General features: G+C 47.6%; 2 protein-coding genes and 1 non-coding gene across 4 annotated transcripts; 2 read left to right on the plus strand and 1 right to left on the minus strand.

Annotated features, from left to right (window-relative positions):
• Nucleotides 1-6,450: 6,450 nt before the first annotated feature.
• Ext2 (exostosin glycosyltransferase 2) lies at nucleotides 6,451-140,362 on the plus strand. 2 transcript variants are annotated; one of them, XM_085696644.2, is made up of 14 exons: nucleotides 6,451-6,622; nucleotides 14,010-14,575; nucleotides 16,205-16,294; nucleotides 22,286-22,402; nucleotides 31,147-31,342; nucleotides 33,218-33,357; nucleotides 36,492-36,585; nucleotides 70,272-70,403; nucleotides 96,852-97,041; nucleotides 105,127-105,293; nucleotides 130,830-130,973; nucleotides 133,318-133,446; nucleotides 134,644-134,726; nucleotides 139,699-140,362. In XM_085696644.2, the coding sequence occupies exons 2-14, from the start codon at nucleotides 14,040-14,042 to the stop codon at nucleotides 139,835-139,837; spliced, it is 2,157 nt and encodes a 718-aa protein (XP_085552770.1). In that variant the 5' UTR covers nucleotides 6,451-6,622; nucleotides 14,010-14,039; the 3' UTR covers nucleotides 139,838-140,362. The 2 variants fall into 2 exon arrangements, with proteins under 2 accessions (XP_085552770.1, XP_048299527.1); XM_048443570.3 differs by lacking the exon at nucleotides 6,451-6,622 and adding an exon at nucleotides 11,428-11,546.
• On the plus strand, nucleotides 72,023-72,127 carry LOC146892635 (U6 spliceosomal RNA). The gene has a single exon (XR_015004316.2). It is a non-coding gene; the product is annotated as a U6 spliceosomal RNA (small nuclear RNA).
• A 14,267-nt stretch (nucleotides 140,363-154,629) lies between the features above and the next one.
• Alx4 (ALX homeobox 4) lies at nucleotides 154,630-194,043 on the minus strand. Its single transcript, XM_048443552.3, has 4 exons — nucleotides 193,505-194,043; nucleotides 167,080-167,390; nucleotides 160,390-160,518; nucleotides 154,630-158,623 (listed from the first exon to the last, which is right to left on the minus strand). Exons 1-4 carry the CDS (start codon nucleotides 193,932-193,934, stop codon nucleotides 158,294-158,296), a joined length of 1,200 nt encoding a protein of 399 aa, XP_048299509.1. The 5' UTR covers nucleotides 193,935-194,043; the 3' UTR covers nucleotides 154,630-158,293.
• Between the last annotated feature and the right edge of the window lie 94,315 nt (nucleotides 194,044-288,358).

Consider the following 288,358-nt stretch of genomic DNA (forward strand, 5'->3'; position numbering starts at 1 on the left):
ACAACAGCAACAGAGAGACATTGGATAATAGAAAAAAAAATTTCTGAATTAAATCAGTCAGTATATTTCAAGAATGTGTTGACCTTACAATGGAAATCAGGAGATGTGCTACATTGGGGAAGGAGTTTCGCTCTTGTTTCCACAGGAAAAGAAAAGCTATGGATATCACCAAAATTGATAAAGATTCGATTTGAAAAAGAGAAACCTCTTAAGAAAGAGAAAAAGAAACCTTGTACTTGAGAACCTGGCAGACCTGTATGGGATCAGATGTGTGTTATGTATATGGGACAAAGCCTATTTCTTATTATATTTTGAACCTGTATGAATAATGAAGTCAATTCTGTGGCTCATCTACAGAGGTGGTAAAAAATCTCATAAGGGTTGGGGCAGGGTTCTGTTCTTGTCTTCGCAGGAAAATATTCATCTTCAAAGAGTGGAGAGACCTTGGACATCTAGATGCCTAAAGATAAAAGGATGGCTATCCAGAAAGAATCAACAAAGAGAAATCTGCCTTATGATGCTGTATTATCTGCATTGTAAAATTTGATTATTTGGACATGTATACATCTCTACTTAAAAATAAGAGCTGGCTTTGGAGTTGGACAGTGGCTATCCTTCTATAAATCCAAGCATGTTGTTAAAATAAAAATTCAGAATTTCTGTCTCATGGCAGGAGCCGTCTGGTATGGGACAGAAAGAGGATAGATTTTAAGAAAATATTTTACTTTTCTCTATGCCCATTTAGTTTATATCGTATCTTTTATTAAATATATGTCTATATGAATAATGCCTAAGTTTTCCACAATGCACAGTAGTTTTTCCTGCAGTAATTTTTGAAGCTTCCAGGAAGAAGATGGGGCCCCACAACAAGACTCCACCTGGTTGATATGATGTCATGATGCTGAAAGCGCTACTATGAGGCCAGTTTCTGAGTACAAGCTGCGGAAATGGTGCACCTTTTTACAACATTCTGGCCAGAACTCCAAAGAAGAACTTCAAAACAAACGAACAAACAAACAAAAATACCTATCGACTATTCAGAGGCCATTTGCAATTATACAAAACAGTAATCTTGAAGCTTCACCATTTCCTTCATCATTTTACTTTTACCATATCCCATAGGAAAAAAAAAAACAACAATGCTCCCATGACAGCAGGAAGCAATTCTAGAAAGTGACATCCCCTCTCTCAACAAAGGTTGTCCTCATGGTCAGAGACACCATTTAGGGGTTGGTTATTACTTACATGGGGTTGGGGGGTGGGGTGAAAATTATGTAGGCCCAGAGAGCTCAAAGAAAGGAAAGACTGAATGGGATAATAGGCAATTCAGTGTGAACTTATTCACACTAATAATAATAATAACTAACAATAGTGAGTAATAGAGTGAAAACTTGTGAGATATTATTTATGGACAATTACACTGGTATAGTTTCTTGTATATTGATACAGGTTCAAATTATATTTGTTATTTCTGTTTACAATATTTGTACACCTATGCAAAGGTATTTTGTCAAATTGTATGTTGCATGTTTCTACCTCTGCTTAAGACATTTTGTATATTGATACAATTTTAGGATATATTTATCATATTGCATTATATATTTCTACCTTTGATTAACATATTTATATATTGTTTACATTTTGAGGTCATTGTCCTCCTTTCTGCACAGTTGTTTAAAGATTGTTTAATATTGTGATATGAAGTCTTAATCTTTAAGTTATATAGGTATTACATATTATAGGTTAATAGTCATTTATGTTTGTTATACTTTTAGTCAGACTAGTTAGGTTCTTTAAATACATAGAGATTGTATTCTGCATTGATAGGTAATTTTCAACCACTTCAAAGATCTGTAGAACATGGCATTTAAATAACTTAGGGTTCTGTTGATGTGAGACACGATTCCTCCTGGCAGCACCAATCTGTTCCGGAAAGAGTGTTGAACACCAAAGACACTCCACTTGGAGTTTGTTTTCTTCTTGGCAAACTACCCGTGCCTCGACCACTGACAAAGTACACAATGTCCAGACTGGACAAGCAGGATACAAAAGAAAAGACTGTAAATCTTGCCAAGATAGGGTAAGATGGTTTTGAAAAAATTCCTGCTTCTGAAAATGGTCTGTCAGTTACTCTAGGCCTTAGGTGAAGTTGGTTGTTTCAACATTGCAAATGAGACTTTGGGTGATTGCTCAGGCAACCAATTGTCTCTGTCATCTACTGCACATTTTGGAAGCTGCTTAATTGTACTTCCTGCCTACTCAAGTAATATTATGTCCTTTCTCAGGCCTTCGATGGGGTTGAAGATTAGATAGTTATAGTTACCGTCCTCTTATGATCTAGCCAAGCCATTTCTAATATAAGACTTAGACTCCTTAGGCTAGAATGTTTATTAAAACATTTAGCATACATTCCTTGCTTAACATTGTTTATGCTCGTTGTAATTCTAATCTTATATTTGATATCTGTTCCTAGTATATATAGTTTTGTCTTAGGTTTGAAACTCTCTTATTTAAACAAAAGGGGAAGGTGCTGTGGGAGCTTCTTTTGCTCCTTCAGCCAATAGTCTTTAAGATACCAGCCCACTTGGGCGTGGTCTCTTATACTATAAATACAGCTGTAAAGCCTGCGCTCACTCTCTTGCTTCTGGCTCTCACTTCCAGCTGCTAGACTCTGTTCCTGTTCCCCGTTTGTGCAGAGGACTGTGATCTAGGACAGGGATCTGTGAGTCTCCCCTAAATAAATAACCCTTTATTATATGTAATTCTGAACTAGTGTGGGATTGTTTTGTAACTTCTGCCATCAAAACCCAAACTAAGACACCCTATCTCTTAGTTACCTTCTTATTGCTGAGATAAAACTTGATGACCAAGGTAACTTATGAAAGAAAGTATTTAATTGTATGTCCAATTCCAGAGGATTAGAGTCCATGATGGCAGAGCGAAGGCATGGCTGCAGGAACAGCTGAGAGCTCACATCCTAATCCACAAGCAGGGGCAGAGAGAAGAGAGCTAACTGGGAAAGCTCTCCTGAATGACTTCCCTTCTCTACTAATACAGAATCCTTCCCAAACAGTTCCTGCAACTGGGGACCAAGCATTCAAATACATGAGCCTGTGGGAGCCATTCTCACTCAAACCACCACACCATTTGGAGTTCTACTGACCATATGATAGACAGACTGGCTGTCTCTCAGTCTCTTATTACCGTCTTTTTCATCTTTTCCTTCTCCTTTGCTCTCTCTGCTACAGTCTGAGTAATTTCCTTCGCACTTTATGCAGTTTAATAATCCATTCTCTAGCTAGATATAACCAGCCTTATTCTTTGAATTTTATATCTTAAAAATGTGTCTTTTCCCTCAATGTTTTTTAAATTACTGAAACATTGTTCCTTTGTGTGCTATAATACAGTCATCTGTGTCCACAGAGGATTGGGGCACATTCCCCTTGGGAACACTAAAATCTACAGATGTTCAAGTCCTGTATAAAGATAGCATCAGCCTTGTGTATAACTTAGGAGCATCCCTCTATAGACCCTACTTTGTTCCTTTTTTTTTTTTTTTGAGATAAGTGTCTTGCTATGGAGTCCCCTCCCACCTTCAATTTCTCAATGCTTTAAAAAAAGACATTCTTTATCATTGACAATATGTAGACTCACCACTTCATGTCAAAGCCCTGGTTTTATTTATCTCATTTTATATACAGTGGGTACACACTATATAGCACAGGCTACCTCTGACTCAAGGGAAATTATACCCGTCTACCCTGGGCATAGTTTACATATCATGTAAATTACATATAATACAAATATAACAAAGAATATTGTGTGAGTGGCTGTAGGTATAAGAAATATAAACTCTAGTGCATCATTTAGCAAATGTTTAGGGAATTACTATTACTAAAGATGTTCAGGGTGTCCATCTGTTCAGACTCTAAGCTGTCCTGCGCCTTTTGACCATGCCAGGTTGCAGGATGCTTGCTTTCTTTGACTGCTGCTTCTTCATACCCGATTTTGATACATACAGGATTTATTCTCTTTCTGGAACCTTGTCATCTGTCAAAATCTTAAATATTCTCCAGGACAACACAACCCCCGACAGAGTTTCACTATATAGCTCAACCTGCCTGCAAACTTACCATTCTCCTGCCTCAGTCTCCTGAATACTAGGCCTATAGGAGTGAGTCACCACACGGGGTTTGAGATATTAGCTCTTGCGTGAGCAAAGACCTTTCCAATTGCAAGTGGCCTGTTTCCTTTCCAGCCTGAGGCATTGTGTTTATATCTTTCTCTGTTACTTTTCACCCTCTACGCTACATAACTTCCTCTGTATGTCTGTCTAGTTAGCTCTAACTTCCCCTGTACACCTATTTAGTTAGCTCTTCCATCAACCTAGCACCTTTCAGTCACTCAGTAAACATGGAACACTTGCCATGTTCTAGTCACTGTGCAAGTTTAAGTCTATAAATCTCCAAGAGAGGCAAGAACCCCCAAGGCCCGAGGTTAACACGTGTGTTACCGGTAATTTGAGTGTAATTGGTCCACATCATCTCATAAGAAGTGCACTGTTAGGAGGTATGGCTTTGATGGAGTGGGTATGGCCCTCTTGGAGGAAGTGTGCCACTGTGGAGGTGGGTTTTGAGGTTTCCTATATTCAGGATATTGCCCAGTGTGTCCATCGACTTCCTGTTGCCTGGAAGATGTAAAAACTTTCAGCTCCAGCACCACATCTACCTGCGTGCTGCCATGCTCCCCATCATGATGATAATGGACGGTATTTCTGAAACTGTAAGCGAGCCACCCCGATTAAACGTTTTCTTTGTGAGACTTGCTGTGGTCGTGGTGTCTCTTTACAGCAATAGTAACCCTAACTGAGACAACATCTAACACAGTAACTTCTCATTTAATGCCAGTATGTATAAATAATTTTTAAGAACATGCTTAAAAATAATCATACATGCAAAGGACGTAGATGAGAAAGAAGACAGTCTCCTGGTGCAGATAGCCACTGCTGACCTGCTTTGAGAAGGAATGCCTTGGGTTGGAGAGATGAGTTTAATTCCTAGCACCATCAGGCAGTTTGCAACTCCCCGTAGCTCCAGGGGATCCAACACCCTCTCCCGCCCTCTGTATGCACCTTCATGCACGTTCTTACATACAGACAAATACATAATAAAAATAAAATCTTAAAAGTTATCTTTTAAAAAAGACATAGCCAGTGTTTCAGGAATCTGACTGTGGTAATATTGGCCATTGGCCCTGTTGTCACCCATCCAGTTCTCAAATGGGTGTGTGTATTCTGAGTTCAATAGTGGTGCATGCGTGTGCATGTGCATGCGTGCGTGCATGTGTGTGTGTGCGTGCGTGTGTGTGTGTGTGTGTGTATGTGGTGTATTTGGAGGACAGAGCCATATTCTGCTAGATGTGGGGAAGAAGAATGTGAGCAGAAGGTTCTGTTCCTAGATTGTGTTCCAGTCTCCCTAGGTCTGTGACAAGGAGTTATTAACCATAAACTACTGGAGTAAGTGTCCACTAGGTGGCACTAAAGTACAATCAAGACCAAAATGTAGTCACTTCCTATGGCCAGACTGAGACCTATAGCCAGCAAAGGCAAGCCCAGATAGGATGGCTCAGTTACCATAAGTCACCTTTTGCTATTTAAGATTTGCTTCCTTGTGACAGATAGTACTATGCACGAGACAAAGAGTTGTGACTAAAATTACTTCCAAAATTGTTGTAATTGCTTCTTGGATTTTTTATTTATTTATTTATTTATTTGCACAAGCACATTTTACTTAAAAGAAAGATCATAGTTTCTTATTAGCTTGTCTTGGATATATTTCCTTGCCAAAGGGTGTGTATCCTCAAATTATTCCCTAATTACGTTCACTGTTCCCAGTGATTGTTATTATTAGAGACAGTGCAGTGAGTGTTACAAGAAGTGGAGAGACTTTCCGTAGGGTAAACTGTGCCCTGTGTGATATCACTTATGTAGCCCAGGCTACCTTCGAACTAGTGCCTGATCCTCCTGTTGTGCTGGGATTACAGTTAGGAGGCACCATGCCCGATCAAAAATGCTTGCGTTTTTTTTCTTTTCTTTTCTTTTCTTTTCTTTTCCTTTCCTTTCCTTTCCTTTCCTTTCCTTTCCTTTCCTTTCCTTTCCTTTCCTTTCCTTTCCTTTCCTTTCCTTTCCTTTCCTTTCCTTTCCTTTCCTTTCCTTTCCTTTCCTTTCCTTTCCTTTCCTTTCCTTTCCTTTCCTTTCCTTTCCTTTCCTTTCCTTTCTTTTCTTTTCTTTTCTTTTCTTTTTTTTGACAATTTTATTTCTGGAACTTGGTGCCTTTGGGGGTCCCTCTGGGCAGGTTTTCGAGCCAGGGCTGGGATGCTCGACCGCGCTGACTCCTCCTGTCCAGCAGGGGGCGTGGCACGACCTCTCCGCACGCGCAGTGCGCGCCGTGTCAGCCGCCGCGAGCTAGAGGCCTGCGCCGCTTTCCCAGCTGGTTCCTGCAGACCTGGAGCTGGCGGCGGCCTCCAGTCTCCACGCGACCACACACGGGCGGCCGTGGCTCGCGACCGGCTGCAAGAGCCGGTGACGGAGCGCGGGGCCGAGCGGGAGGCGACCGGTTCCGAGGTGAGCGCGGCGCGGGCCGGCCGGGCCTCAGGGCTGAACTCGGGGAGCCCGGGGGCTGCAGGGCGCCGCAGGGCGCTCTCCCCGGGGCCCGTGCGCCTTGCCGGGACCTCCGTGGGATTCGAGTCCTCCCGGGGAGGCTTGCCCCTTGGCTCTCCCGGGCCGGTGGCTTCCGGGGACACAGTCTCCCAGGACCCTTTGGCTCTGAGCGTGGGCCAGCAGCTCAGGATAGTTGGGAGGTGCGTTCCCTATGGTGGAACAGGATCCAGTTCTGAGAGTCAAATGATGGCTTGGTGTCATTTATTAGGAAGTGCCGGTTCAGAAGGGAGCTTTCACTTACTGGTCTGTGGATGTTGTCTCGAGATCGGAACATGTCCATTTCAACTCTGTAAATCGACCAAGTGTTCTAAGTCCTCGAACTGAACTTTGAGTGTTCCGGAGCTCAAGGCTATTATATATATACACACACACTCATGGTAATAAAAGACACAGTTGGTTGTCATCTCAATCCCCCCCCCCCCCGACGTAAGCCTCCTAGTTGCACTAGCCTGTGTGGATGGGTAGTCATTTGAGGAACCAGACTGCTGGTTCTGTTGGGGAATCCTGGATGTTCTTAGCCTTGCTGTTGACCTTTCTCTACCACAGGGAGTTCAGAAGTTTGTCGCACAGCGCTGCCAGGAAGGTGAAGTGAGACTGAGTGAACGCACACGTGTAAAGCGCTTCACACAGATGTGTGGAGGAGGATTCGTTACTTTATGTGTCCACTGTGATGTGATGTCTTTATATTAGAAACTGTTTTTAGAGGTAGCCTCTCTGGCACTTTAGGTATTATCCTTGGCAGGCAAGGTGGTGCATTGTGAGTTATTTGCCTACTTTCTTTTCAGAAGAGTTAGGGTAAGTCCCAGTGTGGCAGTGGTGGCAGGAGTTCAGCAGGCAGGACATCTCCAAAAAGCCTAAGAGGACAGAAAACTGTGACTTAGCATGTTGGGCTGAGTGGATTGGCTGTAACCTGAGGCTTAGAAGGAAGGTGGTTCTGGTCAGTGTCAGGAAGGAGCAATTCCAGGTTCTAGTGTCTCATCCTGATGGCAGACGGGTGTCACAGCCATTCCCAGTGACTCCATGCTCCCCTGCGTGGTGGATGGCGCCAGCATTTTGGTTTTGAGGTGAGGAGTTTGAAGGGTTCGAAGGAGAGGCGAGAGCAGGATGACAAGTTCCTGACCAGCTCGGATTAATTAATTAATTAATCAATTAAGTTCATTATTTTTCTGAATTGCTTGTTTGTTTGTTTGTTTGTTATATGTGAGTGTTTTGCTTTGCTTGCATACATGCACTTGTACTATGTGCTTGTGTGTGCAGTGCCTGCAGAGGCCAGAGAAGGCATCAGATCCCCTGGAACTGGAGTTACAGATGGCTGTGAGCCTCCATGTGGATGCTGGTTATTACTATAATTACTGTATTTCTGGGGACCTAGGCCATACTCAGCCAGCTGCAGCCCTGTTGCCATTCTCCCCAGTTTCTCTTATTTTAGGTATTTGTTCTGACCCAAGTGCTTGCCGCATCCTCAGCTTTATTTCTCAGAATCAGTGTAGACGCTGGGTATTGTACTGGCTTGTGAAGGCTTCCGTAAGCCGGGAGGCGTGTGCTGTCTGGGCTGACTTTGGGCTGTCGTGCCTCAGCGCCCTGTCAGTCAGATGGTTCTGAGGTGTGTTCTGTATGAATCCTCAGGGCTCTTAGCAGAACTAAGTTGTTTGCCCAGCTCAGTGATTTAACCAAGTCCAGCGTCACCACTCAGTTTTCTGGCTTCTCTCTGGGTTTTCCGAAGTCTTCTCCCACCAGCCACTGTGTTCATGTTGTTTCTCTTAGTTTGGCAGAGCACAGACTATGCTGGAAGTCTAGAGGTGGCCCTAGCAAGCAGCCCTGAGATCAGTCCTGAGACCTACTTGCTCATCCTCAGACGGCAGCAAGGACTCCTCCAACAGTGTAAAACAAGGCATTGGTAACCCATGCACTCTCGCAGAACAGCTGTAGGACTCCTACTGTGGCAGGTTGTGGTGAGAGCCATCTAGGAGGGTGTCAGCCCCAGCATGTGGTTTGGCCTTGAATGGGTGTGGCCTGAGGTGATGGAAGGGTAGTAGCATTGGCTGCCTCTTGCCATCTGCCTTAGGAGCCTTTATTGCAGATTCTAGGTTCTGGGCAGCCAGGTGACAACTCAGGGCACATTCTGAAACACGGGAGGTTCTGTGGCGGTATGTCCTGCAGCTGGTGTGAGGATCATGCTGGAGTTGAACTATCCTCATGGCAGAGCTTCAGAGGAGGTGAGGGCACAGCCTACATCCGTGGCCAAGGCTGTAGATAGAGAGACTGGGGACACTGAGAACTTTGCTTCTTGGAATTTCCACATCCTCGGAGCTTGCAGCAGGTCTTTGAGGTAGAGGAGAGCTGTTTTGCCCAGCCTAGCCCATGCAGAGCCGTCCCTGGGGCAGCTGCTTTGCCCAGCCTAGCCCATGCAGAGCCGTCGCTGGGGCAGCTGCTTTGCTCAGCACGGTCTGTCTGCTTCAGGAACTGCCTCCTCCTTCTCTGGTTTGCAGCTTTCCCTAAGTGGGGAGTCTTCAGATGTCTGTGGCTGCAGGGCCTGGCTATGCAGACTAACAGCAGCTGGGGGAAGTATGTGGCGTGGCATGCTATAAAACTGGATATGCAGTGTATGGAGAAGGGGTGCATTCTCTCATGATCCAGGGTGATGACCCAGATGGATAACAGAAGCCTGTCCTAATGTGCTGCTGGACAGGCTTGAAACTTGGATGTAGCCATAACCTAAGCCACTGGTTCTCATCCTGGGGTGAGTTCATTGTCCTCAGAGGTATTTGTCAATGTCTGGATATACTCTTGGTGGTTACAGTTAAAGATCTGGCTTTTACCAAGTAGAGGCTGATTTGTATAATAGCTTCCCAGTGAGAGAGTCACCTAACTCGAAATGTTAGTGTAACATTGGAAGTTCAGGAAGGCAGATAGCTTAAAAGGGTTATTACTCGAGGCCAGAGATAACACTGTTTGCTTGGCCTCTGGTTATATAGAATCGCCAGTAATGTGGATTGGCCCTCTTGTAACATGGAACGGGTAGAGGAACTGGCACTCTGGTAATATAGAATTGACCAGAGAGAGGCTGGCACTCTGGTAATGTGGAATGGCCAAGGAGTGGCTGGCACTCTGGTAATGTGGAATTGCCAGGGAGGGGCCAGCACTCTGGTAATATGGAATGGCCAAGGAGTGGCTGGCACTCTGGTAATGTGGAATGACCAGTGAGGGGCTGGCACCTTTGAGAAGCAAGCTCAACACTGACCTCTTGCCAGCTGGGATTGACTTTCATGGTACCAAGGACTGAGTTCTCAAGTTCCTGAGAAAGGTAAAGTAGTGTCAGTGGTCAGGTCGTGTCCGTAGCCACAGACAGCAAGGCAGACATGGTCCCCATAGTGGAGGCAAGGTGTGGGGACGAGCTCAGCCAGGCCGTCTTGACCCACTGTGCTGTGACAAGGTCATGGTCCTAGAAGCAGTGTAGATGGCAGCCAGCTCAGACACTGCCTGGGGTGTGTGTGCGTGTGTGTGTGTGTGTGTGTGTGTGTTTCCCTTCTTTTTGTTTTGCTGGTGTGAGATTATTTCCTGTGTTTTCATGGGTGTAGTTAACTTCTTTGGTTTGGATTTTTCCTTCTAGCATATTCTGTAGGACTGGATTTATAGATAAATATTGTTTAAATCTGACTCTGTCACGGGATGTCTTATTTTCTCCATCTATGGTGACTGGAAGTTTTGCTGGTTATAGTAGTCTGGGCTGTTATCTGTGGTCTCAGAGTCTGCAGCATCTCTGTCCAGGCCCTTCTGGCTTTCCGAGTCTCCTTTGAGAAGATGGGTGTAATTCTAATAGGTCTGACTATTTTCTACAGTTGTTTGTTTGTGCTTTTCTGGATTTATTTAGGGGATTCATTAATTTCCTCTTCAAAGACCTCTGTCATCTTCATAGTTGGTTTTAAGGTCAGCTATGTTGGAATGTTCAGGGCTGGCTGCAGTAGGATAGCTGGGCTCAGGTGGAGACGCACAGCCCTACCTGTTACTGACTGTGTTCTTATGCTAACTTCTAGGCATTTAGGTTTGGGGTGATTATGGGTCTAGCTGCTGATTTCTGTTTGTCTTTGTTGGGTAGCCGTTTTATTCCTTGGTTTCTGTTTCCTCTCTGGATTTTAAGAGCGTGGATTGGCTGTGTGTTGCCTGTTTTGCTGGTGTGTTTAAGGGGAATGCTTGCTGGTGCTGGAAACTGGGGAAGGAGAAGCCAAGGTCGATGGTCTGTTACAGTGCTGGGGTAATCCTGATAGTTGGGGCTGGGTAACAGAGACTGGAAGGGTTCAAGAGCAGCCTACCCTGGTCTTCTGGGGGGTCCGAGGCCTGTGGTTGAGCAGGGGATGTCTGTCTGAGTTGGGGACTGGGGTGTAGCTGTGAGGTGGGGGGACTGAGGGGATGGTCTGTGGGATCCTTAGGCGACGTGGAGAGAAAGGAGGGGAGGTTGCAGCTGGCGTTCTGTTGCAGTGCTACAGGTGACCCTGAGAATTGGGTTTGAGGGAACTCAAAATTGGGAGAGTGGAAAAGGTCCAAGGGCAGCCTATTTGGTCTTCTGGCCAAAAGATGGATTTCATAGTGTGGATTGGAAGGTGGGAAACTATTGTGTGAAAGAAGTTTGTCTAAAATTAGCAAAGGTCTCAAAATGACTATACACAACAAATTACCTTGGCTCAATGGTGGATTCCTCAACTCTATTGTAGACCAACATGGATGAGCTGCCGTGATGCGCCATGAGTCCCCCTGGGGTGTTTATCCTGCGGTGTTTGGTAACTACTGATTTAGAATTGAAGAAGACCTGGAGAGCTTGTTGGAAAATTCTGTACGTGGGCTGGTGGGGTACATCATCTGCCTCACCTCTTCCTCTCTGCAAACTCTAAGGACCACCTAGGGAGGCAGAACCATAGTCCACGCTGGGCCTGGGGCCGGTAGGGTGACCGTTAAGGTGTTAGAGAGGTGGTCCTCTGAAACCATATTCCTACCATGGATGGACTGCTACATGTTAGTCCTGATCCTGGCATACTCTGATTTACGTCCCAGAGACAGAAGTGACGTCTTCCCCTCTGACCCGGACTGACAGTGATTGCAATTGCAGTGGTCAAGGCTGGAAAGTCTTCCAGTGTGTGCAGTGATGGTGCTCTACTTAGCAAAAGTGAAGATGACTGATAAGGCCGCTGAGGATCTCTGGGCTTTTTAGTAACTTCCCTCTGCTCACAGTTACCCTGGCAGATCAGTATAGCAGGCACTCTTTGTAGTCTGGGCCTTCTACGTGAAATGCAACATGGTTCGTTGCAATCCCTGGTCAGTCTGTAGCAACCATTCCACTTCAGCCTGTGTCCCAACCATAGCTCCTGAACACGAGCTTTCGGCGAGTGTGTCTATCCTAGTCAGGGTTACTATTGCTGCAACGAAACACCGTGACCAGACACAGTTCCATATAACAGTTCATCATCAAATGCCATGAGGGCAGGAACTCATAAACAGGGCAGGAATCTGGAGGCAGGAACAGATGCAGAGACCTTGGAGGGGTGCTGCTTACTGCCTTGCTCCTCATGACTTGTTCCACCCACTTCTACTTCTGTTCTACTTCTAGAACCACCAGCCCAGGGATAGCACAGCACCACTGACAATGGGCTGGGTCCTCCCCATCAATCACTAATTTAGAAAATGCCTTACAGCTGGATCTAATGGAGGCATTTTCTCAATTAATCTTCCATCTTTTCAGATGACGTTTGTGTGTCAAGGTGACATAAGACTAGCCTCATACTTCCTTTTTAGCTGAGCACTGAATGGTTTCTTTTCTGTCTCTGCCCCTGATACAGATTTTTCTGCTGCTGTGTAACTCTGTATCTCGAAAACGTAGTGGCTTAGAGCGACAAGAGCATGCAGGCTTTGATGGGGACAGTGTGGATGTCTAAGGGTACCATCCACTGGTTGCTCAAACTCCTGTGTGCTAAGAGTTCCCAAGAGGACAGCTGCAGAAACTGAGGTTTCTTGGGACCCAGGCTCAAAGTCTTAGAATGCTGTCTGTGCAAGTGACAGACCGTGGGGACTTGCAGGGAAGGGCCAGGGCTTCTGCTCCTGGGTGGTGAAGTGCTGTGTGTATTCTGGGTGGGAGGAGCTGTTAGCATCTGGATATGTTATTTTCTCACACTCTTTTTTCCTCTCCCGCTGCGTTACCCTTCCTCCCTTTCCCCCTTACTTTGGTTCTCTTGCTCCGTTGACTGTATACTTTTCACTGAAATGGGCCAGCCTTTACTTTCATTATAAGATATCAACATCTTTAGAGTTAAAGATGGAGGCTGTTCTGAGATGCACTGACCCATCTCCACACTCTGCATCCCTTTGCTTCATCTTCTCCCCCTTGTCCCTCACACTGTCTGGTAGAGGCTCAATGTTGGCTTATTAGTGAATAAATGAATGACAACTGATTTTTAAAGTTACAGAGCATCATTCTGGTCCAGATAAACTTTCACTTGGGGCAGGTGAATGTTTCAAAATAAGTATCTGTAGTTATTTTGTTTTAGATTTTTTTTTCCTTTGGTCAGCACCTCCTTCCCAGTGCCCAATACTTCCTAGCTTATGTTTAAAGTAAATATACATAGAGTTGAGATTGGAGGAATGGCTCAGCAGTTAAAAGCACTGGTTGCTCTTCCCAGGGACTCACGTCTGTTCGTATACATGGAACACACATAGACATACATACACACAGAGGCTCACAACTGTCTGTAACTCCAGTCCCAGGGGATCCAGCACCGCTTTCTTGCCTCCAAGGGCACCAGGCACACACATGGTGCACAGACATATATGCGGACAAAATACTTATACAGAAAATGGATAAATTTAAAAGATAAATAAATATAAAGAGAGCATAGCTATAATTTTATATTGTATATTGACATATTGTATATTTATAACATTAAATACTAAATAAATTTTATCCTATATATGAAAATACATATTTGCATATGTTAGCAGTGTCAGAAATCCTTGCCATTTTGACACAGCATGTAAGGGAAACAGGCAAGTATATTAGAGCTGGGTCTGGTGCCCTGTACTTATAATCACAGTCTTTGGTACATGGAGGCAAGAGGATCAGGGCTTTAAGGCTATCGTTGGCTACATAGCCAGTTCAGGGCCAGCCTGAGCTTTGTGAGACCTTGTTTTGGGGGAAAAAATAGAGAAATTAAATAAATGTATTAGAAGTTGAACAACCCAGTCCTTTCAGGGTGTTGCTTGCCATCCTAAACATTTGCTTTTTCCTGTGTTTGTCTTTGATGGCCAGGCGTGTGAGGAAGCGGTCATCTGTGCCATTATGTGTGCATCAGTCAAGTATAATATTCGGGGTCCCGCCCTCATCCCAAGAATGAAGACCAAACACAGGTTCTACTATGTCACCCTCTTCTCCATTGTCCTCCTGGGCCTTATCGCCACAGGCGTGTTCCAGTTCTGGCCCCACTCCATCGAGTCCTCCAGCGACGGGGGTGTGGAGAAACGCAGCATCCGGGAAGTGCCCGTCGTCAGGCTACCGGCCGCCAGCCCCATCCCAGAGCGGGGGGATCTCAGCTGTAGAATGCACACGTGTTTCGATGTCTACCGCTGTGGCTTCAACCCAAAGAACAAGATCAAGGTGTACATCTATCCCCTGAAAAAGTACGTGGATGATGCAGGTGTACCAGTGAGCAGCACCATCTCCCGGGAGTACAATGAACTGTTAACGGCTATCTCAGACAGTGACTACTACACGGATGACATCAGCCGGGCCTGTCTGTTTGTTCCCTCCATCGATGTGCTGAACCAGAACCCCCTTCGCATCAAGGAGACGGCACAGGCCCTGGCTCAGCTTTCCAGGTACCTGACACCTAGCCCCCAGAGCCCAAGGGAGTGGGAGAGACAGGAGTATGTCTCCCATTGGCTTGTCCCCAGATGTTTCAGCTGACAAGTGTGTGAGTGACTCATGTGTAGCAGGAGGTCTGTGCTGTGAGTGCCAGCCCGGGGCTGTCATCCTGCTGCTGTGGTGGCCTGTGACTTTGTGGGGTTTAGAACTAAGGGAGGCTTTTCTCCTATATTTCTTGTAGATTAAAATGCGCAGCCTCAGGGCATTCCTGTACTGTAAACAGCTTGAAAGGCAGCTCAGCAAAAGGGATGTAAGATTTATTCCATACTCTGCCTCCAAGAGGTAACCACTGTTATTGTTTCAATGGGGTTATTCAGTCTTTTTTTCTTTTGTATGAAATTGCTATGTGTATAATTATAAACATTTTTTTGGCCAGGAATGGCATCATGTGATCATACTCCAAAGGAGCTTTATTTCTCATAATACATTCTGAATATCTTTCCAAATAGTTTTTAAAGACATTTATTTTTATGTACATGAGTGCTCTATTTGCTTTCTGTCAAAAGAGGACATCAGATCCCTCTATAGATGGCTGTGAGCCACCGTGTAGTTGCTGAGTTGAGCTCAGAGCCTCTTGAAGCCTCTTAACCACTGTGCCATCTCTCCATCCCCTTTCCAGATAGTTTAACAGTGTGTGTGCACGCACGTGCACGCGTGTGACTGTGCTCACACGCAAGCACTCAGATACATACACACACAGTGTCTGTGCAAAGCGCAGAGATTGGTGTTGTGTGTCTTTATCACTCTCCACCTTATCTCTTTTGAGAAAGGTCTCTCACTGAATCTGGAGCTGGCACATTTGGCTACATAGCTGGTCAGTGAGCCAGGGATCCTCCTGCCTCTGCCTCCCCAGCAGCGGAGTTACATGGACGCTCCTCTGCACCTGACTTCTCTATGAGTGTGAGAATTGAACTCAGTTCTCATGCTTGTACAGCAAACACTTTACTGAGCGAGTCATCTTCCTGGCCCTTCACATCCTTTTTAATATAATTTTGAAGGTTGTGTACCATTCCATTGTGTGAATATTCTGCAATATAGTTAATCAGCCATATATAACCTGTTTACTTTTGTTTCTTTTACATTTTTATTTATTTATATGTGTATAATGTTCTGCCTGCGTGTATGTCTGTACCACGTGTGTGCCTGGTATCCTCACAGGCCGGAGGAGAGCATTGAATCCCTGGAACTGGAGTTATAGATGGTTGTAAGCCATCATGTGAGTGCTAGGATTAGAACCTGGGTCCTCTGGAGAGCAGCCAATGTTCCTAGCCACTGAGCCATCCCTCCAGCCCAACTTTTGCTTCTTGAGCATTTAGGTGGGTTTCAGGTTTTTGGGTTTTTTTATGTTAAATGATGAGAAATGGTGGTGTAGCAGATGAGCTGGGAGTATACATCTTTCTTATTTTTTAGCCTGTTGTCCCTTTGGGTTTTCAGAAGTTTCTTTGCACCTGTGATGCCTTGCTGTTGTGGCTGCTTACATCTGTGTCCCAGCAGGTGGCGGTGTTGCACATGTGTTCAGAGTCATGCACTCATTTCTTCCTGGTTGAAGTGTGGATTCTCTTAGTTGTTTGCTTTCTCTGTAGGTGGGATCGAGGAACAAATCACCTGCTGTTCAACATGTTGCCTGGAGGTCCCCCAGATTACAACACTGCCCTGGATGTCCCCAGAGACAGGTGAGCATTTGGGAGGCTGTCTCATGATGGATTTCTGAGGATTAGGTAAGTTAAATTGGAGTCATTATTTCCATGAAATTAGATTCCTAGGTGCAGGTGTGGTGGCACACACCTTTATGTCCAGCACTTGGGAGGCAGAGGCAGGCAGATCTACAAGTTTGAGGTGTGTTCCAGGACAGCAGGGCTACACAGGGAAAAAGCTGTCTTACAATCAATCAATAAATAAGAAAGGAATTATCCTTTCCTTTATCCATTATCCTGAACCTGCTGGGATATATTTTATGATCACAATTGTTTATTAAACTAGAAAATTCTTGGAGGCATTTCCGTCAAGCCAGAAATGAGGAAGCTGTTTAAACCTGTGGGAACACTGGAGCTGAGGTCGTGGGACAGCCCTAAGAGCTGTCTTGTTTTCCTAGTCTGAGCTAGCATTAGTTTCAAGTGTAGCATCCAGCCCAGTTAGGTTCAGGATATTGGTGTCCATCCATGCTTTCTGAATTGGGGTTCATTTGCCAAAAGTGGTTCTGTAGCTTCTGAGGAAAGAGGAGTGGATGGGTATCCCGAAGCCTGTATTGTGAGGGCAGGCAGGATGCTCATGGCATTGTTGCCGGAGATTTGATCAGCCAGTTCCTTCTCACCATTTTCTTCTCAACTCACTTCTCCTCTGTTCCCTCCTTCCTGGCAAAGCCTCCCAAACAGGCAGAAGTGGGAGAGGTGGCCAGTGCTCCTGACTCTGGGCGCACTCATGGCATTTCCCTGCCCTTTCATGTTAGTATCCCTGTTACTCACTTTAGCCCGAGGCTCCTGAAAGTTCCAGAATGAGGTGCTGGGCTTATCCCTTCTATTAATGTTTGGTTCACAGCTCTGAGGAAAACAGCAAGTTCGGCCCCTATCAGGACAGTGTTCAGGTTGCAGGAGTCTACAGAGTGTGGGCAGATTCTTTTATTCCAGTCTCGTTTCATGATGCGGAATCTGGGATCAGTGTTGCTGACAGAGGTCTCTTCCTGAGACCAGCTGTGTTCCCAGAGGCTAACATTATCATCCGTGGAAATATACACAGTGTCATGTGTGTGCCCAGATGGCTGATCTGAACATTCTGTGCTCCAAGTGGCTATCTGAAGTCAGTTTTGAGGTTTTGTCTGGTAGTAGGATGATTACTAGACGCATAGTAATGTAGAGAACCCTGTGGACAACAGGGGGCAGTGTGGCTGCCACACAGGGATAGAGAGCCCTGAGGACAACAGGGGGTAGTGTGACCACACAGGGATAGAGAGCCCTGAGGACAACAGGGGGTAGTGTGACCACACAGGGATAGAGAGCCCTGAGGACAACAGGAGGCAGTGTGACCACACAGGGATAGAGAGCCCCGTGGACAACAGGGGGCAGTGTGACCACACAGGGATAGAGAGCCCCATGGACAACAGGGGCTGCCACTGTGTCCAAAGGGACACTTCACTTTTTTTTTTTTTTTGCATATTGCTGTATGCTCTGCATGTGTGACTGATTTTTCTCTTTAATCAAGTGTTAAATGTGGGAAGGTTCCAAGTGGGCAGAAGAATGTTGGGGTTTTAGTAGTTGGTGCCTGGTTGTTAGGACCAGAAGGTAAAATTGTTTTTATCAGCATGTAGTTGGCTCTGTCTTGGCTGCAGTACTTTTCGCTCTGATGCCTTGGTAGCTTCTGTGTGGGAGGAGTCATAGACTTGTTTTTAAGTCTTTGTCCTTTGTCCTTGCTTGTGTGTTTGGAAAAGTGGAGAATAGCATCAGATGTAGCTGGATGTCCATTCTATAACTAGAAGGCAGGTGTGCTGGATTAGATCCTTGAAGTCTGAACTCATGAATGTACTTGCTTATATGATATTTTGTTTTGTTTTTCTGTGTAGACCTGGCTCTCCTGGAACTCGCTCTGTAGACCAGGCTGGCCTTGAACTCACAAAGATTCACCTGCCTCTGCCTCCTTAGTGCTGGGATTAAAGGTGTGCATCATCATTGCCTGTCTGCTTATATGATATCTTGCTGAAAGAAATGCAAGGATCTAAAGTGAATTAGAATCCAGGGCCTTCAGCGTGCTAAGCAAGTACTCTACCACTGAGCTGTCGTCCAGACTCCAAACATACCATTTATGCTGCTTAAATGTTTTCTGTTTCTCTTAGAACTTTTAGGAACAGTACACAAATGCATAGGTACTTTGCACAAGAGTTGAACCATATGCAAGTGTGTAAGGAATCAAACTAAACAGCCCGTTTCTTTCAATTTCGGGGGGGTGGAGAGAGACCCTTGCTGTTAGAATAGTGTCTTAGTTTTGTTCCCTGTTTCTGTGATAAACATCTTGACAGAAGAGCTTTGGGGAGATGGGGTTATTTGTCTTCAGTCTGTCCTTGCGGGGACACCAAGCAGAATGTGAAGCAGCTAGTCACATCCTCAGTGAAGAACAGAGAGAGAACGGCGCATGCTGACTCTGCTCTTGTACAGTCCACACCCCACACAGGGAATAAGAGTGGCTCCTACTTGGTGCTTGGGTCATCCCAAATAAAATAGCATAGTTAAGATAGCCTCTTCTTCCCCCAGACATGTCCACACGCCAATCTAGAAAATTCCTCATTAAAAATCTTTCCTACGCGATTCTACATTGTGCCAAGTTGACAAGTAAAACTGTCACAACTATTCTGTTTTTCTAGTCCTTTTGCCCCCCTCCATGAGTTTGCACATACAGCACAACACATATGCATGCACACACGTATACATGCAGGCACACACACATGCACCCCCTCCCACACATATTAAGTTTAACTTTATTGGGAGTATATTAGACCTCTTTAATGCTTAACTAATGTTTATTTTCTTAGGTATATTCTAGAATATTACTACCTTGGGTTTCATTAGCCTTTCTTTGAGTATGTCTTGTACATATTTCTGCTGTGGTGTGGGTATATATATATTCATTTATTTGAACTTGTTAGGGAAACTTTAATCCTACAAAGAGAAGAGGGTTATAGCATAGTGAACTCTGTACCCCCACTGTCAGCCTCCTGGCCAGTCTTGGTCCATCTGTTCTGAACGTTCTCCTTCCCCAATTATCTAGAAGAAAATTCCAGACCTCATCTCATTCCCCATGCAAACATTCCTGTGTATGTGTATTAACTATAACAGTATTATCATACCTAAAATATCAACAGTACTTAGAAAAATGTTTATATTTAGTGTACATGTGTGTGCCTGCATGAGTTTGTGTGCACCTCATGTGTGTAGGTTCCCTTGGAGGCCAGAGGGTGTGGAATCCCTTGGAATGGAGTTACTGGCAATTGTGGGTGCTGGGCCGCGAACCCTGGTCTGCTGTAAGAGCAGTAAGCACTGCTAACTGCAGAGTCGTCTCTCCAGCCATATAGTATTTGGTGGTGGTTTTGAGATGCCCGCTCTCTCTTTGGTACAGACTAGCCTCAGGCTCACAATCTGCAGCTGCAGGTTTCTGAACTGAGATTGCAGGCATGCACTGCCATACTCTGTTCAACAATATTTCTATTTAATTGTTGCTTAAACAAAACAAACAAACAGTTTTTGAGACAGTCTCACTAAGGAGACCAGGCTGGCCTCAAACTCACTGAGATCCACCAGTCTCTGCCTCTCTAGTGCTGGGATTAAAGGCGTGTGCCATGCTGCAACCTGCTCAACAATACTTCTTTAAATAAATTGATGAACTGCCAGGCACCTGTGTTTTTCACTGTGCGTGCTCAGCAGTAGGAGGTCGCCGTAGCAGCTTGTGTGGATGGGAGTCAGGAGGGCGGTGGGAGCAAGGCTCAGCATGGGGGACAGAGGAGGTCCTAGATTCAGCAAGCCCTGGTTAGCCCCTGGGGACCTTCTCTTTGACCCCTTGGCCTGCCATGGGCAGAATCATCAACTCAGACTTCCTGACCTAAAGTTTTTGATTCCATCTCTTGTGGAACTCACTTCAGCTTGAGGGTCTGTGATGGGAAAACAGAAATCCTCTCTGCAGTCCATGTGAAACATGTCCTGTGAAGGAGGGCAGGTGGTGCTCTCTCCGTTCCAGCGCCAGGGGAGCTAGGCTGAAGAGCCTGGGCTTTCCGGGGGAGGATCCTCAGGACACTTGGACCTCCTCACGGTTCTTCCTGAGATCACAGTCAGAGACGGCCTCGTGTGTGTGTGTGTGTGTGTGTGTGTGTGTACACTTCTCTGCTGTATTGCATACCTGCCCCACGTCTCTGCATCATAATACTGTGTTTGGGGCCACAGGACAGAATAACAGACTAATAATGAAGGTTGATATGAGAAAGGACGCATGCTCCACATCTGCTTCCTGTAAGTGGACAGTAACAGCCTAGTCACCCACAGTACTGACTTACCTCTGCTGCCTGGTGACTGTCTGTAGCGACCACGTCTGCTTCTCTGCACAGCGGTCCTGGGGCCTGCAGGGTCTGCTTGCTGTCACAGCCGTGGAACCTGTCCAAGTTCATGTTGGATGGATGCAGTGTTGCAGGGTGATCAGGAAAACACCGGAGTGTGTGTTGGTACTGAGGATGTCATCATCTTTGAAGCAGACAGGAGGCTGGAGAGGTTCCAAGTCTGCTTGCTACTCCACTTGACAGTTTTTGGTTTTAGAGTACTTAAGCAAACAGAATGGGGTTTCCAGGGGTGGTTTGAACACTTCTGAACATAGGCTGGCCCCGTTAGAAGGGAATATAAGTTGTGCAGAGAGGATTGGTAGCAACCAGTATTGAGAAGAAAATGTGGTTTTTTTTAGTTCAGACATTGTGCTCAAACTCCGAGGTGTGTGCCACTAGCAAAGTCGCCCCAGAAAGTGCTTTCGATGGCTTGGGGCCCTGGGACAGAAGCACAGCTGAAGCTGGTGAGACCCACACCTGCTCCTCTGTCTGATGAAGTGTCATCATGGTACTTGCTGGATCCAGTTAAAACAATGCGGTTGGTATTTTCTAATTAGGGCAGAGGCATGGTAGTGCCCACAGACGCCAAGAGAGGCTCTAGTGCACAACCCATCTCTGTTTCCCAATTAGGGGATGGTTAATAAGACCAGGCAGGGAGGGACAGTGGCAGCTGGTGGAGGCTGTGTGAGTGACACAGCCCTGGTATGGCAGAAGGAGAGCTGCTTGGTCCAGGGACTGGAATGTCTGGGCTGATGTACTGTGAGATGTGGTATCCGCTGGCTACCACTGCTTTTCTTGTCTGTAGTCTTGAAAGATTCCAGGAGGGGGTGAGAAATGATTGCCCAGTCTTCCTGTAGACCTTCTGCTACCCATGATGCTGTGGATGTGTGAGAATAAAGTATGGAGACTGGAGAGCTGGCTCAGTGGTTAAGAGGACTGGCTGCTCTTCCAGAGGACCTGGATTTGATTGCCAGCACCACATAGCTGCTCACAACTATCTATAGAACCCTAATCTGAGGAGAACCCATGCTGTCTTCCGGCCTCCATAGGCACATATGCAGGCAAAGCACTCATACACATTAAAAAAAATGATAACATAAGAATTTTAAAAAGGATAAGGATTTCCAGGGAGGTGAGCGGGGTCCAAAGGACACAACACAGGGCTGACAAGGTAGCTCAGTAGATAAGGGAGGCTTCCACCAAGTGTGGTGACCTGAATTCTGTCCTGGACCGCACCTGGTGAATGGAGAGCACAGACTCACAACTTGTACCCTGGCCTCTACACATGTACTGTGGTAAATGCACACGTGCACACACGCACACACATCTATACAACATACACCAAAACATAAAAGTGTAGTTGAATTCTTTGGAGGTGAGGAAAGATTTTAGGCAGTGGAGGAGGGCTCTTGATGTCTGATGGAAAGCTGCTGCTGCCTGGTGGTGCTGTGAGTTAGGGTTGGACCAGTGCTTCTCTGCACAGGGTCTCCTACATCATCTGTTTTGTTTATTAAGACTCAGTCCTTGCCATCCCTTCCCATGGTGTTATCACGAAGATCTTTCTTTCTCAATGTTTACCAAACTCTTTTCTCTGCAGGGCGCTGTTGGCTGGTGGCGGCTTTTCTACCTGGACTTACCGGCAGGGCTATGATGTCAGCATTCCTGTCTTCAGCCCACTGTCAACTGAAGTGGTTCTCCCAGAGAAAGCTCCAGGGTAAGGTGGCAGCAAGTGTGCCGTTACAGAGAGTGGGTGCTGGCAAGGCTCAGGCTCAGTGGGTACTCCGGCAAGCAAGGTGTGCCAGAGTCTGGAGTGTGAGTGTGCTGAGTGTGCTGGCCTTCCCCACCCATTTTGCCTTTTTTTTTATTTTATTTTTTTTATTATTATTTTTTTTAATAGCTTTCAGTTTCGTAGGAAGCTCCTGGGCTATCTACTAAGTTCACAAACTAGAAACCTGTGGGATCTGCCCTCTCAACACCCCTTCCCACCCGCGCCCCATACACAGCAAATTAGCAAGTCTGTCAGGTGAGAAGTGTTCCTTGGGTCTATCTGGTCCCTCTCCCCTGGATCTGCCTGTACCAGCCCACTGCCATCTCCCTTGGAATGCTAAGTGGCTTCCTGCTTTGTGTCCCTGACTCTGGTATCCCTACCATCCAGCTTGGTCTTGCCCTTCCAGTGCCTGCCAGATAAAGCTATACTTTCCTGAATGCCTGCCCCAGCTGTCTGGTGTCTGCCTGTCTTCCTTGCAGGTCCTCTCTCGAAGGGCGTTCCCTTCAGTTTTTTAGAACAGGCTTTGCCCTTTCTGTTATTCTCTAAACTCTTATCTGTGCGTGTGTGTTGTGCACGTGTGTGTGTTGTGTTGTGTGCATATGTGTGTTGTGCACGTGTGTGTGTTGTGTGTGCTTGTGTATATTTGTGGGGTGTGTGTTGTGTGCATGTATGTGTGTATAGGCAAAGATGACCCTCAGGAATCTGTTTTCATTTGCTCTCCACTTTTTGTTTTTTGAGACAGGCTTTCTCACTGAACCAGAGCTCATCAGTATAGCGAGGCTGATTAGTCAATGAGCTTCAAAGATCTTCCTGTCTCTGTCCCTCAATTCCTCCCACCTCCCAGCCCGCCACCCCGGCTGTACTCTAGACATGTGCTGCCATGTCTGGCTTTCTACGGTGTCTCTGGGGATCTGAACTCATGTTCTGAAGCTTGTGCAGCAGGTAGTTTACGAGCCAGCCAAGCCATCTCCCAAGCCCTGCCTAACAGTCTTTCTCCTGGTCTCCATCAGTCTAAGCGCTGCTCATCCTTTAGGATCCCCTGTATTCTGAACCAGATCCCCTGTATTCTGTTCCCACTGCAGGCTTCCCTTTCCTAGGGTGACACTTGTGCAGTGGCATGACTCTTGGAAAGCCTGTCTTGTTTGGTCTTTGGATTTTGTCAGTGCGATGGAGTACAGGCCAGGTCTGCTCTTTAACCACCGTAGTGGGTTTGACATTTAGTTGGCTCATATTTTCATATGTGGCATAAGGGGAAAGGTCTGGTTGCACGGACATAACCCATTCTTTCCTGGAGACTCTTTAGAAGTTGTTTCCTGGTGGGAGCTCAGCGAGTTCTAAACAGACATGATGATGATGGGGGCATCTTTTGCTTGCATGGGTGAAATGCCAGCACACAGAATATCCTGTCAGGTGTCACTTGGGACCAACCCACAGTTTGATAGAAATGAGTCACTCAGAGAACATTAGGCCCATTCTCTGAGCACACAAGACTCAGAAGCCAGTGTGGACTCTGACAAGCCCATGTACACTCACTCCCCAGGAGAAGACAGCACCTTCCTGCCTGTTCCATCCTGTGGCCTGGAGCCAACCAAGCTCTGAAGTATCTGCAACATTTCTTTAGCAAATGTTTGGACACGATGCGAAGCCCTGTCCAGCTCCATGTGCTTTCCCTTAGCCCTCCACACGGCAAAGCAAGGCTGCATGGTCTGTGCACAGCAGCACAGGGTCATCCTGGGGGCTCCCGGGTGTGACTTCATAGCATTTAAGTTGATAATCACTCAGAAACTGCAAACCAGTGTTTATTTAACATGTAAAATCCTGGGGCAGGGGGTTGTAGCTTATTCAGAATTGTGTAGTTCTCATGAATGCTGCTGTCTAATAGAACATTTTATTACTCTCCAAACACAGTCAGCAGCAGCCAGTTGTCATCTCTGCTCAGGGCAGCATCTGCTAGCCTCCTTCCTGTCTCTGGCTCTACTCTGGACACTTCATGCTGGTGTGATCAGACTCGTGTCCATCTTCCTTTACTGAGCGTGTTTTCACACTTTGCTCAAGCTGTAGCATGGAGCAGACACTTCTACCCTTGTTGGTTGTTTCTTTGTGTGTCTGTACCATGTTTGGTTCACCCAGTCACCAATGGATGGCAATCACAATTATTTCTAATATTTAGCTGTATTGAACATGCTGCTGTGAGCCTTCAAGTGCAGGCATTTGTGGAAGCCTGTGTTTTCAGTTCCCTTGGCTTTCTACCAAGGAGTGGTGTTGCTGATCCGTATGGTAATTCTCTTGTAGCTTGTAGAGGAAACACCAGACCTGCTCCCAAAGGCTACAACACTGTGTGCTCTAGCCAGCCAGTGCTGTATAGTTTCCAGTCCTCCTTGTCTTTGTGGCGCTGTCATTGTTACCTGTACTTTGGATTCTGGCCGTCCTAGGGCATGCGGGGCACTGTCTCACTGTTGCTTTCCTTTGCGTTTCCCCGGCGATCCCTGCCATTGCATAGCTTTTCCTTGTGCTTATGACCACTTACACGACGTCTTTGGAGAAATGCCTGTTCATATTATTTGCTCATTTTAAATTGAATTGCTGCCTATTGTAGAATTTTAACAATTTTTATGTAGTTCAGGCATGGGGCCTCTTCTGTAGGCTGCTTTTCCACTTTCTTGATACCTTTGAGGTACAAAAGGTTCTACTTTTAATGAAGTCCAATCTCTCTCTCTCTCTCTCTCTCTCTCTCTCTCTCTCTCTCAGGGGTTGGGGAGGAGCGTGTGTGTGTGTGTGTGTGTGTGTGTGTGTGTGTGTGTGTGTGTGTTAGTATTTGAGACAGGGTCTTGCGTTGAATCTGGAGCTCACCAGTTCGTGGAGACTGGCTGGTCCGTGAGCCTCTAGAATTCCAGTGTGTGTGTGCTAGATGTGGAGCTCAGGTCCCCAGGCTCTCACAGCAAGCCTTCCTGTCTGGATGCTCCCAGCCCCCAGTTTATCTCATTTTTGTTTAGATTGCTTGTACTTTTGGTGAAAATGTCAATATTAAAAAGAGAGATCATTGCCGAATCAAGCTTATGCTAGATTTACACGAATGTTTCCTTTGAAGAGTTTTTATAGTTTTAGGTTTATTATCTGTTTTGAGTGTTCTGTGTGAGGTAGGGGCCACATCTGTTCTCCTGCTTGTACATAGCCAGTTGTCTCAGCCCCAGTTCTGTCTTCTGAGTCCTTGTTGAGCTTCACTGGCCAGAAGAGACAGGTTTATGTTTTGATTCTGCCCTGTTGTCATCATGTGTCCGTCCTTGTGGAAGTCCCTCACTGGCTCAGTTACTGTAGCTTTGTGCTAAATTTTGATGTAGGTAAATTGAGTTCTCCAATTTTGTGACATTTTCAAGGTTTTCCTGGCCACTCAAAGCCCTTTACATTTTGTTACTTTTGATGCAGCACAACTTAAATAAATTTAATTTACAACACTGGGTCTGGAGAGATGTCAGTGCTGAAGGGTGCACACCGTTTTTGCAGAGGACCTGCGTTTCCTCCCAGCACCCACTTTAGGCAGTTCACTACTGATTTTAATTCCACCTGCAAGGGTCAGGTGCCTCTTCTAACCCCCATGGGCACTTGCATCTCCATCTCATACAAATGCATGATTCACAGTTTTTCCAAAAGTTATTAGGAAAATTTCCAAGTGGTAGTAAAGCTTAAAAATCTCGTCTGTAGCTGTTGGTGTCGCTCAGCTTTGAGTGCTTGTCTGGCGCAGGCATAACTTTGGGCCTGGTTCCCAGCACCCCACATCCTGAGCTCAGAGAACATGACGGGATGCAGTGTTGCTGTGTGCGGCTTTTACATGTGGCTTATGTTTAAGGCTGCTTTTCTTCTCTCTATCTCATGTAATACAGACTTGCACGTTTTCCTGTGGCTCTGAGTAGGACAGACTGATTTGTAAAGCATAAAGACTTACCTATTATTTTTATTTAAGGACTGGGGTGTTCAGGACAAGCAGCTGTGCTTGGCAGGGCCTTGCTGGGGAGTATTCTGCAGGTCACCCAGGTGGTGCTGGGCATCACACAGTGAGACAGACTTTCCTATCCAGAGCCCTTATTCTACAGAGCTGAAGCCCCCTGGGTTAGAGCTCCCCCTCGTGGCCTCTTTTCACTGTAAGCACTTTCCAGAGATCTCACCTCTGGAAGCACAGTTGATGACATTTCTGCCTTCTTTGCTCTTCACAGTGGGAATTAAATTTCAGCATGAATTTTGTTAGGACTTTTTAAACCGTATCAGCCATTTTAAAAAATGAATGTTCATCACTAAATATGAACAAAATAAAATTATTCCTATACTAATTTTTTGCTGTCAAAATGAAAATATTAAAGAAATTCTTTGCTTTTTTTTTTCTTTTAGAGTTTGGGATTGAACCCAAGGCCTTGTGTGTGCTAGACAAATTCTTTACAGACCTACACCACATTCCTAGCCCCTGTTATTTTATTTTACTTTTTTTGGTTGTTTTTTGTTTTTGTTTTTTGTTTGTTTGTTTGTTTGTTTGAGGCACTCTTGTTATGTAGTCCAGGCTAGCCTTAAATTTGTAATCTTCTTGTCTTTACCTCACCTGCTGGAGTTACAGGTGTGAGTCTCCATACACACTTCAGAGATGGTTCTTTTAAGAGAGGCTCTTATTCTGTAGTTCAGACTGGCCTGGAACTCATTTTGTAGACCAGAATAGCCTTGAACCTGCAGCTATTCTTTCAGTACTGCCTCCCAAGTGCTAGGATTACAGGCACTTGTGTGAGCCCCAGCTCTTCGCAAACAATTCTCACAGAGAATTTAGAGACTAGGGAAAGTGTTCAGCAGCTGTCTCAGGCTTGTTGGTTCCTGTGGGGCAAGCCAGTTTGTCCTGTATCCAGGATCTTCGGTTTGGCACTGATGTAGCATAAGATAGGCTGGCCCTGCCTGGCACCGACTGCCCTGTTTGCACATTTTGGGCACAGTGAACCTCCCTTACCAGTTCCGTGGGTGATGGGAACTGTCCCCCATCCAAGTTCAACAGTCAAGAAGCCAACCTAACAGTCAAGACTTTGACAGGACGGCAGCAGGCCTGCCATGCTAACCCATCTGCACAGGACAGCCACCACAATGGGGAATGATGGCTCCAGACGTCATCAGGGCTGCGGCCGAGAAATATGAGAAGCCCTGGGCCCAGACGTGAGCACGCGAGGACTGCTGAGCGCCCATGGGCCTGTCTACTTGGTGCAGCCTTCCTAAACTGTGATCTACGCTGTGTCCTAGTGGCTTAGGACTGTCATTCCCGCGAGATTTAATCCATGGGTGAAAACAATGAAGCCCAAAGGCGGGTGACCACCCTCTGATGATTGACTTCAGAGACTTACCTTGTTGTTGTCTGTGGTGTTTTCCTAGTCATTTGGTCTTTCTGGTTTTTATGTATGACTTCATGGAATTTGAGATCACTTGAGGCTGCAGTTAGTTTTAAAATTATGTGGTTCAGTAGCCTGTGAGAGACTCCACTGTCTTCATAGCACCCAAAAGCCAAGGGCTCATGGGACAGGACCCTTTCTCCCTGGCCACTTTCAAGCTGTACCTTACAATGGAATGTTACTTTTATAAAAGACACTTCTCTTCTGCCCTCCCAAGACTAAAGGTGAAGACCGGCTTTGGCCTCCTCAGCCTCTCAGGGTCCCAGGGAAGACAGGGAGGGGCCTGTGAGAGGTGCTTCTCAGGGAATTCCCACGTCTTCTGAGGGCTACTCAGCATAGCAATGCTGTTTTTCGTTTTTATTTTAAAGCCCTCCCAGTGCTTTTTCAATGGGAAGCTCAAAGTTGTTGCTATTGATAGCTGCTTCTCACAGCTTCTCACAGCCGTGGTGGGCCTAGCTGGAATTCTTATCATTTTCCTTCTAAAAGGAGCTAAATCAGGAGTTTACAAGCCTTGTTTTTGAGGGTGACATCAAGTTCTCAGCACGATTTGACTTCGGCTTTGAGACCAGTGGTGCTGGGAGGAAACACGAGTCACAGCTCACTTGAGCCCTCAGAAGAAAAAACAAATCTACCTGAAACTTTCACTTGGTTAAAACTAAAGTGGGCATAGTTCATCAGCTCTCTGATGGGTCAAAGAGAGCCAGTGTGCAGGCAGGGGAACCTGTTTAGAATCCTGTTCACATCTGCGCACTTCTACTGGGCAGGACTGGGGGCGTAGACACAGTGCGTGGAGCTCTGGTGGGCCTGATAGCTCCCAAACAGTGAAGCAGTGAAATTCAGCCCTGGGTCTTTGGTTAGCTTCCTTTGAGGACCACACAGTAACATCTGCTTATTTCTGAATCTGTGTGGCACTGTGCATGTGCATGTGTCTTTGTGTGGGCTTGCATGCACGTGTGTGCACGTGTACCAGAGGGATGCTTGGTATCATCCTCAGGGAGGATGTCCACTTCATTTGAGGGCTCTCTTATTGACCTGGAGTCATTAATTATGTAGCCTAGCTGACCAGCAAGCCCCAGGGATCCTCTTGTCTCCACCTCCCCATCTCTGGGATGCTGGGGGCTGAACCCAGGCCCTCATGCTTGTTGACAAGCACCTTACTGCCTGAGCCCTCTGTCCTCCAGCCCTCTATTTATACACCTCAGAAACAAGGTTTTACTGTGTAGTTCAAGCTGGCCTCAAGCATGCCACCTTTCTGCCGTAGCACGTTGGTATGGGATTACAGTGTGTGCTGCCACACTTGGCTCCAGCTCCACCCAGCACTGCAGGGCCAGCCTGGGTCTGGCCTTCCACAGTTGCAACTCCCTTCTGGCTCCCATGATCCTCGGTGTCTAGACATTGTGATTCTATGTTCTGTGTGTCTTCATGCAGCTGAAGTAGACTTTGGACCTGGGAGGGTAAAATTCTCTGAGTTGCAGAGAATTTTCTTTGGCTATGGGTGTATGGCTAAGGCTCTCTCCAGCTGGAACAGACACATTCACAGGGCTGTAGGCTTTATGAACCTGGTGTAAAACACACAGCTCTACTTTCCCTGACTTTACCAGTTTGGGTAGGATATATGTAGCTCTGCCTTGCTTTTCAGGGTAAACAGGGGTGGGGGTGTTCATTTTCTCAGAACCTGCTTTATATGTGTTGGGAATATTTCTTAGACGAGCCTCTCTCATTGGTAGCAATCCCCTAGCCTATGGAGCCCCTTCTCTGTGTCCTACCTGCTCTGTACTGTAGGAGTCTTGCCTTTCAGGCAGGAATCACTGTCTAGTCTCCCACATCTCCTAGGCAGTAGTATCCTTACAGCCATTCTAACTGTCCAGTCTTGTTTGCTATGGGGAGGGGATAGCTCTTGGTTTCAGAGGCCCAGTCATTTTGGGGTCTCTGATGAGGCAGGACACTGTGGTGGAATAAAACTGCTTATCCCGTAGCAGCCAGGAGAGCCGGCAGAAAGAGGAAGGGCAGAGGCAGAACACATGCTTCAAGCTTTACCCTGGGGGGTCCTCTTCTAACATTTCTACAGCCTCCCAGGAGCCCACCAAATTATTAATTTTTTATGCTTATTTGTGTGTGTGTGTCTGTGTATGCACATGTGCATACCACAGTGTACATGCAGCAATAAGAGGACATTTAATGAGAGTTAGTTCTCTATTTCCACCAAGGACTGAGCTCAGGTCATCGGGCTTGGTAGCAAGCACCTTTACCCACTAAGTAATCTAATTGTATCATTCATAAATTATAAATCTGTACATTATAAATTATGTAATTTATAAATTATAAATTATATAATTTATGTAATTATAAATCTATTGATGAGCATGATCATCAAGCTCATCAGTCACGTCCTGCCTCAGCCTCTTGAGTATGTGGGACATGCAACATTTGGCCCTTTTGCTCACAGTTTTGTGTCTTTGGAGACCTGCATGTCACTGGGCTTTGGTGTCTGTCTTTATTTTGTTTTCTTTGGATACTTGCCATGCATGTGCTGAGATGTGCTCTGTGATGTGGTAGTGTGCCCCCCCCCTGGTCTTTAGCTTCCCCTCTTGCCCATATAGCCTTGGGAATGGAGACATGTCCTAGAGTCCCTCCATAGCATGGGGTACTGTTTGACACTGCAGCCTAGCAGGGGGCTCCGTCTTTCCCCTTTTGAAGGATGCAGCCAGTGTTCAGTTTCTCCTTAGACCTCAGACTCAGGTTTAAAAAAGCATAACTTTTTGTCATTCTGTTCGAGTAATTAGCCTGTTTTCTCTCTGTTTATACATTTCTGTGTTTATAGCACACTCTGTAGACTTAACATGCCATGACCATTCTTTCACAATATTAGTAAATGTTTCTGCGGGACATAGTAGCATATGCTTTTAATCACAGCACTCAGGAGGCAGAAGCAGGTAGATGTCTCTGAGACTGAGGCCAGTCTGGTCTAAACTGCAAGTTCTGGTCAGCCAGGATCACATAGACCCGTGACTAAGCAAAGTAAAACAACAAAAAGAAAAAAATAGAAAAAGAAGAGATTTGCCTAAACAAGCATTTTATGGCTTTATATTTCTGCACGCAAGTATTTTTTTATAGAGTACATAATGTTTTACTATCTAGTAATGTGCCTCATATAATTTTAAAAATAAGTGGTGGGTGCTAAGACTGGCCGGCAGATACCTGTTGCTGGAAGTTCAGTGTTAAGTTTTGTGTGACCCAACTGACCAGTGACTGATCCCAGGTGACCTTTTCTTCCCCCTGTAGTCCTCGGCGGTACTTCCTGCTGTCCTCTCAGATGGCCATCCATCCTGAGTACAGAGAAGATCTAGAAGCCCTTCAGGCCAAACACAAAGAGTCAGTGTTGGTCCTAGACAAATGCACCAATCTCTCGGAGGGTGTCCTTTCTGTCCGCAAGCGCTGCCACCATCACCAGGTCTTTGATTACCCCCAAGTACTGCAGGTGAGTACCACTCAAGACCTTGCCAAGCTCAGGACAGGTTGCTGCCGTGGAGTAAAACTGACCCCAGTACTAGGAGCTGTTTCCATAAGTAACTGCGGTAGTACCCTAGGGGAAAAGGTGCGGCTCTTTGCTGAAGGTGGACCTTGAATGGGACCTTGAGTGGATGATGTGTTTATGTTGTGTGGGGGCCACTTGATCTGTAAGGGTTAGTAATGCTTTCCGATAACCATTATACTTTGAAAGCAAAAACCCTCTAGATTTCTAAGAAGCTGTATAAGCAAAGCACACAAATGTATCTTGCTTTTACTCTTGTGTTCATGGGCTAGTCCAGAGAAGTGCCCTTCTGTAAGGTGGCCAGGGCCACAGTTGGCTGTCCCTGAGCATCCAGGCCTGTTCTTATTGCTCTGGCTTTGGGATATTTTGCCACCCACAGCATACCCTTCACTTCCATCATAATTACAAGGTAAAGTGGCCCTTGGGGACGGTTTGTAGCAGACTATTTGACATTCCAGGGCATAGAGGGCTAGGAAAGGAGAATCAGAGCTTTGCTCATGTAAGCATTTAAAGTTGAGGCAGGTTAGTTCAAGGAGAGCTATCAAGGAGGTGAGGTCATCTTTTCTGTATTCATGTATATTAATTTTTTAAATAGCCAGAGAGCTGGCCTGTTTGAGATTGTTAAAAGGTTCTCTTGAGAAATGCTATCTTCCTCCTGAGTTTCTGGCTAATAATGGTGGAGATGCTGCAGTGTCTATAGTAACCTTTGTCTGGACAGGAGGAACTGTTGGCATTTGTCCATATCTGGCCATGACTTCTTGGGTATGCAAGCTGCCCACTTTGTAGCCCAGGTGCCTTGTGCATCTCGCCCCTCAGCAGCTTCTCTCCTGTATCGAATCCAAAGGCGTTTGCGAGATTAACTTTTCCATTTTTTCCCCTGACATTCCCCTTTCTATAATGTTACTTTTAAACAAAATTTTATTAGATTATTTAGTGTGCACATGTATGTATGTGTGTGTGTTGCATATGTGTACACACATGCCATAGTACAGTGCATGGAGATCAGAGTACAACTTTCCAAATTCTGCAGTTATAGATATTAGTCACTTTTGCCTGGCTTTTTTCCTGACTTTAAAGATGAGGTCATGTTTTCTTTTTTAATCCTTTTGTTTCCTCCTAAAGACACAGAAATCAGGGCAACACTGGGAGTGAGAGAATTAGGATCTCGTTTTGGGGTGCAGTGCCATGGCCTGTTCTTCCTCTGTACACTACCATTTTCCCAGTATCCCCAGCACACGTTGAGAGGTATGAGGAGGGAGTGAGGAAGAGCTTTCTTTGAGAGTTTGTTTTTGTTGGTCTTGTCTCTCAAAGCTATCATCTTAATGCCTTCTCAAGGCCCTGTGCACCTTTAATGAATGGCTCCTATAGGCAGAAAATGATAGGGCCTTGAGAACTGAAAGAACAGAAATTTCAAACCTTCCTTATGAGGACCCTCTAGAGGGTCTGTCCCATTGCAGACTGGGCTGAGGTCCAGGATTAGGCATTGTTGAGAGCACATACTACATATACATACACAGTTCGTGGGCCCTGATGAACACCAGGACCTCATGTGGTCACCTGACCGGAAGAAGCCAGTAATGGTGGCTTTCAACATGTGCAGAATGCCAGCCCTGGTAGCACTTGGGTTACACTGAAGAATTAAGGTGGGAAACCCTGCAGCCAGCTGAACATTTCCTATTTCACAGGTGTGAGTTCCTTTGACAGTTTCTAGATGCCTTGTCACTGCTTAGCCTTGGGGGAGATGCCATAATGTGCAGGCATCCAAGTAAGTAATGCTAGAGACTTCTTTGTAATCCCCAGCATTCTCTTTTGTCGCTGCAGGAGGCTACTTTTTGTGTGGTCCTTCGAGGAGCTCGGCTGGGGCAGGCAGTGCTGAGTGATGTGTTACAGGCTGGCTGTGTCCCGGTTGTCATTGCAGACTCCTATATTCTGCCTTTCTCTGAAGTTCTTGACTGGAAGAGGTAGGTATACTGTCTAGTGAACTGTAGCTGGTGACCAGTGTTGGAAAGGAAAGCCTCTCAGACCATTATGGTACATACCCGGGTTTGAGAACTGCAAGTGGCGGGTGCCTAACTTATAAGTCAGAAACATTCCAAAGTGTGAAGCTTTTGAGCACTGTCAAGAATGCCACAGTGGACAGTTCCACACTTGATATTATGTGATAGCTCATAGTCAAAATGCCGATGTCAGGAGATGCAGAAAAAAATGGGGTGGAAGAAAAGATCACTCTACTCGATGCACACACATGATATTCTCATAATGAAGTCCATTATGTAAGAAACAAGCAAGCAAATAAACATGTCCTTGAGGGTGGCCAAGGCCGTGTGAGTGTGGCACACACTGCTTGGCATAGTTCTTCTAAGTATTGCTTGTAGCTCCAGATTGGCCAGGAGGATTCAGATGCCAACACTGAGCTCATGTGCTTGGTGGCAGCCCTACAGTCCTCCAAGAAGGAACCCTTGCCACACTGTCTTTCCCAAGTCATCTGTGCATTCCAGATAGATTAAGGTAAAATCTATTTCTATATGTATAGATAGATAGATAGATAGATAGATAGATAGATAGATAGATAGATAGATAGATATTAAAGTATAAACTTTTATAGCCACTTAAGTTTGGTAAGAATGGCAATTAAAGAATGCTAGTATATAAATTACATTCAGGTTGTGTGCATAACAAATACACAGAACATAAACAAATCTTCATATTTATATTATGTTCGTGCAAATATTCCAAAATCGAAGGTATCTTGGGACTGGGCCTATGATAGGGGATCCTGGCCACTATTGCTTTAGCCTGTTTGCAGCACTGGGCCTAGGGTAAGGGATCCCTGGCCGTTATTGCTTTAGCACATTGGTTTAGAACAGTTCACAGGGTCTAGGGAGCTGAATCCACAGGCTGGCTGTTTTTAGAAATAAAGTCTTATTAAATCACAACTGTACCCCTTCATTTGTGTGTTACTTGTGAAGTGCTAAATAATTGTGGAGACTGAGTGGCTTACATAGATACTTATTCACTGGCTTTTCCCACAAAACAGTCGCCACCTCTGGGCTGGAGCAGTCTAGACACAGCTGGAGAGTTTCCTCTATTCGAGGGATTCTGAATCAAAGCCTCCAGGATTCATAACTGCAGTTGAGCCAGTGCTGTGGAGCTGCCATGGAATTGCACAGTGTGCTGGCTGCCAGTGGAAAGAGAGAGCCTCTACTTCAGTGAAAGCTTGGGACTCCAAAACAGGGACAGATGCAGTCCCTGCCTGGTTGTGGTTGCAGGAACTGCCCCTGGTCACATATGTTATTTCCTCAACACTGGTGGCAGACTGTTAAAATTTAATTTCCTTGCTGTATACCCTTTATCTCATGTCTTTGCTAAAAGTATTTAATTGCTTTCTCCTCTCCCAGTTCTTATGATCGTTTATCCAAGTCCAATAGCATACGTGTTTGAACAGTTTGAATAGTACCAATCCGCTATCACTCATCCATCTTACGCTTATTAGAAAGCAACTGTTTTATAAGATGGTATTTTATAATCCTGCATCTGAAGAGGTTAGAATCTAAGGGAAAAAGAGCCAGGGATTCAGGGACAAATGCAGATCCTGCTTGATTGTGTTCACTTCTCTAGGCCTTACTTCCCCATAACCTCTCCAAGTAGCATGACCAGCTGGAAACTGAGTGTTCAAATATCTGAGCCTATGGGATGTATTGTTCACACCTTCATCAGCACTGTCAGCTGTAGGTTTTCCAAGAGGAACGAGGTTAGGCCTTTTTCAAGGAAGGTCTCTGCTTAGTGATATGAGAGCAGTGAACCCACAGTCCCAAGATGCTGCGATGCAATTGGTCAGACTGGCTGGGCAGTGCTAGGAGAGTGGTAAGACTGACGTTGGTGAGGGCCCTGCAGGGCAGTAGTGTAGTGGGTCTGAAAGGGGATTTCTGTAGCTTCAGTGTTGTGTTATGGATGAGCAACAGGAGGGCTCTTGTGTGTGGAGTCAGGAGTCTAAGGTTAGATAACCAGCTCTTACTGACTAGCTTTGAAATTATGGCAGATTAGCTCATCTCTTTTGGTTCTCAGTTCTGTCTCTGCTGCAAAAATCGTTTACTTATTCAGCAGATGTCCTGAAGTCCCGACTGTGGGAGGCAGCACCCCGAGTGTTCTGGGTACAGTGGTGGACAGCCTAACATAGTGGGCGGGAGTGGGAACCAGATTTTAATGAACATTTTTATGCAAGTGTAGTTATACCCTGTGCACACTGTCCTTCTGGAAGTCAATGCCTTCTCACTCTATGCCCATGAGATGTGGGGCGTAGGGCACAGGGCGGCCCTTTGCTCTCCCCAGCTCCACTCTGGTGTAGCTCTGCTGCCTCTGCAGGAGTCTAGCCCTGCTTCCTGCTCCTGTGCCTGCTTCCTGTCACTTGCTGACCCCGTAGACAGCATGAGCCTGTTGGAGCTTATTTAGCTTCTCGGGCCTTTTTGCCTCCACCTCCTAGTGGTTTCCCATCTCAGCACCAAGTCTTCCATGGCCTCCAAGGTCCTGTGTGCCTCACTACAACCTGCCCTCCCCATTTCTGCTTGATCATGTTCTCCTCCATCCTGTTTACTCTGCAGCAGCCACAGGGGCCTCCTAGCTGTTCCTGGACGATGCCCAACATGATGTGTCCTCAGCCTTTCACTCATTAGCCCCGTGCCTGCAGCTCTCTTCCCATAGGCCTTCTCATGCCCTGTTCACCCCTCTTTGCTCTGATGTTCTCTGTTGAATTCTCAATACCCAGAACATAGTGGGACTGTTTTAAGTAAATGCTAAATCAATGGATGGATTTGTGTAGAGGCTAAATGGGGGGAAGTAATTGTTAATTCTGGGATTGTAGAGCAGGGTAAGGAAGGGTGGACAGGGAGGACATTTCCCATGCAAAGGCCCTGTGGTGAGACAGAACTTTTTGTGGTTGACGACAGTTATGCCAGGGAGGACAGAACAGATAGGGAAGGACGTAGAGCTGAAGGAGTTTTGGGGGGTTTGTTTCTGCTCCCGAGAAGGGAACGGGACAGGATATAGTGCTGCTTTCTGGGAAGGTCTGTGCACATGTAAATGGTGCTCTTGTCTCTAGGGCATCTGTGGTAGTCCCAGAGGAAAAGATGTCAGACATGTACAGCATCCTGCAGAACATTCCACAAAGGCAGATCGAAGAGATGCAGAGACAGGTAAGAGGCCGATGCTGAGACACCTGGCTGCGAGGGAGGTTTGGGGTGCTGGAGCAGTGACTTGGACACAGTGGACCTTCAGCCAAGTGCACAGTGGGGCTGTGTCCTCACTGTATCTGCTACTGACGAGAAGTGAGGGCTAGGCGAATTAATGAGAAGGGTTTCAGGCTCTGCTGGGGGGACCCACTGCTCTGATTTTAGGGTGCCAAGTTATCGCAGGTAACAGCAACAAAGGCAGCCAGGGAAACAGTACAGCATGTTTGGTTGTGTACTAAGGAAGACAACCTTTGTGGCAAGTGGTCTTGTCCTCCATTTGCCTTTTTCCTGCCTCCCTCCGCAGACCTGCCTTGACCTTTTGACACCCTGTCTGGTTTGTGATAGCATGGAGAACTTCACTGGGTTCCCACTGGGTCTCATTGCTCTCTCCTAAAGAAACCTAATGGGGCTTCATTGTCAGGCAAGTTAAGGGAATCTCAAAGATGGCCCTGAAGCTAATGCTGTGATCATCTCTTATTTTTATCAGAATTACCCACATGGGCTAGAGAGATGGCTCTGTCAATAAAATGTTTGCCACAAAAGCACGAGGATCTAAGTTTGTATCCGTAGGACTCATGTAAAAAGTCAGGCTTGGTGACAAAGACCCATAACTGCGAGGTGCTAGTGGCGTGGATACTGGCTGATCCCTGAAGCTCATTCTAGTGACAGCTTACGAGTGATGAACCTTGTCTCCAAAATATAAAAATAGGGAGGTGTCTTAGAGTTTCTGTTGCTGTGAAGAGACACCGTGATCACAGCGACTCTTATAAAGAAAAACATTTAGTGGGTTTCTTACAGTTCAGAAGTTTAGTCCATTGTCATCATGGCAGGACATGGTGGCATGCAGGCAGACATAGTGCTGGAGAAGGAGCTGAGAGTCCTACGTCTTGATCTTCAGGCAGTAGGAGTCTGTGTCAACACTGGGTGTAGCTTGAGCATAGGAGACCTCAAAGCCCACAGTGACGCACTTCCTCCAACAAGGCCACCTACTACAACAATGTCACACCTTCTAATAGTGCCACTCCCTATAAGCTTATGGGGACCAGTTATCTGTCCTGACTACCCCAGGAGGAGTCAAGGAAAGACCTGATGTTGTAGACTTCTGGCCTACACACACACACACACACACACACACACACACACACACATTTGCATACACATGCATACACATACACACATGCATCCATACACACCTGCACACTTGCATACAATGCATACACATTCACATAAGCATATACACATACACACACATACACACATATGCATACACACACAGAGAAGAGTGGGCAAGGGAGATGAATGAGAAGAGGAGAAGAGACTTGGAGATTCTCAGTGTACAGCCCATGTCTTTAACCTGGCGTCTCACCTTTGGCCCAATGGCCAGAGAACAGGCTATATGGATAAGCGTATGTAGTCACCCAGCTGCGGGGTGAGGGGACCCAGAACTACCTGCTTCCTAAGTGCATTCTCAGCCTGCCCAGCTGTTGCCCACCTTTACTCTGCTCAGCCCCTTCTGGTCCTGCAGCACGGGGTACAGCATCCATGTACTGTGGATGTATTCTCCAGTCTCTTTACCATGTGCTGTTGGCATCAGGTAAAATTTCCCATCACTTGTCGTCACTCCAGGGGTTCAGGAGAGAGGGAAAATGGCTGTACGTGGTCCTGCTCTTTGTACTTGGATATTTGTGTCAGTAATTTTTCATCACTCTAACAAATACTGGAGATAGTTACATTACAAAGACTGCTTTGGAAAGGACTGCTTTGGGCTCACAGTTCAGCAGACTCCAGACTGTGACTGGGTGGACTTGTTGCTGGGTAGAAGGTCAACAGGGTATGGTGGAGTACAGAGCTAAGCAGAGCAGTTCACTTTGAGGACCATGTGAAGAGAGGGGAGGAAGGGCTGGAGCCCCATGGTATCCTTCCAGGGTGCATCCTTGTGACCTGAGTGCAAACAGACCCCTTCTAAAAGCCCTGCCGCCTCCTCCTTCTGCCTGTCACGAGCCTTTAATACAGGCCTTCAGGCTTTGGTGACAGCGATTCAGCTTGGTGAAATGCCAGCTGTATACCCTTCGGCTAGGCTCTGCCTCCTGTGGACTGCAGAAAGCCCTTCTGCAGAGCTTTGTGTCATCCTGGTGGAGAGCAGGTTGCTGATGCTGACAGCCTCCCCGCTGGCTTCTCATAGCTGGGAGTTCCTGGGCTTCCTGTTACTCCTCACCACTGACCTCCTCTGAGCTAGTGAATCTGAGATCAGTTTAGAGATTGTGGTATTTTCACCACAGACCTGAAGCATTGGGGAAAACTGCCCCTTGACGAGTCTGGATGTTTGTGTTCTTCATGCCACTTTTTAGAAAGATCCACGCTCCTCTGACTCCAGTGTGCTGGGACTGAAGGCATTTGCCCCCACACCATACCTGATGGTATCTTTGTTTGCTAGATTAATTATAGAGTCATACACTAAATAAGATTCCACCACAAATAAGATTCTACTCTAGGAATGTTAGGGAGAAACTGGGCCTGGGCTGAAGATGAACATGTTCTGTCCAGTCAGTCTCCTCTCTGCCCCTCCAGCCATGCGTAGAGAAAGAGACCACTTGCATTTGGAACAGAGCGTCTCACGATAGCCCACAGAATGGCTCAGGGATTGAATTGCTGACCTGAAGCTGTCTGACTTGGGGTTAGCTGTCAGTGGCAGGCTAGGAGTCCCTGGGACAGCTGAGGTGGAGTGAACGAAGGACGTGCACAGCATGCCGCTTGTTGGTTATTGAGTTTGAAGATGGCCACTGGGCCCTGGATCTGTGTTGTAAAAGGAGCGGTGGGCCGCTTCCCGGCCCCCCGGCTAGCTTTACCTGAAATAATTACACGGAAACTATATTCATTTAAACACTGCTTGGCCCATTAGTTCTAGCCTCTTATTGACTAACTCTCACATATTGATTCAACCCATTTCTAATAATCTGTATCGCCACTTTACTTACCAGTATGAGTCTAACCAGAGTCCGTCTTGGAGAGGAGAGCCATGGCATCTGCCTGACTCTGCTTTCTTTCTCCCAGCATTCTGTTTGGTCTACTTCACCTATCTAAATTCTGCCCTATCAAAAAGCCAAGGCAGTTTCTTTATTTGACCAATGAAAGCAACACATAGAAAGAAGACCCTCCTACACTAATTGTATTACCCTTCTAAGCATGGAACTATCTAGAGTTTAATTTTATCACCTGTGCAATGAAGGGCTTCACTACTCCTCTCGTGTTCCAGGCAGCCATTTAACAACTCTGTGGAAGTCTTATCTCTAACAAGAATGTTACCATCCCAACCAGCACTGATATTTAAGAGGTTTTCTTTCCCTGAATACGTCGGGTCATGAGGGCCCCGACCTCCTCTGCTGGTGGACACCTTCCATCATACCAGGCTCCCCTTCTCACTCCTCCCTGCTTCCCAGTGCTCCTTTAGCTAGGACTGCTCCCTGACTGTCCAAAGTTCCCCAAGGTAACACATCAGCCTGCCTACCTTTCCTGTGGATTCTGTGTTTGCCCAAGTGGCCTCTTTTGTCTCCCAACCCCCACATTTCTGAACTGGACTAGTCCCAACTAAACATGCTTGAAATAATTCCCACTTTGAATATAAAGGCTGACAAAATTTAACCCTGGCTAGAAACCTGTAGCACCATCCCCTCCTACAATTTGTAGCAGCTTCTAATGTCTCTTGACATTGCCACATATTCTCCTTGGGTGGGAGCAATTGGCCCACATTATCTGAGAGCCAGCAGTCCACTGATAAGGTGTCTTCTCTCCATTTGGAGAGTTTTAGTCAGTGTCCTGCCACTATAAAGCAGTATCAGAGGCATTGAGCTTAGAGGAAAAATTCAGAAGCTCACATCTGATGTCCGTCAGCTGACTGGTCTCGTCTGTGATGGGGGCTGTCACTGTTAATGCCGGGGTAAGTGTCATGAGAGAGCTAGAGGGGGACTGTTGAGCTCCATGGCTTCCTCTGAGAGCACACCCACTGACCTGAGAACCCTCACTTGGCCTCTCTAAGGGTCCCAATGTTTCCCAGTGCCGCCATCTTTGGGGGAGTCAGCGTGTGTGCCCTTGCTCTGTAACTGCACGTGCTGTCCTTTGCCTTCCGTTTATGTCTGTGGATTGAGCTTGACCTTGGGTGGAGTGTTAAAACTGCTCATATACCTTGGCAAATCCTCCCTGGGGAGCTCAGCCTGGGGTCTTTTTGTAATCTAGGCACAAGTTTGCGCAGTCCTGGGGCCTCAGACCTCCAGGTGAGGGGTCCACAGGAACTGACGCAGGGCCTGGGCATCCTGAGGTATTCAGAGCTGGAACTTAACAACTGCAGGAACAGTTGTTGCCAGCAGGGGTCTCCATCCACTGCCAAGTGTCTAACATTCCTTCCAAGGATTTAAATCTGGGGGAAATCCCCAAAGCTAGGCGCTGCTTGCTTCTCAAGGGATGTGTTCCTCACTGTTGCTCTCCAGAGACCATTTTATTCAAGTGACAATTCAAGCATTTGCTCTAGCAGCATGGGACAGCACCCAACGCGCGTGCGCGGATAATTAAAACAATAGAAAGGCTATAATTTGAGTACACTTGTTATCGTCTTGATTGTAAGGATATTCAGCTGTCCTAAGAGAGAGGCATGTAGACGGCCATACCTAAGGCCATAACTGGAGCCCTGATTGGAAGCCCGTAGTTAGGAGAAAAGTGTCTCTGGCAGATAGTCCTGAAAAGGCCCTTCCTTCTGAGCAGTGTGAGCACACACATGTGCACAGCTGTAGGAGGGAAGTTGAAAGCAATGCTTCTGTTTGCAGATGTGACGGCTGGCGCAGCCGCACTGGTTCTCAGTTGTACTTTGATTGTCCTGTGTGCTAATTACCTAGTTCATTGACTTACTGAAGTCCTAATTGCTTTTTTAGGGAGAGATTATGGGCCACAATAAGGCTCTTTGACTCTGCTTAGGGCAAAAGTCATCTTGAGGTGCAGTGTTTACCCTCAAAGCTGCTTTCAAAGATGGCGTTGGAGTTCCAGAGTACACTCAACTGAGATGGAAAGGATGGCATTCAGGCTGCGACCGCCAGGGCGTGTTGGCTGGGAGATGGCCTTCTGAGTAGGTCTGAGAGACCTTTGTTTTGTTAAAAGGCAGGAGAAAATTTGCAGTTCCATGTTTCTCTGCTGTCAAATGGCTCTTTTATACCCCCAGTCTCCCTTGAATCACAAGACAAAGCATGCAGACTTCTGTCTCAGAAGGCTGGGGAGATGCTGGACTGCCTAGTTAGAAATGTTTGTGTGAAAGGGGAAGGTGTAAGTGGACCCCCAGTTTATCTGTTGAGTAGAGTTCCCAAACACTGTTTTATTGGTCAGTGGCTCCCCTAGCAGTGACCTCTAACCCCAGCCACACTAGGAGGTGGAAGTCAGGAGCCTGCTTTGCTTTTGAACTTTCCTTTTGTAATCAGTTGATTTGGGCCTTTGAGGTGGCAGGGGCCTTAGCGGCTTGGCTCTAGTCACCAGCACTCAGGAAAGGTCATCTGTGAGTGTCTGTTCTGTTGTGTCTCAGTATAATTTCGTGGGTGCCTGGTAAATATGCCACATGTCTGTGCACAGAAGCCTTGGAGATGTGAACAGACCACTGCTTAGCAAATGCGCCCAGCGGTGCAGCGCCCTTCTGCACTAGCACTGTAGAGAGGGTCCAGACTGAAGAGGAGAGCCCCTGGGGCAGGAGCTGCGCCTGTGCCCATGCTCACGCTTCATGTGGGAGAGAGGCCCCTTGAGGGCGCTCTCATTTTGCCTTGTTTATACAGAATCTCCACGAATTGAATTCCAGCATTTGGTTTCCATAGCTATAGTTAGTTGTTTAGATGCCACAACTTTGAAGGGGAGTACAATGGCACAAATGGATCTCTGGGATGGGTTGGAAGGCTCATTGTAGTGGACAGAAGCCCAGGCAGTTTTGCGACTTCCTGTAGTGGGTCTGTGGACAGCTCTTCAGGGTCTAGTGCCTTTGTTTTGTTCTTCATGCTCTGCGTTCTCAGTTCATAGCAGTTTATATACTATCCCCCAAAGCTGAAATTATTGGGCACCTCAGCTCCTTAAGTTAAGGTTAATCTGTTAAGCATTTATAATTTTTTAAAATATGGGATCATCTATAGCTTTTATTTAAGTTCTTTCTTTTTGTTTAGATTTCCTAATTTTTCTATTTTAATGCATGAATGTTTTGCTTGCATGTGTGTCTGCACCACCTGAGTGCCTGGTGCCATGGAGACTAGAGGAGGGTATCAGTTCCCATAGAACTGTAGTTACAGACAGTTGTGTGCCACCCTATGGGTGCAGGAAATTAACTGCTGACCCACCTCTCCAGCCCCTTAATCTTTTGTTTTTAAGGGTTCTGTGATTCCTCAGCTGCCCAGATCCTGTGTGTTAGCTGAGGATTCCTAGTGCTGCTGGCCCAGCTGCTCTGTCCCTAGTGGTTCTATGGTATAGTCTGTGTCTACCTGTCCCCACCCCAGCATACCCAAGTTTACAAAGCAGACTCTTTCCACAGGAGGGAGATGGGCTGTTAACAGAGCCATCCAGACTCCACAGCCCGATGCAGGCGAGACATACATTGTTCTGTCACAAATGTACTCAGACCCCAGTGCCATTTGGCCTGGACTGTGAGTGAAGTCTAGCTACATTTTCAGCCATTCAGGCTGACTTCTCGCCTTGCCTCACCTTCCTCCCCAAAGTGGGTGCTTGAGACAGTTCCTCTGGAAATGCTTTCGGAAGAAAGGGTGCCACTTCTCATTTCCAGTATCAGTGCTGTAATTTGTGTGATTCTTACTTCTCTCCCCCAGCTGGGAAGTGGAGAATTCTTTGTTTCATAGGTGAGGGCCTGAGCTAGAGCAGAGGTGCAAGGGCCTGTTCTGCAAGCCTGTCAGCCTAGTTCAGTCCCCAGACCACGTGGTGCAAGCAGGGCGCCAGTTCCTACCAGGAGTCCTCTGACCGCCACACACTAGCTGTTCTCACACATGTACCAGCACAGGCTGCACACACACGTAATAAATAAACAAGTAAATTATAATCTCGTAACTTCATACATACACATATAATAAATAAATTGGTAGATTATACTCTTGGAATTACAAACACTCACACATATAGTCTCTCACATGTACACATGTAATAAAAAATAAGTTTATTTTACTCTTGGAAGTGCACACACACACATGCAGAGACAACACACACATGCATGCATGTGCACATGCACGCTAGCACACATAGAACTATTTCCCTTCAGTCCTGACAGGCCAGACTTTCCAGCCTGCTCTTGAAAAGCATAGTGCTGGCAGTGTAGCTCAGTGGTAGAGCACTTGCGTCACATGGCAAGGTCCTGATTTCAGACCCCAGCACAACCAGAGAAGAAAACTGTTTCTGAGTCATTTCCCCTCTGAGGGAATGCTTTCTGGACTGGAATCTTCCCCTTGAAAGAGTAGTGAGTTCTGGTGTCTGGAGGCCCTGTGGTCAGTCGGGGAGCCTCTCTGAGCGTTACCACTTGTGGGGAGATTTTCAATGCATGTTTTTTCAGTAGTACTGTATACTCTGTGTTTGAGTTTCCCTGTGTATATAACCCCACACTAAGGGACCAATCTGTGCAGTTGTTTAAAGCAGGGTAAATAAGGACGGGTTTAATTGGCATCTTAAGGAAGAACATTTCTGTGTGTATGTTAAACTTTTTTTTGAAACTTTGGTATTAGGAACCTTGTTGGAAAAAGACTTTTACCAAGTATCTGATCGGAAGCCAAGAAAAGCCTTTTAATAGGACTGTCTCAGATTTATAGTGCACTGGGGCTGGAAGTAAATCTTCCTGTCTTTAACTTTGGACTGATTTGCAGTTGTTTGGTATAGCTTCTGAGATTTAAATCCTCGAGGTCCAGATGGAGAGACCATAAAGCTGTGTTCTCTGGCAGCCTTGGTATGTCTTGTCCATTTGCGAGCATAACCAGGTAATGTCACAGCTCGGCTGGCTTGCTATGATACCAGTGTCCATTCATTGCTTTGGATTTTCTCCAGAAATTCACTTAACTATCAAACGAATTTATGTGGGTGTATATACATAAGCGTGTAGTGTGTTTTGTGTTTGTAAGTGCACATGTCTGCACATACACATGGAGGCCAGAAGTTGATTCCTGGTATCTTCAATATTACTGCCCCTTTTAACTTTTCTGAGATGGGGTTCCTCATTGAGCTCAGTGCTCACCACTGCTTTCACTGCCAGAAAGTCCCAAAGAGCCTCTTGACGTTGCCCTCACTCCCACGCTCACCCCAGCCTCCAGGTAAATATGTTCTGAGCACAGACTTTCTTCGTAACATTGCCTTGGCAAGTAAAGGAGATTAAAAGACGGCATTGTGTAGGAGTGTGGCCTCTTCTTTCACAGGGCACCTTAAGCTACAGGCACAAGTAACAGCAGTGATACAGGAGTCACAGGCTCCTGAGTGCCCTCAGGAGTGAGCCTCTAGAGAAGAGGGGCTGAGCTGTGAGGTCCTTATCCTCCTCTGGAGATCTGGTAGATAAGGGACAGCAAGATGAAACATCCCAGGCTGGGAGGGTTCTCATTACCAGCAGCAAAGAACTTCAGAGTGAATTAGAAGGCAGGGGGTGAGTAACACTTGATCAGAGGGATGGTGTGTGTAATAAAAAGGGGATACTAAATAATTAAAATTTTGTAAAATTCAAATATTAGGAATTTTCCAGGTATTCCTGAGATTTCACCAATGATCAGTGAGGCCTGGGATGTGATAACCTTGCGGGCACATCCGAGAGCTAGAATGCTGGAACCCAGGTCTCATGGTGCCTAGTCTGGTATTTTGCTTTTTGTTTTTATGTGATATATGGCAGTGTTTTCCAGCCTGGAGTGAGCTGAGGTCAATTCAGTGGGTCACAGCTGGCATCTAATTGAGAGAGAGAGAGAGACAGAGAGGGGACTCAGAGACAGAGACAGTCAGAGAAAGAGACTGAGAGAGACAGAGAGAAATAGGAAACTATCAGAGTGCTATATAGTGAAGGCAATTATTTCCTGAAACATTGTCTTTCTTCTTGAGTTGGGCTAGGACTATATATCAATGGTAGACAACTTACCTAATGTGCACAACGCTTTGTGTTCAATCCTTAGCACAGAAAAGTTAAAAACAAAAACAGAAAAACCTATCTTAACTTGCCATAGAAAGCAAACGTACGTGTTTTAGCCGTGAGTCCTGATCGGAAGAGGTTTTATGTGGCAGTGAAAAGCTGATGTGAGTGGGAGTGACCTGAATTCAGGTCCTAAGCTCTGGTCTGCTGATGGGCTCTGTGACCGTGGCCTGTCCTTAACTTTCCAGTCCTAACCTGAGCTAGGGAAGACTGCCTAGAGGGTTCACCCACCAAATGAGATCATCTATTTAAAATATGTGGGCTCTAGTCCCAGCTCCGTGCTGGTGGTCATTCAGGAACTCCTGGGGTCTGCATTTGAATTTGGGGAAGGGCCTTCTGGTAAGAGCGTGGTCTTCAGGAACCACAGTGTGTTAGCAATGCAGATGTACTATGCATTTGCTTCTGGGCTTGGAAACTTGAAACAGAATCGAGTCCTGTGGGCTCGGGCATGAAGGGAAGTTCGCCTCTGTTCTTTTCTCAAGATCAGCAAGGCTCCAGGGAGCTAAACATCACTGATTCCCTAGCTGGCCTTTTTGTTTGGATCCAGTATTATGACTTTCTCCCCTCTCCAGTGAAGTCAATTTTTACTGCGTTTTTCCTTCGTCTTCTCATCTCTTCTCTGCCAAGTCATGGTTTTTATTCATTTTTGAGAGGAGGGTGCTAAAAAATTAAAAAAACAAAGTAAATATCAGAGGAAAATGGAAATGCAAATTAGCATCTAGATAGTGGGCAGCAGTGAAGGCCTGGGTTGGGTGGGTGTGAGTACACCAGGGACGTTTCCTGGGGTCTTGAGAGTACGGTCACATGCCTTCAGAAGCAGCAGTTGTCACATCCTGCTGGAGAGAATGGGATTTCGGGCCGGATTTTTCTCTACTTTCTGCTTGTCCCTTTTTCTCTCTGTTCCCCCAGCCTTCTGTCCTCTACCCCTTTCTTGCCAGGGCTGTGCTATCTCATATTTGAAATCCCACTGGAGAGCAGAGACGAGCCTCAGCCCCCAGACGCTTCGGGCCAGGGGCTAAAACACTCCCATAAATCTGAGGCTCATTTTAGTGCCAGGGTGAAGCTGTGCGAGCGGCTGGTCTCCGTGGCCCCTGCCCTCTCGCCTTAGGGGCTGCTTTGGCTCTTCTCTCTAAAGAGGCCCAGTGGAGTCATTTGGACATTCTTATCAGTCTGCTGACAGCTATATGGCCTTTCTGCTGAGTCCCCGAACTCAAGCAGGCGTGCGATATTTTTGATATTAAAATTGAAGGAAACTACCAGGCAGAAGGGACTGGGTCGTGCAGTGGGGGTGAAGCAAGGTTAGCCAGGCCGTTAACTTTTGTGGGTTTGACCTCACTATTGGCCACTGGTAGGAAGATAGCCAGGATGAGGCTGGCGTAGAAAGGAACTTCCATCTTTAGCCCCATGCTGACAAATGCTCTTCTCCAGGCAGCTTGCCGTCCTACTGGGAGGTAGGCAAGCCCAGGGATCTGGGGTGGCCAGATGGTGGCTGTTTCTTTCCTAAAGGCAATGTCTGGCCAGTTGTAGCCTGCTGTCTGTGTGCCTGCAGCACTGCTGTTATTGGAGTTAAAGGGACGTTGCTGAGTCCACTTCCTGCCCTTTAGACCCCATCCTTAGCCATCCAGAGTTTTTTGTGGGGACCCCAGGCCCATCAATGCCTAAGCCCTCTGTCTTTCCCCTGCCTGGAGAATAGGCTGGGAGCTGCCCCTTCTTCACCCTTTCCACTTTCCCTTTCTTTCTTTGCTGGAAAACTCTTGTGGCCAGCAACTGAAGGGAAGGAAAAGCCATTACCTGGATTGAGGCCAGTGGCTTGATGAGAGCTTCAAAATCTTTGGCATCTCCTGCCCAGAATGCTTTTCCAGGCATTTTGAGCCTAGCATCCCCCCCCCCCCCCCGGCCCCTGCGCACACCCTCCCCTCCACACCTCCTCCCTCCCGCATCTCAGCTTTCCAGCCTTACCAACTGGAGGGTGGGAGTCCTCTGTCCCTTTGCTCTTCCGGCAGGGCTCTAGAAAAGAGTTAGTGGTGATAAGCAAAGTCCAGTAGACATATATTTTTAACCGCTCTGTATCCCTTTCTGTTATAAACACATTATTTTTTCCTTTTCTAGTAGTTTTTAAACATGTTCAGTTAAGAAAGTCATTTAGTTTGAGGTTGAGACAGAAAACAAGGAGTATTTGTGGTATGGTAGTCAGACTGACATATGGAGCTGTAATGTAGGCTTGAGCCAAAGTCAAAATGCTGGTCCTGTTATTTTTCATACAGCTTTTAAAGAGAGAGTAACTATGAACAAAATCTAAAGCGTGACTAAACCGGAGTGTCTCGGACTCCAAAGTGGTATAGTTATTTTCTCTCTATTTCCAACTGACAAATCAATATTCTGTGATTTAAGATAATGAAGTAGGTGTAATATCTTATACCATACTTTCAATTTTTTAGAGTCAATTTATTTTATTTTATGTGTATAGATAATTTGCCTGCATGTCTGTCTATGTACCACCTGAATGCCTGGTGCCTGTGGAGGTCGGGGCAGTATCGAATCCCCTATACACAAAGTTGTGGATGGTTGTGACCTGCCCTGTGGGTCCTCTCTGCGAGTGTGTCAAGTGCTGCTGGCCACTGTATCATTCTTCAGCACCCTCTTGTGTTATGTATGACCACACGGAATACATGTAAACATGAAACTGTAAATATGTGGTTGAGCCCTTTCTTCCGGGAGTTCAGCGAGGACCAAGTGGCCACTGTTTTCTCCTTGGCCATCAGCAGGAAAACTGTATCTAAATCTAACCACAGGTTAATCCCTCATAATGAATCCACAACATTGGGACTGGCTTCAGAAAATGGCCTCCCTAATAAAGGTATTAAATATTAATTTGCAGCTTGCATAATAATTGTCTTTGGGCTGGTGTCCCAGAAGGTGAGATTTGTTAAATTTCTGAGAACTCCTTATAGGAAATATCACTGTGGATTTTCTGAATTCATTATGTAACTACTTAGAAAAAGATCTTGCAAGAGGTTAGTTTGTAGATGGTCAGAGTGATATTTGGTTTATTTTCAAGTCTTCAGTAAGAGCTAAACTGACTCATAAAATACACAACATGGCTACTATCTCTGACAGCAATTGAAGTAAAGAATTTTTGTCTATAGTTACAAACGCTAAGATTAAGTATGGGTATGAATTGTCTCTCTTAGAATTGCAGGAACTTAGAGAACTTGAAATTACATACTTATTTGGGACTGATATAATTTGTAATTTTATAATACTGTGATTTATCTTACTATGCTGGGTTGTGGATCTATAATATGGCCACATCGTATTCAGTTTGCCTAGAGCTTACTAGAGAAGTATATTCAGGGAAATTACATGCATCCATTTCACTGCTGTCACTGAAGGAGTCCAGGAGTGCTGGCAGTGTAGCTCTCGCTGTAAAGCATTCTTGACAGTGTCAGGCTGTTTCATATGAACGCTTGTTAGATTTAAACATGTACATTCAGGTTGGCATGCTGCTTCATGGGAGTGTGCCTAGTGCAGGAGTCCACGGGTTCAGTTCCCCAGCACCATTATCTAACTGTGTTTACTGTCTGTGGCAGTAAGGGTGTTAGCAGTGACAACATGCTTTGTTGGTTATCTTTCACATCCCAGTGCCTTTTCCTAGAAGGAATAGTATTTTCTTTTTAAGTGTTTGAAGTCCACGTTTATATTGAGGTGAATTTAAATTTCAGCCCACTTGGATCCAGCCTTGAGATGCTTGCCCAGATATCACTTGTGTTTTAGAAAGGTCCTTGAGCCTTGCTTGTGACTTTGGGCCACAGGCAAGAGTTGAATGTCACTGTGTGACATTCTGAGAAGGGAACAAGAAACTCCAGAGCTGGTGAAACTTGGGAGACTGTGGTGCAGCCTGTAGAGAGCTGGCTGACTGTACACTCTGTTGTGCTCTTCAGCTGAGACTGACCAGTCAGACACTGATATTTCCCTGGATATACTTCTCTGGTAAGCTCTAGGCAAACTGAATATGATGTGGCCACATTATAGGCTTGGAATCTTAAGAGCAGAGAAGAACATAGCTTTCTTAACCACTTACCCACTCAGCTGCTGAAGTGATTTTTAGGGGTTAGGTGCAGGGTGGCTCAGAATTCCCACTGTGAAGACCATTCTGGGCCATGGTTTGGACACAAGGATCTCTTGAGAGATCCCTCTATGTAGATGGAAGTTTCTGTCCCACCTGGTCCCGCAGCCATTTAGTCCCAAAGAATGCACAGAGGCTTATATTAATTATAAACTGGTTGGCCTATTAGCTCAGGCTTATTGTTAACTAACTCTTTTAACTTAAATTAACCCATAATTCTTGTCTATGTTTCGCCACGTGGTTTGGTATCTCTTCTCAGTAAGGCATTCTCATATTGTTTCCTCTGCATCTGGCTGGTGACTGACTCTCCTCTGCCTTTCCTCTTCCCAGAATTCTCTTAGTCTGGTTGCTCCACCTATACTTCCTGCCTGACTACTGACCAATCAGTGTTTTATTAAACTAATACAAGTGACAAATATTTACAGTGTACAAGAGCGTTATTCCACAGCACCTCTATAATGTACCATGGGCAGTCTCTTGAGGCCCATTTGTAATGGGCCACAGTCACCCCCCTCACTGGGATAAAAAGAGAGCCACCAATACAACACTCTGCTCAGAATCCTGCTCTGGGGCAAGGACTTAGGACTTTTCCTTCTGGATCCCTGGCACAATGTGTCTTGGCCAAATTTCATGAGAAAGGGAGCAGAGGTTGGCTCTCCAACAACCAGTAGCAGTTCATAGAGGATCTGGGTCCTCTGCTCAAGCAGACCGTGTAGATGGGTGTGAGCATTGCATCACAGGAGTCTGTTTTTTTGAATGTGTGCTATAGTTGAAGGGGCAATGGGGGCAATCTGACTGCTGGATTCATGTCCATACCAGAAGAAAGAACCTGCCTAAGAGTATCTCCCTGCCACTGTCTGCAGCTGCTCCCTAAGGAAAACAGAAGAGGGCCCCATGCCAGTGTGGTAGCTTTGGGGGTGAGCAAGCTTTCAGTTGTGCCCTCAGAGTCCCTTGGCATGTTGTGTGTATGTGGTGTTTTAATTAACAGGGGCAGACCTTTCAAGTGGGCCTGCTTGGAGAAAGGCTTGTTTTATATTTACCTTCTCTAGTCAAACAAACACATGCTTTCTTTCTCCTGGTTTTAGCATAGCAAACATGGGAAATCTCACCCCAGGCGGATTCCTTTATAGCTGGCTGACCCACGTTGTACTCTTATTTGTTTATTTTTGATGACAGACCTTGATTAAAGGTTTCCAGTGCACCTTTCAGCTCTTTTATGAAGCGAGCTGGGAGAGGTGGCTGCTCAGCTGCTGGGCCCTGAAGAAGCTCCCTATCTGGCCTGAGAACAGTGGGATTCGGAGGCAGGATGACTCCGAAAACTGAGCAGGCAAGAATGCAGTCTCTAGTCTCTTTGTTGAGAGAGTTGACCAAACATAATTTTATTGGTCAGTGGCTCCTGCTTTAGTAACCTTTCACCCCTGTGGCTCTTGAAGGTGCAGGCCATTGGCCGGCCTTGCCTTTGAACTCCTCATGGCTCCTGCCTCCTCAAAGACTCCCAGTCAGGGCTTGTGTTTTGCTTAGGACCTCGCCTCACAGCAGGGTCTCAGCAGTTGCGAAAACTGATCCACCCTAAGACCGTTGACATATTTGAAGGTGATACCCCTGGGACTGGAAACCTATGGCTTTCTATTTCAGGACCTGTCTGTCACATGTCAAGAAACATGACTCAGGCTTCCCCCTTTCCCTCTCTACGCCTTCTTGTTTCCCACAGGACAGGAGGTCATTACCCTGGGGTATTTCCTAAGAGTGATCACAAAGCCTTTCTTACTGTTTTCTCCCAACTTTCCCCAAGGCATTTCTTGTGAGAAAGCTGTTGTGAACACTAAGCTGTCCTCAGTGTCCAGGATGTCACTGATGGTGCAAGGACCAGGGCTTATATGCTTTGTCTCCATGCCTTCATATAACAAGCCTGAGTCATAAGATAGCCCAGAGGTCCTCCCCACTCTCAGGAACAACTCCATCTTGCAAGAAGACAGAAAGCGCAGGGGTTTCCCTCCCACCTCTGCACAATTCCTGCCCAAGGAACAAGAGTCAAACTTTGTTTAGAAGCAGCTCTAGGGGTATATTGACTTTAGATGATTTCAACTTAGCATCTTTGGCAAGGAACTAAACTTGTCTTTCTAAAAATATTCAGTAGAAAATTCATCTTCTGCTTATGATGCCTTTAGCCTAGGTGAGGTCTTGAATGGAGGGGCCTCAGTAGAGGCTCTTTGCTTTTTCTAGAATGCAAACAGCATACTGTTGATAATTACATTCTCTTTAGCAGAGAAGACAGGACAGTGTGTCAGGATCTGTGTTCAAAGCAAAGGCTATGCTGTGTCTGCTTTTAACCCTTGCCCTCCTTTGTATTGCAAGTAGCTGCTTGTTTCCTGGTCACCTGACTAACTTACATCTAAAATAATCACACACAAACCATATTAATTAAATCAGTGCTTGGCCCATTAGCTCTAGCTTCTTATTGGCTAACTCTTACATATTAATTTAACCCATCTCTATTAATTTGTGTATCACCACATGGCTGTGGCTTACCGGGTAAAGTTCACAGTGTCTATCTCCAGAGGCTCCATAGCTTCACTCTGACTCCGCCCCTCTCTGTCCCAGCATTTAGTCCTCCCCACCTACCTCTGCTCTGCTCTGCCCCACCCCACCCTGCCACAGGCTCAAAGCAGCTCTCCACTCATCAATGGTAATCACAGCATACAGAGAGAAATCCCACATCCCTCCCTTTTCTGTTTAAATAAAAAAGAGGTTTTAACTTTAACATAGTAAAATTACATATAACAAAACATATATCAAGCCAGAATTGCAGTTACCATATTTGTATCTACTTTATCTCTTATTGTAACTAAGGAAAACTATATTATTACTATCTATTCTTCAACTCCATCAGGATATAATATTACCTATGTAAACAGGAGGTGCATTGTAAGCAACTTCCAAAACTCTAGAATTGACAGAGACATCTCACTGCCTGGACAGTCACCCAAAGTTCTTCTGTACCATTGGGGCATCCATCTTCATCTTACAGGCTCATGGTATCCAGCAGACTTTTCATGAAGCAGGAAATTTCAAAGACAGTTCCACCTATATTGGCAGTTGGCCAGTCACTTTCTTCTGTGTCCTGCAGAATGTCTTGCAGACTCTTTCATGAAGCAGGAACCCCAAAGGATCATCTCTCATTTAGGCAAGTTCAGCAGTCATTTCTCTGTGGGTACTGCATGTCTAGTTCAGCAGTCTAGGCAGGAGCAGTTTCTTGCCCAAATGGCTAACCAACTCCATAAGTTGGAGCCTCTTCGATGCCCATCTTCCTTTTGAAGTAGCTTGTGCTGCAAGGAGCAGTTGTGTCTCATTGTCTTGAAAAGTCCTAAGTTATTAAAACATTTTAAATGCCATATTCTGAAAGTCTCTGAAAGATTTGAAGAATTCCCATCTAACTGAAATATATCTCTATATATCTAGAAAATCTAACTAACATGACTACAAGCTTGACTGTTATAGATGACTATCTAGTAACCTATATTTCTTAGTTATACATTACATTTTAAATGAGCTACACAAACACAATACCTTAATCAAGATCAGAAATACATATACATATAACAAAATTGACCTTAAATTTGTATCAATAAGTCAAGATCCACACCAATGCAAATTATTCATATTTATATCATATTATATTCCCCTTTAAATGTAAACAAACATTTATAGACAATATTTGGGAATATGGGCATAGTTTCTCAAAACTGCTTCCTGCTGTTTAGGGGTGCTGTTAATCAGGTCTTTCATGGTGTATACTATGTGTTAGGTTCATCTCAGTCAGCAGTTGGGTGAAGTAATTTTTTGAGGGTGTTCATGGCGACCTTTCAGGGGATCGTACTCTATCAAACCACACCAGTCTGGAAACAACTCACAGGTTTTCATCCTCTGTGGAAACAAGAGAAGAACCTCTTTGCCAAAGCAACATATCCTTAGACCCAATTTGGAAGTCATGATACCTTTATAATATACAGACTGGTTTAGCTCAGCAACCCATACAATGAAATATCTCTCTGTACTTAGCCCCTTCACAGTCAAAACACAATAATATACATAATCCAAATTCTCTGTGAATTTTCCATTTTTACCTGGCTTATTTTTCTTTACTCCTTTTAATCTATGACTACCTGTACTCTGTGTCTTTAAAGACTTTGTTTTATTTTTTTTTTTAAAAACTATTTACTTGTTTTATAACTAACTCTCTGTACTCTTTTTCTTCTCTCTCCCAAGCCTATGTACATTTATCCAACACTGTGACCCATTTATAGGTCTTTTTTTTTTTATCAAGATTTACCTTTATTGCATATCTGTAATTATTTTCTGACCAGAAGTGCTTCTTAAAATGCCAAGCACTTAAGAATCTAAGATGTGACATTACTAGGGTACATCTAGTACTTCCAGCTTGCCTTGCCTATTCCAACATGGCGGAGCTGCTTGCTGCTTCCGAGAGCCACACATACCATCCCAGTTCCAGGCACACAGAGGTCCACATTGCCATCAAGCAAGATGCAGCATGCTTCTCACAAACCCCATCCAAATGCTCTGTCTCCCGAAAGAGTCAGAGTTTGCACTGGCAGCACGGTCCAGAAAGCTGGCATTTCAAAACGATTTTTCCTGCTATGGCTGAATCAGGAAAACTTTTGTTAAAGGAGCTGTGACAAGCCGCCAGCTGAAAAAAAAAGCGACTAAACTTTGTTTTTTGTGTCTTGAGTTCCTTTCCAAGCCCTCTCAGGTTTTGTGTGGATTTTGTCCACCACATTGGAGTGCCGATTGTTGTAAGGAGATGCTTGTTGGTTCCCGGCCACCCAACTAACTTAGACCTGAAATAATCACACAAACCATATTAATTAAATCACTGCTTGGCCCATTAGCTCTAGCTTCTTATTAGCTAACTCTTACATATTAATTTAACCCATCTCCATTAATCTGTGTATTGCCACATGGCTGTGGCTTACTGGGTAAAGTTCACAGTGTCTATCTCTGACAGCTCCATGGCTTCTCTCTGACTCCACACCTCTCTCTCCCAGCATTCAGTCCAGTCCTCCCCACCTAGCTCTGCTCTGCCCCACCCCACCCTGCCACAGGCTCAAAGCAGCTCTCCACTCATCAATGGTAATCACAGCATACAGAGGGAAATCTCATATCACCTGTGGCCATGAGACATGTTTGGAATATGGTTCTGAGCTTACACTTCCCAGCCGAGGAAGGGCAGAATGGTGGTTCCTGTCAGCCACTACACTCACCACTTGTGAATGAGGTAGCTGTCATTCTGTGCTGCAGAGAAGCAAGCCAGCCTGAGAAGCCGAGTACGTGGCATAAAGGATTGGAAGAATTTGAAGCCTGTGATTTAGAAGTATGAAGTTTTATTTATGAGATGCTATGGTTCATTATTTAGCACCTTTTGAATGTGATAATCATCAGAAATAATTTTTAAATGCCCAGTGTAGGGCAGCCACTCTACACAGTCCAGAGTGGTGCAGGCTAAGGGCTTCGTTCTCTTCACAGTCAGTGTTCTCAAACGGGGAGGTGGCTGTCAGTGTGCTGTCTGTCTGTTCCTGTCTGAGTTAGTGGTGAGACCTGCCATTGCAGAGTAGCACAGGCTGGGTGGCTTAAAAGTAGAAAGGTGTTCCTCACAACCTGGAGCCCAAGTCCAGGATGAACTGGCAACATTAGATTCTCTGAGGCTTCTTACTTGCCGAAGGCCACCTTCTCCCTGCCCCTTCACACACTGTCCCTTGAGCTCATGTACCACTCTGTCCGAATTCTTTCTTGTAAGTACGCAGATTGGCATAGGGCCCACTGTAATAGCTCATTTCGACCCAGCCACTTCTTTAAGCGTTCTTTCTCCAAAGTCATAGAGACAGTCAGCTTGGGCTGTGCCAGGAACAAAAACCAGACAAAGCCCGCAGTTGTCAGTGGCTCAGTTGAGAAGAACGTTACTGTGAAGTCCACCTCAGTGAAGTCCACCCTGAGGTGTTTTTCCTAATGCCTCTGAGCTACTTCCTGAGGACAAGCAGTAGGAATGGAGAGAGGAACCAGGGAGGAGTAACACTTAACTGCACCTCACTGCAGTGTGCAGAAAACACCTCGGACTGGCCTGCTGCAAAGCTCAAGAGTGAGATGACTGCCCAGCTGTGCCCAGTATTTCCTAGTGGAGTCAGCCTTCTCTTGTGTTTTCTAATCACAACGGAATGACAGAACTGGCTGGCTGGCTGGCTGGCTGACTGGCTAGCTGGATAGACAGATGGATGGACGAACAGACAGACAGACAGAGAGACAAACAGATAAGCAGATAGACAATATGCCTTGAACAAGACTTGAACCTATTGCAATCTTGTTGTAGCTTCCCAAAAGAGCTGAGATTCTAGGCATGTACCACCACAGCATGTGGTAACAAGTATTATTAGCACATATATTTCTCTCTCTCCCTCCCTCCCTCCCTCCCTCCCTCCCTCCCTCCCTCCCTCCCTCCCTCCCTCCTTCTTTTCTTCCTTTCTTCCTTTTTCTTTGTGAATATTTGAGATAGGATCTTACTGTGTAGCCCGAGCTGGCCTCAAACTTGTGATCTTCCTCCCGTAGTCTCCCAGATGCCATGGTTCTGCAGCCTTCCGTCTGCTTTATATTCCCTAGTGAGGGCTGACTCTTGATTGCATTAGAATGGACACTACAGTTTCTCAAGAGTAAAAGAGAACATGCCTCCTAGACCCCCAGTTTCTGAGTCTTGAAGCCTCTTGATTAGACAGGCGCCTTCTCAAAAGGGTCTTCCATCATTGCTCCGGAGACTTACACCAGCCAGTGTCCTCTGCTGGGCCAGATCATAAGTGCCCTCATCATTTAGCCCAGAGCACATAGGACCGGGCCGAGAAAGGGAGGCTTCTCAAGAACTTGGACTTTGTACACTGTTGAATTTTTGGCTGCGGCTTGATTCCTTTAGTGAGCTTAGTGGGAGCCCATGGGGCCCAGCCCACACTTTAGTGCTCCTCAGGTTAAGTCTTAAGTCAGGGAAAAGCTGGACCAGTAACCCCCATGAACTTGTCAGTGCCTCAATTTTCTCGTCATAAAACAGGGGTAATTCCTTGAGCTGTAAGGATTAAATGAATGAATACAGGTAAAGCACTTAAAATGCTGCCTTCTGCATGGCGAGTGCTCATTAATCGACAGGTGTTTCCTGAACCCATTTCAGGCCTGGAACACTTCTGAGTGCTGGGCATGAGCCAGAGAGTAAAACAGGCAAATGCCTGCAGCTGCCTGCAGCAGGGCCAGTGTTGGGGTTAGGGTGATGGTGGCACTGCTGCCAGCCTCCCCCAGATCGGTGTCACAAGCAGACCCAGCTGGCACTGAGTTTGCTTGTCACCCTCCAGGAGCTTCTGTCTGTTGGGTCCCATGCCTTTGGGACATCAAGTGCAGAACTCGCTGTAGAGGCTGCTGGCCTGTGCTAGCCTTTTCTTTTTAAATGATGTGAGTGTGGGCCATTCCGCATTCTGTTCCACATTTGCCTCCCTTTGACCATGTTCTAGTTCTTTCTCTGAAAACTAGATTTGTCACCTCTTTCTGGGAATCAACCATGTAATCCAAAGCCATGTAAACTTGTAAAGAGCTTGTAAACATATATTGACCCCTGAAAAACACCCTAATTGAAACCTTGTGAACTCAATGAGCGTACTCTTCCATTATCAAGATTACTGCTGTGGATGTTATTGTTCAGATTGTCATGCTTGCTTATTATTATTAAGGAAGATGTGCTCTAACGTTTTCTCTGAAGAAACTAATGGATATTAATTCATTTTAATTCACATATATTTTTAATTTTTTTTAGAATTTTATGCATGAGTACTACATTTACATACTTTCTTTTTCTCTCTGCCCCAGCTCCAGCACCTCTGTGTCCTTCTTCCAACTCCTTGTCAAATTCATGACCTCTTTTTCTTTAATTATTTTTACAACACACACACACACACACACACACACACACACACACACACGATACCAGTCAGTCGTAAACACATAAAAGCAACATTAGATGGTTAATTCTTTAATCACCACCATAAATATAAATACTGAGACTGGAGATAAAGGGGACACTGTGCTTCTGAGTGGATGACATGTGCCTGTATATGGGCTTTTGTGGGTTTGTCGGTCAGTTGTTGGAGGACACAGTTCAAACACCAACCCGCATCCTCCTTTGCTTCTAGCCCAGAATGACCCACAGCATTGGGTAAAAGAATAACATCTAGAACTTTCAGAAAATTCAAGGACACAAGGGAAGCTGTGTTGTGTGTCACATGAGGAAGAGGTATGCCAATATTGAGAATGCTGTAAGAATTCTCTGGATTGTGCTAGGGAGCCATGGGATGACAGTAAAGCAATGTTCCCAAATGAACAGCAGGAAAATGGGATTCAAGTGGATCAGGCTCAGAGATGGCCAACAGAAGTGCTAGGGGTAGAGAACCAGAGTTAAAGGAGCAAGTTCCTGGAACCTGAGGAAAGGTGTGGACAAATGCAACTCCCAGGAAGGATGGGAGGGAGACAGGGGGCCATTTAGTAGGCTGTGCAATTTCTAACTGTGTTTGTTAAATGTTTTTTCACTACTGGTATGCCAACTTGGTAGACTACTAATAATTTTCAAAAGGCAAAATGGTTTGCATCAATGGGTCAGGTCCATGAGAATCTGAATTTGGATCCCCAGCATTTATCTTCCTCCCCAGTGCTCAGGACTCGGGGCTCACTGGCCAGCTGACCTAGGCAAAATGACAATATAGGTTCAGTAGAGACCCTGTCAGAGAAGGTCAGATAGAGAGGTGATTGAAAAAGACATGCTAAGCTTATAGCCTCCGATGTGCACATATTGGTGAGTGCTCACATGCATGTGTATGCTCACACACACATACACACAATTTAAAGAAAAGGGCATGGGGACAAAACAGCATCAGTAGATACCCATAATGGATTCTTAATTCTAACCTATGCTCAGGAGTATAGAAATACAAGTTAAGAAATGTAAGATTAAATCCTGGGAGAAACTAATTTATAGCAAAAATTATTGGCTGAGTGTGGTGGTATGTACTTACTTGATTGACTGATACAGGAGGATTATGAATTCAAAGCTAGCCTGGGCTACAGAGCAAGGCTTAATGTTGTATGTCAGCTTGTAGGAGGACAGCAAAGTATTGTTATCAAGGTGTGGCCCCTTGGGTCCTGTATTCAGCTGTGCCTGCATTTAAAATGCTTCTCAGCTGTTCTCTGGAACAACACAGTCTCTTAAAATAGAGTCACTGTTGTCGGGCCCGTTCATCTTCTGCTGCTGCTGCTCAGAAAAGTTGGTTGTGGTGTGAAGGATAAAGTCTGTCGTTTTTGTCTGTTCCAGTTATCTGGGACTTGGGGCCCTGTTCCAGGAGAAGTTTGGGGTTCCAGTGTGCAGAAGCTTTGAGAACCCAGGGAGTCCCCTGTCTTAAGAGTTTCTGAGCCCCTTCTCCAATTCTTTCCTGTAGATGGGACTTGTGTATGGGCCTGCTGTCAGGTGGGTCCCACTGGGCTCATGTTTGTCCTCCCCTGGGCAGCTGTGCTTTTTTTTCAGGACTGCCAGTCCATAAACAAAGACAAGGAGACTTATTATTAATTATAAAAGCCCAGCACTAGCTTAGGCTTGTTCCTCACTAGTTCTTATAATGTAAATTAGCCCATATTTTTAAATTTCTGTCCTTCTACGAGGCTCCTTACTTCATCTCCATACTGCCCATCCTGCTTCCTCCAGGTCTTGCTGGAAACTCTGCCTTTCTTCTTTCCTCCTGCACAGAAGTCCTCTCTTTACTCTCATGCCTAGCTATTGGCTGTATGGCTTTTTATTACACCAATCACAGCAATACATTTTTACACTGTGTACAAATATCTCACAATATTTTGTCTAAATAAAAAGAGAAGGTTTTAACTCTTAACATAGTAAAAACAATATACAATAAGAACAATTATCAGGTAAGAATTATATTTGCAATGTCCAGTTCATTTGTATTTGGTATATTTGGAGAAAATACTCTGTTATCTATTTTATCCTAATGAATTGAAAGTTTTATACCTAAACCATTTTTATCACAATTTGTATTACCATCCTAATAATATTTTTAGACATCTTCTTAGATAAACAACTTAAGCTTTCATGTTTCCCAACCTTATAAATTTTATATCTCTTTTGTAAGTTTCCTTTTATGAATTTGGTAATAAATGGTATAATTATCTAGTTTTCAACCCCATCAGAGACCCAAGTAGGATATAATATTACCTGAGTAAACAGGAAGTGCAGAGCAAGCAACTTCCAAAACTACAGAAATGACAGAGACATTTGGCTGCCTGGACAGTCACCTAAGATTCCTCTATTGTTGGGGCATATATCTTACAAGACTTACAAGCCTAGAATATCTGACAGATTTTTAAGCAGGAATTTTGAAGGACTGTCCTACCTTGTCTTGGTAAAATTCGGCAGTCACCTTCTTTTGTGTTCTGTTTGTCCAACTTGGACAGCATACTGTCAGCAGTTGAGGCAAGGCAGTTTCTTACCCAATGGCTAACTTTTGCTTCAAAGAAAGCAAACTCCATATGGAGGTTTTCAGTGTTCGTTGTCTTCTTTGAAGTAGATTGGTGCTACCAGGAGCAGATGTGTCTCACTGTCCTCGAGGCAGGAGCTGATGCAGAGGCCACAGAGGGATTCAGCTTATTGGCTTGCTTGCTTGCTCAGCCTTCTTTCCTGTAGAAGCCAGAACCACTAGACCAGGGGTGAACTCCCAAAATTGCCTGGGCCTTCCCCCATCAATCACTAGTTAAGAACACGCTCTACAGACCTGTCCACAGCCTGATTTTATGAAGGCGTTTTCTCCCTCCTTTCAGGTAACACTAGTTTGTGTTAATAAGTTTATGACATAAGACTAGCCAGCACAAGCAGTTTTAGGTTCATAACAAAATTGAGCAAGACATACAGATTTCCCATTTAATCCTTTAAGTAATCACTTCCTCCATTATAGCATTGCACATTTCAGTGGTCACCCCTTATCCATCCATATGACCTACTCTGACCAAGCATCCTCTCCCGGGGTCTGTGGAGTTTAACTGGGCCTCACTCCTGACTACCTATTTTATGGTTTAGTGAACATTACCAAATTATGATCATTACCATATCACTGAGCTAAAAATTATCTAATCCCAGCACTGGAGAGACAGAGGCAGAGGCAGATATCTGTGAGGTCTCGGTCAGTCTGTTCTGCAATAACAGGTTCCAGGATAGCCATGTCTACACAGTGAGACCCAGTCTCAAACAAAAACATTAAGAAAGTGTAATAAAAGAAAACTGACCCTCCTGCTCCTTGCAGCTGCCAGCCTATTAGCTACTAGGCTAATCATTAGTCCCTTTGCTGGGGACTCCTGCTCCGTGCTGAAATGTGGCTAACCCACTCTTCTGCAGGCAAGCACATGTGAGCTCCTAAGTGCTGCGGAGCAGAGTCCCTTCCTTCTGCTTAGATTATCGACATTGGAAGTGACGGCTGACAGAGTGACCTTTGTTACGTTTCTTTTTGTTGCACTTGAAAAATTACATAAGTTTATTCATGTAAAATGTGAATCTCAATAAGTTTTGACAAATATATAGTGTTGCATCATCACCACAACAAAGATAATAAAATGTTCTCATTATCCTCAGAGATTTCCTTATACCTCTTCTCCGTCAACTACCTCACACACACACAAACAGCAGTACCCACAGCCGTGCTCCCAGTCTGGACCAGTGACGATGCCAGCACGCGTATTTGTCTTTCCAGGTCTCGTATGAGTAGAAGACACAATTCCAGCCACGTGAAATCTCTGGAAAGTGTCGAGCCTTCGAAACCACAGATGTTTTGCTTTGTTTGCGTTTTCTCTTCTCTTTTTCTTCTTTTTTGGAGTTTTGTTTTAATTTTTTTATCATTTTATTATGTGTATGTATGTATGTATATGTGTATGCCATATGTGTGTGTTTGCAGGTACCCAAGGAGGTGAGAGGCGGGCATTATTGGATTCCCTGGATCTAGTGTTACAAGCATTTGTGAGCTGACCAATGTGGATGCTGGGAACTGAACTCTGTGGTCCTCTGCAAGTGTCCAAAGTCCTCTTAACCACAGATCCCACCTTTTGGGGTTTTGCTCTAACTTTTTATGCAGTTGTGTTCTTTTTTAGTACTTCAGATGTGATTTGGGTGTTCTTACAATTTGGTTTGCACCTCAGAGTTAGAACAAATCCAAATGAATTTCCAAATATCCCTGCAACATGGAACATATTCCTTAAAGAATAGAGCATTTCATTTCCTCTCCCTTGCTGCCATTTTAAAAATTTATCTATTAGCTTATATGTTATGATATCCATTATATATATATATATATATATATATATAAAATGTATGAATGTATGTATGTATGATGATGATGATGATGATGACTATGTCGTTAGATATGTTGCTGGGCTCCCTGCCTTCAACAAACTGTCAGGAGCAGACAGAAATGAATTAATATATGCTCACTTGTTTGTTTACTTCTACGCAGCTCAACTTCTTTACTCTTACATATTCAGAACCCCCTGCTTAGGGAATGGTGCTGCCAACAATGGGTTGGACCTCCCCACATCAATTCACTAAATTAACACAACACCTTCACCCCAGTGTGCACGCGCACACACACACCAGAAACACCCACAAGCCGTCCATCTTTGAGACTCTCTTCCCAGGCATTTCTAGAATGAAGAGTAGCCATCACAAAAGGTGATGAAACACATCTGAGCACTCTGCACTGAATGGGGCCTTTCCTAGAGACTAACCTGCTAGGTTCTTGTCAAACCATAACTTACCTGGGACTCTAGCCAGTTCTAGCCTTTCCTGCTGAGAAAGGAACATACCCCACCCCCTTTCTTCTAATCTTGCTTCAGCTAAGCAGGGTGGGGAAATGAGAAGCGTTTTTGACACTTCCAGACCAGAAACACAGGCTCACAAAGCACTGTGATGTGGATGGAAGCTCAGAGAACACTTCCTCTGCCCCACATGTTACCACCACATCACCATGTCTGGACCACAACAAGGATGTAAAGCCTTCAAAATGAAAGAACAGTGGAAGTGACTGGAAAACGTTCAAGTCAGATTAGACATGGGAGGGATGGCGGGATTACTGGAGCTGGAGTTTAAGACCTCATTAAACAGTGTGGTAAAGTCGCTGATGGAAATGGTAGACAGCACATAAGACATAGTGGCGGCCAGGTAGATGCAGGTAGATGCCAGGTTGGCAGTGCTCACATACAAGCTAAGGACCTGGTTTGATTCTCAGAACCAATCAAAAGCCCATGTCTGTCAACAAGGCTTGCTGTTCTCGAATTCACTGGGTAGCCAGCCTGGCCTCCACAGCCAGCTCCAGGTCAACAAGAGACCCTGTCTCAAAAATAAAATGTAAATGCAAGTAAACCTTTTCTCCCCTGACTTGCTTTTGTCAAGTTATTTTATCCAAATAACAGAAATGAAACTAGGAGGTACTTCCTGCCCCTGCCCGAAGCCTCCAGGGCTTTTCTCTGACCTTCACTGTGAGAGTCTGGCTGAAATCTGAGGATAGTAATAAGTCTTCTGGGTGCGGAACTCCTAGCCGTGTTTCCACAGATCTGCCGCTCACTCTCAGGTTTTCCACTTGCCACTGTCCTGTAGAAGTGTCTCTACAGTGAATCGGGGTTCTCTTTCTCACTTCGTTCTCTTCAGTGTGGGGGATAGAGTTGTTCTGGCACCTCACTTGCCTAATGGCTAGAAATATGTGTTGAATTCTTTAAAAAATGTTTGTTCAGCTGGGTGGTGGTGGTGCACTCCTTTAATCCATACTCGGGAAGCAGAGACAGGTGGATCTCTGTGAGTTTGAGTCCAGCCTGGTCTAGAGAGTGAGTTCCAAGATAGCTAGGGCTATACAGAGAAACCCTGTCACAAAAAACAAAAATCAATAAAGTAATAAAAATAATTTTAAAAAGATGTTTGTTCAGCTTTGTATTTGAGTTAGAACAGAATAGAGGTGTCTAAACTCCTTAAATGCTGGGCTGGGAGCTGGTAGTTCCCCAGGGAGGATTTGGGAAGAAGAAAGAGAAGGACCACTTCTAAGAGGAAGAGAGACCCCTGAAGAAAGTGATTATCTTGAGTCTGTGGGCCAGAAAGTGTGTGCATGTTTACATGTGTGCGTGTGACTTAGGGACATATTTGGGCAGACTGGGTAAACAGATAGTGGGGGATTCTGGATGCCAGGTAAATCTTAGGATACAGAGAGACTCAAAAGTAAAGAGCAGAGGAAACAGGAATTTGGCTAGAGTGTTGCTGAATACAGGTGTGGGAGGATCCTTAAGGATCTTGTGGTTCTAGTTCAGTTGAAAGACACCTCTTTGAGGCCCAGGGAAGTTAACCAGCTCATCAGCATTCTGGGAAGTATTTAATGGCAGAACTCAAGTTAGATCCAGTCCAGTCTCAACCATTTCTACTGCTGAGGACAAATTGATGATGCAATAGGAATTAAGCTGTGGTTGCCCTCCTTATTAATTCCATATTTCCTGGGAGTTACTGTGTTTGTATAGAGTTCTCCCTTACTAATTATGTGTTTCCTGGGACTCACTGTGTTTGACACTCTGGGCTCATTTAGTTACCTTTGAACACAGGGGTCTTTTTGTACTCAGTTTGAACCTGTAGCTTTGCCAGTGATGCTGTCCTGGGTAGGTGTTTAAGAAACATCTTGTTTTCTTAGTGACCTTCAGAGATGTCTGTCCTGGCAAAGGCCTTATGGAAAACCTGGCTGCAGTTCTGTTTGCCTTCCCAGAAGGCTTGTTGACTGAACAGTGATGAACAGTACGTGGGTTGGTGACCAGAAGCAGTGACTGCTGCCCTTCCGAGGACTGCCTAAAGGTCAAATAAAAGCACACACTACTTAATAGATTCCAAACCCCATATTTTTCTATATTTAAACATTACTGTCTCTGGGGCTGGAGAAATGGCTTAGTATTTAAGAACACATACTGCTTGTCCCTGCAGCAGGCCCAGATCTGGTTCCCGTCACCCATGTCAGGTGGTCGCAGTTGCCTATAACTTCAGCTTTAGGGAGATCTGATGCCCTCTTCTTGTCTACACCCACAAACATGTGTCCCTCTATCCAGTACATAGTTAAAAATAACTCCTCTGACATCAAGATTGGTTTATAGTCGTATAATTTTAACTCTGTGTGGTATTTTAATTGAAAGCCTTTTGCCATTAGAATTATATAAAATAAAAGTACATATTAAAATCATTGGCCCCAGGGAGCTGGTGCTTTATCCACACAGAAGTCTTAGGCAAAATACTGCCAAGCAAACTGAGCAGTACAGGGAAAGGGTTGGTAGATCATCACCAAGTGAAGCCAGAATGTCAGATTAGTTAACGTTTGATGAGTTCAGTCAGTGTAAATTACTGAATTAACAAAATAGAGAAGATACTTATAGGATCACCTTATAAAGTGGGGGGAAATCATTTAGCAAAATTTAGTGATTCATATTGAGCAAAATAGCTCAGTTGTTAAGAGAGCTGTCCGCTCTTGAAGAGATGCATGATCAGTTGCCAGCACACACGTGGCAGCTCACAACCTTCTGTAACTCTAGTTCCAGGAGATCTCACACACTCTTCTGACGTCCACGGACACCAGGCACACATGTGCTGCACAGACACCCACACACATGACATAATTTTAAAAAAATCACAGTCCCTTTTGATAAAATCTCAGTCAGAAGAGAGCACTTCTACAGTTTGCTAACAGGTGTTAACGGGTGTCTTCTGCCCAGTGATAAAACCTTCAGCAGCTCCCTCTCTGGTAGGATCTCAATAGAGATTTTCTCTCTTCCCACTTGTGCTCAGCAGTGCCTTCTAGTCCTAGACAATGAGAAAGGGAAAGAAAGCTTAGAAAAGAAACAACGAAAGGAAAGCCATTTCTACTTGGTCACACAGAAAAGTGGTTGGGCGCCATGAAGACACTGCACAGTGAATTTAACATGTGAAGTTATTTGTTTTGTTTTTCAGAAAAATAAAACTTTTACTTTGTTTTGTATTTTCTTGTTGATGGTGTCCTTCTGGAACCTAGTAGAAATGCAATAGAGCTGTTGATCTTATTGGGCATGTTTTTTAATTATCGCCTTTCCATGATTCTATAATTATATATTGCTAGCTGATTCTGTTGAATTTTTAAATATAAAATATTCTTTTGTTTGACTGTTTGTGGGGGGGTGTTTGTTTGTTCAATTTGTTTTGTTTTTCTTGAGATGGGGGTATCAGTATGTATCTGTGGCTGTCCTGGAACTTGTTAGGTAGATTAGACTGGCCTCAACTCATAGAGATCCACTTGCCTCTGCCTCCTGAGTATTGGGATTAAAGGCATATGCCTCCATACCTGGCTGTGTATAAAATCTTATCATTTGCAAATAATAATAATGATAATTTTTGTATTTCAGCAAATGAAGCTTATGTTTTGGACTTTGCATAAGAGACTATGAGAAAGGAATTTAATTGAATATAAAGGAATCTCACTAACCATGGTAAAGAAATAGGGATCTTCTTGACTCACATTGCCTCACAGTCTGTAGCAAACCATCAGGAAAGCCACCTTCCCTTCCTATCCTCGGTTCCTGTCACTTTCAGCGGTCGGCTTTTCTATTTAGTAACCATGCACCTGTGTTGGGCTCACGGGGGTGGAGGTGAGAGGCTGACCGCAGGATAGAGGACTTTGTCCTTTTGTGAGGGAGTGCACACGTGAGGGGACATGAGCCAGTGATGTATCACATTGCCAGCCCCTGCCGAGCTAGAACAGCATAGCTGCAGCATGTGGAGAGGAGTTCCCCACAGCAGACAGAGGGAACTGGGGCTCAGGATGACCTTCAAGGGCATGCCTCCACCCAGGTCCTCCCTCTTAAGTTTCTAGAAGCTTCCGAAATGGCACCCCCAGCTGGGAACCAACAGTTTGACACATGAACTTGTGGGGGGCACTTCCCATTTCAACCCATAAAATATGTGCTAGAGAGAGCGTTCTTGTCCGACTTCCAGTGCTCTGGGGAATGGTTTCTGTAAACCTAATCTCCCAGAGTCTCTTAAATGCACTGGGTGGACACTATAACCTTCACTTTACAGTTTGGGGGAAAGAGATAGGGTTAACAGCTGCAGACCACACCCGATGCTTGCCACGGTCATTCCCACCCCCACCTCTGCACTCTGAAACATGATTAATAAAAACTCAAGACATACCGGGGTTCAACATGAAGATCAGAAAAGAAAAGCGATCAGCCACTGGCTCTTACTTCTACCTTAGTACAAAAATGGTGACTGTGCCTCTAGGAAACCTCAGAATGAGACTGAAAATGATATCTGTCTCCTCCAGTTTTAGAATACTTTCTAGTTCTGGGATTAAGGGCATGCACTGCTACCTCCTGGTTTCTATGATGAGCTAGTGTGGCTGCTGGGATTAAAGGTGTGTGTCATTGCTGCCTGGTCTGTAAGGCTGGCCAGTGTGGCTGTTTTACTTTTCTGATCCTCAGGCAAGCTTTATTTATTAAAATACACATGAAATGCCACTACAGAGCTCCACTGGATCCTTATAAACATTAGTTATTGCTGATCCCATCGGCTTGGCATTCCTGAAGAACAAAGACATTCATGCTATTTTAATTGTTTTATAAACAGAAATAGCAAGTTCAGTTGAGTTTCTGTTTGCTTATGATAGAATTTTTACATGTATGTTGGTATGGATGCCTATTCACATATATGTTAGCAAACATGTTCATGATTCTATGTGCTCGTGGGTAGAGGCCAGAAGCTGGCATCCAGTGTTTTCCTTAACCATTGAACACTTTATCTATTGAGGCGGAGTCTTCTGCTGTACCCAGAACTCCTGAGTCAGTCCATGCGGTCAGCACCTCACCCAGGGGTCCCGTGTCCACCACCTAGGGCTCGGGACTACAGCTTCCACCATACCTGCCTTTCTTTTTACTAACTCCAGTCTTACAATTACACAGAGTGCTTTGCACACTGACTCATTGTCTCCTCAGGCCCCGTCTGGAGAGTTTATAGTTTTAAACTGGTCCCTGCCTCATCCCTCTTCGTTTCTTGTATGGCAGTGTTGGAAATTTTGCTGTTCTTTGGCTCAGTAGTATCTGGTTAAATGTCCAATCAAAGTGTTATTTGTTCGATCTATTCCTTCACGGCTGTTTTTTTCCCCTGTACAGCCACCAGTAGGGTTTGCATGACTGCCAAAGTCCCTCTCATTCAAATGTCTTGGATAGATAGGAAGGTGGCTCATACACTTTCTTGGAGACAAGGTAATGTAGTAAGTATTTGTGTTTGCTCTCAGGAAGGGAACAGAGGGACCTGCGTACATTGTCCACATGACTGAAACCCCTGTCTCTGTGGCCAGGTGGCTGACAGGAGCGCCCTGGCAGGGCTGTAACTCGTGCCTTCCGAGCCCCTACCACCAAGGTCCCGCAGAAGCCATTAAGCTCCAGAAGCTCACTTACTTCCGATCTGAGCCCCTTGAGCTGTGATGATCGGCAGAGCTTGCTTCCTCTAACTGAATTGCTGTTTGTAGGGGGTGGGGGATGATTGGAGACAGCTTGAGTTAGATGCTGGGTTCCACAGTTGGTCTTTGGGTAGTATTCAGGTGTACATATGCACACACAGAGAATGACAGAGGGGACACTTCCTCCTCTGGGCTTGGCCTGGCATGTGCACCCCTCCCCCACACCACACACACATGCATACACACAAAATAGATGAATAAATATTTTTTAAAATGAAAAAACAGAAAATGTATGATGGAGAGAAAGAAAAAAATGAAAATTTTCCTTCTGAAAAGTCTTGAAATTGACCACTTTTCAGAAGGACAAGCGCCAAGAGCAAGCCTGGCTGGCAGGTAGGGAAGGAAAGGGGCATACCTCTACAGTTTTCTTCCAGTAAAGCTAGCAATCTAGATGAGATGGGGTCTTCCTTGAGAAAAGTACTTTCTTCAAGTTCACACATCCAGTTTTGCATTCTTCCACATCTGTAAAGGAAAGTCAGTAGCTTTAAGCCACACAGCTTGGCATCTGAGAATGCTGAAACAGGTGGTTGCAAATTTACGCTACAGAGTAAGATAGTGTTTCAAATAAAATAAAGCAGTGGCAGTTATGGTGACACATGCCTGTAATCCTAGCATTTGGGAGGCTAACTCAGGACAGTGAGTTCTAGGGCAACTTGCATAGCAAGACGTTGTCTCAAATAAACAAACATAAGAATAAAGTCTTATCACACATACTCACAAGTAACCTACCCCAACTGTGTCTTTGGTGAATTCTTCTAAACTCTTTCAAGAAGGAAAAGTAATGTCAATTTTGTATTAGATTCTTCAAGAAATAGAAAAAAAAGAGCACTTTTCAGTTCATTTTGTGAGGTCAGCCACACCCTGATTCCATAACACAAGTTAGGTGTTCGAGTAGCACCATAAGTCTGTGGCAGTAGAGCAAATGTCACGAGCATGAGAGAACTCGAAGTTATGCGTGCCTTTAAAGGAGGAGGTGTCAGCTGGATGAGCGTGTAGGTGTCTGGGGTGCTGAAATGTCCTGCCTTCCCAGGGCTGTCTTTAAGAGTTTGCATAGACAAACTCTCATTTACCTGTGCACACAAGTGTGCACACTTCTAACATACTCTCTATATGCTATTTCTAATGTTCTTTGTCCATTGTCATGTGTGGTATGCATGCGTGCATTATATTTGTGTATGCATGTGAGTGCTCTAAAGAATCATTCTTCATTGCTTTCTAGCTGATTTTTTTGAAACAGGATCTCTCAGTCAAGCCCAGAGCTCACTGAGAAGCCTAGTCTTGTTAGCCAGCTTGCTCTGGGGATCTCTTATCCCAGTTTCTGACCCTGGGATTATGTGTGTGCTACCATGCCGACCAGCGTTTACATAGATCCTGGGGATCCAAACTCTGGTCTTCATGCTTACATGACAAGTGCTTTAAGCATGAGGCTATCTCCTCAGCCCTCTGTTTATCTTTTCTAAAAAAGACTCTAAACCTGGCCTGCTATAGCACATAGTACTTTCATCATCATAGACTCCTCTTCTACTACACTGACTCTGTGTGTACTTTCCTGACTATTACTCTGTTCTGACTGCCTTCAATATGGACAAACCCCTGACAGATCTGCTGTGGCATTAAGGGGCACCCTTAACTCTGAAAATGAAGGAATCACCTAGCCCCAAGTTGGTTGTAACAGGGCACATCTCACCTGCTCACCTGCTGCGTGTTATTTTCTTTATAGGCACGATGGTTCTGGGAAGCCTACTTCCAGTCCATTAAAGCCATTGCCCTGGCCACCCTGCAGATCATCAATGACAGGATCTATCCATATGCAGCGATCTCGTATGAAGAATGGAATGACCCTCCCTCTGTGGTAAGTGGGTCCCTGTGCCAGCCACGTGAGCCATCCGGATGGGAGAAAGGAATCGGGTGTTAACTGCCAGCTCTCTCAGATGGGTGAGCTTTTTAGACTTGTAGCTTGAGAAGGGCAACTTGGTTCAGAAAGTCTGACAAGAGTGAAAGGACAGAGGCGCTGCAGCTCCCAGGTGCCCTCCACAGCTTGGGAAGAGTCTTTTCTTAAGGTCAAGCTGAGTGACACCTGGGTCTTGTTGTAAGCTAAAGACTTCTGATGGATTTGGCACTGAGTGCCTAGAACACTTGCGAAGAACACATCAACAGCTTAATGATGGGGCTGTTTGGACATCCTGCTCTGCTGGAAATAGTATCAAGTGCTTGACATGTGTGACTTAAGTTGACATTCCCATGGCCCTGTGAACAAAACAGTAGTAAGCAAAAGTGATGGAGTGGCTTTCAGGATCCCTAGTTCCTTGCTTGAGAGTAGCTGAAGTCTAGAGCAAGAGGTGGTGTGTTCTGAAGCCTGAAGGCAGAGGCAGATTTGTCATTGTCAGGGCTGTGACAGTGGCTTATAGGAGCACATTCTTTCTCAGTGAGCATGCCAAGTCTTCTGGCTGGCAGTTATGACGTCTAGCTGCTCTCAGATGCACCCGGTGGTGTGTTTCACAGACTTGAAGCTTTCACACAGGAGATGGTTCTCCATACTCCATCCATCCATTGATCACCTCCCATCGCCTACACTGGACTTCTCCAGCTAAGGCTGTATATCACACAGTTGATCACATTAGATCTTCATTCCTTTTTCCTTGCCTGAATTTCTTCCCCCTTTTGCCCATTATCCTATGGGTACTGGGTGGTTGGTGCTCCATCAGGGACAGAAGATAGCCCCAGATTCACATGAACACTGATGGTATAAGTCCTGCAGTAGACCAGCTCCAGAGCATGTGATGGTGTAGCCACATATCTCTCCTCCCTGCATTGTTCCCAAGTAAGACTGCAAAAACATGCATAGAGCAAACACATGCTTTTTTGAGGTGACACCCTTCACACATTTCCTCTTTGAGCTTGTTGCCAAAGTGATCTTGCAGAGTAATTATAAAATATAATCACATAAAAAGGACCATACTAAGTGTGCTTCTCTGCACTGTGCCCTTTTCACTTTAGCAAGAGATAGTAAAATTCAGTTTCTACAGAAATAGGTCAGAGTTTTGTACGATGACTGTATACTGTTCCATTGTTTGGATAGAACTTATGTTTTAGGCCTATTAATTATATTCTATACAATGAAACAAAAACTACTTTCTTTCCTAACATGGATAAATGTATACTTTAAATAAATTTCTAAATAAATATATGAATGATATACAGGATTAATTCCAGCTTAGAAATTGCTTAACTTCCCTCCTCCCACTTTTTGAGACAAGGACCCATGTAACCCAAGCTAACCTTCACCTCCACCTCACAAGTGCTGGGATCGCAGGTATGTGGTACCATGTCTGCTTTGTGTTGTGCTGGGGATCAAACCCTGAGCTTTGAGCAAGCTAGGCAAGCAAGGACCCAAGCCCAGCCAAAGAAGATATACATTTTTTAAAGTGTAGGTGATACTAACAGATTGTTCTTTTAAATATTATAGTTTCCGTGCTAACTCTGTCAACACACAAACTAAAACTGGGATACTGCAGAGAAGGTTAGTATGGCCCTGGTAGGGATAACACACAACTTTATGAAGTATTCCATACTTTTCATTATCTGTTATTAGAGTTGGCTTGCCCCAGCAGGGTTTATAGATCCAAATGAGAGCAATTCACCAGGCAACTCATGTGAAAAACCAACAAAGGAAAGGGACAGGGAGTGACAGTGGGAGTGCAGATGCACGAAATACAGCACAGCAAACACAGGAGCTCAGGACAGAGAAGCCACCGTGGGACCCAATCCCCCACTCTCTGTGCTGCAAACCAGAGGTGACCAGAGTGCTCAGAGCCCAGAAAAATGTTCTGAGTCTTACTTCTAAAACAGATATGTGGCATATTTAAGACTCAGATAAACAAATGAATAGAGTAAGAAATATATTTGGGCTCTAGACAAGGAGTTAGCAGTGTGGATGAATTAGTAATTTGAAAGAGAAATTTTAAAACATGGAAGAAAACAACAAAAGGAAAATGAGATGGGAAAAAGAAGCAAGCAGAAATTCAGAAATTCTAAGAAAAGAAAAATAAAAGCAAAACCAATGGAAAGCATCAGTAAATGAAGCACAGTTAATAAAAACTCGGAGACAGATATTGGGGTTCAACCTGAGGGTCAGAAAAGCAAAACAGCCAGCTACTGGCTCTTACCTCTACCTCAGTCTGAAATGGAGATCCTGCCTCCTGGAATCTCAGAATGAGACTCTGTGTGAGAGCTGTCCCCTCCCATCTTATATTTCTCTCTAGTTCTGGGATTAAGGGCGTGCACCACTACTGCCTGGTTTCTGTGGCAAACTAGTGTGGCTACTGAAATTAAATGTGTGTGTCATTGCTGCCTGGTCTTCGGGCAAGCTTTATTTATTAAAATATAAATGAAATGCCACTACTTTCCTCTTTTTTATCTAAAATAAAAAGAAAGGCTATAACTAATATAAGAAAAACTATATAAGAAATATAATATATATTTATATAAGTTTTATTATAAACTATATAAGAAATATAATATATATTTATATAAGTTTTCTTATAAACTATATAAGAAATACAATAGCTATATACAATATATATAGGTGATAAATACATCAACAATGTCTAATCCATTTGCATCTGGCAAATTTGGAGAAAATACTCCATGTCTGTCCTATCTTGGTGAGTCCAAAGTCTTGTATCTAATTTACTTTGTATTTAACTTGCTTTTTGCATCAACTAAACAAGGAAAACTATAACTATCTAGTCTTCAACTCCATCAAAGACCCTAGAAGGAAATAATATTAACTGAGTAAACAGGAAGTGCAAGCAAGCGACTTCCAAAAATGTGAGTAGTGACAGAAACAGCTGGCTGCCTGGACAGTCACCCAAGGTTCCTCTGCAACAATGGGGCATCCATACAGGCCTAGCATATCTGATAGACTTTTCTGTGAAACAGGATATGCTAGGATATGCTTTTTATTTAGGCAGAAAAGGGGAGATGATATGGGACTTCTCTCTGTATGTTATGAATATATTTTATTAATAAAGAACCTGCTTTGACCTATGGCAGGGCAGAATAGAGTTGGTGAGAAAACTAAACTGAATGCGGGAGAAAGAAGGTGGAGTCAGGCAGACACCATGTAGCTGCCATAGGAGAAAGATGCCAGAACCTTACTGGTAAGCCACAGCCTCATGGCAATACACAGATTAATAGAAATGGAATAATAATATGTAAGAGCTAGCTAGGAATATACCTGAGTTGTTGGCCAGACAGTGTTGTAATTAATATGGTTTTAGTGTGAATATTTGGGTTCGGGTAGCCGGGAAGTGAAAGCACAGTCTCAGTTTACAAGTAACAGTCAGGAGGTTTTCAAGAGCCTGCACCTATGAACCCATGACATAGGAAGAACTAAGATAAAGTCTAAAGCATACACTGTTATTCAATGAAATCACAAAAGGCAGTTTCCAAAACCTAGGAGAAGGAATGGACATCCACACACAGGCATCTAAAACTTGCAGTAGACATGGTCAGAAAAGAACCTCTCCATGGCATGACACAGTAAGATCTTAAAAGACAGAGCAAAGGAACATCTTTAGGAACTTTATAACCATTTGCTAAGGAAGATAACAACTTACACAAAACAATGGCATTTGAGCAACAGCAGCTCTTGGGCTGCCAAGATGTCTCAGCTCAGATGGCCAAGCCAGACACACCTGAGCTCAGTCTCCAGTGGGACCAGTTCCCAGAATTTGTCCCACACATGTGACATGTGCACATTCACACCTACCCATTCAATAATAATAAATAATAATAAATAAATAAATGAAAAGCTTTTTAATTTTTAAAGAATAATAGCAGATCTCTTCTCATCAATCCTAAAAAGCCAGTGAAGATGGAATGATGTATTTCAGTTCCTGACAGAAATAACTATCAACCAATGATTCCCAGCAAAATTATCCCTCAGAACTGGTGCTTTTAGACAAGCACAGAATGAGACAGCTCATGATGAAGAAGCCAGCACTGCAGCAGATACTGACAGGAGGACTGTCCAAATCACGCAAGAATCCATTTCATGAGAGGAACAGATGAACAAAGGAGAGCCAAGAAGTCCTTCATCATTCCTAACACAGTGAATCTGTAAACCCCTTATACTGAAGTAAGAGGGGGAAAATGGGCTGTCAGTAATCCAACCAGTCAGAAAAACAACCAAGAAACAGGTCTCTCAATAACCTTGGATGTAATAATTGTTCCTACTCACCAACCCAAAGGTACAATCTAGGCTACTAGATTAAAACCCAACACCCAACTATGTATGTCTCCAAGATATACACCCTCTGGCACAGAAAATGGAAAAATCAAAGAAGGGAAATCTACCCACCAAGCCAATGGAAACCATGAAGCAGCTGGTATAGTGATTCTGATATCTGATATGTAGACTCCAAACCAAAACTATTCAAAAGAGATAAATCCATTAAATATTTAAAAGGAGAACTGTTTATAAAGATTATATAGGATTGTAAATATTTGTACATTGAACATTGTAAGCTCCTAATTTCATAAACACTAACTGGCATGAAAGGTAAGATAAGTCCTGATGTCGTACTGCTGGGGGGCTTAAGTACTCCATTCTTATCCTTAGTCAGGGCTACCAAACTAAAAAGAGAGCAACAGCAGAGCCAACCCATACAATTGACCAACGGGATGTAACTGACGTCTACAGACCATTCCATCCACAGAAAACAGGATATTCAGTCTCAGCAGCCCGTGAGACCCCCTCTACAGTCAGTCATATTAGTCACTGAGCAAGCCATGACACATGAAACAAAAGCTGAAATAGCTCCTTGTACTATCTTAGACCACAGAACAAAAGTAGAAAACAAGAAGAGAAACCTCAGAGCCTGTACAGATACTTGCAGACGGAGCAGTATGTATTCTTTAGTTAACAGTGAGTTACTGAAGAAGCTGGAGGGAATTTAACATTCCTACACTCTGATGAAAATTATATAGCACAGCCTATTGAACTTCTGAGATATAAGGGGAACCATGTATAGTAACTAGTGTTCAAATTTACAAAAAAGATATCAGTTGTCCAGTATGGCAGCTAAACAGTTAAGACTACTTCCGGAAGATCCAGATTCAATTTCCAGCACCTACATCCTACATGATGGCTCATGGCCTTATATAACTCTAATCTCAGGGGATCTGACACCCTCTTCTGGCCTCTATGGGCACCAGGCACACACCTGATATGCAGACATACATGTGGGCAAAATACATACACATAAAGTAAAATAAAATTTTAAAAAATCAGAGCAGTATCAAATAAGTTACTTAATGATATCACCGAAGTTTCTAGAAACACAAGAAACCAAACCTAAATGCACTGTGGCCAGATATAAAGATCAGGACAGAAGTTAATGAATTAGAAACTAAAGGAACAACTCACAGCCTTAAAAACTGGTTCTTTGAAAAGGTGAACAAGATTGACAAAGCCTTGACCAAACTAACCAGAAGGAGAAACACCACACTGACAACATTAGAGATGGAAGGGCAGTTGTTACAATAGGATCCCATCAAATCTGGAGAATCATTGATAACATTAGAAATGGAAGGGCAGTTGTTATAATGGGATCCCATCAAATCTGGAGAATCATTAGGGAATATTGTGGAACTTACTTTTAAAAAAGCTGAAAAATCTGGAAATAGTTGATAGATTTCTAAATACATATCACCTACCAAAATTAAATATTATAAGAATATAAAGATAACTTAGACCCATTACAAGGAACACAACTGAAACAGTAATGAAAAGTCTTTGTACAAGGAAAAAGCCAGGACTGGGCAATTTCACTGCTGAATTCTCCCAAACCTTTAAGGAAGGACTCACACAGTACTCAAACTGCCACAAAATCAGAAGGGAAGGAACACTGCCAAACTCATTCTGCGAAGCCAGAGTTATCCTGATGCTAAACCAGATGAGAACACAACAACAAACTATACACCAACTTTCACAATGAGCAAGGACACAAAAATTTTCAACAAAATACTTAACAAAATTCAAGAGGACATTAAGATCATACATCACAACGAAGTTGGTTTCATTCTAGGAATGCAAAGTTAGTCCAACATTTACAAACAAATAAATGTTACATATCAGATAAATAGACTTCAGGGTAGAAATCATATGATCTTCTCAGTGAGTACAGAAAAGCCATTTAACAGAGTTCAAAATGGCTTCATGACAAAAGTCCTGAAGGAACTAGGACTAGAAAGAACTTTCACTATAGCAATGGCTTTTAAGGCAAATATATAACCAGTGCTATGCTAAATGGGGAACTACTGGGAATATTTCCTCAAACTCTGGAATGAGACGGTGCTCACTCTTCACTCACATTCAGTGTAGCTGGAACAATAATACAAGAAAAGGAAATGAAGGGGGCATGAGGAAGGAATAGAGAAGTTGGACTCTGATGGCACACGCCTTTAATCCCAGCACTCAGGAGGCAGAGGCAGGCAGATCTCTGTGAGTTTGAGACCAGCCTGGTCTATGGAGCCAAGTTTCAAGAAGGCTATAAAGCTACAGAGAAACCTTGTCTCAAAAAAAGCAAAAAAGAAAAAAATCAACAAGAGCATCAAAAAAAAATCAAAGAAACAAAGAAATCAAACTATTCCCATTTGCAAATGCTGTGAACTTATTTAAGATTGTGGACATATCAGAAAGCTCTTAGGTCAGATAAGTATTTTCATCAAAGTGGCAGGGCTCAAAATCAGCATACAAAACTGAAAAGCTTTTGTGTTGCAATAACTTCCCAAAGAGGAAATCGGGACAAACGTTCCTTCCATGGTGGCTTCAGTCAGTAAACAAGTGCATAAATAAACCTGGGGAGTTCCCTAACCAAGGAGGCGAAGACCTCTGTAGTGCTAACCTGAGGGCACTGAGGAGGATGCTAGACATCGGAGATATGTTCAGTGCTCTTGGGTTGAAAGAATTAACATTGTGATCTATACAGTCCCAATAAAAATTCCAATGATATTCTCTACACAACTAGAAACAATCCTAAAATTCACATGGAAGCACAAAAGACCACAGATAGTCAAAGAAACCTTAAGAAAGAAAGATGGCGGACCTATTAGAGTACTTGATTTCAAATTATACCAACAAATTATATGAAAACATCAATGTGGTACTGGCCCAGAAACAGGCATGCATACTAATGGAATAGAATAGACGACCAGAAATAAATCCGTAGTCACCTATGTTAGACAAAGGTGTCAGAAACACACCATGTAAAAGATAACCTCTTCAGCAAATGGTGCTGGAGGTATGGGAGACGTGGGAGCAGGTGGTCTAGGTGCCTCAAGGGAGGAGGACGAAGATTGTGAGGGGGAGAAGGTAAAGCCTGAACAGGACTGGGTCACAGGATATCCATAATTATCCAAGGTGTCAGTGTTCTCCGGAGAGGATAAGAAATCACCGTAGCATTAATGGTGTAAGACTACACTTGAGATCAGCCTATGTGTGATACCAGTGTAGAGGATTGATAGCATAGCAGTGGGACAGCACTGGAGACAACTTGAGAATGCAGGAGAATTAGTAGAGGCGGAGTTGAGCCGTCTGGGGAGACTGGTTGTTCTCACTAGTGAGCCAGAACCATAGTGTACCCTTTATCCTGAGGCTTTCTCAGTCTGGCTCCAGTCTGCTTTGAGGAGTTCTAGACTACGGCCCACAGTTGCTTCCTTCCGGTGCACCCATCCATTGCTCCTCCCTAGCCCTAGTATGCCTTTCTCTGCCCTCAGTCCTCTTCCCAGGGTCTATACTCACATCCTTCCCTCTAGAAGGCCTTGCAAAGCCCCTCCCCCAGGAAGCAGTCTTTTCCTCTTCACAAACTCTTAAGGGTGTGGAATCTGGTTTCTTTGGTATACTTTGCACACATGGAAGTATAATTTCCTAGGAGTTTTAAGCAGCTGCAGTATGTAGCTAGTATGATATCCATTATTTTGTCGTCCCCTGCATACCACCTGCTTAAGGTGTAGGGGAGTAAGACATGCCCTCTGTAAAGTAGTCTCATCGTGCACGGTGGCCTGTGGCCGGTGCTAGTCACATACTTGTCAGTTTGTGTAAACAAGTGAGGACCTGGGCTTCGCACTGCCTGTAAAGTCCTTTGGGAGCCACTGAGTCTCCTCTGTGTGAGACATAACTCCTGCCCTAGCATATGGTCTAGGTTTGCGCTAAAGATTCTCACGTGTGTTCCTCGCACATCAGTGCTACCAGCATGCTCAGGCAGACAGTCTGGTAATCATAGGACTTCACCCTGAGTGTTTATCTAAAGCTCTAAAAATAAATAACTAGAGTTTCAATTCTCTTTTGCAAGTATAGATTAGGGGAAACGTGAAATTGTGTAGTTTTGAAATGGATATGCTTGGAGTTTAAAACAGAATGGTCAAAGTGAGGAACTCAAAGCTTGATAAAGAACACAACTAAAAAAGGCATAAATCTAGGCATGTGTCCAGAAATGTATTTGATATTTTTCATTCGGTTCTTTCTTAAATACCTGTTCAGGGCACTTGGGTATTTATCACATTTCTAGTCAGTCAGGTGACGAGGGTCCTGATTTACAACCCAGGACTGCTTGCTTCTGTGTCTTCAGTGGGAGCAGCAGGCAGGAGGCTGGATAGCAGTGATTCATGTGTAGTTGGCTTCTCCCTCCCCTCAGGAATATTTAACTGACTCTAGATGAGATTACTCTGAGTCCAGTCTGCAGGGGAGTCTGGCCTCTAGATTCCAGCAAATTTACAACATCAGACACCCGAGGTGGGAGGAGGTGTGGATGGTGGTCAGTAAATCAAGGATGTTCTGAACTGCTTAAAGGTGTGCTGCTGGCCTCCCGCCTGCTCTGTGCATGCTCAGACGGGGGAATGAGAGGTGAAAGCCATATTTTGGATAGATACAGCTGTCTTCATTTAATATAGAAGTGGCTATGGCTGTGGGTGACAGACAGTGAGGGGTGGCCCCATGGAGCATTCATCACCACATGCCTTACTAGTCTAATCAACAGGGTGAGGCCAGTTACATGGTGTTTCACTCTCAGGGCCGGGAAGCATTTGCCACAGGGAGCCTTGAGCACTAATTAGAAGTAGCAGGTCTGCTGGATTAGAGAGACTGTGCTTGGGGAAGGATTTATCTCTAAGTTCAAGCTGGTTAAGAAGCAAGTAGGGATGGAGAGAGAGTTCAGACAGTAAAGTGAGGATCCAAGTATCCCAGCACCCTGTGAAAATGCCAGGTGTAGTGGTACACACCTGTAATCCCAGAGCTGGGGATGGATCCTTGGAGGAGGCTGCTCATCCATTCCCAACTGCCCAGACCCAAAATAATCACACAGAAACTGTATTAATTAAAACACTGCTTGGCCAATCACTTAAGCATATTGCTAGCTAGCCCTTATATCTTAAATTAACCCATCTCTATTAATCTGTTAATCACCACAAGGTTGTGTCCTACCAGCAAGGTTCCAACAGGCTTCCACAGCAACATGGTGTCTCTCTGACTCTCCCTACTCTCTCTCAACATCTCCGTTCGAATTTCCCGCTTGGCTTTACTCTGTTAAGCCACAGGCTGAAAGCAGCTTCTTTATTAACCAATGACAATAAAACACATTCACAGCATACTGAGGGGAAATCCCACATCAGATCCCTGGTTTCTCCATGCATGCATGTACATGTGTTCTACACCACACATGAACACACACACACACACACACACACACACACACATTATACATGAATAAACAAAAGAGTACATGTTTTTTTATCCTGAAATTTCTTAGCTTGTCCCAGGACTTCCTATATCTTTTACCTTTTCTGTTTGTCTGCCCATTGATCTGTCTCTCTCTTTGCACCTGCCCACCAAGTGTTGTCATCTCCCTCCATCCCTGTCTTTGCCTCCCTGCCCCTGCCCCCTACCACTTCTGGGCTGGCCAAGACAGCCAGGCCTTTTTCCAGATGCCATCCTGGAGCTCTGGGCTCAGATATGCGGGATGCAGGACAGAGACAGAGAGTATTGTGTTGCATCTGGATTTCTAGCATGTGCTACCAAAGCTGAATTATCTCAGTAACATTCTTTTAAAACATCAAAGGCAATATCCTCTTACAGTTGTGTATTTTCGAATGATTTGTTTATAATGTGATTTTTATTGTTATGATTTCATTTACTCTTTCATTAGACACATTTTTTAAGATGTAATCAGCAACAACACCAGCAAAAATTTCCTTCTCTCTTCTGTTTCTTTCCATATTTATTGTGTCAGATATTCTGTTTAGTTTTATATTAATTTGACACAAGCTAGAACCATTTTAGAAAAGAAAATGCCCCACCTCGACCTGTAGGCAAACCTGTGTTGCTTTTTCCTGACTGATGATTGATATAGGAGAGCCCAGCTCACTGTGGGTGGTGTCGCCCCTTGACTGGTGATCCTGGGTGCTGGCTGAGCAAACCGTGAGCAGAAAACCAGTAAGCTTGCTCATGATGTTTTTATCACAGCAATAGAAACTCTAAGGCATCAGACCTGGAACAAGGAAGAAAAAGAGGGGTTTTCATCATGGCTATTGATAAAAATTAATGACGAATTTGGGGAGGCTGCTTAAAGTGTATAATTGTCTAAGAGTAAGATGAAAAACCAAAAACTTGTTCCAGTGAAGTCCAGCCAGAGGGGTACCTTACCTGCCATCGACCAGTTACATAAGGGTTTTATATTTATGTGGACTTTTGGAATTGGAAATTGCAAAGGACTGTCTACAATCTAAGATGTTCTATGAGACCTCCTGGTTGTTGGTGCAAATTGTGGATTCAGTTGGGCAAATCTAGGATACTTGAATACAGATCCCTGCTTGTCCACCCCAAGATCCGGGTTAAGGTCAGGGTGGGTGCATAGAACTCACACTCACGGGTTCCTGGGCCGTGGGTCTGTTGTTTGCTGCTCACCTGAGGACTAGCTTTGATGTGGAGTTTGACTTACTCTCCACACCCTGGCTCGCTGACTGGGGAAAGCTCTCTTGCCTCAACTTTTCCTTCCTTCTGACCTGCAGTGTTTAGATTAGGAGCATCAGAGGCTTTTGGGCTCTGTCTGTCTGCGGCACCTGTGGCTGAAGGCTGCTTACCACTCAGCTGTCCAGATGGCTCTTGCTCATGGTGATAGTGCTTGTTCTGCAGCCTAGGAAGGCTGGTCAGACGCCCGAAGCAGAACTCTCAAGTGGGAAAGACTCCAGTTTAACGAACTGTCTGGCTCAACTCAGCACCCGCCCTTTAGCTTCCCAGTTGTGGAATGTTCCTCTGGAATTTGAGGGTCTTTTTCCCAAGGGGGCCTTCTTGGCTGATTCTCAGACCCTTTCCTCCTACTGCCTAGAGAAGATAAAATTATGTATGTAATTCAGAAATTTAGTTTTAATTTTAAGTAAAATTTTTGAATTATATCGCTTTTGGAGGTATATCATGAATTGGCTAACATCTGAATACTTGGTCTAGTATACTACCTTAAATCCTAGACTTTTCTGTGAAGAGCTGCAGGGAAATGCCCGAATTCTCAAGTTTAGCAGTCAGGTAATAAAGAAAGCTGGGCTTCAGATTATAGGTGGAGCTTGACTGATTCTGGTCAGACAGAGACAGGAAGGCCGAGGCGCCAAGCCAGATTTGAATGGAGAGAATATATAAGGAATATGAAAGAGCAAACTTGGGGTGTGTCTGAGATCACAACCGTGCCAGTCAAATCTTTTGCAGCAGAAGGGCTTTCCTACTGTGTAACAGACATCTGCATGGCAGCCCCGAGGAGACAGTGCGTGAATCTCCACCCTCTGTCACTGTGGATGTGGCCCTGCCCTCTGCATCCTTTCATGAACCACTCCTGCACCAGTGACCGGGTATTAATTAGCACAGCTCTGATTGTCCTGGAACTAGTTCTGTAGGCCAAACTGGCCTTGAACTCACAGAAATCCGCCTGCCTCTGCCTCTGAGTGCTGTATTTAAAGGTGTGTGCCACCACTGCCGGGCCCCAGGATATAGTTTTAAGAGTCTCCAAAGTAATATTTGAATAAAATTTTTTCATAACTAGGTCATTATAGTTGTAAATTAGAAAAAAAAAGGCCACATTGCCTTGACTGGAGTTTGACACTTTATTTTTATCCCCTCTCTCTGCAATATTTCTTCATTTTATTGTTTAAAAATAGTATTGTTTCACACATGCATTTATGTGGCCACATAAAAAACTGGAGCCTGTTCCTGGGGGCAGCCTCTTTCAATTTCTCTGGTTGTCTTCCTGATTCCTTACAAAATGCTTGTAATGGAATTTTTATTTTCTTACTTAGAAACGCCTTTTCCACATTGTCCAAATTGATGCTTTTTCTCCCATCCTCTCCATTTTCCCCTGTGTGTTTTGTGTTGTGCCTCCGACCAGTGGCGACACGTCATTGCTTTTCATTAAAACAGTGTTTACCTTACGCACAGTTGGGGCTGTATAAGTATGCTTTTCAGCTGAGCCAAGTCATGAATAGTACTCGATTCCCCGTTTTCCAGGGAGATAATAGCTGCTTTTTCTTTCTAATTGCTTAGTTCTACTGCAATGGTTTTCACTAACCACTCTCTCGTTAAGACAGTAAAATCGTCAGTCTGGGTAAACTCCAGACTCCTCCCTTCGATTTTGGAGCCCTGTTTCATGTGCAGTCTAGGTGGGTCCTCTCTGGCTGTCTGTATGGCTGTTATCCTGCTCCGCTGCCATCTGGAATTCTCTTTCCTTTTTGCATTATGTGGTTTCCTGTTCCAGGGCCTGGCATCTTTTTTTTGAGCTTCCTAAGGTAGCACTGGGGGGCGGGGGTGCAGGAGATACTGCTTTTGCCTTGAGTGTTTGGAAATGTGTTTATTTTCAGTGTGTTGTGTGGTTTGACTCAGAATTATGGTAGAAAACATAGTTTTGCTTTGTGTTTTGTTTTGTTTTGTTTCTAGACAGGTTTTCTCTGTGTAGCCCTGGCTGTCCTGGAACTCATTTTGTAGACTAGGCTGGCTTTGTACTCAGAGATCTGCTTGTCTCTGCCTTCCAAGTGCTTGGATTAAAGGCGTGTGCCATCACCGACTTGTAATGTTAACTTTACCCCCAATTCTTGGCAGATTCTATGCTCTAAAATTTTAGAATAATGTACCCTTGCATGAGTGTCTTTTACTAACAGTGCTGATTCAAGCTCTTTCAAGCTGGAAATCCATGCCTTTCAGCACAGAGGCATTTTCTCATTTCTTCCTGTCTTTGGTTATTGTCTTCTGTCCTCTCCTCTCTCTGCAGCGTCTATCACTTGGATGGTGAATGTGTAGCTCACTCCTGCTTCTTTTCTTGCCGGACCAGTCTTTCTGTTCTCATTTCTCTGACATTTTCTTCCTTTATCTTTTAATTTCTCTTTTGATTAAAAAAAATATAAAAACTATGTCAGTTCTTATTTTAATGGTACATAATTTTCCATCTCTGAAGATATTGTTTGTGATTTTATTTACTTACAGTGTTTCCTTTATTTCTTTTCTAATTTTTATTTGCTCTTTGGAGTGAAAGATTTCTTTATCTACCTGGCCAGTAGTGGCATTAGCTCCTGTGAGAGAGTCACTGAAAGGCAATGGAAGTGCTGGGCTTAGATGAGGTTGGCAGTGATGGGCTGCACTCAAGTCAGGAAGATGGGGACCCAGGCGTTTGCACAAATGTTGGTGTTAATAGTTTTTTTTTCTCTTGGACTGGTTTATTATTGCTCTGGAGAATCATCTTTGTGCCCGGGGTAAGGGTCGGAGAAGGGATGGGCAAGTGTGGGCTCCAAGCATTTGGGGACTGAGTAAGGGAAGGAGACAGACCTCACTCTTCATCTTATAGATTGTACCTTACCCTGTCTCCTGGTCTTGACAATTGTGAGTCTGGAATCTCTCGACCTCATTTGTCCCATAGAATAATCTTTCCTTCTGCAAAACTTGAGAATAGGCTTGGCCTTTCTGTATCTTAGATTTAAGGGATCTTTGACCAGCTGTCCTTATTGACTGTCTCCGCTTAGCGTGTCTGTGTTCTTGTCATCATCACTGCTAGAAAGCATAGAATTGACTGATTGACGATAATAGATTTGCTATGGCATTCATTATTAATCTGATGCTTGCTTGTTGTTTTTGTTTTTTTGAGACTTACTATTGCTTAGGTTGATCTTGAATTCTTGAACATAAATGTTCCTTCTGTCTCAGACCTATGAACCCTGGGACTATAGGTGTATGCCTTCAAACTTGGCTAAATATCTCCTTCCTTCCTTCCTTCCTTCCTTCCTTCCTTCCTTCCTTCCTTCCTTTGTTTTTCTGAGGCTGTGGGTTGCTAGGCAAATGCTAGGCCCCTGATCTGAATCCTCAGCACTGTTTTTTTTTTTTTAGATACAGTTCAGGATTGAAATTTTAAAAAGTAGTGATTTTTATATATTCCTTTACCCGTATTAATAATTTATCACAGTTGCATTTTTTATATGAATATGTTCAGGTATATTTCTCAACCTTCTAGAAGGTGTAAGTATAATGTACCTTTACTCTTGAATATTTCTCATATAGAATTAGCTTACCATCAGAATAATACTATATTCCTTAGACTTTGTTATCCTGATAATGTCCACCACTGCAAAAGAAACCATCATCGCACTCACTTCTATAGCTTTCACTCCTGAGGTCTAGAGCAATCTCTCTGTCTTGCAAGATGACATTTTTGAATATTTGGAAGAGAACTTTCAGTAACATACACACACACACACACACACACAAACACACACACACCTTCTTTTGCGAAACAGCAAGGGAACTTTATTTAAAAGCAAAGCTACACACAGAATAGATAAGCTGCAGGAAATCAACACCTACCCAAATGACAAGGCACCCAAGGGCTCATAGACGTTTTTGAATTTGAAGTATCTGATTCTTTTGTCTGGTTAGATCCAAGTATGTACTTTTGCCAGTAATATCACAAAAGTCTGTGATCTTGCCATGTCAGTTTGTCCCGTTGCTGTGATGGTGGCTTGGATCACAGGTTTCTTCAGGCTCTTCCAGGGTCTCATTACTGTTTCCTCTATTATGTGTCATATGAGGGAAATAGTGGCTTTTCAAGATTCTTTTATTTTCAAATTTGCACTCTCTAATTTGAATCCCGTGTGGATCCTGCCTGAGTAAGCTCCCCTAGTTCTCTGCTTTTGAGACTGAGTTCCCCGTTACAGCGACATGATCGTCATGTTGTTAGTTATTTTGGAAAATGTCCATTCATCTTTGCTATGAATGTTAAACATCTGTATTTCTCACTAATCCTTCCTCCTAGCAGCTTGTTAAATTTGTGTGCAGCTTTTTCTTCTGCTTTTGTCCTGTTTGCTGGCTTTGTTTTGGTCCTCAGATTGTCCTCATTTGCATACTTCTTGTGCCCCATAGCATAAGGTTTTCACAGCCATCCCCTGCTTTCTTCGGCTCTAACTAAGGCATGTTTTGTTTTGTTTTGTTTTTTTAATCTATCCAGTGTTTTAAAATTCAGTGGCTATTTGTAGAAATTAATTTTGGTTACTTTAATCAAATCTTTCTTCTTGACCCTTATGTTTCTATTTTTAAGACAGGGTCTCATTCTATCCCCTAAGCTGACCTTGAACTCTGAGCCCACCTGACTTCCTTTAGTTTCTTTTATGTCTCGCAGCGTCCAGTACGTTTACTTCACAGTCTCATCTTGTCATTGATGACCTGACTGCTGCTTCGGTTATATTATTTCCTTAGTCTTCGTATTTTTGGAGTGTGAGTTAGTTCATCTTTAATGAGGTTTCTCTGGAAATGATTACAATTTGGGCTAAGATGGGACTTTCTTTTCTCTCTGTTTTACTTCATTTCTTTATTGTTTATTAGTTAACAAATTAATGCTTATTCAGGTATTCTAGAGGTAGCATAGAGATAAATTCACTTTCCTGCACCAGCTCCTCAGCTTGAGTATCCAAACCTTTACACAGACTCTGTTAAACCCACACCTGCATGCACGCTACCTTCCACTAAACTTGCCAAGGGAAACCTCGGTCACCACCTCAAGCTCAGGTCTTGAAGAAGACTGTGTTCTGTTGCTTGTGTCTCCCAGCAACTGGCTTTTCTGCTGCTGAAGCTGAGCATCGTTGCGCGTAGCCATAGCCCCTGCCCTCCTGGGTGCTGCTGTGCCCACCAGCTCCAGTGCCTTCCACTCACCTTGAGTTTCTGCTTTGTTCTTGGACCCAGGAATTTTCCTTTTCCTGTGGCCTTAGCTGCAGGTTGAAAAAGAGTTTTGTTATATTTCATCCTGGATTTTTATGTGTTTTACAGCAAGAGGATTTTTGAAAAGAAAGACTCCGTGTGTTTCAGCTTCCACAAATTTGTCAGACCCCGATCCATCATTGCCTCCTTCCCTGTCCTGTTTGCCCTGCGGGTTCATGCCTTCTTCCGCCCCCCCCCCCCCCCCGCCCCAAGAAGAAACGGAGGAAAACACAGTAGACAAAACACCAGCCTTAGTGAAATTCCAGAGAGTTAAGAGTGGCTGTGTTGTGGAGGCTTACCACACCTAACCAGCTTTCCCTGTGTGCTGCGCTCCTGTCTGCTCACAGTCATACAAAAACTGACTTTCCTGGTCGTAACCGTGCTGGTGCTTTGAGCTCAAATGTCATGAGCTGTAATTTAATCGCTCCCAGGAGCGCATGTGAAATCTTCCCACCTTACAGCCGAACTTGCTGATAGAGCCAGTGGGCTGCCAACACACGAGTCTACACGTGAGTTCCTGCAAACTGCTGGAATTTTCCAAGCTTGGGATAGTTAGGTGAGATTGTAAACTTGCTTACCCTCTCATGAGAAGCAGTGGGTTAGTGGTCTCAGTTTTTGTCTTTGGACTATAAGTGAGCCTTGTTTGTTGGAATCAAGTAAATTATGAGTTTTTCATGGAGGTCTTTCTTTCAGCTGTTGTCAGTATCCTTGAAGTAATGGGTCAAGGGGTGATAGTTGTGTGTGAAGACTTTATCCTAAAACTGATCCAAATCTTGTGCTCATCGCTGTCAAACAGTGGAATTGTTATTTTTGATATATCAAATTGTAAACCGATAAAATCCATAGTTGTTATCTTTGCCAATATCTTAAGCAGTCATATCATAGATATATTTAGTGAAATTTATTGCTTGCAGACTGTTATAACTCATGAATTATTGAAAGTATCAACATCTGGAATCCTCTCTTTGCTCATTCCAAATTCTTTTAATATGGCTTATGTTGAACTGTCTCTCTGGCTTCTGTCCATCCCACTGATGGAGGCCACAGCCAGATGAGGGTTCTTATAAATGATTGCCTTCCTTTCCAAGAAATAGGAAGATGAAATGTCAACTTTTTCCTCTACTACCTGAAAAGCAATCAGTGGCCACCCTTCCTGCTCTTCTTGACAGTAGTTTGGCACTGTAAATGAAGGGTGGGCATCTAGCCAAATGCAAATTCGGAGCTATATAGAGAAAAGATTGAAGTGGCTAAGCCTCACATAATAGCAGGAATTTTCAAGAGGCAGGCAGGTGGGTTTAACCCCTGAGCCTTCAGTAAGCTAAGTGCAATCCATACGTTTCTGAACTGTGCATTTTAATCCTCCTTTACTGCTCATGATCTGAGTGACTTGAGGTGACTGAGGGACTCACCCTCTGCAACAGTTTGGTAGTCTGTCTGTGGGGCTGGGCTTAAGCATGCTCACGGTTCCTGAAGAGTTTAGCAGTTAATTCCTGATTACTTATTGGTGCCTGAACTTTCAAAGAAAAGGATGTTTTGGAATCAGATCTGAGTTCAAGAGTGTTCACTGGTTTGATCTTGAGTAGGTTTCTTCCTTCTTTGAAATTCATTGTCTTTATTGGTAAAGTGGGAGTCATGTAGGATGATTCTTGAGTGGGATGATTGTAAAAAAATTTAGAAGTATAATTTACAAGGGCATTTTTATAAATAGCACAGTACTTTAAAAAGTTGTTCTTTTATAGACAGACACTAATGCAACTGACCCTCAGCATCTGTAGGGGATTGGTCCCAGGGTCCCTGTGGATACTAAAAATCCACTGATGGTTAGACCCTAGTGTAAAGTGGTGTAATTGCACACAGTCTGTGCACGTTTTCTTGTAGACAGATAATCTCTAGATTGCTTCTAATGATTGGTTAAGTGTAAGTGCTTTACGGATATCAGTTTTACTTTATTGCTCAGGGAATAAGAACAAGAAAGGAAAGTCTCTACACATTCTTTTCAGATTCAGTGTTTCAAGTATTTTCAATCCACAGTTTATTGAACCTTTCTATGCAAGACCCACAGATACAGAGGTCAGGATATATAGTGCTATATCCTATGGAAACGTGAATTTAGAACTGGATGGGACTCTGTGGCAGAAAATTGAAATTTACAGAGGGATATTCTTTGTATCCAGGTAATTGTCTGGCATATTTTCTGTAGTCTAGTCCTTCCACCCCCAACAGTAACATTCTGCTCACTCAGTTCTTACAAGGAAAAAAAGGGAGACATGTTTATTTTAGGACCTTCCTCCTGGGCTGGGCTGTATGTAGGTCAGTGGTAGTCTGCCTAGAATGCATGAAGCCCTGGTATGACCCCTAGCATCACAGGCTCATCCTCACCATCGTTCCTCAGACCGCTGTGTCACCTCACTTCTTCAGTGAGGAAGCACATGGCCTGTCCTGTGTGGGAACTCTCTGATTACTTCTCTGAGATTTCAACTGCTCTAATTGCTGACAAATTTTCATGGAAATTATTTTCAGCTTATGAACAAACTTGGCCCTCAAATTAAATAACGAACATGGTAGTGCATGACTAACTTGACCATGTAAATGTGGAAGCACTCTTCCCAGCTGAGTGACTAGACTACCAGGTAAGTGTTGTGGATCAGTTTTAACCTGTTGCTGAGCTGGCATGAAAAGAAGCTGAGCCCCAAATAAACTGGCCCTTGGTGCCTGGGAGGATGGGTACATAGCAAGTACTCTGTGTAGAAATCTACGTTCTTTGTTGATTGGAAGATTCAGCCTGATCACTGTGTGAAATGGGGGATGAAGATGCAAGACATGGAGAGCTGTGTCTTGGTGACATGAAAAAGTAACCTGCCTAGATTGGCCCAGCATTGAGAGCTGCACTCACAACCCCTCCATCACATGTGGACTGTGGGCCAAGTTTACACCATGAGGCTAGTCCAAATAAGCCTTGGGAGGAACTGGACAGAGCATGTTTGTACCACCCAGACCCTGTCGTGAGGAATTTCTCCTCAGTCTGAGTCTTAGTTCTTCCAGTAAAGTTCTAGTGAGTAGCTCACCATCGGAACCCACAAACTCTTGAAGCCCGAGTAAGAGCAGCAGAAACTGACCTGTTGAGACTTCCAGTTTAGACTAGATCCAGAGAGACAGAGGTGGAAACTGTGAAGTGATGTGCAAAGAGAGGTATACAGAGGTATGCAGCTGACACTGGGAGCTGCAGGGGAAGAGAAGTAGGAGGCTTTTTGGAAAGGACCATGGCTGAGAGTTTGCAGAACTGTCGTATGATGCCAAGCCTCAGGCCAAGGAAGACCACAACAAACCACAGGCAAGTTATACAAATAAATGACAGTTAGGAGGCAATTGAGAACCCAGTCTCCAAAGAAGATCTTGTATGTCTAGGGAACAGAGACAGGTTTGAATTTACTCTCACCAATGTCTTCGGACAGAGAAAGGGAGGCACGTGTGGTCATATGTCAGAAAGACGCTTAAGAAGAAATGCCTGGAGACGGGCAGCAGGAACTGCAGACTGGCAGCCGCCGTCGTGAGACGGGCAGCAGGAACTGCAGACTGGCAGCCGTTGTTGTGAGGGTTGACGTTACTTGGTCTTTATCTTGTATGTATGTGCCTCATCAGTGCCATTTGACCTTAGGCATTATTCTTGTTTTTCAGAACAACCGGTTAGTATTTGGTAGGCAGCAGGTTGACTTCAGACTTGTCTTCAAATCTTTCCTCTGTGAACTAAGAAATCTTGCTTGAAGCCCATCAGCACGCTCCAAAAGAGAGCTGTGGTTAGTCAGGGCTTTAGAGGTTTAATGGTTAAGGCAGAATGGGCCACATTACTGATTGCCCCTTTCATATCTCCCAGTCACCATTAACATAAATATCATCTCACCATTTAGACAGGGGACACCACCCTTCTGCGAGAGAGTAGCATGATGCAAACCTTTAACCCTCTCAGTGCTGCCTTTGCTTCAGAAGCCTTGGCCCGTGTCCAGCCACAGTCTCTTTGAACCTGGGCGAGGCAGGAAAGAGTTAACTCTGTCAGTGTTGCCCTTTGACCACTGCAGGATAAGAGGCATGATGAAATACTTTTCAAAGTCTTCTGTGGAAACACATCATGCATAATTGGAGCAAAAAAGAATAAATCAAAGCTTTCTCCCCCCCCACCCCTTTAGTCTGGTAATTCATAATTGAAACCACATTGAGGTAAGGGTTGATAACTTCAAAACAACCAACAAGACTGCCGTTTCTATCAAGGTAGGAATAGGTAAGGCGACTCATTACATGGGCTCCAGGCTTCTGTGTAGCAGCCGGTTCTCTCTTCCTCTCTTCTCTGACGTCTCACTTTTCACTCAGGAAAGTACCTCTGTTTACATCAAATACAGGCTGACTCAAATGTCTGTCCACCTCTCTTGTTTCTGAATAAAGTTATACAGGGGGACATGAAGCATCTCTGACGTGGCAAGCAGTGGGAATTGAGTTTCCCGCGTTCCCTGTCTTCTGTGCTGATATTGGGTTTGATCAGATTGACAGAGACTTGGAATTGGTCATGAAACAAGGCTTTCTCCCTCCTGATTCTTACAGTCCCCAAGTAAACCTAGCAACATCAGTTCAGAACAGCTGGCAAAGGTCATTTTGTTTCTGCACAGTAATCATGGCCAAAATGACTTTGGGCTACTATAATCTTTGATTCTAAGAACTCCAGGACAGGGCTGCAGAGAGACTGGGACAGTTTCCTCCATGTGCAAGCTAGTTGCCTGAGGTTGAGTCTTTTGAAAGAGAAATCATTTGATTACCTTTGACTTTAACCTCAGTCTCCCTTGGCCTCCCTTGCAAGACATCCTGAAACCTGAGTCTGCTGGGAAGGAGCCTCAAGCCTTCCACTGAAATGAAAGCAAGCACTTCTCTGTGGCTTGCACTGAGACTGGACAGTTGCCATGGCTACCATAATCTACTTCTGTGTGACTTCCGTTTAACAGTGAAAGGTTTCTTCTTGGAACTTACGTAGCAAATACCTATTGTTGGGTTAAGGCCATCAGAGTAGAGGATGGATGAGAGAAGAGCCAGGCATTTGGGGCAAAGCCAGTGCTTTATTAAAGCAACACCTACTTCTTCATCCTCCTCATAATATATCGGAGTGAGCAGTTTCCCGTGGTATCATGGGTTTGGTAATTGCCTTGGTACCTATTGTCCCAACTCATGGTGGCTTCGTCTTCTTTCCTGTCCCACTGTTGGGTACATCTTGCTATAGTGGAGACCTAATCAGCCTCCAGCATTAATTGCCAGCATTGTTTGCTTTTTCCTGACAGAAGCCAAAGTCTTGAGTAAATTATGGAGGTTTAAATTTGCCTGATTTCCTGCAGAAAGTGGGGTCAAGAGGTCCCAGACTGTAGACACGCTCTGTGACCAGCCAGCAGGGGTCAGTCCTGAAAGGTATTTCAGAGGTGACTAAATGCCATTTTTGAAATGTCCCTCTCCAGTGAGATATTTCTCTGGGCTTGGTTTGTTGACCTCACCCCAGTAGCACAGAGTTTGTGCACAGGCATGAGCCCCGATTAGAAGGTGCTTTCTCGTTAACTTTAAAGGTAGCCGTGTTCATTTGTCAGTAAAACACCACTCGGGAGAAGAAAGCTTAAAAAGAAACTAGTAAGCCGGCTGTAGAGCTGAAAAGGTCTGTCGTAAGAGTTTCTCATTCTCACAGTATGGCTTCAGCCTTTCTGATACCCCCTTCAGACATCACCCTGCAGGATCCAGGCTCCTGCCCGTCTGCTGAGCTTTCTGCACAAGCTGTTCAGAGCTGCCCTCCTGCTTGTCCCCACTGCAGCTTGCCTCCCCGGGGTACGGCGGTGTTGTTGGATCTCTGCTTGCTGAGGTGGGATCCTGTTTGATACTGTTTCACTGTCTGCTGCTCAGCATTGTAATTTGTCTTTCTATCCTGCTGGCCTTCCCACCTAGTTTACCTCACTGTTGTGTGAGTGAGGCTTGGAGAATATGATTAGGAAATGTAGACATAATGAATTTGTTCCTGAAACAACCCTGGTAGGAATGGTTTCTGCATTGCCAACTCACTGTAGCAGACAAAAACACACAATGGGAGGATCAGGTCTGTTTCATGTTTGCTTTAAACTAATAGCCATGTATTCTATCCTAAGTGTTTGTATACACAGTCTCATTTAAATATCATTCCACAGGGAAATAGGTACTATCATAGTCCCATTCTTAAAGATGAGGAAATGGCTGCTGACAGAAATATGTTTTATTATGTCATAACGCTGATCATTGGCAAGACCTCTGCTTCATTGAAATATTGCAATATACTATATTTCTGAGCATGGTGAGATTCTTGGAAAGTACTTCTAAGATGAATTAATTAATTCAGAAACTATTTCAAAATTCGGGCTTCCTGCCTCTGCGCAGAGGACAAAAGAAGTGGAGCCTGGGTCATGGGATCCAAAGTGTCGCAGGCACTGGTGTCATGTCTCTTGCCCTCACACACAGAGCCTTTGGTGTGGTTCAAACAGAGGCTCAGAAGGGAAGGAACAGATCGTGGAAACAACAATGTGAACAGCTATACGAGGTCAGCCATTGGCTTCACTTCCCCAGTGTCTGTGGATGCCCAGGACTGTACCTCCCCTCTCTTTTGCCAAGTAGCACCACCTAGAAAGGTAACAACAATATCATGAAGATTTACTAGAGAAACTGAGGCACAGAAGACATTAGTACTTTGCCCAAGTCGCACAGTTGTTAAGTAAGAGAAACGCTGCGCAGATTAAGGCCTCCTGATTCCCAAACTCGCTCCAAATGCGCTGACTCACCCTGGGAGTCGCTGGAGTGAGCCCTGGCAGTGTACCCGCAGTAGAATGGTCTGTCTCTGCTGGTTCTGTAGCTCACATGTGCCTCCTGTTCATCTCAGTCTCTGGAGTTCCAGGAAGGGGCTGGCGAGATTTCAATTTGTTAAGCTCCTTCCCATCTGCACGGCATGTGCTGCCTTCCCTGATGCCCCAGCCCTGTCTGGGATACAGGCCAGTTGTATGGGACATGGCAGCTCTTCCCAGCGAACCCTTTCCTTCTTCCCTTCCCCGACTGCCACTTCCTAAAGACACCTGGGATGAAATCTGTCAGCTCACCAGATAGGGCTCCTTCCCTTGGCAGTGCCTTGAAATCAGAACCAGTTACCTTAAGGGTGCCTTGGGTTAAATTCCAGGGCACCCATTCTTTGAAGCTGGCTTTGCATGTCTCTGGGCCCTCCTCCTCTGCGTGCTGTGCAGGCGTCCAAGTGCATTGGCATGCTTGTCCCTCCTCCCACAGCACAGACCTTGTTTTGTTGTCTTAATCGGTTTTCCTTCTGTGGCTGTGGGGTATTTACCTTTGTAAATTTTTGTGACCACTTTGTCTCAGGGTTGTATGTGTGCTGTGTTTTTGTATGTATTTTTTTGCAGTCAAGGTTCTTAGGGATAGATTCTCATTTATTGGCCTAGAATTGATAATAAGGATCAAGAATTTTCAGGACTTTTGTCTTAGTGAGGAGGTAGATATAGCGAATGCTGGCCTTCCTTTCCGCCTACTTCCTGAAGCCCTACCCAGCTGAGTGTGTGTGTAGAACGTGGGAGGGGCTGGTCTTCCAGAGTCAAGTTGCCTGGGCTATTTAGGTCTGTCACTGACAAGTTAGCTCTCCTTGAACACAATTTGAGGTCTCAACCCTGAAACTCTCATCACCTGTGATGAGGACAGTCCTGTCTTGGGTTGTGAGTTTCAAATGAGCTAATGCTTATTAAGCCTTATCATTAAACCTGTGCATGGCACTTAGGTGCCACTCACTGAGTCTCACCTAGTTCCACACATTAGATAGTCTTACATGCTTCTTTTAAAAAACACCCTCTCTTTTTTTCCATTTCAAGTTATGGTTTTCATACCATCTCTGGGCATGTGGGTTGGGGCAGTGATGGCAGAGAGCACCTGAGTGGTCCTGGAGGAGTACTTGTTCAGTTCCACAGATGTCAGGACAAGATGAAGAATCAGCCGCTGTCCTCAGACTGCACAATGTCATGGCTCTCTTGGCTGTGAAGCCTAATGACGACCATCTCTGGCCACATAGGCTTTCATATCCTGGTCATATTAGGGCTGCAGGGCTCCCATTCAGACTCCCTGAGTTCCTGTCTCATGTGTACTCCATGTGTTTGTGTACATTTCCTTGCCTGCACTGTCACATCTGGCAGACAGCTGTTATCACGTGTGGTGATGGGTGTCTATCAATGCACAGATGAGATTGATAGGGCACCCGGGGAATCAGTGCAGGGCAGCCATCCTGACAGATGGGACTTTGTCCGTTCTCCTCCCGATGGGCTTTTAGCATGTTAACATACGATTGTGGGTCTAGTTAATAACACTTAGTGTATACTTAAAAAATGACTTAGATGGGAAGCGTTGCATATATTTCATCAGTTTTTTAATGTAATATGCAGCACCATTGTATTCTGTGTATGCATAGTGTATGTGTGTGCATGTGGGGGTGAGAGGGAGTATGGGATGCAGTTTTCAATACTCTGCTGTATTCTTGAAATGGGTGGGTTGTAGAGAACATGAATTCTATCCTAAGGAAGCCTTTAAAATGTGTAAGATTATTTTAATAATAGTTTATTATCTGTCATTAGCACAGCAGAATTTTTATTTACATTGTTATATTTAAACTATTTGACATTCTAATAGTAGATAAAAGATTGCATTTCTTTTATTACCTTTTTCTCTTACTTTCAAAACTTTATTTTGACTAAATATCTAATTTACGAAAAGATTTTAAAACTTGTCCATCAAATTCACCTTCACAACCCTTCCTCTTTGCCGAGAGTGTCCCTGCTTCCCCTGTGCAGAAATGGTGACTAGCTTCATTGTTTTGTCTTTCTGTTTTGTCTATTTCTCTCTCTATTTTAAATGCCCCTGTGTTTTTTCTTTCTGAAGCTTTTTCCTTTCCCATCATATACTGAGGCCATATTTAATTTCTTTGATAGATTCATTTTTTTCATATTCGGTGGTTTGGAAGGGTTTTTTGCTCATTTGTTTGTTTTTCTGGGGCAGCCTGTTTTTTTCTTCTTTTCTGTCCTATTCTCTCTCTCTCTCTCTCTCTCTCTCTCTCTCTCTCTCGTGGTTTCTAACATCCAAGAGTTCTTTCTAGTTCTTTGATAGATATTTTAAAATAAAAATAACTTTTTCATGGGTGAAAACTCTTCTTTCCCTGGGGATATCATTTGTAGTTTTGTTTCTGTGTATCCATTGTCTGTCTGTTCTGAGCTTAGCCTATTCCTTTAGTCTGTTGAAGATGCTCTTGAACTGTCTGTGATTCTAGAATCTGTTTATAATTAGGAGGGAGCCACTAAGAGCTGATCAGAAGGTCTTTCTGAACCCAAGTACTGCCTGAGGGCTTCCCTGGGAACTGGAGGTGCCAAGACAGCCACATGGCTGGGAACAGAGTAGGGAAGGCAGCAATAGGGCTCCTCACTCAACACTGGAGTTTTTACCCTGAGTTTGCCTCCCATACCTGTGTTCCTGTCTGGAGATCCCGTCCATTTCTACAGAGAGTCAACCTGGCTGAGCTGGAGAAAGGGAGGGCTTGTGACCTGGAGTCCCCTTCCTGACACAGCTTTTTAACCAGCCCTGCTTTCAGCACCACAGCTCCCTCCTTTACACAGAGTTGTGAGTCCTGAGCGCTGAGTTTCCGCTCCCAGGCATCCCCACTCTGCCCTGTGGCCCTCTCCAGTCCTTCAGCCTCTCTGCTCCTCTTCCATCTCCCTGCCATTATAGAGTCATATTCTTTTGTAGTCATAAATAGCCATCTCAGTAGTTAGGGAGGGGGAGGGGGAGGTAGATGTGTGCTTTAAAATCTGCTGTGTGGGAATGCCGTCTCAGCTCAGGTGTTCTGACCCATTTCATTGCTGTCAGATGGGTGGAGGGGACCCCTGTAACAGTGTTTAGCTCTTGCTCGTATTGCTGCAGCTCCTTCTCTGACCCCCACCTCCTGTCCTCTTGCAGAAGTGGACTAGTGTGAGCAACCCTCTCTTCCTCCCGCTGATCCCACCACAGTCACAAGGCTTCACCGCCATCGTCCTCACCTACGACCGTGTGGAGAGCCTCTTCCGGGTCATCACTGAGGTGTCCAAGGTGCCCAGTCTGTCCAAGCTGCTGGTGGTCTGGAACAATCAGAATAAAAATCCCCCAGAAGGTAAGAAGAATTAAGAGGTACAGTGCTTTGGTGGAGCCCATTTAGGACTTTCCTGCACCCCTTGGTTGCACTGACTAAGGGTGGACACACACTCCCATCCCCTACCAAGCTAAGGCAACCTGACCCTGCTGTTCTGAGTCATTTTACCCATAGGATTCTAGGGTGGCCCAGTGAACTCTGTGCCCTGGCATGCTCTGAGCCACAAGTGTGTGAGAGCTTAGGAGTCAAGGGGATCAAAGGCTGTCCACCTTGAGAAAACAGGCCTCAGCTTCCCTCTGCCATCCCAGCCGATTTGTTTACATGAAAACTTAGTTTAAAGGACATTAGTTTTCTGCTTCTTATCTCTGTTCTGATATGGAGCCCTCCTTCAGGAAACCAAGACAAAACAAAACATAGCCCCAGTTCTGGTTGGGAGGTCAGCTGCCCAGCCACTGTAGCCTTGCAGTCTAAAGGAGATCCTCACAGGAACTGGCCAGTTGCTCCACCACTTTGTCCCCTGCGTTGGCCACCCCTGTCATCTGCTACGGCAGCTAGGGTTGAGGCCTATTTGATTAATTGGATTTGTTTTTAATTCAGGATGCACAAGAGTTCATCCCACCTGCATTTAGCTTCTCATTCAGCCTGTGCATTACTGACCCTAATCCCAGTACTTCAAAGCTCCTGCCATTTAGAGCCTATTAAAGCCAGGAAGTTTCTGATGGATTAGAGCAAGGAATGAGTTTGAAGTTTGTAATGTGCACCACTGTCACTGATAAGGTCTAGTTTATTGCCTGACAGTAGTATCTGTGCTTTTTATGACCGGTCCCTTTAACTGGTTACACTGAAGTCACCATGGCTAGCCCCGGAAACCACCAGCAGTAGATCCAGAGTCCAGGCTGGGAGACAGCCTTATTTCTCTTTCTGAGGCAACTCAGAATTTGCTGGTGAAAATTCTTTAGTGCCTCCCAACACATGTTCTTTAAAAATGTTCTTTGTGGCATGTTTAGTCTTTGGAAGAGTCATATGCTCTCTTTTTAGGTTTGAGGAGCCACAGTTAGAACTTTATTTATTGTGTCTGTTATGATGATGTACGTGTATGTAGGTGCATGTGTGCCACAGCACTCGTGTAGAGATCTGAGGACAGCGTGTGTGTGTGTGTGTCTGTCTGTCTGTCTGTCTATCAACATGCTATTGTGGAGGTCAGAAGACAACTGGCAAGACTGTGTCTTTCTACCATGTGGGTCTGGAAGATCGAGCTCAAATGGTTAGGCTAGGTGGCAAGCACCTTTACTGACTGTCTCACCAGCTCACATACCATTTTTGCGTGAGTTCCTGGGATCAAACTCAGATTATCTTGTGGTCCAAAAAGGGCCTTTACTTGATGAGTCATTTCTCTGGCCCAGTAAATAGCCCTTCTGAGTAAAAGCCCTAGGTGATGCCCCAGAACATAGCTGCTTTTTTATTATGCCACTCTTTTTTCAGACTGTGTTTTGTTTGGCTGATTCTTAATAAGAAAGGAATACTATGTGTTATAGAACACACCTAAAATCCATTCACGGTGATGATGGTGGTGGTGGTGGTGGTGGTGATGGTGGTGGTGGTGGTGGTGATGGTGGTGGTGGTGGTGGTGGTGGTGGTGGTGGTGGTGGTGGTGGTGATGGTGGTGGTGGGGGTGGTGATGGTGGTGGTGGTGGTGGTGGTGGTGGTGATGGTGGTGGTGGGGGTGGTGATGGTGGTGGTGGTGGTGATGGTGATGGTGGTGGTGATGGTGATGGTGATGATGATGGTGGTGATGGTGGTGGTGGTGATGGTGGTGGTGGTGATGGTGGAAAAGAAAGGTATAGGATAAGAAGGTGTTGACATAATCTAAGATGGAAAGACAAGGATGATGAGGGAAGAAAACCACAAAAGAATTATTATTATTATTATTTCAAGACAGAGTTTTTCTGTTATCCTGGCTGCCCTGCAACGTAATCTGTAGACCATGCTGGTCTTGAACTCAGAGATCCGCCTGCCTCTGCCTCTCAAGTACTGGGATTAAAGATGTGAGCCATCACTGCCTGGCCATAAAAAAAATTTTAAACTATGAGGGCAGGGATTAGAAAGAGCATCTCTGGGACTCGTGGCTTCGTGAGCTGTAGCTGCCTTTTCCCAGTGAAGTGAACTGGAGGCCCAGGTCGTGTCCTGTTGACTGGCCCCTTCACTTACAGCGGATGCTCCTGCTTTAAGAAGTGAGACATTCCTTCCAGCCATGTGCATGTATTTGCTCCTGTCTCTAAGGCCATCTTAGATGATGGCCACTGAACCCCATCCTTCAGCCCTACCCTCAAGACCAGCTATAGGCTCTGCCTGCTGGTGATAGAGATGCTGGTGACTGATTGGCTCTTTCCACTGGCCAAATATGTACTGAACTATCCCTCTGTGCCCTGTAAGCACACACAGTTGTCATCTGCCAGTCAAAAATAAAATAGTGCATAAAGCCTGCCAAAGAGGCTTCTCCTGGAAGCTACTTTACCAGCTATGGGTCTTAGACACTTCTCGGGGCAGGTATGAGGAGGAAGAGGTTGTTTGCTTCCAGCACTGAGAGATGAAAGACAGAGTAAAGCCCTGCATTGTAGCCTTGTTAATTTTTGGTAGACCTTACTAAAATATAGTGGTTAATATTATGACCATGAGTTTAGTTTAGTTTTTGAATGCTTGAGTCTAAGGAGGAAAAAGCCTGAGGAGTCTTAGGCTGTGGCATGTGTCAGCCGGGCCGGCTGTCTCTGCAGTTGTTCTGGGAGAGCGTGGTCACATTTGTGGTCTCCTGCGGGCTGTTTGTTCAGTTGGTAGGCGGCTGCCAGCTGTTGTCCTTGTGTCAGCGCAGGCATCAGACTTCTTCATCGACGTATCAGACAAAGAAGAAGAAACAGACAAGCATAGAGCTTTGAATACTAGAGGTGAATGTGGTGTTTTTCACTTTCTCTACATGTGCTAAGATAAATATTGTGGTTAGCATGTCTGCTGCTGGGTGGATTAACGAAGGCAGCAGTCTATTCCGTCCCAATTTTTTTTTTTCGTTTTCCAACCCAATCAAATACTTTTAACTTTGGGTTATAGTTAAGTCTAAATTGCTGGGTTTAAAGTTTAAATAAATATGTAGGTGAGGCAATAGAATCTCCAATGAGTTTTCAGCACATCGTCTTTGAGGTGTGTCAAAAGAAGAAGGCCAATACCCCTCTTCCTACCTCCCAGATCTTCAGCTCTAAACTTGATGGATATAGAGAATATTTGCCTAGCCATGCACATTTTTTCCAGGTGTAGTTCAATCTTTAAAGTTTTTGTGTGTTTGATAACTTTTTTAAAAAAAAAAGAAAAGAAAAGATTTTTTTTTCTCTTTTTCTTTCTTTTTTTTTATTCCTGAGGATTGTTTTGTTTTGTTTTTGTTTTTTGTTTTGTTTTGTTTTGTTTTTTTTGAGACAGGGTTTTTCTGTGTAGCCCTAGCTATCCTGGAACTCACTCTATAGATCAGGCTGGCCTCAAACTTACAGAGATCTGCCTCCTGCCTCTGCCTCCCAAGTGCTGGGATTGAAGGCATGTGTCATTACCACCTGGCAAAAAAAAAAAAAAACCAAAAAACAAAAAACCTTTTTATATGATATCTTTTGGTCATGTCTTTCTCCTTCCCCAGTATTGCTCAGATCTTCCCCATCTCCCTACCTATCCAAGTTTATGTTCCTTTTCTTTCTCTTGCTCTCTTTAAAACAAGAAATAACAACACACACACACACACACACAAGCAGAAGTCAAGATAAAAAAAAAAAACAACAAAAGACCTATAAGACAAAATGCCCAAACAAAATGAAATGAGATTAAAGATCTACAAAAATACCATTGAGTTCATTTTGTGTTGTCCACCTGTTTCTGGGAGTGGGCCTGCCCTGAGTATGGTTTGTATACCCGGTGAGACTCGCCACTAGGTATCAGTTACAGATAGCTTATTGCTTGGAGGGGAGCCTGTCTGGCTTGAACCTGTGCAGGCCTTGTACATGCTGTCACAGTCTCTGTGGGTTCATTTGTGCAGAAGTCCTGTTGTGTCTGGAAGACGCTGTTTCCTTGGAGTCACCATCTTTCTCCCTCCTCTTCCACAAAGATCTCTGAGCCTTGAGGGGAAGGCTGTGATGAAGACACCCACTGAGAATGGAGTGCTCTATTGTCTTTCACTCTGTCCATGTTGCTCAGTTGTGGGTCTTAGTTCCCATCTGCTGCAAGAAGAAACTTCTCTGATGAGGGCTGAGCAAGGCACTGATCCATCAGTACAGCAGAGTGTCATTTGGAGTCATTTTATTGCTGTGTTCCTTTAGCAGGACAATAGTGTGTGGTTTCCCCTAGACCTATGACTTAGCTAGTCTCGGGTTCTCAGCGGTGTCAGATACAGATTCACCTCATCGAGTGGACCTTAGAGCCGATCAGAAAGTAGTTGATTACTCCCATAATATTTGTGCCAGTGTTGGGCCACTGTATCTGGCAGGCAGATCACTGCTGTAGGTTGTAGGGTCCTTGGCCAGGTGATATCAATGCCCATCCTTCTCCTCTAGCAGTGTGCAGAGCATCTTCCATACCACGAATGCTAACTAGGAGGGGTGAAGCTTCTAAATAGACGTCATCTAAAAACTATCTGGGATAACTTTAACCAAGCAAGTGGAAAACATGCAAAATAAGAACTTTAAGACACTGAAGAAAGAATTGAAGAGGACACCAGAAGATGGAAAGATCTCCATGCTCAATATTAATAGCATTAATAATGTGAAAATGGCCATTCTATGTCTTAGTTGCTTTTTTATTGCTGTGAAGATACCATAGCCAAAGTAACTTATAAAAGGAAGCATTTAATTTGGGACTCATGGTTTCAGAGGGTGGTAGAATCCATGACATCATGGCAGGGAGCATGGCAGCAGGCAAGCAGGTGTTGCGCTTAGAGCAGTAGCTAAAAGCTTACACATTGAGACAACTATATGGCAGAAAGGAGACAACTGGAATGGTTTTAAAAAATGCTTTTAAAACCTCACAGCCGACCCCCAGTGACACAGCTCCTTCAACAAGACCAACTTTCTAATCCTTCCCAAACAGTTCGAACCAACTGGGGACCAAGAATTCAAACACAGGAGCATATGGGGGCTACCACACTACCAAAATCAGTCCACAGATTCAATGCAATTCCCATCAAAATTCTAACGTAATTCTCTGAAATTAAACCATTAGTCTTAGTCTGTTCGAGGTTTAAATTAACATCAGGAGCTGCCCTCTATCCCCAGTTCATATTGTGACTATTACAGTCCTTAGTAGGCATGTCGGGATAGCTCACATAGAAGGAGCAGCAGGGAAGAGGTTACAATGCTTCCTTAATTGAACTCAGCTCTGGGATGGGGATGTCGGGTCTTAGGGAACCACTATGCAAATGAGCCCTTCTGCAGTGGCCAGTTCAAGGTTTGCTTCAGTCAAACCTAACACCACACACCTTTGCCACTATTGTAGAGACATTCCCTTTGCTTACATCTTTTGATGCTTAGTGTGGACAAAAACCAGTCAGTATACTTACAGAACCCATGATACCAGGGATTTCTGTCTTCTTTGGACTGGAGTGGATCTCATTCGGTGGACTTACCAAGGCACCTCGCATCACTTTTTTTTTCTCATAAATTCAGGGGGTTTTCCCCATAAGTCATGTTCTTCTGGTTACATTGAATGAATAGGTGGCATTTCTGATCTACCTGCTACAGACATGAGATTAGCCACTAAATCTAAGGGTGTGCTCTTCCATTTAGAATGTAAAGGAAAAGGAAGGAAGACCCCATGCATGCTGACCAGTGGACTAGGCCTGGAGATTTATTGCTCTGACCTTGGTTCCTCCTGCTTCAGCAGGGTCATCCCCTTATCCATCTGTGTAACCTTCCAGTTAGTAAAGAATCAGAGTTTGCAGGACTTCATAAGAATTCTTCTGTGAAGATTACGGTGCCGTGGTGCCCGTAAGTCCATTATCCAGTGCTACTCACGTCCTAGGGACTGTGCTAAGTGTGTCACACACGCGTCCTCTCCAGTTTCTCACGTCCTAGGGACTGTGCTAAGTGTGTCACACACGCGTCCTCTCCAGTTTCTCACGTCCTAGGGACTGTGCTAAGTGTGTCACACACGCATCCTCTCCAGTTTCTCATTGCAGTCTTGTGAGGAAGCTGCTGTCCTCCTCATCTTCCACAATTAAGAAAAATGAGCCCCAGGTTGATAATTTGCCTAAATCACAAAGCTGCATATGGCAGAGACGGTAGTGAGCTCGTCCCTTTGCACTGAACTTGCCAGTCTGGTCCGTCTTTTTCAGTTCTCCATATGGAATTATGTAGACGAGCTAGATCCATGTCAGAGACTCAGAGAACGTAAGCTGTTTTGGACGCACTGTTCTCCTGTGTACCCTAAGGTGTCATTTTGCCTCTTCTACCTGTTCTAATGTTTTAAACACAGCCTTTCTGGGTTAAAGTCACACATGTGGGGGTTGCTGTAATCACGCTCTGCTTCTGCACTCCAGTCTGTCTGCCCAGCTGGAGTGCCAAAGCCTGCGGCTAAGACTGCCCTTCTCCAGAACAGGTGAAAAGAGGCCAGAATTCTCTTAGGCCCTGCCTTGGGCTGCCAATGGCCATGCACCATTTTCGTAGAGGCTCCTTTAGTCAAAGTTAAATTGGTACCCAGATTTCACCTAGTGCAGGGAAAGTGAATGTGTGTGTTGCGGAGCCGTGACTCATTCTGGGCCTCCATCTGCACCCCATATCATCCTCCTTGGCTTTCATCACTCTCTAAAACTTCCCCATCAAAGACTTTACAGGGGCAAGTTAGCTCTTTATGGACATCGTCTCGAGTGATTCTTTGGATATATATAGGTAAAGAATGTGGAAATGCCTGTGGGGTGAACAAGCTGTACACACGCCCTGAGTGAAAGTCCGGATTCCATCCAGTACAGAGCGTGTTTCCACTTAGCTCTAGCAGCTAGCCGCTTTCCTGAACAGAGGAGGAATGGAGCTGTTTTGTTGCCTTGTGGAATTAACAGGGCCAGAGTTCCATGTCTTCAGCTTCATTAGTCTGTGAGGCGGGAGTTCTCCCTACCTAAAAGTGGGCACAGTGAGCCAGGAGCATAATCTTAGCACTGAAGTGACTGAGGCAGGAGCATCACAAGTTTGAGACCAGCTTTGCCTCCATAGTAACCGTGTCTCAAAGAACAAACAGAAAAGTAGGCATAGGAAGACTGAGCTGCGACTATGCCACCAGATGATCAGGGTGGTGTGTTAAATCTAAAATGACCCACCTTGCTGCCACTAACTAGAACTCAGAAAAATGCTTTGTCTTGTAATAAGCTGAGATTTCTAAGGAAAAGCACAGCTAATAGTTGGAGAGTGCCTGCCGTCTGCCAGGCACTGTGCTGCGAAATTTATTCATCTCCACTGTTGAAGAGGGGAAGAGGAAAAAGAAGGAAAGCCTTCATGCTTTGCTAAGTGCAGAATTTACAGTAGTGAGCCATCAGCTAAGTTGCTGCAATCATTTCACAGTAAAATGGGGTCAGGACAGGGAGAGTCACAAGTGGCTGTTTTTCTGTATACTAGGAAATCCCACATAATCAGACTTTGAAATCTGATACTTGCTCTGTAAATTGGTCATGCGTAGGAACCAAGCCTGTAAGTCAAGGAGGGATGGTGAAGTATTGAGTTAGGAAAGCAGCACCCACCATGGCTGCCATCCTCAGGCAGGAGCTGCGTTTCCTCGCAGACCTGCAGGACGGTTTTGAGCTGAGCGCACTGGTGCAGAAGCGCTTTGCAGAGTGTCTGCCCAGAGAGGTGAAGCTCAGGGAGGAAAGGTCCCGAGACTGGCGATTTTTGTGACCCCAGGTGGGAGTTGGAGCAGTTGAGAATTGCTAGTGCCGTAAAGGCCTGAGGAGGATGGTGCATTGGTGGGAGCCTCCCCTCACAACTGGGACTGCTGCACTTAAGAGTCCCTCATGGAAGCCACCCCTGCCTGCGTAGGACAGGGTGTTCAGACTCCTCACAGAGCTAGGTGAATAATAAAGGCCTCCTTTTATTCTTCTTCCAGAGTCTCTCTGGCCTAAGATCCGTGTTCCCTTGAAAGTTGTGAGGACTGCAGAAAACAAGCTGAGTAATCGTTTTTTCCCTTACGATGAGATTGAGACAGAGGCTGTCCTGGCCATCGATGATGACATCATCATGCTGACCTCTGACGAGCTGCAGTTTGGTTATGAGGTAAGGCTCTTTTCAGCAGTTCACCAAAAGGCTAAGTGTTTCATTCTCTAGAGCCGTGATTGCTCATCTGTCCGTCATATGCCTGAGAGTGGGCTAGAAAGCTTTCTTTGAAGTCCTGGGGAAGCCCAGTTCCCCAGTGACAACTGTCCCAGAGAGAGTCCCAGGGGCCCTTTTCTAAGACCTGTCTTTATCACTGAACAGTCTAATCAATGTTTCCAAGCAGAGTGTTCCTGTGTCCCCAGCCACCTGGCTCTACAGCAGTAAAAAACGTGAGTCCAGAAGTGGAGGCATTGGCACACGTTTGGAAAGCAGCCTGCGGATGGCTTGCTCTCTGAGCTCTGCATGGACAAACTGGCCACTTGTCTCTGTCACTGCTCCTTTGGGGCGGCTGATGGATTAGACTGAGTTCAGGGGTTAAGCATGGAGACCAGGAAAGGTCTCCCCAGGGAAAGTGCCAGAGTTGAAGCTTGGCATGCAGCAGTGGGAGCTGACAAGCAGTGGGAGGATGTGTGTGAGATGCAGGCCGACACAGCAAAGCTCACACTGCGGGGGTTACCGAGGTATCTGACAAAGCCCAGTAGAGTATACAAACCTCTTGGCTCCTACTGGACAGGGAACAGTGCTGAGATTTGTCCCATGGTCACTGCCTTTGGGAGAAAGGAAACATTTCCTTTGGTTTTTCAGGATCTGTTTAATTTCGGGTTCTTAAAAAAATGATAATGTACCTCTTTAATTCTGGTGGAGGAAGAGGTAGGGAGGCAGAGATAGGAGAACCTCTGAGTTTGAGACCAGTTTGGTCTACATAGCAAGTTAGGAGCATCCAGAGCCACACAGTGAGAACCTGTTTTTTAAAAAAGTGAAAATTTATTGAATACAGCCATATTTTTTGCGTATATACTTATTACATAAATTTCTTTTGGAGTTTTTAAAGATTGATTTAAGAGGGAAGGAAGAGGAATTCACACACATATACCACCAAAAATTAAATGCTAAGTTTTCCCCATTCTGTGCTGCTTTTAAACCTAGTCCCATCTGAGTGTGAGAGAAAGCCATTCTGGCACAGATGAACTTGGGACCCTCTGGTCAGATGTTCGGTGGTGAGAACTGGGGGAGTACCTGGCAGACCTGCTTTCTCTCATCTTTCGGATTTACTTTCATCCATAGGAAGTGGCTTAGGTCATCATACCTAGGATATGAATGACAATTTGCTGTACCACATTGGCTGACCAGTTTTATGTTACCTTGACACAAGCTTAGAGTCATTTTGTGAGAGAAAACCTCAGTTGAGGAAATGTTCTACCAGATTAGTCTGTGACCTAGTGTTTGGTGCATTTTCTTGATTCATGATTGATGTGGGAGGGCCCAGATGTGCCATCCCTGGTCTTGGTCCTGTGTGCTCTAATCAAGCAGGCTGAGCAAGTCATGAGGAACAAGCCGGTAAGCAGCACTCCTCCATGGCCTCTGTATCAGCTCCTGCCTCCGGGTTTCTGCCTTGACTTCTCTGGAGATGAACTACAAGTTGTGGAATGAAATAAACCCTCTCCTTCCCAGGCTGCCTGGTGTCTCATCACAGCAGTAGAAATCCTGAGACACCATTTTTCCCACTTATGTAGAAAGAAAGTTGTAAAGTGTTTCTCTAGGCAAACCAGGGGGAGAGGACATCTTTATCAGTACAATAGTTCCAAAATGTACCTGTTTGCTCAGTTTCTTGGCAAAAGTGAAGTGGGAACAAGGATATTCAAAGATATTGCCCAGATAGGCAGACTCTATTGGGTCACTGTCTCTGGTTACTGTGAAGGAGGTCTAATCAAGAAAACTAAGCTAAATGTATTTCCAAGATCTCTTTCAACCTTGAGATGAAACCTGCTTCTTAGCTTATTCTTTCCTACAATGGCGGTGACAGTTTTCCCCTCCCAAGATAAATATCATAGTTCCCGCCACACAGCCAGCTCAGGGAACACTTGGCAGAAGCCACAGTAGTGCCACCACCCTTACTCTAACTGCAGTCCTCACCGTGACCGTGCCGCGGTTCTCCTGGGGTTTCTGAGACTTGTTCCTGTTGACTTCTCTGCTCAAAGTATTTCTCTGACGGTGCTCATTTGAGTGTGGATTCAGAAGATGGAGGACACTGTGCTTCTAAGTCCAGCTTCCACTCCAAAGCCTAGAGTTAATTTTCATGCAGCAATTAACAATCTCAATTAAGTAAATAAATAAATTAATACTGTTAGGAATTTTTCCTAGCGCAAGCTCTCTGCCGATGCAAAAATCCCAATCAAGCCAAAACACAACAAGCCAAATTAACAAATATCCAGGTTTAATGGGATTCCTGTGCTCTCAGGTGGCCCTGAGGGGGAACCGGGAGGCCACAAATGCTACCACCGGGAGGAAGGAAAAGAGACCACGTGTTTCTCCTCTGGGAGCTCTCTTAAATTTGGAATCCAGACCAATACAACTAACTCCCAGGCTTGGGGGCGACGCTCCCAACTTAACATTTCCTAGGGGAATTGTATCTGAGCCCAGACCATTTCTTGGCACTCAGCAGAGTCTGTTGGGATTATGGCTTCCTGAGTTTCCACTCTTTCTCTCACCTGATAGCTCAGAGAAGCTTCCAGTCTCAGGCTAGGTGAGCTGCGGATGACTTGGTACCTCTTTTAAAAAACAAGGGAGTCATTACCACAGAGATTTGCTGTTTAGTGTCCATTTTTTCTTCTAGAATATGAGCACCAGGGTAGGAACCATGGAGAGAGATCAGCACCCTCCATGCCTAATTCAGTTTATTGAACTCAGCAGTTACTCAGTGAGTTTTTGATGAATAACTGATCCCTATTGCTAAAGTGCATGTGCACGAGGTACGGACCCTTAGCTTCTGCTCTGTGCTGATTCATAATCTGGATGCAGTGGTGTAATGAAGCAGAATTTGAAATGTTATATATAAATAATAAACACACATTGTGTGTGTGTGTGTGTGTGTGTGTGTGTGTGTGTGTGTGTCTCAAGATACCTGAGGCAGACTAGCTTTGGGGTTTTGTTTTGTTTTGTTTTGTTTGATATGTAATCTTATAGAGCCCAGGCTAGCCTCAAACTCCGTACTTGGTTAGAGGATGACTGTAACTTCTGGTCCTTCTGCCTACACCTCCTGAGTTCTGAGAATATAGGTGTGTACCACCACACCTAGCTGAATGGCTTTATAAAAGAGAAATTCAGCTTCCAGTTCTAGAGACTCAAAGGCAGGTGCCAGCATTGGCTTGCCCCTAGCAAGAGGCAAGGAGGAGGAGCATGTATGGGAGAAGCCATCACATGTCAAAACAAGAAGTCAAAGAGTAGCAGGTCTTCTAACAGCTCATCTCTACCGGGCTTTGAGACCTACCAGAGATCCTTTAATTCCTTCTGATGACTGTACCCCTGTTGACCCCAGAACCTCCTGTCAAGTCATGCCTCTTAAAGTTCCCATATCTCCTCTGCACTGTTAAACCGAGGGCCAGGACTCACCATGTGAACATGAGGGGACATGCCACATCCAAGCTGTAGCAGCACCTGCCATGTCAGCCCATCATTCTTCCCACAGCATCGAAGGTCTAGAGTAATAAGAACCCGTTTATGCAAATGCGTGTACACTGATATTCAAAGAAGCTTTATTCAGTATAGCCAGAACCTGAAGGAAAACAAAACCAGTGTCTGTCTGTCAGTCCCATGAGTAAGTGAGCAGCAGCATATCCTGCAATAGGAGTTGATTAAACAGTAAATACGGTTTGTTGGGGGAGGGGCTGGGGGCATTGGAGTGCTGAAGATCAGACCCAGAGACAGGCCAGCACTCTACCTGATCCATATCCCTAGCGCTCAGTAATAAATAAGAATAAACTGTTGATACATGCAGCAGTGTATGTACTTTTCAGAATGATTATGCTCAGTTAATAAAGTAAGATGAAGATGAGAACAGAGTTTATTTATGAGATCACATGTATGAAATTCTAGAAAATGCGGTGTTGGGGCAGCAGATCAGTGGTTGCCTGTCTCTGATCCTTAGTGCTAAGGTTGCAGGCGTGTGCAGCCAGGGCTGGTTTTTGTTCGTCTGTTCTGTGTAAGCATTTGGGATCCAAACTCAGGTCCTCATGCTTGCAGAACAAGCCCTCTTACCTGCAGAGCCACAGCCCCAGATTTCTAAACTTTTAGTGGGACTACAATAGCCTTGCAAAAACCAAACCCTTTTTGGGAAATAATTTGCAGTATTTACACTACCTTGTTTTAAGACTTACCATAAAGTTGCATCATTCAAGACACTGGAATTCTTTAAAATTTAGACATGTAAATCAGAGAAACAGAATTTAGAGTTGACCACTGTTATGTGCACAATCCTGAGGAGACAAGAAACATCTATTCTCCATAAATGGACTCCAGCAGACCAAAGTAAGCATTCCATTCAAGTCTTATCTTGGGGATCCAATTAATTTATTTATGATTACTTACAGTAGTATGGGCAACTTACCAGTACTACACTAATGAAGAAAATGTCAGTCACTGTCCTGGCGACCATTAACTGCCTATCTATTGTTGTGGGAGAGGATGGGTCTCATGAATCTCTCTCTTTCTCCATGATGTAATGTTAGTCAGTTATGTCTGTGCAGGTCTTGTGTAGGATCATCACAGCTGTGAGCCCCAGAGGGTACAGCCACATGCCAGCGTTCCATAGTACCTGACACTTGGTAGGTAATTGTCAACAGAAGAGCCAGTCCGATCACTACAGATGATAAGGTCTTTTTACTCAGTGGTTTGCAACATTTTCTTATACATATTTTTAAAATGACCATACTTCTACTGTAGGTAAACATCTAACACAAAGCAAGGTATAGCAGCTCACACCTGTAATCACAGCCCTTGACTGAGGCAGGATGATTACAAGCTAGAAGCCAGCATGTACTCCATAGTAAGTTCCGGGCCAATCTGGGAAATATAGCAAGACTCTGTCTCAAAATTAATTAATTAGTATTTGTAAGTTTCAAACTTGGAAAATCAAATTACAGAATACAACTAAAACAGTACTTAGGAAAAAATTTATATCATAAATTACCAGACTAGAAAAGAATAAAAACCTAAAACTCGTGACCAAAAAGAAACTGAAAAGTAAAACTTGAGGCAAGTGAGAAGAGGGAGAGAATAAGGGTAAGCAAGTGTTAAAGCGGTCAAGTCCAAAACCAACCAACAGAGGAAGTTAACATGTCCAAAACTGGCTCTTTGAAAAGGTTAATGAAGTAGATTAACCCCCAAGTTTGGCCACTCAAAAAGAAAAACAAAAATCGTCATTATCAGGAACTGTAATAGTTTCCGTAGTAAATGTGCCCTTCCTCTCCATCCTCATTCTCCTCCCTCCTCCCCTTCCCTCTCCTTCTCCTCCCTCTTTCTCTTCCCTCCACTCACACTCTTCCTGTCACGATGTCTTGTCCAGGTTCCTGGAGCCAAGCCACTGTGGGCTGAAATCTGGGAAGCCCACGAATCAAAGTAAACCCTTCTGCCCAGAAATTGTTTCTGTCAGGTATTTTGTCTCCTTGTTGAGAAAAATAACTAATACAGAAAATGGATACCAGGAGTGGGGTCCTGGCTGTGACTGATCCTGGCCATTTGACTCATGAGCCTTTGGAGCAGGTTTACATGAGGAATTGCAAGAATTTGAAGAACTACAGAAGCTCTAGAATGGTGTATGCGGAGCTTTGCAGGCCATACTAATGGACCCCAGAAGAGACGAACACTGATGGAAAGGTAGACAGTAAATGCTGAGTTCATGAAGTTCCAGAGGAACAAAGTCTCTGTTCAGAATTAGACCAAAAGCCATTTGTGTTACATTTTGGCAAAAAAATTGTCTACCTTTTTTATGTGTCCTAAAACTTTGGTAGAGAAAATTTCAAGACAGTGTAGTGTTAAGTATTTCCTTAAAGACAAACCTCTCCACTGATGCAAATAATCCTAATCAGACCGAATCAAACCGAATTAAAGATGCCCATGTTTAATGGAGTGCTCCTGGGTGGCCCCAGGAAAGCATGAAGGGGGGGGGGGAGGGAGAGAGAGAGAGAGAGAGAAGGGAGACCATGTGAAACCTGGAGGCCATGTGTTCATTCTCTTGGGGGCAGTTTAAATAGCCTGTGGGAGTGGTCCCAATCTTCCCTGGGGAGGGGTTACCATTTGGCAGGCTTTCTTGACCCTCCCTGGGGAGGGGTCATTGTTTTGCAGGCTTTCTCGGAGGTGGAGTTTGGACTGAGGCAACTCTCAGAGGAAGGAGCTCGTGCCAGGAGATGGGGTGAAGCCCCCAGTCAAACATGTAGCATTTCAGACTGTGGAATGACTATTGGTAGCTGCTTTCAGCTAGATTTATAGCAAGAAATAGTTGTAAAAAGTAAGGCAGATTGATCCAAAAACATTGTGCAGTCTGAACAGAAAAGGAACTCTTTGAAAGTTGCAGACAAGGAGTGTGTGGTTGTCAATGGAATTGGTATCATTAGAAAGAAGCCAAGCTCTTTATGGTTAGACAATAGAAAGACACCCTGAGGGAATATCAGCTATTGGCCAGATCTCCCCAAGGTTCCAAGGTACAGAATTGTAAACTCATTTAAAATACTTTCCCTTGACAAGATCATGCCTACAGAGCATCCTGCCTAGGGCTGCCTAGAGAAGTATGGGAGGCCTTGGTATTGTCCACCTGATGCTCGTTTTGAAGGGTGGAGAGGCTTCCACCAACATTTCAAAGAAATGAGGGGGAGCCAACTTGCGGCAGGCTTGGGATTCCAGCAGGCAGCTGCTAGGAGAGCAGTGCAGGTAATTGTGGGGTGATACTAAAATGTAGTGGCTCCTCGAGGGGGTTAAAGTTACCAGGGACCCAGGACATCTGCTAGGAAAGCCGTAGGCAATAAGTGGAACTTATACTCAGGACAGAGGCCTCGACAGATGCTAACTCAAGGTGGTAGAGCCAGGAGTTGTGTTGGAGCACACATCCTGCTGCCACATATCCAGGGCAGCAGATGAGGAGCTGCAGAAGGTGGTGTTGGCCCTTGCGCATCTCGCTTTGATCCTCCCATGCTGCTGTCCTGTCTTCTGGGATGGGAATGTTTATTCCTTGTCATTGTAACTTGCTGTTTGCTTACAGCAAGCAGCTCACAGCTAAGGGTTTGCTTGAGACGCAGAGGAGACTTTGAACTTTCAAACAACGTTGGAACTGTTTAGATTTTGGGGACTCCTAGAGGTGAACTAAATACATTTTGTGCTATGAAATGTCCATGAGCCTTTGGGACCCTGAGGCAGAGTGTTATTATGGCTTGATTATGAAATGGACCCCCACGCTCTAATGTGGACATTGGATTCCTAACTGGGGGTGTGGAATGGGAGGCTGTGGGCTTTTCAGGGAGGTAGAACCTAGGTGGAGGAAGCAGGTCACTTGGCATGCTCCCAGGGAGCCCCTTTTCCTGCTGCTCTCTCCCCTGCGTTTCTGAGGCTGTGGTAGTTTACCTCAGCTCATGGGATCACAAAGCTGTAGCTTGAAATCCCAGAATCTATGAACCAAAAATAAATCCTTCACACCTCCCCTTGTGCAGTAGGTAGCACATGAGGATGAAGGACAGCTAAGCTTTGAAGAGTTGTGAGTACAGATGTCAGTCACTGGCAGACGATTACAAAACCTCGTAGAAATCGATACAAACTTCGTGGACAATTATAACTTGCAGAATATGTTAAATCAAAGGTGTGTGTGTGTGTGTGTGCACGCATGTGCGTGTAAGGGCGTGTGTTTGGGTTTGTACAAATGTGTGTGTGGATATGGGTGTGTGGGCACATTTGGAGGTCAGAGGTCAATACTGCTTGTCTTCTTCAATCATTATTTATAGATAGGGTCTCCTGTTAGGACAAGAACCCAGTCTGTGTTGACTGGCTAGTAGGTCCAGGGATCTCTTTGTCTCTGCACACATTAATCCATTGCTTTCTGCTGTGTCCTTGGATGCATTGTGACCAGTTCTCTCGCATTCCTGCCGCTGGGACGTCCCCACCATGTTGGGCTGTAATCTGGAACTGTGAGCCACATGAACCCCTTTCCCTTAGCTGCTTTTGTCACAGTGGCAGGAAAGGAAATGGCGACAAAGGAAATACTGAGAATGCTGCTGGGGTCTTCCCACCACCCAAGAAGACTGCAGCTTTCAGGAGGAGAGCTAGCTGAGGTGTGGCCCTGAGCACAGGCTGTTTGTTAGGGATGTTGAAAGCCACTGGTGCTGAAAGGGCAGCCCGGGCAGGTGAAACAAATGAGCAAACAAGCCTCCCCCAAAGAGAGATGTGAGGAAGATCAAAGTGGAAATGAGGAAACTAAAGTATCCACTCCCAAGTTCAGTGTATGTGTGTGTGTCTTTGTGTGTGTGTGTGTGTGTGTGTGTCTGTTTTGTGTATGTGTGACTGTGTGTATGTTTCAGAGACCAAAGAAGAATGTCAGGTGTTTTCTTCTGTAACTCTCCACCCTGTTTTTTTTAACACAGACTCTCACTGAACCTGCAGTCTAGCCAACAACCTCCCTGAACCCACATGTCTCCTTCTCCAAAGCTGGACTTAACAGGCGTGTTCAGTCATGCCAAACTTTCACATGGAACTCTAACTCAGGTCCGCTTGTTTTAACAGCCAGTACTCTTACCCACAGACTCAGGGGCCCCAGCCCTCATTCTCAAGTTTGGATTTGTCATATTTCTGTTAGCCTGAAGTTCAAAATATTATGTGAATTACTTTATGTTATCTTCTTTAACCCATAGGTCCATAAAAAAACACTGCTTGCTTCTGTCACATTTTTAAGTTACCTTTTCTCTCTTGTTACTGGTTGTATACAACTGTGCTGAGAAACCTGCTACTTGGGACTGGCTTAGCATAAGGCCTGTGTTGTTAATGTTCTGGGTACACCTGGGAGGAAGGCTGCATTTGTGAGTTCACTAACTAAGGCAGCTGGTTAGGTTAGTCAACCGAGTGCTTCAGTTGTACACAATCAAAAGTTCCTTGCCCATTCTTCTATGAAAGCAGCATCTTCATTTCTTCTAGTCTATAGACTTTGTGTTTGTAGTAAAGTCCATTATCCTAGCTTAACCCCACCCTCCCAAAAAATCCACCTAAAACCCCATATTGACTTTGTGAGAGTTGAAGAGAAAATGTGCCAGAGGTCTTTTTACTGCTGTGCCAAAGAGACTATAGAAAAACCCAGTGACAGTAAGGTCTCCCCATCTGGAATCCTTGCTAAGGAAGAAGCCAGAAACAGAGGCTTCTAGAGTTTTTACCTTTTTATCTGGAGACAGAACTTTAGATCAAAAAACTTTCTGCAACCCCTGAGGAATCAGAAGTGCAGGTAAACCAAGCTATGACTCCACATGGGAACATGCCAAACTGCTGGGCATGAAGAAAAACATCTGGAGCAATCAATCCTGTGGCGCTCAGACCAGCTGCACATAAACTGGACATTGAGAGGAGGATGCACGGGTTATGCTATTGGAGACAGAGCAGTCTGAGGTGACCAGGTCCTGCTTTGTTCGTGGTTCTGAAAGCACCTCTGCTGAGGTGTCATGTGCAGCCCCAGGCCCCAGATTGTGCCATTTACACAAGTAAGTAGGTGCTCTAAGGTAGTGCATGCCAAAGAGCTAGAAGGCTTGATTGACAGAGACCATTGTGATGGAAGCTTCACACCATGTTTAAGGGTTATAGGGCAGACTATATGCCAGCTCATAGAACACATTTCCCAAAGACACAAAAAAGAGTCACAGGTGAGTGATGGGGCAATCTCCCTGTGCTTTTAGCTTGGAAGCAAAGCATAAACTCTGCAGTCCCTTTACAAGAGGAAGTTTGAGAGTCCTGCTGTGCTCTGTCTGGCCTTTGCCAAATCTTAGCACCAGTAGGTGATATAAGCACACAGATGAGGCTTCATCCACCAGGTGTGACCCTGCCCCAGCCTCGCAGCTGATCAGATCTCTACCCTATCAGCATTCCTAGTTCTGCTCACAGAAACACAGTGAGAATGTGAAGAGAGAACCCTATCCCTTCATGCTTTGCTGCCAAGGACTGGAACTACAAAGAAGTCAGTCCACGTCTTGAAAATGTTAAATGCGCATTGACTCTATAAGACTTTGCGGTACAGAGTAAGGTCTGGGGAATGAGGTCAGACCAGTTTTTTTTTTCCAGTCTTGTGACCTGAGTGCACAGACATTTGGATCCAGTGCTAGATGTAATCATTTCCTTGGAAGAAAGCTCGGGTTATTTGCCTGTCTCGGTGGGGCCACTTTCCCTCTTGGAAGGCAAAGGGCCCTGGGAAACTTTCCCTCCTCTCTCCATCCCTGAAGTCAGGAGCTTGGAATGATCCTCTCTGGCCTTGCGTGTTTCTGACTTGTTTGACAAGCTCTAGTGAGCTACCAGATGGGAGATTCCTTTCAGCCTGGGATAATTTATTTATCTGTTTATGTATTTTACCAGGAAAGTATCTATTCAGTACTTGATGCTCATTTGCGCGGGACTCCTGGGGAACGGTAGCAGCGTATAATGTTACTGGGATGTTTGACCCCCCCCATCTCTGCTTTTATTTCAGACACTAAAAAGCATGGAAATAAAAAGCAACTTATTCCTACTCCCCTCCCCCTCCTCCAAGAGACAGTTTAAAACATGTGGTTGAAAATGCGCCATGGAGACTTGGCTGAGTGTGCAAACCTGTGGATTTATTTTTCCTTTCATACTTTGATCCACATTTCCAACCATAAAAAATTATTAGTGGCACTTAAGTGTTGGCCATTTTTCACCTGAGAGAGGTGAAACGCTCTTGGCTAATGATGTTGACTATAAATATAGTTAGGGCTTCATGCGGGAGTGAGAAGGAACAGAGCGGCTGTGTGTTGTCAGGCATGGATGCTGATACTTGGACATCCATAGGTGGCAGAGGCTGCTCAGGCCTCTTGGGTGCTAATAAATTATGTGAACTTACATTGCTTTGTTCACAGCTGCCCAATTACGTACTTTCAAAAAACAATTGCAGAAGACAGCAAAATATCATGGCTTACCCCATTCTTTTCTCACAGTCCCTTCTCCAACTGGGTTTTCTTGATGTAGGAGTCACCTAGAGCAAGGCTTGAAATTGAGAGTGAGTGTGGGCTGCGGTGTGGGCCTAGAAGTTCTGCTAACAGTGGATGTTGGGTTAGCTAGCCAGTAGAGGGCCAGCTGAGAGAGGGATGAACAGACTCTGAGGCTGATAGAAGAGTCTCTTGGGAGGTGTATGTAAAAAGAAGTTGATCTCAGGATAAATTCGTGGTGACAGGGACTGAAGACAGGAAAGCAAGTGAGACCCAGGTGGTGAAAGTCTAAAGACAATGTTGGAATGATTGGAGAGCCCAGCAGAAGAACAGCACCTACTCACCCAGACCATGGTTTTAATGAGTGATGGGGGACCTGGCTAATTGAATTAATTAGAGATGGTGTGATGTTTATATTTTAAACAGAATTGGTACAATAAAGCCATCTATATGTGCATTCAGGGACAGCAGGAGAGAAGATACAATCTGTGGTTCTAAATAAAGTCTGGTTTTTCTCTTCTCATACAATGGCTGCACATGGAAACTGTCTACCCCACAGAACTATAGAAGTAGATTCTGTTGTCACTGCCTTTAAAAACATAAAGTTCACCTCTCTGTCCGTGTGTTGCTCTACCTAGAGTGTCAGTCTGTCCGGAGTCTCACAGCTGCTGGATCTGGAAACAAATGAGTACAGAGTGAGTCTTGGGCTCGTTCTGTCAGGCGCGTGGTCCTCTGCCTTCTGCTTACCTCCCTGGGAATCCAGTCCTGCTCTGGAGATGTACCCAGCCAGGCTTGTTGGAGATCCAGGGAACGCTACAGAAAGATGTTTCTTTATGGCACTACTGTGGGTTCTGGGCAAGCTCAGTTTGTGACTTATCTAGGGCCCTTCAAAACTCAATTTTTATATAGCTGAGACAAATATGGAGGAATCCATAAAGGAATGGAAATAGAGGCTATTTCTTCTCAGCTGGATAGGACAGTAACCATCAAGAAACAGAGTGGCTGTGGGGACCCACAGATACCGTGTCCTTTACTCATATCAACAAGTTAAACAGAACAACAAAGCTGCTGGAGTCTGTGGAGGTGATGAGGATGCTACTCCTTGTGGAGGAGTAGGAAATCTCAAGACCCTCCCCTGAGAATGAGGTCACCACTCCCTGCCCCAGCTACTGTGATCTTGGGTACTTGACTATACAGGAGTTGAGAGGTTGAGTGGGTGGGTGGGACTTTTCAGCATTGCAGCTGTCAGTGAGTTATCCATGCTCCAGTAAGTAACCCAGACAACTCCCCCAAGATGGCCTTGGCAGAAGCTTTCTTTGGTCTGTCAGCCAAATAGACCAGCTAGAACACTCGGGTGAGTAGACCTTTCTGACTGCCCAAGGAACTCACACAACAACAGGGCATGCACCACAATGGTTGAATAATCTGGGTACTGGAGACTCACAGGCTTTGGTGAGAATTGGCACCTGAGATTTCCAGTCCTCGACTCTCAGCTGCCTCAGATTCCTGAGCTTTCTGAAGGTCTGGCCAGTAGAGACTGGTTGGGTCGAGAGCAGTTTTCTTCTTCCTGATGATGGTGACAGTCACAGGCTCCCATCATGGCTTCTTTCCTGAGCCTGTACATAAACATCAGGACTGTATTGAAAAGGATGTCTGTCTGCCTATCTGATTATCTGTCAGTCACTCTGGTTATTACTTTCTTGAATGCCCTAAGAGTTGTCACGCAGACTCTTGTCTTCAGCAGACAGTGTGGCCAAGTGGTCCCGCCTGAGTGACTGCACTACCCCAGGCAGACAGGGAAGGCATAGTTAGAGGCAAGTCATTGCTTGGAGGGTCTGTCCTTTCCATAGTATCTCCAGCTCCCAGTGTGCAGCCTGCAAATCTGTTCACCCCGTTCTATCTCCAGCTTGCATTGATTTCTTTTGTGAGACGGAAGGGAAAACAGCTCATGTGTGCCGCCAGAGCTGTGAGTACAGCTGAAAGAAGATCCAGAGACAAGCCAGGGGCTGAGGAGGTGCTGAGAGACACCATGGCGTGGCTTGACCTTGCCAAGCCCTTCCAGCACCCAGGCCCCACTGGAGAATAAGTCAAACAAATATTAAGGGAAGGAAATGGAATATGTATACTGAACATTGAAATAGCAGCCAACCATTTGGAAAAGCACCGAGGTGGGAATTATAGTGGAGTGGCACTCTCTTCCCACTGAGTCAGTGAAAGCAAATTCAGAATGTGTTCACACAGCCATCCGTGGAGCATCCCTGGGGGCCGTCCCTGTCCCAGGGAAGAGGGCCCACCCTCCCAGCACACTCACGAGGGAGGCAGGTTAGTGGCTGCTAGGGAGGGCTGGTAAGGCAGTTCTGGCCTTTCCCTGGGCTGTCCTGGGCATCTACAACTAGTGCTGATGGTTTAGGAAGGCCATTTTAAAGAATTGTCTGTGTGATGCACAAATAAACTCCCTTTCCCCACCCACCTCATTGCGTAGGAACGATCTGCAGTGATACCCAGCTCTGAGCAGATCCATGTGTCTGAGGGCTGTTGTCCCAAATCTGCCTGTTGTGTCATTGAGATTGATTAGAAAACTCTGGCACTTCTGGAATCCAGAGCTTCAGACTCTGGCTATGGTTCCTAGATAGGAAGGATTTCTCTTCCTGGACCACTTGTTTGCCTTGATAGCTAAACCCAGGTCCATGGGCAGGAAGTGAAAACACAGCACAAGGCCCTGAACTACCCAGCTCCCCTTGAAGGCAGCGTCCATAGCTCCCAGCAAAGCCACATGGGGTTTCCCAAGCATCAGACCATGTCATTCCTCCTCAGAATACAACGATAGCCTGCTGAGGTCTGTATCTAAGAAAGGGTTCTGATCCCTGTCACACCAGACACCATGTGAAGGAAGGAAGAAAACCCTGGAAGCCTCAAAGTAACTCCTGCCCTTGAAGACACCACAGCTGTGGAGTGAATCTCTAGAAAGCAAGATGATACATACAGCTTACTTCTCTGATCATATTTGTTTCTTGGTGCCTGAAAATTGGTGCCTAGGGTTCTCATTAATCATGGTTGCTGTGTATTTGCTACTATCTGCTAGCTGGTTTAGATCAAGACTTGGCAACCTTTAAAAGTAATACTTGTTGGTTCCCCAGTAGCCTTTGGTTAGGCTGAGGATTTGAGGGTTTGGGCGGAGGTTATAATCACACGCTGACACTCAGCTTTTGGAAGGAAAGGAAAAGGCCACTTCTCACATCTAGAGCCACCAAGCACGTGTTCATCAGACATGCTGGACTTGATAAACTTTGGCAGCAGTGTAGTCCTTTCAGCGCGGTTATGGCGCCTTTTCACTGGCTCTGCCTAGATGCTTGGCTCATCATTGTTGTACACTAAATACTTGCAGGCTGACTGGAGTTAAAGTTTGAACATTGAATTGACTTCCTGTAAGTAGAATTATAAAGAACTGTTGGAGTAAATGCCCCGTAATCCCTGTGCAGTTGGAGGGTTGGTAAGCCCATGAACGAATGACAGGGAGGAATTTGTCCCGTACTTACCTGGCTGTAAGCTATGGGGATCTAAATCCCAACTTTATAATTAACTTTCCTTCTATAGAATGAAACTCTGCTTCCCTGTCCCCAACCCACAAGTCCCCTTTCCACCCTGGTAACTGCCTCAGCCCTTTCCCCATATCCTCACCTCCTCGGACCTTGACTCTCTAACGGACATGCCACTGGTTTTCCTCTGCAAGCCCCATGTTAACAAGATATATGCCTTATTTTGTACCCTCTCCCTGAAGTATGGGAAATTCCAGGGTCTGTCTGGGACAGCTGGATTTTGACAGAAGGTACAAGTTCAGTGCCAAGAAGAGGCAGAGACTTCCAGAGTCAGTTCTAGAAGGCTGGCGTCTCCACACGCAGAGGTTTGACTTAAACTTTACACCACCCTCTACAAAATTAGCCAAAAGCAAACCACACACTTAAATGTAAAGCCCAAAACTGGGCTGGGAGTGGAAGTTCAGACTCTAGGAGTCTGCAGAGAGATCTGAGCTTGACAGCAAAAGGTCAGTCCATAAAGAGACAGATTGGTGTGTTAGACTTTTTCAAAATAAAAATATTATGCTCTTTAAAAGACATTGTAAAGAAGATGAAAAGACACACTACAGACTAGAGAAAATATTTGTAAACCACATGTCCAGCAGAGAAGTAAACATCTCAGACAAAGAACTCTCAGAAGGCAGCAGTGAAATCCCAGCAGTCCAGCCAGAAAGAGGGCATGGATGGACTCCCCGCTGAGGAGGGTTCACAGGCAGCAAGTGGAAGACCCCCACAGGACAGTGCAGAGAGAACACAATGTCATGCACAACACACCTTTCAAAAGGCCTAACATTAAAAAAATAATAAAAATGGGCTGGGGGTGACTTAGAAGGTAAAAGTATGAAGACTGGAGGTCGATGCCAGCATCTGTGTAAGCCCAGAGCCAGAGAAGCAGAGACAGGAAGATCCTTGGCGCTCTCTGGGCAGCCAGCCGAGCTGAATCCATGAATGTCAGCTTCAGTGAAAGCCCCGATCTCAAAGAATAGGTAGAGCTCAAATAAGGAAGACTAACATCCATATGCCTGCATGTGCAGACAGACAGACAGACAGATGGGAGGAGCTGGCTCCACAGTTAACAGCACTTGCTGCTTTTACAGAGGACCAGAGTTTGATTCCTGGCTCACAGTCACCTGTAACTCCAGCTGCAGGGGCTTCAGCACCCTCCTCTGGCCTCTGGACACCAGCACACACACACTCATATATAAGTGTGTGTGTGTATACACAAGCTATCACTCTATGTGTAGTGATAGTTTGTGTTTTAACAAATAAAGCTTGCCTGAAGATAAGAGTGCAGAATTAAGCCACTAGAGGCAAGGGAGTTGTGGCACACACCTTTAATTCCAGGACTTAGGAGACAGAAGTAGATGGGTCTCTGTTAGTTCAAGACCACCCTGAACTACATGAAATTGATCCAGTCTAAAGGAGAAACAGAGTTAACACAAAGGTGATACTTGGGATCCCTTGCCTTTAATCCCAGAGCTGGGGAGGTGAAGACAGAGTGGTATGGCTGGGCGGAGGGAGGAATATAAGGCGGAAGGAGACAGGAGCTCAGTACAGTCTGAGGATGCAGTCTGAAGCAGTCTGAGGAGAGGGTCGCCCTTTGGTATGAGCATTGAGAGAGGCTAAAGGTCTCTCTAGTGGCTGGCTGCATTACTTCTCTGTTCTTCAAGCTTTATTTGTTAAACACAAAATATCACTACATATGTGTGTGTGTTATAATATACTTAAATATTTTAAAAATATTGATGGGAGCTCAGTAAATAACCAAGAGCCAAATATAAATAAAATAGAAACATCCCATCTCCAAGCTATGAACTTTAATATTTGTTACTGGATTTCCTTTCTGGAACTCAGTGACAGTATTGACATGTATGTGTATTTTTGTGTGTGTGTGTGTGTGTGTGTGTAGTTGTAGTAGTACTAATAGGTCAACCTCAAGTGTGATGCCTTAGAAGCCATCAACAGTTTTTGAGACAAGGTCTTTTCAATGGCCTTGAATTCATCCCGTACTTTATTCTAGGTGGCCAGTGAGCCCTAGAGATCCCAGAGACCCACATGCCTCTCCCTCCAGTGCTAGGATTACAAGCACACACCAGCACGCCTTGCTTCTCACACAGGTGCTGAGGATTGAACACAAGTCCTTATGCTTTTATGGTAAGCACATTACCAGCTAAGCTAACTCCCTAGTTTTGCAACTCATGTTTTCAAACTATTTGCTGTTGTTTGCTTGTGTGTTTATAACAGGGTCTGATTATGTAACCTAGACTGGCTACACTTGTGACCGTACTGCCCCTCCTCTACATGCAAGCATCACCCGTATACACCGTCTCACCAACTTTAGATTTTTTTTTTTTAATGCCATGGAGTACATCCTCGGTTGATAGTTTAGATTCCATTAGTTTTGCCTTTTTCTGAATCATTGTTTGGCTGTGTGTGGGACATAGGTTGGTGTGGAGGGTTTCTGCTAGCTGACTTGTGGATCAAAACTAAGCAGAGAGCAGGGTGGTGAGATTGCTCAGGAAGTGACCATTTGGAAGTTCATTCACGGGGCTGGAGAGGTGGCTCGGTGGTGAAGCTGCTCTTCCAGAGGACCTGGGTTCAATTCCCAACACCCACATGGCAACCAACAACTGTCTGTAACCTCAGTTTCAGGGGACCTGACACTCTCACAAGGACATACATACATGCAGGCAAAACATCTGCATAAAATAAAACACCAATGTTCATAAAGTAAAAATTTTAAAAAATAAAGTGATATTATTTTTTAATGGGAGTTCCTTCATGCTTTGAAGTTAGTTGGGGCCCAACAGTTTGCAAGTATCCTTTCTTCCTCTGTGTGAGGAAAAGAAGGTACTTGTCAGGTTTGTTCTTGCCAATGTCCCTAGCTCAAGTGATGAGCCACCTCCACAGCTGCTGGAGGCAGCAGAGCTCACCCACTTCTGGGGCACAGAGTTTGGGCTTCTGGTCCACGCATTGAGTTCAGGATTCCGAATCCTCAGTAACCACCGCTGAGTGGTAGCAGTCTGTCTTTCCTCCCTTTGCAGGATTTAGGAAACAGCCCTTTGCTTGCTTATTACAGTTTTCACTAACTGAACAGTAGTCTCCTGAGACCAGGCCAAGAAATATTGTGACTGGAGCTGAGGCTCTGCAAAGAAAGTCAGTCGGGGGTAGTGGTCTTAAGGGCACACAGAACTAGAGAGAGCATACCCCATCCTGTCCTTCCTCCTGTCCGTCATTCGCACCCTCCTCCTTCCCTTTTTGTCCCTCGGAAGAGATTCATGGCCTCATAAAGAATCCTTGGGTTTAATCTTTCATTCAGCTGTTCTGGGCTTGCGCTTCCTCCTCTGCACCAGTGCCTCATAGATTCTGAGGTTCCAGGAGGCGCTCAGATGTGGTGTGGAAACGCACTGGCTTGCACACAGCTGACAGGGCCTCTTCTCTTCACGGCATGAGCATGTAGCTGCTGATTCTAAATGGAAACCACATTCACAGTGAAGCTTCTGCTTTAGGAAGACGAGTGCTGATAGAAGCCAAAGGCCAGTCATGGTCCCCGCCCTCACCCCCGCAGCCGTGTTCCACTGCCCACCTGCGTGATCAGTGCACTGCAGCTCTCATGGTTCCTGTCCTAGGACACAGGCTCAAGAGCCCAGGTGCAGTGGGTGATTTAGACTAGCCTCAGCCTGGCTGCCGTGTTTCACCAGTGAGGATCTGAGCCATAAAGGTTGATGAGCAGGGCTGCCTTGGGGCTTTGGCTCAACCTACCGTGAGCCAAACCTACCGTGCAGGCTCAACCTAGCAGTGTAGACTTAGATGGCTACTTCCTCCTCAGGTCAGTTTTTTCCGTCTGTGGAGGGAAGAGAGGACCACTTGGATGAATGACCTCTCCCTTCCAGATGATCTTGAAGGCTGCAGCTCCTGGACAGAACTTGGACCGGGCCTCATAACTCCAGATCACTCAGTATGCGTCTTTTTCCCATAGGTGAGCTGATAATGACTCAAGGCTGAGGCAGGTGTCGCAAAGCCCACTTTTCCCAGAAATGCCTTTTCAGTAATGACCACCACTGAAAGATGGACACAATCCTATGCCTACTAGAGCTAAGCACAGCCCATCCCCGGGCCTTCAGCACTGACCCTGGCCTGAAGCTATCGTTTAAATAAGCACACATCATGTCCCCACTGCCAAAGCCCTTCCCCCAGTCCGACTGGACAGATGAGAGTGCTGCCGAACCCCCGGAGGGCTCCCATGCTCCTAGTTTTCCTGCTGGGTTGATTGATTTTAAAGAGAACTCTTCTGTGGTTTGAAAGGGTCCTTCAGGCAGACTGAGGTGATCTCACAGGTTGATCTTAAAACACACTGTATCTGTCAATCTGGTCAGCATTAGGAAACTGGGTGACAATGTCTGGACTCCCCTACTCTAGATATCTCTAGTCAGCATTGTGCCCCTGATGTGAACCAAGGCTCTCAGCTTTCCGCAGAGCACCGTCTGCGGGTGTGATGCAAGAGCCTGGCCTAAGAGTGAAGCCCATCAGCCCCCTTTGCATGTCTCCTCAGCAAGCTGCAAGTAAGGTGGGTTTGGGGCCTTGAGAGAAGGCCTGGTGGGGAGAACACTAGCCAAACTTGCCTCATACCAGTGTGAGGAACCAAGTGAGACTCCCAGCACCCACATAAAAAGCAAGGTGGGACCACACACATGCTCATAGCACTAGCTAGCACTTATGGAGGAGCAGAGACAGGGTTGTCTGGCTTGCTGACCACCAGCCTTAGCTCCGTGTTCAGTGAGAAACCTTGTCTCAGAATACACCCAGTATTCTGGCCTCCATATGTGTGTGCATGGACACACACACACATTCATGAATGAATCCTGGCTTCTCAATGGAAGCCAGCCAGCTACTGCCTCCACATCTGGTCCACATGCAGGACAGAGCACACTCTCCTGAAGGAAAGCGTGCTGCCCTGAAGTACAAAGGGTGAGACCTCTCATTAAAGACCTTTACATGTTGCTGACTCCTTTCAGCTCTGCCTTGCCTTGCCCAAGCATGAGACCATGAGACCACAGGGATTGAGCTGTGTCACTGTGATTCTTAGCAGTTGACACAACCTAGAAATGTGTGTAAGGAAAAACGTGAAACCTTTGGAATCATGTTTATACATATACACCGCCTCTTACCCGTGCTGCTTCCTTCTATCAGGAGAGACATGGGTCTTGCTGTGTAAACCAAGCTAGCCTCTTAGTCATGGTTATCCTGTGTCTGCCTCCTTCATCCTGCACTTTTGTCTCAGTCGTCCTGAAACTCATCCCTGTGGTCCAGGGCAGTGTGTCTGTGGACTGTGCCTTTGGGAGGGGGAGACTGTAACAGTCACTTCAGAGAGAGCCTGTTTTGATGTTGGTGTCCTGATTGCACCTCCAGATGGACACCACGTGTGGCTGCATCCTTCCCTCTCCTTGCTCTGAGGAGGAAGGTGGCTGACTCAGAATGTAGCATGGCATCTCTCTTCAGGAACATGTATGGACCGCCCTCATGAGTATGGCATTTCACAGAGTGCACTGATCCAGACCACAGCCTGAAACAGATCACACTGGGGTCTGTGAGGAGGAAGGAGCAGAGAAGACCTTTCCCTAAGAGGACATTAGCAACCAGCTCATCCAGATGGAAAAGGGAAACAGAAACGTGTCGCTGTGACTGGGCCAGTGGGGCAGCAATCTTCTCTGGCCGTGTGCCCCGTACTGTGTGCATGGATGCAAGGGTCCAGTTAGCCTGCCTCTTGAGACTGTGAACAAAGGCAAAAGTGCTTTGCCTTACCCTGTGGGAAGACACAGACCTCATGGCTTTCAGTTTGGGGAACTGTTCGTTTTGTTTTAAAGAAAGTAGAAAATGGCCCAGGTAATTGCATCTGTTAGTCCTGAGAATAGAAAAATCTCTGATTAGGAAAAGGGTGTTTGGGGTTAAGAGCACGGAAGGAGCAGCGGTAGGAATATTCTGTAGCTGTAATCTGTATTCAGAAAGTCCAGGCTCTTCTTCCTCAGGACTATGATGCTAACTGACCATGAGGGTGCTCTTTAGAAGACCTGTGACTAGACCGGAGTGGAGTAGGAAGCATCGCTGATGTAGGTGGGAGGGGACACCTCCAAGTCCCACCCTGCAGATGCAAAGGCTCTGACGCCAGAGGAGAAAGGAGTGGACTTGGAATGGGGTGCTCCACGAGGAGAGAGGCACAGAGTGGACACTGCTGCTGCTCTGGCTGGGAAAGTGTTTACTGTGTCCATAACCAGTTTGGTTCTATCCTAGCTGATTGGGATAGAACCATTCTGCTTCCCCCAATTCTGATCCTGTAGTCAGCTGCAGAGTTACAGATGAAGTGGCAAGGATGGCGTCTTGATTGGATCCAGCTGCCTGAAGTAAGTCAAGGACAGGGGCCTAGAAAGAACAGAGCTCAGGCAAGGCTCCAAAGGAATCCAAGACTCAGGACAAGGACTCCGCTGGTGCCTTTCAGCACACTGCAGTTTGGCAGTCTGTTACTGGAGAGAAGGCTAAGTGACTTCAGCCAACAGGAAGAACTCCATACTGAAATCTTAACAACATTTGACCCTAAAACTGAGGAGATAATAATAACAATAATAACGAAAAGGGGTCGATAATGATGATGGATGATGGTGGCAGGTGGGCTGGGGGAGGGCCCTTGGAAACTGAAAGGGGACTTGCCTTCCTCTGGTTTCAGTATAGAGCTGTGTTAATTCCAAGTCAACAGGAAAGGCGACTGCTGTCTTCAGCAATGCCGGTAGAGTTGGATACAGGCCTGCATCCTGCCATTCTAGCTGCTTAGTTGTGTGTGCTCAGGGCCATTCAGACACTACTGTCCACTTAGGCAGGTTAACCAGCAAGGTGCTGTGACTTGGGTGCCGAGAAAAGAGGTCTGTCCTGGTCCACAGGTAGAGTTAATGGCTTTCAGAACTGTTCGTGCCCTGCCTCTGTAAAACCATAATAGCATCGTACTATTTAGATCTGCTGAAATACAGACTCCATACCAAAGAGCAAACAGCAGCTCACACAGCCGGGTAACACTTGACAGATTCATTTGTCTGCAGCTATTAGGATGATCTCTGTAGCCCACTAGGTCTGTTGGTTACAATATGGTGTTAATGAAGCCAAGGCTGTGAGTCTGAGAACCCTGTTAGATGCACTGGTGTCACACCAGGGAAAGCTCTTCTTATGACCCCCAGGCCACACCCATGAGGCAGGTTAGATGTCCCATAAAATCTGGAGATGATTGAGGAGTCCTGGGTAGAAAGTGTAATGACAGTGTAGTGACTCAGCAAATGCTCTGTGTCCCCCTCCCCCGGCTTCTGTGACTTGCTGTGGGAGACTCTTTCTGTGCCTGTCACACTCAGACCCCTCATGCTTGTCACTGACACTAACTGTGCAGGCCTTCTTCCATGGTTGAGTGCACTGTTCTGGCTGAGATAAAAGTGAAGGCCCCACCTCCCTCCCCAGCCCCTTTGTGCCCTCAGCAGCCTGTGAGGGGCTCTGTGCCGTGCTGGGTGCTGCGGCTCTTCCGGCTCGGGTACCACAGTGAGCCAGTCTCTGTCCTGATCCAGTGGGAACTCTCCTAGAGAGAAGTAAGTAATAACTAGCTAAAGTGATAGCACAAGTGAAAACTTAATAAAGGGAAGCAGGGGCTGCAGGTATGTGACGGGGGTGGGTGCCATGGCTGTGTCTGATATGAGACGCTCAGCGGGCCTGTTGAAGGTGTTGATGCTTGAGCAGAGGCTCCATTGGTGATAAGGAGCCAGCCTTTTGAGGCTAGAGAAATGTTCCAGCAGACAAAGCAGATGCAAAGGGCTTAGGATCACAGAGCACAGAGGAGAACGTGGTAAAAGATGATGTGGAAGTAGGTCCTTGTGTATTATTCTTGGTGAAATTGGAAGCCATTGTTGATGGTGTTAGAGGTGGAATGTTTCTTAAAATTTTCCAGGAGATGTTAGGGGTTGAACTATGTCCCTCATAAACGATGCGTCCAAGTTCTGACCCTCACTCAGTACCTCAGGTTGTGACTTTATTTAACAGTGGGCTTTTCAGAGTTAACCAAGTTAAAATGAGACCACCAAGGCGGGTCCTGAATTGTGAAGACTGGAGTCCGTGTATAACTAGAACTTGGACAGACTTGAGTGAGGAAACTTGATCCTGTAAGGATGGAGGGCTAGTTGATGCACCTTTTGGCATCAAGGAGGAGGAGGAGAAGGAGGAGAGGGAGGAGAAGAAAACAGAAGAACTGATAGCTAAGCACCACAAGCCAGGGGCCGGTTAGGGTCTTTGCCAACAGGTGTCAGTGGGACATGGCTCTGACAACCTTGACTCAGGCTTCTGGTCTCCTGGACTTGAAAAGCTTCTAATCTAAACCCCCAGTGTATGTTTCTGTTATTAGAGCCCCAGCTAGCTCCAAAGGAGGGGTATTGCTACTAACCACCCAGCTGTGCCCTGGAGAATGGCATCCACTTGTTCTTAACTTCAGTGTCATAAAGTGATGGGAAGCTGCTCGTCACTCTGGAACATGACCACATTGCTTCTATAGATAAATGTGTAACAAAAATAACATGTAACACTAGGAAAGAGCCCAGTGGCCCGGAACACCTGCAGTTCTTCTAGACTGGCACTGTTAGAGATGCTGGCTGGTTCCGGTTTGAAAGGAGAGGAGGTGCGGCATGGAGATGAAGAGATGGCTGTCCCGGAATCTGGTTGGAGCTCCAGGGAGTGGCAGAAGTAAAGTTAGAGGTGGCCGGAATTAGAGCCAGCAGGACGTTGTAATAGATCTGGAAAGGAGGACAAAGGCTGCCTGGGCATCTGGACTTGAGCTAGTGGGGAAACTGACTGAGAGAGAGAAGCTTGAAGGGTCTTTCTGGGATGTTGGATTGAGTTCTGTTTGAGCCATTGTTCTTTGTTAACTTTTCCTGTAAACAGCATCCTAGATACGGTACCAGTAACAAACCGAAGGGACACTTCTACTCAAGTTCTAGCTGGGTGAACTAATGGCTTTTATTGGACTTACCGACGGGAGCGTGAATGACCCCAACAAACTGAATTGTAGAGCAGTCCCACCCCAGCATTGATGACTGCTTCCCAAAAGCAGTGTAGAAAGTGAAGTCCCCTTCAGCTAATCCTCCACTTTCCATACACAGCAGCACCTGAGACCTTAGCAGCTTGGGAAGGATTGTGCACAGCTGGGAAGAGCAGACAGAAAAAAGGGAGTGGCTGGAGTCTCAGGAAAAATAGGTTGACCTTCCCAGTCGCTCTCTCTGTGAAGGAACTTAAGCTTCAACAAGCCTTATCTTCGAGGTCTGCACTGCACAGGTAACCAGTGCTGTTCAGATCACAAGGTGGAGGCCATGTTAGCTCAGAGTATAGCACTGTTCAGCACAGTAGGTAGAGAGAACCTTTATTTACCCAGGCAGGGTAGCCAGGAAAACGTTGGGCATCTCAGTGGCCTGCAGGGCTGAGCAGATATGAAGTGATGAAATTAGAGCTGGGATTTAAAGTAATGAGATGAAATGATATTCCCTAAAGAGAGGGACTGAGGAAGTTGGTGGGGCCTTTGGGGTGCCATTCTTTAGACGCTGCTGAAGGTTGGTCCAGCTGAGAAGAAAAATAAGCTGCACGAGTGGACAGCAAATTATCCCCGATTTATTGAGCTCCTTATTATGTGTGGGTGGGAATTGAGAGAGTAGTGTATGCTTGGATTAAAAAAAAAACTTTTTATTGCATTTTAATGTATTTATTGTGGGAATCTGCCAACTTGCCCAAATCACCTCTCTCCTACCATGTGAGTCCTCAGGATGGAACCCAGGTCATCATGTGTGGCAGAAGACACCTTTGCCCACTAACCTATCTCCCTGGGTCCCATGTGTACATTCAGGTACACGTGTCTAAGGCCCATGTGTGCATCCAGGTGCACGTGTCCAAGGTCCATGTGTACATGCAGGTGCACGTGTCCAAGTCCATGTGTACATGCAGGTGCATGTGTCCAAGGCCAATGTGTGCATGCAGGTGCATGTGTCCAAGACCTTTGTATACAAACAGGTGTGTGTGTCCAAAGTCAGCACTGCTGTCTTTTCTTGATCCATTTCCACTTGAATTTTTTGAGGTAAAATTTCTCACTCACCCTGAAACTCACTGATTTAGCTAGGCAAGCTGGCCATTGAGCCTCACGGGTTCTGCCTGTCCCTGCTCTCTGCTGTCATCACAGGGGACACTGTGTCCCCACTTCTTCCCTGTGTAGGTTCTAGGGATCTGAACTCATGATCCTGATGTGTTCAAGGTAGGCAGATGAAAGCTAAGCCTCCACCCCTCAGCCCCTTCCTTCAATCTAAAGGTCAAACTAAATTACAGGAAACACATGGGAGAAAGAACCGAAAGTACCTCATTGGTGTCTAGTGCGCTGTTCTGTCGATCTAAGTGCCATCTCTGAGGATTTCCCAAATCTAGAATCTGTTGTTCTCAGAATGTTCCAGAGTATAGGGCAGTGAAGTGCTGACTCTCAGCACACATACAGGGAACTGCCACCCCACCAGACCCTGCTCAGAGCTCACACAGTAAGTTCGTCTTATTTATCAAACAGCTAAGTTTAATTTTCTGAATGTTTGTTTTGCAGAGGAGGGAAGGCAGTCTGTTTCATGTCTGGCTGGCATAGGCAATACTCAGCGAGCCCTTTTTCCACATGAAATGGCCATGTATGCACATGATGTTCTAGAAGAAGTCACAGTCCACTTCTACCTCTGAACACTGGTGGGATACTAGCACCTGCTTGGTGGAGTCCTCTGCACCCACCCTGACCCCAGGGGTCTGTTGAGGCCAGCCTGGGAACCTCAGTACTCGGTGCTCATCTGAACTGGGGATGGCTTATGGGTGTGCTCTGTCCCTAGGTCTGGCGGGAATTCCCTGACCGGCTGGTAGGCTACCCAGGCCGCCTGCATCTCTGGGACCATGAGATGAACAAGTGGAAGTACGAATCTGAGTGGACCAATGAAGTGTCCATGGTGCTCACGGGTGCAGCTTTCTACCACAAGGTAAGGGCGTAAGGGCGCGTGTGGCGCCTGTTTGACTCGCTTGTTTAATATTCCAGAGCTTTCGCTGGGTTTAGAAAAAGGTTTTGCCTAAAAGGCTTAAAAGAGTCATGTTGTATGATACTCTTTCTAAATAAAGAGCACCAGAAATTCATATCAACATGTGAGGAAAAGCTGCTAGTTCTTGTGTCGTTTAGAGACAGCTTGGTTGGGAGGTGCCACCTGCACACACACACACACACACACACACACACACACGCACACGTAGTTGTACACATTTTCATCTGTGCACTTTTGCTATCAGTGTTTTCTCATGCCATTCATCTCCTTAGAAACAGTTATTTCGTAGCATAATTGGTAATAAGCCACTGTCTTCATGTTCCTTAAATTATGTATTTCTCTACCATTGAGTATTTCATTTTTGTCATTTCAGATAATTTAGTATCTAATGCTTAAGTAGCAATTTGTCTCCTTTTTGTAACTATTGTGCTTGAGACTATTAGGTTCCTAAAGGTATAATTACAACAGAAGGAGTGACTCCCTGGGTGTTTTTAGATTCCTTTATTGTCAACAGGACATGAGACTGACTGCCTTGCTGTTCTCTGCATAACAGCACATTTAAAAAATTAAACTGAGCTGTTTTGATGACTAAAATTAATCTTACTGTGTGAGCTCTGACCAGGTTTTGGTAAGGAGGCAGTTTCCTGTGTGTGTCCTGAGAGCTGACTTAAGATTTACTTTTATACTGAGCATGGTAGCACACACCTTTAGTTCCAGAACTTGGGAGGCAGAGGCAGGTGGATCTCCGAGGTCAAGATCAGCCTGGTATACAGAGTGAGTTCCAGGGCAGCCAGAGCTGCACAGAGAAACCCTGTCTAGAAAAGCCAAAAAACAACCAAACAAAAACAGATTTTCTTTTATTATTATTTTTATTGTGTAGCTGTGAGGAGAGAGGCCTGTATGCACATGAGAGCAAATACCTGCAGAGCCCAGAGGTATTGGGTTCCCTGGAGCTGGGGTTATACGCAATTATGGGCCACATAATGTGGATGCTGGGATTTGAACCCAGGTCCTCTGCAAAAGCAGTACCTGCTCTTAACTCCGACCTCTTCCTTTTTTTTTTTAATTAGGGCAAGGTTGGGTGCTATGCTTTTGGCTTTAGAGTATCGCCCTCAGCCCTGCAGTCTCCCTGGGAGACTTGCTCCCCTGTTGTCGCAGAGTTAATGTGTAGAACACTCTGCGGAGCCTGCTCTCCTGCTGGCTGTCAGCTCATCTTTGCCACTTCCACTTTGCTGATATTCTGGGTCAAGATAGAGGTTTTGGTCTCAGTCAAACAAACACAACAGACTACTGTTGATAGCTTCGGGAGTTTATCACGATGATAGTACATGCTTATCTACATGTCTGTTCAGACATTGGGTTTATCATGATAGTACATGTTTATCTACATGTCTGTTCAGACATTGGGTTTATCATGATAGTACATGCTTATCTACATGTCTGTTCAGACATTGGGTTTATCATGATAGTACATGCTTATCTACATGACTGTTCAGACATTGGGTTTATCATGATAGTACATGCTTATCTACATGTCTGTTCAGACATTGGGTTTATCATGATAGTACATGCTTATCTACATGTCTGTTCAGACATTGGGTTTTAGAGGCAGGATCTTCCTAGGTCCCCAAGCTGGCTTTGAACTCACAGTCTTCCTGCTTCAGGCTCCCAAGTGCTGGGACTAGGGGAACACACCTCCACATGTGTGTTTTGACCCGTTAGTTTCCAGTTTTCTCATGGAGTTTATGGTAATTTCAGGTTTGCCTCGCCCTTGTTCGGCTTCTCTAAGCACATGCCTTCACTCTTAGCTCATGGCCTGGCCCACAGAAAGACTTGCTGGAGCATCGATCTCATGACCACTTGGATGTTTGGCTCATACTTTTTATTAACAGGAGGACAGTGGAAATATTTCTTTTACTTTCTATTTTGCCCGTACTGAATGTTACACTTTAAAGGGAATCTCAGGAAAGTGAGCTCGCCGTGTCTGGCGCCGTCCATCTGCCCGTCACTTATCCAGGAGTCTGCATTAAAGGAAATCGTAACTTAAGAAATTAAAAGCACATACCTACCATTTTAACTTTTTTAGTGATGTGTGTGTGTGGTACAGTGTCCCACAGTGCACAGTATCAGCCCGTTTTAAAGGCGCTAGGCCACTTAACCTCCTTTTGCCTTTTCCACTAGTAAAGTCTTGTGATTCATTTTGTCCTTGTACCACCAAGTTATCATTGACATTCCAGCCAGAGAGAATTACTATTCTTGTATTTCTTGTATTTGTTTCATGTGACAGTATTTTAATTACCTGTATACCTACAAAATGCCTGGGGACATCAAGAACTGGGTGGATGCTCACATGAACTGTGAAGATATTGCCATGAATTTCCTGGTGGCCAACGTTACAGGGAAAGCTGTCATTAAGGTGAGAGCCTGTGCCGCCCCCTTGCTTGACTGTCGGGAGCTCAGTCTTGTTCCCTGGCCCAGGGAAGCTGTTGGAGCAGTAAATGGGTACTGCTTTCTGTACAGAGAGTAGAATGCTTATGCAGTTGTCCTAATCTCTGGTTCTAAAGATCTAACTACCAGTATTTTAAATTACCTATGCCATAACATACTAAAAGCTAAAAAAAAAAAGTCTTTGGACTGGAAAATACATATTTATTATTGAAACACTGTGTTAAAATCAGAGCCCAAGTTATAGATCAGCAATATAAGCCCACTTGTGGGTTATTAGAACTCCATGTGAAATTGGGTAGTGCCAAAGGCTTCTCAGCCTGAAAGCATCACCATCATCGGAGTTTAGGCTGTCAGCTTGGGTAGCGTCTCACTGAGTCCCCTGTCATGTGCCCCAGGGACTCAAAGCAAGGGATTTCAAGAAAAAATGAAAGAGTGTAAACTGTGGGGGCTGCTTTCCAGGGACTGCATTACATTTCTTCTTTAACGTGTGTTTAGCTGTGACTGCTTACTATGGGTGGAGTCTGGGAGTCTCAACCTTGCCCTAGTTGGTGTTCTCATTCTCCCTTGCCTCCCCATTTCCTCATCTTCATAGCAGCTCCCCTGGCTTTGCTAGAAGGATCACCCAGAGTCTCAGGCTTGGACAGTGAGTGTTAAAGGAGTCAGGGAAGAAGAATTAGGGCGAGGGCTGTATAGTTATTTTCCTGACCAAGGGAACTGGGAAATGAGAGGTGCTGCTCTAGCTCTGGGCCTTAGAGAGAAGGTGAGAGACTGCCTGTTGGGACCAAGGTTAGACTGCAAGTTGTGGGAGGCTGTGTTTTACCACCCGCATGACTGCAAGAACAAATGGTGTTTATACAAGGACCTTGGCAGTGAGAAAACAGTCATTAAACAGGAATTAAGGAGCTTGTCATCACGGCTTCTTTCCAGTTACAGAAGGCAAAAGCCCTCCAAGCTGCTTTTATTGGACCCTTGGGAGTTCTGTCCTTGGCTGAGGCAGCCCAGATTGAATGGAGGAATGCTGAGGTGTATGCACATGTGCATGTGTGCATACATGCACAGGGTGCACAGGTATATATATCCCTGCACAGAAGCCTGCAGAGTGGCATCACAGTGTGGCTTTATAGCCCTGGGCACTGACAGCCATGTGTTTCGTGTTCCTTGGCAGGTAACCCCAAGAAAGAAGTTCAAGTGTCCTGAGTGCACAGCCATCGATGGGCTCTCACTTGATCAGACTCACATGGTGGAGAGGTGAGTAGTCTCTGAATAGAGGTCCATTCCCATTTCCTGCCTGGGCCTGTTTATGGACTGTGTTAGAGATACAAGGATAGCAGCTGGTAGCCAGTCACCTCCTTTTGCACTGTGGGAATTGAGTTAGTTCAAACCCAGGTCACCCAGTGAATTAATTTGAGATGCTGCTCGCTCAATTTGTAATGGCTGGAAGGCTCTGAAAAATATAGCTGGCCTTAAGCTCTCGAAGCCAGATCCTTTGTGTGGACGGAGTGGCTGTCTGTAGTCACTTGAATGGAAGTGAACTGACTCCAAGGAAACTCTGGCTTGTTTCTCTGGGTAATAGCTCCGTGTTACAGTAATGCTTGATTTGAAAGAATTAAACCCAACCCAGTAGAGACAAAATGCTTCCGCTGTCCTGCTGTGCCACCTGCCAGGCTCTGAAGGCTGGAACAGCAGGGTGACTCTGAGCCATTCTGTTAGTTCCTTAGCAATCATGTGAGTGTGTCATGTCACCTGGGCTAGGAATCCTAAGAATACTGTCATGGGTGTCTTTCTTCATGACCACTGGGATCTGCACTAGACTCTCATGGTCCCCAGCCTTCAGAGCTCCTGGATCCATCTGACTTCTAGAAGCCCCTCCACAAGCTCTGTCATCTGTCAGCTCCAAGGATGTGGCTGCAGCCTTTCGGAGAAGGAAGGCCTCTGCTCAGGTTCCCAGCTGCATGTGCTTCTCTGACAGACTTCATTCCTCAAGTCCATAACCACAAGAAAATCCTCCCGACCCTTTCATTTGGTCTTGGGTTCTTCTGTGATATTTTGTTTCTTTAACTCTAAATAACCTCCTTAGCTCCCTCATACAGATACCTTACTCAAAAGCCATTGACTTTTACCAACAGTCGATGTGAAATCATATATGAATGGCACCTGTAACACTGCAAATGCTGTTAAGTATGGCAGAGTCAATTATCTACCATAGCTCATTGGGAAAAGGCCCCGGTTGTAATTCTACCAGAGTAGATGAAATGGTTATTAAACCCTACCTTACTCCCAGTACTGGGGAGAATTCATAGCACTGAGGCAAGTAGTTGTGGGCAGAGTTAACATGGAGGTTACAGTACGGCGGAGGAAGAAAGCTGAGCTGACGACAGCCTTGAAGTTCATGGTGGGGTTAAAGTTGTGCTAAAGGCAGGGCCAGAACACTTGGGAAGGTGGTTGTGATGCCCTGAGCAGAGAGCTATGGAGGCTGCTTCACAGGGAAGCTGTGGAGCTCTTACAGTAACCTTTCAGAGCTCAGTGCTTCATATTTACCAGCGATGGCTGTGCACAGCAGGCACGTATATATTTATACGTCTATAAAGCCTAATCTGGAGCAGTTTGTGGTGCATCCCCTGAGGAAAGTAGAGTTTATAATAACAAGAGGCAAGAAAGGGACGCTCTTATTGGGTGGATTATTCAGAACAGTTTTGTTAAAGGTGGTAACATGGAAGGGAGGCTTCAGAAGTCACCAGGGGCTGGAGAGATGGCTCCATGGTTAAGAGAATTTGCTGCTTTTCCAGATGACCCAAGTTCAGTTCCCCACAACCAACTCCAGCTTCAGGGACTAAGTACCCTCTTCTAGCCTTGACAGGTATCTGCACTCATGTGACATACACACATACAAACATATATGCATACAAATATTTTTTAAAAATCACCAGGGGAGCTGGAGAGATGACTCAGTAGTTAAGAACACTGACTGCTCTTCCAGAGGACCTGGGTTCAGTTCCTAATACCTACATAGCAGCTTACAGCTGTCTGTAACTCCAGTTTCAGGGGATCTGACACCTTCACACAGGCATGCATGTAGGCAAAATACCAATGCACATAAAATAAAAATAATTAAAATTTAAATAAATTTAAAAATTTAAAAAATCTCCAGGACATCATCTTCCGAGTAGGATGGGCAGGTCCGAGGAATGGGAACTGTGAGGCCAGGTCAGCAAGTTCAATGTTAGTTTGGCAGGCATGAAGAAATTTACTTGAGCCAGGTTGAATCCCCAGTTAAAGAGATTAGGTTTTTCCTTCCGACTCTGAGAAGCCTTCAAGGATTTGAAAAGGGGACTAACCTGTTCAAGGAATTGGTCTAAGACTCATTTATAAGCAGTCCTTATGATGGAAAGAATATTGAAGAGACGGGAGAAGGATGACCAACTTGAATCTACACAGAAAGACACAAGTGAAAATGCCCACAATTGTCCTAAGAAAGACATGCCAGAGTTTTGTTGCCCCCTTAATAGGTGTGGGGAGGCTGTGGGGAAAAAAGTTACAGAAATAACTTGGGTTTTTGAGTCAAGAAAAATGGCAGGACCTTTCACAGTGCAAATAATACAGGGGAGGAGTGAGCAGTTGGTGAATGCTCGTCCCTTGAACAAGGCCATGGATGTGGGCAGGAGATTTTAATCATGGATGACATCAGCAGGATGGGTGACCGTGAGAGCTTGCCCTCCGCGGGCCAGTGGGAATGCAGGTGTATGGAAGATACCTCCCCAGACAGAGCAATGGACTTAAGAAAATCCAAGGGAAGAAGGGAGACATTCCTACATTTGGGAGACAGTAAGTGAAGCCAGAAATGGCCTGGCGAGATGGAAGACAGACAGGGCATGCAGAGCTGGAGTGAGAAAGCTGCCAGGGACAAACAGACCAAGACAGGGCCTGGGAACTGAAGGCTTAGTGGAGACCCAGAAGTTAACAATGTGAAGAAACTAAGCCAGGTCGTAGAGTGTGAGTCTTGGTGACCAGGGCAGCTGGAGAATACAAACCATCCACTCGGGAGATTCATAGAGGAGCAGGAGACAAATTTGAAAATGCATTGGTGTTGAGCAAAGCTTCGTGGGTAAAGGTTGGAACACTGACTTGAAGCTGGAGGAAGGAAGATAGTCTGAGCCTTTTGGAGAGCCCAGGAGACGGTTCACTGTAGAACACTGCACTTGTCCTGCTTACCCATTGTTCCGTCTTCTGGTGGAAGAAAAAACTGCTTCACCATCCTTGGGCGTTTTATTGGTGCCTGGGATTCAGTCTGCCTATTTAGTCGCAGATTTGGAGTCTGGGATCAGAACTGTCATCTGAGAAGGAAAGTAGCTTTTACTCCTTCAAGTCTGTTCCCAGGAGCTGCTAGTTCTTAAAGAACCAGAAGAAATTTCATTCTCTTTGACCAGTGTCATTGCCAGGACGCCATGGCAGACAGTATTGACTTAAAGCAGCATTTATGTCCCGTTAGGAATCCAACCGAAGGAAATTGGCTTATCTTACCTGAACTTCAGTTTTTCCATTACATATCAAATTATAGTGTCCATCCATAAGCTCATAAAAAGTTATGGCTATCTTTGTACAAACACTGTATAACCTGCTAGATACAAAAACTAAATATAGGCTTGAAAGCCTGTGATGCAGGTTGGACCCAGCGGTGTTCATTTGCATCCCAGCCAATGCCAGCCGAGTTTGAATCCCAGATCCAGCACTGCTAAGCCATCGTTCTTGGGCAACTTAACCTCTCTGAATCTAACATGAGGCTAATATATAAATTCAGGCCTTGTGCAAGAGAGTTGAGGATGGGGAGGAATACTTTAAGAAATCAGTAAGATGTCTAGGTAAATTACCTGGTACAGAACAGGTGTTGTGGCCTTTCAGCACCTCCTATTGGGCCACACAGGTTAATAAGTAGATTTGTGTCTTGTCACTCAGACTTTAGTCTCCGGAGCTGGAAACCCTGGGTTTGGCTCTGGCTCTGGCACACTTTTTCAAGTTTATTTATTTATTTAGCTAGCTTTTACACATCAGCCTCTGAGCCTTCCCACTAGAAACTGGGCTATCATGAGCACTCACTCCCTTGTGGAGCATCTACTGAGCGTCAGCCCTTTGTGGTGTGGGTAGATCTGTTGACATTAGTGACCAAAAGCTCTTCAGAAGTGCAACAAGGATGGAAGACCTGGTGGTGGCGGCGGCCTCCACTAGCAGACGCCTTCCTGAGCCCAGGGCTCTTCTCTGTCTACACATTTTGGAAGCAGCTTGTGGGGCATCTGGACATGGAGAGGTGACAGCAAGCCCTTGAAACTTGCTACTGCCCTGTGGTCACTCTCTCATCAAGCTTACTCCGTAGCTCTCAGGCAGCTGCCCAGAAGGCACTGACCCTCTGAAATCCATCCTTCTGGGCCCCAGCTTCAAAAGGGCTTTTCCCAGGCCGCCGTTCCCCTCTGGCCTGGTGCTGACGCCCCTCATTACCCAGCTGTCACACTGTTGGCCTGACCGACCTGAGCCAATCCTATAAAGGGCCTGACCCTTTCTTCGGAAGGGAAGTTCAGCTGTGAGAAGCGCAGGGGAAGCTCTGCTTTACGATGTTCAGCTCTTGTCACCAAGTCACTCTTGCTCCCAGTTCTGGTGTGGGAGTAGCAAAAATCACACCAGTTATGCAGAAAGCCCTGTGTGGGCTCTGGCTGCGTCAGAAGAGCAGTGCTTATGGCCGGATATTTACAGAACATCTGTGAGTGCTGAGGAGTTAAATGCTCATTTCTAGAAATCCAGAGTCACCAATCCTTTACTCCTCTGCCTTGCATGGATAGGACCCTTATCCACCTCTTCAGTTTAAGCAAGCAGAGCCTTTTTTCTTTCCTTTATCCTCCTTCCCTATAACTGGCAGAGATGGGGTTAAGGATTGCTGGAGCTAATCCACCTGGGTTTGAGGCCTGCTAGTGCTGGAAAAATGACTGGAATTTAAGGGGGAGGGGCAGGTGTCCTGACCTGCAAGCCTGCAGACAACATCCCCTATTATTCACTTTCTCCCTCTGAACAGAGCCAGGGATCTCCCATCATCTTGCTTTCCGTCACAGTCCTTTGCAGAGCCCAGCAGTGGGCTAGGTACCCTTTCAGCACCTTTCAGTTCTCTTGTGGACAGTGGCTATGTTGGGCTTTGTTGTCTCTCAGCAGCTAACCACTTTCATTCTGCTTGTACCCTCAGGTCTGAATGCATCAATAAGTTTGCTTCCGTCTTTGGGACCATGCCCCTCAAGGTGGTGGAGCACCGAGCTGACCCAGTGCTCTACAAAGACGACTTCCCTGAGAAACTGAAGAGCTTCCCCAACATTGGCAGCTTATGAAGCTTGCAACAATGAGCCAGGGCTGTGGAGGAACCCAGCTAGGCCCTGCAGCACTCACTGTGGGGTAGAGGAGGACAGCCTGGATCAAACTTCGCCAAACACACTGGAGTCTGTTGAACTGGGCAGCTTGCTTTGTTCTCGACTCTCTGGAAATGCCAAAGGAAGTCTCAGGGACTAGCTGCAGTTTTGAGCCCAGAGCATCGGTTTTGACTTGCAGACCCAGTTTACCAGCTCACTGGCCCTCCAGTTGCCTTAGAGGAGAGGACTGTGATGACTGTCCACAGTTTTAGATCCAGGAGTCACAGCAGAGGAAAGCAGTTATTTCACGACAGCAGAATCTGGAAGAATAGCCAAGCCTAAAACGTGCTGCAGATCCCAGTATCGCTGAGGGTGAGAACTGTGCTTGGACCTGAGTTACAATCCTGGGTACATAGCAGAAGAGCACAGGCTGCCGAGAAATGTCCTGACGTCCCCAAACAGCTCCTTGTTGTGGCTTTTTGATATTAAAATTATTTTTATTCCTTTTTTTTTTCGGTCTAGAACGCTGGTCCTTGGTTACCCAAGGATCAGTCCTTGTTCCGTGCATATAACCCAACCTTTTGTCCTAACAGCCATCTGGGAAGATGCAGCCAGGAAGGATACCCAGCTCTGTATGCATCAAGTATGTGAAGGGCCCATGAACATCCTAGGAGCAGATAAATCCATCAGAGGTGTCCTTAGCCCTGAGCCTGGATATTTCAAGGTATACTCAGGGAAAAAAGTACCCTCTGACTGCCACCCTGGAGTCATTCTAGCTGCTACCATGTTGTAAGAGCTAAGGGCATTGTGACCTCCCACCCCGAGGAGATGCCCAGGATCCTCGTTCTTTTGCTGTGGCAATAACATTGGCCAACGGGTTCTGGCTAACGTTAAATACTGCCATAGCAACCATATCCCAGCAGTTGCTGGTATATTTAAATCATTACATTTCAGCATTTCCTAATACTGCACATGTGTGAATTATACCTCTTTAAGCCTAGTTGATGAACAAATCTACTCTGGCAAATGTTAAATGTTATAGATTTGAAACAGATTTATCTGGGTCTAATATTAAGATTAGCCACAGTTTGGGCTTTAGCCATAACATATGTCCCCAGAACACAAAATACATAACAATTTGCTTAGAATGTGGATATAATTACAGAAACCTCGTCGTATGCCAGTCATCGTCGCTCGCGCCACCCATTGTTCTGTCGCGCGGTGTGGTGAGCTAGCACGATGGCTCAGCCGGTAAACGTGTTTTCTCCACAAGCCTGATGACCTGAGCTCAGTCTGCAGAACAGGAAATGGAAGGAGGGAACCCATACCTGTTAAGTTTTCTCTGACTTTCATAGCATACTGTAGCATGTATGCACTCATACTCACACATACATGTATCTGTGTGTCCATGTGCACACTCACACAGAGTAAATCAGTTTGTTAGAAAGTCTGCTCATATACATTCTCACCAATGGAGAGGCCAAAGGAAGATTTCTGATGCAGCAGAAGTGGAGGTAGAGAGGAAGTTCATGTTAGCAGAGGGTAGAATCTGGGGTGCTGGTGGAATAGGCTAGGGCACATGTTGCAGGTACACACTCCAGCTGTGCATTGTTGCATGAACTGCAGGTGCTTACAGTGAGCAGATAGGAAGTTTTATGGTATCACATGCACAACACTGGAGGCCATAGGTTGAAGCCAAAGAAAAGGGTTTCTTTTGCTACCAAGATCCTTGAAGTTGCAATATTATGTGTCTCTATTTTTTAAGGGGTCACCATCCTGTTTCCAGGATGGGGGATATGGGAGGAGGGAGACACATTGAAATCCCTGCAGAGAGCCCAAGACTGTGCTTATGGTGGGCTTATGTGGCCTCACCCTCAGCATGGCTACTGTAGGAAAGATCCAACTTGTAAGAGTTGTCTCCTGACCACACATGCACCACAGGGCATATTTGCCTGAACCCTCTCACACAGACACGCATCCATATTTTTTCTTAATTAAAGGGGTTGAGTACTTGATAAAGTGCCCTTAGCACAAGCATGCAGACCTGAGTTTAGTCCCCCAAACCCACGTAGAAAGGCCAGGTATGGCAGTCTGTTGCAGTCCCTTTGCAGGGGAGACTCCCTGAGTGCTGACCAGCCATCCTAACTAAATCACATTCCAGGAAAAACTCAAGACCCTGCCTAAAAAGACAAGGAGGGTAGAGACGACACCAGAGGCTGGTCTAGGGGTGCCATATGCACATGTCCATGCCCACATGTGACCTGTACACTCACTTGGGAACAAATATATCACAGAAATATTAGTTAACAAAAAAGAGAACTTTGGATTTGGAAGAAGAACTATAATCTTAGATTATATCCCCCATGATCATAGACTCTGTTGGACTGTTGGACAGTAACATTCCACACAAAGTACCCCACTTTTTCCAGAAAAGCTGGGGTTAGGTCTTACAGCATAGCATAAAGTCAGTGTTATGTTCAGAACTGTGCCTTAAACTCAACACAAGCCTCAAAGGTACTGTCTGAAGGGTAGGTGGTTCCCTCAGTAGAAACAGGACAGAAAATGGAGCTAGTGGTCTGGATTCAAAATGGCAAGGGACTGTACCCTACCCTTTGTGTCTTGACCTAGCCAGCGAGCTTTGCCTAAGCTTGGGTCAGGACCATCTGCCCTTGGGACGCCCCAGAGCCTGGTTTCAGAAGCAGAGCAATAATGCTAATTAAAACGCCATGTTCTGGCCTACAGCAGACAGCAGCTGTTTCCAGAGTAAGACATCTTTTAGAAGGCACTCCAGCCACCGGCCTGTAGAGAAGGGATCTGAACTGACCTGGGATCTGGCCCGGCTGTGTGCACCGAGCCACTGCTTCCCCAGGGACTGACTGGAACGAGCCTACTGAGAATGGCAGCGTTTTTTTTTTTTTTTTTCCTGATTAATTTTACTTAGATACTTGCTCTTGGTTTAGTTGATTGGTTGATTTGTTTGTTTGCTTTTAATTTTTATTTTACCATGTCTTGGGTTTAGGCCAAAGCCTTTTTCCAGAAAACTGAAATGGAAATATCATCTTTTTCTCTGACTTCTTTTCACCTGGTGGTGTTCTGCTGATCTCTCCTTACAATACACTAGCCCCGACTGCTCTGGCTTCCCAGCCTTGTCTAATTTACGCAGTGCTTTGAGCTAGTTCCTGGGTTCTATTCTGTTTGTGGGGAAGGGAATCTCTCCTACAATGTGCTGGGCAGAACCAGCAGAGGCAGACTCCTCTGCCCACATCACCTGAGGGACTGCCTAATAATCCTTGGGTTCCAGTCTCTTCCAGGATCTGACCGCAAATAGCGAGGAAGCATGATTTGGGGTTCAAGTCAAGAACCTTGGATGGTTTCAACTAAAGCAAAATCAAGAAACAGAGGTCATGTTAAGGATGTGATTGGATTTGACCAAGGTTCCCGCTGGGTCCACAGCTTGTGGCCCTATTGGGAGATCACCTGTAATATGTCTTTCTCTGTACCACCAACTGGCTCCCAAGCAACAACACGAAGATTTGTTGTTAGTTCTGAAGCTTGGCCTTTTATTCTGTATGTCCAACTCCCTCTGTGTCTCCTCGTGACTCCTCCGCGCCTATGTTCTTCCCAGTTTTTCTCCCTCTGCCCTTGAAGATTTGCCTTTACCTCCTGCCTAACTACTGGCCAGTCAGTTTTTTACTACACCAGTCACAGGGACACATCTTCACACAGTGCACAAATATCCCACATCAGTCTCCTGTGGCTTGTGTCCCGTCAGCACCATTGTGTGTCATGTTTTTTCTTCTGTGGGAGGGGTGTTTTATTTTGGGGGGTAGGTCTCATGTACTCCAGACTAGCTTCCAACTTAATAGGTACTTGGAGGGTGACCTTGAATTTCTAATCCTCTCAGACCTGTCAAGTGAGCCGTACTTCCACCCCCATCCACACTACCATGCCACAGGTCTTCTTTGTTTTATGGCAATGCCCTCTTTGGAGGCTGCTTTCCTCCTTTCTTAGGCTCCAGGTAGTCTTCTGGAACAGCCAGAGCATCTACCACAGGCTACCCAGGGAGGCCAAGATGGAGACTGCCAAGCTGACCCAAGTTTATCTACTTCCTGAGCGACTCTGGCAGGAATGCGCATCATTCTGGCAGGTGAGACTCTGAGCTCAAGTGGAGCAGCCACCCACCCCAGAGCTATATCCAAGCCCCGGGGCTCCCGGCCCATCCACAGTACACTGTGACAGGATGAAGGCCTGGGACAAGCTCCCTGGTGCTGTTCATGGCAGGGCAGGAGTAAGCAGGACTCACTGTACACTGTAAGCCTGGCCCCTCTCTTGGGAGTCCATCTGAAGAATTAGATGCACAGAGCCGTCTTCAGCCTCCATTAGCTTAGCCTCCAGGTTCTCTGGGAAAGTGTGGGATCTGTATGGGTAGCCTGCTGATGCTAGCAGCTGCGAGCAGATGGCTGGGGTGAGTCTGACACCCTACTCCCAACCTGATGTCCCCCGCCCCGCCGGCTTCCAGTTTCCTTTCTCATAACCAGAATCTGTCCTGCATTTGGTTTCCTCCAACGTGCAGCCTTTCTGAGGTTTTTCTTCTCTTCTAACTTGGATGGACCCCTGGAGAGGTGTCCTCACTCTCCTAAGACAAGCTGCTGCACAGGCTTGCTCAGCAAACTCCATCGTTTGTGCCACCTCTCTGGAGCTGCACACGGGCAAGGAGTCACTTAAACCAGTGCCACCCATTGGGCCTTATCACCACACAGAGCCTTCCTGGCAGAAGGTGTCAGCGTGAGCCTTTTTCAGAGCTGCAAACCGATGTTGCTGTCTCCTATAGCAAAGATAAACTCAGAAACCATGGTTTTCTAGGAGCACTTATGAAGAGCAGCCAGTTCTGACCCAGGGGCTCCAGAAGAACATCCACACAGACTTGTGACGGGCATTATGCTATTCTCCTTGCCGTACAGCTGGCAGAGATCTGGGGCTGTGCATATATCCTGAGGCCAACACTGGCCAAGTCTCTGAGGATTTATGTTTTAGTCCTACCCTTATTCTGGTACCCAGTGTACACCTCAGCCTTATGTCTCCAGTGTCTGTCCCAGATGTACATGGGGACTCCAATGTCTGTCTCAGCTGTACGTGGGGATTCCAGTGTCTGTCCCAGCTGTACATGGGGATTCCAGTGTCTGTCCCAGCTGTACATGGGGATTCCAGTGTCTGTCCCAGCTGTACATGGGGACTCCAGTGTCTGTCTCAGCTGTACGTGGGGATTCCAGTGTCTGTCCCAGCTGTACATGGGGACTCCAATGTCTGTCTCAGCTGTACGTGGGGATTCCAGTGTCTGTCCTAGCTGTACGTGGGGATTCCAGTGTCTGTCCCAGCTGTACATGGGGACTCCGATGTCTGTCTCAGCTGTACGTGGGGATTCCAGTGTCTGTCCTAGCTGTACGCGGGGATTCCAGTGTCTGTCCTAGCTGTACGTGGGGATTCCAGTGTCTGTCCCAGCTGTACGTGGGGATTCCAGTGTCTGTCCCAGCTGTACGTGGGGACTCCAGTGTCTGTCCCAGCTGTCCGTGGGGATTCCAGTGTCTGTCTCAGCTGTACGTGGGGATTCCAGTGTCTGTCCCCGATGTACGTGGGGATTCCAGTGTCTGTCCCCGATGTACGTGGGGACTCCAGTGTCTGTCACAGATGTACGTGGGGACTCCAGGGTCTGTCACAGATGTACGTGGGGACTTCAGGGTCTGTCCCAGATGTATGTGGGGACTCCAGTGTCTGTCCCCGATGTGTGTGATGACCCTGTGGATGAGGATACTTGGAGGTTCCTTTATTTCCTTCCCTTGAGGGCTTGATGGGTGTCCACTGCCAGGCTCTCCTTCCTTCAGCCAGAGCAGAGACAGCAGACGTCTCAGACATCTTCTCTCTTATCTGGGTCTTATCCAGATTGTACCTGTTGATGCTGGCTGCCAGCTCTTTTCTGGTCCCCTTTCCAGCTTACCCTGTTACCAGAGAGCCTGGGGGTCTGGATCCTGTCTGCCCTATCAGGGTGGATTACCAAACGAGCAGTCTTTGCCCCAGTACCTTTCCTGTGCTATAAATAAGCCCCATGTTTATTTTCTTACGTTATTGAAATGAGCACTTTTGATTTGGGCCTCTTTTGACGAGTCCGGAGAGCGTCCATCCGGTGCCTGGTAAGGGCCCTGGCTGGCTGGCTGCTGTCTGAAGCTATTTGGAGCCCTTTCCCTGTGTTTTGGATGTGGCTTAATTTCAATAGAAAAGGCTATACACAGCCCTGTATCTGCTGATTTTCAGGTTTCAGCTTTCTGCCAGCCTCACAGCCTGCTTAGAAGTGAAGTTGTGTTTCTCATTATGGGGATAACAGCCACAATTGAGGAAATTAAGGAAAATTGTGCATTGGTGGCAGAACCCCTCTAGGATTTCCAATAGTCTTTCTCTGGTAGATCCTGTGGGACTCACCTTCATCTCCCTTCTGCCTACTCTGCGCCAAGTACCCTGTCCTGGCTTTCTGGATACAGGCCCAGCAATTTCCCTACTAACAGCCTTGGTCTTGTCACCAGTTCGGTTTGATATCTTGACAACATGGCCAAGCGTGGGTTTCATTAACTCCATCTTCCCCAATACATGGAAAATTCAAGAACCAATGCCTTTTTCTCCTCCCTGGCCTTCCTTGGCAGTTATAAGGATGAATATCTATTATACACATATAGGTGCACCATTGAGTCTCATGCTATTCTGTGGTGTATTTGGCATCCATTCACTGGGGTACCTGCTACATGGAAGCCCGGGAAAGAGGATGTCCTGAGTGAGGACCTCTTGGAAGATGTTTTAGGCTTCTTTAACTTTGGACAGTGGACCAAAGCTGTACCAGAGACCATGACTAGGAACCAGCCTTGTCCATCTGAATTTAAGTTTGTGACCACATCCTCTCACTTCTTAGCCACTGGACTGAGACGACTGTCCTCCTCTCAGAACAGATTGGTCTGCACTCAGTGGAGACATTTTTCCCAACATGAACTCAGGGTCTATTAAGAGAACTGTTCCAACAATAAGATTTAATTCACTTTTAGAGAAAGCAGTAGGAGAAAGTAAATATTCACCCCCATGTTTTTATTCTGTTAACTATTAATGATTCTTTTTATTAGGAAGAAGGAATGAAAGAGAAAAGGAAGAAAAGAAGGGAAGGAGAGAGGGAGGGAGGGAGGAAGGACCTGATGTGATGTATTAAGTTGATAACTTTCTATTGAGTTATTATGTGTAAGATTCCATTCTTGCCAGGAGTTTGTTCCATTGAGCATAACAATGTACCTGCTAGCAGTAGGCCGACATTCTGACAAGTACAAAAAAGTATAATTTCAAATGTCCATAAATACTGTGAAGACAGGGTATAGTATTGAAGACAGGTGGTGATTGGGGTATGGAAAAGTATTTTGGAAAGGGTGGCTAGAGGGGACAGTTAAGCCTATCTTTAAGCCTTGAGAAGCACCAAACCATGAAAATACTGGACTTGAGAGAAGAGTTAGCACAAGAACCAGGGTGTGGCCTCGGCATAAGCAAAGGGAGAGAGAGCATATTGGGAGGTGATTACAGGGAGATAAGCCAGGGCCAAATGGTGTAAAGACTGTGTAGGCTGAAAGGATGCTGTGTGCTCAGTGTTAGTATGAAGGAGCGTTCCTGGGAGATTTTAGGCAGAAGAATGGCAGCTCTAAATGGCATCTTAAAAGAAAACATCTCTACTGCTGTGTAGAGAATAGTTCATAGGAAGCACCAAGGAATGAAGAGTCACATTGCTGTTTCATTCTGAGTAGCAGACTGGAATGGGATGCAAGCATGAGTGGTAAGAACTTATACTGGCTCAAATGTCTACTAAATTTATTTAAAATTCGAAGGTAGGAGGTGAAAACAACAAAGGTTTACAGCTAACTCATGGATTTTCATCCTGAATCCACTAAGTGAAGCCATTCATTGAGAAATGGCAAACTGAAGTAAGACAGGAGCATTGAAAGGAAAGACCAAGAGCGCCTCCCACATAACAAGCCTGTAACTCCAAATCCAGGTGTGCACATCCCCCATATACACCCTCACATGGACATATGAATAATAAATCTTCTAGACGTACTCTTTGAGACAATTCTATTAGAATCTAAGAGGTGGTGCTACTTAAACAGTTGGATACCTCACTCTCAGAAGAAAATTTGGAATTAAAAATACAGATGGAATTTAAACGAGTAGGACTAGAGGAGATTATCCAGAGAGTCAGAGTTGGTAGGAAAGAGCCTGAGCACCGGGTCTGCTCTATCATTGCCAGGGTGGGGAAGAAAAGGAGACTGAAGATTTGGTGGTAGATTAGGAAGAAAAACTGAGAAGTCTATAGGACAGGCTGGGATAAATTACTCTCGAACTGTAGACAACTAATGAAAATACTTTTAATAGGCATAGTTGCTAAGGCAGCACTTAAAATAAAATATCAAAAATGTACTTAGCTTAAGGACAGAGGAAGGAGAAAAGATAAATAATGAGCAAATCAGACAAATAGAAACAAACAGAAAGATGGTAGACTTGAATACAAACAGACCAATAATTATATTAAATGTAAATGGCCTAAACACCATGAATAAACTACAGGAATCATCAGGTAATACTGTGGGATTACTATGTGTGAAAACCTTAACTCTGATTGATGCACAGTGTTGAAGTGAGTAAGTTCTCATTCTCTGGAGTTACCATAACAGCAAATTCATCTTGGCCATGCCTCATGCTATGTTACGAAGCTACAAGAAGGCCTATCGCCAGAAGCCAAGAAGATATCAGTCTTCAGAAGTATACCTCTGCTCTTTATAAATGATACAATCTGTGGTGTTTTGTTATAGCAATCAAAATAGCAAGAACAATTACACACGTTTCTCAGGAAAATAGTTTTTAGTTTAGCATTTAAATTTAAAAAGTGGGAGAGAAAGAGAAACATTTAATATTGATAGTGATAAAGGACCAATTCCTCAATACATAAATGTATATAACAAATAATTATATATAAAAATATATAAAGCAAAACCAACTAGAAGGAAAAAGAATGCTTAGAATTGCATAAGTATGTCTCAACAATGTTGGTGATTGATGAAACAAGTTGATAGAAAGATATTGATGACTTGAGTGACAAACACTGGCTTACAGACAGCTTCAGGATCCTCCACCTACCACAGCTGAGATCCAACTTGCTAAATTGCATGCAATGTTCACACTAAATGTGTTGCACCAAAAGTAAGCCTTAGTAACTTAAAAAAAAAAAAATGAGGGCCAGGCAGTAGTGGCGCACACCTTTAATCCCAGCACTCGGGAGGCAGAGGCAGGTGGATCTCTGTGAGTTCGAGGCCATCCTGGTCTAAAGAGCTAATTCCAGGACAGGCACCAAAGCTACAGAGAAACCCTGTCTCAAAAAAAAAAATGAGAACATAAGAAATACATTCTTTGGGCCAGTGAGATGGTTCAGCAGATAAAAGTGCTTGCTGACAAATCTGATGACCCCAGTTTGAGCCACATGATGGAAGGAGAACATCAACTCCCACAACTTGTCCTTTGACCTCGACTCACATACTGTGGCATTCATGCATGTGTATGCACACAAATAACAAAATAATATTTAATTTTTTTATTTAAAAATATACTATCTGAACACAATAGAATTAAGTCAGAAATTGATAAATATCTGAGAAAAAAACTCCCAGTAGTTGAAGATTAAATAATATATATCTGAATAATACCTGGGTTGATAGAGACCGAAAGAAAATAATCTGAACTGAGTAAAGATCAAAAGTACCAAACCTGTGAGTAGCATGCCAAGAGGCAGACATGGCATAAATTACTTCAACTAGAAAGGAAAGGTTTAAAGCCTTTTGAGCTTTCTGAGGAACCAGATGAAGAAGAGTAGGCTAAGTCCTGCGTGGGCCGAGTAGACATCCATGGGAAATTTTTAAAGCAAAGCTTGTTCCTTGAGAGGGTAAACAAGGGCTCAGCCCTTCATGGAAAGCAGAGACATGATACAGATGATGGGCATCAGAAAGCAAATGACTTTGGGTCCCCATTCTAGACTACTAAAGAGTCTCCAGTGCCACCAGGCAAGTGAGAGGTGAGTACGATTTAATGTTGTTATAGAAGAGACCCAAGAGAGCCACGTTTGCCCTTCCTACCATGGAAGGTGCCATGGTAGGAACCCCAAGGCTGTTCCCACCTTGAACTTGGACTCCCAACCTCTATTATTGTGAGAAGTCAATCCCTCTTGTTTATAAATTTCATTTTGTTATGGCAACACTCACAAACTAAGAAAAGAACTAAAAGACAACTTCTGCCTTCCAGGATCAGATCATTTCATCCAGGAAGAAGACTATGTCATCCAAGAGTCCCACCAGTTGTGTGAAACGGTACAGGCCAAAGAGAAATTTCAGTCTCTTTCTGTCCCAATTCCAAGTCCATGGCATGGGACCATTCATGCTAGGGGCAAGTCTTCTCCATTCTATTGCTGACTTACCCAGCAGGCTCCGTTGGAAGCCCCCCTCCCACTCAGAAGGGACACTGTGTGTGTCCCATAATCCAATTAGACTGACATCTACAGTTTACAGAGTTGGGGACCCATTCATTCTGCCCTCTCTGCGGAATGAGTCTTCTCAAGTTAGTGTCTCACTAGGGACAGTTGGATAGAATTGTTTGCTGTCCTGATGATATGTATCAGAGAGAGAGAATGAGATGTGCTTAGAAGTGGCAGGGCGCTGAATCAGAGGTTTCTGGGCCACCACAGGAACTCACTGGGATTTCTGAGACCCCCTAGTAATGCTCAACCACTTGTTCTTGTGTATCCCTGTCCCTCACCATAACACACAAGCCACACTGCTTGTTATTAACTGAATTCTGCCCCTTGTTCACTTACAGAAACCCTGACACACAACCTCTGCCTCCCCCCCCCCCCGCCACCGCCCAGTGCCACTGTGTTTGGAGACAACATCTATGAAAAAAGCCATGAGGGCAGGGTCATCTATCAGCAAGCCGTGTTACTCCACATGCCTGCATAGAGGACACCAAGAGAAGTCAACTATCTGCAAGCTGGAGATAGACCAGTCCAGTTCCATGAACCAGGGCCCCAACCTCTGCTGCTGTGAGGAACTGAGTGTCTGTTGTTTAAGCTGCATCCACGAAGATCAAATACTTCACTTTAGTCACCCAGAAATATAACATCATAGTCTGGTGACACACTTGGTGACAGTCCCCCCATGTTTGCTGTCCTGCCCTTAGCCACTTGAGTGGCAGAAAGCTCTGGTGTGCATAGTGTTGCCTGTCTCTACAGCGCTTCACTATGTCAAACCCTTTCATTCTTGGGCTCTGTAACTGCCTTGTGAGAGGATCAGAGAGCCGTGTCTCTGCTTTATCAGTGCAGGGCAGGGCATGCAACAAACGCATCTTAGTGTCTGGCCTGCAGTAGCAGAGTAGACCATCTTTAAGACCAGCTCTGACCTCAGTCCCTTGTGACTTCCTGTAGTTTCCCTTCTCTCCTCAGAACAGAGCTCTCTGTGCAAATCAGGCTTCCGCACTCCATCCTTGCCCCATCCTCTCCACCATCTTTGTATGTCTGTCTCCATCTCTCTCACCTTCATTCGTCTCTCATTTTATGGTATGTATGGGCCTAGTACTTTTCCTAAAGAGCCTGGGAATAGTAGAAATACATTGTAGGTACAGAACAGAAAAGAGAGGGGGAGGGGACTTGTGAAAAAATAAAAAAAAATCCCAGAAGACTTGGCAAGAGCACTGCAATCCTCCCCCCCCCCCATCCCGCCAATCCTGGAACATCTAAGAATCATGTCCTGAAGGGCTCCAAGGAGATCCCATGCAGGCACCACAGTGGATTTGCTCCCCACCAGCCAAGGCAACACCTTAACACATGTTGTGCACATGGCCATAAAGCCAAGCTCCCTGTGCAAGCTTGCCCTTCCTCAAGCCTGTTGGTCTGTGTTGAGCTAAAAAGAAAAAAAAAAAATCTGTTTGGAATCACACAGAATTCCTGGGAAAATTTCAGCTCTCACACCCCATTGTCTCCTGGCACCAGCTTCCATCTTCTCTCCACGAACACGTAGAGGGTCTGTAATCAGCCCTGTTTGGGGGGAGCTGGCTATTTGTGCTATTTGTGGAGGGTCCATTGTTCCTTTGCTGCTGAGCATGCAAATCTGGGCCATGGGAGGATGAGCTCCACCCCTAGCCCCACTCTACTCTCTACAGCACAGCAAGCATCCTGCCGTCTGGGGACAAACCCACTCCTGGTGGCCGGGGTTGGCAGCGTTTCTTATAGCAAGGCAGGGGCACAGGGCAAAAACAGCTTTGGCTGGGCTTGGCACTGAGGCAGGAAAAACCGCTCTGCAGGGTGGAGAGTCGGGGGCACAAGGTTATCTAAGGGAGACTGAAACATGGGGTTTGAGCCCAAGACTAAGTGGAGATGCTCCAAGATGAATGCTGCTGGGCCAGGACTTGTTGCACTGTCATGGGAAGCTAGTCTTGGGCTGGCTTGACCCCAGGAGAAATAAATAATGGGGACAGATCCCCTGTCATATATGGCTTTTCACAGATGTGCTGGATTCCTGAGGAACACAGCAGGGTTCACAGTCAAGCTGGGGCTGAGTTCACTACAAGTTGCTCTCCAGAAGCCTGAGTCAGCTTCTCCCCCCACCCCCTCACACACACACCCTGTCTTCCTCCCTAGCTTGCTCTCCTTCCTTCTTTCCTTCCCTCTCTCTCCAAGGTCTCACATGACCCAGGCTGGCCTTAAACTTGCTATCTAGTTGATGATGACCTTGAACTTGCAATTCTTCTGCCTCCACCTCTCAAGTGCTGGGATGGCAGGCGTGTGTCATCGTTTGTGCAGTGCTGGAGATGAACCCCAGGGCTCGTGCATGCCAGGGAAGCTGCATTCCTGGCCATTCTGGCTCAGCAGAGTGTTCTGACTCTCCTCTGACCTTCACTCCCTCAGAACCTGCACACAGCTCCTGGAAAGCACTACACAGAGACCCACAGAGGCCTTGTCTGAAAGAAATGCACAGGATCAGTGGGAGATCTCCTAGTGCCAGAGAGCCAGGAGGAGACAGAGGATTCTGGGCAGAAGCATAGCAATCCCCACGATGGTGACAAATGAAAGGTCTGATAGTTTGAAGGGCAGTGAGTTGAGCTGGGTAACCAGACAGGGGGCTGGAGCCATAGTCAGCAACAGCCTCCCTCTTCCCCGAGAGTAAAGTCAATACCCTCATGGTCTCAGATTGCTTGTTTGCAGATTCAACAGAGGGACAAACATAGTAAAGAAGGTTTGCCTCCCTGCTGATCATGTGCTAACTTCATCTTATCAGTTTAACATTTCTGCTGTATTGTGTATTGCTAAGGATTCAGAGATGGTCAAAGTAGATTGGAAGGGGCTGCACCATTGTATAGAAGGGACTCCAGCATCTTGGATTTGGGTATTCAGAGGTCCTGGAGACAATACCCCATGACTACTGAGAGATGGCTGTATTGAGAGGCACCAGTCTCTGGAATGAATTCCCTCAGTCACCAGGGATGCATGACCCAGCCAGCTTCCCACAAGCCAGACTTCCCTGGAGAAACAGCCCTTGTCTGGACTCGGATTCAAGTGCCTAACTCCCAAGGAAGAAGCAAAAATGGGTCGTAGAAACAGCACTCCATGGTTTCCAAGTGCATGTGGCTCTTTTCCTGCCTCCGCCTCAGTTGCTGTTCTGTGACTTGGGGTAAGAGACCAGATGCTGCTGTGTCCCTCACCCCTAACGCGTGCCACCTAAAACACACCTGTGCTACACAGCGTTTCCTCCCCACAGGCAGCGAGTCGAAGGTGTGTCTGAGAGTGTTCAGACAGTCGGAATGGGGAGCTGGGAAGAAAAGCTCTCAACAGTCACCATCCTTCGAGCCCCTTTGCCCTAGCACCGTGTAAGCACGTGCGTATGCCTCATACGTGCAGTCCTCCCCATAGGTTGGTAGACCTGATCAGGACGGATGCACCCTGTGCCACCCTGCTCCTCACACTAGCTGCCTATTTCTGAGTCACTTCCTGCAGCCCCTGTCTGCTTCATCCTTTGTCCTTACAGCCTGGCTTTCAGACTCATTTGTCCATTTTTTCCTACTGGGAAAGCCCCTTCTACCATGCAGTACTTGTTATTGGGGTCAGGCTTGGGTCTTGCGCCTCCTAGAGGCCTGCCTCGCACTCTCGATGCAGGGTTGTAGGACCTGATGCTCTGGCTCTCATCGGCCTTCCAGAACAGATTCTGAAAGCACTGCTCTCAGGGACATCAGGGGTGTGGGGGACAGCTGCTGAAGCCCTTCTGGTGTAGTCTACTGGGCACAGGGGAGGCAAGAAGCTTTGGTTATGACCCATCCTACTGTCTAAGAAGCAGGCTTAGGGCCCTCTGGCCCGTCTGGCCCACCTACTACTCAAGAGTCAAAGGATGTGTGCATCCCCAACCCTGTCAGACCATGCACCCCTCTTTGCACCGGGGGGTTGGCCGGCCACCTGTTGTTAATCTAGCCTGGTAACCCATCCTGCACTGTGTCAGCAGTTCAAAAGGGCACTGTTAGTATTTTTTTGCCGACTTCAATTAACGTGAGATTTCAGAGGCCTCTCTGATCATATTTCATCTGTCATAAGTCAGGAACAAAACAGACAGACTCCAGTTGAGAGGAGGAAGGAGTTTATTGCAAACAACAACAAGCAAACAGACGGTCTGGGCTGCGCCCGACGAAGGGGGTGCTGGGAGCGTCAGCTGCCTCTGCCTTGCATCCCACCCACCTCAGCCCCTCAGCCCGCTTCTTCCCACATTCTTCCCCTCTCCAAAGGATGTAAGTGCAATAACTTACTTTAAAAGAAAAGAATGTTTCTTTTAATATTTTGCTATAATGTAGTTACATGGTGGTATAGGCAGTAAAACTTTATGGAACGGATCTCACTTTTTTTTTACATTTTTCTGAAATTTTAATGTATTTTAATATATATATTTATATATTTGAATGTTCCACCCCAGGCCATTAAGCTAAAGAAAAAGTTGCATTTACACAGGGTTAAAATATCCTACAAGAACAGCGAGTTTTGGTTGAGGTTCATGTTCCATCTCTCACTCTGCTTTCTCCTTCTCTTTTTTTTTTTCTGACCACTGCACACCCAAACAGGTTATTAGACACTGAAAACAGTCCTCCAAAATCAGTAGTATACAGGCCTAGCTCTATGTGTGAGTGAAAGGCAAGGAAAAGAGAGGGAAGGGTGGGAAACACCATCCAGTGGGAACTCCTCCCTATGGCATCCTTGCAGAAAAAGTGGGGCTGAGGGAAAGAAATAGAAGCTTGTCCTGGCTTGAAATTGTATGGTTATTGATTAGCACCCTGGAGGCAAGGTTGCCTGACACTCCCTCTGCTGGATCTGCTTGTCTCTGTACCTGACAGTCAGGGTCATTCCCTGGGACCTTGGGTTCCTTTGAGTCTCCAGAGATGATCTGCCCAAGGATATCCTGAGGCAAATTGACCCTGTAAAGGAAATAGGGCGGTTTCTATGGGATCCTTTCTGTCTGCTCAGGGAGATGAGGCATCAGAGTTGCGTCAACCATGAGCCCTGCAGTTTGTGCTGGGGAACCCCTGGATCTTGCTGACACCTTGCCTAAATCCCCACCCGTCCTGCTTCTCAAAGTTGGAGGCATGATTGTGAGAGCAGAATCAAGAAGAATTAAAACAACTTAAAAAAAGAAATCTCGGAGACATGCCTTCTGTCGCAGAGCCTTGGCCCTGGTGCTGTTAAAGGGACTCCTTGAGAAATGAGCGGAGGCAGGCATAGCCAGGTTGCCAGGACTAGGCATGGCCACTTACTGGGGTCCCAGGCAAGGCTGGCCTCAGCTCACTCCGCTCACTTGTCCGGTAGTGACCATCCATCAGGCAGAGTCCTCTCTCTTCACCTGGACCTTTGGAAGGTCTGACTCTTTAGGAAGCTAGGTTGCCATGAAAACCTTTGTTACTTTAGAGCATCCTAGGACCTAAGGCCCACTAGGTACGACAGGACCCCACAATTCTCTTCTGGAGACTTGGGACGCTGAGGAGATGTGAGCCATGAGGGAGGCTCAGAGCATCTCCAGCTGCCCTGGGAACCAAGGCCCTCCAGAGCAGCCTGGGTGGAAACTGCTGCATCTGGAGAGATGGTGGAAGGCATGCCAGTTCTTGACTGTGTGGGAAACAATCAGCTATTGCTATATACCTTTCCGTTCTGAGGCTTAGGGGTTAGAATTTGCCTGACTTGGGTCTAGTAGCCTGGCCAGAAATAAAACCTAGAGAAGTTATATGTCACCGCCAGAAGAACCTACCAAAAACCCACTCTCCTTCCTTTCTGCGCTGTCCTGCCTCTTCACTCTGTGTACTGATGACCTAGGGTAGGGACATTCCCACTGGCCTTCCCAATCACGCTGCCATGAAGAAGAGCCCCAGGGAATTGCTCCAGCCCTTAAGTACTTCCTTCTCTTGTTGATTCTGAGCAGGTGAGTTATTTCAGTGCACTCCAAACTGAAGACCTTGTTCCCCAGACATCTGAAACACAAAGCCAAGTCACCAGGAACACTAAATTCAATACCTAAGCCCTCTTTGCCTTCCTAAGATCTATTCCAGAGATCTGGCTCTTACTAGGGGGCCAACCCAGAGTCTCCATTCTGCTGAGAGCTTACTCTGCCTGCATTCCAGAGCAGTTGAGGACACAAACAAGGTTTTGTGGTTCCCTCTCACCCACAGAGACCTAGGGCAGATCCAAGGCAGGAGTGCTCGGTTCTCATTCCAACCCGAGAGGCCATTCAGTGAGCAGAACCCTGAGCCTAGTGGACCTCACGCACAATAGTAAGGGCAGAAGAAGGTAGAAAAGGCAAGTGCGTCTCCGCAGGAAAAGGCCACCTGCTGGAGGGACCTACCTCGAGGGTGGTTCTGTGCTCCCACTCAGGAGAGGGCTAGGGTCACTTCAAATCCTAGTTCCTAGCTCCAGGTGGAGTCAGGTAGACAAGGAGCCCCTTCCTTCAGATAGGGAACTGTTTTCAGAAGGGTTTTCTGCCACAGAGAGTGGGGCCTCGATTGGAGCCTTTCCTGAGACCAGATGAGGCAGAGACCGTGGCCCCTGGGGCAGTAAGGATGGAATCTCTAACAGGATGTGGAGGGTGATTGGAAAGTAGCTCTCCTTTTAGCCTAGAGGGGCACCGGTCGCCACCTACCCTGTGTAGGAAACTCCGGCATGTGTGATGCTGCGGCAGGGTGGTAGGTGGACATGGTTAGTCTGAGCATAGAAAGGCCATCCTGGCTGGAGGCTAAGCTGGTGACATGTCCTCTGCTCCTGAGCCGTTCAGCCGTGGCCCTGTGCTCTAACTTAATGTCTTCCAAGGTATAAATTCTTCCAGACCACGACACGACCCACAACCCAATGAGTGACCAGGAGGGAGAGGATGACTTAGCCCAACTCCTCCTAGAGGAACCCTGGGAGGCTCCAATGCTGACCAAAAGACCTCCCCACAGTAGAAGATGCCAGGTGATACCCCGGTTTTACCCACTGGATCCTCCTGTGGTCATCATTCTGGGAGCTTCTCTGGCTTCTGATGGTCACGTGTGGTGGAGGTGACAGATCTGTGTCCTTGCCTCTCTTCACACCTGGCACTCCACCCCCACAGTGCCAACCAGAACCAGTTTCAGGATCAACGGCAGGCCCATATCTCCTTGGGGCTCGGCCATCCTTATGGGTGGACAGCAGCAGAGTCCTTCCGTTTTGTCCCACTCTTCCCTGGTGCATCCGTCACAGGGGACAGTCAAGCTACAGTCACAAGGCCCATCGGATGGGTGGGCGATCAGATGCCTTGGATAAAGGAGGTGGGGTTCCGTGTGCATTTGGGAAGCAAAGGGGGTCAGGAGCTGACTCTGCAAGGCAGCTTGTTACTTAAGACACACAGCCATAGACCCAGTGACCAGGGCACCATACAGAAGAAAGGACGGTTAGATGGGGCTGGACTGTTGAAGCTGTTAGGTCTGGAGGGGAGCCTCACTGTGACTCAAGTCAAATGAAAGGGTAAAGGAACACAAAGAGAGACAGGGCCTCAGCTTACATGATGCAAAACTACTCACAGAGCCACCTGGCTTTCTCCACTGCCTTTGGCAGGGAGCAGGGGTTGCAGCCTCAGTGCCAGGGAGGGGTAAGGGCCTACCGCCCCCTCCTTCCCAGTAGTCCCTAGGGCCTCAGACTTGGGGTGGCTGAAAGTGCTGAGGGCCAGGCCCCTGGGCCAGGCCAGGTTCCTAAGAGGAGAGTCAAGTGGGAAGCTCGGGGCCTGGAAGGCAGGGATGTGGCCAAGGCCCCAGGGAGGAGCACGGATGGCGTCAGGGCTGGCAGGAGGGGCTCTGTCATGTGGCCCAAGATATGGCTGCGCTGTGCTCCTTGGCCTTCATGCGCAGTGCAGCAATGCTCGAGGTCTTGCGGTCTGGCTCGCTGTTCATCTCGTAGCCATTGAGGCTCGGACTGAGGCCAGTTGCTCCAAACAGGCTGCCCATATGTGTCTGGCCCAGGTGACTGCCAGCCCCAGAGACACTCAAGAAGTCGGAGACGCTGCTGGCCCCAGAGCCAGGAGGGTGAGCGTGAGGGGACATGCAAGCAGGCACTGGGTCACAGGGGACCACACAGGCCGGCACTGGCGAGGCAGCCCCATTGTTGCCAATCCAGGATGGGTTCTGAATCTGGGGACAGTGAAAGGAGAGATGTCACAAGCCAGCTAAGGAGGGCAGTGGTGTAGAGAGGCTCTCACCCTCTTCACTTGTCCATCACTACAGCGAAACCGTTCTTAGTTGTCTCACATTAAGGATGCCCAGTGGGTTTGGCGGTAAATTTATGTTTTAGGATTTCAATTCCCAGAGTAGGTCTATACTTGACATTCAGTAGCAAGGATTAAGTTTCCAGTTTCCCTCAGGGGCCAGTAAAAGCATCATTCTGAAAGCATCTTGTTGAGGACATAGGCTCTGGACTTGCAGGTTGGGGTGATATGGGGATCGATGTGGGGAATAGGCATCTGAATGCTCCCATAGACCTAGGTCAGTGCCTAAGACTCCAATACAGAATCTTGAGCCTTCCCAGCCTAGCCTAGCAGTGAAAAGGTGACCCAGCCCCCACACCTCTCTTCCGCTGAAATGACTGTCACTCCTTGTCTCTTCCCACCACCCACTTCTGGCCTCACTTTCCTCTATCCTCTAAACATCTTTGAGGAAGTAAATTTGGGGTGCAGAGGTCCCCCTTTGAAGAGAGGACTATGTTCTCTAAACTCTAGGTTCTCTGTTATTTCAGACAGGCTTCTCTGGCCTGCCCACCACAAGGGTTTGGGAAGAACTCAATGAGGCCTTTAAAAGTGCCAGATGGGCTCCGGGTCCTCAAGGCCCTAATGAACGTAGTCCTCTTGGTCCCAAAAACAGCCTGCAGGCTGACCATGTCCTGTTTCTGGCCTCAGCATGCCCCAGAAAGGGGACAACTTGACCACCACCCCCTCTTGGAAATGGTCTAGGACCTGCAGTCTATGGGACAGGTGGGAGAGACAGGCGGGGTCTCTTACTGGTTTCCTCCCTCTAGCTCTGAGCTCAGATGTCAAGGGCAAAGAGAGAGAGTTAGAGGTTGTCTCTAGGAGGACAGAGGGAGAGGAAGGAATTACAGAATGTGACCAGAGGTGAAGCTGATGTACTCACGTTCCTCAGCCTCACCTCTATCTAGGGTTGCTCTCTGACCCTCAAATCCTGGGCAGCCGGCCCAGGTCAGGGCTGGGATGGACAGGGGCTGTTTGACAGCATCACACACAGGCACACTTGCGAGCAGTGGTGCTCTGGGCTGCTGGAGAGTCTCAAGACTTGGGACTGGAGGCAGAGTGCCACCAGGAAGAAGGGGAGGGGGACACGGGAGCAGAGGGAGGTCATGAGAGAGGTGTCGGGGTGCACTCAGTCAGGAGAACATCTATCGGTCCAGGAACCCTGGGTGCCTGCCATCACTCACATTACTCCTCGTTTTGCTGGAGAAAGGAGGGGAGACAGCAGGCAGATGCCCGAATGCCAATCCCATAAGCCATGACTCTAGACCTGACGACAGTGTGCTAGAAGAGCTGAAATGGACACTTCTGTCATCCCATTTAGAAGCAAAGAAGCTGGGCTCAGAGGGTTGGAGACGCACGGACAGAGCAAGACTAAGACTGAGGAAGCTTTGTCTTAGGCCCAGACTTCCACATGCATTCCAACCTGACCACAGCCCTCGAGACTCAGCGCTTCCTTCCTCAGGTGACAGCCAGCACTCTGGAGACACCTGGTCTTCATCTGCCAGATGCTTACCACAGCAGAGGAAAACACTGTCCTAACATTCTAGGTCTCCCACCGCCAGGGACAAGCAGAGACCTGGACTCTCTGAGCCAAGCCTGCCTCCTCCCAGCAGTGCTGTCTGGGGTCACAGGAGACAGCTGGGCAAGAGGACTTACCTGGGCATAATTCTCAGCTCGAGTGAGGAGGGGCAGCTCGTAGGCCGTGGAGAAGTGGGTCCGGACCTGCTGCATCTGCCCAAAGCGCTCCCTCTTGCGCCACTTGGCCCTCCGGTTCTGGAACCAAACCTACAGGACAAAATGGCGGTCACAGGCCTCAGGCCTTGCTCTCAGATGGCGAGCATTGCTCCCTAACTCCACCAGCCTGGTGTCTGTGTTGGGGCACAAAGAAAGAGTCAGCCTTCACCTTTCAAACTTTGGTATAACAACTAACCATGAAAAATTGTCAGAATTAGGAAGACTGCCTACACTGCATTGACCATAAGTGTGATTTGGGGCTTAACTGCTTAAGCTTCAGATTCCAGAACAGGCAAGTGTTGCATGCATACAGACACACACACACACACTCACACACACACTCACACACACACACACACACTCACACACACACTCACACACACACACACACACACACGGAGAATGAGCATGAGCCATTGGTTATCTATCTTCCTAGTGCTGTGTATAATCTGCTGAGGGTCACAGACCCCAGTAAGAATCCCATCAAGCTGTGAAGACCTTTCTAGAAATTTCTTCCTTTAGCCAATCTCACACAGTCCTGAAGTCCTCATGGACCTGCCTATAGATGCAAATCCAGAGTACACATGTCCCTGCAACCGTCGGAGAGAAACAGTCTGCTCAGAACTTCCCTCGAGTGTTAGTGGGTGAGACCTTTTGGAGCGACAGCAGACAGCTAGTGGCGGAGGGCTGCGCACACCAGCTGGGGGCCACCTCTAGGAAGGTGTCGGTAGGGGTGACTGCTGAAAATCCTACACAGGTTGACTGATGCTGGCCAGGTGGTACCTCTCTCTGAGGCACAGGTGCTGGGCCATTGGCTTGACTCAGCCAGGAGAGGTCTCTGAGTCACAGGAAGTGACTCTGGTAGGGTGTCTGAGAACCACCCAAGACACGAGGACAAGGGCAAGGGGCAGAAGAGCCTTAACTGGTGATGAACAGAGTGGAGGGAGCCCAGAGAGTGTGGGAGAGAAAGCAGTGGGAAGAGGGTAGACCAGTTGCTCCTCAGAGGATGATACCGGCAGCTTATTCTGCACCTTCCAATGGTCTCTAGATTCAGGCGGACACAGGCACACCTCAGTAATGCATGCTCAGTCTGTGGCCTCACAAGACAGCTATGAGCACAGTCTAGCCAGAAGTGTAAACTTGCTTAAAACACTCTAAAAGATATATTGATTTTGTAACTCAGTTGTGTGGTTCTTGATCGTGAAGTTTGCCTATGACAGTGTCCTATTGCAATGACAAATGGCTGGATAGGTCTGAACCATGGTGATTTGCACCCAGGCTGCTCACTTTGGGCCCAGACCATAGAAAAGACAATACTGACAGGCAGAGCAGAAGCTTCCCAAGTCAAGGCAGTCAACGGTGCTGGGATGGAGACCAGAGTAGCCTCCCCATCTACCTGTGGGCACTGAGATTCCTCAGAACTATGGCAGAGGAACTGGCCTTCCCCAGAGGCTGTGACCTGTGGGGCTCCTAGAGTATCTTTGCCTGCACTGTCCAGAGCCTCAATTTCCACATCTTCAGAATGGGATTAAACTAAGGTCTAGGCTGATATTCTCGTAGAGGTGGTGCCTTGTGGGGACAGCAGATGGGAACGCACAGCATGAAGTTTCTAGAGCATTCAAGTTGCACCTGACCTCATTCTCTTGCTGAAGAAAGGTGGTGAAAATCTGCAGGATGTATATCTCGTGAGTGCTGGGTAGGGAAAATGGCTGCACTTCCTCTCCAGATCACTTCCCCATTCATAATCTGACATATACACATATACATGCAAGCACAACTATCTGCCCATGTGTGTACACTCACATATGTGTACGTACATATACACACTCAGAGCGTCCTTCCTGTGACCTCCCTGGAGAGCAGCCTTCTCCGAGGCTCAGTGTCTCAGTCCCTGCCCCTCAGCCTGGGGGAGGAGTACTTTTACTCTGGGATCCAGGATGCCCACTGGGAGAAAGGAGCACGTGGGGGCTCTTCTGCGTGGTGAAATGGGATCTCCCTTATCAGTGGCTGCAGTGGGGGCTGGGGGCTGGGTGGAAGAATCAATCAGAGAAGGTTGTTTTTATTTCGTGTTTAATTTCCTGCAGACTGAGCTCAGCCTTCCGCTCCATCCTCAGCCTCCCAGGTTTTACTGGGGAGGGGGGCACTAGAGGCACCAAAATGCACAGCTCTACTCCTTCTTATCTTTGTGGGGTGGGGCAGAGGCAAGAGAAGCTGCTGCTGCCGTGTCTGTGGTTCCAGGTCCTTTTTTGTGGTAGGGATATAGAGGTGGCTGATGTCACTGAGGGCTGTGAAACCGAGGACCCAGGGAGGGCTAAAGTCAGTGTCTGGCAAAGGGACCTGGAATTGAGGGAAGGAGTGGGGTGAAGGATGGAATACAGTGCTTGAGGGAGGTGGGAAGCCCCATTATCTGGGAAGGGGCAGTCAGGAGCATTGTTTGGGGGAAGATGTAGATAAAGGTCATGGTAAGATTTATTTGATGGAGCTAGGAGGTGGGCACAGAGTGGAGAAACTCCGATCAGTGGGAGCTGGCCTGCCTGAGACCTCCTTCTCAGGGTGGTCTTCTGTCCCTCTCCTTTCCATGTTGCTGAGGCCTGAGCTTTTGTCCCTGCCTTTCCTGTCCCCCAGTCAGCCCAGGCTATTAGCCTGGCTGACCTTCAATGTCCTCACACCCTCCAGGATGTCGCATGGTACCTGGTGGTCCCTCTGTGCTCGGATCCACATCTCTGTGCAGAGACTTGGTGTGGTCTCCCATCTCTGACCCCCAACTGTGCCTCTGTGCCTCAGGGCTGTGCAACCGCAGGCTTGTCTCTATAGCCCCCAGGAGGAGAGCTCATTGAGGTTCCCACTGTGCTTCCATTCTGCATGTCGCGCCCAGGACCACCCCGTTCCTAGGCCACCCGGACCTGGCCCACTCAGCACAGGCCTCTCCCGAGGACCAGGCCATTCAAGGAACTGTCTTGGAGGAGGCATCTCTAACCGCAGCCCATCTGGGGCCAGGGCGGGGTGGCCCAGGGCGGGGAGGCCTCAGTCTCATTGTCTTCAGACACCAGCTGTGGAGATTGGAATCCCAGACAGCAGAGAGAGGCCCTGAAGCCCCCTGGAGCAGGGCCAGACCCCAGGCTGCTTCCCATGAAGGACCATCTTGGGACCCCCTCACGGCCCCCTCCTTGTTCCTGCCATCACTGCACACCAGGCACCTGGTTTGCCACCAGCAGAGTGTGTGTCCTGAGCAAGCCCCACAGAGACAGGCAAAACTGCAGTTCTAGAACACCCCTGCATTACTCACCCCCACCCCCAGGGCACTGCCAGGCTCAGCTCAACCCAGGGGTTTGACGCACATGGAGATCCCACCCACCCTGCTGCTTTTGTACAGAGAAAAGGCAAACAGTCTGGCATATGCCAGGAACAGCAAGCTAAAGTAGAAGAGCACTGGCCTAGGGCTGGGGAGTCTTGGATTCCAGGCTCAGCACTGTGCTGCACTGTTGTTAACTCTGGGCAGTCACTTCCCACATCTGGGTCTTTCTTCCTCATCCAAAGATGGTGTGATCTTTTCTGAACCATCATTCTGTAATTCTATAACCTTCCTATTTGATAGGAATATGTTTGATAATGTATAATAGTGCAAATACATCTGTATATTTGTATATGTCTGTAATGTATTTGTATATCTGCAATAATTTCATAGACAATAAATTAAGGTTTCCCTTTCTACCTTGGCTGACAGGAGTTCAAAGCTGAATTTGACAATAATGAACTTTATCCTGGTGAGGTTTTTGCTTGTTTGCTTGCTTGTTTTAACACGATCACCTCACTTCTTGGCACTGTTTCTGTTCTTAAACTAAAATAAAAGCTCTAATTGTAAATACTCTCACCATTTGGGAAGTAGGCTTGTGTATGTCTGTGTGTGTCCACAAAGCAGTGTCCTAGGTGGATGTCAATGATCCAGAAACACTTGCTCTGTGCCGTTCTCTGTTTCCTGCTGAATGTTCCTTGAACTCTATTCTGCATACTCGAATTCATGTGAGCAGTGTGCATGTATGTGGTGCTTTCATGCACACAGGTACACACATACAAGTAGAAAGCAAACATGTTTACCCCATGCCAACATGCTACCTACTGGAACTGTAGCCTTGCTACATTTCTCTACCCCTCCTTCCCTGCCCCCAGTCCTGGGCTAGAGCTGAGGCTGGAATTGGACTCCTCTGTGAGCTCAAATCTCTGGGAGGTGAGGTCTCATGGGGCACGAGAAGGCCCCATGGCATGGCGGCAAAGCCAAGCTCTTCTGCAGTTCTTCAACAAACCGCGAGACTACAGCATGTCCAGCAGCTACAGTGTCTAAGGAGCTGCAGGTTTCCTGGTAACCATTTTGCATTTTCTATGTACCCAGTTAAATGGCAGATACCTCAGTGTGTTAAACAGGACTTGGCGAAGCTGATGGGCACTCAACTGATGCCTCAGAACCATGAGTAGAATAACAGCAACACTGTCCACGAGTCTGCCCAGGACTCTTTGTTCTGATTCCCCAGGGCCCAGACCATAGTGCTATGCCCATTAAGAAGGAATACTCTTTTGGGGCTGCTGAGATGGTTCAGTTTGTAAAATACTTGCCATGGAAGCAAGAGGGCCTGGGTTCAGATGCCTAGCCCCCACTCAAAAGAGTCAGGTATGGAGGTGTGCACCCATATCCTCCAGCACTGGCAAGTGGGGCTCAGTGGTTACCTGGTCTAGCCAAATCAGCAAGCTCAGGGTACAGAGAAAAAAAAAAGATGTTTTCTACAAAATGAGATCAGGAGCAATTGAAGAAGACACTAATGTTGATCTCTGCCTACACATACACACACACACACACACATCTTCCCCGACTTCCAAACATACATGAACACACACGCATATAACACAACACACACATACATTAAAATATATGTTAAAATCAAAACCTTCTCTACTCAAATGTATCAGGTTTCTGCCTGATGGATAGGACCTCTCATGCTCCATGCTCCATTCTTGCCATGCCTTGAGTGGAAAAGCAACCTGACCGTGGAGCTGATGTCATATTAAACTGCAATTTGAATGCTAGTGTGTGGCCTTGATCATACGTGCTTTGGCAGATTGGGTTTTCACTTTCTTTGCTATGATTTCCTGCAGAGGGGCACACCCTCTGGGCAAAGCAGGGCCACTGGTATGTGCAAAGCTGCACATACTTACATGCTGCTCAGCATCCAGCCTTCTCTAATTGGTGGAAACACAGAAGTGAAATAGCTGCGGCCTGAATCTATAATCCCAGGGCATGAAAGGCAAGACAAGGTGGCCAGTAATTCAAGGTCAGCTGTGGTTACATAGTAAGACAAAGGCCAGTCTGAGTGACATGAGACCCATCTCAAAAGCAACACACGTGGATGATCAAGTATCTCTCAGTTCAGGGGCAAGAGAATTGACCTGACTTCATTTGTCTGGTACCGTGTTGCATTGGGTTCAATTTTGTTTTGTTGAACTGGGTTGAACTGAGCTGCATGTGCTGAGTTGGGTTGTATTGGGTTGATTGAGTAATATTGAATTGGATAGGGTTGGGTGTGATGCTCTGTGTTGGGCTGGGTTGTCCGAGGTTGCACTAAGCTGTGTATTGTGAGTTACACTGTGTTGAGTTGGGTTGTACTGGGTTGTGTTGGGTTGGGTGGGTTATGTTTCATTGAGTTGAGCTGAGCTGTACATGAGGTGCTGCATTGTGTTGCGCTGGGTTGGGTTGTACTGAGTTTAACTGGTAAGTGTGTGGTGAGTTGTGCTGTGCTGAGTTGGTTTTCATGGGCTGTGTTGTGTTGTTATGTTGGTTTTTATTGGGTTGTAGTGTGTTGTTGGGTTGGGTTACTGGGTTAAACTGTGTGTGCTGAGTCGTACCATGTTGAATCGGCTTGTTCTGGGCTGTCATAGTAAGCTGAGTTGAACGGAATGTGTGTAGTGAGTTGTACTGCTTTGAGGGAGGTTGTACTAGTCTGGGCTCCTCTGCACTGGACTGTGCTGTGCAGTGACGGGGCCACGTTGTACTGAGTTGTATGAACTGGTCTGTGTATGGTGGCTTGCGCTACACTGAGTTGGTTGTACTGGGCTGTGTTAGGTGTACTTGGCTGAGTTGGGTTGAACTGGGGGAGTTGGGTAGTGGTGATGGTATGGATTGTATTGGCCACAATGAGGAGTCTCCTCAGAGGAGGCATGTTGATTAGGTCCTGAAAGATGCAGGAGGCAGCTATCTTGGACACGATGGGGCTGTATTACTCTCTGCTTCTACTATGGGCCTGTGAATGTCTGTGCCTTGTTCATCTCCATTCAGAGAAATAGGCCTTCCAGAAGAGACGTGGTGTCATTTTGTCCTTCAATTAAGGCATGGACTCACAGATAGCAACCTTCTCCTTCCTCCACAGAGCCTCCCTCTCTTGACCTAACCCTAAAGAGCTGAATATAGTGGCTGGGGAGGGGGCACCGGGGAGGCCAGATCCTCTCTTGTCCTGGCAGGCCCTCCCAGGGTAAGGAAAATCTGGCATAGCCCACAGTAGTCCCAGTAGCATCTGGAGCCCAAGGCCTGGGAGGCTCCGTGGGCTCCTGCCTGTCACTCTGGCTGACCTGCACACGGGCCTCAGTGAGATCCGTTCTCATAGCCAGCTGCTCACGCGCATACACGTCAGGGTAGTGTGTCTTCTGGAAGACTTTCTCCAGCTCTTCCAGCTGGTAACTGGTGAAGGTGGTGCGGTTCCGCCGCTTCTTGCCTTTGTTGCTCTCAGAGTCGGTCTTTTCCAGGGGGCTTGGGATGTCAGCACTAGCCCGGTCCTGGGGCCCCTTGGCCCCTGTCTCCTTCACATTGAGGTAGCTGTTGTCCATGCCCACGGGTTCAGAGTCAGGGGGCAACTCTGGCTCACCCAGGTTGCTCTCTTTGGCTGAGGAAGAGAAAGAAAGGTTAGATGCTTGAATCCAGCCAGGGAGAGTGGAGCACATTTTCCCCTTGCAGAGGCACACTGAGTACCAGCTCAAGAGAGTCAAATTTCATATCCCAGCTTTTCATCAGCATGCCGGGTGACTTTGGACAAGTCCCCCCTTCTCTCACCCTCTGTGGCATCATCCTTAAGTGGGTCCCTTCTGGCACCACCCTCATGTAGCACTGGGTTTGCCTGCCTGACCTTTGGGACTTTCTCCTTACTCTGTGGATGTGAGACTCCTCCCCTACAACCAGTGGACCCAAATGACTAGCTAACACAATACTGAGAGAGGAGAAAACTCGTTCAACCATGGAACCCAGTCAAACCGTGCAGGTCAGGAGTGGGAAGGTGGAGACCAGGCTAGGAGGGTGGGAGTTGCCAGTCCCTCTGGGCAGACAGTCTTGCCTCATTGCTGCAGAGGGCTCCGAGCCTGTGCTCTAGGGTCAGGTACCAGGGTGTGTCTGTTACACCTCTGCCTGACAGCTCCATGTTCCTAATGAACTCCTTTGTGGCTTAGTTTCCCCTCTGTAACTTGGGGGTGAATGAAGATACCCACTGGATATTCCTTCTGGGTTGTGAGACACGGAGAGGCAGTAGCCTCTGGTCTGGCCTTGCAGGCTTACGGGGCCTGCCAGCACTAGAGAATGATGCCCCAAGACAAGGCCTCCATGGAAAACATCCCTGGGGTGTAAACATATGCATAAAAGCACCATGGGCTGGGATCAAGACATGTCTCCAGATGTGCAGAGCCCTCCCCCCACTCTTTTTGCAATATTCCTTGTCTGAGACTCTGAGAGGAGACAGACCCAATGAGAGAAGAGTTAAATGAAATGTGAGGCAGATTGTAGAAAATCCTTAAGTACAGTCAAGTTCTGTCCCCTTACCCCAAGCACCACCCATTCTGACCCTCTGTTTCTTCTTCCGGAAACAGATTATGCAATTTGCATTTTAGGTCACGATGATTGCATTTTAGATCAAGGCTTCTATCCTTGATCTTCTGATGCCATCCAGACTGGGGATGGGGGGCTGACATTTCAGGTTTACCAGCCTCCCTGTGAGCACGAGGGAAGGTGAGAGGGGCTATCTGTGCCTGTCAGTCTCCCTCAGCTCTGTGGCACTGAAGAGAGGAAGGAGATGGGAGTGCCCAGAGGAGGCCTGAAAACAGCTCCTGAAGGGCCACTCATAGCGGAACGCCACAGACACCGCTGACCCACCAGAGGCATCACAGATGACAGCCATGAGAGCCCGGCTCACAGCTTCGGCGACAGCACTGTGTGAATTGCAGCTGGCAGCTGGGCCAAGGGCTTCCAGCAAAGATATTTATCTTCCTGGCAGACAAGTAAGTTTTATGTTTTGGGTCTTTCTTTCCTTCTTTTCTTTTTTTTTTTTTAGGAAAGAAATCCCACCCAGCTCACCAAAAATAAACATTCCTCTTGTGCAACTTCCTGGCAGCCAGGCCAGGGAAGAAGGCCACCACCCCTGCTGGCCTAGCCCTGCTCCCCAGGCCTATCCTGGCCCCTATCCTGGCCCCATGGAACCTGGTAGTGTCTCCAGGCATCCAGCCTGGAGCTGGGATCACCCCATGGGAAACGGGGCCAGTTGAGGGCAGCTACATAGAAACCAGGGTTGGAAGGACCAGCCCAACTTCTCATTTAGACGAAGGAAAAACAGGCTGGAAAGAAAAAAGAATACTCTTAATTATCCACAGAACACAGCTTCCTGCTCTGGGACTACCCTACTCTCTAAGCATGGGTATGGGACCTGTTTCCAGAGAGAAGAAATCCAAGGCCTCTCAGCACTCAGGAATCCTGCCCTTGAGGACAGGGGACTAAGGTGCACTTCAAGGCACCCTCGGTATGGAGCTAGTTCTTGGCCTAGCCGGAAAAGATGGCAGTGCGCAATCTTCTGATGAGAAGTAGGGTCTACCCCTAGCCACATCCAGACACCCACTGACCCCCGTCCCAGAGGGACGTGCCCGCTCTGGGCCCCAGTTCTGTTTGCTTTGGTGTGTGTGTAAGCACGTGGAGGCTAGACCACAGCTTCAGATAGATGCTGGTCTCAGGAGCCATCTACCAAGTGCTCGGATACAGGGTGCTTCTCTGGTCTGGAGCTTTCTGTTCCACTAGGCTGGCTGGATAGCGAGCTCCAGGGGTCTGCCTGTGTTTGACTGTAATCTTAAGTACTGGGATTACAAGCACACATCCCAGCATGCCCAGCTGTTTTAGGTATGTTCTTGGGCTCTAACCTCATGCAGGTATGGCAGGCACGGGACCAACCGAGCATCTCTCCAATCCTCAATGCCAATTTTTTAATGTTTATTTTATATGAATGTGTATCATATGAGTGCCTGAGAGTTATGGAAGATTGAGAATCATCATGTGGGTGCTGAGAAATAAATCCAGGTTCTCTGTAAAAACAAGTACCCTTAAACACTAACCACTAAATTATCTTTCCAACCCCCCCAATCTTTTCTCTCTTTTTTCTTTTTTCTTGCTACTGAAAACCATTTTAAACTTTAAATGTATTTTGATCCTATTCTTCCCCTCCCCCAAGCCTTTCAAGAGCTGCTACCAATCCCTACCCACCCAATGTTATGCTCTTTCTCAAAAACCTCAATATAACCAAGAAAACAAAGTAAAACACCACTCAAAAAGAAAAAAAAGAAAGGAAAACCCCACTAAACTGTAACCAAAGCACATCACAAACACACACACACACACACACACACACACACACACACACACACACCACTATGGAGTCCATTATCAACTACTTCTGAGCATGAGGCCTGCCCTCAAGTGATGGATTTACCCAGTGTCACTGCATTAGAGAAAACTGATTTTTCATCTCCCGGCAGGTAAAATGACAGCTGAGTTAGCCAGCCACTTTTGATCACTAATTTTCTTACTTTAAATGCTGAACTTGGGTCCCTACTCTAGACAATAAAGGAAAATTCTCCCAAATTCTGTAGTCCTGCGTACCTTCTCAGAATGACAAGCCTGATACCCTGAATACCCAAGGTAGGAGACTCCCGCCACCTGCCTTAAGCTCCCTCTACCTGTGGCCCCAGAAGCCAGGCCCTTTGCCCTCAGCCAGCCATGATTGTCCTCTTGGGATCTGATTCATTGTTCCTGGTCCATCTTCCCAGGGCCCTTTGTCGACCCAGCCCCGGGACCATGGGACATGGCTCCTCCGTCTGAGGTAAGCCATCTGTCTAGCTTGATGCTATGGCTCCCACTACTGTACCCCTGTGATCTGCAGTGGATTAGCTGGGGTCTCGGGATGAGGAGGGAAATACTTGGGGCCCTGTGTGAAGCCAGTCAAACGATCCAGAGGGGCCAGCTAAGAAAGTGGCCTGGATAAGGCCTAGTGTATTCAGAATCTAGCTCATCCTGGCTATCCTCTCAATGAGATGGGTCTAAAATCCGTGCCCCCACAGTGTGAGTCTGATTACTCCTGACTAATGGAGGCCACTGTCCCCACAACCCTTGTCTCTGACCACCTGCTCAGAAAATCTTCTTTCAGGTAGCCTGCAGGTGCTTCCCCCCCCCCATACCTGCAGCCACAGCCAGCCCTCTATCCCCCACTCAGCTCTCACGACCTGGGGTTTGCTAACTAGCTGTGAATGAAGCTTAGTGTCTGACTCCCTAGTGGAGGAGCAGGGCCCCAAAGCGAGCTTCTCCTCACAGCTCATAGCACAGGGAGGAAGAGCCCAGATCCGTCAGGACAGGCTGTAGAAGAAAAGATGAGGCCTGGCCAAGAGACACCCCAGTGTTCCCTCTCCATCCAGCCACTGTGCACGCCTTGTGTCATGGCCGCACTGCATACGTGAGTCGCTGTTGAGCAGGAGATGGGACCAGGCATGAATCAGGTACCTGAAGAATTAAGCAAAAGCATGCTACTTTCAAGACAGGTCTCATGTGACTGGAGGTGACTGAGGGGAAGTAGGTAGAAAAGCCAAGAGGGACCTTAAGGGATGTTCCTCTCCACACAGTGAGCAGGAAGGGTGAAACAAGCAGGACCAGAAGGGAGGGGGGGAACATCTAAACCAGTGGTTCCCAACTTTCCTGATGCTGTAACCCTTTAATATAAATGTCTCATGTTGTAATGACCCTCGACTATAAAATTATTTTCATTACCACTTCATAACTATAACTTTGCTACTTATTATGATCTGTAATGTAAATATCTGATATGCAGGATATCTGATATGTGACCCGCGAAAGGGCTGTTCGACCCGGCCCCCCAAAAGAGGGCATGACCCACAGGTTGAGAACTGCTGATATAAACCATCACCCACAACTTAGCAGATAGTAGCTGCCTCTGCCTCATGCTGCTGTACTGCCGAAGAGGAGTGGCCTGTGGGGGGCGCCAGTTAGCCCAGCTGCCAAGGTCCTTCACTGCCCTGTGGCCCCAGTACTGGAGTAGGCTGAGCAGCAACAGAGCCCAGCTTGAGTCCAGGTCACCTTTTCCCCAGCTGTTGGGGACACCCTGCATGGATTCCACATTGACTGGGTGTCTTCCTGTCCAAAGGAGGGAAGGAGCTTTTTGTGGGTGTGTCCACGAGTCAAAGTAGTGAGTAGGGTCCAGGGTCATCCAGACCTAAGGCTTCCTCGGTCCATCCACCTCTCTCCCAACAGCTTGGAACTCACGATGTAGATCAAGCTAGCCTCCAACTCACGGAGATTCGCCTGTATTTGCCTCCAGAGTGCTGGGATTAAAGCTGTGTACACCATGACCAACAACCAGACCCAGGCTACCCATAAAAGGGAGATAAGGAGTGACCACAAGTGGATGTCCAAAGTAATGCCTGATCCCGAAAGGCCTTCCCTCAGCGGTGTCAAAGGCTCTTGTGCAATCTGAGACCAGCGTCATGCCCATGGACCGTTTTGACAGGTGGGGAGCCAGAAGTAAGAGCTTCCGGGTGGGCCACAGACCTCTCCTGGGAACCAGCTGTCCCAAACTGATCTCACTCGGTGTTGACCACTTGGGTTTCAGCTTGTGAACCAAGAAAGTGGGAAATCCACCTTCGTTCCCTTAGCCTCTACCCACTCGTCCTTGGTCCGCCAGTCCGGCTCCCTTCTAAGGTCATCCAAAACTCTTGAGAAGCTTCTAAAGTTGTGTGTGTGTGTGTGTGTGTGTGTGTGTGTTATTTCTTCTTTTTTTTTTTTTACTGTGATTGTTTTGGGGAGCACATTGGGAGTCTCTTTGTGCATCTGTCTGGGTGAGATGTGAGCCTCAGGGTATGGGCACCAGCCTGCAGCTGGGGATGGTGTGGGGGACATGTTCCCACTTGCCTGGAGGGAGGTTTGTGAGTGCGCAGACGTGTGTATAGTTGTATGTCAGTATGGATAGGTGAGTGTGGACCTGGGTAGAATGTGTGCACGTGTGTGGCTGGGCATAGGCAGTGCATATGTGTATATGGCTACAGGGTCTGAGTAATTTTATCCTCCATGGTTTTGATTACGACTATTTTCCCTCCAAACATCTGCTTTGTGGGGGACAGGCCGCTCGCTCTGTTCCTGGGTAAGCTGGCCCCACACACCCTGTGGCGGAGTGCACAGCACCGATGTAATCTCCTTAAACAAAACAGGCCAGCATGGGGCCCTTTCATGCTATTTAAAGGGCACTGACTAAACCCACCGCTGTCCAAACAGTCCTGGGGGGCTGGGGCAGAGGCTAAAGGTTAGCCATTGATTGCAGAAATCTCACCCCACCTCATCTGCCCCTGGGCTCTGCCCAGAGGTCTTTAGTTTAGTAGGCAGCTTGGTAAAATAATGCCAAAGGGGAAGAAGGACCCAGGCGACAGGTCAGCAACAGCACAGAGAACGCTTCTGAGTACCACTCCAGAGGCTGTGAGCCCAGAGAGGAGAGTGTGCCAGAGTGCTCAGGCTGGCTGGGGACAAGGCACCTATTCTGAGCACTCTCCAGCCTGAGAGCCCTAGCAAGGAATGAGAAGCACGGACCAGAGGAGGTGGAGGGGGACAGGCGATCTAAGTAGGCTGAGTTTCCTAGGATGTAGGTACTAGGGGGAAATGGTGAAATCTGTAGTGGGTGTGGAGCTTAGTTCATAGTTGTGCTTTTATAAAGTGGCGGTTTATTTGAACAGGCAACTCAATGAAGAAGACAGATGGGCAGCCAATAAACCTGGGGACAGGCAGGCCACCACCACTACTACTGAGCACATATGAAAAGCAGGGTGAGATCCCAGGATGCTCAGTGGATATACACAGTGGAGATACAGAAATAGGAGTCAGTGTCGCTGGTCACAGTGACTGTGACTTTGTCAGCAGTTTCTTATGTGATGAAACCTACATTCAGCCCTGGCCCCAGCAAGCCCTCGGCTCAGCAAATGTCCTAAAGAAATGAAGACTCATTTGTCAGGGGCAGAGTCCCAAACCAGAGAGCAAACACTGTTCCCAAAGGCTTGTGTGTGTCAGAGGCTTGGTCCTCATCTTGACAGTGCTGGACAGTGACAGAAATTTCAGGAACTGGGGTCTGTAGAATGCGTGGGTGGGTCTTAGATGCTGGGGATAATCCTTGAAAAGGATTATGGGACACTAGTGTCTCCCTCCTCTCCCTCTGTGCTGTGATGAACATCATCACAAATTCATACTATAGAATAACATTTTAGCACGTAGAATGATGCTCATCTCTGGCAAGTAAATCTACCCCTCCTTCGCGGTTTTTTATATAGGGCTTCTCTATGTAACCGCCTTGGCTGTCCTGGAACTCTCTTTGTAGACCAGGCTGAACTTGAACTCACAGAGATCTGCCTGCCTCTGCCTCCTGAGTGCTGGAGTTAAAGGTGTGAGCCACCACTGCCCAGCCATAAATCTCTCTTTGACAAGAGATAAATAAAAGTGCTGGATTAGAAGCTCCAAAACAGCAGAACCCCTTTTCTCTTAAACTGACTGTCACACGCACTCTGTCACCGCCACAGGAAGCTGGGTGACACAGGACCGTTAGGGGGTGAATGAAAAGCAGGTTGGAGAATATGTAGTGGACTGACATTCAGGAATGAGATGAACCCCTGGCACACAGTATAGGGGAGTCTCAGAAGCACACTATAGTGTGTAAAAGAACCATCTTGAGAAAGCACATGTTGTGTGACTTCATCCAGCATATGAGATTGGAAAAGGGAGAAATGGAGGTCAGAGGGCAGGGAGCTGACTGTCCAGGTGTGGAGTGGGTTGTTGTTGAAGAGATCTCATTGGTGTGAAAGACTCTCCTAGAACTCTATGATTATGCCTTGTGATGGGGCAATGGGTGAATAAATCTGTATGGGGATGCATTAAAATTTATACCAAACTTTATTCCACACTCTGTCATTTTCATGGTGTGAAAAATGTAACTAAAGAGAAAATACAAAATGACATTGAACATAAGGAAAGAAGAAGAGACAAAGTTCATCAGGCTATTGTCTTCGGTATGGAAGCAAGCCGAGGTTAGTCAGAACAGCCAGCATAAAGGGTATTCCTCCTCCATGTGGATATTATGCATTCTGTATGGCCTCTTTGTTGGCGTTCAGCATGAAGTATTGTGCATTTATCTGTTTGCTCATTTTTCCTTTGTTCCTCTTGTCCCCCTCCCCCTCAGAAAGCAGGGATCTTTCTTCACCCTGCCCACCCAAAGCTTACCATTGCACGGGGGACACATTAGTTGTGTAGGGAACGCCTGATATTCATGAATATTCATGAATGACTGAACAGGGCTTTGGCAGGTGGAAAGATGCCCATCTCTAGGAAGTTCCAGGTAGACCAAAAGTGGGGCCAGCATGGAGTGGCTACTGTTAGAAAATACTAGAGCATTCCAGAAGTAGGAACTTAAGTGTGTGGACTTTTTCACCTTGGTTGGTCTGTTTCGTTCTATCTGGCTTGAAGTACCACTGTATGTTCAGTGGGCTCAGGTAAAACTCTTATCTGAGGCAGAGATTGGAATTCCCCATAAAGCCTTGCTGACAGGGGCTGGCACTGCTGTGGACTGACGGGAAGTGAGAGGCCTGACTGGGGTGGGTGGGAGAGAGCGGCTGCAGAGAAACGCCCCTGTCATGTGGGGATGGCACTGTTTTTCCAGCTGGGTCCTGATGAACCCACTCCAGGCTGACGCCTCCGGCGACTAATGAGGCCCAGCGCTCAAGTCCAATAGATCTCAGGAGACTCTTGGCCTACAGCCTTATAATCCTTGAATACAGCCAGAGGGTGCCTGTGTCTCAGGCACCCATCATGCTGGAACCCAGGAGAGGCTCCCTCTAGCTCCCAGGAGCCTCATTCAGATGTCTAATAGAGGACACGATGTTCCTTTAAACAGTACGTGTATATCAACAGCGAACACCAGGGCCTGGGGAGATGACTCAGCTAGGAAGGTGCTTGCTATGCAAGGAGGAGGACCTGAGTTTGATCCCCAGAACCCACATAAAATCAGGGGCAATAGCACAGGCCTGTAGTCCCAAGTCTGGGAAGATAGAGGCAGGAGGATCTCTGGGGTTCACTGGCCAGCCAGCCTAGCCAATGAGTGACCTCCAGGTCCAGTGAGAGATGCTGTCTCAAGAAATAGGGTAGGGAACCATCAAAGAACACTCACTTGATAACAACTTCTGCTTTCCACATGGATGTGCACCAGCACACACAAGCACACATGCACACACATACAAACACACACACTATTAAAGACACCAGAAGCTGGAAGGTAGTGGCACACGCTTTTAATCCCAGCACTGGGGAGGCAGAGACAGGTGAATTTCTGAGTTCTAGACCAGCCTGATCTACACAGTAAGTCCCAAGATAGTCAGGGATATATAGAGGGACCCTGTTTTTAAAAGCTTAGCAGAGAAACACACCAGCTATTGATGAGAAATCCACAGAATGATTCCTTCTGCATTTGACACTCAAATGTGAGAGGGCATCATATTTTCTTTTCATTCTTCTAAACTGGCCAACCTCAGAGTGGTTTTTAGGGATCTGTGAGCTAGCTCACCCCCTCTTGCTTCACCCACTATCACCTGCCCAGCTCCCCACATGCCCACTTCCACTCCCCCCCCCCCATATGCCTTGGGCTTCCTGCTTCTGCAGTCACCCTTCTGCCCAGCACATCTCTGGGCGCTGCTGTCTCCTGCACATCTCTGTCTTTCTCTGCTACTTTTGTGGATTTTTTGTCCTTATCACTGTATCCTGGTTTCTCTATAGAATGTTTAAAAACCAGTCAAGTCAAAATCCAAAAGGAGGGGCCTTTAACTCCTGTGCACATGAGCACACCGTTCTGTAAGAGCCTTTCTGGCCTCACTCTGCCTGCCCTGTGTCTCTTCTCCTACTGTACAGGGCTCCACCCTGTCACACAGAAGATGCCTTCTGCTGCTGGCCACGGCTCTGCCTGGGAGAGATCGTGGCACGGTTGAGATGGCATCTGGAATTTCAGTCTCTTTTCATTCATTCATACCTTAAAGCAGCTCCAAGAATAAGGACATCACGATCCTGTCATAGATGCGTCTCCAGGCCTCTGGGAAACACAGTTAAACTGCCTTCCAGAAGTGGGCCTGTGTCCTCAGCCACCGGCTGGGTCCTCCCCATTCAGGGCCAACATGGGACATTTTTAAAATCGTTTCGATGGTGTCGGATGGAAACAAGACCTCAGCTTCATTAACAGCTCTGATCGCTACCTCGAGAAATCTGTTTTCTGTGCTGCTTCTGCTGGGCTTCCCAGGCTCCGCGAAATGTCACTCTCCTTGAGCTCTTAAACACTTGGCAGCTAGTTATACAGAACAGAATCTAAGCCGATAGGTGTGCTCAGGATACACCCCTAAAATTAGTGCCGTAAGTGTGCAGTGTGTGCATAGAACTCCCAAGCTCCTTCCTGCTGTGTTAGCTCCAGGTCCCCTACAGGGGCAGGGCTCCCATTCCCTGTGTGGGATGATTGCCCCAAGGCTGTAGAAGAGACCTTTCGAGAAGGAACTCAGAGAAACCAGTCATAAAGCAGGCATGAAGGGCCAAAGGTGGCCCTGTGGCTGCTTGGGCCTCGAACAATCCTCTGGGCTAACAATTAATGTTTATTCAGTTCTACAACTCTCCGTGAATCTATGCCACCAGGAGGGCACAAAGGCATTGTGGAGGTCCAAGTCCTGTGGGTAACCAGCATTTGGGAGGGGTCTCCAGGCAACTGCTAGCCCTCAGGGTTTTGTGTAAAGATTCGAGGTCCAACTCCCAGAGGCCCAGACCAAGGCTGCAGTTTCACACACTTACCACTAAGAGGCACTGTAGTTCCAATAAAGTGTTTCTGGGCCCAAGGCAAGCAGATTGGGGCCCCCACTCCTTAAAGTGGTGGGAGGATCTACCAGTTCAGCAGGTATTTAGTACTACTATTCTCCTGCCCTGGTACCATCTTTACTAGGGGCGCAGGTATGGGCAAGGCAAGTCCCAGCACTTCCTGAAAGAGCCCGCACCTCCCTACACCTCATAGCTCATTTCACACTCTCAGAATCTTCATGGGCAAAATGAGGCACCCGATAGAGACCTGGTGAAGATCACCAGCATCTCAATGACAGACTGTCACTCCTGGCCTGTGAGCTCCTCCTGAGGGTTCTCCTTAACAGAGGCAGGTGCCACAGCCCCGTCTCACACAGACATTCTCTGGGCTCTCCTTTTCATGGGGGAGACTCTTTCCTGGTGTAGAGGGTGGAGTGGGCTTCTCAGAGCCAAGGGGAAAGGGGATTAACAAAGAGCATCACAGAAAATAGGAAATATGCTGTGTATTCTACATGGTCCTAGGACTCCCTCTGCTACTGCTATTTACTCCCTGTTTACAGACACCATGTAAAAATAACCCATTCCACAACTTCAGAAATGAGGCCAAAGAGGGCAGGTAACTTGTTTAAAATTGTCTAGACCCTGTGCATGGACCAATGTCACTGACTGTCAGGGACTCCGAGTGTAAACTTGTATCAGCAGAATGGCATCTGGGATTCCCCAGGACACTTGGCAGCTTTCCCTATGTCTGAACCTTTATCAAAATGGAAAGCCTTTATCAAGAAATGATAGATGGTGGCCAGTAGGAAGCTGGCCTTCTCCAGGATGTCATCACGAAAGGCACAGGGCCTGGGTAGCGTGCAGTGAGTGGCCTCCAATGCCACAGTATCCTCAGCCTCCAATGCCTAGTCCCCACATCCTCAGCAGAGCCCAAGGCTGATGCCAACTCCAGAGCACACATACCTCGCCCAGCTCTTTGAGAGCCCCATCTCACCAGTGTTTCAGAAGCTCCCATTGCAGTTCCTTTAGCACTGACTTCCATGCCTGTAGACTACAGCAGTTTGCCAGCAAAGGTATGCTGCTATCGGAGCTGAGAACTGGAAAAAGATTCTGAATCTGGTGGGGCTTCCGTTTTTTAGACTGGCAAAATGGCTTAGTAGGCATAGGCAATTGCTGCCAAGTCTAATGACCTGAGTTCAATCCCCTGAGCCTATACAGTGAGAGGAGAAAAAAACAGCTCCTATAAATCCTTCTGATGGTCACACGTGTGCTATGGCATGAGTGCACACACACACACACACACACACGGCCATAGCCTAATTGGAAGCACAGACGTGAGACAAGTGCCATCTAGCTGTCACAGGGGCTTCTAGGTAAGTGAGCATTGTGTCCTGCTTGACCACCAGGTCCACAAGAAGGAGGGCTGGCTGCTTCGGGATTGAACTGGGGACTGAGAGGCCCACAAAGACTCTGTCTAGCCTATAAGCTGCTCTTCTGTAGGTTTCTCAGCTCCTGCCAATGAAGGCTCAGCTCAAAACCCAAGCTTTGTGTGCCAGCTTGTGTGGCTGGGTACAGTGAAAGCTGGGACTTGAATCCACGTCATCCCACTTCTAACCTTGTGATCCGTCTGCTCACTGCCTCTAAACTGAGTGGCCTTGAGTTTTTCCCCAAATGTCAGTAACTTGGTAAACCAGATCCTGTGTTTCCTCTTGCAACAAAAGAAAGCCCGCATCCTGATGCCCCTCAGGGACACTGAGGCAAGATGGGAGGTTTAGGGGCTGGGGAGATGGCTCAGCAGTTAAGAGCACTGCCTGCTCTTCCAAAAGTCTTGAGTTCAATTCCCAGCAACCACATGGTGGCTCACAACCATCTGTAATGAAGTCTGGCGCCCTCTTCTGGCCTTCAGGCGTACATGGACAAAATATTGTATATTGAAATATTTAAATATTTTATATTGTATATTGAAATATTTAAAAATGGGAAGTTTAAGTGCTGTGCAACATGAAGGAATGAAACGGGTCGGGAGTAGGACAGGCCCAGGTTTATCCACAGTTCTCCTTCCTCTGGTCCCTCATCCACCCACTCATTCTGGACTACCTTAAAGAGTTGGAAAAGTTCCAGGTGGCGGGAATGGAAAGCATGGTGACCCCCCCTCTCAGGGAGGAAGGTGGTGGCAGGCACAGGGTGGCAGAATGAGGACAAGTCACCTGACCTAGGGAACACTGATCTATGCGCCAGGACGCCGAGGCTGTCGTGTGCTGAAGAGGCCAGCTTGAGGCTCTGCCTAGCTAGTCTCCATACTAGAGATGCTGACCGTCCCCACCAGAGGAGGCTCCCAAGCTGTCCCTCCACCTGGCCTCCAATGGCATCTTTGGGAGAGCAACAGTTGTGTACCTATCTATAGAGTGCACACAGCTGCAAGAAGGAAGGGAAGACCCCTCAGCTGCAGGAGCACCCACACCTCCCAGTCCTTTCCTGTGCCTTCTCTTCTCTAAGTCTCTCCCACTCCAATTGTCAGGAAATGTAAGGATCATAAACCCCTGTGCAATGTGGCTGCCAGGGTCCCCTCCAATAAGAGCTCATTTCATACCTGTATGAAATATCTGTCCTCTCACAGGTGAAACATTTGTGACCACTGTAAATTTCTGGAACATTTGAAACTGTCTGAAAAGCCAGGCATTGAAGCCCATTCCTTTCATTACATGTACTTTGATATATGTATTCCTGGCAGCTTCCTCGGGCAAGAAAGATATCTTACCCGTCTCCATGGCCTCTCCCTGCCCTACGTCTGTCTGTCTGTCTTTAAACACCTGTGGAAGTGCCAAGCTCTGGTGGAGCTGCCTTTCCAGCCTTCGGAGGAATCATGTTAGTCTGGAAAGAGACTGCTTCTCTCCCTTGTGCCCAGCTTCCTTTCTCAAGTGTGGTTGTCCTGTGGCAAAGACTCACTGGCAAACAGGCTCTGGGGGCAAGACCTTTTCTCTCTTGGATGGGAAGGAGGAAGTCTCGGCTAAATACACTGCAAAGTCACTGTTTAATTTTCTAAGGTCTAGAAAAGACTGTTTGATACTTGCCTTCAAAGAACTCTCACGAGGGAGGTGGTTAGTTGTTAAAGCTCTTGCTTCACAGACTTAAGGACCCAAGTTCTGGTACCCAGAATCTATCCATGCAAAAGTTGGGTAGGCAGGACTACAGTCTGTGATAGCAGATTTCCCAAGCAGGCTAGCTAGTTGGACTAGCCGGAACTGGGGAACTCCAGGTTTGTTAAGAGGCCCTGCCTCAATCAATAGAGTGGGGAGTCATTAAGATGGCACATGACACCAGGCAGTGGTGGCACATGCCTTTAATTCCAGCACTTGGGAGGCAAAGGCAGGCGGATCTCTGTGATTTCGAGACCAGCCTGGTCTACAAGAGTTAGTTCTGGTACAGGCTTCAAAGCTACAGAGAAACCCTGTCTTGAAAAACAAAACACAAAAACAAAACAAAACAAAAAAGGCACATAACATCAACTTTGGGTTACACACAACGTGAGCGCCTGTACATAGACATGCACACACATCACACATGTATGCATGCAAAACATCTGAACTCTGCACACATGCTATGACATGTACACTGTCACATACACATCATACAGATACATGTATGCATGTACACGCACACAAGTAAAACAGGTTTTAGAAATTGTTTGTGCTACCTTCCTGCAGACTAGGTCTAGCAGACTGTGACTGATCATTTGGGCTGATGCTTAGGCAAGGGAGTCTTTTCTCATGGGGCCCAGTGCCTGGGGCCTGAGGCCTGGTGGACTCACACACTGATGGTTAGGCAGGAGATGGTCATGCAAGTGCCTTTTCTGGGAATAAATGTTACACAAGAGATCTGACAGCGTGGAGCCTGCAGGGGGAAGTCATAGGCTTCCTTCCTGGGAATTCTCCTGGCACACAGGGGGAAGATTTGGGACATGAGGCTCATGACATGAGGTTACATCCTTATTAGAGTTAACTGGACCCAGAGAACCGTCCTCCCCCCAACCCCCGCAATAGCTAGGATTTTAGTGGGCATCTCTGGAGCCCTGGCCTGCAGCTCTAGCTTCTGCCCCTCCCTTCAGCTCTGGTTCCTGAAAAAAAAATGTCCCTGAGTTGAATCTCTGTGACTGGCCAGTCCCTGAGCTGGAGGCAAGAAGAGAAACAGAGTGACCGCTGGGTTTCCCTATGCACTCACTATCCTGAACTTCACATGAGAAAGCCCTGCTGGGGCAGACACACGGAATGGACCAATACAAGAGAACAGAGACCACAGAGGGAAGCTGCCAGGTGCCCACGGGAGCAGTTCTGAGGCAGTGTCTCAAGGCTACTCCATGGAGAGACGGCTGCCTTTTCTTCTGGGTGCCAGGAACCAAAAGCCCATAGATGTAGCTAGTGCCCTTCTCATGCTGGACCCAAAGATGGACACAAAATGAATGGAAGACCTGGAACAAGTCCAAAGGCAGCAGAAGGAGATAGGAGTTCTTGACACAGATGTCATCAATGCAGATGCAACACCAAAAATGGGAAAGGGATAAACCAGACTTTTTCAAAATGAAAAACATTTATCGGCACAGCATCCAGAGAGGCAAAGATGACCCACGGGAGGAGAGACTTTGTGATACGTCTTTTTGATAAGAAATTACTATCCAAAATACTTAAAGCTCAGTGGTAGGATACATGCATGGGCTCAATCCCTGTTGCCACAAATAATGTTAATTCTTTCCACTTAACAACAAAACATCCAAACAAACAGAATCAAACACTGGAGAAGGATCTGGACAAGGCTTTGAAGTTGCACAGGTGGCTAAAAACATATATGGATAGTTATGAACCAAAGCACAAATTTAAATGAGAGTAGAGAAAAATTCATAGAGACAGAAAGCAAAGTAAAGGCTACCCAGAGCCAGAGGAAAGAGGATGTTAAACTTTTGTTTAATGGGTATAGATTCTATTTCAAATGACAGGAAAGTTCCGGAAATAGAGGAGATGCTATAAATCTTTCCATGTGTTTAATGTCACTGAATTGTACACCTAAAGGGGTTAAAATAATTAACTTTGTTAGATATAATTGTGTGTGTGTGTGTGTGTGTGTGTGTGTGTGTGTGTGAAGAACTCATTATGTAGCTCACGCTGCCCTGGAACTCACCTGCACAGGACCTGTATAGCAAGGGCCCGTTTCCTGCCACACAGTCCTGTGATGGACCTTAGGAAGGTCCCTGATGTAGCCTGAGCTAGCCTCACCCTCATAGCAAACTTCATGCCTCAGCTGGGATTACAGCCTTGAGTCTCCACACTCAGAGTCATGTCATGTATGTGCGTATGAGTCACCACACTCAGAGTCATGTCATGTATGTGCGTGTGAGTCACCACACTCAGAGTCATGTCATGTATGTGCGTGTGAGTCACCACACTCAGAGTCATGTCATGTATGTGCGTGTGAGTCACCACACTCAGAGTCATGTCATGTATGTGCGTGTGAGTCTCTACACTCAGAGTCATGTCATGTATGTGCGTGTTACCACTATTAAGAAAGCAAACCAAGAAATGAACAAACGCCATCTCCCTGATGGTCGAAGTTTTTGAAAATGTTTTGAAAAGTCACAAGAAACACTAACAACATTCATCTGCGGTGGGCCTTCACAGGCCCCTCAGCGACCCCCTGGGGTTCTCCTAAGCCTCAAGCCTTAGCAGAAAATGAAAGTCGGCACAGCTGGCCCCTGCCAGTCCTAGGGTCCAGTTCCCTGCAGCCATCAGGGCCACACTCAGACCTTTGCTAACTCAGACCCTGGATTCAGGCAGTTTCCTGATGGCAGAGGGCTATTTCCTGCTCCTTCTGCCAACTGGCTCCAAATGAGCCTCTGAGGGCTACTTCAGATGTCCTTAGGAAGCCCTAGACCACTGCCACCTCTCTGGGGATTCCCCATGTGGCTCATCCTGGTAAGGCTGGTGGCTATGAGGACAGGAATCAACTCATTCACAGTCAGACTCTGGACGGTGCCTAGCCAGGATACTGTACATAGGATCTGCTGGTGGAGAGAAACCTACCCAGGACATTGGCCACAACCTGCCATGAGGCTGTTCTCTCTTTAGGGAAGGAGAAGGGAGCCTCGCCCTGCTCTATCTCTGTCCATATTCTCCCCCAAGTACCTAGCAGTCTGAAATAGTGGAAGCCACCCTGGAGTGCTAACATTCCCAGACTAGAGGTGTGTGTGTGTGTGTGTGTGTGTGTAATCATGCCCACACGAATACTGGGGGCCACATGAAACAGAAGAGCTGGGAGAGAGCCTAGCCCTCAGCAGGTGACCCAAGCAGAACCCAGGTGCCGTGTGGGTGAGAACAGAGAGCCACGTCCCTTGCTGGGGAGTCCAGAATCTCAAGGGGAGAATAGATAGGTTCCCAGGGAGGAAAAACCACTCTGAGTGCTGCAGGAGGCAGCGCTAACTGCAGGCAAGGTCTGAGGAGATTGGGAGGGAGAACACCCGCCTGATGAGAGCCAGCCCCAGCAGCAGGCATGGCAGCTGGACACCAGGCCTGTGGCATTGGAGGTGAGCCCAAAGGAGAACCGTTAGGGATAGAGGGAACTCCTCCAAACTGCCACAACTCTGCAAAACAAATGACTTGTCTCCCCAAGACCTCCCTGCTCCTGAACCACAAGCTCCTTGCAGAGTGAAATCATTTTCCACAAGGATAAAAGAGGTCCACATATCTGGCTGCCGCCCCACCTCCACAGAGGAAGGAAAGAGGAGGGGAAACATCACAGTGCTTCTAGAATGTTCGCGGCCCATATCGCTCATTTATCAGCAAACACCGGCTGAGCTTCTGCTGTGTATCCTGGGCCTTTTTAGGGCCTGGAGAAACAATCTGGAAGTGCAGAGACAGCGCCTCACTGCTGTTCTCCTCATTCTCAACGCTTCTGTCTTGACCAGCACTTCACAGTGCAGCCCCCCTCCAGCGGTTGGCACCTGTGCCATGCAGGCCTCACCAGGCACAGGTGAAGAAGCCATGCCTGAAATCCAACTCAGGCCTGGAACGCTACCCTACCAGGGGCCAATGTCTATTTAGTCTTAGTCGGGCATCCCTAGGTACGAATGAAGACCCCTTTGGTCTTCTGCAAGAGAGTTGAGATGACTCTAAGTATAATCAGGTTCATTTTTGAAAAGGAGGCTTTGTAGGTTCTTAGTGTTGTGGCTACTAGGAACTTGTTCGTTCCTTCCTATCTGCCCCAGCCTCATGTGTTCCTCATTGTCTACCAGGTCTCTGGTGAGTCTACCCATTTCACAGCATCGTAAAGGGGATGCAATGAACTAGAACACAGGAGGGACTCAGTGCATTGCCTGGAACACTGGGTTGGCCTACGTTACAGCAACTGCAGAGGCCTCTCTTTGTGCCCTATTGACCTATCCTGAAGGAGGGGAAACGAAGGAAAGGTCCAGGCAAGGAAGGCCTGCTAAAATTTCCCTGTGCAAGTGGCCAGACCTTCTGAATACAATGCAGTAAGCAGGCAGGCAGGCCCTTGAGGTTTCTAAGGTTTGCTTGGTTCCAGAACTTGGACCAAGTCTTCTAAAACCTTCAGATTCATTGGAGGGGTTGTTTCAGATATGGGGACCTGTGCTGGAGAGGCGTGCACATGCTTGTGTTGACTGTCATGAGGCAGAGTCCCTTCTTAAAGTTTAAGGACTCACTGATCCCAGCTCGGTTGTGAACTGGATATGAAGGCGGCTGAATGGTGGGGCCAGAGACAGTGCCAGGAAGACTTCTGGGACCTCGAAGTCCCCTTTCCTACCCTAAAATGTGATCAGGGTCTGACGTGGTATACGAGACCTAAGTTTGATCTCCAGCACAGCAATAATAAAGACAGGACACCTTATTGGAACTTTGACTCCAGCTCCCTCCAAAAGATGGGTGATGGGTAAGGCCAAAAGCTCAGCAACCCAGGATCTTTCGATGCTGGAGGCACATGCCATGCTCACACGTTCGTTCTCCTGCTCCCTTCACTCTTAGTCAGCAAGTCCCAAACAGCCACATCCAACAAATGAAGTCACTAGTGACTCTTAGAGCACAAGTGGGCACTGTGCTAAAGGTCATGGTTAATTTCACTGAAATGCCAGCACCTGCAGCCAGATCCCTTCATCTGCATAGAGGGGGAGAAGAGAGTTGAGAAGGGTCTTCATATGCCTTATCTCCCTCAGCTTACTGGAGGAGGGAACCCGGGTGGGGAGAGGTGGTGGCCTCTGACTAACTCGGTACACAGGGGCATCTCTCCCCTTGAGTCTATGAGCCAGCTCGAGGGAGTCTTTCCCAGTCCAGCACTGTGCCAGGGAAGGGGAACTGGAGGTTGCTTGTCTGCCTCTGGACCTGAAAGCAGAGGCAGGGTGCAGCACTTCTCAGGCCTCCCAGGGCCTGGCTCGGTGACAGACATCTTGATGAGCCACAAATGGGTGGAATCAGGCGTCCTAGGCCCCGGTCTGTGAAACAGAACATCAGGCCATAGAGGACTGCCATTTCTTCCAACATAGGGCAGGACATCAATGGGATATCAAGACCCACTGAAGTCTGTGTTGGGGGACAGTGGTTCCTGAGCATTATCAAGGTCCTCCAAACTGGGTAGACAGTCATGTAATAGAAGGACAGGTGGGTCCTTCACCTAGGGGTACCCATGCAATGTGGCTTATGTACCTCCATGCAAGAACAGTAGGTGACCCAAGCAGATGGTCTCCAGATCCTGCTGTCTCTGCACTCAATGGTAAGAGGAGTCCCTGCTCTCCCTACAACCTGGGTTGGTGGGGCTTATCTCCTGGGATCCTACTCATCTAATAAAGGTAATCTGAAAACTACATCAGGATGGTGCCAGGAGAGCTTGCCACACAGGCAAAATGAACATCCCAGCCCCTAGAGATGGGGGCAAGTCTCGCTGCACAGCAGGTGGGCTCAGCTGGGATGCCAGGGCTGGCTGGAGACCTGCCACCTGGAGATTCTACTGTCTGTGAGTCAGCCTCAGGGAAGCTGCAGTAGGCAGCCAGAAGGGAGATTTGAAGCCAGAAACATGCAGCCGTTTAGCCTCCCTCAGGCACAGCCCTCTGAAGGCGAGGCTTGCTTGTGCACAGGCTAGGAGGGACTTTCAGAGCCACACACAGTTACTCTTGCGCACATAGGTTCCCATGCCGGAGTAACGAAATGGTCCCCAGTCATGTACATTTTTCATATAGAAGTACACAAAAATTAATACACACAATTGTAGCCTGACTCACTCAGAAGAAGGAAGAGGGCAGAGTAACTATGGGTGGGATACATGCCAGCTCACATTGCAGAGAGAGAGAGAGAGAGAGAGAGAGAGAGAGAGAGAGAGAGAGAGAGGAGAGAGAGAAACAGACAGACAGACAGATAAACACAGAGAGAAACAGACAGACAGATAGACAGAGACAGACAGAGGGGGGGAGAGAGAAACAGACAGACACACAGAGAGACACAGAGAGAGAAACAGACAGACAGATAGACAGAGAGAGAAAAAGAAACAGACAGACAGACAGAGAAAGAGAGAGAGAGACACACACGGAGAGAGAGAGACAGACAGACAGACAGACCGACAGACAGACAGAGACCGACTGGGGGGGGGCGAGAGCCAGAGAGCGAGCCCTATGGTCCTGGCCTACTTTCACAGATGCACCCAACCTTCTGAATAAAACACCGATTCTCCATTCATCCTTACAGCCAAGCTCCGGGATGCACACCAGAAGGGATTAGACTCCAGCCACAGAAGGCCCACATTCTCTTGGTTTACCAAACCCTTATTGCTCTTGGTAGGAATTGGGAAGTATAGAGTCAGGGAATGCAAATGGAACATCAGAATGGGGAGATGCCGGAAACAATGCATCCTTGGCTTGAGTCTGGTGCCATGTGAGCACCAAGGAACAGTAGCTTACCTTTTCTCATATTTAAAGCCTGGTGAGGAGCCCCGACCTTTCATCCAGCCCCACCTTCTAGGACTGTCAGTGCTCTCTACTTCCTGAACTGCTCACCGTTCAGGACTGGCTCCCGCTTCCAGGGAAGACTTTTCTGCCCACTTATCTAGACCCCTCCGAGACCAAATCCTGTATGAGTGGGAAAGCAGAGGAGGAAACCCGGACTAGCACTCTCACAGACCCTCTCAGACAGGAGCGGAGACGACCGTGGAATAGAGACCTCGGAGATCAGCTTGCCCACGGACTCAAACCCTCCGCGGACTAGCAGCCGACTCTTCTGGATCGCGCTCTCGGTAGCGCAGGGTAGCGGGTACAGTCTTCTAGAAAGTGCAAGGGCTCCCAGTTCAGGACGAAAATTTCGCCCCCACCCCCACCCCAACCCCCGCCACTTTATCCGCTTTAAGAATTCTATGTGCGGCGCCAGGCTTCCTTCCCTATTCTGAACGAGGCGCAGTAACGGGACCTTAGCTAGTTACCGTGAGGTTGGTTCCTAAGCACAAGTACTGTCGCAAAAGACAGTGACACTTCTCACCCTCAAGTTATCTCCTGGTGACTCCTCTTCTCCAGGAGTACCCTGTGCGAGAGAGATTTCTCCTGCTGCCTCTCAAGTAAACCTGAAGCTGAGGCTCCCCGGGTATCACCCGCTGCCACTCGCTCCTCTGAGCAAGCAACCTTTTGCAAATATCTGAACCCCGGTTCAACTTTTTCCCCTCTCCGGCTCTTTTTCTTCCTTGGTGCTGAAGGTTGGGAGTGGGTGTGTGTATAATGAAAAAAAAAGAGTCATGGGTTTCAGAATGTGCGGGGGGGGGGGGGGCGGGGACGGAGGGAAAGAATCTAACGCGTTGGGGTACCTGAAGCAGCATCCTGAAGGCACAGGAGGCATCTGAACCAGACTTAATTTTTGCTGGAGCTTCCCGTTTCCCTGCCGCCCCAGGGTACTCCGCACCTCTAAAAGATTAACTAACAGAAGCACCTTTAATGGCACAATTATACCAGAGAAGTGCGATCCCTGGGAGCCCTTGGTAACTGGTCTCTGAGAAGAAACGGTGGTTAAGGGGCTGAGTGAGGGAGCCGGGTGCTTCTCCCAAGGGGTCTTGTTTGGAAGAAGAACCAACCCCCACTTGTTTAGTGGTGCTGAGCTGGTGGCTTTTAGCGCTTAAACACGGGGTCACCATTGACTTATGTCCTGAATTCGTTGGAAGGAATCGTCACCCAGCTGTCGCTCGAGTCCAAGCACTGGTGTGGTTTCCCGGTCTGATGACCATCCTTAACTCCTCAATGAAGGGAGCACACGGTCTCTAACTATGCCTAGAGAGGCCCGTAGTTGTCCGTGAACGTGTAAGTGGCACCCTGAAGCCGACATTTGGTCACAAGACCGAGTGAGTCACCATCCCACCCAAACCTGGGACTGCGCTTAAGCTCTCCGGCTTCCTGAGGGAAGAGGCTTCGGGACAGAGGACGCTGCAGCACCAAGGCCCTAAGATCTCCTTTCCAGAATTTTCAATTTTTTCTAAGTACTTTGTATTAGTGTGCTCTTGGCCACGCCACTGGAGCGCGACCTCCGTGTGCGCGCGCGTCCCTGACCCGCAAGCCGCAGGAGGCTTAGGCAGTTAGCTTTCTTGTCCTGTCCCTGCCTGCTGCCTCGGGTACCCCAAGGTCCAAGGAGTCAGCAGACAAGCCCCAACCCTGCTCAAACGCCAACCTCTCCTCCCTCTCAGTTGCTACAGAAGTTTTTCAGCCTGCCACAGAAGCAACTCCTCCACGGGCTCTCGAACTGGATCAAGACCTTCTCCATGAAAAGTCTGTCCATATGCCGCTGGAAACCAAAGCTCTTTGGGATGTTAGCAAGATTTAATACGGGTATAATAATTCGTTTTCCTCCGCGTCGGGAACCTTAGGGGCAATTGTATGCTCTGAAGGCTCCAGGAGAGCCTGAGAGAGGTTCTAGGCTAAGCTGGTTTGTAGCCTTGGGTTAGGGTCGGGGCCGAGCAAATATCCCAGAGTTTGCATCCTTGTCACACTGCCCTCAGAAACAAGGCGGGATCCCCGGTGCTTCGAATTCTTTCCTGAAATTGTCCTAATTCACAAATTTTTATTTTCCTCAAATTTTCTCGTGCACATAGTCAAGACACAGGACCATGACTTGAGCGAGTTTCTAACCATTTTCCCGACTTTTCCATGTAAGACGTTGAACCTCACTATGTGTAAATTAAAGAAAAGTGTATGCCAAGTCCATTGATTTCAAAATAATATTAAACTTTTTTTCTGTCTCTCTGGTTAAGAACGTGTCTTGGGGGCTGGCTTGTTGGAGCAGGCTGGGTGGGGACTATGGAAATGAACAAAGTTAAAAAAAAATTAAAACTATTCCTTCCCTACCTTTCCTCTAAAACTGGCAGGGGATCTTTGCCTTCACTGAGGGATTTAATTCTCTCTGAAAGGCCTGGGGACTACTTAAAGTTGCTCGGCCAGCCCCTTCCGTCCCCACTCTCCACTTTCTGGGGTGGAGGATTTACAAAAGATCCCGATTGATTCCTTGACTAAATCAGGTAAGAGTCACCTTGTGTGGATTGTGCCTATACTGGGGAGGGGGAGGCAGAGAAATACTATCAGAGTTTAACATTTCGTCTAATTCAAAAAATCAGAACACGGCCCTCGGTGGCGCCACTCGGGCTCGAGCCAGGCCGGAGCGCCCTGAGACTTGGGCGCCGCCAAGGGCGCTGCATTCCAGATGGGCTGTGGAGGTCCCAAATTGCCTTCAACGAAAACCTGCGTGCACCGAATCGAAAGCGAAAGAGGAGGTGGCAGGGCTGTTCCCAGCGGAGCCGCACCCTCAGAGGTACCGGCAAGGTTGCGCGAGGCCACGGGAGGATTGCGGGGCTGAACGTCGCAGTCCTGGGTTTTTCCTAGCCCTGCACCGCAGCGGCGGGTCTCCACCCTGGCGAACAGCTCTCGCCGAGCCGCCCTGGCCAAGCACCGTAGCGAGCCTGGTGGGGTCTAGATCACAGTGGGCGAGGGCTCCTTCAGGGGGCCCTTTCAAAAAAAAAAACGCAATGACCCTGTGTTCGCAGGAGACCACAGAGTGACACTGAGCTTTGCCCTTTTTAGTAGAGGTGAGGAAACTGAGGTCGGAACCCAGTAAGGACGCCCAGTAAGGACTCCTGAAGCCACAAGGGAATTCTAATCTTCCTTAGCTCCAGTTCTGGAGTCTCGGAAGACTACGGCCTGCACTCTCTCAGCTCTGGGTAAGCGTAGCCTCCAGGCCTGTACTTTCCTCCCAAGGGACCTCAAGGTGAAACAGAGGCTGAAGTCGCGGAGGCTCCCCTCCACTCGGAACTGCTTTGGGGTCTGGACTCCTATAACCCGCAGAAGTTGCAAAGACTGATCGGCCTGGGCTTGAGGATCCAGTCACCAAGGCAAGGCCTATTTCCAAACCCATCTCTGCTTCGGAGTTTTGCCAAATTCCTGAGAACATCTCAGGGTTTTTTTTTTTCTGGAGCCCCAACCTCCTAGCTTTGAGTGTACACCTCACAACAGTGTTAGAGAATTGGTGTCTTGGTTTCTCAGCTTGCTGGCAGATTAGAACACCAACTCCACAGACCTTCTCCCCATTACTTCCGAAAGGGCTCGGCCCTTGTTTCTGCTTCCCAGTGCCTAGTGTCTACATCTTGGACTCAGTGTGCCTCATCCTATGTAGATCTGAAATCTGGGGCAGAGAGCCCTGTCTCTGAGAGGGGACAGGGACAGGGATTTGGTCTTCCTTGGTGGTTTCCTGGAGGGATCGCCTCCATTTCAGGCAGCGATGCAGTGGTATCTTGGCAGGTTCCTGCTGTCCTTCTTCCCAGCCTGCCCTTTATGACTTTGTCCCAGCAAGGACAGGGTCATGCCTTGTCCTCAGACTTGGGGATCCAGCAGCATAGCAATTGAGGGAATGGAAGTGCACAGGAGGAAGGCTGCATGGGGGAGGGGTCCAGCTTTTACGATCTCTCCTTTACTGCCCTGGTATCAAGGAGGAAATAGGAATTGAGTGGAGTTACTCACTCTGGGGTCACTCTGTGGGTTAGGGGCAGTTCCAGGTCAAGTGGCTGCTCCTTCCCTTGGCCACAATGGCTAATGCTGGTGATATAGTGGCCAGTCAGTCCTGAAGATCCCTACAGGACAGGCAGAGGCCTAACCTCTTTCTTTACCCTAGGGGCCTGAGGGCATCTTTCTCACCAAGAGACAGAGCAGTTTGACTCTTCTTCACTAGTACCTCAGCCTCCTCAGAGGCCATGCCAATGGATGGGTTTAAACCATGAAAGCAGTACAGTTAGTTGGGTAGAGATTAGCTGAGCCCCCTGGCTTTGAACTGTAGATTTCTGCGAGTTCCCGAGTGAGTCTGCCTCTGCTCTCACCTGGTAGTCACCAGTGACCGGGCCTGGGCTCTGGAGCTGGGCATGGAAGGAGCCCCTGTATCATTCCAGCCAGGCATGGAGAGGAGAGGTGGCAGACTTAGGGAAAGGCCACTAGCTCTTTCTAGATCTGCTTTGAGTCCCATCCTGTCAGTTTGACGGTTTGTAGCTTTTTTGAAGCCACATGAGTGGCATTTGGTGTGTGCCATGCTGATTAATAAAGAAGTGTGTGTGTGTGTGTGTGTGTGTGTAGAATTCAAGTTTAGGTAAATGTCCACAGTACCCCAGAAGTTTGCTCCAGTCCTGTCTGTGATTGAGCTCAAAATGAGGAAGTGTGTGTGCACATACATACTAAAATTCGTGCTATGTTCCTGAGATTATTCTGTCCATCAAGACCTCCACATGTCCCACTTCTGTCCCCAGGCTTAGTGCCTCTATACCCTACCTGGCAGCCAGAGTCGTCGCTCAGTAAGGACCAACCCATCTCACTAGGGCCTAACCTAAAGACAAAGGCCTGCGAGAAGGTCCTTTCTCTCTTCTTTGCCTTTGGAGTTTCCTAACTCCGATGCTATAAAAAAAGAGAAAGTTTAGGGGTTTGGGTGACTTTCTTTCCTAACTCATTTGACCAATGGTGGCGGAGCACCGAGGACCCAGGCCGGAACCCTGCAGCCACGTTCAAGGGGGCTTGGAGGTCATTCAGGCCTTCTCAATCAGGTGCCTTGTGGTCCCAAATCGGGACCCGGATTCTTCCTTCTTTCCGCGGTCCTGTGCTGGTTGTATTTCAGAACTACTGTTTTCGCACCCAATGGGTCCTAAACCGTGCCCCCCCCACCTCATGCCGGCTACTTTCAGACATCTCAGACGGCTGGGCTGCAGTTCCCTAGGCGGTCCGCTCTCTGGACCAGGTCTCAGGTTTTCTGATGCACCAGGTAATCCAAACCCAGGTCTGCAAGAGACACAGTGCCGCGGCTTCTACCGAAGGCTTGGGGGACAGCGCTCAGGACTTCCCTGCGCTCTGGGCACCTGCGGCTTCTTACCTCCGGCGCAGTGCGCGGAGCCGGGAAGCCGGCGCCCAGCGGCTCCGGAGCGGAGCGGCGCACGGATCGCAGCAAGAGAAACTTCTAGCAGCTTCCCGCCGGGAACCCGGACGAAGCATCCACTTCAAATCCGGTCCCGCGGGACAGAGAAAAGTGAGACATTAGGACGAACAGAGGAGAAACCCGGGAAGCGACTCCAGAGCGAGTGGAACAACTACAGCGCTCGAGCCCGGGCCGGGGCTGGAGACGCAGCAGGACGCAGAGACGCTCTCGAAGCCCGTTCCATCTGGGCTCAATCCCGGAGTTTCTCCAGCCTCCACCTCCAGCCTCCCAACAGCCTAGCGGGTTTGGTGTGTGTGTGTGTGGGGGGGGATAGCGAAGCCTCGAACCCCAGGGTCCCTGCGCCTGTTTCATCCGCACGTGCACTCACCGTAGCAGGGGACCTGCAAGGCCGCGTTGTGACCACCACTGCTCTCCTGAAGCTTGAGGCTGCCGTCCGGGGGTGTTTTACAGGCGCCCCGCTGCAAGTAGAGATGCGCTGGGGGCGCGGGCGGAGCAGGCGGCGGCTGCGGGGTGGGTGGCTGCGGCTGGAACTTGTTAAAGGAGCCCCGTGCCCCGGCGCTGCTCTCCAGCGGTGCCGCCAGGTCCTGCTGCCCCGCGCCGTAGCGGGCCCGGCTCTTGGCGTCCCCAAATCCCTGTCCTTTGGCAGCGGCCGACAGAAAAGTTGTACCGAACTTGTCACCTCCTGGGAATCCCCTAAAAGGCGACGAACCTTCCCGGCTCTGCGAAACCGGGCTGTAGTAGGCGTCCATGGCAGCGGCCGGAGACTCGCAGTAAGAGACGCAAGTCTCAGCGTTCATGCCTGGCCTGCGCTGGCGACGGGCGGGGGCGCCGGCGAGGGCACGAGGACGCCACCGCGCGCCTTGGCTGGGAGTTGGGGAGGCGAGGAGGTGGTGGCAGTGCTCCGTGCCCGGCCTGACTGCTTCTCTTCCCTCTCTCTCTCTCTCTCTCTCTCTCTCTCTCTCTCTCTCTCTCTCTCTCTCTCTCTCTCTCTCTCTTGCTTTCCTCTCTTTCTCTCCCCTCCTCTCTCTTTCTCCACCCCCACCGCTCCACGCAGCTGGCCCAGCGAAAGAACCAAGAGCTGTAAAAAGATTCGGATGCTTCGGAAAGTTCTCCAGATCTCCCAAACCCTCTTAAGGTTTTGAAGCAGAAAAAAAAGTGATTTTTTTTTTCACTTGACTCGCTCCTTCCTGCTCCCCTCCTTCCTCTCCTTCTCTGCCAGAGCTCCTTCCTCCCTCCCCAGCCCCTCCTTTCCACTCACTAGAGATGCCACTCACTAGCTAGAGGCTATTCGACCTGGAGAAGCCTCAAGGCCCTTGAATTTTAGGCTAGGGTGGGGAGGTATAGCGACCCCCAGAACTCCCGAAGCTAGACTGAGAATTGACGCACGGTCTCAACCGTGCTAGAGCCTAGAGTAAGGGGAATCAAAATTTTATTGACAGGTTAAAAGAACTGTAAGAGATTTTGACTTTCGGAGTCAGATGGGCCGCTGGCCTGACAAATCTTTTGAATGCTTCTTGGTGAACTTGGCAGCGCAGCCAGGGGCCTGCCTGCCCGGACCTTAGCCTGGGTTTTTAATCTGCCTCCCCATTCCAGATTGTTCCCAGTAATTCACACACAACAGATCTCATAATGGTCAGGAGACGCCACTTTTTACATCTTAACTATTTCCCTGCCCTGTAAGGGTTCCCTTCAGTTCTGGGCTCCCTTGCTGTGAAGTCTGTGTTTGCTCATTCACTTGAGAGATCCTAGACTGGCCTGGCTAGAGCCTAATACCTAGGATCCCAGCCCTCCAGCCTCTTGCTTGCCGGGATAGGGGTGTGGAGGCGGTCCTACAAAGCCAGGACGAGAGTGGACCTTTAAGAGACATCCTTCCTGCTCAGCCTTGCAGGGTAGTTGTGTCTGTCTTCAGGGTGTGTGTGTGTGTGGGGGGGTGGTAGTGAAGTCAATGCCTCTCTTCACTGTGCCCACCCTCTCACTCCCATTGCAAATCTAAAGGCTCAGATTTTGTTGATTTTGAAACTGGGTCCCACTTGTTAGTTCAGGCTGGCCTGGAACTTAGGATCCTGTTTCTGCCCCCAGAGTACTGGGATGGGATGACAGGCGTGCTTAACTACGCCATGGCATGGATTGATGGGAACACTTGGATCTGCACATAGCCGAGACAGAGACTGGACGCTCTCATTTTCCAGTGAGCAAGCTTGAGGCTCAGAGAGGTGCAGGCACATGGCCAAAATCACACAGTGAGAAAGAGCACTGAGAAGTCAACATGTCCTCCTTGGATCCCAGGCAGAAACTAGTCTCTCCAGAGACTTGGAAAGTTGAAGCAAATGCCACCAATGGAGACCTCAAAAGTTAACCACCTTCCAGCAGCAGAAACTTCAGGCAGCATCCTAGAGCGTCCCTCCTTAAACTGCAAGGGAAATCTGGCCCTGGAAGACTTGCCTCAAGGGGAGTCTGGAGGGGCTGGAGCGGGGAGAGCCTGATTGCTCTGAACCAAGGATGGGATGCCTACTCTCTGCATGTGGAGCATGCAAAGAAAAAGTATAGGAGACTTGCATCTACCTCTGGCCTCACCTATGCTTGCTCTCACCCCACCCTACCCCTTGTTATCTCTGGTCCTTACTTGATGCAGACTGCACAATCCCACATCTGGTTTTCATTGCTGCCTTACCTTGAAGTGCTCGTTAATAAAGATATTTCTCAGAGCCAGGGGCACTGGACCACTATAGCACCCATCCCCCCACATCTAGGCAGAAACCTCTGTCTGTCTGTCTGTCTGTCTGTTTCTTTCTCTCTGGCCAACAGACCTTAACCACTAAAGAGTCTCTTAATGAATGTCTGTTTTGACAGAAGCCACGTCAGTTTGGCCTTACATGCTTGTTTTAGTAAACCCCTTTTGCTATGGGTAGACTGGGTCCCTCGGATCCAAATCATTGTTCAGTCTCAAGTAGCAAAAGTGGATAAACTTGCCACTGTCATGGAAAGCTCCTGTTTGGTCAAAGTTTCCTTTTCTCCTGGAGCTATGGAGTCTTCCCATCTGGGCATCTCAGGACGGGAGGTTCATCTTCTGTCACTCCTGTGCTTTTGTGGGGCTCATGGATTTGGAGTTCATCCCTGAACTGCATGCCCTGCCACCCAAGTTTTTTTTATTTTTTTTTTTTTTTGATTTTTTGAGACAGGGTTTCTCTGTAGTTTTTGGTGCCTGTCCTGGAACTAGCTCTTGTAGACCAGGCTGGCCTCGAACTCACAGAGATCCGCCTGCCTCTGCCTCCCGAGTGCTGGGATTAAAGGCGTGCGCCACCACCGCCCGGCTTGCCACCCAAGTTTTATACACCCACCTACCTCCTTAGCATTCCAGACCTTAGGGATGCTTGACCACTGTTTGTGCTCCTGGCTCAAATAGTTGGTGCTTCCAGGAGAGCAGCCTCCTGGTGCTGGTGCACCACACATATTTACAGACCAGAGTGTTCGATTCGGGGCTGAAGGAGTCTCTCTCCATTCCTTTCAGCCTTCCAGTACAGCAGTGCCTCATGAGCCCCCGATTTCAGGGTCCAGGACAACCAGTTGCTTGCTCGCACCCTCTTCCAAAGTCAAGTGTCAAAAATTAATAGCACTGGACGGGACTGCTTCTTCTGGGCTGCACTCCCCTCTGCTCCAGCTCCAGAACGGTAAGTTCTCTTAAAACAGGGACCAGGCCCATCTCGCACACCACAGGCCTTGGCACAGCACAAATACTCATAAACTGTGTGTTGAACAAATGACTGAGAGCCTCATGGAGATCGCGGAGGTGTAAGGACTCATCTTTTGTCCAGGAATTTCAAGCAGTAGGAGTGACTGGAGTCCCTGAAGCCTAGAGCTGCCCTCGGGCATCCAGAAGCTGACTGCCATCTTCCCACCCCTCCTCTCCTCTTCCTGGCTTAGGAGGGGTGGGGGCCAGCTGCAGTTGCCCGAGGTTCCTGCCTCCCTCAGGCCCTGGGATAGCAGCATGCATCCCGCCAAGCTGACTCCCACCACCACAGGCCATCTGCTTAATTAATGCCTAATTCAACCTTTCGGTGGGAAGTTTGAACCCTGAGCACCCTGAGTGTGGCATGGGATGGGAGTCCTATCTGAATCACAGCTCAAGAAGTTCCAGAAGGCTGAGCTTCTGAGCCAGAGAGGGAGTGGCTGTGAGTTAGTTTGCACAGGAACAAGGATGTCTGGTCCTTTGACAGCACCACCAGGAACCTTCCGGCAAACCACCAGGAACCTTCCGGCAAACCACCACCCTTTTCACATACCTCATCAGTGCACTCAAGCGCGGCTGTTTGCTCCTCTCTGTTAATTTTTTCATCTATCTGCACATCTAGACATCTTTTCTGTCTTAGTGGAAAGCCCGGGCTCCATTACCATCATGGAACACTTGTAACCTTCTGATCCTTGCCTCGGGACTGTACTCCTGGATAACTTCCCCAGAACACTCCCTAGCTCCCACCTCTCCCAGGTACTCACCCAGGAAGCTGAAAGCACTCTGCATAGGAGTGGACAGACAATAGTTTCCCTCCTGGAAAGCTCCTGACAAGATTTCCCTTGTGTGTGGATTGTTTGTTTGTTCTCTGATCTTCCACTGGAATGGGGGTCTGAGGTTACTGTCTCCTCTGTGCTGAGTGTGGTACAGGGCACACAGGGCTGCTATTGAGTGAACAAAGGAACAGATGCGGAGAGGGGCTGGAGGATGAACTCTGTTGTTGCTCAGAGTTGGAGCTCTTGAGGAAGAACAGGGGAGTGTGTGTGTGTAGGGGGAGAGAACTGAGTTGGTTAGAGTGACCCAGGAAAAGCAAGCAACCCCATCTTCCCATCTTTCAAAGGGAAAGGCAAATTCTTCCTCATCTTGGGCAGGGCTGCTACCACTTCCTCAATTTCCGACTGTACTCAGAGAGTGGAACCCTGAGAGAGATGTGGCAGCCACCCAGAAGCCAGGTACAGTCAACCTTATTGCCACAAGTCCTAGCTCCCATCTAGGCCAAAGGAGGCTTCCCAATTTGAAGAAAATTGGCGCTCTATGAACTGTCGGGAATCTAGGAAGTTTTTCAGAATTTGGGGCAACGGAAGAACATTTTGGACGCTCAGGTGGCAGTAGGTATTAAGATGCACAGCCTTGAAGTCAATGGCATTACAAATCTTGAATACTGGTTTTTGGTACCCAAACCTAACAGTAGCAGCCAACGCGGGTCACGGGATCCTGTCCAACAACATCTTTGCAGTCCTCACAGAGCAGATGAACAATGATTTTGGATTTGAACTTGGGATTCTAGCACCGGGGCTGAACTCCTGTTCTCAGAAGCTCATCGTGTGTTCTCAGAGATTTCTGGAGACTTAGTGAAGGTAGGCCAGGTAGAAATGCCCCGGCTCTCCCACACCCTCAGGACTCTAGGAAATGCTCCATCCAGAGCCAGTGAGGTGCAGCGACAACCAGAAGTGCCTCCCCAACCCCCACTCCGCGACTGCCTGTTAACCTCGCACTGACCCAGCGAGTTCCTCCGCCACCACCGGTGGTGAACAGGGATTTGTCGTCTAGGATGGGTCGGAGACTCCATCACAGCATTGCTGCAACCCTCTAGCTCTGGCTCCCGCTGCCGTCCCAGGACGGGAAGGGGACCAGACAGCAAAACCAGGTTTCTGCGCAAGCGGGAGAGGCGAGGTCACCTAGGCGCTGACCTGGGAGAGGAGGCTTGGGACAGGTCGGCGCCCGCCTAGCTTAGCAAAGTCCTGGGAACACCGCATTGCCGCCCAGAATCCTGGACCTCTGCACTAGAGATGAGATGCTTAGCCTTTCCAGCTGTGTGTGTACACAGCACACAAAACTTGTCCGAAAAAGTTCTTGGCACCCCGCTCCCTCCTTGCCTTCTACTGTGCATAACATTACAGGTCACCCAGGAGAACTAAGGGTAGATTTTCACAGCGTAAACTGCGGGTGCCGGAAGTTCACAAGCTTTCCACGCATAGTGGAAGTACATAGCTGCACCAAGGGAGGTTCGAAAATGAGCTCGCTCCGATGGCCCCATGATGCACACTTTGCCCACTCATAGTTTTCTCCGGCACTTAACTTTCTGTTAAGTTCTGGGTATCAGGAACTTCTCCAAGCTGTTGGGATTCCCTCTGAAGATGCAGCCTAGGTGCACAACGTAGCCCCACCCTTATCCTCCTGCGGGACAGAGCTAGGCTAAGATAGGCTAAGAGTCATGGACTAAACTAGATCAAGGAACGCCCAAAGCTTGTGAAAAATGGGTCTCCACTCTACCACAGGATCACTATCTTAAATCTTGTTGGCCTCAGAGGAAAGCTGTTGGAACCAGAAATAAGTCTATGGAGTGGAAGCCTGTCCACACTATGAACATAATGGCAGTTAGAGCTTCCCTCAGAGAATGTGATTCATTTAAGTCCACAAGCAATTTCCCAATGCGTGTTAGCCAACCACTGGCCTCGAGGTGTTCAGACTGCAGCCCCGACTGGTTTCTTCTCCCCATGGAGGATGCAGGGCACACACCTCCCAGGCTCCTAGGCACAGAAATGAGCTTTCAGATGATTTCCTGGGGGTGTTTTGGATAATGGGTGGATCCGTCTTTGCTGTACAGCTTGGCTTTAGGAAGGCAGACGGGAAGCCAGTTTTCACCCGAAGAGGTGGAGGCCTCAGAAAGGAGGGAGGGGGATATTCTCAGAGAGATCTGAGAGACCGGCATCCTCAGAAGCTCCCGTCTCTCTCTTTAGAGCTTGCTGGAGTTTCCAAGAAATTCTTTGCCCCCTGAAGGATGAGGTCCCCAATCCAGGGCAGAGATGACCCCCAGGGACAAAGCAGAGTTCTTTCTAAACTCCACAGTCCTCTGCTTCCTCAGAGAGGATTTCATATTTCCCTCTTCTCCACAGAGAGGAGCCTGCCCAGCTGACTGCTAGAATGAGCCCGGCAGGGGTATTCTTTCTTTCTGTCAAGGAGTAGGTTTTAGCAGTTCTCTTGTCTAGAAGGCAAAGTTGCATCTGAGGAGAGGCTGACGGGTATGCTTGTGACAGTGGGAAGACCCTGGGAAAGGCAGAATACAGCCTTTCTATTCATACCAGGGTTACAATGTCAGCCTCCTACCCAGGGTTAGTTACATCCCATGTCTATTGCTGATCGGCTATGATATATAAAGTCAGCTAAGTGACCACTCTGCAGGCTCCGGTTTACCTTCCACTAGTACCCATCTTCAGTTAAGTGTAACTGAACCCTTCTTACTTGACAACTCCACCAGCAGCAGTAACTGCTTCTTTCACACCCCAGGGCATTGGCTGTTCTAGACATTAGAACCTTAAAGCCATGAGCTGGGCCGCCTGTTCCCTAAATACTTGGGAAGCAATGGACCCTATTCCTCCTCCTCTTCCACTCACAACTCCATCCTGAGTAAGAATTTCAAAGCAAAGAAGAGGGTAAGGGCTGAGGAATTCAAATTCCCGGGATCTGGCCCTTCCTGCCAGTTGGTGCAGGGTGGGGGTACGGTATGTGTCTTGGTTTCTGTCCTGGGGGGAGGAGGAGGGTCTCCAAAGTCCTCAGCTCCTCAAGCTCCTCAGTCTTGTATTTGAGGTAGTCCCTTGATGTTCCTTGCTTAAAGTCGCCCTGCAAACCAGACACCAGGCTTGGTACCTTATTTTCTAGCAGGGGCCTCATAGTCTGGGAGGTAAGGAAGGGGGTTGTATGTCCTTAGCTCCCTCTGCTTTCATCCCCCTTCCTACCCCTCCTTCAGTTGCCTGCCCTGGAAGACAAGAGGTCCCCACCCCAGCACCTGTCCTAGGAGGCAGCCGGGTGCACATTCTGATCTAAATAACCCCTAGGCTTGTGACAGAAAAGGACTGGGGTTGTGGTAGGGAGGGCAGGGCCTTGGAGAATGCCGGGAGAAATTCTTTGGTGTCCTTAGGCACTGGAGACAGGAGAGCCGCAACTGCACAGCCTCCAGCCCAGGGCTTGACTTGTAGTAGATGCTTAGTGAGTGTCAGGGAAATGACATCTACACTGTCTTTGCTCTCTTTAACTGCCCACAGTATCTCCCGTCTCCTCCCGATTCACAGTATCTCAGGACTCCAGTGGTCTGATTGCTCCTTCTCCTATCCCATGTGAGCTCCCTCCTTCTGCTGGACCCCTCAGAACGATCCTGGGAACCAGAGCTGAACTGATGCTGGCCTTGTAACTGACTGGGGTTACCTTTCCAACCCTTTGCAGAGAACACATTTGCAAAACCGAAAAGGTAGATGATGAAATAAAATGTTTAACCTACAGCCTCAGGCTCCACTCTAAGCTGAGGACAGAAGTAAGGTGGGGAGGAGCCAAGCTGCAGGGTCCCCAGGAGGCGGCACTTTCTCTGCCTTTTCTGAGTTTCACAGGTGCCTCACAGAGGTTGGGAGCTGAAGTAGGTAGAGCTTCTGTCTACCTGGAAACACTTGGACAGACAACGGTTACAGCCCTTCAAAAAGACCTAACCTCATCTGGGACTTCGGGGACTGTCTGGGTCCTCACTTCCTCTCAGGCTGAAGATCCCCAATCCAAAAAGCTTTCCTAATAGTCAGAAATAATGTCCCCTTTCCAACAAGAAGAAGAGGAAGAAGAAGAAGAGGAGGAGGAGGAGGAGGAAGAGGAGGAGGAGGAGGAAGAGGAGGAGGAGGAGGAGGAAGAAGAAGAAGAAGAAGAAGAAGAAGAAGAAGAAGAAGAAGAAGAAGAAGAAGAAGAAGAAGAAGAAGAAGAAGAAGAAGCACAGAGAAGAGGCTACATGTGCAGCTCACACACTCTCTTCAGTGGAGGGTTACCCACTAGTGCCACAGCTCCAGGGTAGGACACATTTCCCAACTATGCCTCTAAAAGCTCAACCAAAACGAATTCAGTTTAGACAAAGCAGAGAGAGATTTCCCTTCTTTGGATGGCTCTGCACCTGAGAAGAATGGCAACTCAGGACCTCCTCTCCTTTTAAAGGGCTGTTTGTCCTCAGAGCTAGGTGACTGTGCAGTCAGACATTGTAGACACCAGGCTTCATACCCTTCCAATGGGCTTTTCAATGCTTGTAAGCTCTACAGACCAAAGATCCCGAAAATTGATCCCAGAGGTCATGTGAGCCAGAGTCAGAGCCTAGGAGGAAAAGGGAAGCTTACCCAGAACCCACAGAACATGAGAGGGCAGGGCGGGGGTGGTGAGACAAAGACAGGGATCTGGGGTCTTTGGTGATCTTTTTCTGGGGTTCTAAGGGGAATTGCCCTTCTTTAGGAGACGGTGACCCCACAAATCCATCTGTTTTCACAGAGATAGTGTTCATCCATGCCTCATAGACTTGCTGGAGGCCTCATGGAAACCAACGCTCTTCCTCCAAAGAGGCATAGTGGTGCTGCGTTGCTGCCCAAGTTTTCTTAGCAAACACCCACACCCTCAGGCTTTGCAGGGGCCAGAGTTTATTTGTTCTCTTAGATCTCTGTCCCCAAGAAGTCCAGAGGGGACACCCCTCCCGAGACTCTAGAAGAGAATCCTGCCCTTTCCAGGCTCCCTTGACTCCTTGTGACTTCCTTCCTCTTGTCTCTGCTTTGGCTCCCAGAAGTAGAGTTCATCTAGACAACTTCATTGTGAGACTCTTCGTTTAATTCAGCCGCCAAAACCCTTTTCAAGTAAGAATACAGCCGCAGGTACTAGGGGTTAAGGCTAGACTTATCTTTTCGTGGGAATCTTTCCTTTCTCCCATCCATTCAGCCGCTAGCAGGTACATAACACACCACTGTAGGGAGTGATCAGGGCCTTCCACATTTCTGTCCAGTGTGGCAATCTCTGGCCAGCACCTGCTCGCCTCCTTTCTTTCCTCCCTCCCCCTCTCTCTTTCTTCCTACCTTGCTCCTTCCTCCATTTTTCCCCTGGGGATTAAACCTAAGACTTTGAGCATTCTGGGTAAATTATCTACCACTAAGCCCTTGAAAACCAAAGTTTAATGCCACTACAGAATCTTTAGAACACCCTTGGAAAGGTGAGAAAACAAAGCAAACACCCTTGCATGTCAATCCAACCCTTTACAGTTCTTTCCTTTTAAAAAGGGCGTGAGCTTTGGGACATGACTCAGTGGTAGAGTACTTGCCTAGCATTCTTGGGAACTAACTTCCTGGTTAATATTGGAGGGATAACACGGGTTGGGAAGAACACAGATCCCCATGGTCAAAGGGGGAAAAGGAATGAAGCCACCATTCTGCCCTTGTGATATCATATACTATTTTGAGGACCAGCATTCCAGAACAGAAGGCTAGAGACAAACCGGTTGCCTTTTTCACAAAGGAGCCCTTGAAAAACGCAGCATCAGCCAGAATCTAAAACTGTGAGACCAGACCCACAGGAAATTTCACCCCACGGCAGACAAACTTCATAAGGGCACCACGGGGGCTCAACCACTCAGAGAGAGGCCTTTTAAGAAAATTGCAACGTTTCCACAGGGCCTGAGGGTATGGGGAAGTGACACAAAGATTGTCACGCCCTTTGTGGCTTCTCTTCTGGGATGGTGAGAGAAAAGAAGAAATATTTTTTTCCTTCAGGGAAGGAGAGCCAAAGTGGAGGAGGAGAGAGACTGTGACTGGAGAGGGGCAACGTCCAGAGCCAAGGGACAGGATGGCTCCAAAGATAGAAGTGACAGCTTCCTCAGCTGAGTCCCCAGGCCTCCACCTGTGTCCTTCCTGCGGATCGGATTTATAGAGTGTAACATTTTAATAAAAAACACACACACACCTTCCCATTTGGGTGCATTAGGAGATTTTTAACAAAACACTGTAATGTCGCTATAAATTCCCCCCCCCCACCAGAACCCTCACAAGTAATAACTCAGCTTTGGCATTCTGCATTTAATGTTTATTTTGATGGTTATGTTCCAGCCAGAGTAGGGGCTCAGGGTGGGGAGGAGTGTGGAGAGAGGGGGCCAAAGTGCCTCGCCTCCTCTGCTAGCCATTCCCTGTTGTTTTTAATAAAGTCCCCACAAACTGGGGAGCCAACACTTGGAAAGGGAGGGGGAAATCGTGATACATTATCAGGATGTGACTGTGGCCCTAGCTCTAGGAAGCGGCTGTTGTGAGGTGCTGGCTGGGCCTTGCCAGTATGGCTTCCCAGAGGGCTTCTGAAATGTCCCATGTCATCTATTCTGTTTGAAATGTCTCCTCAATTCTCTCCTTAGGCTTCTGAAGCATAGCTCTGGACTCCTCTTCTGAAATTTTCTGTGGGCCTACTCTACGAGAATTACGAGGCCCTGCCCTAGATGGGAGTCCTCCTCTAGCCTTATCGCCTGTTACACTGTTGATTGCTACAGTGCACTCCAGCAAGCAGAGCCGAATGAATGAATGAACAAAGAGAAGGATGAACGAATGAAATGGAACCACTGGAAAGTTCCATCTCATCATCTCTGAGCTGTGGTCCTGATGGCTACTGTTTTGGAAGTGGTTAATCAATTTTCCCCTTTCTAAGGCAGCGGTTCCAAGATAGCAAAAAACCAAACCAAACCAAACAAACAAATAAAAACCCCTGAAGGACTAGAGTTCTGAGGCCCAGAACCTATGTACATGCTGGACAGGCATGGCAGCATGCCTGTGATTCTGTGATTCCAGCCTTGTAAGGTGGACACAGGGTATCCTTAGAATGAGCTGGCTATCAAGACTAGCCATATCTGTAAGCTCTGGGTTTGACTGGGAGAGCCCTCTTCAATGAAATATGTGAAAGAATGAAAGGAGGATTTCAGACATCAAGCACATATGTGCACACGTATGTGTGTATGTGGCATCCATGCACACATGAGAAGACACATTTGGAGACACACCATATACACATATACACATGAAAACACAAAGGAATTGGGCTCCGAATATTTCAAAATCAGATGGAGGGTAGTTCACAGTTTTCTCTTAAAATATAGGTGCCTTTATCTCATCTGACATAGAGGGCACCAGCAAGAAGGAGGGCATTTGGATACTCTGGTCCATTTCTTTGTTTTCAGGTAGAAAGGGAACAAGAATACTGCTCATGGGTTTCAAGACAGCAGGAGATGCTTCCCAGAAGGTGGGAACAAGAGCCCTAATGCATGATTGACGGGGGAGGCTTGGTTTTCCCATCCTTCAGTAGGCATCTCCCCAGAGCCCCCCTGCCTCCCATTTCACAGGCCTGGGAAATTCTCTTGCAAACTGCAGAGGGCCGCTGACAGAGAGTGGCATTTGATGCAGCAGGGCACGGGCAGAGAGCGGGAAGGGCTCTGGAACAGATAGGGCTGTGCCGTGCCACTTAGCCAAGTACAGCATCGCTTTTCTGTGACGATGGTCCGAGATGAGGGTTTGCGCTGACTTTGGTGCCTTGCCGTGAGACTGAAGGAGGTGGTGAGAAGTCTTGATTCACGGGGAGGACATGGCGAATGTTTCTTCCCCTCCCCACTTCCCCAGTACCGGTCGAGCAGCTTCTGTATATGGTGCTCAGCTGCCTCTCACAGGATCTGCATACAAGTGATGCCCAATAGTGGCTCTAGATGAATGGGCTTCTGAGAAACGCGTTCCTCATGCCGGAGCTCCCAGGGAGACCCTCCACTCTTCCTCGCAGGGAGATGCTCTGCATTTCCCCCTTTTACAAGCTTTCAGCCCAGCCTGTGGCATTTTAAAGCTGAGATAAATAGTTCCAGGGCAAAGTCCGGATCAGGGCTGGCCTTGGCTCTTTCTGAAGTGTTTCTGAGCCTTTTAGGGAGGATCTCAGCCTCCACCCCACAGCCGTCTAGCTTTAATGGGTGCCGAGCACTTTACACCCCGTGAAACCCTCAGCAAATGGTCCTGAGCTATGATGTGCGGTCCAGGCCGGCAGCAGGGCGCTGGCGCTCAGCCTCCACTCGAAGGAAATGAAAGCCTCATGGGGCTGGGGGAGGAGAGGGCCCGGGAGCTTCCAGAAACAGCATGGCTGACCAGCAAGGCAGGACTTTGCCCCAGTGGTGCCAGTCCTCAGGCATCCAGCTCTCCTTTCCTAAGACTTCAAGGTCTGCTGGGTCAAAGAAACTCCCACACTTTCCCCAATCCTGTTCCATGTCAGCCTTTTGTCCTCACGGTTACAGCAATACTAAGCACCATTTAATGAATATCCACAACCCGCTCTGGGCCTGCTCCAGTGCGTCCCTGTTCTGAGTCACCCAGTCCAAGGAAGTCCCTCCCCAGGTACTTGCTGACACCACTTTCACCTCTGAACTGTTATCACCAGCCAACCTTGGGAGTCTAGTTCATCTGCCTGCTGCCTGTCACCCACCCCAGCCCCTAGGATGATCCAGGGAGTCCTGAATGCATTTGGGCTCCATCTCCAGGGCCTCCGAAGGGGTTGGCACAGGGCCGGTGTTCAGCAGTCAATACTTGGCTTTTGGCTGAACTGTAGATAATATTCACAGATGAAGCAACCGCGGCAGGGTAGAGGCCGGGAACCTTGACCAAGGACAAACAGTCAGAATGGGCAGAACTGGGACTCTGACATCATGTGCTGCCGTCCCCCAGCTGCCCCACAGGGCCACATCTCGACATTTGCCTTTCTTAGGGTGAAGGCCCTGTTGAAAATTGGCCACCCTTCTGGGGTTTAGAGGAACATTTCCTAAATATCTGTATTGACGACTCTGCATTCTCTTTTTTAATGTTTCTTCAACAGCATATAAGCTATTGTCATTGTGCACCATCATACACTGAAGAGATCTAGTCGGAGGAACTCTGAACACTTGCCTAAAGACACAGCGATGAGCTGGCAGGGCAGGCATTCAAGTCTGGATCTGGCTGGTGGGCTGTGCCCATCCTGTCTTCCAGGCACTGGCATTCCAGGGAATCTGAGTGAATGTCTGGGCTCCCATAGCCAGGGACATGATGTCCTCATGGGGAGTCTGTCCTCACCAGACCCTGAAGGTAGAGGATGTGATTGTCTTGAAGGCCAGGACTTGGTAAGATTGGCTTCAAGCTGGATGATCAGGGAACCACAATGTGTGCATGTAACATACCAAGGCCCAATATCACATCATCTCACCAGCTCCCCCAGCTACCCATCCCGGGCCAGGGTTGTCACGGAAGGAGGGCGAAGGCAGAGAGCTACTCAGGAGGGATGCATCTCCGTAGGACTGGCTGCAGAGCCCATGGGAAGGATGTGGTGATGCCAGAAGAGAGATGGTCAGGCCAGATCGCAGGGTGCATTGGTTTCTCATTTCCATCACAAATGCCGGATGTAATCTTTTAAGGAAGGCATCTGCTGGCTCACAGGTTAAGGATGTAGTCGGTCATGTGGGGAAGGCAGCAGCAGTGAGGGGCAGGACGGTACCCACAGTCAGGAAGCAGAGAGGATGAACGCCAGCGCTCAGCTTGCTTCCTCGTTTTTATTCAGTGTGGCACCACAGCCCATGGGATGCCATTGGCCACACTGCATGTAGATCTTTGCTGCTCAGTGAACTCAGTTTAGAAACCCCTTCATAGACACAGCCTGAGGTTTGTTTCCATGGTGATTCTACGTCCTGTCAGTTAGCAATCATGTCTAATTTCAGGCTACTATGAATACTGGGCAAATACCCGCTAGGTTGCAGTTGTCTGCAAGGATTTGACTTTCAAGGGTTAACTTATAAGCTCGCAAGTCTCTGAATATCTGCACAGGTGTTCATGCAGAAGGTCATTTTAAAGGAAGGTACGGTTGGACTGGCAGAAGCCTGTGGTGCCCCATTGCCCAGTCCAGAACTTAGATGACTTTTCTCCCAGGAGTTGGGTTGAGATGGCACTGAGACTTCCAAGGGTTGGCACAGGAAAATCTCCTCTAATCCTACTTTTCAGGACTTGGCATTTATGGGTAGAGCAGGCTGTGGATGGGATCCATGGGGGGAAAGGACATGAAGTGGCAGCAGAGGACATTTGGCTTGGAGAGGGACAGAGAGCGGAAAGAAGTGAGGGAACAGGCAGACGGTCTCAGAGCGTGGGAAGCTTTGGAAATGTGTGCAGGAGGGAGGTGCCGGCATGTCCACTGTGTCCTCCACGTGTGTAATGTAGTGTGTGTGCAGTAGGGCGGTGCCGGCGTGTCCACTGTGTCCTCCACGTGTGTAATGTGTGCAGGAGGGAGGTGCCGGCATGTCCACTGTCCCCTCCACGTGTGTAATGTAGTGTGTGTGCAGGAGGGCGGTGCTGGCGTGTCCACTGTGTCCTCCACGTGTGTAATGTGTGCAGTAGGGCGGTGCCAGCGTGTCCACTGTCCCCTCTACGTGTGTAATGTGTGCAGTAGGGCAGTGCTGGCTTGTCCACTGTGTCCTCCACGTGTGTAATGTAGTGTGTGTTCAGTAGGGCGGTGCCGGCGTGTCCACTGTGTCCTCCACGTGTGTAATGTGTGCAGAAGGGCAGTGTTGGAGTGTCCACTGTCCCCTCCACGTGTGTAATGTAGTGTGTGTGCAGGAGGGCGGTGCTGGCGTGTCCACTGTCCCCTCCACGTGTGTAATGTGTGCAGTAGGGCGGTGCCGGCGTGTCCACTGTCCCCTCCACGTGTGTAAAGGGTGATGCCTGGGTGACAAGAGGTGGCCCAGATGGTGCTGCCTGTGTAACTGACCTGGGGAGACCCAGCCTGGAAGTGGGCAGCACCGTTCCCTGGATTTGACTCCTGCACTGGGTGAAAGTAAAGCTAGCTGAGTACCGTGTGTGTGTGTGTGTGTGTGTGTGTGTGTGTGTGTGTGTTCGTTCTCTCTGCTCTTGCCTGTGGTTGTGATGGGGCCAGCTTTCCCAGGCTCCTCCTGCTGTGCCTTCCCCACAGGGATGGACTGTCCCCTGGAATTGTGAGCTGAAACCAACCCTTCCTCACCTAACTTTCCTCTGACAGGGCGCTTGATCACAGCCATGGAAGGAAACCAGAATGCCATGATTCCCAGAACCGGAAGCTCTGAGACCCTTGGAGGGAAACAGCCATATACATGGTTCCATTGGTGGAGGCGCTGGACACAGAGAAAGGCCACCAAGCCTGAGGTAAAAAAGGCTCCCACAATGCTCTCCCCTCATCCTTGCCAGCTGTGCTTCCCATGGCCCCAGTCCTGAGCTGTGAGGACTCTGTGGGCGCCAGCCTACCGTCTGCATGGGAGCCTTGGTGTGGGCATCACAGACCAGGAGTAAGACACGCAGGAGGGGCAACCAGGGAGGAGGCTGACTCCACTCCTTTCCCCTCGGGTCCTGCTGCAGGCCGTCACACCGTACTGCTACTGCCCAGTCTGCCATCACCTTAATCTCGGCATGCATGAACCACAACCAGCTTCTACCATAGAACACGCTTGCTCATCTTTGTTTTCTGGTTTTGCCAGGGGAAAAAACCTCTCCAGAAATCCACTGAAGGGGGTCACATGTAAGACAAGCCTCTAGGGCCTTCAAGTGGGCAAATCCTACTGCCGCTGGGCAGTAGTGTAGATCTTGTCCTTTCCATCTTTGCATAGGTTTCTGACTTCCTATGGCCTTCTCCGCTGTCCTGTCTTCTCCCCATACCCCCTCCACCTGGCCATCTCCTCTCCCTCTCCCCAAGGACACCTCAGGAGCCAGAGCCTGGACCAGGATGAAAGCACTAGCCGGACTCATAAATCAGCCGGCCTGTGGCCCTTAACCTTCCTATTAACCTCTCGCACGGGCAGGCACTAGGTGCTACACAAGGCTGCCATAAATTACTTGCCAATGAATTTATGAGTGCCGGCCCCTCAGAGGCCTGCTTCCTCTCTTCCCCCACGTTCCTCAGCTCCTTCCGGAGATCAAGTCCAGTCTCAGGGCCTGGAGACGCCCGAGCAGAAAGGGCTGCCACTGGGGGAGTAGAGGAGAGAGGGCACCTCTCAAGTTTCCAGTCAGAGTTCACACTTCCCCGAGACACTGCCTGGAGATGCTTTTCGGCTCCCTCCTAGTGGGGACAGTGACATGAGCCATCACTTAGTGATCTCCATGGGGAATCAACCCCTTTTGACTTCACAGATGAGGAAAGGGAGGTCCTGGCAAGAGCCATGGCAGTGACAGATGACAAGACCAGCACTTCCTCTTTCCCTCCGGACCAGTCTGTGGAGGGAGAAGCCACTGTATGGGTGGGAACGCGAAGACCTGAAGTCAATTGCTTACCCAAGTCACGTAGATCACACATGGCCATCGTGTCCTGAATCTGAATATCTGGTTCTTCACGACCAAGTCCACCAAAGGGTAACCATGGCATCTCTAACAGGAATGTGTCTCAGTCTTTATTCTGCCCAGTGAAAATGGCATCTAAGACAGTAATGCGGACTCTAGCATATGGGCATTACTGGGCACTTGTTGTTTGGGTAGTTACCTGTAGAAACTTGTTTGTTTGTTTGTTTGTTTGTTTGTTTGTTTTTCCATTGGAGGGAGAGTTGATGCTTTGGTCTGGTTTTCAGAAGAGAGGAACCAGAGGCTAGGAGGGGTTGGAGAATATCCAGAGTGTGAGCACCAGGTCCAGGGGTCATCCCCAGGGTACCCAAATACAAGGCTAGAGCAGTGACAGTAACAATACATGTGAGGGGCACAGATGTTACAGGAGGCCCGGGGGAAGAGGGGCCCCCACTAGTGGCGAGTAGCTGTCCACTGACTGATTCCTTTCAGGGATAGGCTATGATGTCTGCTCTTCTGTCTTCCCCTTTTGCTAAGTGCCAGCACTGGGAGCTACTGGTGCTCCCTAGAAGTGCATGAAGTGCTGTCCATAGCTGCCACTCAGCTCTGATGCCCTGACTCCAAAAACTGAAGTGCCTTTTCTACAGCACCAGGTGTGGTCTCGAGCAGAGGGGAGTGGACATCTGGGGTCAGGAGACAGCTGGAAAGGGAAGAGAAAAGACGATGAATGGGGAACAGGCCTCCAGGGGCCTGAAAATCAGCAACCCAAGAGGGACACGGTGGTAGAAGTCTCAGGAAATACGTCTGTGTCACTGGCACTGCGAGGCCTATATCCTCAAGCCCAGCTGGAGCTGTCACACGTAAACACTTCCCTCATGCAGCCCTTGGTCTCAAGGGCAGGGGATCTGTGGCTTATGCTCTACACAGAGGGGCAGCTCAAGGTCATGTGTTGATTCCCATGCCGTGAAAATGAGGACCTGGGCCTTGACTGTACTCGAAGTAAGGCAGTCGGGGGCCTAAAGACCTGGTTTATTCAGCCCAGGTAAACTGGGTTGAATAACGCTCTACCAACATTCACATCTACCCTGCAACCAGAGACCATGAGCTCATCTGGAGACAGTCTTTGCAAACATGACTTGTTAACACAAGGCCAGACTGGTCAGCAACAGGTTCTAATCCAAAGGGAAGAGTCAGTGAAGATGGAGGTAGAGGCTGGACGGCTGCAGCTACAGGTCAACAAATGGTTGGCCATCATTGGAAGCCACCAGGGGCAGAGAAGGTTCCGGTCTTCAGCAAGACAGCATTGTCATCTTGACTGAATAGGACCATGTGAGATTTTGTTTGACCTGGGGACTGCAGTCTAACAGCTGCTGGGAGCCATTGAAGACACTCTGATATTTGTGAACAGACTACTGGACTGGCCACCAGCCTCCCAAAACATCAGTTTGGATACCTAGGTAACATGGTATTTTCATAGTCACTTGAGAACATGCCTCAAACACTAGCGCCGCTCTTAGTGGCAGCAGGATTTGACCTGGAATGTTTAGATGCTCGAATTTGCTGGGAATGGTGGTGCACATTTTTAATCCCAGCACTCGAGAGCAGATGCAGGCACATCTCTGAGAAGTCAGCCAATTCTACAGATCAAGTCCCAGGACAGGCAGGGCTACACAAAGAAACAGTGTCTTGAAACCCCCATGACCACCAAACAACAACAACAACAACAGAACAACGAAAAGAAAGAAATAAAAACAGACAAAAAACAACAAAAACAAAAGTAAACTGAAAAACTGCTACTACCACCACTACCAGAAAAAAAAAAGCAACAAAAACAAGACAAAACAAAAAAGATTCTCCAAAGTTGGGAGACTGACAGTCCCAGGTTATTTTTTTTAATGGTTAACTTTGGAAATTCTAAGTTAATTGGTTTGACAGTAAGTCATTTTATATAATATTCTCTCTCTCTATCTCTCTATCTCTCCTTTGAAGGAGTATGTCCTGTATTCCAGGCTGGCCTCAGAACCACTTCATAGACCCTCTGATCTTCCTGCCTCTGCTCCTGAGTTCTGGGATGACGGAGGCTGCACTCTGTGCTCAGTCCGTGCCATGCTGGAGAGAGAATCCAGTGCTTCATGAGCACCGGGCAAAGTAAGGACTAGCTGTTAGAGGTCTTACTTCTAGCTCTATTCTTTTAAAAAAGTACCAAAAGTTGTGTATTCAACATTTTAAAAAATGGAGGAAAAAACCCCACAATTTTATTTTCCAATAGGCATATATGCTAATGATATGCTCTACCAGTTCAGTGAGGTTAGTTCACACCAGATGCCAGTCGTTTGCTTGATGCCAACTGGAAATAAAGTTATATGTGTATACATATTCCCATAAACTGATTCCCAACCTTCTGTATAAACCATATGCATCTGTCTCTCTACACACACTGAATGTTCATATATTCATAACAGATGCAGGCACAAGCACGCACACACACACACACACACACACACACACTCATACACACACACTCACACACTCACTTCGTCAACTCTATCCTGCAAACATTTACGCAGTACCACTGCCTTTTGGGCAGATGTGCAGGCACATACATATGTGTGCAGGCACAGAGGGCAAAATGTTTGTGCTTAAATTTCTTCAGGCAGCTTATTGCAGTAGAAGCCACTAGAACCCTGGATGTACGAGCGCATGCTTTGCTTCTGGGAGATGGGGCACATTGCACATTCCCAGGCTAGACCACAAGCTGAAACTAGGAGATGAGTACCAGCACCCAAATGGAATGGGGGAGAAATGGTGAGGGCAGAATGAGGCAGACTTCATGGTATGGGGAGTCTGTGGAGCCCATCCTATGCAGACAGGGTCAGGATCAGGACTAGTAACCTCTAGGTTGGGCTAACCTAGACTACTACAGTCTCTGTCATCTCAGCTCTGTTGTTGTGACTGAGTACTTGTCCGGGGATGTTGAGAATGTTGTGCAGGCCATAATCTGGAGTTTGTAGTGTTCATGGCATGACATTGGTGACCCAGGAGGACTTTCAGGTTGCACTGTAACTTGACAGAGGACATCTGTGACCAGACAGCGCAGGCATCTAGCTGGAACGGCTTTACTCATTCTTTTTTTTTTAAATATTTTATTTATTATGAATACGATATTCTATCTGTATGTATGCCTGCAGGCCAGAAGAGGGCACCCGACCCCATTACAGATGGTTGTGAGCCACCATGTGGTTGCTGGGAATTGAACTCAGGACCTTTGGAAGAGCAGGCAATACTCTTAACCTCTGAGCCATCTCTCCAGCCCGGCTTTACTCATTCTTACAAAGCAAGTAATACTTCATGGGAGACCTAGCCTCAAGATCTCGTCTAACCCTAATCACCTCCAGACGTCCTGTTGAACGTGCCTGTCAAGTGGGTGTCTTCCAATCGCCTCAGTGGAGACACAGAATGAAACAGTTCTCAAGACTGACATGTGGGTTCCGGTCTCCTGCACTCAGCATGCCTTGAATGGAGCAGACAGAATGCCCAGGAAATGTTAGCATGTCCAAGAGCACCTAGCCTCTCATGGATGGCATTTCTTTCCAGCAGGAGCCCAGATCATCACAGGCACAGCCTCTGGAGTCTCCTTGATCAGTTCGTCCCTTCACAATCAAAGCCACGTCCTTGGCATCCCTGGGACCACTGCTCTTCCAGTCCAGAGACTGGCTCATGAGGCCTTCTATAGTGTATTGGAGCTGGGGCTTGGAGAGGCAAGGGGATTTGTCTAAGGCCAACTAAGCAGTGAGGTGGGCTTGCTCACGTGCCCATAGAGTGTTTCACTAAGGAATAGACAGCTTCCATCCACCTTGCTACCCAGCCCTTTTTAGAACTTGCATCTTTGCCTCACTCACACAGGGCTTGCAAACATCTGCGCAGTAACCAGCATGCAGCAGGCTCTCAGAAAGTGTCCATGACAGAACTGACAATGTGGGGGCCTCAGAAGCGAGCCCTGTATGGAAACAGTTGTCTCTGTGGCAGGGAATTTTCCACTAACATGACAAAGCCAGAGCCAGGTTTTAGGAGACAGGGTGTACAAGCAGCAAGAAGCAGGAGTTGACCCAAAATTATTTTTTAAAAATGGAGGGATTTGGCTGTGACAATTCTTATAATAAACAAATATTTCCAATACAAGTGAGCTTATAGGGGATGGGCCAGTTTCTCTGTGAGGACTGACCACTAGGATTTGAGCACACTTCATCCCAGTAGAAGTGGCTGGTATTGTGTCTCTACCTGATGAACAAACAAGTCAGAGACGTGAAACAACCTCATGAAGCTCACACAGCCAGGATGTGGTGTCTTGGGCTCCAGGGAAAACCACTGCTGGGCTTGCTCCTGAATCTATCATAGTTATATTTGCTAGTTCCACCCTCCTTCTTTTTTCTTGTGAATTTTTAATTATTATCCAAAGCAAAAGGGATCGATTTGGGGGCATTCAAATTTTGTTTTTGTTTTTACATTCTGCCTGGCATGTCGTCTAGGAAAGATAGAGCTGCTCATGGCCTCTTCCAAAAGGTACAGCAGAAACAACATGGATACCAGCAATGCACATTGGCAACACAAGCCCACCCTCCTGTACTTCCAAAGACAGCCTCTGGACGCCATGTGACTGAACAGATGGTTTGCGGGGGCGGGCCCTGGCTACCACTAGGTGACACAGTTGTGGAATGACGACAGGCTTAGGTGTTGGGTGGACGAGTGCATGAACTCGGGTGGGTTCCTCAACCCTAGTCTCATCAGGGCACACCTCAGGACTGGAGCAGCTGGGGCTTTAGGCAGGCCAGTCTGTGGCACTGGGGCGACCTGCAGTGACCTTGCCTGGGAGTGGCCGGGTCCTCTCCGACAGCTTGCCTCTCTACTAGCACCTGATATGACTATGTTCTCTGCGAATACAGAGCCCTGCACCCAGGGACACCAAATACTCGTCAGCCGTTATTAGGAGTGTTGGGCCCTTAGAGGGTGTCTTCCCGAGGATGGCAGGTGACCACGCTTATGCTTTGTGGAGATCAGGGTGCTGGAGGCTGAGGGCACGCATAGTGTGGGCAGGGTGTCTGAACCTCTAACGGTGGCCTGCTTTTGTACCCTGGCCCTGGGAACCTCTCCTCTGTCCCAGCTGCCCTCCTCCCACCTCTGTCCTCTAGGCGGACAGTCTGTCTACACAGGCCAGGCAGGGGAGGCACTGCGAGAGGGCCCTGGCCCCATGCCGCAACGCTGCCCCAACAGGCCAAGAACTCCCTGTCCTGGGAGGGACGGGCCTTGGTGGCAGCTGCTCCTCCTGGGAGGGGCAGGCAGGGTTCTCATCGCCTTCCCACCCAAGGGTCAACACCCTAGAGAAGCACAGCCCCCTGAGACCCTCACCATCCCTGGGGATTGCTTCCTCTTCCTGGGCATCAATCCCAGAAACCTGAGAAAGTGAGCCAAGTCCTGGGGCTGGGCGGGTGGCTGGCCCCTTGACCCCAGGAACTGTGGCTGGGGGTGGGATGGCCACAGTTTGTCCTCTTAAAGATCCTCTCCTCCCGCCCCCCCTCCCTCCCTCCCAGATCCTTCCCTTTCCCACACTTCCCCCTAAGCTCATCCACACACCCAGCTCTTCTTAAAGGGACTCAGAAAAGAAGACATTTGCTAGCTGCAGAATAATGCCCTATTAATCTGATGAGGGGCTTGAACTTGGCACTGTTTCTGCCTTTGATTTAAACATCACGTTGAGAGTGGGGGAGAACGAATAAGGCCGACTCTGGGGAAGGTCTTTCCAGTATCCTCTGTGCACGAGAAGATTGGAATAAAACATTAAACCCCTGCTCCCTCTCAGTGGGTCGGTCTCTCTTCCCCCTTCTCCCTCCCTTTTTCCCTGTTCCACTCAACCCCAAAGCTCACTTCCCACGTACTTCATGGGGATATTTCAAGTTAAGGTTTTGTTTACCTTATAGAAAAGTTAATTAGTTCCTTTTGATCTCGTAGGGGAAACCGCACAGGAGCTTTCCTCAGAAAGTGTACACACAAAGGCGTGCGTTACCCTCATAACCAGAGATGTTCATTAAAGCAATTCGTTTCGATTTTTAATTTAAAGAAAACATTTTACTTTTCCCTATTTATTATTAAGAAAGTAATTGTCCCCGGGGCAGAGGAGGAAGGGGTCGCCGTGGCGTGCGCTGTGCTAGCAGCCAGCGCTGGGCGGCTTAGAATCCAGCCACCCCTCCTTTGTTTTTCTATTTCGGATAACAAGAGACTTCTGCGGAGAGGCAAAGCTTCCAACATGTCAGATTGCAGTCGCCAAAATATGAAAAACCCAAGGTTTTGGGGAGTGAGACTGTATGGTTTAAATAAAGATATTTAGGTTTTGAAATATAAATACTGGAGATCCCGAAAAGAAAAGAAAAGACATATCATCACATTAAAATCTGAAACGGGCAGTGGGGGAGCAGAGGAGATATGATGTTTACTTTTTTTGAGGTTTAACTAATGAAATGTAATAAATAGTACAGTGTGCTTTTTTTTTTTTTAAAAAAATTCTTTCTGTCATTTTTTTTCAAACCCTAGAAATGATTCAGCAATACCTGGATTTGTTCACTAAGCCGCTTAACTGAAGTCTAGAAAGAGAGACGCTTGGATTTTCAAAATGCGATTTACAACCCTAAGCACATTTTACACATCTTGTGCTGTTATGGGATAGGACATGCCGGGGCTCTGAAGCTGTGGGATTCATTTCTAACTCAGACCAACCAAAGAGAAAGGAACAGTGCGGTTCTACCGAGGCTGAAAGAGCAAATTAAGAATCTGCCGGGGAAGAGCCAAGGCTGTGGTGCCCATTGCTGTAAGAATAAAGGATCCTGAGATGTGCGGGGACAAAAAGCCCAGGAAAGAGATGTTTTCACCAAAGACAAACCACAGACACATAGCAGCTCTTACGTGTGGTGTTGACATCAGTATATAATTTTCAGAGTATTTTTGGGCACATATCCCTTTCCTGCCCCTGACACAAATATTTGGAGATTGTGACTGTCATTGTTGATAAAAATTAAATTGAAGCCGCATACGAAAGATATAGAAAAAGCCTGTTAACATATGGGGCGGCTTTGATGGTGCTCTGGATGGAAGAGCCTAGGAATCTGATGACATCTTATTGTTACCAATTTGTGTTTTAATCTTTCCCAACCACTGTCTTTAAACAGCTGCTAATAGAGATTTCTTTACTAAAAGTTTTCACCTGAAGACAGATTTAAAAACTACATTCTATCCCTGCCCCCTCTTTTAAAATAAGTGGTGAAGGCACGTGACTATCCATTTATCAAGCAAGAATGCAGATATTTTGGAGAGGTTTAAAAATGCTGACAGTGGATCAGAGTCCTGCAAATGATCAGCCCCAGGGAAACTGGTTATTCATCTAAGTCTCCAAAGTCTGTTAAGTTCAAATGCAGGGTCCAACCTCCTTCTTAAAACTGTGTCTACAGTGGAATCGCCCCCCCCCCCCCCGCCCATTGCAATATTCTCTCTCTCTCTCTCTCTCTCTCTCTCTCTCTCTCTCTCTCTCTCTCTCTCTCTCTCTCATTTTATTCCCTTGAGGGAAATGGTTAAAACCTAAGGTTTTGGGGAGGGAAACTTCTTTAAAACCGGAGTCAGGAGTCTTCAGTGGGACTTCGGCTCCCTCTCTAGATATACAAATAAAAGCCACAAGCTGAATACTTTACCGAAGTGAATACTTTACCAAAGACGATTAACTCCATTCTTACCAAGTAAATATGAATTAATTTCCAGTTCATCAAAACAGCCAGAAGTTTTGGTGGCTGGGACTCTTGCCTAGGTCTCTCTGTCTCTGTCTCTGTCTCTCTCCTTTCTTCTTTTCTTTTTCTTTTTCTTTTTCTTTTCTTTTTTAGAAACTCAGATCACATTATACAATATATTGTTCTTTCCCCAAAGGAAAAAAGAGAACATTCCTACAAAGCATCACAGCTTTTTCCCCTGGAGTAGCAGTGGGCTATGGCACCCAGGGGTCCAGCAGAAATACATTGTTGTCTCAAAGAAATGGGAAGAGGGAAGTCACAAGAAAGACACAAACCAAAGTAGGATATGCTTGTCAGAGTGGTGGAAAGAGTGGGGCAAATATTTTCCTCACACACTTCCACATGAAGACCCTGCGTTCCCCAGTAAAAGAAGAAACGACAAAACCCGGTCCCTACCTTTGTCAGTTGAGAAGGAGTAAGGGGCTCATTTCCAAAGTGGTTATGACCTGCCCAGCCTACACAGCGCTTCTTACCTTAAATCTGTACATTTTGAATGAAAACAGCTTGGAGCAATTCTCCCCAAACAACCCCGAATGTTAACCATTCCATCTCAAGATCAGGTTTCGGCTGCAGCCTAGACAGCCCTATCGCTCCAGTGTTCTTTCTTCTCCCCCCACCCCAATCTTTAAAAATATGTATTCTTATGTTTTCAATCCCCAAACATACTTTTCCCATCTTCCCTAATGCTCCCTCTGGCTGGTAGATAGGATGGGAGCCCTTCTTGTCAGGACGATTAGCCCTCAACTTGATCATTTTAAGATGCGATGGTTTGTCGTGGTCACCGAGTGGAGGCTGTCTCCCGCTCGCCTTTAATATTGTTGCAGATACGTAAAGTTTATGGTGCGCTGTAAATATGTCAACTTTGGCCAGGGAGTTTGCTAATAAAGAACTTACAGGTAATATTGATGGAAAAGAAAATGTTTTCAATAAGACTCGAAGGGGCTGGGGTTGGAGACACTGTGCTCAGCAGAGCTCAGGAGTTGAAAATGCTGACCTTTGGTTGGCAGGCTGTTTTAGGCCTGCCTGTCACAGGCCCGGCTGCCTCGCGCTGCCCTGCGGTCACCGCTCACAGAGACTCTGCCCTGCTTGAAACACCCACTGCTTTAAGAGCTCTTCCTTTTAAAACCAGCCAGAGCTGAGCTTGTCAGAGATTCACAAAAGGCCCCCTCCCTGTCTGATCCCTTTGGGTTTATGGATTTATGGGCCTATGTGGATAGTTCATGGGAGTAGTTACTTTTCATTATCTTCTTGTTTTGGCGTGTGTGGATTCTTCCTCACCTCCTTGCAAAGAAAGACATTCTAGAAAGGCCTGGGGAGATGGTTCAGTTGTTAAAATGCTTGTCATGCAAGCACCAGGACCCAGGTATGGATTCCCAGCACCCAAGCATAAAGTTGGAAGCAGCAGTGATGCGCTTCCTTGATTTCGGCACTGGGGAGGTGGAGAGATGAAGATCTCTGGGGCACACTGTCCAGCCAGACTAGCTGAATCGCTAAGCTCCAGTGAGATCTCTCAGTGAGAGATCCTGCCTCTAAAACAAGGTGGAAAAAGATTGAGGAAGACACCCAAGAGATGTTAACCTCTGTTCTCTGTGCGTACACACACACACACACTCACACACACGCACACAGACACATGCACACATGCACTCACATGCACACACATGCACGCACAATACACACACGCACACATGCACACATGCATGTTCGCACACGCATATACACATGCACACACACAAATGCACACACTCACATGCACATGCACGCATGCACATATGCACACATGCACACAAATGCACACATGCACGCACACACGCACGCAGTTGTCGACAGGCTGTGCTCCATCTCCTATGCTGCCTGTGGCTAGCTACACAGTCACAGTCACTTGGTTCTTCATTATTTTTTTTTTAATCCCACCACCCCACATGACAATTTCATCTGGTGTTAATGTGGCCGTCACATGGGCTGGCCCTCCAAATTCCATGCTCATTCGCCATTAATCAAACGCATCATTATGAATTGTGTATGCATCTTAGAGCAGACCCAAGCCCCCACTCCACAGCCAAGTGCTTTTCCATTCGTGTTTAGCAACAGAAACACACACATGTGCTGTAAAGTGGATGGCAAGCCTTGAGTCACTTCCCTTGTTTCTCCCTACACCTGAACTAAGCGCTCTTCAGTTATGGAAAAGCAATGCCCAGGTAGCATTAAAATTTTTGGAAAATTTTTAATAGTACTTACAGACCACTGCCATCACCTCCAGTGAAAAGCCAGGAGACGGCTGTCTCTGCTTTCTCACTGGCCTGGGATAGAAGTTGTGGCTTAGGGGAACTCGAGGCTTAAGTTGCATTTATCTGAAATAAGGACTGGCCATTCCGATCTGGAAGAATGTGAAATATTCACAGGCTGAGCGGGGTGCATGGGGGTGGAGGCTGGGGAAGTGTTATTGCAAGGACCTTTGGGACCTGTACTCCACTCTTCGCAAAGGCTCGGTGGGAGCTCTCTGAGTTCTGGACCCTTCCTTGGAAGACCTGCTGCTGCAGAAAGGGAGTCCCCGAGCTACACAAAACGGTGCTGCTGGTATCAAAGCCTTTCCTGAGGATGGGATGTGTTTCGGGTTGAAGTCCCTCTCCTGAATCCATTAGTCATAGAACATGGAACGTGGTGCCTGAGATAGGCAGGCTACGTACCTGACCACTGTCTCCCACTGAGGCACAGGAGCGAAATGACTCAAATACGCAAGTCCCGAGGAAGGACAAAGGCTGCTCTGCTGGTTTGTGTTGCCAGCAGACAGCTGAGCCTGGCTTCGGTGTCAGGGAAGCCAGAGAGAAAACAAAACAACAAAACAAACAAAACACCTTTTCCACGCCACCTCTCAGCTCTTTGCCTTTGCTTAGCGTGAGTGGGAACACACAAGGAAACTGAGGGGCAGAGGCTGCCCAGTAGATTCAGGACCCGGTTTAGAATCTTCCACACGGGGGCGGGTGGATCTGGCAACTCTGACTTCAGAATCCTCTGTTCCCTTGGTAGGATTCATGGGCACTGGGACTTCCAGCCCATGTTTTTCACAGAGCTCTGCTGAGCCGGTTCCTGGTGGGAGAGGATTCTGGAGCGTTTAGTGCAGACGCAGAGAACACTGACCCCTCAGCGAGACAAGCTGTTGGCAGCTGCCAACAGTCCTGGACCCTCTGCTCCTGCCTATGCCCCATCCAGCCAAGTCTTGGCATTCATGTCTACTGTGTGAGGCCCCCTTTCCTAGGTGAACATGACTTAGTGTCTATTGGCCCAGCCTGTGTCTAGGATTGGACACCTGAGGCAGGTGTATCTTAAACGGGGAGTGGTGGCAATAATTTTTTTGTTGTCCCTAGATCTTCAGAGCCCAGGACAAGCTGTGACATCCAGACTCTGAGCACAGGCTTCTAGGAAGATTCTGGAACGACAGGGCCAGATCTGAACCCTTAGTTACTCTTTACCTCATGGCCACAGCTTTGCAAAGACCCCGTTTTTAGGGTTATCAATACTGAGCAACCCTGGGAAGGGAGACACCAGGCTTCAGAGCCATCTATAATGAGTTTAAGGTTCCTGAGAAACCTGGTCTGCATGGGCCTGACTGATTCTGAGCTTTGAGTCTCACCCACAAGAAGGAAACTGATGAAAACACAGGGATTCAAGATGTGGAAGCCGGCCTTCCTAGGCAGAGGTATGACGTGGAGCCGGCCTTCCTAGGCAGGGACGTGACGTGGAGCCGGCCTTCCTAGGCAGAGGTATGACGTGGAGCCGGCCTTCCTAGGCAGAGATGTGACGTGAGCCGGCCTTCCTAGGCAGATGTGACGTGGAGCCGGCCTTCCTAGGCGGGGACGTGACGTGGAGCCAGCCTTCCTAGGCGGGGATGTGAGGACCCGTGTGGGTGAGAAAAGGACAATCTTTCCGTTCTGCTTGCTCTGGTTCCGTTGGCAAATTTTATTTTCTATTACAGCTTTGGGTCATTTTAGTTTACAGTTGAAAAGGTGCATGTGGCTCACTTGGCTCATGTGGCTCACGATGTGGCTCTCTACCTGCTACCTGGTTTGGTCTGAGGACAGGGAAGAGCCTCTGCTTCTGAAGCTCTGGCAGGTACAGCTGCCCGCACCTACCTCTTCTGCACCTTTCCAAGGGATCGGGTAACCCAATGGTATCTAGCTTGGAGTCATCCTTTTAAAAAGCGTGGTCCAGGAGTCTGCACAATGGAGAATTCCAGGAGTTTGGAAAGCAACCTGCAGAGATACCACAGGACAGGAGCAGGTGCTTATTGCTGTGTGGATTTAAAGACAATAATATGTATCTATTTATTTGCTGCTCTTTTGCCTTGTGGGGGATACAGACTGAACTCAAGGGCTAGCACAAGCTAAGCACACATTGTCTATCGAGCTAACTTCCTGTCCTTACACTCATTTTTATTTGAGACAGTTACTCTTTGTAGCCCTGGCTGTCCTGAACTCGCTTTGTAGACCAGACCGACCTCCCACTCACAGAGATCCAGAGATTAAGCTCATTTTTAATGACAAAAGTGGTATGGAAGCCTGGCAAGAGACTCACTGGAGGTGTTTTTATAGTAAATGAACCTAGTGCCACTATTGCCCCCATGGATCTGTGTCTAGCCCTTGCCCACGGCTCCAGGACCCCCATAGGCCCCCCGAACTGATGGTCCACCTGGAATATAATTTTCAGAGTGGTTCTGCGTACTCTTTTGGGTGCCTTGGACGTGTGACATGTGAACCATGGCTTTCTGTCCCTCTAGTCTCCCAAAAGTGGCTAAAGAGGCCAGCTGACCACTCTTGACTCTGAATGTCTCTCAGGAGTCAAACAGACCTGGGGTGTGAGCTACCCTGTGGGCAGGGTCGGGCATCTTTCTAAGACTCAGTTTCTTTCTCTCGAAAATGGGGCCACAAATCTTCATTCTCAATGTATTCCTCCAAATCAGAGTTTTCCAAGGGCCTAGCACTGTATTTCCAAAAAATATCTTTCTTTCACAGGGAACCAGGTAGAGCAGGACTCGGCAAGAAAAAAACAGGGAAGTCAGGAAAGGCTTCTAGGAGGCAGCAACAGGATAATCGTACCCCAGAGGCTGGGTAGGAGCATCTCGGCAGGCTTGCAGCTAGGATGGGAACTTAAACGGCTGTGGAGCTTGAGGACCTGATTGGTGGATCCCATGGCAGTCACAGGATAGAAGGGAAGGGAAGTGACAGGGAGACTTTCCAGCCACTCAGGCTGGATAACAGAACACAAGAGCGTATTTAGGCTGCTATGTCCCCTCTGCTGCCTCCCAGGAGAAAGAGATGCCCCCTCAGCTTAAACAGGGGGTGCGCTTTTCTCTTGGTTGAGTCTGAGGGCCAGGTAAACTTGAGACCTTCAGACCCACTGCCTCCAAATGTGCACCACCACACGTGTGCTGACCCCAGGCAGACCTCAGTTTCCCCGCTACCGACACGAGGACCATGGCAATGCCAGGCCATGCCTACCTTGCCGAGCTGGAAGAGTCCAGATGGGCCAGGGCACTTAATGCCTAGCACGTGCCAGGAAGTCTGGGGCTGGCTGCGTTCTCCACCAGCCAGCCAGGCCCTGAGCCTGGACTAACGCCATCTCTGTCCCTCATCCCAGATGCACGTCCAGGTCCCAGCTCATCTGGGGTCCACACGAACCCAGCAGTTGCAGAGAAATTCCATCTCTCTAGTTGGTGTTTGTCTTCCTATGCTGATACCCACCACCACCTGCCTGCTGGCACTGCAAACCCCATCAGGCAGAGAAATTGAGTGACCCCTAAAAGCAGAGGGAAGAGATAGCTGTGAAGTGTGGAGATGCAGAGGAAGGACCTTGAGTGCAGTCCCCCCGCAGCTAGGCCACGCAAGGCGCAGGCAGGTGAGCCTCACACCTGCCCAGGAGCCCCCACTGAACTTCCCAAATCAAGCAGGCAAACGAGGCTTTGACTCCCCTCCCTCCTCTCATCTGTAAAATTGAGACATTACAATCCCAGAATGGGCTTTGAGCCTGTGCAAATTAATCGGGTCTGTCAGGAGGGCTGAAATAAACATATTGTTTCGATTGGTGTTGACATTTGGATTGTGGAAGCTTTGAAAATGGAACTGTCGTGGGACTCTGCAGTCCATACACGTTTTCCATTGGAGGGGGGATCTTCTCGACCAACAGAAGGGGGTCACTAGAAAATGTACCCTAAAGCTGGCGTGGGGTACCCTGCTTCTTTGGAGTTCAGCATGTTGTGCCCTTCTAGGTGGCGTGGGGTTGCCAACCACTCCAGGCAAGACTCAAATTATTCAGAACATCCACTGCAAATGTACTTCGTTCAGCCTGTTGCGCAGGCAGACACACTGAGACCTGAGTAGGCAAGCCACGTGCCAAAGCCACACAACGATACAGTGAGACCTTCGCTTTGGTGTACTTTGGATCTCCACAGCCTGCTCGCTGCTGCTCGCCAGGAGCTTTCTGGTAGGTCTTATCACCAAGAGAATGGTTCATTGTCCCAGAGAAAGCTTGAGTCTGGACTGAGGTGACCTAAACTGGTAGGTGCTTGGGTATGGGTCTCCAGCTCTACTGCCTCCTGGAGTCCTGATAAATCTGAGCCTCCTTTATCTTCTCTCCATCATGAGAGCCTAGAGGGCGGGTTTGTGCCTCATTCTATGCCTCATTCTATACTGGGAATCCTTCCTCAGCGTGCTCTGAGCCCTAGGGCTTCCCCCTCCCACCCAGTTCTAGCCTCCTGACTCAGCCTCGTTTATGAGGAGGCAGCGTCGTTTCTCATAGAAAGGAAAAAGCCCTGATTAGTCTCTGGCCTCAGGGTCAGGGCATCAGGGCACATGCTGCTTTGGGGGTAGGTGAGTGAAACAGATACCTTTTTTTTTTTTTTGAAAACTCAGTAAATTTTACAACTGACAACTTTTCCACACATCAGGGTTCATGCATTAGGCCTTCAGCCTCTGCAGCAATTAGGGCTATATCTAGTGGCTTTGGTTTCTAGTCCTCTCTCATCCCCTCTCCATGTCCAGCTTAGTGTGACTGGCAGACAGCCTGGCTGAGTTGTCATACTTTCAAGTCACCATCCATGAGGAACCTCAGATGCATCTGTAGTCCTGGCTGGGCATCTCCCACTGCTGGCCTTTGTAACCTCTCCAGGCTCCCAGACCACGGCAGGGTCCACAAGGCAGAGGCCTCTGCTGCCTGAGGAGGCTCCCAGCATTGCACATCCCGTCTACCCACAGGGGAAAAGCCTTGGCTTCAGGAAGACAGGAAACAGGGCCTTGAGATGGTGGCTCAGGCTCCACCTCATCCCCGGAGCTTCTTGGAGGCTGACACCATGCCTGGCAGGGAAGGTGGTTCTTCAGTTCCAGCGTTCCTTGGCAGAAACTCAGGCCTCCCGGTTTCTACCCGGAATCGAGCACAGGACCCTGAGTTGTGAGAGGCCTTGTTCCCACTTGATACCCCGTCTCACATTTAAAGGTCTAAACTGTGGTAAGAGCTTGTAGGCAGAAGCTGGGACTGGCCCCACACTGCTCTGGGAACAAATGTTTGGGTGTGGACCCTAGGGGTGTTTTTCATGCCCTGGCTGGCATTGCCTCTGGGCAACCAGGCTTGTGTGTACTTCAAATTTCTGAAAATCACTGTGGTTTTGGGTCATGGTTGGATTTGATTTGAATGTTGATGGCAACAGTGGCCAGGTGGCTCCACACTGAGCCTATGTTTGGTCCCTGGGGGCTGAGTGAGAAGAAGTCAGGGGTGTGACTAGCCAAGGCCTCTCAGCTAAGGCCTGAGAGGTGGGCGTGGGCTGTTTGAGGTGGGTGTGCTCTTGTCCCTTAAATGTTTTATCAAAGAGTGCGTCCACTTTTCATCATCATAGATGCTGGAGGGGAGAGCCCGAGGTAAGGCTTGGAGGCCTATACTTGTCACACACCCTGTTGTATAACTTGGGGCAGAGCCTCTGCTTCTCTGAGCCCCTTTCTGGGCTCTTCCTAAGGCTGCTGTAAGGATCAAAGGGCTTCGGTGCCACAGAGGAGCAGAGGAGGTCAGAATTCATCATGCCCTTGAACACGGCAGAGGCAGAGCTGTGCCCAGCCTGTGCCAATCTCCCTGAGTTAGAAGAGGGCCCGGCCCCAACATTCACCATTTTCAACAGAGAGTGGTCTCATGACTGTCTCTGTGAATATGACTCTGCCCCCCCCCCACATCTTGGGGCACAGAAGGAGTCCTTCCCTTTGGGCACAGTTGTCTTTTGAGACACTAGCCTTTGGTCATTTCCCCAGGGCCTGCTGAGGCCTGTCTCCTCCTGCTCTGAACTGATCAAGTCCCTTTCCACCCTCCCGGGGTGAGAGCAGCCTGGCCTTCCTGTCAGGAGGAGTTCCCACAGACTCTGGGGTTTAATTTTGGACCAGCATGCTGGAACTTGAGGCCTTGGTAGAGCGCCCACATGTTCTGGATTTCCAGCCACGGTTTAAATCCCCCAGTGATATTGTCCTTGCGAGTGTCAGCCTGGTGACCTTCAGTTTGAGTCTGTAAATAATCTTGGCATTGACTCACTTTTTTGTTCTGACCACGCACTCCTCACTGTCACTCTGGGAGGTGACAATGTTACTACCATTAACAGCCCATTTTATAGAAGAGGAGACTGGGGCTCAGAGAAGTCAATTGACATGCTCAAGATCACACAGCTCACAGCTCTGGGACAAACTACCAGACCTCTGGCTCCCGTAGAGAGCCATCTCTTCTGCTGCTAAATGTGTGCATAGATTTCATATAAAGATTGATGTTCTCTCAATGCTTGACGGCCCTGAATCTTTGTGCACGAATGGGCGTGTTTTGTGTGTGCATGTATGTGTCATTGTGTGTGTGTGTGTGGGGGCAGGTGTCAGAGGTCAAACTGGAGTGTCATTCCTCAAGATGCTATCCACCTTGTCGTTGGCCTGGAACTGTCCAGCTAGGCCAGGCTGGCTGGCCAGTGGACCGAAGGGACTTTCTTGTTGCTGTTTCTCCAGCGCTGGATTACAGCCACACGTTACCATGCCTGGACTGTTTACAGGCAGCAGCTGGGTATTGAACCCAAATTCCCATGCTTTGGACGGCAAGGACTTCCCCACGGAGCCAGCTTGTGACCTTGGATCTCTTGGGAACCATTCCTCATCTGGAACAGGGACAGGGGAAATCCCTGGTAATGGCCCTGGCCTTCGAAGGCACAGATGGCTGTCGCACCAGACTGGGCTAGTACAACTTGCTCAGGAGGGACCCTGGCCATGAGTGATGGACACTTGGGGGCTGTGGAAAAGGCGACCTCCCTGACACTCCAAACGGCCAGGTTTTCCATCGCCCCATCAGCCCTCAGCTGTTGTGTCACAGGACGACAGCCCCACCATAGCCTGGATGTGCTTGTGGCTGCACGTGACAACATTCCCATTTCATTTCTGTCTCCTGCTGTCAGTGAATGTGAACTGTAGAAAAGACACTGGATCGTATCTGTTTTTTAAACTGCTTATCCCTCAAGGTCTGGGAGTATGGCTGTATACAGCATGGCCTGGATAAATGCTGCTGGATGTCTGTATACCAGTCCCAGGTTTATGCCTTCTGAGGTCTTTCCATTGCTCTTAAATAAGGTCAATTCCTTTAAATCACCCTCAGAGGCCACATGGCCACCAGAGTCCAGGCTAACATCCCCACCCCACCCTGCCACCCCACCCTCTTCACCTCTCCCAATTGTTCCTTACCTTTGGTTCTAGCTTCTAACCCTTCTTTCTGCTCTTAAAGGTGCAGGCTTCAGACACAGGGCCTTTGCACGTGCTGTATCTTTTCTCTGGAAGGTTCCTCCTCCCAAGTTTCCTCATCATTTAGGTATTCAGCTAATTGCTCCTGGTTTGTCTGGTCCAGGCCAGTCAGAGGAGGGCTTCCAGGGAAACTCTACCAGAGCCAAAGGGGATCTGCGCCGTGGGTGCCTTAATGCTTACTTCCCCAGAACCATGAGTCCCATGGGCCAGGCTGTGACCACAGGTACATTGTATTCTCAGCAATGACAGGCTTAGGCCATCACACAGGCTAGTAAGCAATGAGTGGGATAAAGGGCAATCCTGGCAATACGGCATTCCCATAAAAATGGAGCAAGCACTGTCTCTGGGGTCTGGAAGAGCCAGGGGGCATTTGGAGCTGTTCAGATTAGCATCTTGCAGGAATGCATGCCCCAGTGTCTCTGAAATGTCCCATGCAGCTGCTAGCTGTGTTGCATATCATTTGCACAAGTATGTATGGATACTTGTGCATGTAAGTGTTGGGGTGAAGATAATACAAGCCAAAGCACATGGAGAGAAACCTGCAGGCATGTGGACACTTCTGGTTTTGACAACATCTTTCCTTCAAGTTCCTCCCTCTCTCTCTCCCTCCCTCCCTCCCTCCATCCCTCCCTCTCTTTTCCCTTCTTTCATTCTGTCCTTCCTTCCTTTCATACTTCTTTCCTTCCTTGCCTCCTTCCTTCCCTCTGTCCTTCCCTCCCTCTTTCCTTTCTTTGTTCCTTCCCCCTTCCTTGCCTCTTTCCTTCCCTCCTTGCCTTTCTTCTTTCCTTCATTCCACTTTTTCTTTGGTGCTGGAGATGGACCTTAAGCATGCTAGGCCCCACCACTGAGCTATGAGCACAGCCCCTCCCTGTTTGGTGCTCAGAGAAATTAAGGCCCAGAAAGCCAGAGAAACTTGCTCAAGATCACAGAGCAAGGGCTTGGCATTTGTGTGTGACTCAACTGACAAGGAAGCATGGGGACCCAAGTCCAATGTCCAGTACCCACATAATAGCCAGGCATGGAGGGGGGGAATGTCTGTAACTCCAGTGCAGGGGTGGGAGGGGGTGGAGGCAGAGACGGTCAAATCCCCAGAGCTCCAGTTCAGTGAGAGACGCTATCTCAAAGAATAAGGCAGAGATCAATCAAGGAAGACAGTGTTGATATCTGGCCACCACACACATGTGCACACATTCCCCAGTGTGTACACAAATGTACACGTGCATGTACTCGTACACACAAACATACACACAGACACACATAGATACACACAGACACGTCCACACATAGACACACACAGACACAGACACACACAGACACAGACACACACAGACACACACATACACAGACACACACAGACATACACACACACATAGTACACACAGACACGTACACACATACACACACAGACACAGACACACACACACACAGGCACACACACACACACACACACACACACACGAGGGCCCCAGTTTGGCAGCTCACCCCAATCACCTGAACATCCTAGCACTCCTAAGAAGCTACAGAGAACACCCAGGTTTCCTCCATCATCAGGTGATCCGGGAATTATTTTTCTAGCTGAAGACGTGACTTCCTGTTCACACGCAGAAAAATCACGTCAGGGGCTCCTGCTCTGGAAAGTCCCCAGGCAGGAAACTAACCTTCTGAGTCTCTCTAGAAGTCTGCGCTCATTGACTACTTTATGGTACTGTCTGAAGGAGGCCCTGCAGAGCTATGGCAGAGCAGATACCAGGGCTTCTGGAAGATTCACAGGAACAGAACTTAGGGGAGAATGACTCTGTCCACTCAATGAATTCATTCTCCCTCCCTCTTCCCCTCTCCCCCTACAGACAGCCAGGAGGGGCTTTCTCTATTCTCTCTCACTCTTATCCTCCCTCCCCCAGCCAGACACGAGGGTCTTTCTCATATCCTGTTATTATTTTTTAATATTTATTTATTTATTTATTTATTATGTATACAATATTCTATCTGTGTGTCTGCCTGCAGGCCAGAAGAGGGCATCAGATCTCATTTCAGATGGTTGTGAGCCACCATGTGGTTGCTAGGAATTGAATTCAGGACCTTTGGAAGAGCAGGCAATGCTCTTAACCGCTGAGCCATTTCTCCAGTCCTATACTGTTATTTTGTATTCTTTGAAATATAACTTTTCATTTTTTTCTTGCTTCCAAAAGAAGCAGGCAGCCCAGAAAACAGAGCACTCAAGGAAAAGAGAGATGGTGCCCCCCCTCTCCCCAGGCACCTACAGACTGAGCAGCTTCCCTCCCTAATGAGTGTCAGGCCCCATTTCAGGAGCAACAGTGAGAGATGCAGAAGTTAGTCGCGTCCTTGTGAGATCACGGGGAATAGACACAGAGTTTTTGCAAGACTGAGAAAGTTGCTTGCATTTTAGGTAAAAAATGCGCAAGTTGAAGGCACACAACTGGGCTGAAGGCCTTGATAGGACGTCTGGGAAAGCTTTGCTGAAGACGTGAAGACGCTGGGAGTCCTGTTACATGTGTGGAGACAGAAGGTAAGCATGTTTAAACACGAGGAAATGGCCTGTGCAGAGGGCCTGTAGTACAGGGGCAGACTAAGCTTTAGATCTTAAACTGCAGGAACTTCCAGAGTTAAGGCTGTGTAGACTGCTCAACTTTTTGTATCTTAAGAACAAAGAAAGTTTTGAAGCTCTTTTTAATGGGATGAGTGCAATTAAACTTGGACTTGGCATCTATTCTTGACGTTTTGGGGTGTGTGTATGTGTGTGTGTGTGTGTGTGTGTGTGTGTGTGTGTGTGCTCGCGCATGCGTGCGCCCATCAATTACTTGTGTAACAGGACGAGTGAAGAATGTTGTTGGCTCTACGGCTGCATCTCCAGCGGCCCCTGGGACTCGGTTCTTCCCTATCCTCTTGCCTTGATGGTTGCCCACTCTTTTCAGGCTCCACATATCACTTCTGTAGCTCTGGGTATTCCCACTTCTTACTCTACCCATGACACAGGAATTAGACATGACTGTCACAGCCAATGTTGTAGCTCTGCTCTGCTTGGGCTCAGACCAACTCTGTGTCAGTCCTAGTGATTGGGGGAATGCAATGCTATGATTGGTTAGGCCCATGCCACATGTTCTAGAATGAGATGTGGAGGTGACTCTGAGCAGAACACTTGGTCTGACAGGTATTAGATGGGTGGGTTGGAAGTCATTATAACCCAGAATAGGGTGGAAGGGTAGTCCACTGGGAGAGGGGGCTAGGGGTCCTCAGAGAGCATTACAAATAATCCCTGTGTAAGGTGGGGTTGTCTAGAAGAAGAAAACCTAGATAATAATGCATAGAATGTATATGCCTTAGACAGGGAATTGGCCAGAACGACTTATAGCCAGTAGAGGCTGGCTAGTCCAACAGTGACTATGTGCACACTGGAGAGGCTGAGAATCCAGGAGCTGGCCAGGTCATAAAGCTGGAGGAGGCCCCTGTAAAGTCACTGGTATGGAGATAATATTAGAAAGGGGAAGAAGCCAGAATTCTGTGTTAGTTGAAGACAATCTTGACAGATTCACCTGCTCAGAAAGCGGTAAAGGCTGGAACATACAAACAACTTTCTCCTTGGAAGTCCTTACATTTGGATGGTGCTAATCACCTTGAGGGCAGGATGTTGTGCCCCAAGAAACATCACCATCCTGTTACTAAGAAAGGAGTGGATGGGGAGATGACGATCCCAAGAGACTCACAAAAGCACATACACAGTTCTACCATTGTATGGACACTGCACGCGCCCTCTCAGATGATTTAATCACTTAGGGGTTTGATGTAGGTGGGTCTTCTCTCGATGTGTTACTTTCATCGGTCAAATAAAGAGACTGCCTTGGCCTTTGATAGGACAGCAGGTGGAGTAGACAGAACAGAATGCTGGGAGAAAGAAGCCGAGTGAGGCAGATGCCATGAAGCTCCGGCCCGAGATGGACGTAGGTTAGAATCTTCCCGGTAAGCTACAACCCCGTGGTGACACACAGTTTACTAGATGTGGGTTAAAGCAAGATGTGAGAGTTAGCCAAGAAGAGGCCACTCCTTTTACGACAGGGGTTCTGTGCTTTTCTGTGTTACCATATGGTTAGGTGCTTCCTACAGTATATTAATGAAGAACTATGCATTCATTAGGCAAATGAGCTGTGTCTCCTCCATGCTTCCTCTGGGAGGTGAGACCCTAGAAGCTTGCTGGGGACCATCCCCTGAGAGCCATGGGTCACCTTGTGCTTTTGTGACTTATAACTTATGTGGTGAAGGCATGATGCAACATCCAGGATAATCTCTCTCCACACACAGCAGGATGGCTAGGAAGGAGACTCCAGCCCCAGATGTCAGGGCTGAGGTCCTATGTGGTTGTAGACATACCGTATTGTTGACCAAGGTTTCTCTCCTGCCCAGTCCTGCAGTCAGTCATTTGGTCCCAAAGAAACACACAGAGGTCTACATTAATCATAAACTAGTTGACCTATTATCTCAGGTTTCTTATTAACTAATTATTACATATTAACCCATAATTCTTGTCTGTGTTAGCCATGTGGCTTGGTACCTCTCATCAGCGAAGCATTCTCATCTGCATCCTCTATGTCTGGGTCACGATAGCAGACTGAATCTTTCCTCTTCCCATAATTCTCCTGTCCTCATTGTCCTGCCTCTACTTCCTACCTGGTGGTCCTGCCTATACTGCCTGCCTGACTACTAGCCAATCAGCATTTTATTAAACAAGTACAAGAAACAAATCTTTACAGCGTAAAACCATTGTACTACAGCACTGTGTGTTCTAGGGTAAATGATCCTCCCCTCCTCCACTGTACTCGCTTCATCATTGTCACAGAGAGGGTTATCTGCTCCAGGTGTGTGGCTGCTAGCAGTGTTGGTGGAGGCCGCTTGTTGGTTCCTGGCTGCCTGGCTAGCAAGACCCAAAATAATCACACAGAAACTGTATTAATTAAATCACTACTTGGCCCATTAGCTCTAGCTTCTTATTGGCTAACTCTTATATTAATTTAACCCATTTCTATTAATCTGTATATTGCCATGTGGCTGTGGCTTATCGGGTAAAGTGCCTAGCATTTGTCTCCAGCGGCTCCATGGCTTCTCTCTGACTCTGTCCTTCTTTCTTCCAGCATTCAGTTTAGTTTTCTCTGCCTACCTAAGTTCTGCCCTATCAACAGGCCAAGGCAGTTTCTTTATTCATTAACCAAGACAGAAGGACCTACCACATCATTTCCTTTTTTCTGTTTAAACAAAAAAGAAGGCTTTAACTTTAACATGGTAAAATTACATATAACAAAACAGGTGTCAAGCAAGAATTACAGTTACAATATTTATATCTACTTAATCTTTTATCATAACTAAGGAAAACTATAACTATCACTATAAATTCTTCAACTCCACCAAAGACTCCAGGAGGATATAACATTACCTAAGTAAACAGGAAGTACATTGGAAGCAACTTCCAAAACTCACAGAGACATCTTTCTGCCTGGGCAGCCACCCAAAGTTCTTCTGTACCATCTTCAGCCTACAGACACATTGTATCCGGTAGACTTTTCCATGAGGCAGGAAATTTCAAAGGCAGTTCCACCTATATTGGCAGTTTGTCAGTAACTCAGTAACTTTTTTCTGTACCATGCAGAATGTCTAGCAGACTCTTTTGTGAAGCAGAAACTCTGAAGGACAGCCTCACATTTAGGCAAGTTCAGCAGTCATTTCTCAGTAGGTCCTGCTTGTCCAGTTCATCAAGCAGGCAGGCAAGAGCAGTTTCTTGCCCAAATGGCTAACCAGTGCCATAAGGAGCCTCTTTGATGCCCATCTTCCTCTTGAAGTAATTGGTGCTACCAGGAGCAGATGTGTCTCACTGTTATGAAAAGTCTTAATTTCTTAAAACATCTTAAATGCCATATTCTGTAGTCTTTTAAAGGTTTGAAAAAGGTCTATCCATCTGAAATACATCTCTATAAATCTAGAAAATCTAACATGACTACAAGCTTGAATATTATAGATAATTATCTATTAACCTATATTTATTAGTTATATATTACATTTTAAATGAGGTGCACAAACACAATATCTTAATCAAGAACAGAAATATACATATAACAAAATTGATCATAAATTTGTATCAATAAACCAAATCCATACCAATGCAAATCTCTACGGCATATCACCCCTTTAAATGTAAAGAAGCATTTATAAACAATATTTGGGAATATGGGTGTAGTTTTGTCAAAGCTTCTTCCTGCTGTTTATTGGGCAAAGTAATTTTTGGGGGTGTTCACGGTGACCTCTCAGGGGGTCATGGTCTATCAAACCATATTGCCTGGAATAATTCCACAAGTTCTCATCCTCTGTGGAAACAAAAGAAGAACCTCTTTTCCAAAGCAACATATCCTTAAACCCAAATTCTGAAGTCAAGATACCTTTATAATATCCATGCTGGTTTAGTTTAGCAGCCCATATAATGAAATGTCTCTGTGTACTTAGCTCCCTCACAGTCAAAAAATTCAAAGAAAAACATAATGACATACATAATCTAGACTCTCTGTGTATAGTCCATCTTTACGTGGCTTATTTTTCTTTATTCCTTTTAATCTATGACTGTCTCTACTGTCTCGTTGAAGACTTTTTAAAAAATGATTTACTTCTTTTCCAACTCTCTATACTCTTTTTCTTCTCTCTCCCAAGCCTATGTACATTTATTCAACACTGTGACCCACTTAGAGTTCTTTTATGTCTGAATCTGTCCTTCTTGCATTATCTGTAATTCTTTACCATCTTAAAGAGCTTTTAAAATGGTAAGCAGCTTGGTTTCAGCTTCTCTGGCTGCTGGCTCCATCTTTCTCCATTACTACTGCCAGCTCTGGGGCTTCCAAGAAGGAGTCACGCTCAGCACTTTAACTCTGAGAATGAGCATGCAGCACATAAACCCTTTTTATTTGAGTAATAGCTAATCTGCCATGCAGAGCACTGTGCAGCCTGGAAACATCTCTATGTATGGTGGCGGGAATCCACCATGCTCCCCTGCCTGTGCATGCCTAGTAGACCTGATCCCACCACTTGCCCCGGTGGGGAGTGCTGAGCTGTGGGCATGGTCTCAGTTACTTTCCTCCCAACCCTGAGTGGGCACACAAACACCTGGCTCCACAAATGCCATTCAAATGCTCCATAGCCAGAGTTCACACGGGCAGCACAGCCCAGAAAGCAGCATTTTAAAACCACACTACTTTTTTTTTTCTGCTATGGCTGAATCAGAAAAACCTCTCTTAAAGGAGCCATGCCTCTTCTTGCTTCTAGTAAACAGAGCCCACCCAAGAAAATGCCACTACCAAACCAAGCTTTATTCTGTTCTTTTGTGTCTAGGATTAAGTTTTCTCAGGTTTTTATGTGGATATAGTTACCCATGTTGGTGTGTCAATCTGTTGGAGTAGGGCCGCTTGTTGGTTCCTGCTGCTCAGCTAGCTTAGAACTGAAATAATCACATAGAAACTGTATTAATTAAATCGCTGCTTGGCCCATTAGCTCTAGCTTTTTATTGGCTAACTCTTACATTAATTTAGCTCATTTCTATTAATCTCTATACTGTCATGTGGCTTTACCAGATAAAATTCCCAGCATCTGTCTCTGGTGGTTCCATGGCTTCTCTCTGGCTCTGCCCTTCTTTCTCCCAGCATTCAGTTTAGTTTTCTCTGCCTACCTAAGTTCTGCCCTATCAACAGGCCAAGGCAGTTTCTTTATTCATTAACGAAGACGGAAGGACCTCCCACATCATAGCAGAGTTCCTGGCATACAGGAATTGTGCTACTTAGCACAAAGGGAGAGGGGTTGCCCAGCTTTGGGGTTGTTGGGGAGTTCTAGAGAAATGCTTAGCCGTGGATGGGGCATTCTCTTATCTACTGGGACTTGTGTGGACCTACCTCGCCATTTTCAATATTAACACTTTCTGGCATTTTCTCTCAGCCTTCTTCACAGGGTCTTGGGGTCTTCTCTGGGAGCCTGTAGGAGGGCCCTAATGACTGCCCAGAGCTTGTGGATACCTACCTGGGCATCTTCCCGTTGACTCTATAGTATCATGGCTGCCTAGCCTGTCTTAGTTAGGATTTTCATTGCTGTGAAAAGACACTGTGACTATGGCAACTCTTATAAAGGGAAAGATTTAATTGGGACTGTCTTATAGTTTCAGAGTTTTAATCCATCATCAGCATGGTGGGAAACATGACAGTGTGCAGGCAGACATGGTACTGGAGAAGGAGCTGAGAGCTATGTATCTTGATCTGCAGATAGCAAAAGGAGACTGTGTGCCACAATGGGTTAGCTTGAGCATATGAGACCTCAAAGCCTGCCTCCAATGAGGCCATGCCTCCTAATAGTGACATTCCCTATGGGCCAACATGAGTGTATGGGGTGGGGAGTCATTCCTATTTAAGCCTTCACACAGCTGATACTGGTGTCTTCTGCCTAAAGAAACCACATACCTGCTTGTGTGCTTGGGTACACTTGTGCCAAAACCCATCCGTTTTCCCATTTCCAGCTAGCATCCTGAGCTATGTCTGGCTGAACTGCCCACCCCTAGCTTCTGCTATATATTTGTGAATCCATTTCATTTTCCTCTCAACTGGGAAATTACATGTTATTTAGCTCAGCTCTGAGGAGCTACCCTCTAGAAGGTTCTTAGGCTTCTCACTGGAGAACCATGCCCAAGCTACACCTGGCAGGGTCAGGAGGACTAGAGCAAGGAATGAGTTCCCTCAGTGTGTACTTCCTTCCCATCTTAGCCATGGAGGTGTGGTTGCAGTCTATAAAGCCATTACTTCTGACTCTCATATCATAAGCAGAAGACTGTGAGTCTTAGAGATGGAGTTGAGGAGATGGAGTTGTGTGCAGGGTGTTTGTGCCATAAGCAGGATGACCTGGGTTTGAACCCGCAGAACCCACACAAAGCTGGGTGTGGTAGCTCACACTTGTTAACACAGCTCTCCCATGGCAAGAGTCTCCTAAGACAAGAGAATTGCAGAAACTCAAGGGCTAGTGAGCCTGGCATGTACAGCAATGAACAAGAAACCCTGTCTCAATAAAGCAGAAAGTGAGGGCCAACGCCTGAGCTGTCCTCTGACTTCCATACGTGTATCATGGCATAAGTATGTCCATAATCACACACACACACACACGAGGGGGGGAGGGAGGGAGGGAGGGAAGGAGGGAGGGAGGGAGGGAGGGAAGTATGCCCATAATCACACACACACACACACACACACACGGGGGGGGGGATGGAGGGAGGGAGGGAAGGAGGGAGGGAGGGAAGGAGGGAGGGAGGGAGGGAGGGAGAGAGAGAGAGAGAGAGAGAGAGATGAGAGAGAGGGCTAGCTTTGCCCTTCTTTTTCCCTGTGGCAAACCTTCCCTAAGTGCTCACAACTCCCAGTTCTCTCCAAATCCTTGGCCATAGACACATGCCCTGAAAGCTCTCTTTGTAGTAAGGGGACACCAGCACTCTGAGAACAGAGCGGTGAAGAGCCGCCTAGCCAGCGAGCAGAAGAGCCAGAGCCTGAACTACGATGTGACCAACTCTAAAGCCAAATCAGCCACACTTTTTCTAATCACATGTGTTTCCCTGTAACTCCTCGGGTCATGAGCTTGTCAGTTTCCTCCAGAGTGAGGCTTCCCTTGTGGCCCCAGTCAGCACTTTCTGAGGAAAGAATGGGAAGGCAGAGGTGAGGCAGAGGCGGGAGAAGCGCTGGGTCAGCACAGCTGGAGGAGCCGGTGGGGAACACATGCGACTGAGGAGCTCTGGAGCCTCAGTACCAGCAGCGCTCCCCTCTGCACTCAGGGCAAGAAGTAATCGAGTCTATCCCTCAGTTTCCCTATCTGTCAGATGGGGATGAGGACACAGCTGAGAATAAATCAGACAAACTCAAGGGCGCTGGCTTGTCCTGAGTTGGAGCTTGTCCTGGGATAGAGGCCTCGGGAGGACTGTGCTGTCCCACTGTGGGCAAAAGGAAGGCAGGGAGCTTCACAGGGGAGGGTCAGGTGGGCGGCCGGCTGCTGTGCATGGCTGTCGGCTGAGATCACTGCCTTCCCCTTCCAGCTGCCTGGGGATATTATAAGGTTGCAGAGACAGCAAGAGGAAGCCCTAGCTCGAGGGCCTCTTTGGGGGGCTGGGAGGGGAGCAGAAGAGTCAGACGCTAATGAAAAAAACATTTGGCGTTCAAGGTGACTGCAAGGGTTGGGGGCTCGTTGGGTCAGGGTCTGACTGTAGCTGGAAACAAGTCCCCAGAGGCAGAGGGGCCAGGCTGGGGACAGCTGCTGAGGAGGTGTCTAATACAGACCTTGTTGACCTTGGCTTCTTGGGAGTGGCAGACCGCGAGACCTTGACTCTGAGAAGACACCCTGTGGGGCAGCTGTGGTCTGGAGGTCTTGCGACCCAAGCATCCAGATGTTCTCTGCCCCCAACCGGGGTGGTTGTTGCAGGGGCTTCCCAGTTCATCCAGAGATGACGTTTGCTGGGTCACAAGAACTCACCAAGGTGGTACAATTTCTAACTTATCTCTTCATCTGCCGGACAAGAATCCTGGCTAATTCTCCTCCTGATTAGAAGAACCAAAGCTTGCCCTCCCTCCCAGCACCCCTGACAAGGACACACCTCTAGCTCCCAGCTGGGGGATCCAGACTCAGAAAGGTTAAGGCCTTAAGCTACTAACTGAAAAGAGATGGAGGCTGAGTCTCCACTTCTGATCATAAGGGAAGAAATGCTTTGCTGCAGGTCAGTCCTCCCTACTTCCTTCTAGATGCCCAGAAACTCTTAAACGTTGGCCATCGTGGGAGACATAGAGAGTGGAGGAACTGAGCGGAAGGCCATGGAGCAGGACACTGGTCTTCAGGTTGCTTTTGTGAAAAGCAACATCATGTTTGCTGGAGAAAGGGCCTCGGAGACGCTATAGGAGCAAAGCGACTAAGAATGTTCTCAGGTGAAGATGCTCATTAGCCACTGAACAAGACTCCATCAGCAGCCTTTATCCCTTGGAAGAGAGAGGGGTCATGGCAGTGGGCTTTCATTCTTATGGGACCCTTGGTTTCTCCTAGGGATGAAGTCATCTGGCCACACAAATGTCTCTTGATATAAGCTCTCTCAGGGAAATCCACTGTCTCTTGCTGCATCAACAGTTTCTAGGTGCCTGGCTGTATTAGAGACCTCTGAAGATGTTGCAAGCATAGGCTGCCTGGTGGCCTCACATGGGAAGCCATGCCTCTGTAAGTTCCCTTTTGGGGATCTTCAACAGGCCATAGGCAGTCTTAGTCCTTCATGGGGCTGGAGAACCACCCACTCAGAAAGGGACGTTAGGGTCATCCCTCCCAACTTTCTTTGGAGAAGGTGAATTAAATCTAGTTCCAGAAAGGAGAAAGCGTTACTAAATTGGAATTAGAGAACTTTTCAGAAATGTCTTGCAAGGACTTTCTGGAGAAGAAAGCTGGAGGGTGCAAGAAGTAGACATCCAAGAGTCTGCACTAAGGGGTTATGGGAAGAGCCAGGCTGTGTAATACTTAGATATAGTTTCCTGCTTCAGATACCTCCAGAATCAGGAAGGTCATCTTCCTGTTAGAGTTGTTCTGCTCTGCTTGGACTTGAGTAGAGGGTGAACCATCTAGAAGAGAAGTCTGAGGACAGTTCCCCGCCGCCCTGACAGTGCCTGTTCTGTGAGGAAGCCTTCTGCTCTCACTGAGGGTTCCAAGAAATCCAGCTGCTAAAGCTGCCTGGGCTGAGGGTCGTCACCCCAAACCAGGGACCACTTCTAGACCGAGCACAGAGAATTCTCTGGTCCTCCTAGGGCCTGAGAGGTGTTTCAGAAGCTCTCAGGTGGACAGAGCCTGAGAACGGAAGCTGATGGTGGGGAAGGTTGTAAAACCAATTGGGTCTTCCTGTTTGAAACCTTCTGCTCCTCTGGAAAACAGCCTGCAACAAACACCTAAAAAGCCCAGCAGCCCCTTCACATTCAAGACCCATTTCTACCCACTTTAGCACTCTTTCCTTTTCCTCTGTTTTACATGGGGATGCAAATTCCCAGCACCACTCCCTCCCTAAACACAAAACAAAAAGCCCTCCAAGTCTAAAGAGATATGATAGGCCTGGACACCGGCTCCCCACATCTCCCAGTGCACAAGGCCTCCCGTGTTCCTGCTCAGAAGCAGAACGGCTGTTCTTGCCGAAGACAATGTGGTTCTAATATATATCAACAGAGTCACAGAAAAGCTCCCCCTCCCCTCTTTTTTTTTTTTTTTTTAAGAAGTTAACTTCATTTCTAGAACTTGTGTGTTTCTCATTAGTAACGCTGTCTTTTGAAATGCAGCCGAGGGAGGCGATTCCAGTTGAAATCAAAACTGATACGTGAGCATTTGACTTAAACGCGGCTCTCGGCATGCCTGCCTGCTGCCTCGCTGGGGCTGATGCCCACAGAGATGGGACAGCGAGTCTGGAGTCCCAGTTCTCTGTATAGCAAGGGAAACCTCCAGGCTGGAGCAATTCATCGCTGTCCTTCATATCAGTCTAAAGAGAGGGGTGACCTTGGCGGAGGGGCTCTGGCTGAGTGACCACAGCGCTAAGCACCCTCAGAGGACTCCAGTCATTACAAAAGTCACAATCTGAACGCTTTTTAGATGATAGAGCAGGGTGCATGCATTCCACTGGGGGGGTCACATCGCTCCTCACTTTCTAGGTTTTTAGCTTTTCCAAGTGGAAAAGTCCCCCCTGGAGTCTTCTGGGCCTGTTATGGCATCTTTACCCCATGTGACCAGGCCTTCTGGAGAATATTAAGAGGATGGAAAATTCTCTTCATGGCAGGCCAAGGGGTCTGCTCAACCTTTCTTCCAATGAAGGTCACTTTCTGGGTATCCAAATGTGTCTGTCACTTTCTAGGTGGACAAACAATTTTGGGAAGCTGGACCAGGTCACCAATTGCCTTCCTAGCTGACACTTTACCCAGTGACCCTAAGTTAAATTTCTTTTTTCCTCAGTAAAAATCTCTTGTTCTTGGGAAAGCTGATACAGACCGCTTTCTGCTCCCAAGGGACTGGTTTCAAGGGTGGCAGAAGACTAGAGGCCCCTCCCACTGCCATCACGGGCCCTACCCTATCTAATCTGGTCTCCCCATTTTCATGACCCAGTTACCTCCTTCCTTCCAGGGAAAACCCTTCTCTTTCCACCATGTCTGGAGGACAGTGATGACTTCAGCCTTACCCCGTCAGGGGCAGCTGCAGACAGACAACCAACAGTGACAACTTTTAACCCAAGTGCCCTTTCTCTCTGATGGTGCTAGTTGGCTTTGCAAACTCTGTGCCTTGTTTCTTTACCCAGGGATGTGACCTTCACGAGGACAAATGTCTCTTCTGAGCCTGTCTTCCCAGCTACTAGCTATACAGACTCAGTGTGGGCTTGCAGACCAGAGAAGTGGTTAATAAAATAACAAAGTGTTTCCTGGGAGCAGCCAGATGGTGCAGCGGGTAAAAGTGCCTGCCACCAAGCCTGAAGACCTGCATTCCATCCCTGGCAAGAGAAGAGAGTCCTGGAAGTTGTCTCTGACATTGAGAGAGAAAGAGAGAGAGAGAGAGAGAGAGAGAGAGAGAGAGAGAGAGAGAGAGAGAGAAAAGAGAGAAAGGAAAGAGAGAAAGGAAAGAGAGGGAGTGAGGAGAAAGAAAAGAGGAGAGATAGAGAGGAAAGAGAGGAAGAGAGAGAGAGGGAGAGGGAGAGAGAGAGAGAGGGAGAGAGAGAGGGAGAGAGGGGAGAGACAGAGAGAGAGAGAGAGACAGAGAGAGAGAGAGAGAGAGAAGAGAAGAGGGAAGAGGGGAAAGAGAAAAGATTAAAATTTCTGACTTTACCCTGAATTCTCACCTGTTCTTTCCATGGTGACTCCTTGAACAGAACGGCAGAATGGTGTGCCCATCAGGTGACCGGAGCTGCTCTTTACAGATGACTTTTTCTCTAGGAGCCTTCTGGTCGGCATCATCAGGACCACCATGGCCTGTGCTTGACTTTGCTGAATGCCTTCCCAGCACTGCCCCGCTTAAGTAACCGATGGATCTGCTCACCAACCTATTCCATCACCCAGTGAGAGAGGCTGGGGACCATCTTCTTCCCTCTCCCTCACTGCAGGTTAGGTTTGGGCAACAGGAGGCAGCATACTGTAGAAAATAAGAAGCAAGAGCTGCCTGGAAAGAGAGTTCATCTCTCAGCCACCCATGCCTCCCGTGAGGACTCGGGGGAAATGGCCCCATGCATCTCATCCGCATTCCCTCGCCTATGGCCCAGAGATCAGCACTATTCCTTCCCTGTGAGGGTCTGCGCTCTGAGGTGAGCTTTCAGGAGCTTGTGCTGAGCCTAACCAGGTCAGGTGCTATGCTGGGCCCTGGGGGAGCGAGTGAAGGCGGGAAACATTCGATATCCTAGAAACCTGTCTTGCCTCCACCCCAGCCCACCAGCTGGGCCCGTTGTCTTTGGTGTGCCTGGCATTCCCTCTCCACAATCCCTAGCCCATCTGTGCCAGTGGGTTGTGGTTGCTGTGTGGTTGCTATCACCACTAGAACCTTCCAGACAGACAAGGCCTCATCCACTCCGCTCTTACAACCCTCTCAGGATACACTTAGGTCCTGAGAACACACTTTTCTACATCTTCCTTGAGTCCCTGTTCTCAATGAAATGACAGGTCCCTTTGCTTTCAGAGAACCCTGGGCTCAGACAAGCGATGGAGCCTGTATGACAGATTCCGAGCCACGGGAGACCGAGTCCCCTTGCCCTGCATCCTGATGCGCGCCAAACTCCGCATGTACAAACTGAGTAGTTCCTGCATCTGCCCCTGTGGGGTCCTCCTCTGAGGAGCATGTGAGTAAAGCAGAGGGGCTGGAACTGAGGGACTGCCCTCACAGGCACCGTGTCCCTAGGCCCTCAGGCTCACCCAAACCACGGAACTGCCAAGTGAACAGATGTCAGGGTTTTCACCGTGGGAGGAACAGAGGGTCAGAGAGGATAGCTCACTAGCTCCAGGTCACACAGTTGCTGTGAAATTCCAGAGACAAGAGTTTGAAGCTGGGACAGTGAGTCCCCCGCTTGCCCCTGCAAGCCAGAGATCCAGGTTGGGCATACAAAGACACCGAAGTCTCCAGATCAGGGCTACTATGAAGGGATGGTTTTATTTAATGGCCTGGGGGGTGGGGCTTGTCCCTGTCCCCACTCTGACACCACAGTGAACCTTGAACTGCTAACTGAGTGGGTTGGGGGCAGGGCAGAGGTGAAGGGGGGCTGCATGGCCCACAGGGCTGGGGAAATGAGCTAATTGAGACCTTGCAGTGGGGTGGGCCACAGCTGGGCAGCTGTTGCTAGCTCTGGGTGGACAGAGGTCAGAGGGTCAGCCCTGTCCCAGGAACAGTACAGATCTGTCCCTGTCCATGTCCTCCAGGCTAGGGACAAGGGACACCTGCATAAGGAACCACTCCTTCTAGCCATTCTCTTAAGAGACAAGTGATCAGTTTAGGGCTGGGTGGCTTCTAGCTATCATTGTCCAGTGATTCTTGGGCCCTCAAACTCTTTATTTGGGTTATAATGAGTAGCAGTAGGACACAGGCACGAGCCTTCCCATTTTCTCCCAGTCCCAGAACCCAGAACCTAGCACTTGGCACCCAGCATATGCCATACGGCCTGCATCATGCTGGGTGGGTGCTTTCCAAGTGCTTTTGCATTGGTTAGAAACAACTCTGTGATAAAATCACAAGGCTACACGCCAGCCTTACCTGACTAGGATGTGGATGCTCAGGGTTGGCGTGGCTTTCACCTTGACAGGATTCGGTCTAGCAACGTACATGAGTTAGGACTCGTCCTGGATCGTGGAGACCCCAAGTCTCAATTATCTCTAGATACCAGGGTGTGTAATAGAATTGGGAAAGACTTCTCAGAGCAAAGGTCTTCATGGCACCTCCAGTGAGGGGAGGGATGTGAGGGTCGCTAGGTGCAGGAGTGTGGAGTCAAGTGCTCCTATGCTTCTGTCTTCAGCCAGCAGGTGTTTACTTCAGGCTCCTATATGGGGCACTGCTAGACAGGAGAGCCCTCCCCGACCTCTTCCTCAGGACTAATCTGCCAAGCAGTTAAGACCCTGAGCGTGGTGGACAGGACAGGAGGTCAAGAGGCTAGAATAAGCCAGAGTTTGGAATGCCTGGTCTGTCTCTCCTATAATAGGAGACATCTTCCCTGTCTATCTATACCCATGCCCATGTTCCCAAACCCAGAGCCTGTTGTGTGTGTGTGTGTGTGTGTGTGTGTGTGTGTGTGTGTGTGTGTGGTGTGTGTGTTGCAAACTCTAACCTTCCTCTGTTCATGGCTGAGCCAGAAGCCTCCCAGTGCCCCCTCAGGTAAGGGTCTTAGGATACCTGAGGCTCTATCCCAGAATCGTGCGTGCTGTCGGCTAGGGATGAGGTGGGAATGAGGACAGTGCAGGCTCCAGTCTGTGCTAGGTAGGACAGAGGGGCAGCTGCTGCTCTTGCATTTGCCCAGCACTGTGGTGGCTTGCTATTCCAGGCATAGTTTGAGAGCTGATTGCAAATGAGGGTGGCGGACTCCATCCCCGAGTTACCAGACCCAAGTCTGCATCTGGACATGAGCTGCACAGTCAGGGTGGAGAAGGGCTGCTCCACAGAGCATCCGCAGTCGGCTCTTGGCTTTCTGTGAGGTCTCCTGGTCTGTCGAGTGGGGAGATGCTGATAAGAAAGTCATCAGCTTTGGTATACAGTGAGGGGATCCAGTCTCAATTCAAAGAAGCAGGCTCTGAGGCTGAGTGGGAAGGCAGGGGGCAGTTCACTGGAACTGCAGTCTGGGAGCAGATGGACCAGAGAAAGGATGGAAGTGGGTGGGGCAGGGTCAGCCCCTCTGTCCTGCGGTGAGTTTAAAAATAGAGCCAAAAGAGAACTGGGAGTCGCATGGAATGGCCAGATGCCCTCTCCTTACTCCATCCAGGTCTGCGAGGGGAAGTCAGGAATCACGCCCAGCCTGCGGTTTCCAGGACCTCTCCCTAATAAAGCTGGGGCCAGGGGCCGTGCATTCCAGGGGCCATAATTAAAACCACCAAGGGTTATTAGGAATCACAGACCGTTCAGTCGGAAGCTCTTGCTATGCTAATTCAAACAAGGTGATTACAGACGATTAGCAGGCCTAATGCCTTCAGTTGAAATCCAGCCGGGTGGAGGGATGAACCCAAGGCCTACCTTACTTCCTGTGGGCCGCAAAGGGGTCAGACCTGGGACTGAAAGTTTGGAAGGTCAGTACCAAGGAGGTCAATATGCTCCCCATCTAGGTAATATACTTATGGAGTACAGGGTGAGGAAGACTGGCCCCATCTGGGGAGGGTCAGAAATGAACCAAACATTCTCATCTGCCCTACAGAAGGGGGTCCCTGTTTACCTCTTCAGCCTCCTCCCCCAGTGACTTCTTGGGTGTTGTGGTCCCAACAACATGAAAGGGAAGGTTTGTGGCTGCTCCTATAGGCAATTGATTTGTCTCTCTCCCAGTGCTAACTAATCATATAGACCTCATTTAGTCCATCAAAGCCAGTGTCATGGTCTGCTTGTGATGGATGCGGGCCTTAAGAGACAGTCTCTCATGCACGCTGGGGCTTTGACCTCAATCCACTTGACCCTGAAACCCTGATGTTGTCTTACTGAATGTCTGTGAGTCCACGAGATGGGTGGGTTTACTGTGAATTCTTTCCCAAAAAAAGGGAGACCGAGGTACTTGCTAAAGACTCTCAGCTAGGACAGAGAGAGTCTCAGCTAGGACAGAGAGAGTCTCAGGTAGGACAGAATATGGCCCAGGTTTACTGACACTAAGCCCATGTTTCCAGTTTTCTGCCATAGTGCTCCGGACAGAAATGAGACTGTCACCAAGCTTGACCCACTGGAGGCCAGCAGCAAGATTCAGCTGAGAGTGGGGACAGGACATGGGAGCTCGGAGCTGTCAGGGGCCAGAACCCCACCTGCTTAGGAAGGAATATGCATCTCTACCAGCAACACGAGCTCCTGCTAAGTCCTAGGGCTTCACACACACACACAAAAAACCCAACAAAAAAAAACCCAAGGAATTCATTCCTTCTTGCCTATACAGTCCTTTGTGTACCACGGGGAGTCTGCTATGAGCCGTGAATGCTCATGTGAGCTGCAGTTGCAGTAAAAAAAAAAGTCCCTGTCTTCATGGAACCAACAGGTTGGTAAACACACATATACACATACATGCTGATATATATATATATATTAATGATATACACTGTGCATTTGTATATCATCACACATACTATATAGTATGTATAACAGTACACACTCTATATAGTAAAGCACATACATATACTATGGAATAATATACATAAATACTTATGACTTACTTTATATATGAGCACAGTACAGGCAGATATTAAACACACATTGTAGGGGGCGTATACCAGCCTGGTCAATGACAGGCTGCACAGATGGCAGTGCTGTCTGCATCTCCTGGTGTCACTGGACTGTACCTTTGTACCAGTTAGATTTTCATGGTTTCTCTCTATGGTGTTTGTACAACGACAAACATCATCTAGACACATATTTCTCAGAATGTAGCCCCATCATCAAGCAATGCTCAGCTGGATAACATAACATAATTAAGAGCTACGACCCTCCACCAAACAAACAAACCACCCCTCCCAAACAATAACAACGCAACAGAGCTAGAGTGTGGTGAAGGAGAGGAGTCAGAAGAATCCAAGGAGCAGACATTTGAGCAGAGACTTTGGTTAGGTGGCAGCTCAGGCCAGGTGAGCTCGGGGGAAAGGTCTTTGCAAGGGGAATTGCACGTGCACGTGCAAAGGCCCTGGGGTAGGACAGGGTTTGGAGGTCAGCGAGCAAGTTGTGCATTCTCAGAGCGCAGTGGCTTCCTCTCTAGATGAGTCCTCTCATGGCCTCAACTGGAGGGAGCTGTATCAGGCACCTTAAACGTACATGGCAACCAAAGAAGAGAAGCATGGCTTTCCTGTCTGTCTATCACTCTGTAGACATCCTTCTTGTGAGCACCAGTGGGTAAGGATTTCTCCTAGCTTGTTGCTGGAATTGAGTCCATGTCTATACCCACCCTAGACAGAGGAACCCTGCTGTAGCTGGTTTAGACCAGGAGGTCTGCCTATGCCTTTGAGCTGTGCTGAAGCCATTTTTTGAGGAACAGGTAGCAGAGCCAGGAAGAAGAAACCCAGTGGAACAGGCTATAGGTGGATGAGGGGGTGCCCACAGGGAACACCTGTGCACACCAGGCAGGAACTGTGGTATAGGAAACAGGAGGCCTGAATGCCTGGTGTGTCTGGTAGAGTCCGGGAGGGGAGGAGTTGAGGACCACACCCTTTCTTCCCAGAGCTGTCCTGTGCTTCACCTTTGCCGTGCGCCCCAGGCCACTGCAATATTTGCCTTCAGACTGTCTTCTCCATCCTGAAAGAAGAAGCAGGTGGACTTAATGGATGAAAAAACCCATCATCTGGCAAAATCCATAGTTGGAGAAATAAACAAAATAGTTACATTGGTATTTTAAGACTTTGTAATTGTTTAAAAGAAAATATTCCCCCAATGTAATCAAATCTGGTGATGCCTTGCCCTGATTTGGATTTCCTAGTCTCTGGGTCCAGAAATCCTTCCTTCACTGCCTGTCTACTTCTCTCTGCAGCACCATGGCCAGGCGTGTGGGAAGGAAAAGCAGCCCTGGGAGGATGCCACTACACAGGGAGCTCTGAGCTCATCGAAGCCAGGAGGCAGTGAATGGCGAGTTCCACAGGGTGGGGTAGAAGCTGTCAAGGAGACAGAACCTACGTGGTTCCAGAATCCAACCCTTGTTCAGCCAAGAGGACGAACCGTGCCACCACACCTCATCCTGGCGAGTGACAGCAACTGATACAAGGCGGAAGAAGCAGAAAGGAGACGCTACCGGCTCATTCACAGCTCCTTTCTTTGTCTCTTCCCTCCTCTTTGATCTGCTCTCTGTATAGTGTGCTGTTTCTCCTCCTGGTGGGAAGGGGCCCACTGCAAGCAGAGGTTCAGTACCTGGTGGTGTCTGTATAGGAGTCGCTCTGCCTCTGTCAGTGTAGTTCAAGCCTGCAAAGGCACTGATTTCTTTGCCTGGATTCCACGCTCAGTACTTGGTTGGTTCACTCACTTTGAACTGGATGGTGCAAGCCACCTGTATAAGATACAGACACGTAAGATTATGTGCCCTCCTCTGTCATTTGGGCACTGAACTTGTCCCTTAGGAACTCTGGGATCCTGAAGTTCAACCACAGCTGTCCACCTCCGGGAACAACAGCCTCATGTCACCTTGGTGTCCAGAAGCCAAGTCTGATTCAGTCCAGACTTGTCACCCAGAACTCTCCCCACCATGACTACAATTGTGTCTGAGTGTCTGCGGCTGGTCCAAGTGCTCAAGGCCAGGGCTTCCATCTCAAGGGGCCAAGATAAATGTCTACCTCCTCTGCTCAGACTGAAGACTGGGCAGTTCCTAGAAGAAAAATAGGGGTGCTGTTACCACAGATGGTGCCTGTAAAGGGGACTTCTTTCTCCTGATGGGTTTAAAGGGGCATACTCCGCCAAGCCCCGTGTGACGTCAGGACAGGGTGCATTTAGGTTCTTGCTGGACACTGTGCAGACCAGGCAATGGAAGCAGCACGGGTTCTGGAAGCACACAGGCTCAGAATAGATGCTAACTGCTTGTGTAACCTCAGGCCTTTTTAACCTCCTTGTGACTCAGTTTCCTCATGTACAAGGTGAAGACAGACTGTTACAGTGCCCTTAGCAATGACACCAGGTAAGAGGGGTGATTGGTACCTGGGCTGGCCCACAGTAGGCCTCTCAGTACCCAGTCGCTCTTACCTTGTTAGATCCTATTACTCAGCGAGAGTGCCTCACTGGGGAGAGCGAGCCCACCTGGGTTATTCATTAGGCATGGAAGCTGCGGGTGTGCTAGAGGTCCCGAGCCCACTGGCTGGTATGAGACGCTAGGGCATGCGTACGCTAACACGCTCATGGTCTGCCACAGGTGGGTAACGCCCCCATGTGACCCTGTGACTTCCATTTTCTAGCTCATCTCTGTCTGGGTAGATGTTTTTAACATTAAGAAGTTAGTTCACACCTACTTAGGGACACCTTGAGAACAAGATTTATTTGGAAGTGGATGGGGCATTGGTAGGACAGTGACCCTGTGGTAGCTCTGTCATTACAGACTGGCAACACACACCGTTCTGGGACTGGGGACGGCACTGACAGAGCAGTATAACCCGTGGCCTCTGGGAACTGGAGGACTAGGGAGGGGTTCTGACTTTGCCACTGAAACATAAGACACTGTCTCCAGCAAAAGCATTGACCTCTAGGCACCTGAGTTTTCTTATCTTTTAGTGGGATCCCACCGCCCACCTGATGGCATTCGGTGTCATGATCTGTGACCAGAGGCTCTCCACACCACAGACCTCTCCGCATTCTTACGGTAACGCTGCCCAAGGGTCCCCCCATGTGTCCTGTCTCTAGCCTTAATTTGGAGGGACAGAACCAGGTTACCCAACACACCCCTACAGAAGAGGCTCATGGGTCCCTCAAATCAAGAGATATCTTGTACCTCCAGGCTCCCCGCCCCCTCAAGAGCCTCTTGGCTCCTCCAAGCTCAGACAATGGCAGCTTTGTTCTTCAGTAAAGAACCTTAATTGATTGAAAAGAAGAAGGAGGAGGAAAATCCGAGCTCTTCCTTATGAAGCTCTTAATTTAATAGGTGAAATGTCAGGGAAATCAATGCCAGGCTCGTTCCTCGAGGCCTCATTACGCTGTCCATTAAACAACTTTTATTCTTTGTTTATAGTTACCCCTTCCCCCCTCTTATTCCTCTCCCACCCCTCCTCTCCCTCAATAAAGGAACATTTTAAAATTTATGATGTTAAGGAAAGGGCCATGGGCTGAGAAACTAAGTTATGAGAAATCTACTAGTCATCCTTGGCAGGACGGAGAAAAGCTGGTCACCACAAAGTGTCCGCATGCGTAGTGGCTGCCACAGGCAGGCCCAGGAGGGTGATCATGGGATCAGCAGGTTTCTGTAGTTTGCAATCTGAGGGACTTTCTGGCAGTGAAAACTCCTCATTTGTTGGATGATGGTCAGAGGAGTGCCTGGAACTTTCTTTTGCCAGTTGAGAAACTGCAAGTCTTGTGTCTACTGGGTCCTGGTGGGTCAGTAAGGGTGCTGGTTGGTCAGACACGATCTGGTTCACAAGCTCTGCCTGGAGGCTCTGGATACAGGTAGGGGAGTCTGGAGCACCATGGGCCTGACCTGCGGCTGCCTGTCACTCTCAGCCTTGCTTTTGGTTTCACAGGACCACACGCAGGCACCCCAAACCAAGAATGACCCAGGCCCAAGACAAAGCTGGTTAGAGGACAGGTAAGGTAAATTTCACAGAGCTCCCAAAGGCCATGCCAGACCTTGTCCCTGAGATTCTCAGAGCCAGCTCAGAGATGCAAGTCTGGGTAAGGTCCGGATCAGGTCCTTCCATGCTTTCAGAGGTGTGTGCTGTTCAGAGGGACATACAGACCCCGCATTGGTGAATGCAGAGAGAAGCTTCCCGTGAGTAACATCTGCTTAGGAGGTAACTTGGGAAGCCATCCCGGAGTGGGGGACAGGGTTAGTGACAAAGTGAGATTGCACCACGGGCAATGGGGGCTCAGCTTTTCTGGGAAACCAGAACAGGCCTCAGGGAAGAACCCTCTGTGGCCACAGTTTCCTCCTGTTCTCCTGCCCAAGCTTGGAGCTTCCAGGATGCCGCAAGGACAGGCGGCTCCCCCAGGCCTTTCCAGGAAGGGGAGGGGGCTGTGGAGGACTCTGCATGATCCAAACTCCAGCTCAGTTCTGAATCTTAGGCTTCAATCTTTAAGGGAGAGGTGATTGTGCCTGTGGGCGTCCCTGTGGTCCGTGGTGCTAAAGGAGTCCTGGCTAGAAGGTTAGTGACTGGTTATCTACTGACTGTGGCCTTGTGTCCTCTAGTTCAGGTGGGTGAAGCCTTGAGATGAACTCAAGGTTATAGAGGAAGGCATGAGGGTGGGGTTTTAAGCCAATAGGGCAGGTGTCCTTATAAGACAAGAGAGTAGGTTGGGGGTGTAACTCAACTGGCCTAGTGCTCGCCTAGCGCACATAAAGCCCTGGGCTCAATCTCTGTCACATTAGCTGAGCATGGTGTAGTTCCAGGACTTAGGAGGGGGCAATGGGAGGACCAGAAGTTTAAGGCCATCCTCAGCTACATAGAGAGTATGAGAGAGCTATTTTTCTCCCCCACCTCTCTCTCACCCCCTCGACCTGCTATCCCGACCCCCGGGAAGGCACAGGGACAGGGCTGTCCTCTAGGGCCAGGAAGAAGGGTGCTAACAAGCGCCTTTCCGTCTGTTGCTTTGACTTGAGCCTCTGTCTCCCAGAATAGTGAGAAAGTCGATGTCCACTGTTGAACACCACTACCCCAGTCCCGAAGTCTGGGTTGCATACTGTATCAGGTAGATCAAGGTCCTCCTGTGCCCCAGACTCAGACTGTGCAAACTTGGTGGCCACTCTGTGGGCATCTTCCTTCCCAGCCTCTTCTCTGTGCTGTGGGAGGATAGTGCATGACAGCAGCTATAATCCTGGAAGCAGCCCACGGCTCAGGTTAGGGGCAGACAGAGAAAGCAGTTGCTATCACTCATGGGTGGTTCTACCTCACTCCTGCATATATAGAAGCTGCAGGGATGAGTGGGAAGCCCGTGGACAGGGGCTACATCCTGTCATGGTAAAGCTGGCAAGTCCACCACAAGCTGGTGTGAAGTAGCCTCCGAGCTGGGGCTGTAGTCACAGATGTCTGGAATGTATGCACACCAACACACACACACACACACACACACACACACACACACACACACACACACCAGCCTGATGCTCACCCACATCCTGGACTCCTTGACAGAGCAAGAATGTTTCAAGGGAACAAGTAGAACATACAAAGCTGCTTGAGGCCTAGTCCTGATTCAGATATGACGCCCACCATGTCTTTTGGCTGTCCAGAGTCTCACTCAACCCAGATATGATACCTTCACTGTGTCTATTGGCTGGTCCAGAGTCTCACTCAACCCAGATATGACACCTTCACTGTGTCTATTGGCTGGTCCAGAGTCTCACTCAACCCAGATATGACACCTTCACTGTGTCTATTGGCTGGTCCAGAGCCTCACTCAACACAGATATGACATCCACCATGTCTATTGACTGTCCAGAGTCTCACTCAATCCAGATATGACATCCACTGTGTCTATTGGCTGTCCAGAGTCTCACTCAACCCAGATATGACATCCACCGTGTCTATTGGCTGTCCAGAGTCTCACTCAACCCAGGTTTGAGAGGAGGTGAAGTGTGTTAAGATGCAGTTATATTACAACAATGCAGATACAGGAAGAATGGGAAGTGAGTCTGTCAGGGTGACCACGGGCTCACAGGTTGCCTGAGGAGGGGACATAATGCCTGTGAAGGGACAGCTGCAGGTCTGTGTTGCCTGTGCATGGCCGTGCCTGACATGTAGGTTCTCAGTTCTCATGGCCTCTGTTCCTCTCAGCAGGATGGTGTGGTCCTCTTGTTACTGTGGCTAAGATAGCTTTTCTCTGCCTCTCCAATAGTCTCTGGGTGAGAGGAGACATCAGGCTTGGATGAGATCTCAGGGGTCACGAATCTGAAGACTTCAAATCCAGAACCTCTGTTTATTCCTTTGACGACAGCACAGGTGTGCTTCCCCCAGCCATAAAAGACCCACACAGGGCCCCCCAGGACAGACCCATGCATGGCCCCCCAGGACAAACCCATGCATGGCCCCACAGGACAGACCCACACAGGGCCCCCCAGGACAAACCCACGCATGGCCCCCCAGGACAGACCCACGCAGGGCCCCACAGGACAGACCCACGCAGGGCCCCCCAGGACAAACCCACGCATGGCCCCCCAGGACAGACCCACGCATGGCCCCCCAGGACAGACCCACACAGGGCCCCCCAGGACAGACCCACTCATGGCCCCCCAGGACAAACCCACGCATGGCCCCACAGGACAGACCCACACAGGGCCCCCCAGGACAGACTCACGCATGGCCCTACAGGACAGACCCACACAGGGCCCCACAGGACAGACCCACGCAGGGCCCCAACCAGGACAGACCCACACAGGGCCCCAAACAGGACAACTCATGCACACAGACCTGATACAGGCCCATTCTCTGACAGGCCTAGCATGCAACTCTATGTTGACAGACAACAGGTGGGTTCCCCCACCACTTGGCTCAGTGGACACTGGAAAGCCTCCTATCTGTGGTCACTGCTCTTGATTGTCAACTGAACCACACTGGAATCACCATGGAAACACACCTGTGACTATGTCTGTGAGAGAGTTTCCAGAAAGGTGTAACTGAGGAGGAGGGCAGCACCTTCCCGGAGGCTGGAGTCCCAGACTGAAGGCAAGGAGGAAGTGACCTGGGCACCACCATTCACCGTTCTCTGCTTCCTGACTGTGGATGCCGCATGCCTCCCGCTCCAGCCGCGGTGACTTCTGGATCGCCATGGCTGTACCCTTGAGCTCTTCCTTAAGTTGCTTTGTTCAGATATTTTGTCACAGCAATGAGAAAATTAACAAGTACACACCCCAGAGAGCCACACAATGTGCCCCACATGTGACAGATGTTCCTACATAGACACAGGGCACTGTCCACACACCCACAGTTGACATCCACACGCAGCAGCCACATGTGCTTGTACCACACAGACAGGCACACACGATCTCCCACGCTGGGTGCAGCTGGGATTACAGACTATTCTCCCTCAAGGAGGCAGCGGACTGCACAGGCGTAGAATCCTGACAGCCCGAGCTTCTGGTCTCCACCTATGCCATGTCTCCTGCGCACCTTTCTACCGAGGAGGGGTGGGTTGGCTGGAACCAGGGCTAACGTTTCTGTTTCACTCTAGTGCCAAATGGGCTTCATAAATAGCAGAAGTGGTTATATAGACGGCAACAGGAGTCCACGGGGACCACACCAGAAGACACAAAGTAGGATGAGAAGTAGGCCCCTGTGTGAAGTCAGGACCTGAGACCAAACGTCCCCAAACCATCTCTCATGCCTTTGCTGTCCTCTAGTGCTGAGGAGCATGTGACTTCCACACAAAGCAGACATGGACTCGCCACTTGTGCTTGTGAGTGAGACCTTTGAGGGGACAATGATGCTCCCCATCATGTGACTATGCTATAGCTTCTATACCTTCAGACCCCCAGCTACTATAGCCCAGGGCTAAGTGGAGAAGCCGCAGACTCTGAGGCTCATCTTCCATCCTCTGAGATGGGGTGGGCCCAGGAGGCAGTACAGGCCTGTCTAAAGATGATGACTGAGGATTTGTGAGGGAGGTTGCTGTGTTTTTTTCCCCCCTCTTTGACAAATTGTACTGGAATCCAGCCTCTCTGGACCATCTGGGTTAGGGATGCACTGGGGAGAGAGAGTATGGCATCTTAGAATCCTGGAGGGTCCTGTGTGACTTGAAGACAGCCTAACTCTTCTGATGATGAGTCCAGCATGCTTGCCCCAGGGTCCTGAGGGATACACATGTCATGTAGAATGTGGGACTACTCCTGCTGTATGTATGCGGGGAGTCCCTGTGGTCTTGTTGACGACCGAGGTAGAGATAAGAAGGACGATGGTGAGTGATCAAGCTCACACTGTGGTCTCTTCCAGGGGCCAGCAACTTACAGCCCACCTACATAAAGTTTTCTACATAAAGTTTTATTAGAACATGGGTGGGTACTCTTAGTGATATGTTACCATGGCTTTGGGGAGACAACTCAGTTGGTAAAGTGCTGTGCAAGCAACAACACCAGAGCTTGATTCCTGGAACGCACATTAAAAATAAGCCAGGCATGGCAGTGTGTGCATGTAATCCCAGCATGAGAGGTGAGATGGATAGATCTCTGGGCCTCACTGGCCAGCAGTCTTACCAAACTGATGAGTTCTAGGTCAGCAAGAAACCTTATCTCCAAAAAACAAGAAGGAAAGGGTCCTGAAGTTGACCTCTGGATTCCACACATATGTCCATACATGCATACCCACATACACATAAACACATACACACACACACACACACACACACACATCAACCAACAAACACAAAAAGCACAGATCCCCCTTATGCAAACCTGTCAATGGTCTTTGAGATGGGTATAGATGTGGGTATCAGGGAAGGCAGGGCCATGGTACAGTGGGTGTGGCTTAAGGGGATCCATCATCTCTGGTTACTTGTGATTGAGAGGTTTCTCATGAGGCACTAAAACGGGAAGTCCCCAGCAAACTGAGTTGAGTTGGTGGCCCTACCTATTGAGTCTCCTTAAAGTAGCTAGACAGTGAGACAGTCTGGTGAACTCAGGCCTGACCAGAGTCTGACTTCCTGGGAAACCGCTCCACAGTCACTGAGAGAGGCTTGGTGGTGTTTAAGTGGCCTCCCCTTTCCCAGTCCCCAGGCACCTTTCTGCACCTGCTCCTCCTCGTCTGTCACGGGAGACTCCATCACTTTGGGATCTGGCACCTCCCGAGCCCCAGGCAGGGCAACTTTTGAGAAAGGACGTTCTATTGGTTATTAACCCCTTCGAACTCATTTTGGTAAGGAAACTCACAGGGCAGGGGTGTCTTTCTATTTGAACTTTCTCCTTTTAGAAAGAAGGGGTTACTGGAGGTGGAACCCAGGGCCTTGGGAAAATTAGGCAAGCGCATTATGAGTGATACCTTTTGCTGAAGCTTCCTTTTCAAGAGCAGATGAAGTAGTTTGGAGAAAGGGATATTTATCCAAGGTGGGGGGGCCAACAGGAAAGAGGGCTGCACTCCGGACAGGCAGTCAGCTTGTCCAAAGCCAGTCCAGGAAGCACGAAAAAATGAGGGGTGTGTCCTCTCATACCCAAGGGAACCCCAGGTCCCTGGGCCACCCTCTGTCTCCCAAGACTTCCCCCGAGAATGGTGAAATCTTAGCTTTTGAGCCAGGAATATTGTTTTGAATAAATGAAACGCCCGAGAGTCCTTATGGCCCCAAAGCTCATTTTGAAGGGATTACAGCAGCTGGCTTGTAAATCCTGTTTCCTATGGTAGGGGGCTTAGAGCAGGGCTCAGGAAAAGACCAGGGTGGGAAGAGAGAGGAGGTCATTTCATTTCCTGGAGAGGAAAGCCAGGCTCCCACTGCGAAGCTTGTGGCTAGTCTTGCAGTGCCCTAGGGACAGGAACGGGCCCTGGGCCGGCGTTTGGTGGGCAGGGATGAGGCCCCATCATCTGTCAGTTCCTGACTGCTCCTCCTCTGAGCTTCCTGCAACACACAGAGTCGAAACTGGAGCAGAATTACCCTTCTTTTCTATCTTCCAAATAGGGGGAGACTCTTTGTGGTCCTCCCCACCTGTCATGCAAGAGCCCAAGAAAGCTGGGCAGAAAGAGATCAGGGCCCTGCCCAAGGCAGGTGTTGGATCCAGAGATATGGCTCAGCGGGTGAAGGCTCTAACCACCAAGCCTGACAATCTGAGCTCAATCTCCAGGACCCACATAGTGGAAGGAAAGAATGGAATCAAGCAAAATTTTCTCTGACCTCCACATGGTCACTGTGGCATGCATATAGAAGCATGCACAGATGTGCACACACACAAAATAACACACACACACACACAGAGAGAGAGAGAAAGAGAGAGAGAGAGAGAGAGAGAGAGAGAGAGAGAGAGAGAGAGAGCCAACATCAGCTTTAAAAAGGAAGGATTATTTGGGGGAAGAGATCTGACACCTGCCAGATCTGCCAGATGTGGGGTTTGGAGGGATCAGACAGGGGGAATCTTGTTTGTCAAGTTCCCTGGGTCGAGAAGCCTCCGGAATCAGTAAACATCCCACTGTCTGCGCCTGTGAAGGTGTTTCCAGAAGAGGGGGAAGCTGGAGGCTAAATGTGGCCAGTGCCACCCCAATATCCCAAAGGCTCAGCTGGGACTGGATGCAGTAAAAGAGGGGAAGGAAGAAGCCAGCCAAGCACAAACATACAAACATATTCTCTATTTTCAAATTCCCCCCTCTTTCTTTCTCTTTCTTCCTCCCCCCCTCCCCCCCCCCCTTTTTTTTTTTTTTTTTTGGTTTCCACTAAGAAGGGACCTATGCCCTCCCTGCAGTGAGTACTCACACCTGTGAAGCTTTGGACCAAGGATCCATTTTTCCTTTAAATAGTTCAGGCCAGTTCCATTGAGAAAGCTAGTGTGGCTGTGATTTTAAGGAGGTCTTTCTTAGTGGTGGGGAATGTAGCCCCCTCCAGGAGCCAGTGAAGAAGCTTCAGCTATGATTGCTTGGCTGCCACAGCGCCATGGGGCAATGCTCACACAGAAGCAGGGCCATGGGAAGAACCTGGAAGATCCGGTTCTGACTGACTAGAGTCTCTAGAATGGTCAACATGGTCCGGAGGATGCTGGCTGGAGGACGGGGGATGAATCGCCAGAGATGGTTAGGCAACATTGAATGGCACACGATGGATAGAGAAAACCAGTTTATGCCTGGATTTAAACAACTTGGGGAAAAATGACTCCAGTCTCTGATTTTGTAGCTATTATTGCTTAGGATTAAGTCCAAAGAGATATTTCTGTTAATAGACTCAATCTTGTTTTATTGTTTTTAAAGTTTTGTTTTAGGCCACACATCCAAACCACCACCACCTGCTAGTCTTCTTTACATTGGCTTGTTTGTTTGCAGGGGATGGGGTAGGTCACATGCTATGTTGTGCATGTGGACGTCAGAGAGTAACTTCTGGGAATGCGTTCTTTTCTTTCGCTATGTGGGTCCCCATAATCAAACTCAGGTCGTCAGGCTTGGCAACCAGCACGCCTGCCAGTGGAGCCATCTTACTGTCCTGCAAGTGGATTTGAAAGGAGTGTTAACTGACGCTTTACTTCTTGGGTCTTAACTGAGTAGAGCAGCAGTAGCCACTTGGGGGACTCAGAACTAAGGCCTGGCTATGAGATCAATATTCCTTTACTCTGAGCATCCCGTCACCGTGGGAAGAGGAAGACGGGCTAAGGATGAGCAGCCGGGTGAGTTACAAGCCAAGACTCGCATGCAAGAGGCGGCATGAGTTTAATCCAGACCCAACAGCTTCCCTCCCCGCCCTCATTGCCCCCTTCACACTCCATCCCTGTCTCATCTCTATTCACTGGGTGCAGACTCGGAAGGGAGTGCAGAGCGATCCTAGGGAGGTATCTAGAATACCCCATCTTCTTGGTATTCTAGACACAACATCTTCTTGGCAAAGCCACTTCCACCTAAAACAGGAAGGTGAGAAATCCTCATGAGCAAAAAGATTAGTAAAATGTGAACAACCCCTGACTCAGTAGCCTGCATGGACAGTAAGAACATTACACAGAGGGTCTGAGGAGTCTCAGCACACACTGGGAGATTTGAGTTTTCTCAGTCTTTTTTGTTTAAATCCAACTCTGGAATCTTCCTCTCTACAACCTATCAGTTAATGGTGCTTCTGAAGAAGTGATTTGGGATTAGAAGCTGCCAACAGGCTCCATCCTGATAATTTATACACTGGTTATTGATATTCCATAAAACACCTTGGGTTTGAGGTAGCCCATCGTGGGAAGGCGTCATTCTCTGGGAGGCTTCCAGCCAAAGTCTGTGCCCCATTCTGCCCCTGTTCCTTTCTGAGGGAGGTTTGCATGACCTGAATGGGGCTTTTTGAGACCCTGAACAATCTCTAAATATCACCGCTGACTGCCCAGGCCTCCTCACCCCTGCTAAGGGGATCACAGAAAAGAACAACGACCAAAACACAAAGCCCCAGACAACAGAAGCCCAAACCGAACAATGCCTAAGCCACATCAAGCAGCCCTTTCCCTGCTGGCCCCGCCTGGGCAGTCGGGATGTCTGGGTACCACTCCCAGCTCCGCCCCATGGCCAAGGCCAAAGGACTCCCCGAGGACCTCGGTTTCCCCAGCTCTTGCTGCTCTCCGCACCAATCTCCCTGGGTGGTGTGAGTGAGTGGGAGGCCAGAGCAGGCTCAGTGGTGAAATCTCAGCCCTAAGGTGGTTGGAAGTTCTTTATATAAATGTTTTAAATACTCACCAACCTGAAAGCTGGCTCACGGATCACAATGAGTCCGTCAGCGTCTGGTGGGCCTTTGATGATTTACAAAGGCCCTGATGGTCACTGTCTGCCAGAACCCAGGAAGTGTGTGGTGCACTTCTATGCCTTTGAGGAAAAAGACACAGAAAGAAGCGGCTTCCCCAAGGTCACAAGGCCAGTGTGTGGCAAAGGTCTGATCTGAACCTCAACTTCCAATTTCAACTGCCTATTACTATAATGTACAAGCTGTGGTCCCTGTATTTGAAGGGCCTTTGAGTCTCATTGAGAAAAAAGGAATTATTTCATTCTGTCTTTACTGACATAAAGTGGAGGGACAGGGAGTATAAATCAGCTGTGTAAGAATATTATAGATACTGTTTCATTCGAGAATTCTGAGTTCAAGGAAAGGAAAAATTCCTATGGACTGGGTGGATGAGAAAGGCTTCTTAGACATAAGAGAGACTTCTGACACACATTTACACTATGGTGTAAAATACATTGGTTAGCTCATCTCTAAAACAAAACAAAAGCAAGGCTTTCTAATTTTTCCTGCCAGACAGCCTGTTGAGCCCTTTCTGGACTTGATGCTGGCTTCAGCATGGGCCTTGACAGGGTTAGCATGCGGAGGCAGTCAGGGGTGATGAAGCTATGGATAGCCCCTGAATCTGCTTCTCTCTGTCTAAGTGCTGGACTCACCCTTCCAGGCTGAAACATGGCTGGGGACTCAGGTGGGACAGAAGTAAGCAGGACTGCAGAGTCTCAGCAAGGCTGGGCTTAGGGCCCATGTGGGAGGCCAGAGCGCCATAGTGAAGGTTTTCAGACAAAGGGAGGGATGGAGTGATTGGCCCATGGGCAATCCAGTTGTGTTTCTAATTACATTTCTGATCTCACAGCATTTAGAGAGTGACATGAAAGATGGAGAGAAGACAGGCAGCTGCTTTGAAAGTGGACCAGCATTGCAGGGAAAGTGACGGATGATACCTTGTCAGGGGCTGTTGGTGATTCCCTCTGCTTTCTATCAGGAAGGCTGCAAATAGGGCTGTGGGGCTGGAACTTCATCTTCAGGCTCCCTGTGGGGTCTTCTTGATGTTCCCTGCTGTCTGAACTACTCCAGCCCCTGGGCTTCTCACAGCATCTCTGAGACAAACTTCTCACTGACCTTAGCCGCTCCTTCATCTCTTCTGCTAACTGACTTTGCTTGTGTGTCTCCTCCATCTCATAAGACCCCTCCTCGCTCTCCACACACCTCACACTCCAGCCTTTCTGTCCCTCCAGCATCCACTCTCAGCTCTCTTATGTCCTTAGTCTTGCACACTTCTCTCTGAACGGCATCTTTCTTGCCTTTGCATGGCTGATTCTTTCTATGAGAGATCAAGTTCAAAACCATCGCTCCGCTAGACCCACTTGGTGACCATCTCGAGCAGAGTGATGCAGACACATCCATTACCCAGATTCTTTTTCTTCGTGGTATTTGTTTTGTTTGAGACAAGAACTTTCCACGGAACCCAGGCTGGCCCTGAACTTCCCGTCCTCTTGCCCCCACCTCTAGGATTACAGGCATGCACCACCATATCTGGATACTGAGTGGCATTTGGCAGTGAGAAATGATCTAACTTTTGGAAATGTATTATCTACTCTATTAAACAAACATATGTCCTGGTTCTAGAAATCAAATAATACAATAAAACTGCTATCAGAACTCAGCAGACCTGGTCCTCCGCAGTCAGGGCCATTAGCGCTTCTATACTGTTCCGATTTAGGTTTGTCTCCACATGAGGGTCTGTATTAGAAGATCTTGACCTTACTGCTTGTTTGTTACCCATGATTCTTCCACGGAGAACACTACTGTGTGTATGTTTGTGTGTGTGGTGCATGTGCCTATGTGTGTACATATGTGTGTACAATATGCGTGTGCATATATATGTGGTATATGTGCACACATGCATCTGTGTGGTATATGTGCATATATGTATGTGTGTATGCATATGTGTATATACATGTGTAGCCAGAAGAGGGTATGTGGGTTCTCAGAATGAAAATGGAATCCTCTGGAAGGCTATCAGTGCTCTTAACTGCTGAGCCACCTCTTCAACCCCAGATAATCTAATTTTTAGAGGGGAAGTATTTTTCGGCTCTCTAGACCTTGACTGGAAACACTGTTCAAAGAAAGCACCTGGCTTTCTTGTGGAAGCTTCTGACTTCTGCGATGATCTTGGCAATCACTAAGTTGCGCCTGTGTACATGACTTTAGTTTTCTATGTGTTCATTGTCAACTTTTCCCTTAGCACGCCTGTTAGGATGGACTGTTCTATCATCTACCATTTAAAATTAATTAATAGATGAGAACCTGAAGTTCCACCATCTCAGAATTCAGCTGGGTAGCTGTTAATTTGGGGGGCACAGCTGGTATTCTAGAACCTTTCAAACCCCATCTTTCTTGTTGGAACCTAGTCTTGTTTTCTTGGTTTATGCTGACTTTTCCATGGTACTTTCACAAGGGGTCAGACAGAAAGTATTTGGGGGTCTGCTGGCATTGTGGTCTCTGGAAACAATCACCACCAAGTAGAAAAGCAGCTGTTTTCAAACTACGAACTAAAGGCACAGTTGTGTTCTAACAAAACTTCATTGATAAAAGAGTTGCGAGGCTGTTTGACCCACAGGCTATGATCTGCAGTATCCTGGTTTTGCCCTCCTTTTGAAGAGTATATCCTTCAGTAGCTTTTTCAGAAAGGTTGTATGGCAGACAGAAGAATCTGCACGTCAGAAAAGTCATTGCCCCATTTTCATACCCATTACAGATTTGTAAGAATATTTAACACTGCATCGGAAATATATTTTCCTAGAGCTTTTGATCACTTCCCTGGTGTTTTGTGGAGATTTGGGCTGCTCTTCAGAAGTCTGACTCAATTCTGGCTCTTTCCATACCTATCTACTTCTAAATCCAGAGATTCTTCATCCTGGGGGTTCTGAAATTTCTTGGTGATACCCCTCGGATACTGTATGCTGTTAAACTGAAGACCCAGACCACAAGCAGCTGCTCGGCCTGGTACAGTGCAGTTAACTCCACAGAGGAGCACCAGCAGCACTCACTGTCCCAGGACCAGCATCAGATGTTAGTAACACACGGTCTTCATTGGCTTCTATTAGAGGTAATCTCTTGTCCCTGGTGAGAGGTAGCCAGGAGGAAGCTCTTGGGTGCAGCCCATGTTCAAGGCATGAGATTTCAGTGGTATCTGTGCATGAGATGAAAGTTACTGAGTTCTGCTTTAGGAGCATCTTCCAGAAGCAAGATGGTATATAGCAATGTGGGAGAGACGCATCTGCATTCCACAGAGCTGGAAACACGTACATGACAGGAAGAACAATGTGGCAGAAATGTGAGTCATCTCAGACTGTGATGTCATCGGAATCCGAAATGTTCCCCCCAAAGACTGGCGAGTTAAAGGTGAGTGCCTGGTTTGGTGCTATCAGGAGACCTTGGGAACTTGAAGAGGTGGGGCCTGAGAGTGAGGTCTTCTGTGGTGGAATAATCCTTGTGTACACTGTGAAGATTTGTCACACAGACTGGCTTAATAAAATGCTGACAACGAATAGCTAGGCAGGATTTTTGGGCACGCAGGATGCTGTGAAGAAGTGGGGAGACACCAGTCAGACGAAGAGGAGGCTGTGCGGGCAGTGTAGAGTAAAGCTAATAAAGCTACTAGACAAAAAGTAGATTGATAAAAATGAGTTAATTTAAGTTGTAAGAGCTTACTAGTAATAAGCCTAAGCCACTGGCCAAGGTCTCATAATTAATAAGAAGTCTCCATGTGGCTATTTGGGAGCTGGAAGGTGGGACAGAAAAGTCCACCTACTCTTCTGTCATTGAGGTCATGCCTCTTAAGGGATGATGCAATCCCTGTCCCTTGCTCTCTTACATTTCCCTGCCATGATGTTAATGGCTTTGCTCCATTAAGTGCTCCAACCATGATGTGTCCTTCATCTCAAAGTAATGGGCACATTTTACTGAATCCTCCAAAACCATGAGCCCAAATCAACCCTTTCTCACCTGAAATTGATTTCTCTCAGGTGTTTGTTACAGTAATGGAAGACTGACTAGCACAGGTTGCCTTAGCAGGCTGAATAGGTGACGTGGGAAGAAGACAGTTATTTTTTCTAGTTCTGGGAGAAGCTGGGAAGTTCAAGATGAAAATATTGGCCGCATAGGTTTCAATGAAGTCTCTACTCTGGCTTGGAGCTACCAGTCTTCTCTCCATGTCCTCACGTGGTAGAGAAGGAAGCAAGTCCCTTGGCCTCTCTTCATAAGGGTGCTCAACTTTCCACCCTCATGACCTCATCTAATTCTAATCAACCCTAAGTCCCCATCTCTCCTGGCGCCAGAGTGGGGCTGGAGCTCTATGCGAATTTGTGTGTCTGTAGCAGTGGTCCATTGAGGGTGAAGTCACCATTAGATTCCAGCTCAGAAGGTCAGTCAGGCTGCCCTGAGGCAAGCAGTGTGACTGTAATGCAGGACAGAGAACAGTTATAGAGAAAAGAAACAGTCAGTGGGGGCATAGCGGTGCCAGGGCAACCAAGGAGAGGGAGCATCTGAAAAGGAGAAAGCCCCAGGACAGACAACCAGGTTTGGCTGCCCTCCATGTTGCCACCTGGAGGATGGATGCCCATGCTTTGAGGCACCCAGGAAAGCCATTGCCAAGCTTCCCCTTCACTTCCAGGTGAGGCAATGAAAGCAGCACAGTGATTTTCACGGAGAACAGCTCTTCTGAGACTGACAGGTCAAAGGTCACATTTAGTACCAGCATCTCCAGGGTCCACAAAGGCCACCATTTTAAATTTTACTTGTGAGAAGCTGAGGAAGATGGATGGACATGTAGAGGAGGCAGCACCTTCTTGGGGGCCTTCTGACCTGGAGCTGGAGGTCTTGGTAGAGGAGCCTTCCCACGAGGCTTGAGAGGACCCGCATCTGAAAGGACAAGAGGCTTTGGAAGTACAGCTCATTCTCCACCAGGGGCTCCTGGCCAGAGTCCCCATGCCCACCCTGGATGAAAGGCCTGTATTGCTGCAATCCTGGCCCACGAAGAGCTTTCCACAATGCAAACCGCTAATGAAGCAGTCCCAGTGCGGGCATCCCCTTTCTGGTCTCGGCTTTGAAATGCCATCCAGCAGTGGGGGACCGTGACCCTGACTGGCTGGGAGACCCTTCCCCACCATCTGGCCTAAGAGCAGCCCAGGGTGGGAGCCCCCTACTGGGCCACCCCTCCCCAGCCTCTAGCTCTTGACTTCTGCAGGCAAAGCCTGCTTTTTTGGCGGGGCTCAGCTGTTCCAAGCTCAGATTCACCACAGAAACCGTGCTGGCCTATGCCGACTTGCCAAGTTGCACAAGCATTTACCACATGCAGCTGTCTGGAGGAGCAGGGGTTCTGTCACTCCTGAAGGAATGGGAGGAAGGCTATACCATCCTGAAGTGCTTAGATCTGGTGGAGGTCAGAGGTGATACCTTTGAAACCATTTTCTGCACATGTGTGGCCTACCAGTTTTGGGGGGCTTCCAGGCTCCTGGGCCCGGATTGAGTTGGCAAAAATATTCTATCTCTGGGGTGCTAAGGACTACTAGTGGGGTGTCTCCTGGTGCACCTAAGCAGCACCTGCCTCTGAAACAGTGCTCCATACTCCAGCCTGAAAGCCTCCTAGTACCTGGGGACCTAGAGCATGGGAGAAATAGAAGGAAAGTAGTGGGTGGCAATAACTCCAGTGGATCTGGGGACCCTCTTTCTTGTTACTTTCATAGCTGACAATGAGCCAAGGAGGAAACCTGAGGTGTGGCCCATGGTAGAGTCAACTGTGATCACTCTGGGAATCCGCATTTGATGCTACAGAAAAGGGTATGTCCTCTCTGCCCACCCACCACAAGGCAGGGCATCTTCAGGTCTTCCAATTTGTTGTCCTGGCCAAGGGCCAAGGAAGATTCTCGATCTTCTGAAAGGTAATTCAGGGAGGAGAGTGTTCATTACATAAGAAGCATATTTAATCATTCAAGAATTTGGTGAAATAGGTACCATTATGACCCCTATTTTGTAAATGAGGAAATCGAGGCACCGAAGGTGTTAAGGAAGACTCTCGTGGTCGTACCACTTATGAAGGTGTGCCTGCAGACTGCAACTGTCACCATTGGGTTGGATGGCTGGGCTCACCTGTCCCAGTTCTCCTCCAGCGTGGGGGCTTCCAGTGACCGTAGGTTCCAAGGAATTTGTATTCTTCCTCTCTGTCACACACCAGTCCATTTTGTGAAGAGACGGTTCACCCATGAGAAAGAAGCAGAAGCCTCACTTTCTGGTCTACTAATTCTGAGGTAACCACTACAGTAAGGTTGGGAAGCCAGTAAAGGTCTCCAGACACAGGGACAGCATACTCAGTCTGTGACCTTTCATCTCCACCTTTCAATCTGTATAATGGGGTGCAGGGTGTTGCCAGAGCTCCAGAGTGGCTATGATGGCTGCCTGAGAGGATGGGTCCCCTTTGTTCCTTCGTCCCCTTGCCCCGGGCCCAGCCCAACTGCCACTCATTCTCCACACACCGTTGTTCTCTAGAGAGGAGATGTTGCAGGCAAACTCTGGCACCCTCTAGAGCTTTGGCTCAGTCCAGCTCCAAACCAGGCACCCAACACCCACATACAAGGGTGGGGCATTTGCTTTTTCTGCCCTGTTTCTGAAATCAGGGTTGAGGGCGTTGTTTTTGGAGATGTTGGTCCTTACATTTTGGGTAGTTGTAAATCTGTTTGATTTTCCAAAGTGGAACCTGAGATGATCAAGGGGAGAGAATGACCCAACTAAAGTAGGAGGCAGATAAGAAATATTACATCCATGGGTGACTAAGGAGACAGAAGGGACTGCAGCCCAGGTCTACTGTGCCCAGTCTGCAATCTACTGTTTCATGTGGAGACACACTAGCCACCTTCACAACTGCCATCCACACCATCTCTAAAAACACCAGTTTCATCTCTTGTGTCTGGAAAATGCAGTAACTAAAGGTAGTCTGGTAAGTACTGAGCATAAATCATTTGGTGATGGCACACAGTAGGTGTGATGGCACACAGTAGGTGCTCCCTAGACAGAACTCTTGCTAGAAAGAAGCTTAGATGTCTTGTGTTCAAAGTCAGGTCAAAGCGGGTGCACCCAAAGCAAAACATTTTGTATCTACTCTGGGAATGGGGTTTCATGTTGCTACAGTGGCCTTGCTTTCTGGAGCAGGCAGGTTAATTCATTAGCACCTGCAGACAACACATCATCACAGGGTGTCTGTGTTTCTTTAAAATAATGGGAGGATGATAGGTATTTAGGAATAATCTAGGAGGAGGATTTTGCAACCCCTGTTTCCAATTTTTTCCTTTAGGTCTTTCCAGAACATTCCCCGAAGCCATCAATAGAAACAGCAACATCCATCATGTCCTAGGGGTGCAGAGTTTGTCAGTACGGAGTGGAAACTCATGGCGAGCAGACGGCTGGGAAGTCTGCCACTCGTGGGACTGAAGTCCAGGGGAGGCTAGGCACAGCAGCTCACTGTCAGTCTGCCCCTACACACTTAGCTGTAGCCGGACCAAATGAGCTGTGCACAAACGTGTGTGTGTGTGTGTGTGTGTGTCTGTGTGTGTGTGCGTGTTTGATGCCATAGTAGTTTCCTCTCTCTACATAGTATTTTTTAAGGTTCTCTTACTTTCAGTTGGACTGGCTGTCCAGTGCACACAAGGATTTTCCTATCTCTCCTACCCAGTGCCAGCTTTACCACTAAGGGCTTTGATAGGGATGCTGGGATCTAAACTTATGTCCTAATGCTTGTTCAACAAGCACTTTACCTGCTGAACGTTCCCCCAGCCCCTTGTCTATAGTTATAGTTAATGGCTTTATTTTTATAAATATGGTTACATGACTGGTAAGATGGCTTAGCACAATGGTTCTCAACCTTCCTAATGCTGTGACCTTTTAATACAGTTTTTATGTTGCAGTTACCTCCAACCATTAAGGTATTTTCATTGCTACTTTATAACTGTAATTTTGCTACTGTTAGGATTCATAATGTAAGTATTTGAGATACAGGATATCTGATATTCAAGCCCCACGAAAGCGTCATTCCAACCCCAGGTTGAGAATCACTGGCTTAGCTGGTAAAGGTGCTCGCGGACAGCGATGTTGACCTGGGACTCACATGATGGAAGGAAAGAGCCGACTTCTGCAAGTTGTTCTCTGACATCCACATGTGTGCTATGGCACTAGCACACCCACACACATACAGAAATACATGCGAATAACTAAATGTGGTTATAACATTATTTATATAATAATGGAACTTATTTATATCATGAGGACCATCCATGATGCTGTTATCCTTGTAGGTTACTTAGATGTTTGTATAATATTCCACTTTGCGCTCACCACATCAATCTGTCCATGGATGGTCATTGGCCTGCTTATGGTTTTGTACTCCTAACCTGTGCTGTTGAGAAATGCCTGAACCTAGCTGTAGACTTACTAAGTTTCTCTCTAGAACCTGAGACTTGAGTTTCAATGGCCAGCTCCAGGAGATCATGCTGGACCCCACCAAGGAATGTACAATCTCCAGGGGTCTAATCCAGTGAGGCTAATCTTCCCTCTTCTTTGGGATTTGCAGGCTTCTTAATGATCACTAACAGGAGGGTCTAAGTGGCTTGATTTTTCTTGTTTCCTTGAACACACACTATCTTTTTAGGGTCTAGGGTGAAAGTACCCAAATATGAAAGCCACCCCCTTCAAAATCCCTAGTCTGTCTCCTCCTGTTTCCAGACTCCCAGGGAGGCCTCGCCCACTGCCCTGTTCCCCTGCTCTGTCTCACCCATCTGTCTCCTCCTGCTTCCAGAGTCCCAGGGAGGCCTCCCTCCACTGCCCTGTACTCCGCTCTGTCTCACTTCTCTCCTCTCTGGCTTATGCCAATTCTATATTCCCAGAGACTCTGTCACCATTGCCCACTCCTGCTCCCCAGACACTGCCCAAGTCCCAGAAGATGCTCAGCATGTGTCTGGAAAGGGAAAGCACCAGGAGACCTGTCTGGACTCTTCAGGATGTTTTCCCGGGATGTTTCCTGCGGCTGATCTCCAGCCCCCACCATCAGGAAAAGTAAAAGCTTCATCTGGCTTCCAAACCCGGGGCCTCCTGTTTTCACCAACAGTAATTTGCTACAAGCCTCGTCAGTGAGGGGCAGACCATTTGGGATACATAATGCAAAATGGAATCATGTGCACGATCTTTGGGGTGGGCTGTGTGGCTGGTCTCAGGTCTGGGGAGCTGTAGGGGGTGAGGCTGGCCTGGAGGAAGAGCTGGCTTGGTGACAGGAGAGGTGAGCTGGAAGGCCTGCTCCCTATTTCCACTGGAGAAACATGGGAGGAGGGGCCCTGCAGGTGGCCCAGGATCCCCTCCTTGCCAGAGGGAGCTTCCGAGGATGGGGTGGGGCCACATCTTGGACAGCCTAAAGAATGGGTGGGCTTGGCCACTGGCTTTTCATAAGTCGGGGGGGAGTGATGGGGTTCTTGGAGAACATGAGCTCCATCAGGGCTGTTTGCTGACCTTTTATTTAAAAAAAAATTGTACTGTTTGTTTTCTCTGATTGTAAATCAAATACATGTGCATTGAAGAAAAGCTGGAAGCGCTAAAGAAAACAATAAGATCATTAAGCCTCCTCCCATCCCCCAGAGTCCTCTGGTTCCAGGCTACCACTGTTTCCTGCCCATCTCCCTTCCTCCCAATGGCTCAGCTGGCAAATGTGTTTGTCACCAAGCCTGACGACTTGAGTTCACTCATACAAAGAATATGTATGGGCTTTGCCACTCTGTGGCTTTGAGTTCAAGTCCTGAGTTGGCTCACATGCTGGGAGGAACCCGAGGAACGTGTCAAAGCTCCACTCTGTCCAGATGAATGATGATGGAGATGGAGTATGTATGCGTTGGGAAGGTTTCAGGAAATCAGAAAACCGGGCTAGCAGGAGCCCATGGCGTATTCGGCTTCTAATAGTGGCCTTCGTGGCTGTATGGAACCAGGCGAGCTAGGGCTGGAGGGGCAGCCAGGTCAGAGTTCAGAGGGCCTGGCAGTCTTCTTGAAGGTGTTTTTAAAGCAGCTTCCACGCAAACTGAGTATGGATTGTGGATGCTCGAGGTCTTACACATCCATCCTTTCTGCCCAGCTCTTCCTTCACTAAGCATTGGAGTCTCTGTTAAGAGCCTGTGAGCATCACGGGTAAGATGACACTCTACCACACAGGCAAATACAGACTAACTCAGCCATCCCTTCACTGTTGGAAGTTGGAGCTGTTTGCCCCTCTAATGTGGCAGTGAGTAGCTGTTCTTTGGACTATTTGGTGGGTGGGTATCCATAAAGACATGCCCCCCAACCCAGGGTCATTTCATCCCCGTCCAGGGCCCTTAGTAGACTGGGGGAACCAGGGTGTGGAGCTACCTCCCCACCCCCACAGGCCTGGCTCAACTGGGCTCTGATGTCATGGAAAGTTGGCTGGCAGCAGCTGGCTCTCACCGGAGCAAGCCGTGCCCGGCTGGCACCCGCCCCTTGACCACAGCTGAGAGGCCAAACCCCATGCTGGGACATCAAGGCCGGGTCGGGGCCTTCTGGGGCCTCATTGCTTCATCTTCTGCCTGTTCACTTCGGTCCTTTGTTCTATCCCCATCGCTCCCACCCTTCCCCCAGTCCTAGACCCCTTGGGATCCAGGAGTTGGGGAGAGGTCTCTGGGCTGTTCCTAATTATTTCTAAGGCCTACTGTGACCAGGAAGGTCAGGGACAGAGCAGCTCCCGCTGCCCCAAAGCCTACATGTAGAAAGCACAGACATGAGGGAGAATGAAAGGAGGCCTGAGGTAAAGAATCCTTGAGGGTATGGGCCCTGGATTATTTGTGTTAAATTGCTTGTTTATTTTTGAAATTGCAATTTAATTACATTTCTCTTTTCCCTTTCCTCCTCCTAAACCCCTACCCATTCCTTTTTCATCAATTGTTATTATGCGCATAAATGTATATACATATATATGTATATATATTCCAAAATATAACTTGTTGAGTCCATATAACATTATTTGGATGTATTTTTCAGGGCTGAGCATCTCTCATTGGACGATCAGTTGGTGTATTCTTCCCTGAGGAAGGCCACCTCTCCTGTTTCCAGCTCTGCTCAGTTGCCTGTGGTTCTTTGTGTAGGGTTGAGGCCGGTGGGCTGTTCTCACATGTTGTTTGGCATGTTCATTGGGATCGTCCTTGTTCAGCTCACATTTGGGCAGTCATGTTGATGGGGCCTTACCAGCGAAGATTCTGATATCATGAGGAGACACAATCTCATGGCAAAGTCTCTGATGGGCTGCTTCTTACAATCTCCCCCTCCCCCTTCATAATGTTCCTTGAGTCTTAGGTATGGGAGTATTTTGTAGATAGATGTATTGGGACACATGATTGGTTGTGTTTTTGGTTGTGGTTTGGTTCCATCTGTGGCAAAGAGAAGTTTCTTGGTGAGGGATGAAGACTATACCTATCTGTGGGCCTAAAGACAAGCGTTTGTAGATCCTTGTCAGGGATTATGCTGGTTTAGTAAATCAGTGGTCCTAGATTCTCCTCCAGTGACCATGACTTCACTACCACCGAGTAATTAATTAGGTTTCCAGCACCTGTCATGGTCGCCCTCTTGTTGAGCAAGCCGGTCTTAAGCACAATGAGAGAGCTGTTGCCCAGATATGTGTGCCCCTGTTGCACCCCCAGGGTTATCATGTTGGTCATTCATGTGTTGCTTTCGCCCTTTGAAAGCTTGCATGGTGCTTTCTGACACCACGAAGGGCTAGTTCTCAGGGAAGGGGCATGCAGGTCATTTCTAACTCCGAGGTCTCTGGGCCCTGTGTCTAAAGCACATGACATCTTCAACAATAGAGCCTGAGGTGGTTTGAATAAGAATGGTCCCCATAGGCTCAGATATTCGAATGCTTTGGCAACAGGGAGAGGCACTATTTGAGAGGGGATTAGGAGGTGTGGAGTAGATGTGGCCTTTTTGGAGGAAGTGTGTCACTGGGGGTGGGCTTTGGGGTTTCAAAAGTTCAAGGCAGTCCCAGTGTCTGTCTCGTCCTGCTGTCTTCAGATCCGGATGTAGGACTCTCAGCTACTTCTTCAACACCCTGTCTGCTTGCGTGCCATATGCTTCCCCCTATGACAATGGACTAAACCTCTGAAACTGTAAACAATTCCCAATTAAATGCTTTCTTTATAGGAGTCACCATGGCCATGGTGTCCCTTCACAGCAATAGAACACTGACTAAGGCAGGGACTTGTCTTCCATCACTGGGGGAGCCAAGGGCAATATCAATAGGCTATATGTTTTGGGAATCCCTTAGTCCTTTGGTCCCGGAGTTATTGACATGAACATCATGTGGATATGGGAAGTTCCTTTACCATCTGGGATGCAGGGGTCCTCACATTTATGTTCTTGCTCTACCCCAAAGTCACCAGTGGCCCCTTACAAGGTTAACGCTTCTACTTTAAGTAAGTAGTGAATGGAGGGTCTTCTGTGCTCAGACTCAGTCCTTCAGTCAGAGTCCACAGCAAATCCTGAGGTCTTCCAGCTGCCCACGACGAGCATCTCTGGAGCTCATCACCGCAGGAGGCTTTCATAAACAGCCCCATTTCTCCTGTCACTAACCCCTACCTGCACACTCAAAGGTCCCTATGTGATGTGAGGTGAGTCCGAGCCCCTGGGTCTTGTCATGGATCTGGACTGTCTAATACTCTGATTCTGCAGAGTTCCAGGGATTTACATGAAGCCCAGTCACTGGAAACCGAATTCTCTCCTCTCCCCATCCCAGCTTCCCTCTTTCTCTTCATTGATCTTCTCTTCTTTCCCTTCCCTTGCCTCTTCCTTTCCTCCTTCCTCCAACTAGTACTCAGAGACGTGCACACTCCTAGGCCTGAAATCTTGTCAAACAGCCATGTTCTTTGGACCTCCATTTCCTCACCCATAACACGGATATAAACATACCTCGTGCAAAGCAAATGTGATTTCCAAGCCCTCACCCAACTACACGAGCCAACTACACACCAGCTCTCCCTGCTTCTGCCTTACCACACGGGAGACACTTGAGCTCAGAGGATGGGTGTTTGCTCAAGATCTACACCTGGAGGAGGTGGAATGAGAAAAGTCCTCTCCTAACTTAAATGTGAGTCCCCAATGGCACCGTGCCTACTCTATGGTGCTCAGCACCTCTGATGTTAGAGAAGCTCGTAGCTGGTTCCAAGAATTGTTGGAAATCTGAGTGGTGCTGGACCCCATCTTCAGAGTACAAGGACTAGGGCTTGTGGCAGAATTCTCTTACCATATGATGTTTCCTATGACCCAGAGGAGTCATTTTCCCCAGCGCCCCAGCCATTGGCAAACTAACAGTAGAGACACATAATTTGACAGCTGTTTGACTTGCCGGTGGGTAGGAGTAGGTATAGGGATCATAGCCAAAGGTTTGCTGTAGCCAGGCAGGTTTCAAGTGACCTTCTATGTGAGCTGCAGCTTGGGGGAGTTCAGGAGATGCACTCTATGAAGACAGGGAAGGCGAAAAGTAGTGTCTAAGTCTAGACTGGGTCTTCCAGGTCGCTGACCAATTTAGCTCCTGCTTCTTGTGATTTCTGGTCTGGAGAGATGACTCAGTTGAGACAGCACTTGCTGCACAAATGCTGGGACCTGAATTCACTCTCCAACACTCACATAGAAAGCTGGGCATGGCAGTGTGCATTTGTAATCCCAGTAGTGTGAAGACAGAGACAGGTGGGTCCCTGGGACTCACTGGTTAGGTAGTCTAGTCTATCACTGAGCCTTGGGACCCACTGACAGACCCTGCCTCCAAAAATAAGATGGGCATTCCTAAGGAATGACCCCCAAGATTGACCTCTGGCCTCTATACCCATGCACACATATGTGCACACACACATGAACATCACCTCTACACACACACACACACACACACACAAACACACACACACACACAAATTTTGAAATGATTTCTCAAGGGCTGAATAAATGGCTCAGCGGTTAAGACCACTGGCTGCTCTTCCTAAGGATGTGGGGTCAAATCTCAGAATCTCAGCATCCCAGCATCCATATGGTGGCTCACAACCATCTAAAACTCTACCTCTAGGGGACCCAATGCCCTCTTCTGACCTCTAAGAGGATCAGACACACATGTGGTACACAGATACAAATGTAGGCAAGACATCCATACACATAAAATAATATAATAAGGATTTCAAGTCCAACTGCCAGCCTTACTGCGGCAGGAATGTGTGTGGTTTAGCCTGTGCACCCCACACAGGGTCCAGCACAGAGTAGGCACTCAGAAAATGTTCCCCGAATGCTAAACTGGCTAAATAGCAGCAACAACACAAACCCTGATGGCCCAAGAGCATTGTCGCAGCCCCAGATGCCAGTGGTACCCACGAGCATTCATGTGGACCAGATCGCCTTTCCAGCTCCTTTGACATGCCTGTTGGCCCTTGGCATGTAGAGGCATCCTCCGCACCACTTTCCCATGCACAAGGCCCCACAGAGGCCACCAGGGACTTCAGCATTGTCCTGCCCAGAAAGCTTCCACTTGGGTCATTAATAACAGTGCATTTTATTAAAGGAAAGCAGGCTTCAAAGAGCTGCGGGTTTATGGGAAGCAACTTGGACGGGAGTCATTATTCTTGCTGCTCCATCTCGCCTCTCATGCTGTCTCCTCTGTCTTCCACAGAGCTCACGTTTGATCTCCTGCCTGGGCTTTCGTCTGTCGGCTCAGGGTCCGTGGGGAGCGAGCTATTGTGACCATGGTGGGGAGGATGGGGAAACCCTTTGAAATGGCTTCTGGTCTGAGGGCTGCTCTGGCAGGGCAGGCAGGGTGGGGGAACTCTGTGAGGTGTCTTCAGGAATGAGGACTTGATGGGGTGTTCTCACCAGGTCAGGTGACGGAGACTAGTTTGCAAAAACCCTGTCTTGTGAAAAGGCCAAGAGCCCGTGTTTGTGCCACTGTGCGTGTGTGTGATACATACAACAGCATCATGGTATAGCATCCATTATTTGGTGTTCACTATGGACCGCCCTGTGCCTGGTGGAGCAGGCACCCACTTTTCATTCTCCCACTTCCCAGCAGATAACCCTATTTAACAGATGGAGAACAGAGGCCCAAGATACTGTCACACCTCTACACTCACACATGTGACTGCTCCATGCCACCTGTGTTGTAAGGAGCCACCTCTCTGAACTTCTCTTTCCTCCCCTGTAAAACAAGAAATTGAACTAATTGCATCTTATTCTCAGTCTTCTCTGATGATGGTGGGCAAGAGCAGCTCACAGCAAGCTGGTTCTAGGGAACCGCATGGAAATCCTTCAGGAAAGGCCTCTCCAAAGCAGGTGAACACACTTGACCTTGACGCTGTGCTGTGAGGATGGGTCATAGTCCCCGCTCATGATCACTTGAATGTGGCTGGCTATTGGGGAAGATGGCCTGCAGCAGCCTCAGATTGAACCTTCCAGAGGAGCAAACAGCCTTGCATGAAAGCCTGCGACCAGAGAGAGAAAATAAAGGAGACGGCTGTCTGAGGGACACCGAGGGAAACAGTGACAGTTGCGCAGAAGGAGAATGCCAAGGGCAGGACGGCACACTGACACAGGTACTAGGGTAGTTACCACCTGGTGCTGGAGGCAGGAAACTGTGCAGAAACCCTGTGAGGTGCGGTCAGAGGGAGAGGAAGCATGGGGCAGGACAGAGAAGAAACTGAAAAGCAGGAAATGGGGCCAAGACAAATGCAACCAGAGGGAGCCTAGAAAACAGGGCTTAGTAAATCTAGACACTGAGAGAGCCAGAGTGAAGGAAGGGAGGAGAGACAGAGCTGAGCTGGGTAGGGAGAGGAACATGAAGAGGATGGAGCAGAGGCTACGCTGGGACCAAGCAGTGACTTCTGTAAGGCAGCTTGGCCCCTCTGAGCAGTAGCTGGGAACAGCGCTCAGTACACCCCAGAGGGATGTCTGGGGCGAGTTCTGGAAGGCAATCCTAGCCTGTGAGGCCTCTGAGGTGTCAGCTGAATGGGAGTGAGAAACCTGAGGTTCTTTTGGTCAAACCAAAATTCTGAATGCCTAGCTCAATTGCAGTAGTGAGTGGGATCCCCTGGCGCAGGCCTCCTGCTGTTTGGGGTTTAAGGGACCTGCTTCGTTGTGGGTGTTAAGCAAACACAGTCTCTCAAGTTCAATCGCAGGGATGGGGGCTGGATGGGAGCTCTTACGCAGAGAGGCTTTCACAGCTGGAAAATGAATCCCTGGTAGGCTGTCACCCAGCCGTTGAGCTGGGCCCTTAATACAAGATGGCAGAGGGAGCCCTGGGCAGGCAGAGCCTTCATGGCTACTGATCATCAGACCTTGCCTGATTCGGGACAACAAGCACTGAAACTAATCCTCTTTTTAGAGCATGGACTAGAGGTCAGGCCCAATCAGTCCTCACAGATACCCCTTAAAACGATGCGATGAAGAGGGGAGCTAATAGCCATAGACCCAACAGAGATAGCCTCGTCTCATAAACGGCAACACTGAGTTCTTCCCATGTGCCTAAGATCACAGCTAGTAAATGCTAAAGCCACGACTCGAACCCTGGGCCCTCTAATTGCCTGGCCAAGGCTGTTCAGGTGGCTGGATTGTATGCAACAGGTGTTTTCTTTAGGGAAGATTCTGGTTATAGTTAAAGTAGTTCATGTCATGGGCTGGGTGAAGGGTCAGGGCCCATTGGAGGGATGATTTTCTTCCCTGACTACTGTGCTATCTAGGTCGCCTCGTCCATTGCAGGTACCCCATGTCCCCAGTAAGTGTCTTGGGGGAAGTGATGTGGGGCAGCCAAGAGTCCTCAGAGGCTAAGGGCTGTAGGGTGGATGGGAGTGACGCCATCACATCTGCCTGGCCTCCCAGTGGTAGCTCTTCCCTTTCTTTCTTGGGTGGGACTATCTGTCCTTTCTACTGCATGTGATTTTAGCAAATATGCCCATTCTAGAACCTTCCCTTGCCCCTTATTATGGCTTTTATATGCTGCTGTGTCTGTTTGGAAGGTTTTCCTCTGATTTGTACCAGGGGATCAGTAATAGAACACAGATTCAGATAGAAGTGCAAGGCCTTGAGTTCCCTCCTCAGATGTGCAAGGCCTTGAGTTTCATCCCCAGATGTGAAAAACCTTGAGTTCCCTCCCCAGATGTGCAAGACCTTGAGTTCCCTCCCCAGATGTGCAAGGCCTTGAGTTCCCTCCCCAGCACTGGAAGATTGGGAGAATCATCTACTTTTAGTGGTAGAGTAAGACCTCCAATGAACACAAGAACAAAGTCTAGAAGCAGAATCTAAAACTGAGTGTAACAGTCAGAGTCCCATCAAAGACCCACCTTTCTCTCCTGCTGTGCCAAGAGTGCACTCAAATGTAAAGAGACTCCACCCCCTGGATATCCTGACTCTTGCAGGAGTAGGAAACCTTTCTCTGAGTCACCAGTCCACTCCTGTCACATCTCATTGGCAGGGGTGGAGTCATGTGGCTACCCTCACTGTAAGAGAAGCTGGGAAAGCAAGCGTCTGAATTTTCACCGTTAATATACAAAGAGGGTGGGAAAGGTGAGAGTGTGATGAAGGTGAGGGTGATCATGGCTCTAACAGCAGTCTGTAGAGTGAGCTCAGGGGCGATAGGTCTTCCCCATCCTACACAGCAGTCCACAGAGTGAGCTCAGGCGGCGGTCGGTCTCCCCATCCAACACAGCAGTCCACAGAGTGAGCTCAGGGGCTACCTAGGTCTTCCCCATCCAACACAGCAGTCCACAGAGCGAGCTCAGGGGCTACCTAGGTCTTCCCCATCCAACACAGCAGTCCACAGAGTGAGCTCAGGTGGCGGTCGGTCTTCCACATCCTACACTGGCCATAGAGAAGGGCTCACCTCATAGAGAAGGTCTCAGAAACCCAGGCCTCATACTACCGGACCTCACACACCCAGACATCACACATGGTGGCTTGAGGAAGGGAGGAGGGTTTTAATGAAATTGGTCTAGCCACTGGAGAGAGAGAGACCATGTTTCTTTGCATGGATGCTCCTTGATCACTTTTCTGTCCTTCTTGCTCAGTCCTCTCCAGTATCTGGAGCACTGAAGCCCTCAGAGACCTGGAGGAGACAGAAAAGCAAGGCACAACGATAACATGCATGCCCCAGGAGAGAATAATTCTCTATAGTTTACAGAGTGCTTCCGCATCACCCTAGCCACTGGAAAGCCATACTTCCCTCCGGGGAAGAGAGAGGGTCTTTGATCCCCTCTCTACACAGCTGAAGTAGTGCTCCACAAAGATGAGGGATGTTCTAAGTGCCCCAGTGTTAGAGGTTGCTCTTCTGCCCAAAGAGTCAAGAAACACCCCAATGTAGGGCTTAACCAAGTCATGCTGAGCAGGTATATACTGCCAATCTACGTAGCTACCTGAAAAAGGGCCCATGTGCCCTGGAGTACAGCAAGAGCCTTTTTCTGGGCTAGATTGGCCTCAAAACACAAGAATACAGGCAAGTTTACGAACTGCTGCAGAGACACAGGCTCATAAACCTGCTCCATTTGCATCCTGGGAGGCCAAGCTAGTGTCTCACCAGATCCATCCTCTCACTTATCCCCCGGCCTCAGAACGGCATTTTCCCAGGTCCTCGGGCTTTGCTGTGACTTCCTGCTCTTCCTCAGTGTCCCTCCTTCTTACACACAAATATCCATTCACTTAGCTGTCTGTCCATCATCCATCCGTTCATCCACCCACACACTATCCACCCATTAATTTAACCATTAACCCATTTATCTATCATCATCCATCCATTATCTATCCACCCACTTATCCACCATCCACCCTTCCATCTAACCATTTATTCACACATCCACCCACCCATCCAATCATTATCCATCATCTATCTACCTAGCAATCTTCCTACCACCCACCATCCTCATTCTTCTGCCACCCATCTACCCATGAATCTATTATCCATTCATCCATCACCATCATTATTTATACATACGTACTTACATACATACATACATATATACATACATCAATACATCGGCAATTCATTCTCAGACCCACTCGTGTGTGCCAGGGTTTATGAGGCTAGATGGGGTAGCACTGCCCTAAGAGCCCTTGGGAATTGCTTTATGTCAAGCTGCATGAGAAAAAGATAAAGCCTACAGGCTACACTGTGAGAAGAGGCTCAGGAAAGCCCACCTTGGGCACAGTCTTCCCAGGAGATGCTGGAATTAAAAGGGCAGAATCTGGCTCTGATGAGCGTGGAAGACCTGTGCCCAATGACCTCTGCCTTGGACGTGGCACCTTGGACTTCTTTCCTGGGTCAACAACCTTTTCTCCTGGGGAAGACTTGGATTTGTAGATGTCCCTTCAACATTAGAAAAAGTGGGGGCTGGATTTTGGCCATGCCTTCTAGCCAACCTTCCTTCTGGACAGCCTCAGCCTCCCTCCTAAAACATCTCTCCAGACCAGGCTTTCCGAAGCACAGATCCAACCGTAGCTCTGTCTCAGTCTGTCGTTGCTTGGTGTGCAACAATGCTCATGTCTCTTTGTTCTGCCTTTGTGCCCTTTCGGTCTCATCTTCCACTGCACTCATCCCAGAGGCCCGTGTCCATCTGTTCCCCCTTTCCTTACGGGCACCATGCCTCTTCTTGTTCTTCTGATGTATGGAAAGGGGATCTCAGGAAAGTCAATATTAAAAAGACCTCAGCAATTTCTGTGGTGTAAATACCCTTCCCAACTCAGTCCGTTTCCCACCACCAGCATGGCAGAGTTGGGATGGTGGAAACAGCTGGCCTTGCGTGTGTTTTCCCATATTCCCAGCTGAGCATGTCCAATGTGCCAGTCTAGGGGATGGCTTTCCACCCCTCCCCCATCTCCCATTCTTTGGGGTGTGGACAAGCTCTCCCGTCTTTACTATGGGTGAAGAATGTTCTCTCTTCCTAGGACAGCTCTGAAGATGTCAGAAGAGGCCACACTGCAAGGCTCACTGGCACGCGTAGAACACGGTTTAGCACTCAGTGAGTAGTAGCTGTCACCCTCCACACCAAATCTCCTCAGCAGTCAGTCATTTTATCACACTCTAAAGGCTTACTCAAGCTCTCCCCACCACCGCACCCATTTTCCCTTGGATTGTGGTGAGTTGACTCGCACCCTTGGCCAGGAGACGAAGACTCTGTTGTATCTTCAGTGCTTGGTGTAGATGTGAAAAACCGTTTCAGGGGAATGTGACAAGCTTGTCCAGAGGACAGGTGAACAGAGAGATGAATGTGTGTTCTGAGACATGCTGGGATACCTGGGTAGGTGCGCCTACTTGGAGACCCGGTGGAATTTCTTCCCTCAGAGATGAGAAGGCCACAGCTGTTTAAGGATAAAGTAAAGTCCCAACAGTCAATTCCCAAGGGTCAGCTTTTCTCTCTGGCAACACCAGCACACTGGAGTTAGACAGAAGCTGGCACAGGGCTGAGGCCCAATGGAAAGGAAATCACACTGTGCCGGATGCGCTTGGTCCAGGCTGGGGGTAGTTCATAAAGTGGCCGAGAAAGTTTGGAGCCACTGTGGAAGGGCCTGAAAGGAATTTTCTTGTTTCTCATAAAATCTTAATCAGTGTTAGTCACTTCCAGTGATCATGAGGCTCAAAGTAGCCGCTGGCAGCATGGCGGTACAGTGGCACGGAGGAGGCACAGCGGCAAGCTTTAAAGACACAATGAGGCTGGTCTGACTCGTGTCTATAGGGAACAGAGTAGGGCTTGTCAGAGATGTGCAGCTGTCTCCTCAAGGGGCCCACGTCACCTGTGAGATGACCAAGGGCAGAGGCACGGGGCTGGAGACATAGGAAGGCTGCTCCGAGACTGTTTTGACTACCATAGGTAGCTCGGGGTCCATGGGCTTGGTCTGTGGGCCCTGGTTTCTTCCTCTCCTCTTTCTCCTCCTCCTCCTCTTCCTCTTCCTCCTCCTTCTCCTTCTCCTCCTCCCCATCCTCCTCCCTTTCCTGTTTTTCTATTGGAGACAAAGTCTTACTCTGTAGATCAGGCTGGCGTTGAACTTTGATCCTTCTGGCACTGCCTCTCGAGTGTTGTGATTACAGACATGCACTACCACACTTCTCTTCCTCCACCTCTTCCTCCTCCTCCTCCTCTTCTTCTTCCTCCTCTTTTTCGTCCTCTTCCTCTACTTTTTAAATTATGTTTTTCCTACATCTAGCCTGTGCACATCACACACATGCAGTACTGGTGGAGGCCAGAAAGGGCATCACATCTGCTGGAACCGGAGATACAGAAAGTTGTGAGCTGCCCTGTTGGTGCTAGGAATTGGACTTGGGTCCTCTGGAAAAGTATTCAGTGCTCTTAACTGCTGAGCCATCCCTCCAGCCTGCTGGTTCATTCTTGGTCACAGTCCATACATCTTCCGCTGCAGTTCCTTCTCACCACTGCATTTCTGAGGACGCAAGGCGTCGCCTAGAGCCTTGGGGGTGCATACCTGGAGAGGGGCAGGATGGAAGCCTAAGCGTGAAGCAGGTCAAGATAAGAGAAGCTGCAAGCATCATGCAGGGCTCAGGAAGGGTCCACAAGCCTGCCACCTCCAGACCCAGTGGCACCCTGGCTAGTTCTCTGGGCGAGGTGAAAGGTTCTTGGGCTCTGGAGCCAGAGAGCACAAATAAAGCTTAGCTTAGTTCTTCAACACTGAGCGAGTCAACAGTCAGTCTTGCTTCCCTGTATCTCAGTTTCCCTTTCAGGAACATGTCCACTTAGTAGGACCATTGTACAGATGAAACAAGATTATGAAGAGAGAGTGGTGACTTCCTAGCCCTGGTGTCAAACTGGCACAGTTGGGGGTCCAAGCCCTGCCACGTACTCACTGTGACTTTGGGTAAATCATGTGCCTTGCTGGATTTCTCCACTGGTACGTCTCAGGATACCATGGTATAGCTACTGGGACAATGTATCAGAAAGAGCCCAGCCCCATGCCCCGCACACTGGGACATGGCATGTACACTTGTCAATGCTTACTAGTCACCTGGAGCTTTCCTTAGGATGCTGGGTCCTGAACACAGTAAGAGCTGGGTGGGGTGTTAATTCTTTCCACCTTTGCCCTGGTCAACCACGGCTCCTCAGGGGACCTCCTGGCCCTCGATGGGACCTTTCTGTTTGTGCAGCCGGCCTCAAGACCGCCTTCTGCCCCGGTTTCTGGTGCAAGGCCAGCCACCCCAGGTCAGGGCAGGGCCTGGAGCGAGGCAGGCCTTCAGCTTTCAATTTCAGCACCTCCTTTCCCTTCCTCACCCTCATCCACCCTGACCCGCTTCCTGGCTGCTGCAGCTCCTCCTCGGCCCTTGTGAAATCCCAACCACTGTTCCAGGCTCCTCTGCACACTACACAAAGGCCTATTGGATTCCAGATGCAGCCTGGGGGCCGGCTCTCTAACTCAATTATGGTGAGGGGGCTTTCTCCTTTTTACCTCCCCCTCTTCCTCTCCCTTCCTCTTTCCCTTTCTTTCTTAGATCAAAAACGAGAAGACAGACATCATGGCCCTCAGAAGACGCCGAGACCGAGAGTTCCTTCCATGGCTGCAGCCCTGGCTAATGAGACAAGAATTTTCTCCTCCAGAACACGTGTGTGGAGTATTTGATGTGCCTTCCTCGTGCCTCCTGTCAGATGCTGGAAACCCATAGACGTTTTCTCCCTCACACTCGGTGCCTTTCCCTGCTCTCTGTCCAGCCTGGCCTCGGTGGCCTCTGCCTGGACGCAGGGACAGTGTATGTCTTTAATGAGGCTTTGCTCTGTTTCCGAACTTGGCATTCATCTTCTGCTGGACACACCCTGCTATACTTGACTTCTCACATAGGCACCGGAGTTCTGGGCTTGGGCCTTATGCTTGTGCAACAAGCACTTGGTTTATTGGGCCTGAAGGCAGTGCAGAGCATGCATGGCTGTCTGGCCTCTCCCGGTCCCTCCCTGTAAGACTCAGAAGCTCATCCCCGAGTCTATAGCCATGTGGACATGCAGACCTCATCCCTGGGTCTACAGCAATGTGGACATGCAGACCTCATCCCTGGGTCTATAGCCATATGGACATGCAGACCTCATCCCTGGGTCTACAGCCATGTGGACATGCAGACCTCATCCCTGGGTCTATAGCCATGTGGACATGCAGACCTCATCCCTGGGTATACAGCCATGTGGACATGCAGACCACGACTCCTCAGTCTTTTTCCTGTCTAGACTTCTTGTGGCCCCATCCCCATAGGATGCTGAGGAGAGGAGGAGGACAGTCAAAGGAATGTGCTATGATGTGGGCAACCAGGAAGGCAGCCAAGGGTAGCAGAATGCCAGTGGCCCAGCCTGGGGATCTCTCACCAGTATGGCGGACAGCAAGGAAGACAGATTTCTGTCCCCAGATGGGGGGCAAGTTGGGAGGACGTGGGGACCTCTGCTTTTTCCACTTCAGTGCTCTTCCCGAGCTTTCCTTCCCTCCCGTTTTCTCTCATAACCTGGTCCACCCACTCCTTATTACCCTTCACAGATCTCCACTTCTGCCGTGAAGCCTTCCTCCAGCTCCCAGGCAATTGCTTGCTGCTAGTCCCACTGCTTGGAATCCCCCTGCCAAGTGCTGGGAATGGAACTCGGAGCCGCAGGCATACTAAGCAAGCACCCTGCCACTGGGTCACAACTCCATTGGGAATGATTTCTAAATCTTATAGATTTAATATGTAATAGAAAACAATCGATCAACAGTAACCTTGTCATTTTATCAATACTATCACCCAACTCAAAACCTGCAGAGGGTGCCGTTTTTAAAAGCCACTTTTGCTAATACTAATTAAATAATAGTACGTCCTGAGAGCTGTGAATGTGGTTTAGAGATGACGGAGATGTCTGCGCAGCATAGCTGGAATCCTGACCGCAGGCTGCCGCCTCTGGAGCTATTACTGTCTCTCTATTCCCACAGTAATGTGACAATGTGGCTCTGGGTCTTTGGGGAGCAAAGGGATGGCTTTTTCACAGGTAGTTGGGGAGGGAACACAGAAGACCTTGTTCATGCCGGGCAGGGGCTGTGCCTTTGCTGTGCCTCCAGCCTTGTGGTTGTGCCCTGTGCCCTGTGGGACCAGCTCAGATATGAGAAAGTGTCTCTTAAGCAGGGAGCACTTCACACCTTCACATCCATCCTCAGGAGTGGGTGTGATTATTTTATCCAGTTCCCAAATCAGGGAAATTGAGATTTGGAGAGGTGAGAGGATCTTGCCACACTGACAATGGCCAAGGCAGAACTGGAAACAGTTCTCCAGGCCATCAGCTGCTGAGGAATGGTGAATTGACTGACACTTGGTACCGGGGAAAAGTCAGAGCTGGCACCGAGAGGGAGGTCTGTGGATCAGCTTGAGAAACACTATGGCATGTGAAACCTTTTGTTTATAAATAGCTTCAAGGTTATAAAAGGCCTGCAGGAATGCAGCAGAGAACCCCAGGCACCCCGTGTTTAGATGCTCCCCTGTTACCAGGGCCTCTTTTCCTCAGGGGCCTCTCCTTGTCCCTGTGTGGCTATTTCTAAACCACACACTAGTAAGTTACAGACATTGTTCCTGCTTCACATTTTTTCTTTGTGTGTGATATGTATGTATATGGTGTGTGTGTGAGTATGTGTGCTTGTGTGTGAACACCGCCATACATGTACCACAACACATGTGTGGAAGTCAGAAGACAGGAGGTGTCCTCACCTTCACCTTCTTCCTTGTTTTTGTGTTTCCTTTATTTGTTCTTAACTAACTAATTAATTAATTGTGGTGTGTGTGTGTGTGTGTGTGTGTGAGAGAGAGAGAGACAGAGAGACAGAGAGAGAGAGAGAGAACAGACTGTGTACATGTGTGTGCCATGGCCTATGCATAGAGAACAGAGGAGAATTTAGTGGAGCCGGTTCTCCTTTTCCACCATGTGGGTTCCAGAGGTCAAGCATATCGACAGGCAGGTTGTAGGGCTTAATGACAAGCTCCTGTGCCTGCTGTGCCACCAGTAGGCCCCTGTCACTTTGTTTTGAGCCAGGGTCTCTTTGTTGTTCACTGTTGTGATTGACAAGCAGTTGGTCCATGAGCTTCCAGGACTCCTCTTGTCTCTACCTCCTGCTCTCTGTCAAAACATTGGCATTATATAAATGCTACCATGACTGACCTTACATTTTTCCTGGATGTTCAAACTTAGGTCCCAGGTTGAAAGGGCAAATTCTATACCCAGTGAACCACAGCTCCATTCCCCATTCAAATGGCAATGAAGGTTCTTATCTTCCATTACTGTGCTAAACACCATGGGCAAAAGCAGCTTGGGGAGGAAAAGGTTTATTTCATCGTTCATCGCACACTTTAGGTCACAGTCCACCACTGAGGGAAGTCGGGGCAGGAACTAAAGTAGGGCAGGAACTTGGAGGCAGGACCTGAAGCAGAGGCCGTGAAGGTGTTGCTTACAGGCTGGCTCCTCATGATTTGCCCAGTTTTCTTTCTTTCTTTTTTTAAATCGATTTTACTGAACTATACATTTTTCTCTGCTTCCCTCTCTTCCTCTCCCCTCCCCTTCATCCCTCTCCCATGGTCTCCATGCTCCCAATTTACTCAGGAGATCTTGTCTTTTTCTACTCCCCATTAGATTAGATCCATGTGTGTCCCTCTTAGGGTCCTCATTGTTGTCTGGGTTCTCTGGGATTGTGATTTATAGGCTGGTTTTATTTGCTTTATGTTTAAAAACCACTTATTAGTGAATACATATGATAATTGTCTTTCTGAGTCTGGGTTACCTCACTCAGTATGATGTTTTCTAGATTCATCCATTTGCCTGCAAATTTCAAGATGTCATTATTTTTTTCCGCTGTGTAGTACTCCGTTGTGTAAATGTACCACATTTTCCTTATCTAGTCTTTGGTTGAGGGGCATTTAGGTTGTTTCCAGGTTCTGTCTATGACAAACAATGCTGCTATGAGCATAGTTGAGCACATGTCCAGTCTGCTTTCCTATCTAACTAGGACCACCAGCCTAGGGGCTGTGCCCACAGTGGTCTGTTTCTGCCCGCATCAAGCATTAATAAAGTAAAAGCCCACAGACTTGCCTACTGGCCAATGTGAAGGAGGCATTTACTCAATTGAGGTTTCTCTTTCCAGATAATTCTAGCTTGTGTTAAGTTGACAAAAACCCAATCAGAACAGATCATAATTGTAATTGTGATGTCCTTCTGGCCTGCTTTAATCTTTACCATTTTCTAAGCTTTTCACTAATAATTTCTCAAAGTAAACATTCATCAGTAGACTGTCCTTAAATTAAAACTTTGGGTTTTAAGTTAAATTTCATCTTTTTTGTTTGCATACATAGTGTGTGTGTGTGTATGTAAGAGGTTGATGCTGGGTTCCTTCCTCAACTGCTCCTTTCCTTATTTTTAAAAACTCATTATTTATTATTAGCAAGAAAAGGTGCTTCCATGGCACCCATGCGAAGGTCAGAGAGCAAAGCTATGGAGTTGGTTCTCTCTTCACCCTTACATAGGTTGCAAGGATGGAACTTGGGTTGTCAGGCTTGAATGGCAACAATTTGCTGACTAGGCCGACTTACCTAGCTGCTACCTTATTTATTTCATGACTTTTTCATTGTGTCTTACTTCTTTTGTACGCTCATGTCTATGTGTGTGGCAGTGTGTGTGCCATAGCCTGTGTGTGGAGTTCAGAGGACAGTTTATGGGAATCCGTTCTCTCTTTCTATTACATAGACTCAATGAAATTGAACTCAGGTCATCAGGTTTGGTGACAGATGCCTTTACGTGCTGTAGTGGGTAAACTTGACTGCCGATTTGACACCCTTGAGAAGAAGGTCACTTATGCCTTAGCTTCAGAGTTATAAATAGTAATTTCATTATTTTTGAAGAAGGAATAACTGACTTGTAACTCCAATGTGAAGTCACCAGTTTTCACTTTTTGAGCCAGAACTCTGGAGAAATAGCTTGAGATTATGGAAACAGCCTTTGAATCACCACACACACTAGTTTTAGTATCACAATTGGTTCGGGCAAAAACGTTTTCCTGGGCTGGAGAGATGGCTCAGTAGTCAAAGCATGTATTTCTTGTTACGGAGGATCTAAATCCAGATCACAGGACTATGCTGTGACTCACACACCTGTTAACTCCAGCTCCAGGGGATCTGGTGCCCTCTTCTGGCTTCTGTGGGACCTGCACACACATGCCTGTATCCACACAGACATACACACACACACACACACACACACACACACACACTTACTTACTTAAAAATAAAATAGAATTTTAAAAAATAAATTTTTAAAATTTCAAGAACTTCTTCTTGTGCTGTTTCTTATACAAATCCATGTGTGTGCATGGGGCAGGGGTTGCCTCTGCTCAGGGAGACCCAGCTCAGCTCACTAGATTAACTGAGCATCCCAGGCCACTTACTTGACTCCAGAATGGACAAGGACTGGGAAGTTGCTCCAGTTTGGGGATGACTGAAGTTTGCTGATGAGCAGACATGAGGCAGAAGGAGAGGGTCACCCTGGAGGCAGCCTGCCATGGACATCTATCTCTTCATGTTGCCAACTCAGTACTATAGGCTGGGTGCTTTCTCTACAGATACGTGTTCCCATACTTTTGGAGATTAAAGTTCAAAGTTAAGGTGTCAGCATGATCGGCTTCCTTCAAGGTGTCCTCTTCGGCTTGCAGATGGTGGCCTTCTGTCTGCAAGTAGCCTTTTCTCTATATGGTGTCCTGTGTCTGTTTTTCTCGTAAGGGTATCCCTCCTTATGAGGGCTGTAGGTGTAAGGTGTTGTTTACCCTTAATTACCTCTTTGAATGACTCTATCTCTAAGCGTAGTCACATGGGATTAGGGTTTCAGCGTGTGAACTTAGAGAACACTGTTTAGTTTATACCAGGTGGGTAGAGGAAGACATTGGGAAAACTAATAAAAAATATGAAAAATAAGTAATAAAAATAACCAGAGATGGCAAGTTCCTACTTAGCTCCTGCCCCACACACCCAGTAGGACTGCTTCTACTCGCTATGAGTAAGCAATTCATTGCATCAGGACGGAGCACCCTATCCCATTCTTACGGGGCAGGGTGCCTGACTCTACTTCTCACCTGAAGCTTCTCCTGTGTCATTTCAAACTCAGAAGTGAGATGTCACCCAAGCAAACAACACTTCCTCTAGGATATGTGTCTCATCTGGTCCCCATACCTGTTTGCACAGATGTGGACCAACTCACAGCTATCATCCAGAACCAACCCTTCAGTTCACAGCTAAGACAATCTCCGGAGCTGTAGGAACCAACCCTTAAGGCTGGGTTTCTGAATGCCTCCTCTTCAACTTCCTGTCATCAATGGGCCCACAGCCATGGAGAAAATTCCTTCAACACAGTCATGAATCTGTCTTCATCTGTTGGCTGGAAAGATTTCCCTTCTCCAAATTCTATTGTCAGAAATCTCATCCAGGAGACTTTCTGGGGAGGACCCTCCTTATGACCCTGGCTCCCTGAGTCTGTAGGATTCTGATAGCCTTGACTCTACTGTATCTGATGTTCATTTTCCTCCCAGCACCAAAGCCACCTCCAGCCATTTTCTCCGCTTCCACACTCTGAGGTTCTTCATGGTCTTCACCGAGTCTGTTTCAGGAAGTCCCAAACCCACTCGGGAGCAATCCCAAGAGTTGTTCTCCCCCCACCCCCACCTCTGTCTCTTTTCCAGACTCTCCAGGGTGGTGCCAAGTGGGAGGAGGTGGGGCGCAATTCTCCGCCTTCCTGCAACTCAGCAAATTGCAATTTATGAGTTTCAATCCACATGAAAGGGCCCCCAATTAAGTCTCCCTGGATTTATTTGGAATGCTGAATTAATTTGGAAAACAAGAGAAAAAAAACCCAACAACTTGGTTTCAGCCCAGTGAGGGACCATGACATTTAACCAAGTCGGGTCACTCACTTGGGTGCCACCTCCAAACTAGCCACAGGTACCCTGTGATGGTGACAGAATTGTGGGTGAAGGATAGCACTTCCCCAGGAGAGAGGACAGAACCCAGTACAGAAGACCTGGGTTCTAATCCCGCTGTCCCCCTCCCCCTCCCCTTCCCTGACTTTTCATGTGTTCTTGGGCTCTGTATAATGTTCAAGGTCTTGTGCAGGGGTTTGGCTGCAGAAAGACAGCAGCTCAAGAGGTCATCCCCTCTCCCAAGGGTCTCTTCTGTGGAGACATTGTGTGTGA

This window comes from Myodes glareolus, chromosome 10 (genome assembly GCF_982192425.1).
Source record: "Myodes glareolus chromosome 10, mMyoGla1.1, whole genome shotgun sequence".
Taxonomy (NCBI): domain Eukaryota; kingdom Metazoa; phylum Chordata; class Mammalia; order Rodentia; family Cricetidae; genus Myodes; species Myodes glareolus.

Bases quoted from the DNA above. Each gene is read 5' to 3' on its own strand.
- Ext2 (XM_085696644.2), top strand. From the start codon at position 14,040: ATGTGTGCATCAGTCAAGTATAATATTCGGGGTCCCGCCCTCATCCCA. The intron at 16,295-22,285 runs GTGAGCATTTGG...TTTTCTCTGCAG, and splicing joins CTGGATGTCCCCAGAGACAG to GGCGCTGTTGGCTGGTGGCG. The intron at 105,294-130,829 runs GTAAGGCTCTTT...CTCTGTCCCTAG, and splicing joins AGCTGCAGTTTGGTTATGAG to GTCTGGCGGGAATTCCCTGA.
- Alx4 (XM_048443552.3), bottom strand. From the start codon at position 193,934: ATGAACGCTGAGACTTGCGTCTCTTACTGCGAGTCTCCGGCCGCTGCC. The intron at 167,391-193,504 runs GTGAGTGCACGT...TCTCTTCCTCAG, and splicing joins CTTGCAGGTCCCCTGCTACG to CCAAAGAGAGCAACCTGGGT. The intron at 158,624-160,389 runs GTAAGTCCTCTT...CACTGTCCCCAG, and splicing joins GAGCTGAGAATTATGCCCAG to ATTCAGAACCCATCCTGGAT.